The following is a 259,260-nucleotide window of genomic DNA, read 5'->3' as shown; positions in this document are numbered from 1 at the left end:
GCCGGGCGCACCCTCACAGCCAGGAGAATGTGTGCACCAAATAGACAAAGATGGCTGGTTTTATAGTCTTGGTTTCCCCACCCTGAAATTGCCAGGTAAAGTGAAACTGACTAGCTTCCTCTCCGTAAAGTGAGAGCGATCAGCTCCCCCCTCCCTTCTCCTCCTTCCCCGTTTCTCCATGACTGGTTACTCCGGAGTTACAATCTAACGTGCGTTCATCTAAATGCCCCTTTTGTGATTTGTGAATATGCCAATGCTGTCAGCTCCCTTCTCAGAGACCCTTTACATTCGCCCTTTGTTACTAATGACTTTGCTACTGGTTTGGGAGTCACTATGTCCTTGTTTCCTACATTTGTAGAGTCACCAAACTTCATTGAGCATCTTCTATAAATCAGGCCTTCTGCTATATAATGAACTAAACAGGCTTGATTCTTGCTTTCATGTAGTTTTCAGTCTAGAGAGGGTATCACACATTAAACAAATATTCCTATGAAGTTATAAATGACAGGTTATGTGCTAAGACAGAAGGCGGGTGCTATGGGAAGTGTAAAAGTGTAAACTAGTTTAGATTGAGTTGGAGAGGGTTAGGGAATACTTCTCTGAGAAGTAACATTTAAGCCGAGGCTTCAAAGATGACCAGGAATTCAGCCGGTGAAGAATGAAGGGAGATTTCTGATTCCAGCAAAAACGGTGGTCTGGAAAGTGCTGAAACTTTCCTGCCACAGACCTCTAGAGATGCTGGCTAAAATTTAACCGAAACTTTTTAAATGTGTGGCTGGGCTTGCAAGAAAGAATATGAGATCTCTAGGTGCCAGGAGCGGAGAGGAAGCAGAGCTAGAACAGCAATGCGGGCTAGGGTTTTTATCAGTAACATAAGTTGGATGCCTCTAAGGACCACAATCTTAATGAAAAAGGACTAGTAAACTTTGCCTGTAAGTCCAGGGCAAAGGTAAAGAAAGTCTGTCCTTGCAGAGCCTTGGTTTGGGAAAAATAACTGTCCCTAGGTAAGATATCAAACCCAAGGTTGTGTCTTTTGAGGTTCTGGAGCCCAAATTGATTTTACTTGCTTAGTAAAAACCTAATAAGAAAATTAGTCCCAGGCTGGTGGTGGTTGTGGAGCATCTTGCAAAAGCAAATGCAAAACTGCTCAGGAAGGCCCTGGGTGGTATGACTCAGCTGGTTGGGTGCTGTCCGGCAAACCAAAAGGTTGTGGGTTTGATTTCTGATCAGGGCACATGGCTAGATTGCAGGTTCGGTTCCCCGTCAGGGCGTGTACAAGAAGCAACCGAGAACTCAAGCCAACTTCTGGTCAAAATGGAGGCCTAGACAGACATGCTGGGTCTCCCTCCACAACTAAGAAGGAATACAAATACCTCAAAACTGGAGACAACCAGAAGTTCCAGAAAATCAAGCTACATGGAAGTCCAACAAACAAAGAAGAAATACTCATCCAGACAGGTAGGAGGGGTGGAGCCGGGGCAGTGGCAGTGGCGGCGGCAGCAGCAGGCCGGTGGAAACTGCAGTCACACGTTTTAAAAAGTCAGGAGGGACACCTGGGGAGTGTTCCCAGCTCCTGACCAGACCTTGCACCTCACAGTCCCGGCACCAGGGAAAATCAAGCCTCATTGCTTCTGACTGTTCAAACCAGTGAGGGTTGGGGCAGAGGCAGAAACTGCCAGTCTCTCAGCAGAGTCTGCTTGTTTAAAGGGCCCCCACGGTCCTAGGACATCCGCAGACCCACCGACTCTGGAAATGACGGCCAGGTCAACAGCTAGAGAGGTGCCAGTCCCATAAGGAGGTGGGAGAGGTGCCTGGAAAGGGTGAGTGCTGAGCAAGTGGCATTGTTCCCTCTCAGACTCCCCTCCCCCACATACAGGGCTACAACGTGGTGAAATGGGTCACTCTGTACTGACAAATATCTAAGGCTCCTCCCCTTAAACATAACAGGAGCGACAGCTCTATCGAAGACATAGAGGCAAACAAACACAGGAGCCTGTCAAGATGAGACAGAGGAGTATGGCCCAAAAGAGGGAACAGATCAAGGTTCCAGCGGGAGAACTAAGCAACAAGGAGATAGCATCTTACTGGTGCAATGCATCACTCCCTTCCTCCTAAAACACTTTTGCTTGACTGCCAGGACACCTCTCCTTCATGGTTCTTCTTTTATTGGTCACTCTTTCTCAGTCTCCTTTGCTGGTTCTCTGTTTTCCTAACTTCTAAGTGCTGCAGGAGTCAGGACATGCTACACCAAAATATGGCACCTTGGCACATTGAATATTTTGAACTGAAGCAGGAAGGTCTCTCTGACACTCCCCTCCTTCCTCCCTTACAACAGATCATAAGACCCTCATGTGAGAGGTACTTTCCCTATACCCAAAGGATATCTCAGAAGACAAAAAGATACTCACAAGAAACTGAACCAACCGGCTTTGCTGAGTTTCCCCAGGTTACTAAACTCACCTCATACTCCTTAACCGTATTCCTCCACGACTGTCCACTCTTCATCAACCTAGCAAAAAAACACTCAGATCTAACTATTTCTTCATTTCCTTTTGAAGGTTTCTGTCATGTAAAACTTCCATTAAGTAAATTTGAGTTATTCCTGTTGATCTGTCTTTGTCTGTTTAACTTTTAGACACAGCCAGGAAGAAGGTCAAGGAAAATTTTTCTTCCATTATAGTTGGAACACCCCATGCTGTGGGCTCAGACCTCTTGTCTACCCATATCATTCCCTAGGAGAGCTAGCCCCATCTCAATTTTAAATACCATCTTTGAGTTTATGACTCACAGATTTATAGATATATCTAGCCCCTGAACCTAAGATTCATATGTTTACCTGCATCTCCTCTTTGGATGCTTAACAGGTATCCTAAGCTCAACACATCCAAAAACATATCCTTCATTTGCCCTCATCTTAAACCTGTTTTTCCTACGGTCTTAATCATCTCAGGAATACTAACTCCATTCCAGTTGTTTAGACAAAAACATTAAGAGTCACTTTTAACTCTATGTTGTTGGCTTTACCTAAAAAACAAAACAAACCCAAAATCCTCACTACTTTTGATGTTACCACCCTGACCCAAGTCACCGTCACCTGTCCTCAACAGCCTCTTAATTAGTCTCCTTGCACTTTCAGTCTAGTCTGAAGGCGGCAACCGGAGCGATGCTTCTAAAATATACGTGAAATCATGTTACTCCTTTACACAAAACCCTCCAGTGGTTCCCCATCCAACTCCGAAGTTCTTCTCATGACCTAAAAGACTTGACATGATCTGCGTGTTCCCACCCCTGATGCCTCTCTGCCCTCATCACCTCTACTCTACCCTCCTGTACTGCATTCCATCTCCAACGACCTCTGCCCATTCCTGAACACTCAAGGACTATTGCTGCCATGCAGCCTTTGAACTAGCACTTCCCTCTGCTGGGCAATTCCTCCTCCAGATACACACACAGTTCACATTCTTGTGTCTTTTATGTGTCTGATCATTTGCCACCTTATCAGAGATGCTTTCCTTTACCATCCCATATAATCACCCCTCCCACTCTCCATTCCCTTATTTATTGTCTTTTTTCTCCTACTATGTCCAAAAGAGCAGGAACTTTGCCTGTTTTGTTCACTTATGTACTCCCAGCTCCTTGAACAGCACTCGAGTACATAGTAGAGACTCAATCAATGTTGTTAAATGAATAAATAAAAAATATTAAAGCATACAAAGAAATCATTCTTTATAAAGAAGAATGAGCCCTGGCCAGGTAGCTCAGTTGGTTAGAGCATCGCCCCAACGCACCAAGATTGCAGGTTCCATTCTTGGTCAGGGTACATAGAAGAATCAACCAATGAATGCATAAGTAAGTGGAACAACAAATTGATGTGTTTCTCTCTCCACCTCCCCCTGCTCTAAAATCAATAAGTAAATTTCAAAATTAAAAAAAATAAAATTACTGTTACTTAAAAAAATTAAAATAAAGAAGAATGAGCAGGCATACAAACAGGAGAATTAGAACCCCAAGAGTTTCAGAAAACAAAATAAAAACCTGACAGACTCTTGATTAGTATGCTTAAATTGGTCAAAGAGATAAAAGTTGATATAGACCAGCTTATAGTTATAAGCATGAACACTACAGCCATGTAGCTTGATTTGGAAGTCTAGCAGACAGCTAATCTTTTGAAAAAGAGCTTTTGGAACGCTACCAGGCTCTCTTAGAGCTTGATGCTGACCATGGGACACTAAGTGGCCATGTCTGAGTTGTCTGTCATGAGTGTTACTACTGCACAAAATTATATATTTGGGCACATGCAGCAGCATTCCAACATTAAGAGGAAGTGTTATGTACAAGATCAGACTGAACAGGTCCTGAATCCACAAATACGTTCATGAGCAAATGGCACAGTTTCCACAGCACCTATTCCTGGCATCCAGCTGCCTTTCCTCAACTCACACTTATGGTGAGTTACCTGCAACTAGCTGACTGAGGAAGAAAAAGTGAAGGCCTCATTTAAAGATGGTTCTGCCCAATATACTGGCACCAGCTGAAAGGAAGTGGATGGCTGAAACATCATAACTCCAATCAGGACTGTCCCGGAAGGAAAATATTCCCACTGGGCTCCCGGTTGTCCACTTAGCATGGAAATAGAGATAGACACAAGAATGGATTTTTATCCTGATTCATGGACAGCGGCTAACAGGTTGGTCAAATGCTCAAGGATTTAGAAACAGATAGCATTAGTAACCAAAAGATATATGAAGAAAAGGTAGATGGATATACCTTTCGGAATGGGCACAAGGTATGAGGTTTTAAGAGTGTTGTGTGAATGCTTCATAAAGGATCTAGCTGCTGAAGAGACTCTCAGAAATTAAGTGGACAAGATGACTTGTTCTGTGGATGTTGGCTGGCCTTTTTCCCTAGTCACCAAGAAGCTTGCCACATACTCCATCACCCAGAAGCAGCTTGCCTGATAAAATGGTGGAATAACCAACTGACTATTCGATTATGGCCCCATTTGACAGATGATACCCTGAGAGATTGGGGTGCTATCCAAATGGATGTGGTATATACTTTTAATCACCATCATAATATAATGCTATTTTTTCCATAGATAGAACACTCAGTTCTAGAAAAAAAAAGTGGTAGTCCCTCCTTTCATGTTTACTGTTTTTTTAACTATTATTTTTCTAATAACCTATTAACAGAATTTTTGCTTTCAGTCCCTGCAGAGGTCTTAACTCCCAAGACAGGAATGCTTGCACCAGGGAAACATTGCATAATTCCATTAAAATTACATTGTGACAGACCTAAAAGAAGAGTTAACATCACCCATTTTGGGGAGAGCATGAAGGTGTCTTTGTATGCAAAGTTGCAAATTGTAAGGCAGACTTATAAACTTGTTTAGAACTTTAAATATAAGAAGAGCAGTGTGTGTGGATGCCAAGTAGCCAAAATGGTGGACTGTGCTGGTTATCTGCCTGTTGTCTCTCAGCTCAACACCCCCCATGATCTACTCTACTTGCTACGGATGGAATCGGAATTCTGCAAATGATATTTCATAGGCTTCCTTCCTTCCAGCTGGCTTCCTGTTAGATTCTATCAATAGAAGGAATTGATAGGAGATCAGAAAAAGGAAAAGAAATTTCCTGCTTTGGGCAGTGGAAATACAGCAATTACTGGCTGTTGGTGTAGTGGCACCAGGTCTGAGGCTGTTCTGGACTGCAGTAGGCTTTCCATTCTTTGGACTTCCCATCTCTTGATACAAGTGGCACTTCCTTGGCAGATCCAGAACTGACTGTAGCAGCAGTTCCAACTGCACAGCAGCTGGGACAGACTTGTGGATTCCAGCTCACAGGCAAAGAAGCTTCTGATCTATTAGAATATTTCTTCTAACTCCCCTGGCCCCTCTTTCCCCTTTTGCTGTTCCAGTCCTTTTTAGACATTTGGAACCAATTTTATATATTAATTTCTCTCTCTTCAAAAAACCCAGAGTGGTTTCTGTTTTCCTGAATAGACTGTGACTGATACCATTTCTACCACCAAAAAGAAAGAAATTAGCTGTCTAAGAAAAGGATCTATCATCCTGAGACTTGACCTCCTGGATAAATGACATATTATTTCATCTCAGCATCTCTCTTACCTTTTACTTCTTGCAAACAACCTTAGTCAATTAGAAACTACATTTATTTTGCTGCTGTTATTGTTGGTGTTTTGTTTTTGTCATTAACTTTTTAAGCAGTCACCGAAGCAGAGTAGATAATATAAAGAATGCTCAAGCACTAACTACCCATCTTGAACATTCACCAATTTTGCCATTTTTGTGTCTTCAATCTGCCTCCATGTTTCTTTCCCCCCAGGATACTTAAAAATAAAATCACAGGCATCAAGTCATTTTACCCATAATATTTCCGGTATACTTTCTACATGAGCCTCCTTCCATTTCTGCTGTTATAGCTGGACCTCCATTGTCTTTCGCCTGCACAGCATCCCTTTCTCTTCCTCAGGACAGGATTCCTCTTTTTCTTTTGTGAACTACCTTGCACACTTTGATATTCATCCTTTGGCTTCCTCAAGCCCGTGGGCACAAGACCCCGACTGGTCAGTCTGAGTCTTTCATTGGGGTACATGATGGAATCTAAGAATGACGGTCTCACTACATGAGAGAATGGGCCTTAAGGATCTTAAAAGACTAGAACTACAAAAAGTTATCTTTAACAAGTGAGAAAGCCCATGTAAGAATAATGCTAACAGAAAAAAAAAGCCAGACAAAACTGTTTTAGAGAAAGTCCTAATGAGATTATTTTAATTCCCAGATCTAGCTGTGCCTACAGCCAGTGCTCTTTCTGGATTTTTAGTTATATGAACCAATAAACTTCCTTTTCGGCGTAAATTTAAGTAACCAAGAATCACTGATTCCTAATATGTGACATTTTCCAAGGCTGCAACTATGGCCCATTCAAGAATACTCTATTTAGCTGGGAGAATACATTTTTATAAATAGGAATACTAATGGGATCAATGCAATTAATGTCATCATATCATTAAAACAGTTATTAATGTTGCTACATTGCATGTTTTTTTTTCCTTCTTCATATCTGAAGTTTTGGCATGCCTCCAGACAAAGTTCCTTTCAACTTTGTTCATTCAGATACTTGTGAGTCATTTCTTCTCAGGCTACAATAACTCTTAAGATACTTTTCATTATGTTGGAAATCTGCCACCAATCTCTAACAGCTGATAAGTTATTTGAAGCTGTATACTGGCTCAAGTCACTGTAAAATATCTATTTTAACAACCAAAATAATATTTATGTTTAGTACTCATATAGTAACTTTAACCTTAACCCTTTGAGTGCCAACGTCGCTGTGAGTGATGCTAACAAATTTTCCCAAAAGTGCCAGCATCTTTCCCAGAGACTCTTTTTTCGATGGCTATAAATGTAAATAACAATGGAATAATTTGTATTTTATGTTTTGTTCTCTTTTTTTGTACCTCAGGTTATATGTTAATATAACTTTTTCTCATGTTGATCCAAATTTTGAATTTTTACACTTGTTCAAATACTGACATTAATTCTGTTATAATTTTTTACTTACATTTTAAACGGTCCTTTTAATTTCATTTATCTTTGCAAAAATCATTGAAACTCTATGCAGTGTGCATGATAAGGAAGCTTTTGCTAATGGACATTTTCATTGCTTCACAGTATAGCGTTACATTTTGTTTTAAACTGTTTTTCACTGTTGATATCTATTGCTATATGTCTCTAGTGTGAATGCCGTTTGTGTTCATTTTTTTGTATGTTATGAAGTTTTCTTTTTTTTTCCAAAAATTTATGCAATATTTGACATACTTCTTGCTTGTTATTCATGTTGCTATGTGTTTTTTCAAATTATTATCATAGGTTTTATATTATGCCATATCGTTGTTGGCAGCCGTCCGTCTCGAGAGACGATGGTGTAGCTTCTTAAGAGTCCATCTGCACCGCCGAGAATGGCTGTGCAGTCCGACTCGGGAGTGACACGGTATCTGTCTCCTCCCGTGCGATGACGCTGAAGCTACAGAGCCTGGGCAGGGTAATATGGAGGGTCTGCTGTTGCCCATGCAGCAGACCCCCCCTCTCTTCGCAGCTGAAGGATCCAAGGGAAAGACGGAGTCGATACAGCTTGGGTTCAGGTGCGCCGCAGGAGTTGCCGGTGTTGACCACAACATCAAACCGCCTTAGGGACTCCGGCTCCGGATTTTCTGTCGGGGTTTACTCCCTTAGCCTTTCCCCTGAAGAGGTATGCCGCAAGGCAGCGGAGGTTTTTTGGAGTCAGAGTTTTCCTTCTCTGATGTACCCTGACTGGAAGATCAAACCAGCGACACTTAGCTCGCAGGCCGACGCTCAATCCACTGAGCTAAACCAGCCAGGGCTTATGCCATATATTATACTTCAAAAGCCATATAGAAGGGAAGAATGTATTTTTTCTAAAATAATTGTTATAATAAAGTAATTTTAATGCAATAAATTTTTTGCTAAATTGCATCAAAGAACATTGCTTACAAAAGAAGAATGTATTTACTATATGTCGTGAAATTTTCAGCATATTATTATGAATAATAATGTTTTTTATAGACATTTTTCATAAACTCTGCATTTTTCAGCAAAATAGCCTGGCATTTCTCACACGAATTTTAGCAATTACGCATGGCACTCAAAGGGTTAACACTTATACACCTGTGATAAGGAGTTATGTCTGTAATGAAATTTCTTCCATATTTAATGTAATCCAGGTTCTAGCTAATACTGGGCTTCAAAATCCCAAATGTCCTAGAAATTAATGTATAAAAAAGTATGTATCACTTAGCTAGAGATTTGAGTTTTTCACATTCTCATTATGTGCCCAAAGATCCAGATTTTGCTGCATACTTATATGAACCATGTCCCTGAGTACAGACCAACTAGGGATACTATGTTAACAGAGACAGAATATACTCAAGGTTATGTCATACAACACACCTGCCAAAACAAGACTCCTGGGAATACTGCTGGAGAAGTATCAAATCAATACCCAATCCCTTACTATAATATCCTGTTAGTTAAAACCTAATAATTCCTTATTTGAAATATAGTAGTGGGTCATGACATTACAATATTTTGTTATTATAAATAATGCTACAATGAGTACCTTTGCACATAAATCCTTGAGCACTTGTAAAATACAGTAGTCCCTCTCTATATCATGGTTCACTTATCGCGGCCTCACTGTACCGCATGATTTTAAAAAATATTATATTTAATTATTTATCGCGGATTTTTCACTATATCGCGGGATTTTGTGGTACTGTATGCGTATGTTGTTAAAGTTACATAGGTTTAAGAGTGTAGAATATGTTTAAGAACATAAGTAGTGTTTATAAAAGTGTGGAAAAGGTTAATAAGGGAGTGGGAAAGGTTCATAAGTGTGTCGGGAGGGTTTATAAAGCCTTTAAATACATATAAATACTAAAATAAATGTAACGTTCCTACTTCACGGATTTTCACCTATCATGGGGGAGGGATCTAGAACCTAATACCCGCGATAAGAGGGAATACTGTGATCTGATTCCTAGAAATACAATTGCTAAGTAGGTACGGGAAGATTACCTTCCCAAAACATTACATCAATTTATATCTTTACCAACACCATATGTTAGTGCCCCTTTCCTCTAACACTTCCATTAACTCTTGATTTTATCTCATTAAAATGCTTTCCCATCTACTGTTAGAGAAAACTACCAGGAAAATATCAATACTATTATTTAACATTGCCCTGCAAGTACTAGACAATGAATTAGGCAAAATAATTAAATATGAAGTATGAATGTTGGAAACAATGAAACAATTATTGTTATTGCAGATGATATTATATATCATTAAAATGCAAAAGTAAACTTAGAAAACTATTAAAGTAAAATTATTAGGCTTTTTTCATGTTGGAGTAACTGGAACTAGACTTAGACTTCTGCCATAAACAATTAGAAAAATGGACACAATACTTGAAAAAGTTGTTTTCAGACCATGAAATAGGATAATTGGGACTATGATCTCTTAGAGAAGGGAATAAAATGAGCTAAGACTATTATCACTTTGGTTTTCTGAATTTAGGGAGGGGAAATCAAACTTGCTTGAGCAGATAGAGTGGGTACTCAGGAAGGCTGATGTACCTGGAAGTTGTGGGGCAAAGTACCAGAGGAGGCAACTACTCAGCCAAGAAAATATCAATAACTCTTCATAGGAGTACTCCAAAGTCTGTGCTGAACATTAATGTGTTCATGTGTAGGGTGAAATTTCAAGAGAGTGGGCAAAGAACTACTGGGGAACCATGAGCAGAAAAATTTCCACAGCTCACAAGAGGTTGGAAGACACTTAAGTACAGACCAGGCAGAGTAAAGAATCTTTGCTGAATACTCAGGGCTTTCTGTAGACACCCCAGGAGAGCAGCACCTTAGTAATTGGGCTAATCTAACTCAACAGTAAAGATCACTCTAGAACTGCCTCAACACTCAAAAACAAGTCTCAAAATCATCAGACTGGTCCACTATCAAATTAATTAACATGTAAACCAAAATACAAAAGTCTTCAAAAAAAAAAAAAACAACAAAATTCAGACATTGAAAAACATATACTTACAATGCTCATCATTTAAGAAAAAATTACTAGACATGTGAAAAAGTAAAAAAAAAAAAATCACCCTAAATCAGAAGTAAAATCAGTCAATAGAAACAGACTCAAAATGAAAGAGATGCTGGACTTAGCAAATAAGTATGTAAAAACAGTTATTATACATATACTCAAAGATTTTAAAGAAAAACATGAACATATTGAGAAATAGAAGATATAAAAATAAATAAAATTTCTAGAAACAAAAAATACAATATCTGAAATATAAAATTTTTAGATGAATTTAATAGCTGAAGATATAGCAAAATGAACAGAGCTTTAGTGACATGTGGAGCAATATCAAATGGCCTATTGTGTTTATAATTGAAATTCCAGAAAAGAGGGCAGAAAAAATATTTGGAGAGGTGAAACACAAATATACTGTTTTTATGACTACTTAACTCTACCACTGTAGCACAAAATATGCCATAAATAATATGTAAATGAACTGCAGGGGTTGTGTTCCAATAAAAGTTTATTTACAAAAGCAGGTAATGATCCAGATTTGGCCTGAAAGCTGTAGTTTGCCAACACCTGATATATATGAAGTGGTATAATATATGATGAATAATAAATGAAATATATATTGTGATAAGGGAATTGCATATTGTAAAGCCCCCTAGAGCAACCACTAAATATAAAACAAAGAGATTAAACTAATAAGCCAATAGTGGAAATAAAATAGAATACTAAAAATTACTCAATCTTCTTTTATTGAGAACAGAATAAGGAAAAGTCAGGAAGTAAGAAGGAATAAAGACAAATGGCGTAAATAGAAAATAAATAGCAAGAGGGTACACTTAAATCCAAATTTATTTATTTATTTATTTTTAATCTTCACCCCAGGATATGTTTATTAATTTTTGAGACAGAGGAAGGGAGAGAGGAAGAAACATCGAGGTGAGAGACAAACATTGATCAGTTGCCTCCCATATACACCTAGAACCTGCAACCTAGATATGTGCCCTGACCAGGAATCAAAACCACAACCTTTTGGTGCACGGACGATGCTACAACCATCAGGGGTTAAATCCAAATATATTGATCATTTTATTAAATGCAAAAAGTCTGAACTCCATTTAAAATGATTATCAGACTAGATTTAAAAAAAAGACTCAAATATATGCTGTCTGCAAGAAATGCACTTTAAATATAAAGATACAAAAATGTTAAAAGTAAATAGATGTTCAAAAGGATAGCATTAAGCCCTGGCCAGGTGGCTCAGTTGATTCAATCCCGAGTTAGGGTACATGCCTAGGTTGCAAGTTTGATCCCTGGTCGGGGTATGTATGGGAATCAGCTGATCAATGTTTCTCACATCGATGTCTCTCTCTCTCAAATCAATAAATATATCCTTGGGTGAAGATTTAAAATATTTTTTATCTTTAAAGTTATTTTTTTATTTTTAGAGAGAGGGGAAGGGAGGGAGAGACGGAGAGAAACATCAGTGTGAGAGAGAAACATCGATCAGTTGTCTTTCACATGTGCCCTAACCAGGAACCAGGCCCACAACCCAGGTATGTGCCCTGACCAGGAAACGAATCAGTGGCCGTTCACTTTGTGGGACGATGCCCAACCCACTGAGCCACACTGGTCAGGGCAAGAGACACAGTGATTTTTAAAACCTAGGTGTTTGGTAGTATCCCTAACAGAAATTAGAAAGTCAGGAGAAAAAACTGGTTTAGAGGCAATGACCTTGTTTCTTAAGTACACTGTGTTTGAGGAGAGTGGGAAATCAGGTCAAGTTGGCCAGAGGGCCCCTGAGAATGCTGATCTGAAGTTCAGAGGGGAATTCGGACTTGAAGATAGAGATGTGGGAGATATCTGTGAATAGAGATGAAGGGGCACAGAGGAAACGGGCTGTGGTGAGAACCTGGAGGATTGCCCATGACTGTGGAGCAGGATGGGGAAGAGAAGCCAGTGTTAGTGACAGCATTACAGGGAGGATCGGGAACCCAAGGGAGAGGGGTTTCAAGAAGCAGTGAAGGGGTTGATAAAGTGAGAAATGAAAGGGCCATAGGCAGTAATAGTAGCAATATGCATTGTCTCCTTTAATCCCCACACAAGAAAACCTATCAGGTGGGTAGTATTATTATCCCCATTTTACAGTAAAGGGTATTAACCCAGACAATGACTCCCAAACTGCAGCCTGTAACTACTGAGCTATACTCCTTCACCACTGAGGGCTGCGAGGTGGGTGGGAATCGAGTACTGGAAAATCAGAGTGCTGATAGTTGTTCTCCCACTGCATTAGCTATATGTCCACGGACAAGTAACTTTACCCTCTAGGCTTATTTCCTTCTCTGCAAATTGAAGGAACTGATCTAGATAATCTCCAGCCCTATGTAATATGAGTCTTTGATTAAGGTGAAGAGAAGACACAACAGAGGCAATGAATTAAAATTTTAGCAATAAGCAAACAGGGAGACCTGGCCAAGAAGCTGCAAGTGTTGAATGTTTTATACACTAAATTTTCAAGCAATAAATCCATTCTCTGATACACAAAATCTACAACTGCAAAGTTATAATTTTTATCTATATATTTAACTTAGGTATAATATCAAGAATTAAAATTTGTCATACCTGGAAATCTAAAATGCTGCTCTTGAAACCCTGCTAAGTCAATTGAAAAAAGTAAAAAGAGGGAAGATTCCAAGTCAAACACTGTCTCTGTCTGAAGGATTGCCCTGCAGAGAGAAAATATTATTTATAATGTATTTTTGTAATGAGACATAAACATCTGCTAAGGTTCATAATATTTATTTAAATAAATTATATGGGAGTATCTATCAAATATCATTTTTCAGCATGTAAAAATAGTAATCTGGCACAGATTATTAGTAAGTGGAGATTTATTTATTTATTACCTGAACCTTAATATATAAATCTCTAAGAAGAGATTTCAAATATTAAGCTACATTACAGCAAATTGAAAGCAAATTGTACTTTTTAACTTTGACAATAAAATAAACTTTTTAACTCTATGGTTAAGAGAGAAGTGAGGGGGAAAATCCCACTACTAATGTTCAGAAAGTCCCATTGCAGTCATCCAGATCTTTTACAATTCTTACCTGATTTGTCAGATTGTATCAGAGTATATCACAATTTGTAAAAGCAGCTGTAACAACTCTTGCTACAAAAAAGTTCCAGTGTCACCCCAGTTGGTGTGGCTCAGTGGGCTGAGCACCAGTCTGCAAACCGAAAAGTCGCAGGTTTAATTCCCAGTCTGGAGGTTGCAGATCAGGTCCCCACGTGGGGGCATGCTAGAGGCAACCAAGTGATGTTTTTCTCCCTCCCTTCCTTTCTCTCTAAAAATAAATAAATACGGTTAGGGGTGTGCCAGAGGCAACCAATCAATGTATCTCTTGCACACTAATGTTTCTCTCTCCCTTTCTTCCCCTCTCTCTAAAAGTAAATAAATAAAATCTAAAAAGTATATGTTTATACAAAAATGTGTCACTTTCTATTATATTCCAAACCATTTTATTTTATAAGTATATTTTATTATGTTGTTACAGTTGTCCCAATTTCTTTTCACTTTGCTCCCCTCTTTCCAGTAACCCCCTTCCCTCCAGCAGTCCCGCCCCCTTTAGTTCATGGGTCGTGCATGCAAGTTCTTTGGCTTCACCCTTTCCGATATTATTCTTAACTTCCCTCTGTCTATTTTCTACTAACCAATTATGCTTCTTAGTCCCTACATCATTTCCCAATTTCTCCCCCTTCCCCCTACCAGTTGATAACCCTCTAAATGATCCCCATACCTATTATTCTTTTTGTGTCTGATTGTTTGCTTAGTTTGTTTTTGTTTTTATTTTTTAGATTTAGTTGTTGATAGTTGTTGTCATTTTACTGTTTATAGTTTTGCTCTTCTTTTTCTTAAATAAGTCCCTTTAACATTTCATATAACAATGACTTGGTGATGACAAATTCCTTTAGCTTTACCTTGTCTGGGAAGCACTTTATCTGCCCTTCCATTCTAAATGATAGCTTTGCTGCATACAGTAGTCTTGGTTGTAGGTCCTTGCTTTTCATTACATTGAATACTTCTTGCCAGTCCCTTCTTGCCTGCAAAGTTTCTTTCAAGAAATCAGCTGGTAGTCTTACAGGCACACTTTTGTAGCTAACACTCTTCTTTTCTTTTGCTGCTTTTAAGATTCTCTCTTTATCTGAACCTTTGGCATTTTAATGATGAGTGTCTTGGTTTGGTCTTCTTTGGATCTAGCTTATTTGGGACTCTCTGTGCTTCCTGGACTTGTATGTCTATTTCCTTCACCAAATTTGGGAAATTTTCCTTCATTATTTTTTCACATAAGCTTTCAATTTCTTGCTCTTCCTCTTCTCCTTCTGGCACCCCTAGATGCTGGCATGTTTAAAGTTGTCCCAGAGGTTCCTAGGCCTCTCCTCATTTTTTTCAAATCTTGTTTCCTCATTCTGTACTGGTTAACTGTTTATTTTTCCTTATGTTCCAAACCATTGATTTGAACCCTGGTGTCCTTCCTTTCACCATTAGTTTTGTGTGGATATTCCTTCGTTTCACTTAGCATAGCCTTCACTTCTTCCCTTATGCATTTGCCATAATTAAGCATATCTGACAAGTCTGTGAGCATGTTTATCACCGGTGTTTTGAATTCTGCATCTATTAGGTTGGCTATCTCCTTGTTGCTTGGTTCTCCCACTGGAACCTTGATTTGTTCTCTCTTTTGGGCCATACTTCTCTGTCTCCTCATCTTCTCAGGCTCCTGTGTTTGACTGCCTCTGTGTCTTAGGTAGACCTGTCACACCTGTTACATTGTAAGGGGTGGAGCCTTAGGTATTCGTCAATACGGGAGACCCATTTCACCACGTTGTGCAACCTGTTTCACCACACTGTGGCGCTGTGTGTGGGGGAGGGGTCTGAGAGGGTACAATGCCACTTGCTCAGCACTCACCCCTTTTCCAGTCACTTCTCCCATTTTCCATATGGGACTGGTGCCTCTCTAGCTGTTACCCTGGCCATTGTTCCCAGAGTGGGTGGCTCTGCAGACATTCTAAGACTGTGGAGGCCCTTTAAACAAGGAGACTACTGAGAGACTGGCAGTTTCTTCCTCTGCCCCAACCCCCACCGGTCTGTACAATCAGAAGCAATGAGGCTTTATTTTCTCTAATGCTGGGACTATGAGTTATGTGGTCTGGTCTGGTGCTGGGAGTGCTCCCCAGGTGTTCCCTACTTTTTAAAATGTGTGATAGCGCTTTCTTCCAGCCTGCTGCTGCCACCACCACAGCTGCCACCACACTGCTTCCTTCTACCCCTACTCTGCCCCTCTTTCCTGTCTATGTCAGTATTCTTTAAATCTTTGTTTGTTGGCCTTCCATGCAGCTTGCTTTTCTAGAACTTCTGGTTGTCTCTAGTTTTGAGGTAGCTGTATTCCTTCTTGGTTGTGGAGGGAGACGAAGCATGTCTGTCTACGCCTCCATCTTGGCCGGAAGTCCCCCAAAACATTTTAATTAGCACCTTCAACAACAACAAAATCTGTTCCACTAGTTTCTTCATTGACCATGAATCTTGTTAATGCAGAGAGTGGTAAGGCTTTTCATCCATTGGCAGTGTAAAAATTAAGCTAAGAATTCACACCAAAATAATTTTGACTAAATCAATGGAATCATTTTTAAAGTAATGTGTATTTTTTCCTGATTATAAAAGTATTACATACTTCTAGAAAGTTTATAAAATACAAACAAGTATAAAGAAGAAAACATATGCATTAAATACCCACTCATGAAGAGGTCTGAATTCTGGCAACTTATATCATTCAAAACACTGCTGACCGACCTAGAGGTTTACAAAAACAAATTTTGATACATCAAACTAAAAAGTTTTTGCACAAAGGACACCATCAACAAAGGGAAAAGGCGACCCACTGAATGGCAGAACATACTGGCCAATGATATATCTGATAAGCAGTTAATGTCCAGAATATATAAAGAACATATGAAACTCAACACCAGAAAAAACAAGCAATCCAATTAAAAATGGGCAAAGGACTTGCATAGACACTTCTCCAAGGAGGACATACACATGGTCAATAGACATATGAAAAGATGCTCAATGTCACTAATCATTAGAGAAAAGCAAATTAAAACCACAGTGAGATATCACCTCACACCTGTCAGAATGGCTATCATCAGTAAATCAACAAACAAGCACTGGCAAGGATGTGGAGAAAGGGGAACCCCTTTGCACTGTTGGTGGGAATGCAGATTGGTGCATCCACTGTGGAAAGCAGTATGGAGTTACCTCAAAAGATTAAAAATGCAACTGCCTTATGACCCAGTGATTTCACTCTAGGGATATATCTGAATAAACCTGAAACACTAATTTGAAAGAATAGATGCACACCTATATTCACTGCAGCATTATTTACAATAGCCAAGGTTTGGAAGCAGCCCAAGTGCCCATCAGTAGATGAGTGGATAAAAAAGCTGTGGTACATTTACACAGTGGGATCCTATGAGGCCGTAAAAAAAGGAAATCCTTACCTTTTGCAACAGCACAGATGGACCTGGAGAGTATTATGCTAAGTGAAATAAGCCAGTCAGAGAAAGAAAAGTACCATGTAATATCACTTATATGTGGAATCTAATGAACAAAATAAACAAGGAAAATAGAAACAGACTCATGCATACAGAGAACAGACTGAGCTGTCAGAGGTGGGGTGGGGTGGGGGCTGAGTAAAAAAGGTGAGGAGATTAAGCAAAGAGAAAAAAACTCATAGACCCAGACAACAGTATGGTGATTACCAGAAGGAAAGGTGGGGGGGGGAGGCAGAAGAGGGTAAAGGAGGATAAATGGTGATGGAAGGAGACTTGACTTAGGGTGGTGAACACACAATACAATATACAGATGATGTAGTATAGAAGTGTACACCTGAAACCTATATAATTTTATTAATCAATGTTGCCCCAATAAGATTACAATAAAAAAAATTTTTTTTTAAATCTGAGCACCAACCAGTAGAGAAAATAGCCAAGATGATCCGAGTAGTCCATAAAATGTAGTGTGATTACTTCTTATGACTGGCAAAGGCTATTTTTTTTTTAAGTCCCTCAGTCTCTATAGTTGGGGAGAACGGGAGAAACCAAAAGAAATCTAAATAAGGGGATAAGAGCAAGCTGAGAGCAAAGGTGATAGAGGTAGGAAGCAGCAAACCTCTGATAGTGGGATACCAAGACTTTTTTAAAAAGTGTCACATCTAAAGTACAGTAAAGAACCCTGGCCAGTGTGGCTCAGTTGGTTGGAGCGTCATCTGTAACCAAAAGGTTGTGGGTTTGATCCCCCCACCCCGCCCCGGCCCAGGCATGTATGAGAGGCAACCAGTCAATGCTGCTCTCTCACACTGATGTTTCTCTCTCTCCCTCTAAAAAGCAATGAAAAAATATCCTTGGGTGAGGATAAAAACAAAAATTACAGTAAAGAATAAAATCAGCTATGAAAAAGATTTTAAGAAGCACCTGTCATTGGCCCTGACTAGGTAGCTCAGTTGGTTAGTGTCGTCCCCATACACCAGGACTGCAGATTTGATCTCTGGTCAGGGCATATACAAAAATCAACCAATGAGTGCATAAATAAGTGGAACAACAAATCAATGTTTCTTTCTGTCTCTCCTTCTTTTCCTAAAATCAATAAATAATTAAAAAAAAAACACTCGTTAAAACACTGGTATCAAATTGAGGGATGAACTAGGATTTTGTAGTTGGGGGAACAAACTTAGTAATTTTTGAAAACAACTCCTTGCTACACCAAAAACTCATCTGTCTCCCAGCCCCAGTGAATTAGGAGGGCAGTCAGCGAAGGGAATTTACTCTTGATAGCTTTAGCTTCACTATTTCAACAATGCTAGTTAAGAGCACACTAACTAGTACTGTCCAGTGTACTGGGCCTTTACAGTGACAAGCAAAAGTTAATTCCATGGCTTTTTAAGAGAACTGATTTCTGAACCTAGTCTGTGCCCTAAACAGTTTTTACACTAATGAAATGTCATTTTTAAGGGACAATCACCAAGTTCTACCCTAGCAGATATTAGTTAAAGAGTAGATTTGTGTGCTAAGCATTCTTTCTAACTTCCAAACTGGAAAATTAAAGGCACATTTCACAGACTCCTTTACAGTTAGTTTCCCCACGTGCAATGGGGTCCAGCTCTCAGAGGCTGCGCGGTGAGATCTGGAAGGCAAAACGAGGCGGGCACTGTCTTTCAGCTGTTCTGGCTGTGAATGCTGCAAGCACATTTGTGGAAACATCAGGTTTCTCTGCAGTGGCACGCCAGTGTCCTGGAGCGTCATGGCTGTCAAGAGACAAGTCTGGTGGAGACAGCCTTCACTACTTGGTGGATGTTGAGGGAGAGTTTCGGGATAGCAATTTCTTGAACTGCAGCGAGTAATGCCATCTGGAACTCAGCAGCACCAGTCGTCCCGCCCCCTGAGGGCATGTTTGGCGGTCTGGTTCTGGGAATGATTTCTGAAGGCCCAGCTTGGAGCCCCCTCCTTCCAGTCCTTCCAGTGATTTTGTAAGTACTCAATTCCCTTTAGTAAACAAATTAAAACACTAGAATTAAACCACTAAGAGTGGTTTCTCTTTTCTGAAACTGGGCCGAGATGACATATTAGTACACCATTCGCCTCAACATTTAAGCAGGATGAGTAGTCTCTGTGAGCAACGGTACTGGGCAGCGTGCTGGGGAACAGGCTCTGGAATCAGACTGCCTAGGGGGGAATTCTGGCTCTGCCACACACTAACTGGACAACATGGGATGTTAACCTTCCTGCACCTCAGTTTCTTCATCTGTAAGCCGGGAATAGTATTAATACCTACACCTAGAATTATGGGATAGAGTAAATGAGAAGCTAATCTAAGTAAAGTGCTTACCACAGTATCTGCCTTACAACAAGCCCTCAATAGATATTAGTTATTATTATAGTACTAATAAGCTTTATTATTATTAATTATGCAGATGACTTTAAAATATTGCTCTAATGAAGTAGAAGATGTAAACATTATAAAATTTTATTACCACACACTTTTCTTGTGGCCTACAGCATGCTAACTTGTACAAAAGCAGACACAGGAAGAAACTGACTGCTTCTATCATTATTTGCAGACCCAGAGAAAGTGATCATTTCAAAACTACAGTGCCCTTGACGGTATCAAAGTTCAACGCCAAGTAGTTATTGTGGACCTCACCCTAAGGAAGAGTTATTCTTTAGAAACTATTTTTGCCATTTTCCCGTTTCAAATGGTACCTCATTAATCATGCTCTATGAACCAAGGTGTGTGTTATTCAGATTTTTTTCAGCTTCATTGAGATATAACTGTATCATGGTGATTTGATATACAGTATAAATACGTTGTGAAAGGATTCTTCCCACTAGTTAATTTATGTTCATCACCTCACATCTTTTTGTGTGTGTGTGAGAACATTTAAGTTCTACTCTCTTAGCAAATGTCTATTACACAATAGTTTACCAACTAGTCACCATGTTATACAGATCTTCAAACCTTATTCATCTTGTAGCTGAGTCTGTTTGCACCCTTTTATCAACCTCCCTATTTCCCTCACCCACCCCAGCCCCTGGCAACCACTCTTCTACTTTCAGTTTCTGAGTTTGATTTTTAGATTCTACTTACAAGTGATAAATAACATGCAGTACTTGTCTTTCTCTGACTGATTTATTTCATTTAGCACAATGCCCTTAAGGTTCATCCATGTTGTCTCATATGACAGGACTTCTTTCGTTTTTTAATGTTAAGATTTTATTTATTTTAGAGAGAAGGGAAGGAAGGGAGGGAGAGAAACATCGAGGTATGAGATACATCGATCAGCTGCCTCTTGCACATCTGCAACCGAGTACCTGGACCACGAACCAAGTATGTGCCCTGACCGGGAACTGAATCGGCGACCTTTGGGTTTGCAGGCTGGCACTCAATCCACTGAGCCATACCAGCCAAGGCAGAACTTTCTTTCTTATAGCTGATTATTATTTGTATGCATGTATGTATGTATCTTGCATTACAGATCACATCTTCTTTACCCATTCATCCATTAAGTTTGTTTTATTATTCATATTTTTAGAATGTAAGTGCAGAGATTTCATGAGAATGGATTTGTATTCTATAAGGTTTGCAACCTGAAGGTTTAAAATTTTAGTGTTTAGGTTTAGAATACTGCTCTAATGCATATATTAAGATCTTAGATAAAATTATGGCCTGGTTTAGTGTCTTCTGATGAAGAAAAATATATTGCAGATTTTGGAATAAAGCTTCCTCCAAATATTCTGAAATTGTAAGAACCTAATGTTGCACCTTATCCATAGGTGCGAGATGAGATGAGGAAACTGAAGCTGATACAAAGGTGTCTGTTAAACCCTCAATGTTTCAGATGCTGCTGAGAACCAAAGACTCTGAACAGTGGAGACTCTTTTAGAATTTTCAAAGCTTTGTTCCTTGGGGAGATATTTTTATTTTTACTTTATCTGCTGATTTTAGATAGTGAGAGAAAGGGGACAGTGGGGGGGGGGGGTGGCAAGGGAGATGTTGTTCCACTTATTTATGCATTCACGCCATGACTGACATCAGGACCAGATGCAATGACTAATGACCCCCTACCCTAGCACCTAGCACCCACCAATCAGTGGAAACCACAACCCTGAGAGGACACACTTGGAAAGCTGATGAATATTCCAGGAAGATTCCATTGAGATCATCCCATAGGATATTTCCCTCTCCCTCTTCTCCATCCTCTCCCTCTCTCTCTCTACACTTTCCTGAGCCCATTTCTTCTAGAGCTCACTTCTACCTCTGTGACTTTCTAAATAAACTTTTGCTTGTATTTGAGTCTTTCCTCTGAATTCTTTCTTAGACAGAAATCAAGTGCTGGTAACATTCTGGTGCCGTTTCGCTGCCAACATCGGGAGCATAAGGAAGATTATATGATGGTGGGAGAAAGCAAGGCAGGGATGGGATTACAGGATAGTTAAAACTATTTGTTCTTTTCAGGGTGGTCACTGTTAGAAGGAGGGGTCTGAAAAAAAGGCATTTCAAGGAGGCATAACCTAGATGCACAAAAACAATGGGCAAGGCTTTTTTTTTTTTTTAAAGATAAGATTTACTAAAGAAGTTACACACCTGGGGCATGACTACCTGTCATAACCTGTCCATTTAGGAATTTACAATCAGATAACCCTGTGAGGTTACTTTCCAGGAAACCCTTTTCATCGACAATTTGAATGTTTACTGGGCACTGTGCTAAACACTTTTATATTCATTACCTGCTGCTGTGATCCACATTGTATAGATTTTTTTTTTTAATGAGCCCCAGAGAAATTACAGGAAAATGTCCAATACTACACACGGAGCAAGTGAACAGAGATTGGAATTCAGGCCGACTAACCTCAAACTGACAATCTTAAGTCTTGCATTCTTCTAACCACGGTGTATGCAAAATACCTAGCTCAATGCATGGCATGCAGCTAAGGCTCAATAAAAAGTAGATATTGCAGTTTTGATGATCCAATTTACACACCCAGATGGAAAACGGAGACAGCACAAAGGAAGAGAAATGGTGGGAGAGGCAGAGCCGGGGAGACCAATTTAAAGGCTTAATGTATCGGTCAAAGCAAGAAGTAGGGAGGAAATGAGCTAAGGCTGTGGAGACAAAGTAGCAAAACAGGAAGTTTTCCAAGAAAATAGTTATTGTCCTATAAATTGGGGTCAGTTATAACTTGATAATATTTACATCTAAGGGCATTAACACAATTTGCATTCATAATAGTACTCTTAAGTCATCAAAAACGGTTTATTTTCAAAATGTGACTAAATTATGGAAATCAGTAACATGTTTTAAATTTCCTTACTTCAGTAGATTGACAATAAAAGTTGAAACAGCAAGTTATACTAATTCATCCAAAATTCAATGGGAAACATTTTAAATATCTATGAGAGTTAAATATAGTCCTAATATTAAAGAATTCAAGATTCCCACTAAGTTCAAAGATCTTTAAAAAGATGGATCGAGCCCTGGCTGCTGTGGCTCAACAGACTGAGCATCGGCCTGCGAACCAAGTGTCGCTGGTTCAATTCCCAGTCAGGACACACAACTAGGTTGCACGTCAGGTCCCCAGTTGGGGGCATGTGAGAGGCAACCACACAGTGATGTTTCTCTACCTTTCTTTCTCCTTTCCCCTCTCTCTAAAAATAAATAAACAAACAAATAATTTTTTTTTTAAAAGATGGATTGAAAAGAAAATTGCATATTTCGGGAACCATTAAGTTCAAAGGTCTTTGGAATATAAGGGAAATATATGTATTTCTATGAATAAACGGGAGATTTAGGTAATGAGTGTAACTTGAATTAAGGTTGTGGGCTAGAAGACTCTCTCTTTTAAGATATATAATCATTAACCTAGAATTTAGTATGCGCCATCAGTCACCAAAACAAATTTCATTAGCCTCCTTAGCAAAAATCCCCAGGTCATAAGCAAGTTCAGCTAACTGACATATTAATTATATTCTTTGGTGGATAAACATCTTTTAACTCTGTAAAGATTTAGAAGTGTAAAAACGTTCAAGAGAATCAAAACCATAGTTGGGAAAGTCTCATTGAGAAAATGGCACTTAACAGAAGTTCAAAAGCAGTGAGTCATGTAGGTATCTGGGGGAAAAGTGTTTCACGCAGATGGAACAGCACCTACAGAGGCACAGAGGTGGACAAGGCAAGGATGGCTGGGAAGATCCATGAGAAATGCAGTCAGAAAAAGGAATGCCAGCCCTGACGGGTGTAGCTCTGTGGACTGGGCGCAGTTGTTCTGCAAACCATAAGGTCCCTGTTCCACTGCCGATGAGGGCACATGCCTGGGTTTTGGGCCAGGTTCCCGATGGATGTTTCTTTCCCTCTCTTCCTCCCTCCCTTCCCCTCTCTAAAAACAAATAAAATATTTTTTAAAAAGAAAGGAAAAGGGCAGATTGTATGGCAGGTAGGTTATCATGAGACCAGTTACTGGAAGGTCCTGTAGACAATGTGGGGGGCTTTGACTTTTAATCTGAGTGACGTGAGGAGCCGCTAACCAATTTTCAGCAAAAAATATAGTGACAAAAACTTCCCTCAAGGGGAATCAAATAAACTTACATCAAACCTTTTATTATACACATATAAGTGTGTCACTGAAAGGTTAACCCTATTAGAGAAAAATTTTATCTAGAAAATAAATTTAAATTATATAAAATGAATTTAGTGTTACCTTATCTTATAGTTTTTTTTTCCTGGGCCCAAATCATTATTAACAGAAGGACTGATGACTTCAAGTTCAGGAGACAAGATCTGACAAGGTGCCCACTTTCCCTGGCACCTGAAATTTACATGACCTAGGAGCCCAGGGGCTCATGATGCCCCCTACTGACATAGCCTAACCCATATGTGCCCATTTGGCCAAGGGTGACAGGTTAGCGTCTCACTTCCCATTTACCCCTTGTGAGGCCAGGTAAGTTCCCAGGAATAAAGATATTCTAGATCCTTGGTTATCAGCAAAGGGCTCTTGTTCCTAGGATCCCACAAACCCACCCAATAATTGAGGCTTGGAGAAGATTAGACTGGAGAGAAAATCTGGCACTTGATTCTTCCGCTGAGGATTTAGAACTTTTTTTCTGATAAGGATCAGTTAAAGTTTTAGACCTGGAGAGCGATGTGACTGGTTCACTTTCTGGAAGTTTCCGGAGATGACTTTAGGAGGAAATGGAGAGCAAGAACAAGAAGCAAGGGCACTGGGAAGCTGCCATCGTTCACCCCCTGGCTTAGAGGTGAATCTCCGCGTTTAACTCATGTCTTCATTGAAAAGTGGAATAACCATCGGCCTGACTCTATGGTCATTTTATGTGAAAGTGAAATGATTCAGTAAGCCAAAGTGTTACAGAGCGAAAGGGCTTTCCTTCACCTGGCGCCTTGGTGTAAAACCCAGCCAGTGTTGAGGAAAACAGGTCTTTCTTTACAACATTCCAACCTGGGGAGGACAGTGAGCATTTTAGCTCAGAGCCCTGTTCTCCCATGGGACCCAGCACTTTCCTTGTTCTGCAAAAGGCTGGAAGCCAAAAACATGCCCAGAAGTTCTCCACCCCGTATCTGTCAGCCCTCTCCTTCAGGATCTGCGGTATGATGTCATCAGCCTCCATTTAACAGCCCGGAAAAACATGTACCATGTTACACTGGATCATGCATGGTTCTCTCTGCCCTTTCAAAGCCGCATGGATCTCTTCTATCTCCTTGCAAACCGAGTGGTTCCCTCTACTCTGCCTGTAAACCGTGTGGCGCGCACCCTCTCTCTCCCTCTTCTACCTCCCCCAACATGGCTGCTGCCTTATTTTTAAATCCCTGACCTCGGCCTGCGACGCACTGGGCGTGACAGGCCGTGGTAATCGGTTCTGACCATTCACAGAACTTTGCGCAGGCCCTGTATGCTCTTTCCTCACCATTCCAAGGTCAAGCCCCCCATCCCCTTGGGGCCTTGGAAAATTTAAAGCAATTTGCATAACTAAGACACTACCTACCAGCCACATATATGCAAAGGTGTCTTGAAAGCTTCCCCCTTCCTCCATGCCCGCAACTACAGGCTCTGAGGATTTGGGGGTGGACCCCACTCTGTAACAAAAGCACTGAATTTACAAAATAAAGTTCAGCAAATATAAATGTTAATTAAGAACAGAAGTAACAATCTACCGCTTCCAAACACAACTTGACATATAACACTGAGACTATTACAATGCTACATGTCAAGTATTACCTCGTTTTTTAAAACTCCACTTTTTGAAAAATGTGGAGTCCGGCTAATGACACAATCAACGATATACAGTATAAGCGCATTTTAAGCGGAAGTAGCTAAACCACTCACTTATATCAGTAGAAGATGCACATGTGTAGTTCCGTCATAAAATAATAATCATAGCTCAGTATTTGTTAGGTGCCTTTCGTTCTAAGCCTGGATCTGTCACATGATATAAAAGCCAAAGGATAGAAGGTCCACGGAAAAACTGGGGTTACCGCTCGTCATGACACCTTCCCCGCGGAGGCACGTGCCCGGGGCCGCGGGGAAGATGCCCAGGCCCCAGCAGCCCCTGTTGCCGGGCCCTCTGTCACTCGCCCAGCAACCCAAGCACAGCCAGCGGCCGACCCCCGGGAGTCCACGGCGCCCGACGGCTCCAGACACGCCCGGCACCGTCCTGGCGCCGCCTTTCTGCCGCCACCAGGAGGCTCCGCGCGCCTTCCCGCCTTTCCCCGCGCCTCCGGCTCTGGGCCGGAGACTAGGCGGGCACGGCGCTCCCCGGGGGCGATGAGGCGGGCGCAGGCAGCGACGGCGAGACCATTGTCCCGCAACCGCTCCCGGGTGCGCAGGAAGGGCTGGCCGGGCGGGGCAGCGCGGTCAAGCGGACGCGGGGTCCGGAAACCGGTGCGCCTAGGTGCCGCCCGCTTCTTCCCGCGGGCCACCGCCCCAGGGCCGCTTCCTCCGCAGCCGGCTGCCCACGCCTTCTTTGTAACCGTCTCCAGCCCCGTGGAGCCAGCGCGCCACTGCCGCTGAGCCCCGGGCTGCAAATGGCGCCCACTCGCCTCTGCGCCTGCCGCTGCTCGCCCAGCCGGGGACGTGTGGGGTAACGCGCCCCGGGCCGCATCCCGCTGCCACCGCTGCCCGGGCGGTCAGAGCCCGCGGCACGGCCGCCTGCGCCTCCGCCCTTAGCGAGGCTCGCGAACCGGTACCGCCGCCCCGACGCCTCACCCGCCCTCCGCCCGCGCCGCCCGCAGCCTCTTACCGCGGGCCACGGCGCACCAGCAGGTCGCGCGCGCAGGATATGGGGAGATTCTTGGTCATCCGCAGGGGATATACCCCTTTTCCAAGCCGGTCCTTTGCGCCCTAAAACAAGTAGCCCCAACGTGAAAGAAACAAAAGGTATTTGCTGACGTGGGCGTTGGACAGAAACGCCCGAGGGCTGAGGACACAATTAAAGGGGCAACGCACAGATTTCAGGCACCAACCAGCAGCTTCGCCCACTCCCCCTGCCCTTACTTACACCCCACTGCACCCTCCAGAGGCACTGGGGTGCCCAGATTCCCTAGCAGTGGGCTACGGAATCATTTTTTAGTCAGGAGCTGAAATTTAAAATTGTACTTTACGTTGGGAAAGGCGCCTCCGGAGGGCAGAAGGGCTGGATTTCTAGGATCTGGGGAATTTGGTTTAGGAAAGAGGGAGGGACTTAGGCGTGTCCACAATTACTGTATAAGTACATGTGACAGTATTGTACTTAAGTTTAGCAACGTCAAATGTGAGAGATTTCCACAGAATTTTCCCCTTTTTTGAAGCACTTATTTTTGTCGGGGAAAACCTTTTCTAAATCTCTACAGGTCACAAGCTTTTAATACAAAGAGGAAAACCCAGAGAGACTGAGATAAGAGAAGATAATTCTTGGTTAAGTTCCAAGAAAATATAAAACTAGTAAAAATAATAGATTTAGTGTTTTCAAATACAAAAATTTATTGTACATTAAGCCTTTCTTCTGACATATGTATGTCCCTAATATTTAGAATACAAACAGGTTATATATTTGCTAAAATCTTAAATCACTGAATTTTCACCGTTACTACAGAAACAATTCTACAAATTAGTTTTCTAGTTCCTTATGCTGGGGGCCAGGTACAGCGATGTAGTAAAAGTGAAAAAAATACTACTTCAAAATTTTGTTTTTCTACTTATAGATTCATGTCATGTGGCATATATAGTTCTATTGGGCAAAGTTTATTCCATTAGTTTCATTAAAATTAGTTATGTATTTTGAGGATCATACTGCTCTATGTGAAGGATACAAAATATTCACAACTATCTCTTAATGTGACTTCTGTATTACTCTAGGGGTGTTTTGCTATGTAGTCACATTTCCTCACATTCAGAAAGGTAAATGGAAAAAAGAAAGAAAAAGCAAAAATGAAACAAAAAAAGAAAACCAGGAAGTTAAAAGGCACTATGTTTGAAAATCACTAGGTATCAGGGGTGTTGGCTGTCCTAAGGTACTCTGCTAGCATCCCCATTGAGAATTCTCATGGAAAGACCTGTGCATTGTTATAGAAAAAGATTTTATTTTAGCCCTTGTTAATTAAAACATGCAAAAAGGTTCTATGAACTTGTTCCTCAGGATGTTACAGAAACAGGGGAGTCCAAAAATCCCCAGTTTGCAGCTGGGGGATGGGGAGAAGGAAGCAGCGTTCAGAATGCCTCCACATGCCTGAGGCTGGTGGCTGGTGTCTTTCATTATGCAAAATTGCTTGGATGCTTCCAAGGCCTCAGGTGGATGGGAGGAGTCTTGAACCAGGGGACGGTATGGAAAGCACACAGAGCCTACGTGGGGTTCTGTGAATGGTCAGAACTGTTGGCAACGCCCACTGCGTCAGAGGACGCAGTCAGGGATATATAGGCAGCTGCGAACACTTTAGGGGAGGCGCGCTCTGGGGCTATCTCCCTCGCTGTCGGGTGTTCGCAGGGGTGCTCTGGCGAAGGAGAGGAGGTCCACGTGGTTTACAGAAAGAAGACAGTTTGCAAGGAGGCTGAGAATCCCGGCGGTTTTGTATTGAGAGCTGAAGGGCACCACAGCACAGAAAGGATCTCCCCAATCAGATTGAATGATTGGCAGCCGCTGGTAAAGCTGAACTGTGTTTTGGAAGTAGGGAAATGGTGTTTCTGACCTTCCTAAAACTGGCTAGGTTTGGTAGGGGGGAGGCAAGGATATGTGTACCTGTTAAATAATAAACAATTTTCTTTTCACTCAACTGATGTATTAAGAGTTGTAATTCTGGCAGCGGGCAATCAGACCCCTAACTAAAGAGCCTGTGGGTTTGTTTTCAATTGGAGCAGCCCAGGGGTTCTGTAACAAGGAGAGCACAGTAGATCAGTGATAAAGTCTTTGTTGAAAGGAGGAAGTAATAGAAGTTTTTTTCCTCACCTTCCCTGTCCTAGTTTCTGAAACTCATTTACATATTTGGAGAATTTCTTACATTATGATTAATTATTAGGAGGTAAAATCTGCATTCTACAAAGAACCTGGAAACACCAGTAACTTACTTTCCCAGAATCTCTTGCAGTTAGGACCTGGTCAAGGTGTACATTTGATGACCAGATGGATGCACCCACCAGGAACTTTGAAGAGGGAGCTATGGCACCAAGAAGCAGGAACCTCAAAGGATCTTTTCTGGCAGTGGTGACAGCTGCAGCAAGATAATATCTCCAAGTGCCATAGTGGCAGTGCTGCTGCTAGTGACAGCATTCACTGTACAGTGCTAGTGCCATCAATTGTGCCAGCTGCCATGTCTCTGTTGAGAGCAGTATTGGTATCTTCACCAGGCCAGTTCTGTGGTACAACTTGGTTGTTGTTTCTGCCTGGTTAGCATAGGTTCTCACCCCTGTGCTCTGCTCTTCCTGTGATTCTGTGAACTTTTAATACATTCATTTCTGCTTAAATTAGCCAAAGCCAGTCTCTGTTCACCTAAGAATACTGAATGGTATAAAATGTTAAGAAGGGATTTGAACTTGTGGCCTGGAGCTTAATAGATAAAATTGTTTGAGATAAAATGTTGTCATCAATGTTGTATAGGTGGACTTCCAGCCAAGATGGAGACATAGGTAGACATGTTTTGTCTCCTTCAACAACCACGAGATTACATCTACCTCAAAACTAAAAACAACCAGAACTACCAGAAAATTGAACTGCATGGAAATCCAACAAACAAAGATATAAAGAAGTAATACCCAGACAGGTAGGAGGGGTGAAGCTGGGGTGGAAAGGACCTGGTATGGTGGCTGTGGCAGCAGCAAGGCAGTGGCTGTGGCCAGCTTCAGGAAACAGCAGTCACACATTAGAAAAGTCAGGAGGGACACGTGGGGAGCAATCCCAATCTCAGACCAGATGGTGCAGCTCACAGCTTCAGCACTGGGGAAAATAAAGCCACATTGCTTCTGACTGTGAAAACCAGTGGGGGTTGGGGCAGAAGAAGAAACTGCTGATCTCTCAGCAAAGCTCACTGGTTTAGAGGGCCCCCACAGTCATAGAACATCTGCAAACCCATCCACTCTGGGAACCACAACCAGGGCAACAGCTAGAGGGGTGCCAGTCCCATATGGGAAATGGGTGAAGTTGCCTGGAAATGGAGCGAGTACTGAGCAAGTGGCATTGTTCCCTCTCTATCCCCTCCCCCACATACAGCACCACAACATGGTGAAACAGTTCTCCCACACTGATGAATGCCAAAGGCTCCACCCCTTACAACATAACAGGCGCAACAGCTCTAACTAAGACACAGGCAAACACACGAGCCTGTGAAGTTGACGAGACAGAGAACTATAGCCCAAAAAAGGGAGCAGATCAAAGGTCCAGTGAGAACTAAACAATGAGGAGATAGCCAACCTAACAGATGCAGAGTTCAAAACACTGGTGATAATCATGCTCACAGACTTGACAGACATGCTTGAGTACTGCAAACACATAAGAGAATAAGTGAAGGCTATGCTAAATTAAATGAAGGAAAATCCACACAAAACCAATGGTGAAAGGAAGGAAGCAGGGGTTCACATAAACGATTTGGAACATAAGGAAGAAATAAATAGCCACCCAATGAAGAAACAAGGATTGAAAAAACCAAGGAGAGGCTTAAGAACATCTGGGACAACTTTAAATATACCAACATCCGAATCATAGGGGTGCCAGAAGTAGAAGAGGAAGAGCAAGAAATTGAAAGTTTATGTGAAAAAGTAATGAAGAAAAATTTCCCAAATTTGGTGAAGGAACTAGACATTTAAGTCCAGGAAGCACAGAGTCCCAAACAAGCTAGACTCAAAGAGGACCACACCAAGGCACATCATCACTGAAATGCAAAAGGTTATAGATAAAGAGAGAATCTTAAAAACAGCAAGAGAAAAGAAGACTTACCTACAAAGGGGTGTCTATAAGACTATCAGCTGATTTCTCAAAAGAAACTTTGCAGGCAAGAAGGGACTGGCAAGAAGTATTCAAAGTGATGAAAAGCAAGGACCTACAACCAAGATTACTGTATCCAGCAAAGCTATCATTTAGAATGGAAGGGGAGATAAAGTGCCTCCCAGACAAGGTAAAGCTAAAAGACTTCATCATCACCAAGCCATTATTACATGAAATGTTAAAGGGATCTATTTAAGAAAAAGAAGATCAAAACTATGAACATTAAAATGATAACAAACTCACAACTATCAACAACTGAATCTAAAAAACAAAAATAAACTAAGCAAACAACCAGACAGGAACAGAACCATAGGTATGGGGAACATTTGGAGGGTTATTAGCTGGGAGGGAGAATTGGGAGAAATGGGGAAATGGTGCAGGGATTAAAAAGCATAATTGGTAGGTACAAAATAAACAGGGGGAAATTAAGAATATTATAGAAAAGGGTAAAGCCAAAGAACTTATATGCATGACCCATGGACGTGAACTAAGGGAGCTGGGATGGCTTGAGTGGGTACTAGGAGGAGGAGGGCAAAGAGGAATAATTGGGACAACTGTAATACCGTAATTAAAATATACTTTTAAAATGTCATATAGATGGAAATGGATAGAATATAAAGTGAGTAGAAGACTTAGAACTAACTCGAGCAACTTCATCAGACTAGGAAGAGGAATGTGAAATTGGAAATAAGACTGAGAAGTAACTAGAGACAAAGGAAGAGATCTGGGATAATGTGGTGTTATAGAAACTAGAAGAGAGTATTCAAGATGGAAGAATTAGTGACTTGGAGATCATTAACTTCACAGACTACTACTATATAGCTTGAGAGAAGGGAGCAAATTTCAGATTTGAGGAATAAGTTGGGGATGAAGAAAGAGAGATGATGAGAATAGACAACTCTTTTTTTTTTAGAGGTTTGTTTCTAAAGGAGATGTTTAAGTTACTTATTGCTATGTGACAAACCAACCCAATCTTAGTGGCATAAAACAAGAACTATTTTATTATGCTCATGGATTCCAAGGGTCAAGGATTTGACAAATCACAGCAGGGATGACCTCTCTGTTTCACAATGTCTGGAATCTCAGCTGAGGAGTCTCAAATGGCTGGCAGGTAATTCAAACTGCTATGAATTGGAACCATCTGAAGGCTTCTTCACTCACAGATCTGGCATCAAGGATAGCGTCACTTGAAAAAATGGGCTTAGCGCCCTGGCCAGGTAGCTCAGTTGGTTGGAGCATTGGCTCCATACACCAGCATTGCATGTTCCATCCTTGGTCTGAGCACATATAGGCGGCAACAAGACTATGTTTCTCTCTCTCTCTCTCTCTCTCTCTCTCTCTCTCTCTCTCATCGATAAACTTAAAAGAATGGATTTGAAAAATGTGCTCAGCTGTGACTGTCACCTGGAATGCCCAGACATGGTCTCTCCATGTGGCTTGGGCTTCTTTTCTGAGAGGGGGTGTCCCCTAGAGGGGTATTTCAAGAGAACTGGGAAGGAGCTGCATGATCTTTTATACCCATCTACAGTGGTTGCATTGCCTCTACTTGCCAAATTCCATTGTATAATTACAAGCCTACTGAGATTCAAGCAGAAGGGCACATAGCTGCTATCTGTTAATGAAAAGGATGTCAGAGAATTTTGGGTTATGTTTAAAAACTACTACAGGCAAAGAGGGTATTAGCTGGAAAGGGACATGGATAAAAGACTTAAAAATGTTGAAATGCTGAGGGAAAGCATAAAGAATAAAGATGAGAAGGAGATATCGAATATGCAGGAGGAATAATTAATAGTGGCTGACTTTTTTTTAATCCTTACCCGAGGATGTTTTTATTGATTTTAGAGAAAGAGGAAGGGAAAGTGAGAGGGGGAGAGAGAAACATCAATTGATTTCCTTCCATATGCACCCTGATTAGGGATCGAACTCACAGCCTAGGTATGTACCTTGATCAGGAATTGAACCTGCAAACTTTTGGTGTATGGGACAATGCTTCAACCAACTGAGTCACCTGGCCAGGACAACAGTGGCTAAATTTCTATAAATTCAGTGAGGAGATAAAAATCTCAAATAGAACAGCCCCTGGATAGGAAAAGTGATAACTTCATTGTCCCCATTGAAACTGGAGGGCAAAGAGAAGCCCATGGATAGTTGTGGGGGTTTTTAATGCCTACATACTCTTTCACCTTGCTCCCTTCAAGAAGTAGATCCTAATGAGTGTGAGTTGGACTTAGCATGATTTGCTTTTAAGGAATAGAATAAAGCAGAAACGAATAGCGTGATTTCAGAGTCTTTGTGATAAAAGGTAAAGCAGCTTCCTGCTTGTTCTTTCTGTCTTGGATCAGTTGTTCTGTGAGATACTCTGTGGAAATGAACTTAGGCTTTCTGCCAACAGCTATAGGAGTGAGCCACCTTGGAAAGTATATTCCAGCCCCAGACAAGCCTTCAGCTGACTGCAGCCCAGCTAACAGCTTATCTGAAACCTCATGAGAAACCCCAACCCAAAACCAACCAGCTAAGATGGTCCCAAATTCCTGACCCTCAGAAATCTTGTGAAGTAATGAACTTTTTGTTGTTGTTGTTGTTTGTTTGTTTTAAGCCATTATGTTGTGAGTGTATTTTTTTATGCAGAAATAGATAACATACACATTGTGGTCCCTGAAAGTGCTACCGTAACAAAAGCCTAAACATGTGATTTTGGAACTGGGCAGTGGGCAGAAGCTGGAAGGACTTTGAAGAGAGCATTAGTGAAAGCTTGAGCCTTTCAAAAAATGAGTCCTGATAGCCTTTCAGGAAGCTTCAAATGAGGGCTTAAAGAAGAATCATTAAAATCTTACTGGACACTGGAGGAAAGGGGGTCCTTGCTATACAGTGGCAGAAATTTAGTAACACTATTGCCTGCAGTAAGGTGAAAAGTAGAAAATGTACCTGATGAATGGGGTGACCTAGCTAAGGAAATTTCCAAGCAGAGTGTGAAAGGGGCAAACTGGTCTCCTTGCTACCTGTAGTAAAATATGAAAGGAGAAAGATAAGCTAAGGAAAGGACTGTTAAACAGAAGGAAGCCAGAACTTGCTGGTTTTGAAAATATATAGACAGGTAGCTCAGTTGGTTAGAGTATTGTCTCCATACACCAATGTTTCAGGTTGATCCCTGGTCAGGGCACATACAAGGAGCAACCAATGGATGCATGAATGAGTGAAAGAATAAATCAGTGTTTCTCTCTCTCTCTCTTTTTTTCCTCAAATCAATAAATAAAAAAATTTAAAAAGCCTTAGACAGGTTGCTCAATTAGTTGGAGCATCGTCACATGCACCAAAAGGTTGTGGGTTCAATTCCTGGTCAGGGCACATACCTAGGTTGCATGTTCAATTCCCAATCAAGGCACATACAGGAGGCAGTCAATGGATATTTCTCTCTCACATCGATGTTTCTCTTTGTCTCCCCCTCTTCCTCTCTCTCTCTAAAATCAATCAATAAATTTTTTTAAAGAAATAAAGTATATGCAATTAGCCTTATAGCCTCATCTTATTGCTCCTCTCCACTTTTGAAAGCAAAATTACGAATATTAGAAGTGCCAAGTCTGGGGCTCCTGAAGCTTGAGACAGCTGACTTCTGTGTACAGTATTCCCTCACTTATCGCTGGTATTACATTCTAGACCCCCCTGCGATAGGTGAAAATCCACGAAGTAGGAACCTTACATTTATTTTAGTATTTATATATATTTTAAGGCTTTATAAACCCTTCCCACACGCTTATAAACCATTCCCAGTCCCTTATTAACTTCTCCCACTCCCTTATTAACCTTTTCCACTTTTATAAACACTACTTACATTCTTAAACATATTCTACACTCTTAAACCTACGTAACTTTAACAACATACGTATACAGTACCTCAAAATCCCGCGATATAGTGAAAAATCCGCGATAATTAAATACAATATTTGTTTAAATCCCGCGATACAGTGAGGCCGTGATAAGTGAACCACGATATAGAGAGGGACTGCTGTACATTGTTGGATGTCCCAGGACTGAGCAGATTGGTAGATGAGGCTGCTCACCCATAGACATGGCCCCCCAAATAGCTACTGTGGGAGAATTGGTTCTTTAGAGTGGTGCAGGCAGGGGTTTCCAAGGGAGGAGCCTATTGGGGAGTTTCCATCAAGGGACAAGGTTGCTGGAGTTGCACTCACCTTACAATATTAGGGGGAAAGAGAGAGGGTGTCTTATCTCTGTGATGACTCTCTCAGTGATCTCCACTGATCTCTCGGTGATCTCCATGCTGGCTGAGGCTGAGGAGGCACAAGAACTCGCTACAAGGCCTGCCCTATGCTGACTTCCACCGTGATATCTTAAAGGAAAACAGGAAGGGACGACCTCAGATACTGTGCAGGAAAAGTTGGCTTCTCCACAGCACTGATCTTTGGGATTTCACAAACTATTAATGTGCCTGTGATTTGTCTGTCATTTCCACCGGACCATAAGGTAGTTGGGGGAAGGGCTGTATCTCATTCACCCAGGTATCCTCAGCACCTGAAGATCTTCAGTGAGGATGAGAGAAAAAAAACAATGTTGAGGACACTCTGTGCGAAACACAAGGTGTGGTTCCTGCCGTCATGGAGCAGGGATTTGGGCAGAGGAAGTCCACTGAAATTGGGTCTTAAAAAAATTTTCACCGGGGTGGAGAAGTATATATAGATGTGTGGAGTGAGGAAGAGATAAGAAAAAGAGCAGAAGAAAATGCAAGCAAATACAACATGAAAGGGAATGGCATTTCTAGGGAGTATTCCAGAAGTTGCAAGTAAGAGGGTGCGGTCATCTTTGAAGGTGATGCCAGCTTGGATGCATTTGTAGGACTATGACTCCCTTGAGTTAATATTTTTATAACTTTCATTATGATTCTTCTAAGATTTTTATGTGATAATTTTAAGTAGTGTATTTCTACATAGTGGAAATATTATATTTGTTTGATTATAGCTACTCGAGGCTGGAAACACTTACCTCTACCCTTTTCCAGATCATGATCTAGACCTGCACTGTCGAACATGGTAGTCTCTAGACACATGTGGCTATTGAACACTTGCAATGTGGCTTGGCTAAATTAAGATATGGGTAAGATACATCCTAATTATTGAGACTTAGTACCAAGAAAAGAATGAAAAGTATCTTCTTAAGTAATTTCTAATATTGATTACATGTTGAAATTATAATAGTTTAAATTTTCTGAGTTAAAATATAGTATAAAATAATATTAATTTTAATATTGTTATTTAATCTTTTTTCCTTTTAAATGTGTCCAGTAGAAATTTTTAATTTTTTAAGTTAACATACAGTAAAATTCACTCTTTTTAATGTACAGTTCTATGAGTTTTGTACAGAGTTATGTAACTAGAACCACAACTGAGCTACAGAACAGTTGTCTTACTCCCAAAAAACCTTCTTTATGTAGAACCTTAGTAGTATAAATCTTGAGGACTAACAAGGACTCCTGGTGGCTAACTGGGCTCAAATAAAAATAAAATAAAATAAAATAAAAGTCAGAGTTTAGCAGCCATTTCTGCACAAGGACCTCTCACCCAAATTTTGGCCACTAGAAAACTCAGAACTATAGTTAATATTCATATATACTAACTATTTTTAGCTTTAATTATTCCTCTGCATTTTATTGTTTATACTTATTTTATAGTGTTGTATCTTAAAGCCCTTTATTGATGTGCTATAGTTTCAGTTACTATTGTTGTATAAAAACTGAGTGATATAATATGACTGGGAGAAGGGGTGGGGTGTGGGGGGGTAGCAACTGGGAAAAATGGGACAACTGTCATTGAAAAACAATAAAAAAAACTTAGCGGTATAAAACAACAATCATTTTATAATGCTTATGATTGATTTTTTAAATCCTCACCTGAGGATAGTTTATTGATTTTTAGAGAAGAAGGGAGAGAGAGAGAGAGAAACATCAATCGGTTGCCTCCCATACATGTCCCAACTGGGGTTTGAACCCACAACCTAGGTATGTTCCCCAAATAGGAATTGAACCTGCAACCTTTTGGTGTACAGATGATGCGTCAACCAACTCAACCACTTGGCCAGGGCTTAGGACATTCTATCTAGGAGCTAGAATGGCTGGGGCTGCAGGACTCACTCTAAGGTGGCTTTTTTGATCACATGGCTGAGCCTAGGCTGGAAAGGCTGAGGGATGGGCTCAGCTGGAATGGTCGTGCAGAGTATAATTATATAGATAGATAGATAGATTTTAGAGAAGAGGGGAGAGAGGGAAAAAATGTGGGTTTTTGTTGTTCCACTTATTTATGCATTATTATTTTATGTGTCCTGAACAGGGATCTGACCCACAATCTTAGTGCATCTGGACGATGCTCTAACCAAGCGAAGGACAGGGCCAGGGCCAGAGCACCTACATGTGGCTCCTCCCATGTGGCTTGGCTCTTCACCACAAGGTGGCTGGGTTCTCTGGGGGAGCAAACCAGAGAAAGTGTCCCCTCACCCCCCCCCCCCAAAAGCCAGCATTTCAAGAGCTAGTTGGAAAGTGCATGGCCTTCCCTAGCCTCAGAAATCATACATCACTTCCACAGTACTCTACAGGGCATAACACAAGCCCACTCAGATTCAGGGGGAGACTAAAGACACTCACCTCTCAACAGAAGAATTATTAAAATAATTTTCTGCCACTTTCAAAAACTACAGACATAGATAATAAAAATAATAAATTCATGACTGTTCTTTGGCCAAAGAGATCTAAATAAAAGGTGTCTCAGCACTTATTCCTCCGTAGTCCACAGGGCTGGGGTTGGGGAAGGGACAAAGGTAAGAGCTGGTGCGTAGAGGTCTTTGTGCTACAATATTTCAGGGGTTGACAAACTTTTTCTGTAAAGGGCCAAATAGTATTTATGCTTTATGGGCAATAATTTATTTTACAACTATTCGACACTGCTGTTAGCAAAAAGCTGCCATGGATAATATATAAATAAATATGCTTGACTGTGTTCAAATGAAACTTAATTTATGAACACGTAAATTTGAAGTTCATATAATTTTCACATGTCACCAAATATTATTCCTCTTTTGATTTTGTTTAACCATTTAGAATTTAAAACCCAGCTTTAATTCATGGACAAAAACTAGTTCTGGGAGATGTTTTGCCTGTGGGCTGTAATTTGCCTACCCCTGCAAGAGTGAGTGAGAAAACGGTGTACAGAATTGTATTTACAGCATCATTTTTTGTAACTCAAAAAAGGAGATCTACACATAAAGAAAAGGCTAGAAGTAAATCGATAAAATGTAGTGGTATTGTTATGCTGAGATGATGGTCAAGTTAGTCCCTTTACTTTTTGATAGTTTCCAATGTTATTGATGGCAATATTTTACTTTAATGAGGGAAATAAAATTTTTTGAAAGAATAAATGTGTTAGTGTTCACCTTAACAGCACATATACCAAAAATCATGATGAGGGAGGAAATTATAATGACTCCTGTGGTATTGGATTAGACCTGGAGTTATTTCTAGATGTGGATCTAGATATAAATCTGTCACTCTATATATCTAGCTATCTCTCCATGGGAACTGTACACTGAGAGGGCATGAAAGCAGAACACTTCAAAAGCAATGAGCACATCTAGCATCTGGATTTTGGTTTCTAAATAACTGCTCTCCACTAAAAAGAACCAAGCTCCTTGGAGAATTATCTAATTCCAGGCTGACACAGGGATCAAGTACAAGTTGAGCCTGGAACATCTTGTGCAAGAAAGGAAGCAAGTGTGCAAGTGACAATAGGGACATATCAAATAGACATAAAAACTGACTTGAATGTGCTTCCACTGGCTAAATCGGGACAATTTGATCATTAAAATAAATAATAGCAACATATTATATAGCCCAATGAATAAAACAGATAACCATGAGTCCATATGATATAAAAATAAATGAATAAAATTGTAAAAGGTTTGATGAGAAATAGGTGATTTATATAGTTGTTTTTATTTTTTTCCTGAAGAAAAAAACAACTTTATTAGTTTGCTCTGGTTGCCTTAACAATGCATTACAGACTGAGTGGCTGAAACAACAGACATTTATTTTTATCACAGTTTTGGAGGCTGGAAGTCTAAGATCAAGGTGTTGGCAGAACTAATCTCTTCTAAGGCCTCTCTCCTTGGGTTGTAAAGCTGGAGGGACTATGCATCTTGTTTGAAGCTCAGAGTTAAGATTAATCAGGTAAACAAACCAAAAATCTATATAGTTTTAAAGTACCTCCATATATATAATACTTTATAATTACAAAAGGAAAAGGTGTAACTTTAGTGGAGAAGAGTGGCAGACAGCGCCTTAATCAGAGGTCAGGGTGAGTACCACGAACAGTGAGACAAGCTGACCAGCTGAAATTGTGTGCCGCTTGATAAGAGACATGGAGAAGAACGCGGCATCACTTCTGTAACAGTCCTGCCTGAAATGCATAATCTGAAACTCGTCAAGATTAGAAACACAAAACCAAGTAGAGGAAGAGTCTACAAATTAGCTGGCCCGGCCCTAGTTCGCCCCAATGTGCGGACCGCCAGTCACTCGTCGCGCAGTCCGATCCAGGCCGGACGCCGACCCTCCGGGACCATCGGCGGCGCTCGAAGGCTCCAGACACACCCGGCACAGTCTCCGAGTTCCCTTTCCACCGCTGCCAGAGGCTCCGCGTGTCTTCCCGCTTTTTGTGTGGAGCCGCCAGGCAGGGAGGCGAGGCGGGCGCAGGCTGACTGTGCGGCCATTGTCCCGCAGACCCTCCCGGGCAGGCAGCGTAGGATAAGCTGGCCGGGTGGGGCGGGGCCTTGCTTCCAGCCTCCAACGCCGCCTTTGAGATCGTCTCCAGCCCGTTGGAGCTGGGGCGTAGCGGTCTCTGCGCCCGGAGTTGGTAATGGCGCCCGCTCGCTGCGCCTCCCGCTGCCGGTCCGGCCGGGGACGTGCGGGGCACCGCGCCTCGGGCCGCATCCCGCCGCTGCCTGTGCCTTCGCTCCCCAGTCCGCTACACAGGGCACGGCAATTCCAGAAACAATATTGACTGAAAATGCATTTTGTCATTTTTAAAACACTGTGTTAAATATATATATAACAAAATGTACCCTTTTAAAGAACAATTCGGTGGCATTAAATACTTTCACGGTGTTATGCAGCCATCACCAGTATCTTGTTCTGGAACTTCTCCATCACCTGCAAGGGAAACCTGCACCCACCAGCAGCAGTCAGTCAGTCATTCCCTCCACAGTCAGTCATTCCCTCCAGCCAGCCCAGCTCCTGACAAATGCCACTCTGTTGTCTGTTCTCAGGTTCTATCTTGGATATTTTATATAAATGGGATTATACAATATGACGTCCTCTGTGACTAGCTTCTCTCACCTAGCACAATGTTCTCAAGATACATTGATAGCATGTATCAGAACTTCATTCATTTTAATGAATGAATAATACCCCACTGTCGGCATATACGTACCACATTTTGTTTATCCATTCGTCAATTGATGAACATTTGGGTGTTTCCACCTTTTGACTATTGTGAATAATGCCGCTCTGAATGTTTGAACTTGCATACAAGTTTTTGTTTGAACATCCGTTTTCATATTTAGTTCTTTTGGGTATATAAGTAAATTAGACTTTTGCTCCCCTACTAATGGAAAACCCTACAACCACATGCAGCCCCCCCCCCCTTCACTGATTCTGGGAATACCTGAAAGTGTATCGTGCATTCTCTCAACAGAAAAATTTCCTGCTTTAATTTTCTTGATATGAGACATGTAAGTCAATATTCCTGCCCTCTTCAGGGCTCCTTCTCAGGGGATCTGTTCCCTTTACCACCACCCAGCCCCAGTGGCCAAATGACATACCTCCAACCCCTACCACCCAGAGCCCTTGCTGCCTGACCTAAGGTGTGCCATGTGACTCAGGAGAACCCGGTTTTTGCTTGGTGAAACTAAGATGTTTTCCTTGAAAGTTTTTAACCAAAGGACAGGGCAGTAATCATGTCAGAGCTGTGGCAGCCATTTACAACTGATGAATGGGCAGAAGCAAGCCAGTCTTCTGAGAGTGGGAGGAGAACTTCACACAGGCAGAGAGAAACAGACGAGGAGCATGGACAAAAACTGTGAGAGACTGGGTGAAGTCTCAGTTCTTACTTTCTAATTTCCTCCTCTAGGATGCTCGTAAAATCACTCATTTTAATCTTGAAACAAATCTTTTTTTCAAAATGTTCTCAGCCCTGGCTAAATAGCTTAGTTGGTTAGAGTGTCATCCAGATACACCAAGGTTGTGGGTTCTATCCCTGGTCCTCACTGAGTTCCTTGAGCATCCTTATAACCAGTGTTTTGAACTCTGTATCTGGTAGATTGCTTACCTCCATTTCATTTAGCTCTTTTTCTGTTTTGATCTGTTCTTTGATTGGGGCCATGTTTCTTTGTCTCCTTGTTTTGGTAGCCTCCCTGTGTTTGTTTCTGTAAATTAGGTAGAGCTGCTTTGACTCCGTATCTTGGTAGTGTATCCTAATGTAGTAGGTGTCCTGTTCTTCCACTGATTCAATATCCACTTTTTTTTGCAGCCAGAAGTTGTGTGAAGTTACCTTCCTAGCACTGGAACCCTGTGTGGGTTAAATAAAATCTTTTTAAAATAGGGGGATTCTGATGCAGATTGAATTTGAGAGCAATTTTTCTAAAATTCTATTTATTGATTTTTAGAGAAAGAGATGGGAAGGGAAGAGAGAGACAGAAACATTGATTTGCTGTTCCACTTACATATTTATGTGTTCATTGGTTTCTTGTATGTGCCCTGATCAAGACAGGTCTTAGCTGCTGAATTCATGAGTGCCTGGGAAAGCTGAAATCCTAGCTGTCTCCAGGGCTCACTATTAGAGGCCATCCAGGTGGATTTAACCTCTCTTGCGATTGCCTGTGAGCCACAGCTGTGCTAGAAATACCCTGAGGATGAGCAGAGTTGAAGTGCAGGGCAACCAGTGCTCCTGCCATCCCACTGTTCTTCATGCTTCTGACAGATATTCAAAGGGCTGATGCCCATTGAGCTCCCAGCATCTCACCAAGATTTCGGACCATCGTCCTTTAATTTCTGCCTGTAGCTCTCACAGTGAAGGCTCAAACACACTTCTTTGAAGCTGAGCTATGACCGTCTTTCCTCTTGGTCAGACACATCCAGCTTCTTCCTCCTAAAAATTTGGTACACATCAGCTTTGCCCTTCCACTGACACTCATACATACTAGACATGTTTAAATCCTAGTGATGCTCACTAGAATGGTGCAACCTACCCCACCTTCATTGTCCCTATATAGGGAATAATGTATCTCTTGTTCCCACCAACATTCTAGATCACTGGCGGGAAAACTCTGTAAATCCCCAGACAGTCACTATTTGGGACTATGCAGGTGAAACATGTCTTGTCACAACAATACAGTTTTGCCATTGTAATGCAAAAACTGGCATAAATAATATGGAAAGGAATGGGTGTGCCTGTGTTTCCAATAAAAGTTTACTTGAAAAATACAGGCAGCAAGCAGGATTTGGCCTGACCTGTTTCACTTAGTCCTTTTTTCTCTCTTACTAAATCAAGTTAATGAGAATTCAAACAGATGGAAAGTGTATTTAGTGTTTAGTGTTAGAAGTTCTATATTGTTATAGGGAATCTTTTTACAATCTATAGGCTATAAATGCTTTTCTCAAGAGCTAGAAGTGAGCACAGCCAATCTTAAATAACCCCTCAACATTTTTTCTAAATGTAAAATTATATCAATACATTGCTAAAACTAAACCAACTTCCTGTCTTCAAAAGGTATTTGAAACTATTGTTTAAGCAGAAAAAATGTTTGAAACAAAAATATGCACATCTTAAAGATTTATATTAAAAATGGAATACCAAGACAACAGAAATGAGAAGTCAGATCTGAGTATATAGATTATATCCACTAATTTATTACTTTATTATTTTATTTTTAGTTCTTTATATGTAAAAAGTAAAAAAACAAAACAATACAACCTGGACAACACTGAACTATATAAACAGACTTGGTACATAGTCACTTTAACATAAAGCCTGACTCAGTTCTAAAAAGCAGAGTTTCCCAGGCCTTAAAAAAGGTATCAGTTGCTGTTGTTTACATGGTCAGGATCACTTCCAACTTTATTTTCTCCTTTTTTTTTTTTTTTTTTTTAGCAGTTTTGAAAAGTGCCTTTGTAAGAGGAACTAATCCACCTGGAAACTTGGCAGTCAAAGATAGTCAGTTACTATTTTTCTTCTAAGAGTTATGGGAAAGTTTGTAACTACAGAACTCAAAAGTTTAGAATGGTTATGTCTTTACTGATTTTTGTGTTGTCTGACACTAGTTTTTGCTTATACTGCATCCCATGAATGATTACCCATTCATCAAGCAGTGTTTTTAGATTCTTTTGCAGAATCTAAAAACATTCCGGCTTGGGATACTCTGCCCAGAAAACATGTCATATAAGGAAGGAAGTAATTGGTCCTAACACCATTGGTCAGAAAGATGGAAAAAGTCTTTTGATGGAAGCTCCTTTTGTTTGGAGCTCTCTTTAATACCTTGCTTCCCCCCCCCCCCTTAACTAATATCTTATTTGTAAAATTCCTCATTAGAAATTCATGTAAAACAACTGCACTGAGAAAACAGTTAACTAAATTTAAATTAGGGAGGACTATTAACTCATTCACGTGAGGGAATCAAACCTTAATTTGTTTCATTCATTCTAAAGAAACTGTTTTAACCAGTTTGACCTTAGCCATTCTAAAATTTGTAGTTATCTAATTTAGGTCAGTTTAAAAATTCTGGAAGTCACAGAAAATAGCTAAAATTACATTTGTTTCTCATGACAAAATAAACAATAAAGGAACAAAAGACATTTTTTCTTGGCTGAGGCTGTTCCTATTCTAAATTTGTCACTAGGGTGTCTCAATCTGACTTATATAAGCCAAAACAAAAATTTACTTTGATACTATTTCCTATCTACCCCACAAGGTTAATTTAACCAAATTAAAAATGATTTGCTTTAATTTTAATCAAAAACTTGATCAATATTTCATTAATAATCAGAAACTCTGCTTCTAGGTATTTTTAGATCATAAAGTAGCTAATCTGTTTTACTAATGACTTATATATTATTGGAGGCCTTTATATAAAATTACTTTTTGCAGTACACTTATTAAAATTTACTGAGTCAAGAAATACCTAAAATGTATTTTTACTCAATACTATAACATTTTATGGGTTGCTATCTTAAATATATGTGGGGTTTTTGTTGTTGTTTCAAATAGGATTGTCCTTGTTAACTTCCCTGAATCAGGACCAATTTATATTTCAAAACTCAGTTAGGCTGGCAAAAGTAATTTCAAGATAATGTTGTATATTTTTTAATTTTTAAAGTTTTTACAAACAAAGTGGATATATTAAAATCAAATACATAAGCCCTGGCTCGCGTGGCTCAGTGGACTGAGTGCCAGCCTGTGAACCAAAAGGTTGCCGGTTCAATGGCCAGTCAGGGCACATGCCTGGGTCGCAGGTTCAGTCCTGGCAGGCCGGCCAGCCAGTCAATGTTTTTCACATCAATGAGGCTCTCAAACTGGGCTAAGTGCTCTACCCAAGCACTCCTAGAGCACCCCGTCACACCCCAAACTGTGTTCCATAATTGCTAGTCTTCCTGATTACACACTGCAAGTTCCTTGGGGGCAGAGATCTCGCTTATTCATTGTCGTCCTCCTAGTGCCTGACACATAATAAGGACTACATAAATAATTGTTGGATAACTGTTGAATAAATAACCCACTATCCTCACTTATTGATCTGCCAGGGAGCAAGAGAAGCAGGCAAGAGTAGTATAGTATGTTATACTATACCTGCCAACTAGACGTAGCACCAAAGGATACTTGATATTTTGACAGGACCATTTGGACTATTTATCCAACTCTTATATTATCTCAGCAAAATTTGCAAACAGTGTATTAATTACAAGCAGCTAAGCACAGAGAATGAACACTCTTCAAGAGAGGAAAAGTTAGTTGGTGTTGGCTATATTTTAACAGGAAATTCTCCTGGCTATATTTTAGAGAAACTAGGTGGAGTATCTATTGTGCAACTGCTTAGCATACTGTTTGGTAAAGGATTAACAGAATATTTTCCCCTTCAGTGTGAGAACTTCACCTCTGGTTAACTCTCTATCTCTGTTCCCCTGACAACCTACTAAAGAGTAGTATGTCAACTATGTTGCAAGGCAACGTTACATATGGTAGAAATGACCCCCTAATTGGTAAATTGCATCCAGACTAGGAGAGCTATAAATATCTAATAAGAAGCCACAGCTCTGGGCTTCCCTAAGTACAGTGTCTCTTGGAACAGACATGTCTCTTGTGGGTACCCTAGAAGCTATGTCTATGGAGTTGTTATAAAAGATATTTGTTCTCATGGGATAACAGCCTTTTAAGCCAGGATAGCTTCCATACTTTCCAAATACGGGTCATCTCCTTGTCCAAAACTCAAATGATAGATATAAAAATTGCTCCTGAAAACCACAGTTGTCAATGAAGACTTGGCAGTGGTAAAATTATCTACCTGGAGGGTCAGAACAGATGCTAAATGTCCTCCTTAAATTAGGAAGGTTCTATATCATCTGATTACGATGGTGTGAGTTAGCATCACCTTTTAAAACTAGGACATGTTAGAAACCAACCAAACTATTCCTGCCAAACAAAAAAACCTTTTATTTATCTCTACAGAAGCATTATTAAAAAAAAAAAAGAATTCAAATTTTCAGCACTATAATGACAGGTTGAAGGAACATAGTAATAAGGGATGTTGTGGAAATATTGAATAAAAATCAATGAAAGCATTGCCCATCAAAAGAAACGGAATAACGTGCCCCCTTTTCGGGGTTAGAAGATAGTGTCATCATGTGAAAACACAGGCAAGCTATAAAAGACCACCAACAACAGGAAGTACAGTGGGAATGCTCAAAACACAGAATAATAAAAATTTCTCACCCACCCAACCCTTTGTCCTCCCTACACCATTACACTACACCTTACAAGGAACATATAATAAAAACCTCGAAGTCCAAAAGAAACAGCCTGAATTCAGCTGACCAAAGGCCACTCCAGTTTTCCCCACTGCCCTTAGAATCAGTATGTAGCCCTACCTGTTGCCTTTCTATGGGGTTTGTCGCAGCATCAATTGACAACAACAATAACAACAACAAAAAAACCACAATATTCTGAACCACCAGACTACTCAATTCAACAATATTCTGCAGACCACTAGGTCAATTATTTTCTTGAGGAATATTCAAAGTCTAGTGGCCACCAAAATATTTACACCAGAATGGCATCTTTCTGCCAAATGACCATAAGTCACAATGCTCTATGTCATTTCTTAATTTATTACAATTACAGGCCTTATTTACATTCTTCCCCAGCCCATGCTAAGAAAGCCTGTCGCCTTCCCCCAAGCAAAACAACTTCCCAAGGACGCCATTTTTAATTACATTATAAGTAAGAATTCTGTTCCCATTCATGCAATATATCTAATATAAGAAAAGTATCCTTTTGTGAACTTGGACAGAATGTGCAAGAAAGATGCCAGAATATAACCTAAATCACCAATGGTCTGTCTTGGACCCATCTGTGAATTTACTTATTATAAAAATATCACCAATTCCACAAATTAAACCTCAGACACTGTGCAGATTACAAATACTGACCACCAAATATGAGCATAAATTTAAAACAGGACTGTTTATGATCTGATAGTCCAGACAAAGATCTCCTTTAAAAATGATAGAATTTAGCGATCCAGTTATAACAAATACCAACACAAACTCTAAACAGCTAACCAGGGATGCAACAACCTGAAACATGATAGAAAAAAGAGAATAACTTAAATATTAAGGTTCATGTTCCATTTCCTTGCCAATGACTCTCCTACTTTAAAATTTAATAAAATGACCAAAGCCTAGAGTGGTTCTAGGGGTATGAATCAGAGTCAGAATTTCCAAATTTCCTCGTCACAAACCTAATCAGATTTTGGGCAAGTTGTGAATAATTTGGCCTCCACTCCTCATTTTACTAACCCATTATTTTCCAAAACTTGTGGGAGCATAAGGGTGTATTAAATACTTAGAAGGTAAAAGATAGCCTAAAATATAACACAAAATTAAGTTCACTCACTCAAAGTCATTTTTTTTTAATCCTACTTTTTAGTAGAGTTTCTAAACCTTGAACTCTTAACGTTTTGGACTAGACAATTCTTTGTTGTAGCAGGACATCCTATGAATTGTAGGATGTTCAGCAGCATCCTTTCTCCAACCCACCAGATGCCAGCAGCTGTACTAATTAAGAACATCTCTAGACATTGCCAAATCTTCCCTGGGGGGGCAAAGTCATCCTCAGTTAAGAATCACTGTCTTACAATGATATCTCTAATGTAAAATTTTTTACTTTGCACCCAGTGATATGAATAGGTCATGAGGTCACTGAAGAGGCTCCTTGCTCTACCAGAGAAAGTAGGCAGAGAAGTTAAAATGTGAGGTAGAAAAGTCATAAAAACATCAAAAATACTTCAAACAGAAAGAGCAAAAACATCAAACATAACTCCTTACAAAGTATAGCTTCCACACGTCCATTTAGGTTTGCCTTTTGCCAAGACCCCTCTTTTAAAATAGCCAGCCCTGACCGGTGTGGTTCAGTTGGTTGGGCAACGTCCCACAAAGCGAAAGTTCCCCGGTTTGATTGCCCGTCAGGGCACATGCCTGGGTTGCCCTTACGAGAAGCAACTGACTGATGCCGTTTCTCACATCGATGTTTCTCTCTTTCTCCCTCCCTTTCCGTCTCTCTAAAAGTAAATAAATAAAATTGTTTTAAAAAATACAGTTGTTTAAATAAACAACAACTAAAATATTCACTTCAGATTAAGAAAAGTGCTTCTGGTCCTCAATAAGTTTCACTTTGTAATTCTTCATCTAGAACAATAATTTTCAGACTATCTGTGGTAAAAGACCAGTTTTTAAATTTCCAATCTGCTGCAGACCAACACGTGGTCCCAAACAACTCATAGACCAGCACCTGTGGGTGGGCCACAGTTTGAGTAGCACGAGCTAGAGTTTAACTTCTGACTATACTTTAAGTACTCTTTGAACTCTTCAATAACTTACATTTACAAGGCAATTTATGATGTTTTAATGATCATTTTTGTTCAAGAGGCAGAAAGGAAAGTGATTTTACCACCTCTTGAAATATAACTATACAAAATTAAAGGAAGAAAAGGGGATTTTTTATTCAAAGTTGAAAGGGAACTGTGTTTTGTTTGCATATTTGTTTCATTAGGGATTTCTTTTAAAATCCATTTTGGATACCTTAACATAAGACAAAATTATGAAAGTGCCTTAAATATTTTCAATCCCTAATATTTCCTGCTCTTTAGCCCTTCAAAGAAATGCAGCCTTTTGTTAGGATAATTGTGAGTGAAAAGCAGACTGATTTTAAAAACTTGTTCTTCTACTAAACTTCCCTTTCCTTCCAGAGGGTCTTTTAAAAGGTAAGCAATGTAGAAGTATAACTTGTTTATATAGGCTTATACTTAACCTCCAATTAAAGTTCTATTCATAAACTAAGTAAAAGAATGTCAGTGGCAGCTATGTTTCCAGATTACACAGCAGCGACCTTTGGAAATGGCTTGAAAAAGCAAGAGAAAATTTTTATTTTTGCCCAAATGACTTGTTTTATGATCATAAAGCAGGTTTGTGGTGCATATAGAATCGTCAAACACCAAACTAAGCAGGAAAACCATCCAGACCCGGGCTCCCACAGTCCATTACCAGAACTAACTTAAAATTTAATTCAATGGGGCAAGTCAAAGTGCCATGAGGAGGCTTATAGCTCATTTCCATGCCTGTCTGCATGTAAATACCCCCAGCTTTTAAAATTACAGTCTTAGATTTAGACAGAACCTTTTACAATCATGTATAAGGCAGCCCTGCCTGCCTTATGTCAATAAAGCTTTCTCTTAAATACTTCAGAAAATTAGAATATGGAACTCATTAGGTGAAGTTAGGTAGAGGTAAGATGGATCTCAAAACTTAATATATTCTTGCCCAGCTTTCCAGAGAAAAGAGGATGATGACAAAGGAATGCAGAAGATTGAGACAATATAAAAACAAGCATGGACATTTTCTTCTCCTTCTCCTAACCAGAGTCTGGATGCACAATCAGAAAAATGGGGAGACTGAGGGCCAGCTCTGATTCACTCAGAATTAAGGACAGTAAAGCCATCAGCAAACCAAGGGCACCGTACTAAAAAGTCATTAGTCCTTTGAGTCACAAAATCCAACCTCTTCTATGTAGTCTAACAAAAATGCGAATATATTGACAGTGAAAAAAATGTTCCTCACAGAGTTCCACAAAATTGGACAAACGGTGGTTTTCATCCACAGAATGAGCAATAACAAATTCTAAAACCTCTTCCCCACCAATTTACTGCTACATGAGTATCTCTTGATCTGTTCGGTTGGGCCGAATTAGTGGTCTGTCCTCAGAATCATCTCCAGCAGGGTCGTTTTCCTCACCAGACTCCACATAGATTGGCCAGTCATTGTCTGTGTCACTCTTTTCTTGGCTTTCAGATGAAGCCTCCACCAGGCTGAGGTTGATGGGCATCAAATCGTCCTCATCATCATGTGTGTCTGTAACGCAGGTGCAGCTGTCACACAGCCCAAAGCGCCTCAGCCCCTGTGACAGGTGACTTGTGAAGGTTCTTCGGCAGCCCTTGCAGATGATTGGACGGTTGGATCTGTGGACCTAAAATTACAAGTAGACACAGTAAATGTCACAGAAATACCCATGAGATGTGGCCCCCGGTTGACCCTCTAGCCTCATTTCTCACCAGTCTTCCCCTTATTCCATCTTTCGCAGCCTTAGTCTCACCACGGCCCTTTCCACCTCGGGGCCAGTGGACATCCCTGGGAAGTGCCCTCCTCCCCATTGCCAACCTCTCCCCCTTATTAATGCCTTTCAAGAAAGCCTTCTCTGCTGCTCCAGGTCAGGTTAGGTCCCCAGCTATATAGTCTTGCTTATACTTCTTCCTTGATTGTACAGCAGTCCCCCATTATCTGCAGGGAATATGTTCCAAGACTCTCCATGGACTCCTGAAACCACAGATAGTACTGAACCATATATACAACGTCCATCCAGAAAAAGTCTAACCACTCTTAATATAATGAGAATGGTTTAAGTGACATTGATGTAACCTGACAGCCAAGGAGAGTGGGCTGGAATGTACATGTGTAAACAATGAAGACTTCACTGTACTAGTCAGTGGGGGTGGTAGACACAGTTCCGTGAACATGTGTACTGTGTGGCTGTCGCATTCAAAATGACTGAGCGAGGGAAATTTTGGTCAAGATGGCAGCACAGGCAGACATAACTCACCTCTTCACACAACCACATCAAAATTACAACTACAATAGAGAACAATCATCACTCAAAACTGTAAGAAATCAAGTTGAATGGAAGTCTGACAACTACGGAATTAAAGAAACCACATCCATACAGATGCAGAATGGGCTGGTCCCTCACCCACATGTGGTGAGTAAAAATTCAGGAGGGATATCTCAAGAGTGAGGAGTCCCAGCCCCACATCAGGTCCCCCAGCCCAGGGTTCCAATACCAGGAGGGTAAGTCCCCACAACTTCTGGCTGCAAAGAAGAAGTGGAGATTGAGTCAGTGGAAGAAATTGCTGGAGTCCCAAGCAATTAATCTTAAAGAACCCATACATGGACTCATCTACTCAGACTCCCTCCCTCTACGCTCCAGCACCAGGGTAGCAGCTTGAAAGGCATCAGCAGTATACAGAAAGAAACTGAAGTGTCTGGCATCATGGTGAGCAGAAGCTATTGTCTCTTTTTTAAACCCTACCCACACAGAGCCATCAAGCTGGTGCCACATCTGAAACTCCATCAACCTGGCTAACACTGTTTGACCTGCCTTGAAGATCCCCAGAGACTCCAGCCCACCCAAGTTACCTGCCCACCAAAGCTGCTTTTCCATATGAATGACTGGTCTTGGCCCATGCTTCACAACTTCCTAAATTCTATCAAACAAGCAATAGCCAGCCCCAGCAAGCTCCAGGCCTGGCACTAGCAACAGCCAGCTTACATTCACAGCTTGGCTTCGCCTGGGAATCTTCAAGCCCAGCACAAGTAGCAGCCATCTCAGATTGCTTTATAGTTCAAGCAGGGTGGCCCTGGGCAAAACATAGGTGGGGGCTGAACTTGGCCTGCACCACCTGGGAACCCCAGTGTCAGTGCATCTAGTGGATAGCAACAGACCACATTGGAGCACCACGACCCTGCCCCCGCACAGCTGATCCTCCACAGAGGGCAGAGGTTGGTGGTAAGTGGTCACAGCCAATCCCTGCAGCTGACTGGACTGGCTAAATCCCTCCCATTGATCTGCCAACAGCAACCAAGACTCAACTACAAGAGGAGGGTGTACTCAGTCCACACGAAGGGCACACCTTTAGTATCCACCTTCAGAGATAGGAGAGGCTGTGCCACTGCACCCTACAGGACACCTACTACATTAGAACACACTTCCAAGACACGGAGTCAAAGCAGCTCTACCTAATATACAGAAACACAGGGAGGCTGCCAAAACAAGGAGACAAAGAAACATGGCCCAAATGAAAGAACAGATCAAAACAGAAAAAGAGCTAAATGAAATGGAGGTAAGCAATCTATCAGATGCACAGTTCAAAACACTGGTTATAAGGATGCTCAAGGAACTTAGTGAGGACCTCAGCAGCATAAAAAAGATCCAGTCAGAAACAAAGGATACACTAACTGAAATGAACAATCTACAGGGAAACAACAGTAGAGGGACGAAGCTGAGATTCAAATCGATATGGAACATAAGAAAGCAAAAAACAACCAATCAGACAAGAAGAAGAAAAAATAATACAAAAATATGAGGGTAGTATAAGCAGCGTCTGGGACAATTTCAAGAAGTACAACATTCGTATAACAGGGATGCCAGAAGGAGAAGAGAAAGAGCAAAAAATTGGAAACCTATTTGAAAAAATAATGAAAGAAAACTTCCCTAATTTGGTGAAGAAAATAGACATGCAAGTTTAGGAAGCACAGAGAGTCCCAAACAAAATGAATGCAAAGAGGCCCACACCAAGAATCATCATAATTAAAATGCCAAGGGTTAAAGATAAAGAGAGTATCTTAAAAGCAGCAAGAGAGAAGTTAGTTACCTATAGGGGAGTTCCCATCAGACTTCCAGCTGATTTCTCGAAAGAAACTTTGCAGGCAAGAAAGGATTGGCAAAAAATATTCAAAGTCATGAAAAGCAAGGACCTACAGCCAAGATTGCTCTACCCAGCAAAGATATCATTTAGAATGGAATGGCAGATAAACAGCTTTCCAGACAAGAAAAAACTAAAGGAGCTCATCATCACCAAACCATTATTATATGTAATGTTAAAGGGACTTATTTAAGAAAAAGAAGATCAAATTATGAACACTAAAATGACAACAAATTCACAACTATCAATAAGTGAATCTAAAAAGCAAACTAAGCAAACAAAATTAGTGATGAATCTGCATCATATTTTGCATCAAGCTTGAACATTCCTCCGCGGAAATTACTCAATGATTCAGAAGGCCGCAACTACAGGCAACTGGTGATTGGCCGCTTCATCACAACAATGCATCCACTCATGTCTCATGTAGAGTTTTTTGGTGAAACATCAAACCACCCAGGTGACTCAGCCCCTCTACAGCCCAGATTTGGCACTCTGTGAGTTCTGGCTTTTCCCAAAACTAAAATCACCTTTGAAAGTGAAGAGATTTCAGACTGTTGCAATTCAGGAAAATACAGTGGGGCAGCTGATGGTTATTGGAAGAACTGTGTGAGTCCTAAGCTGCCTACTTTGACAGGGATTGAGGTGTTATTGTCCCATGTACAATGTTTCTTGTATCTTATATCTTCTTCAATAAATGTCTCTATTTTTCATATTATATAGCTGGATACCTTCTGGACTCATATACTATGTTTTATCCTATACATTCATACCTTTTCACTTAAAAGAAGCAATTTATGGCATACTCAAATTGCTAGTATCACTCCTCTTGTGTTCTAGGCCATTATTAAGTAAAATAAGGCTTGCATGAACACAAACACTGCGATACCACAACAGTCAGCCTGATAACCAGGGAGGCTACTAAGTGATTTTTTTAAAGTATATTTTATTGATTATGTTGTTACAGTGGTTCCAATTTTTTCCCCTTTGCTGCCCTCTGCCCAATACCCCACTTCCCTCCAGCAATCCCGCCCCCCTTAGTTCATGTCCATGGGTCATGCATATAAGTTCTTTGGCTTCACCCTTTCCTATATTATTCTTAACTTCCCCCTGTCTATTTTGTATCAACCGATTATGCTTTTTAATCCCTGCACCATTTCCCCACTTCTCCCCCTCCCCCCTCCCAGCTGATAACCCTCCAAATGATCCCCATACCTATGATTCTGTTCCTATTCTGGTTTGCTTAGCTGGGTTTTGTTTTTATTTTGTAGATTCAGTTGTTGATAGTTGAGTTTGTTGTCATTTTTAGTGTTCATAGTTTTCTTCTTTTTCTTAAGTAAGTCACTTTGATATTTCATATAATAATGGCTTGGTGATGATGAACTCCTTTAGTGTCACCTTATGTGGAAAGCACTTCAACTGCCCTTCCATTCCAGATGATATCGTTGCTGGATAGAGTAATCTTGGTTGTAGGTTGCTTTTCATCACATTGAATACTGCTTTCCAGTCCCTTCCTGCCTGCAAAGTGTCTTCTGAGAAATCAGCTGATTGTCCTATAGGCACCTCCCTGTAGGCATATCTCTGCCTCTCTCTTGCTGCCCCCAGAACTCTGTCTTTATCTCACACCTTTGGCATCTCAATCATGATGCATCCCAGTGTGGTCCCCTCTGGGTCTAGCTCGTCCAGGAACCTCCAAGCTTCCAAGACCTGTATGTCCATCTCCTTTGCAAAATTTGGGAAGTTTTCCTCATTTTTTTCAATTCTTGCTTCCTCATTCTGCACTGGTTGACTGTTTTCTTCTTCCTTATGTTCCAAATCATTGATTTTAACCCTGGTTTCCTTCTCTTGTTTGCTGGACTTCCATGTAGTTTGATTTTCTGGAACTTCTGGTTGTTTCTAGTTTTGAGATAGTTGTATTCCTTCTTAGTTGTGGAGGGAGATGCAGCATGCCTGTCTACGTCTCCATCTTGGCCAGAAGTCCGGCTACTAAGTGATTAATGGTCGGGAAGCACATACTGCAGTGGAGACACCACCAGAGAGATGCTTCGCATCCTGGGTTGGATGGAGCAGGATGTGTGAGATTTCATCACACTACACAGAAGAGCACACAACTTAAAACTTATGAATTGTTTATTTATGGAACTTTCCATTTAATATTTTGGACCTCAGTTGACTATAGGAAACTGAAACTGTAGAAAGTTAAATTGTGGGTAAAGGTAGACTACAGTATTTCTAACAAATTGTTGGTAAAATTCACAAAAATGTAAGCTCCAAGAGGGCAGGGGCTGTCCTCATTCATGTCCTCTGTCACACTAGTTACTATATCCCTAGTGCCAGGCATATAAAGGGCACTCAGTGAACTGATTAGGATTTTAGGCATGGCTTCTTACGTACCTTGGATTATTGAGTTATTAGGGCAGCAGATTTGCTAGACAGTGTATTCTCCAGCATGCCAGGAGATGCTTCACCCTTGACTTTTTTGATTTCCTACCCCACACAGTCCCAGGGGATCCCCCCTGTATATGGAACTATTTTTCAAACATGCGCTCTCTTCAGAAATTCCAGCCAATAGGGGCTCTGAAAACCAGGCAGAGCCTCTCTTTTTAGAGAGCTCTGAATGCAGGATACATATGAGTGACAGACCCAGAGAAAGGCTGATGCAGAAGAAGGGCCAACAACATGATACCCAAGGTGCTGGAGCTGCCATTACATTCTAACCAATGCCCCTGTGGTTTCTTGGGCTTCCTATACTAAACCCCCAACACTTGAGCCAAGCTGAGTGTGTATCTTATGACCCTTCAGCTTGACAGGGCTTATATAATATGGAAGAGAGGGATTATGGAGTCCAACTAATAAAACATCTTAGAGGCATCCACGGACCTACTGCTGCCAAGAGAGACTGTAGATATAAATTGGAAAAAAAAAAAAAAAAAAGACAAGCAAAAATCTAAGCCCTTGGGAGGAAGCCATTCTCAGACAAGTGTGCTGGGACCAACCAGCACTGACAACAGAGGCAGTAACCTTGTATCTATCTTAAATCTGGATTCTTTCCATTCATACCATAAAATGTATCCTTTTAAAGTGTACAATTCAAAAAAAATAAAAATAAAGTGTACAATTCAGTGGTTTTTAGTATATTCACAAGGTTGTGCAACCATCACCACTGTCTAACTCCACAATATTTTCATTGCTTCATAAAAAACTCTGTGCCCGTTAAAAGATATCCCTCTCCCACTCCCACGTTCTCCAGACCCTGGTAACTTATTCTCTATCTCCATGGGTCTGCCCATTTTGTACATTTCACATAAATGGAATCATACAATATGTGGTCCTTTGTGACTGGCTTTTTTCACTTAGCATGTTTTCAAGGTTCTTTGTAATATGTATCAGAAGTTCATTCCATTTCATGGCTGAATTACATTCATTGTACAGATGCACCTTTTGTTTGTTCATTCATCAGTTGATGGATATTTGGGTTGTTTCCACTTGTTTACTATTATGAATAATGTTACTATGAATATTAGTGTGCAAGTTTTTGTGTGAATGTTATGCTTTCAGTTCTCTTGGTTATAGACCTAGAAGTAGAATTGTTTAGTCCTATAGTAACTTTATGCTTAACTTTTTGAGAAACCACCAAACTATTTTTCATAGTAGCTGCACCAATTTACATTCCCACCAGTAACGTATAAGAGCTCCAGTTTCTCCACGTCCTTGCCAACACTTTGCTATTATCTATTTTTTGATGATAGTCATGCTTGTGGGTGTGAAGTGGTATCTCATTGTGACTTTGATTTGCACTTTATTAATGACTAATGATGTTGAGCATCTTTTCATATGCTTATTGGCCATTTGTATATCTTCTTTGGGGAAATGTCTATTCAAATCCATTGCCTAATTAAGTTATTTTTCTTTTTATTGTTGACTAGTAACAGTTCTTCATATATTCTGGATACTAGACCCTTATCAGATGAACGATTCACAGATATTTTCTCCCACTCTCTAGGTTGTTTTTTCACATTCTTGATAGCATCCTTTGAAGTCCAAATCATTTTTAGGTTGAATTTTCCAAAGACAAATTTCGTTGCTCAAAGATGATCTTAAATGCAATGTCTTTCTAAATTGTCTGAGTGCTTTTTAGCTGCTAGGAATCATCCACTTACATGGGAGACAGAATCCTAGGGGACAGCCAGTGGGAGCGGAGGTTCCCTTGGCATGGGGTCCTCTCAGCTGCCACAGAGAGCATTATAAATGGCAATACATGTATAACTTGGAGATACTGTGGGTTCAGTTCCAGAACATGGCAATAAAGTGAATGGCATAATACAGTGAGTCCAACAAATTTTCTGGTTTCCCAATGCATATAAAAATTATGTTTAGCTTCTGGCCAAGATGGAGGCATAGGTAGACATGCTGCATCTCCCTCCACCACTAAGAAGGAATACAACTACTTCAAATTAAAACAAAACAAAACACCAAACAACCAGAACTACAAAAAAATTGAACTGCATGGAACTCCAACAAAGATATAAAGAAGTAATACTCATCCAGACAGGTAGAAGGGGCAGAGAGGACATGGTGTTGCAGCGGTGGCATTGGCAAGGCAGTGGCTGTAGCTGGCTAGCAGAAACCACAGTCACACATTATAAAAGTAGGGAGAGAGACCTGGGGGGAGATCCCAGCCCCAGACCAGATGGTGCAGCTCACAGCTCCAGCGCCAGGGAAAATAAAGCCACATTGCTTCTGACTGTGAAAACCAGTGGGGGTTGGGATGGAGGAAGAAACTGCCAGTCTCTCAGAAGAGTCCAATTGTTTAGAGGCCCACCCCCAGCCCAACAATGTCTGTAGACCCACCCACTCTGGGAACCACAACTAGGGCAACAGTTAGAAAGGCGCTAGTCCCGTATGGGAAGTGGGAGAAGTGCCTGAAAAAGGGATAAGTGCTGAGCAAGTAGCATTGTTCCCTCTATGAACCCTTCTCACATACAGCACCGCAATGTGGTGAAATGGGTTGCCCCACATTGACAAATACCTAAGGCTCCGTGCCTTACAACATAACAGCTCTATTGAAGACACAGAGGAAAACACAGGAGCCTATCAAGTTGAGACAGAGATGTATGGCCCAAAAGAGGGAGCAGATCAAAGATCCAGTAGGAGAACTGAGTGATGAGGAGATAGACAGCGTAACAGATGCAGAGTTCAAAACACTGGTGATAACGATGCTCACAGACTTGACAGATATGCTTAAATATGGAAAATGCATAAGGGAAGAAATGAAGGCTATGCCAAATGAAATAAAGGAAAATCCACGTGAAACCAATGGTGACGGGAAGGAAGCTGGGGTTCAAATCAATGATTTGGAACATAAGGAAGAAATAAACAGTCATCAGTACTGAATGAAGAAAAAAGAATTGGAAAAAAATGAAGAGAGGCTTAGGAACCTCTAGGACAACTTTAAATGTGCCAACATCTGAATCATAGGGGTGCCAGAAGGAGAAGAGGAAGAGCAAGAAATTGAAAACCTATGTGAAAAAATAATGAAGGAAAATTTCCCAAATTTGGTGAAGGAAATAGACATACAAGTCCAGGAAGCGCAGAGGGTCCCAAAGAAGCTAGACACAAAGCAGACCACACCAGGACACATCATAATTAAAATTCCAAAGGTGAAAGATAAAGAGAGAATCTTAACACATTGTGTATGGGTGGCGAGAATTCTCGGCATTTCTAAAAGGCATTTAAATTCACCGGTATGCAACATGTTAAAAGCAGCAAGAGAAAAGCAGAGAGTTACCTACAAAGGGGTGCCTATAAGACTATCAGCTGATTTCTCAAAAGACACTTTGCAGGCAAGAAGGGACTGGCAAGAGTATGGGGAATGAGTCAGCACTGGGACCCGTTCAGCTGCTCCCTTAGTTCTCCCCTCAAAGCCACCGCCCCAAATTCTCTCCAAACGTCTCTAGTGCTCTCTGCCCTCCTTCTGCTTGAGCCCAGGATGTGTTCACAACAAAAAATGCAAATGGCTCACAGTCTGAAATATCTGTGAAAGCAACAACTGAACTGCACTTTGCTCTGAAGAACTATAAACTTGTCAATGAAACAACTACATCACCTACCAGAAAATCCAATGAAGAATGCTATGAAAAAAAAAAAAAATCAAAAATCAACCCAGAGTCCAAATGAGCCTGCATTGTGGACCATGTTAGCTAAGTTTTAAATGAAACAAAGGGGGAGGAAGAAGCAAAAGATCAATTATTTCAACCAATTTCAAGTAAGAACAAAATACTTCAATTAAATGAATACACAAATACTTGAAAGAAAAAAAAAAGAAGGGACTGGCAAGAAGTATTCAAAGTGATGAAAAGCAAAGACCTACAACCAAGATTACTCTATCCAGCAAAGCTATCATTTAGAATGGAAGAGCAGATAAAGTTCTTCCCAGACAAAGTAAAGCTAAAGGAGTTCATCATCACAAAGCCCTTATTATATGAAATGTTAAAGGGACTTATTTATAAAAAAAGATCAAAACTATGAACATTAAAATGACATTAAAATTTCTCACAATTATCAACAACTGCATCTAAAAACAAAAAACAAAAACAAACTAAGCAAACAACCAGAATAGGAACAGAATCATAGGTATGGGGATCATTTGGAGGGTTATCAGCTGGGAGGGGGGAGGGGGAGAAATGGGGAAATGGTGCAGGGATTAAGAAACATAATTCATAGGTACGAAATAGACAGGGGGAAGTTAAGAATAATATAGGAAAGGATGAAGCCAAAGAACTTATATGCATGATGCATGGACATGAACTAAGGGCGGTGGGATTGCTGGAGGGAAGCGGGGTACTGGGCAGAGGGGAGCAAAGGGAAAAGAAATTGGGGCAGATGTAACAGCATAATCAATAAAATATAGTTTAAAAAATTATGTTTACACGATACTGTAGTCTATTAAGAGAGCAATAGCACTATGTCTAGAATATGTACAAACTAATTTAAAATACTCTATTGCTTAAAAATGCTAACCACCCTGGCTGGTGTGGCTTAGTGTACTGAGCGTCAGTGGGCAATTCAAAAGGTCACCAGTTCAATTCCCATCCAGAGCACATGCCTGGGTTGCGGGCCAGGTCCCCAGTTGGGGGAGTGTGGGAGGCAAACGATGTTTCTCTCACACATTGATCTTTCTCTCCCTCTCTTTCTCCTTCCCTTCCCTTCTCTCTAAAAATAAATAAATAAATTCTTTTAAAAAATGCTAACCATCATCTGATCGCAGATCACCGTGACCAATATAATAATAATAAAAAAGTTTGAATAATTGTGAGAATTACCAAAATATAACAAAGTAAACAAATGCTGTTGGAAAATGGCACCTGTAGACTTACTGGATGCAGGGTTGCTATACACCTTCAATTTGTAAAAAACACAATATCTGCAAAGAGCAATAAAGCAAAGTGTAATAAAATGAGGTGTGCCTACATACCTCTGCCCCTGACACCCACCCAGGATGCTGGGGTTGGGTGGGAAACTGAAAATACAGCTGACCTTCAGCATCACACTGGTGAAAAGACTCAAAATCACCTGTTGAACAAGCGCCAGTGTTCTTTGCCTATGACAATCATACCTGACCAAGAATCTAAACTATCTTGAGTCTTCTTAAGAAAAGTAGTCTGTTACCATAAAAATTTTAACTTTCACCCTGGCTGGTGTGGCTCAGTGGATTGAGCACCATCCTGCAAACCAAAGGGTCGCCAGTTCAATTCCCAGTCAGGACACATGCCTGGGTTGTGGTCCAGGTCCCCAGTTGGGAGCATATGAGAGGTAACCACACATTTGATGTTTCTCTCCTTCTTTCCAAAAAATAAAATCTTTTTTTAAAAAGTTTTAACTTTCCCTAAGTGCCACCAAAACAGCTTCAATTTAGTAATTGAAACATGTTTAAAATTCTCTGAAAATACCCCAGTGGACAAAGATGTGAAAGACCCTTCTAACCCTTACATGAGACCAATAATTTTCAAACTTTTTTATCTCACAGTACACAAAATAATTGCTAAAATTCTGTGGCACACCAAAAAATATATTTTGCCTATCTGATAAAAAATAGGTATAATTTTTGTTTTTATTGATTGATTTTAGAGACGGAGAGGAAGGGAGAGAGAGGGAGAGACAGAAACTTCTATTTGTTTTTTCACTTATGCTTTCATTCGCTGATTCTTGTATGTATCCCTACCGGGGATGAAACCTGCAACCTTGGCACATCAGGACAATGCTCTAACCAAATGAGCTACCTGGCCAAGGTGATGTTTTGTGATTCATTCACACTGGATGACTATTGTTGTGTTGGCTATTGTCATTTTTTAATTTGACAATCTGAGGGAAGAGAGGTTGGTGCCTCTGACTAAATAGTCAGGTATTTCATGTTCTATAATTTTTGTGGTGCACTGGTTAAAAATCGCTGCATTAGACAAATGTCAAAAGCCACCCCACACTCACACCACAAGAGAATTGCCAGCTCACTTACGCTCAGGGCATGGCTCCGCAGGTGCTCCTGTCGAGTGAACCTCTTGCCACAGGTCTCACAGGGGTAGGGCCGCTCACCGGTGTGCGAGCGGATATGCCGCTTAAGGATGCCCTTCTGTTTGGCAGTGTAAGGGCAGAAAGGACACTTGTGTAGCTTGATGGGGACCACCAGCACATCACCTGGGAAACCAAATGGATTGCTTTAGCTATACAGTAAGCAGCAACAGCACTGCCTCTGATGGATGGTATTTGGGGCTGGGGAATTCCACCAGCCCAGATTGAGATGACGGATCAGACCTCTGGACTGGGAATCCTGCTTTGACAGTAGCTCCTCAGAATGGCTTCCCAGCATGTATAGGAGAGGTTTGCTATGATGCAAACCTCAACGGTTTGAAATCATATTAACTCTTCATATCTGAAATTACCAAATATCCAGGAATTCACTTAAATCTTTTTCCAACTCTTTTTTGTTGTTTGTTTACCTTGCTCATACAACTATTAAGGTGACACGTATAGAAACCGTTTCTTTCAAGTTTAATGAGTTACCCTTATTGCAGTATTCAGAGATTTATTCCCTCTCTCCATGCCCTTCAGGATGAGATAGAAAAGTCTGGAGCTTAGGGAATGAAGGGGAGAACACAGTTTTGAGAGACCTCTGCAGATTGGAGCAGTTGCTCTACCTGAGCTCTGCCTCTCTCTTGAGCACTCTACTGCCCTTAACCCACAGCCCTTGTACCCTGCGTTGGGTGTGGGTAGGGTCTCTCTTGTGCCTCACTGTCATCTCCAGTCCACTGTTCCTCCTGCCGTCCTCAAACACCAGTATGAAGCTCATACTGTCAGATGATACCACTGCTACCTCTCATTATTACAGTCATCCAGTTGCCCCTCGGTCACCTCCTCATTCCTTGGAGATTTGATCACATTGTCTTCAAACAAAACTCTTGGCATAATTCATGGGAACACCAAAAATAACCCTTCCATCACCCTGGTCTCTCTGTTTCTTGACTTCTTTTCCTCCAAAGACCTTGTTCTCTTCCACCCTATTTCAGCTACCCAATCCTAGACCAAGAGCTCTCAACTCTGCTTATGTATTAGAATAGCCTGGGAAACTTAAAAAGAAATACTGATGTCCAATCCCCATCCCAAGGATCATATCTTAAAAGCACCCTTTCCATTCTAACGTACAGTCACGGATAAGAGTCATGACCCCGTTCCTAGATATTGCCATTAAACTATATTCGCTCCATAACCTACACTTCAAATACCCCATTTCCCAGTCACTGTCTCTTATCTTTTCAACTCACCTCATGGGGGTCCTTTATCTGCAGGAACCTCCAAGCCACGAACTCCACTGCCATTTTACTGCCCTTCACCTCCTTTAGTCCTCACTCCTCTCTTTCCCCAGTTTAGTGCCTATAAAATCCATCAGTGAACTCACTCCTTCACATACACCCTCAATTGCCTTGGTGATCTCTCTCCCTCTACCTGTCTTCACTTGGTTAAACCTAGACTCTGGTTAAATAACTGCCTATTTCATATCTGAAATAAGGCAAATTAATATCACTGAAGAAAAATACACAACTGTGTTCTGGGCTCACTTTAAATCCATCTATCACCATCTAACCACTAATATCAAAAGAGCTCTTGGTTCTGCCCAGGCAACCTAAAAATGTCCCTGGTTCACTTACTCGCCCACTCTTCTCAATGACTATTTTACACTCTCCCTCTGCTCAAATCTGCAGTGCTTCCTACTGCCACCTCACTTTCAGCTTCTGTCCTTGCTTCTTGTTTAACTGAAAAGGAGGAACACGCAGAAAAGAACCTCTACAGGTTCCTAGCCACCCACCAACCTCCCATATGAACACATATGATCTGCTTTCACTCCTGTTACTATGAATGACTTGTCCTTCCTCCCTCCAAAGCCAGACCATCCCCTCCACTACTACACAGTATCCCACCTCGCCTTGCTCTATTAATTGTCCCTCCCTCTTCCATCATCAATTATCCTCCTCTCTCCTGCTACCACATTGAGTCCAGGAGAACATCTCTCACCTGGGTAACTGCAGTAACTTCCTCCAAAGTGATCCTCCTGCTTCCACCCTTACTCCCCTAGAGTCTATGCTCCCCTGGATTCTATAGGTAGAGAGCAAGGGAGGAAGCAAGAGGAGCACTTACGCGGTTACTGCACAGAGTACCCAAAGGGATCATTTTACTGTACATCGTTTCAAATCACTCCCAGCGGAGACCCTCTAGTGGCTTCCTTTCTCAGAGTAATATCCTAAGGCCTTTTCAAGGCTTTCAAGACCCTACCTGGCCTATCCTCACCTAAACTCCCTGACCTCATCCCCCAAAACTTTCTGACTTGATTACTTTACTACAGCCACACCAAGCGCCACCTCCACTTCGTCAGCATCAAACTCCACCTTGGACTCTATCTGTTTGGGCTGAACAGAGAGGTCACTATCAGCTGAGCCACTGCCCTGGCTGTATTTCACCACCAGTTCCAGGGGGTGGTTCACTAACCAAAAACAATCCTATACCTGGGCCTGTGTGCCTTGCTCTTCCCTCTGCCTCAAATGTTCTCCCTGACATCTGGACACTTAGCTCTTTGACTGCTTTAGCGTTCCTGCTAAAAACCAACTTGTTAGAAAGGGCTCCCTTGTGAACACTAAATAAAATAGTGTCCCCTTCACTTTCTATCAACCTTTCCTCTGCTTTAGTTCTTCTTCATATTCTATATTTACTTATGTGTTTATTTTCTGTCTCCCTACACTAGAATGTCAGCTTCATGAGATCAAGGACTGTCTTTTGCTCTGTGATAAACAATGCTTGGCATGTAGTAAGTGCTCAATAAATATCTGTTGAGTGAATGAACAAACAAACAGAAATGATAAGATGTTGAAGAAGCAAGTGAATGATGGAATGCTGGACATTAAATCACCCATGATGAGACTGAAAAGGAATGAGCAGAGGTAACAGCAATGGGGTGGTCATGGTGTTAGAAGCCAGGGTTAGAAAGACTTTCAAGGAGAGAAAGGTCAGAGTCCACTACTGAGAGGTCAAGAGAACACCTGAAAATCACTCTTAATGATACTGCTGAGCTCATGACAGAGGTTTCAGTGGTGTGCAGGGGTCAGAAGCCAAACTGCAGTGGGCTGAGGAAACAGTGGGAAGTAAAACAGTGGAGGCAGCAAATGTAAATGAACTTCCCAGGAAGTGATAGAAGGTGCTAAAGCTGGGGTTGGGAGGTTGGGGGAGGAGAGATTATGGTAGGACCTTGTGCTTTAACAGTGTCTGTGAACGCTGGGATGATCGACGTGGATACAGAACTACTGCAACAGCCTCCTCACCATCTCCCTGCCCCGGTCTCCCAGCTGCACACCATCTTGTGCTGAAGCAAAATTAAGCTCCCTGAAGCACAGATCCAGCCCACTCCCAAGCTCAGGAACTACCCCAAATCTTCCAGGCCTACAGATAAAAATTTCATCTCTTAGCATTCAAAATTTTTCATAATCTGACTCTAGTCAATTTTTTCCTGTCTCTTCTTCTTACCCTCAGATATCACACATTCATATAGCCTCCCTGACAACCCAGTAGGAAGCCAGTTCTGCTTTTGGACAACTGTGAGACTCACACCTCCATCTGTCTTCCAGCTATAGGACTGTTCAGCCATGTGATACCAATTACGTACATGCCTTTTCTTCGAGGGCTGGATCCATGTCTGACTTATCTTTGTAGCTTCACTAAGACGGTACTCAAATATTTGACCAAATAAATAAATGACCAAACAAGTCAGTCCTATTCTGTGCCTTAGCGCTTGGAATAAATTTAGCCTAGAGCTGTGTGAATGGAATCAAAACCTGACAGACACCAGGCACGGCCAGGGGCCAGGTGGCTGCCTTGCCACAATGCCCTGACTTTACAAACTGATAGCAAGACTTAAATGAAGATAGCATACAGCTGAATTACTTCTTGATACTTGTGCTTTCAGGAAGGTTGTGTTGAAAGATAAAATAATTGCACTGAAATGCTCTATCCAACTGTGCTCCTTCAGTCTGTTTAATAAGTAAAGTGAAGCCATCCCAGGTTTCCAGTTTTAGCTGTGCCACTTACCAGCCCTGCCTTCTTAGGAAATTCACTAAACCCTTTTGAGTCTTGGTTTCTCTACACTTCCTCTGCCAAACTGATGGGCGTGATGAATGTGAAAGAGCGATCACAGTCTGTGAACAGCTATTATATACACAGAAACGAGATTTCAACCAGTTCCCATAGTGTGTTCACTGAAAACAGCCGCTACCTTCTAAATGTTCGTTAAGACAGTGTCTCTGAGGGCCAGAAACAGCATTTTCAAGTCTTTCAAGTCTAATTTTAAGCAGAAAGACACAGTTCTGCTTCAAAAAAATGAAATTAAAAAGCCATTTAGTAGTAAATAAAAGCAGCTGATCTCCATTATTTAAAATACTCATTGTACCATATTGAAGGGTGTATAAGAATTTGATTCATTAATTTCTTTTGGCTTTAGGTTCTGGAAGCTAAAGGGTACTTTCATCAGGAAGGTGACAGCCAAGTCTATTTCTATCTCCCACAAGACATTTTACAACACAATTAGCTCACTGTTAAGAAGCATTGACTCATCTTTCAGAACTGTTCAGGGACACAACCAAGTTCTCTTAAAACAAACAAACAAAAAGCTACCAAAGGATATAAGAAATTTACTCACATGAAGCCAAATGTGAACTCTAATATTCTCAAACAGATCACACCATCGACCATGACATGTTAACGAATGTCTTTGTGTGAGGCACCATGGTTGACACAAAGAAGAATAAATTTCCTACCTGTCTAGAACATATTATCATATCTGAGAAAAAATTACAAAAACCTTCTTATTTGGTCCTCAACCCTGTGAAAAAGGAAAGACAAGGATGATTATCTTCTGAACAAAACAAGTTGAGAGAGATTTAATGATTTAACCAAAGTCCCACGGCTGGTTAGTAGAAGACAGTAGGTACTGCCTTCAACATGCTTACACTCTAGTTATAGAGTTAAACTACTCACATACACGAAGAGACAATGCTCCACTCAATTAATACCTTTTGGTTGTAATGGTGGTGGCAATAGTGTAGGGATAGTGGTGGTGATGGTAATGGTGAAGGTAGTGGCAGTGACGGTGATGATGGTGAGAGACCATAAGGCCTAGATGCAGGTTTTAACTGACCAGCAGAGATGATGAATGCTAATGGAGCTCACCTGTGTCCTCTCCATACCAGTCAGCCTGAACATCCATCATGGAACTCATGGCTCCTCCTACACCATCTGGTCTTCCTTCCAAACTCCGAGAAAAGTGATGATCCACATCATCTTTGCTCTGGACTGTACTGTTGCGCAGCAGGGCCTCCAAGAATTGCTTCACATGGTAGTTACTGTAAGCCAAGTCCACGGCCTGGCCACTGGGCAAACCCTCCGCCACGTGGGCCAGGCTCAGCGGGGCAGCATACTGCTGTAGCTGCTCACCAACCTCCACCTCCACTTCATCAGCATCAAACTCCACCTTGGGCTCTATCTGTTTGGGCAGAGTAGAGAGGTCACTGTCAGCTGAGCCACTGCCCTGGCTGTCTTTCACCACCAGCTCCAGGGGGTGGCAGCCTCTGCAGTCCCCACAAGGGGACTCTCTTGGGCAGTTCACATGCTCTTCTTCCTCAGCCGGAGAGGAGACCACACTCTTCGTATCACAGGAGGTCCCCTCCTTGCTGGAACTGGGGCTTCCACTGTCAACCTGATGAACTGCTGCCGCCGCCGCCACCGCCACCGCTGCAGCCACAGCAGCCTCCTTCTCCATCTTTCGGCAGATATCCAGGGACGACCTAATGTATGTCTTGCAGAAGTTCACCACATCATTCATCTGCAGGTAGCTGGCGGCTGACATAACTTCAATCACGTTCTCCCCACACAAATCCAACTTCCCAGAATAGAGGAAATCTAAGATGGTGGAAAAGGCATCGGAGGTGACAATGTCCAAGGAGGCGGTGCTGTGCCGCCCGCTGTCCTGGATATAGTGAATGAGCAGGGCTCGGAAGTAGCCGCTGTTGGCAAACAAAATGTTCCTGTGGGCCTTGAAGATCCGCCCTTCCACAATGATGCTACAGTCACAGAAAAAGTCCCTCTTTCGCTGTTCATTCAACTCTCCCAAGAGCTTGGCATAATAGGATTGCACCTCCATTTCTCCACCAGCTGCTGCTGCTCTGGAGTAGCCTGTATCTCTGCCAAGATTTTTAAAAGTTAATTCACAAATCCCAACCTTACGAATAAGATGTCTATTTTTAATTTTTTAATTTATTTAGTTTTTTAAGATTTTATTTCTTTTTCAGAGAGAAGGGAACAGAGGGGGCACATGGGGGAGAGAAACATCGATAGCTTGCCTCTCACTCACCCCTAACTGGGGACCTGGCATACAACCCAGGCAGTACCCAAGCTCTACCATCTGACCATGGTGATTGGCTCCGACATGGCCACATAACTTGGTCAGAGCCAATGAAAAGCAATCAAATGTTTACTGGGAGTTCCAAAAAAGTGCCCTCCTGCTCTGCAGGCAGGTAAGGTATGAGGGATGCTGCTGCCACCACCAGGAGAGCAAGGCTAACAAAGATGACAGCCCAGCTCAGGCAGAAGCAACAGATGGACCCAGGGACACCATCTAAGCCCCAACTTCTGCTGTGTCAGAAGCTAATTAAGTTCCTTTTCCCTTTTTGCTTAGCTGGTCTGAGTTGTTTACTTTCTTCCTTTCTTTAAGATTTATTTTATTCTCACTTGAGCGTGGGAGAGAGAGAGAGAGAGACATCAATGTGAAACATTCATCAGTTGCATCCTGCAACTGGGCATGTGCCCTGACTGGGAATCGAACCAGCAACCTTTTGATTATGGACCTGATGCTCCAACCAACTGAGCCAGTCCAGCCAGGGTTGAGTTGGGTTTTCTGTATCTTGCAGGTGAGAGACTCCTAACTGATTGACTCTACTACCCTTGGTTTACTCCTCTGTATTTCTATGTCCTGGCCCTTGTCTCTCTGTGGACTATAAGCCCTTTGAAGGTAGGATCCCTGTCTGATTTCATTTGATGTCCCCCACAGCACCAGGCACAGTGCTTTGGACAAGGTAGGTTTGCTAAATACAGTAAAATACTCTTCTCAACTGCTAAGTAGAACAGGTATAAATCAAATTCAAAATCCTTCTGCTAAAACCCCATCTGTGTATTTGTTTTTGCTGATATATGCATGATTTTTTTCTGGAAGATTATATAAGCAGGGGTTACCTTCTTTTGCAAGCTCTTTGCTCCATCTTTCCCATCACACAAACCAGGGCCATCCAACAATACCCCTGTTACTTACTGACCCACTGAGCTCAGAGAAGTGTCTACAGCCAAGTACACCATCTCCCTTTTCTGAAATCACAAAAAGCTTAGTTTGAGCTGCCAACCATAGCTAATATCTCTTTAGCACTCCTCCTTTCTACAAATGGAGTATAATTCCTTACCAAACTGGAAATCAGGCACTCTCTTCCACCACCCCCTAAAAGGGTCCTTCCACAAAAACCTGATTAAAGAGCAGTATATACCTGCTTTATACATATGCATAACAAGTAATGTATTAAGTTTGGAAACTACAGAACCAATTAGGCAGAGAATCGGAGAGGAGCCTCTATAAGCAAGTAAATTGACAAACTTAAAAGTGAGAACTGACAGCTAAGAAAGGGTAAAACTGGTCTAAAAAAACTAGACCCAGGAATTTTTTCAAAATATCAGCCTGAGGCCATTTAGCTAAGAGTATTAAGGGCTCCTACATACTCCAAATAGCCTAAGGACATCACTAAATTATAGCTCAGGGCTATTATAGATGGGCATAAGTCATCAAGAAGACTTATATTTTTACATTATTTTAAACTCAAGGAAGTTATGTCATAATTTTGGAAATTTTCATCTAAAATAGTTAAAATTAACATTTGGTTCAGAAAGGAGGAGAACTGTCAGATATCTGGAAAATTCCACTATTCCCAAATAAATTACTCCTGAAAGTTTTCACAGGACTAAGGTTTTGTTTCATTGCCATTCTTACCTCTTTCAGCTGCTCCAGCTAAGCCTTCTCAGCAGTTCCTGCTACTGCCCTTGACAATCAAATGGTAAGAGAAAAACAGGATACAGGAAAATGCTACATGTAAATACCACATTGTATTCTTCCTCAGAACTCAGAGAAAACCTATCAGACTGGTAGAATCATATTTTTAAATGTGATGATAGCCACAATGGATGGGAATGTAACTTTGGACATCATTTTAGAGGGGAATGTGGCAATATGTATCCCAGCTTAAAATATACACATCTTTTGCCCCAGAAATTTCATTGCTAAAAGTTTACCCTTTTGGATATATTCTCAAAAATATATCAAATTACTTTAATTCAGAGATGTCAGAGATTGCACCAGCTGTTTGTTTGTTTGTTTGTTTTTGTACTAAAGTAAAAATAAAACCAGTCGAATGTCCACAAACAGCAAAGAAGTTAAATCAATAAAGTGCAATCACACAGTGAAATACCAGGCAAACATGTTTTTAATGAGCTAGAGTTGACTGTGTTTATATGAAAAAGGCCACTAAGATATAGTAAAAGAGAAAAAGGCATGATGCAAAACAAAATATACAGCATGATCCTATCTGTGTATATGTTCTTGCTGGTATATGCATAAATTTCTTTCTGGAAGGTTATACAAGCAGATACCCTTGAAGAGAGAGGACTCTGGGCAAGAAATGTGTGGTGGGATTTCTTCCCTTTTCCTTTGCAACCTCTGTACTGTTAGTATGTTCCACTATGTACCTGTATTGCTTTTATTTTTCTTTTCTAACAAAGAAAACAAAGGAGGAGGGGCAAAGGGGTAAGTAGTTGAGAAACCAGAGAGATAAATACCTAAGTAGGCACAATACTTCTGAATTTGTAGAATGGTCTTATCTACAGGGCCTCCTCCCAGGGCACTTCCATTTTTTTCACTGGAAGATGCTCCTTTTCAACAGTAGCACCCAAAATCCATTTCCTTTGGCTTTCTCTCTGCAAATATTCTAAACTCTATTGGCTCATGTAAATATCTCCTGACTTTGCAAAAGTCTATCCCCATTCTTCAAACCTTTCATTAATTCTACATTTGGCATATAATGTGAAAATATTTATTCCTATTAACTTACTTGCCTTTGGTGCTCTGCATCCCTGGGACAGATTATGAGAACCACTATTTCTTCCAGAAAAGCTCTTAGGGCATACTGCTCTCAGAAGTACATTTATCCACACTCTGGCAAACTTCCCACAGTTCCAATTCAACAATTACTAGGTACAAAAATGCCTGACACAAGGAAGATGGCAGGAATACAAAAATGAACCTAGTACTCTATAGTGCCTGTTCTCCAGGAGAGGGCAGCTGTCAACACTACCACCTGCAATAAACTCCCACATTCCCATGAGGGACTCCTACCCAGTCAGATCACAAGACTGGCTTCAGGAACCAAAAGCAGCCTTAAGTTCCAACCACTGACTCTGACAAGACTCCTCCAGGTTCACTGACCTGAGAATAATGAAAACCTGCTCATCAATTGTTAGCATTCACTGAGAACTACTTCTCATGAAGCACTGTACGAAGTACTTTACAAACGTTAATTAACTTTAACCTCACAAGAACCCGGTGCAGTAGATACAATCATTACATCCTCTTTCTCACAGGAGAAAATCGCAGTTCAGATGTACAGATAACACGCCCAAAGCTAGGATTGCAACCGAGGTCGGTTTGATTCCAGAGTTATGCCAGCCTGACTTAATCACTATGCCAGCCTGACTCCCCAAACCCTCCAGGACACAATTAGAGAAGTTGGGAAGTCACTCCTTTTCCCAACACATGGAGTAGAGGGGAAGGACACAGAAGTTTCCATTTCCACAGAAAGAAATTAACGGTGAATTACACCTTTGGTTTACCTTCTAAACTCTTCACAAGACAAGGGGGTCCTCCCCGGTCCGGACCCAGACGACCGGGGCTGGTTACTGGACTCTGTCTTTGGCCCCCGAGGGTAGGGAAACGAGGCCTTGCCCCTCCCGTGGCCTCTGCGGACAAAGTGACCATCGCTACGGCGGGCACTGCCTCGCGCCCCCGCACCTTCTGGAGCCCACACCCCAACCACCCGGGTGGACCACGCGGGGGGACAGCCCAATGCAAGGGAAGTGGGGACATCTGCCTTCACGGCGCCCCTCTCCTCGCTTAAGGGAAGATTTGGGAACGGTCATTCGCTGAAGGGATCCCGGGAGTCGCCAAGGCCGGGCGGTTGGAAGGAGGCCGACCGAGATGGGGCTTCCCTGCCCTCTGTCCCCTGGCCAGGGCCGACCTTCGGAGCGCCCTGGATCCTGCCCAAGTCAATGAAAGCGGCAGCGTGAACCTGCTCCTCGGCTCTCACCTTCCAACGGGGTCCCAGCAGCGCTGCCACCAAGCTACGGGCACCGACACGCCCCCCTTTCATTCACCTGTCGCCCGCTCCGTTGAGAGGCGGGGCTGCCGACCAATCATGGGTGCGCCTGGGCTCAGGAAGGCGGGCCTTCGACCATCAGATTAGTCAATGGCGCCGGCGCCCCCTTCAGAGGATGCGCTCTGAAGGCTCCAGTGCTCGCAGGGTGATGGGAGTTGTGGTCTCAGCGTTTGTTTTTCGGTGAAAGATATAGTGGACAAAACTACAAGTACCAAGATGCCAAATGAGGCAAAATAGCGCTTGCCAAAGGCTAGAGCTTCCTTAGGTCTTCTGAGTCCCACTGGAGGGACCTGCGAAGTATTGATCTCTTTGTCCGGAGAGCTAAAATCGCGTCATGCATATTAATACAACCGGGAGAATAAGAGCTATAACTCATCCGTGCGCTCTCCGCAAAAAATCTGGAAATGTGTGAAATGCTTGAATCTACTCAACAGGTTTTTCTTAATTGTATATTTTCCCATTACCACTTAGTCCCCTTATACCCTCCCTCCCCAACCTCCCCACAATCACTGCACTATTGTCCATGTCCATGAGTCCCTTTTACTCAACAGGTTTTGATTTAATGCTAGCTACCTTTTGTTTATCTCCCTTGAAAGGCTTTCGGGTTCATATATACGAGTGGAACACTTAAATAGCGGTACAAGTTGCTAAGTAATACTACAGGCAAGATCTGGGATGGCTGTGAACAAGATAAACCAGGTTACTGCTCTCAGGGAACTTAGTTTTAACGGGGGGGGGGGGTTGTTATTAGTCTGTTAGGGCTGCTGTAATAAAGTATCGCACAGTAACTTAAACAATAGAAATTTGTTGTCTTACAATTCTGGAAGCTAGAAATCCAAAATCAAGGTGTTGGTAGTGTTGGTTCCTTCTGGGGGCTATGAAGGAAGGATCTGTTCCAGTCCTCTCTCCTTGGCTTGTAGGTGGCCATCTCCATGTCCACAAGGCATTTTCCCTGTATATTTCTATGTTCGTATTTTCCTTTTTTTTTTTTTTTAATACAAGGACATAAGTCATATTTGGTTAGGGGTTCACTCTACTCCAGTACAAAAGTCAATTAATTACAGGCAGAACTGTAAGCAGTATATCTCATTGTCTGCTTTGCCTAAAAGGAGAGATGGCCTGAGGGCAAGATCTATACCAGTTCACAGGCAGCTCAGAGCTAAAGATTAGAAGTTTACAACAGAGAGGTTTGGGAAAATGGATTCCCTAGAATAGTCCCAGATCATGAGATATCAGGTTTGCCATATGAATGCTCACCATGGGCTCCCACATGTTCAATGGGTTAATGGACAAAGGATGATGATAACAGGAGTAAAGAACAAGGACACCCCCTCACCAAAGCCAAGCTGGCAACCACCATGACTGACACCCAGTTTTCCCACAGCACCAACCAGCCCTGAACCCTTCAACTGGTATTATACCTTGGGGTACCAGCCAACTCTGGGGGCAAATTGATCACATAGGACCATGACCGCTGGGATGCAGGCAGGAATTTGTTTCACTAGAAGGGGCACTTACTCTGGATTTGAATTTGCCTCACATGCCTCAGCCAGACACAATATTGTTTCTGATCATGGAAGTCATGTCACAATAAAGAAGTGAAACACTGAGCTGACACCCACAGGAGTCACTCATCTTACCATGTGCTTCATTAGCCAGCCTTCTAGAAAGGTGGAAAGGCCAACTGAAGGTCTAGACAAGGTACCCTCCGTTAAACACTTTGTGAGATAAAAAGCCATCTACAGGATGCAGTAATGCACTGAGCCTGTGTGCCGTTTCTCCTTTCCAGAAACTACATGGTTCAAGAACCCAGGGGCTACATGTAGGAGAGTGGCTCCTCTCACAGTAAAACCTTTTGGCTCACTCAAAAATTATTTGTTTCTTAGCCTCATGACTGTAAGGAGGGGAGGAATGCTAAAAGCTTTTAGTGTCCAAAGGAGGAATGCCTCCACCAAGTGCCACAATTTTCCCACTAAACTGGAAGTTGAAACTGTCACTCAGCCATTTTGAATACTTCATGACTCTAAACAGAGAGCAAAAAAGAAATCGAGGTATTTAAGGAGTTTAAAGTTCTGGCTATCAAGGGAAAATAAGTTGTTATCATACCATAGGGGCAGGGAGGCTTAGTGATAGACTCAACCGTATCCCTAAGGATCCTGTTCCTACTACAGATCCTGTGAGCAAAGTTACTTGAAGACCACTGCAATTCTATAGGAGAGAACTTCACAGGGCACAGATCTCTCAGGAATAAAGGGTTGAGTCTCTTCCGTGGGCCAAGAACTCAACCATCTGTTGCTGACAGATGGCAGAAGGCAGAAGGAGCCTGAGATAGTGAAGAAGAAAAGCCATAAGTACAATATCAGCCTTAGAATGGGTTACGGAGGTGAAGACGATAGTCTGTATTTGAACTTCCTTCCTCAAATACATATTTCAAATACTTTTTCTTCTCTTTCTTCTCCCTTTCCCCTACTATTGTCTCTAGGTGATTGTCTAGAGTGATTAACTTCACTATTTAGCTATAAATTGCAGATTTTTGAGAAGGGATTGCAAAAAAGCTAGAAGAAGAACATCAGGACCTTGAGGTAACTTCCTAGGGAATTAAGGTTTTTTTAAAAATTGTTGTTCAGTTATAGGAGTGATTCCTGCTTTCTGCTAAGTGGGAAGAAAGTCTAAGTTTGGGACACAGGGTACATGTGTTTGACAGCAAGTGGGATACATAGGACAGTTAATTTTGGGGCCGTGAACATTGTAAGGAAGGAAAAAGTTTCCAGCTATTGAGCCTATCACATAAATTGACAACAGGCAGATTAACAGGAAAAAAGGTTTACGAATTTATTCATTTTTAGTATTATGTGCATGGGGAAATCAGAGGGGGGAAAGTAGTGGGGGTTGAAAGTATATATACCATCTTAATAAGGGAAGGGGTGGGGAGAGGTAGGCCACTTAGGGAAGAGGGAAAATGGGTTTTAGGGTCCTTAGGAGAATAGATGGGAGATGTGATAGTTTGCATCAAAGTTTGTCTGGTTATGTGTCTATTCTTCTCTCCTGTGATGAGTCAATCTTCTCTAGTTGATGAATTCCAAGGGAGGGGATTTTTGACTATTGAGTTCCTCTCCCTGAACTTGCTGTTTTTCAAGTGACTTCAACTCAAAATTATCAATATACCAAAATGGCATATTTGGGGTTGGCATTTATTGAACTCCTAAAGCATTCAACCCCAGTCTCCCTTTTGGGAAAAACCTTCCCGTTGTCACAGTAAGAAAGAAATGCCAGTTATCATCTCTCACTGCTGTGTCCTTCTGCAGAAGCAGAGAGGGCTAGGTCTTTCCTCTCAGCTACAGCCAAGAAGCACAGTTATGATGCATGAGTCCCAAGAACAATGCTGGAGGCATTGGGAAGACTGTTATTTATTATTGTTGTTGTTATCATCATCATCATTAAGCCATGCGGAGAAAGAAGCACTGAAAGGTAACGTGGCTTGCTTCCCTGAACCAGTCCACAGCGCCACCTTCTGGAAGCCTTTGGTGACAGCTACCTTGCCAGAGCGAAAGTCATCAGCTCTTCCTGGGGAAACATCCTTCGCTCTTTGGACCACAATAATCCACCTGCTCAGTGGTTCTAAGAGTTACATGAGACAACAGTGGCCAGCACACAAAGGATGCCCCCCTATCTGTAAATTATAAAAGAATACATATGGGAAGCTGGAAGGAATAGGACTTTACTCAAGATCATACAGCATAGCACATTAGTAAAATCAGGACCAGGGGAGTCCTGGTAAAAGTTCAACAACTGTGTTGGGGGATGGGGGCATGATGTGTACTGTTTGTAGATTTTGATGATGTAAGCACTCTCAACTTCATTGATTTTGAACTATTAATGTGACATCACTGTATTCAGAGTTGGGAAGAGATGTACAGTAAGAGGCACAGCCTAGTATTTCCACCATACAGATACAATAAATTTGTCACTTCAAAAGCACAGATAGTGAAATGTATAAAAATAATTACATAGTGTAAGTTTGGGATATTTAGTACCTTTATATTTATTTAATTGTAAGTTTATATCATTTTTATTTTTTAGTTAGATTTTATTTATTTATTTTCAGAGAGAGGGAAAGAAAGAGCAAAAGAGAGAGAGAGAAACATCAATCAGTTTCTTTGGGGACCAGGCCCACAACCCAAGCATGTGCCCTGACTGGAAATTGAACTGCCATCCTTTTGGTTTCCAATCGGGGCGTTTTATATCATTAAAAAAAATAATAATAATGGCTGTGCTAAACAGCCATCTTATAAAGTTCTTGAAATTTTAATAGTAACTCTGGAAGGTTGAATTAGAACCTTTCTGCCGGCTTTTAGGCATGCCCTATGCTGCCTCTACCAGCAGCTTAGGCATTTTCATTTTGCAATGGGTTCCACAAATTATGTAGCAGTCCAGTTGCCAAGTCTATGCTGGAATCTCCACAGCAGAAATAGGGCAGTTTGGGGGAATATCACCTTCCAGAATCACCCCTGCCTAGCCGCCTTCCACTGAGGAAGCCCAGCCTCTACAGAGGAGTCTGAAAGCCCAGGAGGGCCACTCCTGTAAGCCCTGCCTGGAGACTGGGAGCCAGCGTCACTTGGGTGTGTCCACAGCACCACCTGGTGGCAACAGGGTGTCAAAGCTTCCTGGAAGTCTAAGGCAGGAGGATCCTGGGACAGAAATCGTTGGCCAAGAGGCGTCCAGCACTATAGGAGGGAGGCTGTGGGTCAAAGGAGGGTCTGAGGGTCATGGATGGAGTGAATCTATACATTCATACTTCGCCTAAGAGCTATTGGTAGAAGGGATCTTAGATGTCCTGAGGACAGAGAAGTAAAAAGCAGTTCCAGAGAGAAAAAGTGACCAATGCCTACAGGCCAGGATGAAAATCTACCTCTGCTGACACCCATTCAAGTCTTCTTTCAACATACCGTTTAATTCAAAATATGCTTATTGCGGGAGGGGGTATAAGGGAGATAAATGGTAATAAAAAGTGCAATAAAAAATAAATTTAAAAAGATGCTTATTAATGCTCTGTCAGTGCCTAGCAATGTGTTAGGCTCTAGTTCTAAGGACAGGGATAAGGGGCTAAGACAATTATAATTACCTCATCGAGGACTTTGCCATATAATGTGTTGGGTGTTTTACTTATTTTACTTAATCCTCATAACAACCATGAGTCCTATTCCCATTTTAATGATGAAGACGCTAAAGCCAGGCGAAGTTAACTTGCCTAAGGTCACATAGCTGGGAAGTGGGTGAGATGGGATTTGAATCCAGATCTGCTTGATGTCAGTGAAGAGATCCAAGGGTCAAGGTGTGGGTAAGACGAAAGAGATCCAAGCAGAGGGTCTCAATCCACACACACTGGGGACCTCATAGGCAAGCACTGTGCTAGGCCTAGAGATGGGAGAATGCATAAGGTGAATATATCAAAGGGTAGGATACAGTCCTCGCCTGTCTACAGCTTATTGTCTGGGTGTGGAGGCAAGACATGAGGCTGGATGAAGTTAAGACATATAAGATGTGCAGAAACTTTATTTTATTAGAGAGCACTGGGTTCAAATCAGAGTTCTGTCATTTCCCAACTGTGTGACCTTGGGGAAGTAACTCCATTTCTCTGAATCTCAGCGTCTTCAACTATAAAATGGAGATTAAAAATTGCTCCTACCTCATAGGCTATTGGGAAGATCACACAGGTACATCGTGTAAAATGCTCACCTGTTTAATAAGTAACCCCATTACAACTATTAACAGTAGTACATGATCACTTGGTCACATCACCTTCACAGCACAAGTCATTTCTTTATTCAGAAAATCTTTATTGACTCTCTGTCCATGAATCAGGTTTTAATTTTTAGCCCTGCACCAAAGTTGCATCCAAGGAATCTAGATGTTAGTGACCTTTACAGCTTCTCCTCCATCTTCTTTTTTCATTTTAGCCACTCCAGCTTGCTCCAAATTAGTCCTTGTTTTGTCCTTACTCTCCTTACATTTATTGTTTTATTTGCTCAATAAATATTATCTATTTTGTTCCCAGTACTGTTCTAGGTGCTAAGGGTAGACAGATGAACAAGAAAACAAAAACTCATGATTTTATGGACATCACATTTCTAGTCAGAGGGAGGCAGCCAACTTTTGTAAAAAATGTATGGCATTTCAGATAATAGGTGATATGGAGAAAAAATAAGCAGGGGAGAGGAATGGGAATGCTGGGGCTTCGAGTTTTTATTTTATTTTTTGAGAGAGAAACAACGATTTACTGTTCTACTTATTTATGCATTCATTGGTTGATTCTTGTATGTGCCAGTCCTGACCTGGGATCAAACCCACACCCTTGACATATCAGGAGGACGCTCTAACCAACTGACCTACCCGCCAGAGCCAAGATACAGTTTTAAATAATGTGGTCAGGGTGGGTACCATATTTTAGAGAAAATGTGAAGGAGTCAAAGGTCTGAAACACACAGATATCTGGGGGAACAGCATTGTTAAGCAGAGGGAACAGCAAGGCCCCTGCTTGCCAAATATGTGGTCCCCTCCCCATTCTCTCTCACCTTCAACCACCCCTCCTCCAGGCTATCTTTGCATTTGTCCTAACTACATCCAGCTCGATTTATTGAGTTGGGCCATCAAGAGTTGAGGTACATGATTGTGTGTCTCCTGGTATCTTGAGAACCCCTCCAGAAGCTGCATTTAAGTAACCTGAATTTTTCTCCACAAAACTCCAAACCCTGGCCCAGAGCTCCTTGGTCTGCGCTTGTAGAATTAGCCGGGAAGAGACCCCAAGCAGCTGCTACGTGGCTGGTTTCATAAAGTGGGGAGGTCCTAGCCCTGCACTCTGGGATCCATACGGTCGAGCTCCGGCCCGGCTCCCTCCAGCCGGAATCCCTCTCTTCCTCCCCTCTACTCCCAGTTTTCCACCCTCCACCCAAAGACCCGACAAAGACCCATAGCGGCCATCGTAGGGGATGTTGGCTGATATCCATAAAGATTCGAGGTTGGTGGGAGCGGAGCTAACGCTTGGGGTGGGCCTTAAGGCAAAACTGAGGATTGGACCAGGCATTCAGGGGCGGAGTTTAAGGGCGAAACAGAGAGTGGACCGAGCTCAATGAGGCGGAGCCTCACCATAAAGCGGGGCGGAGATTGGGCGAGGACGTTGTCCGCGCGAGGATTGGACCGAGTGCTCTAGGGCGGTGCTTGAGGGGGCGGTGCCGTGTCGGAAGTCAAAGGTCAGTAAATAGTGGTGATGTCATGCAGGCAAGATGGCGGAGGGGTGAGTCCGTCATCCAACCCTCGGGCGTTGGGGCCTGAATTTTCCCAGGGGTGGGGTGCTGGGCCAGGGTCCCCATGGGGAACAGGCGGCGGTGGACAGAGCTGAAAAGGTGGGGCGGAGTCCCAGTGTGAGAGAGGTGAGGAAGCGGTCTGCGAAACCTCAGTCCTCGGGGCCACTTCTGAGGAGGAAACAGACCAGATCATTACGTGGGCAAGAGTCGCACTGCAGGGCTGTCAGATTTGTCTGTCTTCCACAGGGAGGACGTGGGATGGTGGCGGAGCTGGCTGCAGCAGAGCTACCAGGCAGTCAAGGAAAAGGTAAGCCAGACAGACGCCGCCTCATTGCAACTTGGTCGGAGCGTCCCCGCCCGACCTGTGTGGGTGCTGGGCCTCAGGGATGAGAACGACTCTGTCCTTACTTTTAGCCCCTTTTGATTTACGGAAGGACAGACCCCGACTCAGACCAGTGTGACACTAGCCACAGTGAAATAAAGATTGTTTGACTTTCGTAGGGATCCATAGGAATGAGCAATTTATTCCAGCTCGGGAAATCCACAGCTTCATAGAAGAGAGAACATTTGATGTAGGCCTTGAAAATAAAGAATTCTAGCAGCAGAAACGTACTCCTATAGTCATTTACAGATTAGCATTTCGCACTCTGACAGGTTCTGAGGATGCCGATGTTGGCTAAACAGATGCAATCCTGGGCCTCAGAGCCCACAGTCTAGTGCGGAGACATCAGTCCCTGTGGGATTGAGTGAGACTTGGCTCTGCCAGTGAACAGTGCCATTGTGTTTAATTCTGTGCTTGTCTGTCAAAACCTACCTAAATGAATTCTGGAAAGAACTAATTACTATTTACCTTAAGCAATTGGGACGGGTGCTGCCTCGGGGCAGACGTCAGGAGGTTTCTGGCCGCAGTTAAATCAGTCGTCTATCTGGGAGCATTTTTGTTCTCCCTGGCTTGTGTCCTCCTCTCAGTTCCAGTCCGGCAGATCTGAGAATGCCCTGAGCTGTTTCCCTTGAGCTGTTTGTTTTGGTGAGGAGGGAGAAAGAGAATTTCACACTGAGGTTTAATAGAGACGTCTGAATAGCTTGTTTTCTGTTGCTCCATCTACTGAGACTCTGGCATTCATTTAGCAAATGTGTTTGAAGGCCTGTGTGTTTCCCTCAAGGTGTGTCCACCATAACTCATGAAAAATAGGTAATTAGCCTTCCATCTTTGTTTTTGGAGAACTCTTTTGAAAGCAAAGATTGTGTGGGGGTGAGTGTTGTTTCTGCCTTTAACAATTTCCCATTCACAAAGAAAAAAATTAATTTTCCTCTCTTAGCTACTTACTCTTTTTTTTAGGTTTATTTTATTGTATTTTACTTTTTTTATTTTAAAATAGATTTTATTGATTATGGTATTACAGTTGTCCCAGTTTTTCCCCCTTTGCCTCCCTCTTAGCTGCTTACCCTGACAGAAACCTAGGCAAGTTATTTAATCTCTCTAGGCCTCTGTTCTTCATCTGTAAAATGGGAATACTAATACATACTTGACAGGCTTTGTGTGAGGATTAAATGATAATATATGTAAAGCGCTAAGAATAACACCTGACACACAGTAAGTACAATATAACAAGTGTGGGCTATTTTATTAAGTGCTGAGAGTGTTGGGAAAACTTCTTAAATACCACCAGTTTATTTTTCCTTCCATTTTTTCTTGGTCTTTCAGTGCTTTCCTGGCCTTGCTTCCTTGCTTCCTATTCTGGTTCCGTTTGGACTTCTCAATTTCCAGCACCTTCAATTTTCTTGTACCCTATAGTATACATTGCCTCAAGAACTACAGCTCTGAGATGGTGCTATAACCTACCTTCTTCTGCTCTTCTTCCTATATGTGTGTATGTGAGTGCATGCGAGAGAGAGATAGACAGACAGAGAGAGGGAGAGAGCGCTTGCCCACAGACACTGATAGAGAAAGGCACATTGCTCTTTGGCCCTACCACAGATTCCCTAACCCCATCTGGGCCTGAGCACCCCCATAAGCATTTTCAGTCTTTCTCTCCTCCCCTTGCCTTCAGAAACTTTCCCCAAACCTAACTCTTCTCTTAAGTCCCCTGTTCAACCACTTCCTCTTTTATTTTAAGAAGACAACATTAGCTCCTACTTTTTTTTAAAATTTGAGGTCAATAGCATGATCTCTCTCTTAACTCCCTCCCCACCCCTGAGGCCACCATATATAAACTTATCTATATACGAACTCAGCTTTCCCTACCATTTGCCAAATCCAGGGGGTGGTTTTCAGCCCTTATCTTCCTGCACCTTTCCGCTACATTTGACACTAGTGAGCACTCCCTCGTTCTTGAAACTCTACTCCCTTGGCTTTTGTGACACGATTCTCAGTTCTCCACATACCTCCCCAGGTTTTCCTTTCCTGACTGTTTTCAGGAGTTTCTCTCCCTCTGCCCGCCTCTTAAAGGTGTGGTGTTGGAGGGGCCTTGTCCTCAGCCCACTGCTCTGTTTATAAACTTCTCTGGGTGACCTCCGTTTTCTTGTTAGGGTGACTCAGTCCTTTTCTCTGAGCTTGTGTTTGAGAAGAGCTCCTTCTGGACAACTATTCCACATAGCCCACAGTCACTACTGAGTCTACGTGACCAGAGTCATTGTCATCTTCTCTAAACCTGCTCCCCCTCAGTTGGCAGCACTGCACCTACTGTAGTCATCTAGTTTAGCAGCCAGTGGCTCTTCCTTGATTCTGTCTTGTCCTCAGTCAGTACATCGATTTAATGACCAGATCCATCTCTTTTGCCTGATATTTCTTGAACCAGTCCCATCCTCTTCATCCTTATCAGCATTGTCCATATTCATATTCTTCTATTTTCTTTCCTGGACTATTGCAACAGCCTCCTGACTGGTCTTCTTCCCTCTTCTAATCTTGTCGCCCTTGGACCATATCAGTCCCCATAATGACCTCTTAAAAATGCAAGTCTCATCATGTTCCCCTCTTTCAGCCCTAGCTGATGTGGCTCCCCATCACCCACAGGGCTGACCAGAAGCTCTCCAGCTTTATCCCTTACGGCTTCTGCTTTACCTTTTGTATTCATTAAGACTAAAATGCATGTAGGCCTCAGTAAACCTCATGCCCCACCACACCCAGCCTCCTTAGCTGACTCCTGCTCATTCTTTAGGGCACAGCCCAAGTCTTTCCAAGCTCCCCATAACACACTGGTCACTGGTCTTTCCTTGCTTGTCAGCACTGTTATATGAGCATTTTCCCCAATAGACTGTGACGTTCTTGAGGGCAAGCACCATGTTTATTCATATTTGTCTCCTCTGAACTCATAGTCTAGTGAGGGAGACAGCCATTCATCAAATAATTGTGCAGATGGTTATGTAATTAAAATTGCCTTGTTACAGGTAAATTTAACAAGCAAGCCTTTTTTGAGTATCTACTTCATGCCTGACTCTTGTCAGACACTGGGGAAGCATCAGTGAATAAAAAACATGGGCTCTGTGTTCATGGAATGCACAGCTTATACAGGAGGATAGACAGTGAATGGGTAATCATAAGTGTAAGGTAGGAGAAATGTTAAGACAATGTGCAGGTCTGTTAGACCGTGAAGCAGGGGAGCCAACCTAGCAGAGGTGACATCAGGGAAACTTCTCCAAGGAAGTGACATTTAAGTGTAGATCTGGAGGAGGAACAGGAGTTGGCCAGGTGAGAGGACTCACTCATTGTGTTTGTTCTCTGCTTTCCTTTGAAGAGTTAGAATTATGCGTCAAGGAGAGGAGTAATATGTTCAGAATTCCTAAGGTAGGGAAGATGGTAGAGCATTTGAGAAACTCGATGAAGGCCAGGTGGAGCTCAGTGAGGGGCACTGCAGTAGGGGATAAAAGTCTGCCAGAGGCAAGATTGTATGGGCCTTGCCAAGTGAGTGTTAAGATTTATACTTGCTCATAGGATACTGTGTAACCATCAAAGAATATACATGGTCTGATCTGACTTACAAAGCTCCCACTGGTGTCAGGAAGAGAATTTTAATAGAAGCATCTGATGCAACCTAGAAGTCCAGGTTGACCTGGACTAAGGTGGTGGCAGTGTGGATGGAGAGAGAATTAATAAATGACCCATCTATCCCAATTAAGGAGCCCTGAGTCTGAAATGGAAGCATTAATGCCCACCCCCAGAGAAGCCTGTAGCTGACAGATGAGACGTCCCACTCAGGGACTTCCAGTGCTGATGAAAACTAAGCAGACCCTTCCACAAAGAAAGCACCACCACAATACTCAAAAACATGCTAAAAAATTGCAGGTGGCTATCCTCATGTAAAATAAGAGGGCTTACAGATGAGTACAGAGGTAGTCCAGGAAGGCATCCTTGAGTGGGTGAAGGTGAAGCAAGACAAGGCAACACTTAGACAAGAGCAGAGATCCTGCTGTCTCAAGCTGGTTCTGAATGCAGGGTAAGAAGCAGATTGGTCTAGCAGAAGCAAGTATCAGTTCTGCCAAAGGAGCTCTATGAATGAATGGGGCAAAAAGAAAGTCTCAAAGAGAATCCAGTCAAGTAGTTAACACCCCCTTTGCTGAATGTAAAAATCAGCACACCTTTTTACTTTATTAAATTGTCAATAATTGATCATGAAAGCTTTCTAAACTATTGTTGTTATTATTGCAACATGTTTATTAAACCTTTCAAGTAATTTCACATACTGTCTCAAATCAACTAAATTTCCTTGTAACAAAAAAAGGAAAAATAAAAACACTTGTCTTTGATAAAAAAAAAAATCACAGACCTTTTCTTCATGTTATTTGAAACAAATGTCATGTCTTAAATCATATCAAAGCAATGCAGCAAAATCTGTTCTCAGACTATATGTCCCCTTCCCCAGTCTGCTCTTGAGAACCACTGATCTAGTCCCCCTCCATTTTATAGGAGACAACCAAGGACTAGATGAAAGTTACTCCTGGCTGTGTAGCTTGTAAGTGTCTGGGCTGATACTCAGTTCCTCTTCTCAGAGCAGCAATAAGTTCTTTGCTCTCTGTTGTCAGATACCAGGTCACGGAATTGGGACAAGTGAGCATTGTTTCTGAGCCCAGGCCTCCCGTGTATCTTGAGTTTTCCATGTGTCTGTTTGGTGTGAAGAAGCACAGGGAACAGGAACAAAGGATGGTCGAGACAGCTGTCTCTGTCATCCTTCTCTGTATTCCCATAGTCCTCCGAAGCCTTGGAGTTCATGAAGCGGGACCTGACGGAGTTCACCCAGGTGGTGCAGCATGACACAGCCTGCACCATTGCAGCCACGGCCAGCGTGGTCAAGGAGAAGTTGGCTGTGAGTACAACCTATATCCTTCAAGTGACTGTCCCTCATGGCCTGACCTGTTCTGGGACTACAGTCGGGGGGAGGGGGGGCCCCAGCTTTTCTCCAATTTTTTTTATGTGATTGTTTTGTTTTTCCCCATAGACTCATTTTGAAAGAATTGTGTCTGTCAGGCAAACAACCTGCACACACACACACACGCGCGCGCACGCACATATTAAGTAATAATAAGCTTTCTCATTTCTCTTTGTCTTAGCCAATGTTTTCCTATTATCAAAGGAAACTATTTCATTATAGACAATTTAGAAAATACAGACAAGTGAGAGAGAAAAGAGAGAGAGAGGTCTAGCGACACCCATGATTCCATCTCCCAGAGATAACTACTATTACTATGTGGGGAGCATATCCCTTATTTACATTTGCTTTTTCACAATTGGAATACCGTGTTTTGTAACCTACTTTTTGACTCAGTCATTGCCGACCTCGTTCTGCAGCATCAGAGATGACATAGTATTTTATTATGTGGATTTAACTAGTTCCTAGTTTCCTATTTCATTTTTTTCCCAGTATTAAAAACAGAGCTACAGGGAACATTCTGATTGTTAAGTCTTTGCCCTTAACATTTTCTTCATAATAAAATAGTTGGAAGTGATCATAGGGTGAGTACAGTTTTAGGCCTTTTACTATCTATTGTAAAACTGTCCTCCAACTTATATTCTTATTGGACCTGTTTTTATTACTCAGAGTTGTGCAGTGGAATCCTCTTGTGAGAAAGGAGTTTGATTCTGAAGTCAGTGTGAAAATGAAAATTGTGTATAGTCAGGTCTCAAGTTTATGATGACATACAGTATGCTGGTTTTATATTACAGTTTTTCCTTTACTGTTGGGACAGATTGCAGTTTCTTTATTTGATCGCCAGCTGAATCAGTTGCCTTGTGACTAGAGGCCATGTTATGAAAAACATGTTTTGGCGTTTTTTTAGCCAGGCTTGTTTTGTTGAATGTTGTAAAGTACTGGCTGCCTGCTAACCACAGCTACTGATGAGCATGAATGACAAGCAGTAGTCCTGCTGAACAGCGATAAGTCCAGCCAGTAGCAGAAATGGCACTTGTTTCTTTCATTTGCTTATTCCTTTTTTTCATTCAACACATATGATTGTGTACCTTTGCTAACATGTGCCAGGCACTGTGATATGTTCTAGTTTTGAAATGCCTGGGCAGCCTAATTAGGAATAAATATTGTAGTTTTCTGTGAGGTCTTTAGAGCCATACCCTGTCTCAGCATCTTATCCCTGGTTGCTTGAGGGCCTTCTGACCAGTGTGGCCCAAGCTTGATGTCCCGCTTGCCTGTTCTGTGAGGTCTATACATAGGACCTCAGCTGGTCCCAGGTTCTCCTCTAGGCAAGACTTACCTGTTCTGATCCTGCCCATGTTTCCTCAGCCTTCATATAAAATATCCTACTTTCTGAGCAATTATGATAACAAAATTGTGATATTTCAGTATTGCTTTTTCTTAAATGTTTGCTATGTGCCAGGCATTGTACATGCCTATCTCTTTGAATCTTCACGGTAGCCCTCTGAAGGAAGTATATTTATCTATATATTATAGATAAGGAACTAGAGACTCAAGGAGGGTTTAGGTCTCATAATCAACAAGCAGTAGAACTGGGATTCAAATTCAAGTTTGACTCCACAGCTAGTACCTTTCTCATTCTACCCATAGGTCTTCTTCCCTACTGAGTGTCTGTAGCATGGCTTCTCACCTGTCTATTTTTGTTCAATCTGGCTGGCCTTGAATTTTGATGAAACAGCCAGTCAAGAAACTCTGCTCTGACCTACAGAAGCCTACTGTAGCCCTATTCTGCACCCCAATCTGGGGGATGGAAACCCTAGCTGCCTCTCTCTCCTTCTCCAGCCCCAGAGATGGGGTGAGAGGTCATGAGCACTTCCCTGGACCCCACATACACAGTATACTTTTTTCCCTAATACTTCACCCCTCCATACTCCATACCCCAGATTGTAGCTTGCTCCTGGGCCACTTGCTTCCTCTGCTGGCTTCTCTTTACAGACTGAAGGCTCCTCAGGGGCAACGGAGAAAATGAAGAAGGGTTTGTCTGACTTCCTAGGAGTGATCTCCGACACCTTTGCTCCCTCACCAGACAAAACCATCGACTGTGATGTCATCACCCTGATGGGCACACCCTCTGGCACAACTGAGCCCTATGATGGCACCAAGGTATTGAAGTGGCCTCCCCTGCAGTTGCCTAACAGCACTGGGCTCTAGCTTCCTACATGTGGTCACAAAAGCAATATATGTTCGGGCTAAAAAATAAATATATGTATATAACTAAGTTGGAGAATACCAATTAGCCAGAAGATAATTATTTCTAAACCATAAGCCCATCACTCAAAAAAAAAAAAAAAAAAAAACCGATTTTTGTCAGTGGATAGCCTTTCATTTCTTTTTGTTTACAAACATGGGTAAAGATAGTTTGGGTTTTTTTCTTTTTAACATAAAAGGCACTTTATATGTGCCATTTTATAACCTGCTTTTAAAAAATTTACAATAAATTTAGCACCTTTCTTAATCACCATCATTTTAAATGGCTTTAAACTTGCAAGTTAATATAGCATATTTTATTTAATCATTTCCCTAATGTTGCACATTTGGATTCCTTTCAGCTTTCAACCATGACAAGGAATGCTGTAGGGAGCATCTTAACAGGCATGATCTTCTCCACCTTCGGGTTATTTAAAACTAATTTCCATCCCTGACTGGTGTGGCTCAGTGGGTTGAGCATTATCCCACAAACCAAAAGGTCGCTGGTTCAATTCCAGGTCAGGGCACATGCCTGAGTTGCAGGCCAGGTCCTTGACTGGGGGCGTGCAGGAGGCAACTGATCAATGTTTTTCTCCCTCTCTTTCTCCCTTCTTTTTCCTCCCTCTAAAGATAAATAAGTAAATCTTTAAAAAAAATAAGAAAAAGAAGAAGACTAATTTCCAATAAGAATACATGTATGGTGGGGAGCGGAGGAAAGGGGGGAGAATGTCTATATTTCTACTGCATTTTATTTTCTGATCATTCTTGGATTTCATGGAATGTTCTCTCCTAAATTCAGTGTGGTGTCAAAACAATTTGGCCTCCTTCATAGCATTTTACCACATTGAATTTCCATTCCAAAGGTACTGATTTTTCAAGCGTATTTTTAGCACTAGAACTGGCACCGCCACTTAGTGAACATTTAAGTGGAATTGTGAAAATTTTTAAATTACAGGATTTTAAATTAAAACAGTGAATCACCAAAACCACTTGCTGAAGTTCTGATGCAGCCAGCCAGCCCGTGCTTCACATGATATTGAGGAAGGAAGGTGGGGCTTTCTGTTTACCAGCTAAAGTTTGCCACGTCTGTGGCAGTTTCATTTGGCACATGGCTGTCAAATTAAGATTCTTTTTAAAATTCTTTTTTGATTGATTGAGAGAGAGAGACATCAATTTGTTGTCCCACTTATTTATACATTCACTGGTTGATTCCTACATGTGCCCTGACTGGGGATGGAACCCACAACCTGGCGTATCAGGATGACAACCAACTGAGCAACCCGGCCAGGGATAAGAAATTCTTGATGAATGGTTTTAATTTTGGGAAGTTACATTATTTCAAAACTTGCCCATACTTTTTGACTTTATTAATGTTTTTACATTAGCATTTTTCACATTTCACATAATTTAATTTTATACATATACTTTTGAAGCCTATTTACACTGTATTTTCTTAGTTCTCAGGAGTGGATTACTGGGTGAAAGATCACTTTTCTCGGAGCCCCAGTTTTGGACTCCTGGCCTGCACTCCACTCCCTAGCCACACAGTATTAATCAGCAAGTGCCCTGTGGATATGATAGCCAACAGGGGAGAAGCTGGGCTGTGGTTGATTGAGTACTATGGCGGGGGGAGGTGGGGGTGCTTTCTTTTCCCAGCATCCCAGAATTTATATTCCTTTTTTCTTTTCTCCTTCCTTCCTTCCTTCCTTCCTTCCTTCCTTTTCTGCTTCAGTCAATGAAAGGGAAACTTTATTGAGGCCTCAGGACCATGGGGTTCAGGCAGAATGCTGTCCTGTGGGCCCAAGGAAGTGGTGGAGGAGGGGCCTTATTTAACCTTCTTGGGGCGCATGTTTGTTGGTGTGGCCACGCTCCTTGCAGCAATTGACAGAGTGGGGATGCATGTGAGCGTAACACTCGCAGCAGATCAGCTTGTTGTAGTTGTACTTCTGGGTAAGCTGATGAAAGGATGACTCGATGATATCACCCCACAGATGAAGCACCAAGTACAGGGTGGGCTCTATCTGAATATTGTAGTCTGAGAGAGTGTTGCCATCTTCCAGCTGTCTGCCTGCAAAAATCAGACACTGTTGGTCAGGTGGGATGCCCTCCTTGTCTTGGATTTTAGCTTTAACATTCTCAGTCATGTCACTGAGTTCAACCTTGAGGGTGATGGTCCAGCCAGTCGGGGTCTTCACAGAGATCCCCATCTCTGCATCTGCTGGGGAAGCTGCTCTGCTGCCTCCTTGAAGAGTCTTCTCTGTTTCTTACAGGCTCGTCTCTATAGCCTGCAGTCAGACCCGGCAACCTACTGCAATGAACCAGATGGTGAGAGGGTAGCGGTGAAGGGGTGGGCTTGCAGGGCAAGGAGACCAAGGGCATCCGGGCTGTACTCCCTCTTTGTCTCTGGTAGCAGTGGCCTGGCACCTACTGTGCCTCTACACCAGAGTGGGGCTAGTGTGTACCTTAGCTCTGGTGAGGTGGGTGAATCACCTCTTTTCCTCCCTAAGCCCAGGCTGTCTTCGTCCCTGTCTGCAGAGGCTTTGATCCTCTCCCTCATCCTCAGCTCAGGCTCCCTCCCAGCCCTGCTGCCCGCCCTGCCTGTTTGCTAAACCCGTGAGGCACAGCAAGCCCCAGGCTGGGAACTGGAGGTCAGAAATGAGTCAAACCTACAACCTGGTCCGGACCTCCAGGAACTTGCCCTTAGAAGAAGGAAACAGGAACCAGTGAATAAAGCAAAGACAGTAGCTTTGGAGTGACTGCTTCTGTAGAACCAGTGGGGGCAGTGGGAAGCCAGAGGGATGGCACCCAGCCTGGTAACCTATGATGTGACACTTGAATTGAGGTTTTAAGGGTTAATTAGCAGTAAACTTATTTTACCTTTAGAAGTGGGGGATGGGTGTTCAAGCTTAACAGCAGGACATGTGAAGGTCCAGAAAGAACAGGGAGTACCTAGGCCCGTGGTTCTCAACCTTCCTAATGCCGTGACCCTTTAATACAGTTCCTCAGGTTGTGGTGACCCCCAACCATAGAATTATTTTCGTTGCTACTTCATAACTGTAATTTTGCTACTGTTATGAATCGTAATGTAAATATCTGATATGCAGGATGTATTTTCATTGTTCAAATTGAACATAATTAAAGCATAGTGATTAATTACAAAAACAATGTGTAATTATATATGTGTTTTCCGATGGTCTTAGACGATTCCTGTGAAAGGGTTGTTCGACCCCCAAAGGGGTTGCGACCCACAGGTTGAGAACCGCTGACCTAGGCATTTGGGAAGGCTGGATGAAAGGCTGCATGTGAGGGAATGGAAGCAGTGATAGCTGTGGTGGGAGCCAGACTGGACTGCTTTGGGTGTCAGACTAAGCAGTTTGAATTTTGTCCTAAAATCCTCGGGGTAGTGCTTCTTAACGTCCACAAAATTTTATATGCAAAATGGGAATTCTTTGACCCTTTGAAGCCCATCTTTGGACCCTAGCTTTAAAAGCCTTTCTATAGAGAACTATGAAAGGATTTTGAGGCCTGAGGTGATCAGATTTTACATTTTATAAAAGAGCGCTGGGCAGTGTTGTGAAGGATAAAATAGAGGCAGAGACAGAAGATGGGAAGACCAGTTAGGAGGCTTGGTAGCAGCCCTCACATCAGAGGTAGGGCCAGAAGCTAGGTGGTGGCAGAGGAGTGAAGAGGAGAGTGTGCATATGAGAGACACTGAGGAAGTGGAATCCAGAGTGACCGGATAGGGAGGCATCTAGGAGGGTCCCTAGTTTTCCAGTGGATCACTGGGTGGCTTATGTTGGGCAGGAAAGAAAATAACTTGGGTTTTCAGCACCTGTGCAAGTAGGCATGTCCAGGGTACACTGGGACCCCTGGAGCTGGAGGGCTTCAAGAGGAAAGCAGTGGCTCCTAGGGTCAGTCAGAAACTGTGGATTGGTCTTGTGAGGGAGGACAGAGAAGTTTCCACTGGGTGTGGCAACATGGGTGACCAGAGAACAGCTGTTTCAGAGAGGAGATTCATTGGGCATGGCAGAGAATGGAGTCTGCAGCCCCTCCTGGAGATCACTTCGGTGTTGCACCCTGATATCAGTTAGGTCCACCCACTCCTTCACTCTGCCTTCCCCCCCACCTTGAGCCAAATGGCTTTGAAAAAGACCTTAAGCTTTCCTTGTTGTCCATGTCTGATTTAGGTGTCTTTTTTGTGGGCCCAGTGTTCTTTCCCCAGACTTAGGGAACTGACCGTCAGTGTCTGTCCCTCTACAGGGCCCCCGGAATTGTTTGACGACTGGCTTTCCCAGTTCTGCTTGGAGGAGAAGAAGGGGGAGATCTCAGAGCTCCTTGTAGGCAGCCCCTCCATCCGGGCCCTCTACACCAAGATGGTGAGGGCCCAGCTGGCAGGACCTTGGCCAGCTCCCTGCTTGAGGTGTTGGGAAGTGGGAGGGACATGTCCAGAGTCATTTCAAGAGTATCTGGCGTAGAGAGCAGTGGGTGACCCTGTAGAGCCAAATCAGCCAAGAATCTCTTGGGGGATACTGATTTGCCAGGTTTCTGGCCATCATGGTGAGAAATGGAGGAGCTGGCAAAACCTAATGGAATTTCTTTTCTCCCTCCTGGGCCAAGCTAGGCCAGGAGGGTAGCACCAGTGGGGGGTGGGGTAGAAGTGCTCTGATTAATCACTGCTCAGTCTCTTACTGTGTCTAAAATCCAGAGTGGCTAGGAACTGGCTGATAAGGCTAGGGATGCTTACCCCACACAGCCACTTCAAAAGTCTCATCTCTGCTGTCCTCTCCTTCCAGGTGCCAGCAGCTGTTTCCCATTCAGAATTCTGGCATCGCTATTTCTATAAAGTTCATCAACTAGAGCAGGTATGCTGGCCTAGCCTGGGAAGGTACTCCACTCAGCCATGGGGGATGTGGGCTGGATTTTGTTGAGGGAAGAAGGGGACACACAGTGCCAAGAGTTCTGGGGTTAGAACCAGGGTGTGAGAAGAGGATGCCCTGACTGCTCCTGACCATCTGCTCCCTCCTCCCCTCATTCAGGAGCAGGCCCGGAGGGATGCCCTGAAGCAGCGGGCAGAACAAAGCATCACTGAGGAGCCTGGATGGGAGGAGGAGGAAGGTAAGAAGTATTGAGAGGTGATGGGCAGGTAACAGGTCCTGTCTGGGCCGTCCTCTTTGTAGCCTGGAGAGACTTGGCACCCTAGGGAAGAGTGAGGAATGAGTACAGTGTGTGTGCATGCTGAGGATAGGCTGAGCTGACAAGGAGGTGTTTCCCAAGACTGGTAAAATCCCAGGTTTAGGTACAGAAAGCACATGTGTCAGTTGCACATTCTTCTGCTAGCCGTGGACCAGCTACTTCAAAGTCACCTGGGATGCTTATTGACATTCCAGAGAGCAACAGAGGGAAAATTGGGACAACTGTAATAAAACAACAATTTTTAAAAAAGAAGAAGAAAGCCCTGGCTGGTGTGGCTCAGTGGATTGGGCGCAGGCCTATGAACTAAAAGGTCGCTGGTTCGATTCCTGGCCAGGGTACGTGGCTGGGTTGCAGGCCAGGTTGTGCGAAAGGCAACCAATTTCTCTTGCACACTGATGTTTCTCTTCCTCTCTTTCTCCCTCCCTTCCCCTCACTCTAAAAGTGAAAAATAAATAAATCTTTGCTGAGCATCCTCTATAGCAGCTCAGCTTAGGACAGTGTGTTGGAGCCACCTGCATGATTTTATATTAAGATGTTTATTAAGTGCTTATAACCTGTTGTAAGAGCTTTATATGTATGGTCATTACCACAAGTTCATTATTCCCCTTTTACAAATAAGGCAGATACATTAAAGAAAAGCTAAGTGCCTTGCCCAAGATCATATACCTAGGATGTAGCAGAGCCTGACCTGAACTCAAAACTGACTAACAAAGAAAAGATAGGCCTGACTGGTGTGGCTCAGTTGGTTGGGCACCATCCTGCAACCCAAAAGGTCGCCAGTTTGATTCCCAGTCAAGGTACATGCCTGGGTTGTGGGCCAGGTCCCTAGTTCTCAATCTATATTTCTCTCCCTTCCTTCCCCTCTCTATGAAAATAAATAGATAAAATCTTTTTTTTTTTTAAGAAGAAAAATAAAACTTACTGACGAGTCTTGGCTTTTTGATCTATAATACCACCTTGGGCTGTGTTTCTGAAAGCCGAGTGCCCACCAGATATGTGCTAGGCCTCAAAAATAGGAGACATTTGGACAGGGAGTATCTGCAGAAGAACCTGATGGAGAATGGTGAGGTAACTGGCACCCTATGTCTTTCCTTTTTTAAAATTTATTGATTTCAGAGAGAGAGGAAGGGAGAGAGAAACATGAATTTGTTGTTCCACTTATGCATTCATTGGTTGATTCTTGTATGTGCCCTGACTGGAGAGCAAACCTGCAACCTTGGTGTATCAGGACACCGCACTAACCACCTGAGCTACCCAGCCAGGGCCAAGTCTTCAACAAAGGAAACTTTGGAGGGAACCTGAGGCCTGTCTTCAGAGAACTCCAAGCCTGTCTTGTGCTGATGGGGCACATTGCCTGCTTTCCCTGCTTTTCTCTTGACAGAAGAGCTTGTTGGCATTTCACCCACATCTCCAAAAGAGGCAGCAGCTCCTGTGGCCAAAACTTCCACATTCCTTGAAGGAGGACCTGGCCCTCAGAGCTCCTGTGAAGAGAATCTGGTGATCCCAGTAGAGCCTCCAACAGAAGTGACCCCGTCAGAGAGCAGCGAGAGTGTCTCCCTTATGACACAGATTGCCAAACCTGCCGCCACACCTGAGCCACCAGTGCTGCCCAAGGACCTGTCCCAAAAGCTTCTAGAGGCATCTTTGGAGGAACAGAGTCTGGCTGTGGATGTGGGCGAGACTGGACCCCCGCCCCCAGCTCAGCTCAAGCCCCACAGCCCTGCTGGCCACCCCAGTGGTGCAGAGCCCAGGCCTCCAGCCAGAGTAGAGACTCTCAGGGAGGAGGTGCTCACAGACTTACGGGTGTTTGAGCTGAATTCAGACAGTGGGAAATCTACACCCTCCAACAATGGAAAGAAAGGTAAGTCAAGGCCAAAGCCCAGGGAGTGTGTGGGGCAGAGGAGGTGAGAGTTGACACCTTACAAGGCAGGCTTGTCTCCTTGTCCCTTGTGAGGATTCTAGGAAGACATGTCCTTCATTCGTGATACTGATGATGAACTATGACAACGTCTATATATTATTCATTGCTGTATTCCATCAATTCTATGATGCACAGATTCTCAGAACTAAGGATTCATCTTACAATGTTGGGGTCTTAGAGTCAACAAAATAAGGTTTAGGTCAGATCCTGTGCTAAGTTTGTTACATAGCCTTTAATTTCTCACATCTTACAACCCATTGAGGTCAGTATTACTGTCTTCATTTCATAAATGAAGAAAGTGAGGCTCAGAAATGATAAGTAACTTGCCCAAATTCACATGACCAGAAGTGCCAAGTCTGGATTCAGATCCAGGTCTGTCTGGGTTGAAGCCCATGCCCTTAACTATAATACCACATTATACTGATTTCTATCCTTTTCAACAGTTTAACCTTATCCTGGGGTCAGTATTTCTGTGACACTGATTGATGTCAAGGATCTTCTTTCCTGGGTAACCTTAGGAAAGTCATTTAGCTTCCCTAAGCCTTCATTACTATTTTTTAAAGATTTTATTTACTCATTTCTAGACAGAGGGGAAGGGAGAAAGAAAGAGAGAGAGAAAAACATTGCTGGATTGTCTCTTGCATGCCCCTAACCGGGGACCTGGCCTGTGACCCAGGCATGTGCCCTGGCTAGGAATAGAACTGGCAACCTTTTGGTTTGCAGGCCAGTACTCAACCCACTGAGCCACACCAGCCAGGGCTACTGTTATGAAATATATAAACAAAACTTACATATACAGTTTAAAGAAGAATAAAGTTAATACTCATGAACTTGCTTTGAGCCAGCTTAAGTAATAGAGCTTTAGTTTCTTATCTGTGTAATGGAATTTTAGTCTGGAAACTCTTTGACTTTATGTCAGGGGGGAACCTCTCTGATTCCTTGAATAGCTCTATTGTTGATTTTTTTGTCACATCCAAAATACCTCTCTAGAGATAGCTGATTATTAGCAAGACCTTCCCCCAACTCCTCACACACACATGCATCCTGTCTTTGCCAACACTCGGTACCAGTTAGCCATAACACTTGCCCAGCTGGTGAGTGCTGACCTGCTGGCCCTGTGAGAGACACTGTTTTGCTGTAGTGGGTAGGAAACGGGCCCCACCACACCCTACCCTTCTCCCTGATGGAAACAACAGGGTTTCTAGTTTCCAACACAGTGCTTTCCTACTGACTCTGGTTCAGTGAGGTCATCCATTGAGCTTCTCCTACCTGTTCTTTATGAGACACTGAGGAGGGAGGGGCAAAAGCTGCAGTCTTTATGATGAAGCATGAGGCAGTATGGGACAGACCTGGTACTGGAGAAGATCAAAGAAAGGAGGAGCCTCTGGGCGTCAGCGAGTAGTTCACTGAGGAGACAGGCAATGTATAGGAGAGTTAGAGAGTTTGGGAAGTAGTCCAGGCTGAGTGGACCCACAGAGTCCATATAGCGGAGGGCATGGGGCACATTGCAGGGGTGGTGACCAAAGCCCACCTTTCTGTATTGTCTCCTAGGAGAGGGAGGAACAAGAAGGGTGGATGGATTAGCTCAGAAATAGAGCTTAAGAACTTACGCTGAATTTAGAAGGTTGAACTTATCATGCTGCTTATATTATATGACCAGCCTGTACTAAGAGCCCTATATGTTGAGGCTCTGGGTTCCAATTCCAACTTTGCCTATAAGCCATGTGACTTCAGAAAACTTACTGATCTCTAAGCCTCTGTTTACTCCTCTATAAACTGGGGAGTTATTCCATGACAGGTCCTCAGTCAGGGAAGAAATTTGAGTAGAGCCCTGCTTTGGAGAAATGATGATAATAAGAGATACTCTTCTCTGAGCACTTTCTATATAGCTTTGTGCTAAGTACTTGATATGCATAATCATTCAATTTTCACAAAAGCCCTGTGCAGTTTTCCCCATTTTTTACTGGTAGGAAACAGTAAAGCCTTTAGAAAGGTATGAAATAGTCCTTTAGGAGAGTGGATGAGTAGGTAGGTGATGGGCCCAACAGGTAATGTGAGGTTGCTGGTGGGTGGTACTAAGGGCCTGTTTGAGGTAGTGGTCATGCATTTTGAGACACCAGTCAGCACTATTGCACTTTGTCCAGCCACATTCAATTGCTCAGGTGCAGGCACAGAGCAGGTGGGGAGTTGGACTTAACCAGGGTTCAAATTTAGCCAGGTGAAATAAGTGGAGGAAGAGAGTCCAAATATGTACAAGAAATGATCAGAATGATGGCTTATGGAACCTGAGCTGGGTAAGATGGGGAATAACAGTGAAATCATTAGAGGGTTAAAGAATTATGGATTCCATTTGGAATTGCAATAGAGAGCATGATCAGAAAAAATGAGTGGTGGATGGAAGAGACTAGACAAAATGAGGTTATGGGGAAGATGCAGTGAAAGCTCTTAACTGCTCTGTTCTGTCTCTGATGCACTTGGGGATTCACGAAAGGAGGAGCTGGGGATTTGATGCAGAAGACCTAGCACAAGTAGTTGTAGTCAGTGCAGGGAACCCAGACTCTTTACTAGGGTAGGACAATGGGAACAGAGTAAAGGAAGTAAATCTTAAAAGGAAGAATGGAGACTTAGAGACAGAGTGACTCCTTTCCCTCTTATGGTCACTTCCTAAGGTGACATGAGGGAGGCTTGGTTTCTGGATGCAGCAGAGTCTCTTGGGTTCTAGCCACAGGGTCTCCCAGGTCCCAGGGCAATCCCCATCATTGCAGAGCTGCTTCCCACCTGAGGTTAGTAATCAAAAAAGAGAAAAACTCCATCCCGAAGTCTAAAACTGTTGCTGCATAGATGAGTTTTCTGCCACGTGCACTGTATAATGGAGATCTTTTTTTTTTTTTTTTTAAGATTTTATTTATTTACTTTTAGAGAGAGGGGAAGTGAGGAAGAGAAACATCAATGTGGGAAAGATACATCAATTGGTTGCCTCTCACACTCCCCCAACCGGGACCCGGCCCACAACCCAGGCATGCATCCTAACTGGGAATCAAACTGGCAACCTTTCAGTCACAGGCCGGCACTCCATCCACTGAGCCGCACCAGGCAGAGCTGTATATGGAGATCATAGTACTCCTTCGTGTGTGATAGGGCAGGATGGTGGGACGAGATAGATGGCAGAGCCCAGGTTCACATCTCTGCCATTTGAAGCCTCCCTTTCCTCATCTGTACATCAGAACTGTAAATACTCACCCTGGATGGTGGATGTGAAGTGCTGTAAAAAGTTTAGCTGATATTCTGTTTTCTATCCCTGGAAGAGTCTGCCCTAGCATTGAAGCCTGAAGAAGAGAATTTCAAATCCTTAGAGGGGTAACCTGAAGTTAGGGAAAGCTGTCATGGTCACAGCCATGCCTCTGAAGTGACGAATCCGTCAGGGGTCTTCTACCCCACAGGAAGCCTGCACTGTCACATAGCCAAGTGTGTTGCCACAAGAGTGTCCTGAAAGCACAGGGAGCCTTAGATGTGGGATCAGAAGAACTGGGACTTGGTTGCAGATCTGCCCCTGACGAGCTGTGAAACCATGTGCAACATCACTTTACTTTGAGGCCTTTAGGGACTCTCATTTGTTAAATATCCAGTATGTATATATGTTACAGGCACTTTACATTGATACCTCTAATATTAACTCTGTTATGTATCAAACTGCAGGCTCTGGTCTACACAGAATCACCCAGGTACGTGCCGAATTCTGGGCTAGCACCTAGATCTGCTGAGTCTGAATGAGAGGAGGGCTGGAGAAGCAGGAATCTGCATTCTGATAAGCTCCCTCAGTGGTTCTTTGCAAAGACAGTTGTTTTATTCCTACTTTATAAACAAACTGAAGCTCTGAATAACTTGCCCAAAACTGCAACAATAGATAAAAATAGTAGAGATTCTTCCCTGACTGGTTGGCTCAGTTGGTTGGGCGTTGTCCTGCAAAGCAAATGGTCGCTGGTAAAGTTCCCTGTCAGGGCACATGCCTGGGTTGTGGGTTCAGTCCCCAGTTGGGGCGCATACGAGAGGCAACAGAGCGATGTTTCTCACATTGATGTTTCTCTCCCTCACTTTCTCCCTCCCTCCCTTACCCTCTCTCTAAAAATAAATAAAATCTTTAAAAAAAAGGGTAGAGATTCCACCTGGTCTGCTTGTTTGCTTGTTTCCAGAGACCATGCTCTTATAGTGAGCTAGGTGGCGGGGAAGAGGGAACAGTGTGAGACCCCTTATAAGGAATATGGGTGGGGGGCTTAAGGGAGTCTCAGAGCCTAGGCACCTGGTGAGGAGCAAGCTACACAGGAAGTAAGGAGATATTCATGGGTCATGCTATTGGAGGAATTGAGCTCACACTTTTTAAGGTGCTTTAAAAAAAAGATTACAAAGTAATGTATGTTCCTTTTAGGGAAAAAAAGAAAAATTACCCACGACTTCATCACGTAGAGATAACTACTGTTAGTATTTCTGTGGGTTTGTTGTTTACCTTTTCTGTATGCATGCTGCAACTGTGAGCATATTTCTGAAATGGAATCTTATTGCATACACTTTTTTATAGGGACCATTTTGTAGTATTATTCTTAATAATAACTTTCAGCGTACATTTTTAAAATATTGCCTATAAGGAGTCATAACCAACTATGAATTTTTAGAGTGGTAGTTATCAAAATTCAGCAGCCATCAGAATCACCTAGAACAGAAATAGGTAAACTTTTTCTGTATTGGGCCAGATCATAAATATTTTAGACTCTTGAGGGCATACAGTCTTTGTCCCAGCAACTCAGCTGTGCTATTCTGGCCTCAAAGCAGCCATAGGCAGTGTGTACACAAATGACCATAGCTGTGTACCAAATTTTTATTTCCAAAAATAGGTGATAGGATGGATTTGGTCTTTGGACCATAGTTTGCCAACCTCCTGGTTTAAAGACAGGGTCCATGAATATCTATTGATTAAAGCTATGTGTTCGCGTCACTTGAAATATATAAGAAAACAAAACAAAGATCCTGCCTGCCCTTGGGGAGCTCTCATTCTACCTCCTGTATTATTAGACAATAAACATATTAAATCTGATGATATATGCTAGAAAGTGATAGAGCAATAGAAAGAAGAAGAAAAGGAAAAAAAAAAGGACAACCAGAACAGAGTATAGGGAACAGGTTTCAATTTAAAAGGATGGTTAGGGTAGACCATACTTTGATGGTGAGATTTGAGCAAAGGTATGAAGGAAGTGAGGGAGTTGCCTGTGGACCTCTGAGTTCCAGGTATAAGGGAACGCCCCATGCAAAGACCCTAAGGGGGGAATATGCCTGGTATGTTTCCAGAGTAGCAAGACCAGTATAGGTAGAATGAAGTCAGTGAAGAGGAAGAGGTTCATTGTGTGTTTCTTCTGGAAGATTTTTGTGACTCCCAGGGAACATCTGGACCAAAGTGCTTTCCTACTACTCATGAACTTGCTTTACCTCACTTAATAGTATAGTTTAATACTATTAAATGTATACAAATGTTCTGCAACCTAAACTTTAAAAGCCACATAATGTTCCATCACGTCACTACATTACTTATTTATGTTTGTGATTCCCTTATCAGTGGGCTTTCAGGTGGTTTTTTAAGTTTCCATCACTATAGCAGCACTACAGTGAACACTCTTTTGGTTAAATTTTTGACTGAATCTAAGATTATGCCTTAGATTCCTTAAAGTGGGAAGTGAGCTAGAGTGAAAGCAGAAGGCAAAGACCTTTGGTGTGTATTTTTCAAGTCCTTTAAAGAGTGCCATCACCCTCAGCTACCACCTCTTCACATACCCCTTCCTGACTCTGACACTGGATTATGTTCCAGGCTCAAGCACAGACATCAGTGAAGACTGGGAGAAGGACTTTGACTTGGACATGACTGAAGAAGAAGTGCAGATGGCACTTTCCAAAGTGGATGCCTCGGGTGAGGTGAGTGGGCCTGGTTGGCCACAGGGAAACAAGCCCAGCAATCCCAGGATCTGAGGCCTCTCCCCACCAAGCCCAACTGTCCCCTCAAGGTGGATCCCTGTGGCAGACTGCAGGAAAGAGCTGGGACCTCCCACTCGGGCCCTGAACAGTTGTCATCGTCAGGCCCTGCTTCCCCTCAGATCCAGGACAGATGAATGGGAGAGTTCCTGACATTAGCTCTGTGTCAAAACCACCAAGGAACTATTAAAAAATACAGATGCCAAACCCTGCTCACACCTTCTGACTCATGGTCCCCTGGTGTGGCACCTGAGCAGATTTCTCGCTTTGCAGACAAAAGACAGTATGGTCTAGGGCTAGTCACTTAAGCTGAGGCTCTCATTTTTTATCTAAAACATGGACTTGATGATCATAAGCTTATAAGCTGTGATAGACAATGAATGTAGTCATGTTAGGCATAGTACCTGGGACATAGGAGCAATAGTAGATGTTACCGAAACCACCATGAGACCTAGTGCAGGTACAAGCTCAGAGGCCTGTTTCTCATTCTTCGCTACCTGTCAAAATCGTGAATGGGTCATTTTAAATGAGCCGGGAGAAAAGCTCTCATAGCTAATAAGTGACAGGACTGAGGCTTAAGCCCAGACATATGATTCAAGTCACTGTTATTTCCATTGTCACACAAGAACCACATGATTCCTTCCATCATGTAGCTTGGTGAACCTGCTAAAGAGGTGAACAGATTAGAGGCACAGGAAGGACCTCGTTTTTCATACTGGGAAACTGAAGCCTGAGAGGAGCTAGTGACATGTGCAAGAGCATTTTGGACCTGTGATCTCACTATACCCAAGGCAGAAAAGGCCCAGGCTGTCCTGTCATGCTGTGGGGGCTTCATGGCTTTTGTGTCTTTGCAGCCCTCTTTTAAAATCTGACATATAGTATCCCTGCGCAAAGTCATTCTGTAACCTGTCATAGTAGGGATCAGCTGACAGCAGGCCAAGAGAAAGTCGCCTGGGAAGACTTCAGCTGGGGACTAGGGTGCTGGAGCCCCTAGTGAAGACCCTGTGGGCACCTCTAGTTCAGGGCCACACTTGCTTCTAATTATAATGCCACTCTCAAATTCTCTGCCTCTCTGAGCCATCTTCTTAATCTGCTCAGCTGGAGACACGTTTTCCTTAAGGAATTGACTGACTTGATTCCTGTGGGCAGGGCATCCCCCTTGTAGAGTCTAGTGTTGGTTGGTGGAAGCATTTCCTTTGGGTTTGAAATGATCAGAGCAGCAGATCCACCCCTTAGGCAGAGGATAACTCTGCTCCCCAGACACATCCTTAAGATTAGTGGTTCACTCTCATGGACACTATAGCCCAGGGGAGTGGGGGAGGGCTATCTGGAAATGGAGGCATCAAGGGGAGTTTGAATCTGGGCTTGACTGAGAGGAGTAAATTTGATTTTTGTACTCTCCATTATCCCCTCCCGTTTACAGCTGGAAGATGTAGAGTGGGAGGACTGGGAATGAGGGGAGCTAGGGCAAGCAGCTCCCCTCTGCAGCACCTCCCATTTCCCTCGATCGTCTCAGCCCAGCCCTGGAAGACACTGACCAAGAATGTCCCCCAAATGGCCTCTGTCAACTAGAGCTCTAGGCACAGATTCTGGGTTGCTCCTTGCTGGCTCTGTGGGTCTCTCTGGTCACAGCTGGGAAGGAGCTTACAAAATCCAAACCAAGAACTCTGACTTGTGCCAACCACAGGATGACCTTAGGGGAGGAAACCTACCCCCTCACCGGAAGAGCCTACATTTCTCTGCTGAATACTCACTGTTCTTGGGGACTCTTGCTGGGAAGTCCCAAGGAATAGCTCTATCCCTTCTGCCTGTGTGGACAGGAGCTAAACCACCAGTCTCTTGGAAGAAGCCAAGTCAACACTGTCTACCCATAAGCAGGCGAGGAAGGCCATGCCACCTGCCTTTGGCTAGACAGGCATGGCAAACACATTTTGTTCCTATTCCAATACATAAGAGACATTTGACTCTGGGAAATTAGCCTCTCTTGGGAATCTCTCATTCCCAGGCATTTTCCATTCCTGGAAAGATTCCCTGTGGTTCAGAATCTGGAGACCAAACCCTGATTTTCCCACCTTTTTGCATCCAGTCCAGGCTGGTATGTCCCCAACACCTTTCCCAGGGCTTGTTCGTCAGATGCACCCAAGTCCTTAGCCCAGCTGTGCCACCTGCAAGACTCTGCTCTTGCTTTTCTTCCCCTCCCCAAGAAGGGAGGGGCCACTTCAGGCCCTTCTGTGCATTGCCTGGCAGGGTACCTTGTCCAGCCAACTACCCACCTCGATTCACCTGGATCTTAGGATACAAGCCAGCTCCAAGTGGTACAGAGCAGCAATCAAAGCTGAGTACTTACATCCCTGGTAAGCCCAATTTCTCTGCCTCAACCCTTCTGCTTCTTGAAGGGATATGCTAGGGGTGAATTCTTGAGACTTTTATCAGGCTTCTGAAAAAGCTCTTCTTCCTGAAGGCAGACCCAGTCTTTATGACTCTTATCCTCCACTTTGGTAAAGCTACACCTCTCTTGGGGGAATGAGGGGCTGCAGGAATCCCTGGAGACCCTGGTGCTTCACGATGCTGCTCTGGTGATTCTTGTACATAGTCTGGTGTGTTCACCAATGATTTAATGGGATCCAGGCAGGGATACCAAGAGAGTGGTGGTCACTTCCACTTCGAACCTTCAGTGAGGGGGTGGGATGGAGAGTATGCTGAATCTTTTGATGGGATGGGGGTTTTCTCTTTGTAATTTCTTTAGTTTAATTGATCTTTTGGTTTTTGTGCAATATTATATATTTTAAATTATAATGCATCTCCCCAGAGTATTTTGTAGCCAGGAAAAGAAAAAAGGAAAAAAAAAAAAAAAAAAAGATTCTAACAGCTGTTAGTTTTGTAATTAAAAAGAAAGAAAAAAGAGCTGTCCTGAACGTTTTCCAGACTTGCCGTTAACAGCATTAAAGAGATTCAACAGAAGCTGGAAGGTATCTGCGGGTCTGTTCTTGTCTCCTTTGGCAGCTGCCCTGGAATCAGGGCAGGACACACACAATATGCAATGGCTTTCTGCTTGGAGCTGTGGGGTGGGTTGATGGGGGCGGGAGAGATGGGAGGTAGCCTGGGTCCTGAGGAAGTCCCTTGTCCTCATCTCAGACTCATCTTGACCTTCGGGATGAGGAAGGGACACGGCCCCCAAAAGACTTCTTACCAAGACGAGGAGTCAAGAGGCCAATTCTGCATTCTCAGTACTTCTGCCTTTATTTGGAAAGAAAGTTGGAACAGTGGCGCCAATTGCTCTTGGTCATTGGTCTCTCCTCACCCTGTATGTGTATGATTCTGGGATCTAATTTAATTAACTTTAAATACCCATATGAAAATCACTTGTCAGCCATAATAAAAGGGAAGTGTGAATGAGGCCCTCTGGTTCCATGAAGATCTTTAAAGGGAAAGAGAAGTAAGGCTGGAGAAGGCATAAGTAAGTTTTAGGATAAGTAAACTTAAAGTGTAAAATATATCACCATTTTAGAAGCAGGTTTTGGATTTGCTTTCTCCCCCTGCTTTATTGGGGAGGACTTGCCATTGCTTTTATGAAGTACTCGCTAGCCATGGATGCCAACTAATTTCTTCGATTGAAGGCCGGAGGATCATGTCTGGTTCCAGGAGCTGCTTGAGCAAGTCCTGGCATTCAGCCGAGATGCCCAGATGAGTGGGGAAGGACACCCCTTTCTGCTGCTGCCACAGCATCTTGGGAATGTCTGTGTCGTCAAAAGGCAGGCTGGCACAGAGCATGACGTAGAGGACGACACCCATGCTCCAGACATCACCCTTCTTGCTGTCATGAGGAATACCCTGTAGCACCTCGGGGGCGGCATAGGCTGTGCTGCCGCAGAAGGTCTGGCTCAGCTCCTGGCGTGACTTGGGCAACACCTTGGCAAAGCCAAAGTCGGTCAACTTCAGGTTGAAGCCCTGCAACAAGGCGTTCTCACACTTGAGATCCCGGTGGGCCACACCACAGCCATGGCAGTAGCGGATGGCCTCAACCATCTGATGGAAGAGGGCCTTCGCCTGGCTCTCGGGCAGCGGCCCTCCATTCAGCACACAATCAAAAACATCCCCTCCCTCAGCCAACTCCATCACCAGGTAGATTTTACCATCAGCAGACTCTAGCATCTCATACACTTGGATGATGTTCTTGTGGTCCAGGGTACGGACAATCTGGAGCTCCCGAGGTAGAAATCTCTGGATAAATTCTGAGGAAATAGGAAAAAGAGATAGGGTATCACGTCCTGAAGGGTGTAACTCCTCCCTCCTGGCTCCTGCGTTCCAACATCTGCCTGCCACCCCACTGTGTCTGGCTGGGTCTGGTGCCTTCTAATCACAATGTCAAATTTCTTTTAATAGTCTTAAATGTCTAGGTGCTTGGACAGAGCAAAGAATATTCACCTTATTTTTGTAGTTAATATTTTATACAAAGGTACCACTCCCTGCCAACCTCAGGGACTGTTGTGAGCGGCCTGTGAGACCATAGGTATCCAAGTGCTTGGGGGACTGTTAGAGCCATTGAATCTGTTATAAGGCCTGATTTGCCTACAGTGTGGTAACCAGCACCTCTCACCTCTGCCTCCTGACCAACAGTTCCTCCTACAAGCCCAGTGTTTATCCCGTCTACCTGCCTCTACACCAGCTTCTGCTTTCTGGGAGCCCTGGTCATGGCCTTTCTGCTGATCTCTGTTCCCCTGCTGGGCTTGGGTTCTGCCACTGAGGATCCTTCGCCCCCTGCCATTTTAATCTTGGATTTTGGAGGGTCTGATGTTCCTGGACTCCCAGCATCGCTGTTCCCTAATGACCTTCTCCAGAGGCACCATCTCTCCTTTTCCTTGGTTTCAGACTAAAGGGGAGGAGGAAGCCCCACCCACCTCAGCCAGCCTTCCCTTCCTCCAAAGGGGCCCCCGCTCACCTTCTGGCCCTCCCATCTTGTCTATAATTTTAATAGCCACCTTTTTTTGGTGTTTTTTGGAAAATGCTTCTTTGACTTTTGAGTAGGTCCCTTCCCCAATGGTCTTGCCCAGCTGGTACCCATTGGAGAGAAGAAAGTCCTCCATGCTGTGTAGCGCCTCCTTCCTATCACCCTCAGCTCATGCTGCCTCTGTGAGGCAGCTCTACTCCACCATCGCCCTCGGCCGGGTCCTATTTCCCCCAAGGTCTTCACCCACAGCAGCTCCCAGCGCTAGAACATGCTCCGTCTGGACACAGCAGCCGCAGATGGTGTGGAGGGAGAGGGCCAGACATTTTAAAACTCCAGTCCAATTGTGATGTAGATATTGTGACCCTTGGCCAAAATGGGTAGTGCCTTTACCTGCCCTCAGCAGCACCACCACCAAACCCAGCGCCCCTGGTTAAGTCATCGCCATGCTCCCACCCCCGAGCCAAGCAGTGAGTCGCAGCCCAGACTGGTGTGGAGGGGTGCCAGTGCTTCCTAAGACGCCAGGCTCCTTTTTGTGGACGCCTCTTCGCAGCTGGTTGCTGTCGCCCGCTGCGCCCCCATTGGGCTGCTGGAGGTCTGCGCCATCCAGCCTCCAGGCGTCATGGCGGGGGCCCTGCGGCTTCCTGCTCACGGCCGCACTAGGTGTGCGGGAGGGTTCCCTGGAGCAAGAAGCGGGTTCTGTGAGGTCAGCACGCCGAGGCCTGAGTCACAATGCAGCCCTGCCCCTCGACGCATGGGCCCACACGCGCCGCAGACATCTGCCCGACTGTGCCTGGACCGGAGCGTCCTCCCGCGGCCAGGGCTCAGGCAGCTGCTTCCAGCCTGGGACGGGCCTCGGCCTCCAGCAGGTGAGCAAAGGCCTTGGGGGCGGGGGCCGGGTGGGGGCGCCCGTTGGTCCGGAAGCGGTCTGACCGCCCCGCCCCTCCCCATGCAGAGTGACCCGGGGCCTGGACATGAGTGCCCAGGATCCCCATCAGGGTCGGAGATTCCCCATAGAAGCCGGAGACTCCCCTGGCCTTGCCGCCGCCCCCGAGTCCCAGGACAGCCCAGAGCCGGTAGCTACGGAGCACAACCCGGTCAGGTGAGCCCGCGGCCCCTCCTGCGCTCCTGGGTTGTCCCAGTCCCACTTTTCGTCCCCAGACCCACTCACCCCCACCCCAGGTAAGTGCCCCAACATTCGCGCCCCAACCTGAGACCCCAAGTGCGCTCCACAGATAAGATCCCAACAGCGCCCCCTGTCGCACTCCTTTCCCTAGGCCGCTTCGACGCTGCCCTGGCTGCCACTGCCTGACGCTGCTGCACGTGCCCATCGACGTCTACCTGGCTATGAGCGGGAGCCCCCGGGCCCGCGCCACCTGAGTGTGCCTGAGCACGTCGCGCGCGCCGAGCACGAGACAATGATGCACATTTTAAAATAAAAGAATGATGCACCTTTTAATAAAGCACAGCATAAACTGTTCTTTCCACTCCGGGCTGGCCGTGTATGTCTGTCCCGTCGAATCAGGCAGTTGACTGCTCAGCGCTATCCCATAGTGCCTTCCCTATGGCTGCCTCCTCCCTTGGATCCTCCTAACCGCAAGGACTCGCCTTTCCCGTTCCATTTTCTTCTGGCCGGGGGCCCACCTCTCTCTCCCCCACTTCTTGGCTAGCCATGACCCCTTTTCCAGCACCCTTTCCTCTCAGGCTCTTTCCCCTCATCCTTCTCTCTCCCCCATCTCTCTCCATAGCCTCCAGAGAAGATCACATTATTGTTCTGAACTCTGGGGGCCTAGAGAAGGTCAGGATTGGAGAAGATCAGCAGACAACTTAGAATAGAGAATGACCACCCACAACAGGCCCATTTAATTCTCCCAAGATGGAATTAGGTTTTGCTACCGCTGTTTTGTGACCCTGGGCACCTCTGATTTTGTTGGAAGAGTTTAGAGTTACCTGTCCATCTTGACCTTGGTTTCTCCTAGAAGTGGTGGAACCAGAAAAAGATTGGGGAAGAAATTGTTTCAAAAACTTTGATTTCTAATTCCTAGTTTACAGGTAGGAGAACTGAGCCTTGAGTGCCTTGCCTGGGGTCCCCCAACTGATAGGTGATGCTAGTACACTCCTGTGTCCTCAGACTTAAAAGCCATTCATAAGAGGGGCCCATGACATGAAGTTGCCTGAAAGTGTATTTTTAGCTGAGCAAGTATTTTCCACTTTCCAATTTTGCTTTCATGAACCTGTACTATTTTAATATTGGGAAAAAATATATGTAATCCAAAGATCAGGTTCATTCTCCTGTCTCCTGAGATCTAAGTACAATTGATTCAATTTCCCTTACCTAATTCACATAGGGTAGAAAGCCAAACTGTCCCTAGAGCACTTCAGAATCCCATGGTCACCTGAAAGGGGACTTCTTGACTTCCACACAAAATGCTCTCCCAGGCAGTGCCAAATGTAGACTTACTGAAGAAGAGGATGTTCACCAAAAGGTCTACTTCAAAGTGAGGGCTTCAGATGATCATTCACCCGCTGGTCCTTTAAAATATCCTGGCTCTTGATAGCCCCTCCACGTCTATCTTTTTCCCTTCACCAGAATAATGCCTGGCTTTAGGGCCTAGTGCTGGCTTCTCTCTCCTCCTTCACTCCCCTTCTCTACAGTTACTGCTTGGAGAACCCCTCAGTTCTTCTAATAAGTGAAATAACCCAGCTGTTTCCATCACCACCAAACTAAATGTAGGCCTACTCAGCCTAACAACCAACCCATACTGCTGTTCTGCAGAAAAAGGACCTCATTCCCTGTAAATACTATTCCCCCTCCCTAGGAGGCTGTTGTCATCTTAGAAAAAATTACCAGCGTCTGCATTGATATGGTCTTGCCATTGACAGCAACTGAAGTTAGCTTAAGCAAAAAAGGAATTGATTGTTTCAAGTGGCTGGGAAGGATATAACCTAGTGATTAAAGAAAGAACTAAAGGAACCAGACATCTATCAGGATGGAACCAAGGTTTCAGCCCCATCAGGACTGCCCCATTGTTCCTCTCTCATCCCTGATTATCTCCTGGGCAGGCAACATGGTTGCAAACGGCTAAGAAATCCCAAGAAGGGAGAGGTATTTTCTGTATACTTACCAGTGGAAGGGCAGCAATTGGCCCTTCTTAAATCACATGTACACTCCTTGGGCCAATTGTCAAGGAGATGGGAGACGATAATTGACCAGGCTGGGCCATAAGTAAGCTTCCCTTGAGGTGTAAGCACAGCATCAACAGAAAATAATAGGTAAATATGAAGAAAAAAACAATCCCGGAGCAGAGGCAGTTTATGCAAAGATTGGAAGACTGAGTATGCCTGTGAGAAAAAGAAGCCTGAAAAGAAGGGGTAAAGAGTGGACAGTGTGAGCAGGTATCAGGCCTCTGTGTTCTAGTTCGGGCTTTGCCCCTGGCACAGACAATATAAGTCCATCAGGCCTGTGGAGGACACTGGGGATTCAGTGGTGAAGTTGACCCTCACAGAATTCACATGGCTTAGCAATGATTTGCTGGGAGGCCTCACTCAGGCAAGTCCCTTCCCTCAGGGCCTTTCCTCACTGGTTGAAAAAATTAAAAAAGGATTGTGGGGGGACCAGCTGATCTCTCTAGACCTTGCCAGCCCCAAAATGCTGACTCATTCCCATTCTTCCTTTCTCTCACCTCTCTTACTTCATCCCATCTCAACCCTCCTTTCCTTTAAAAAGATTTATTGCCTCCTCCCATGTGTTTGGATAGTGAGGGATGCAAAGATTCCAGGCACTCCAGACACATACCTTGGGTATGACCCTGGGTCTAGTTAGGTCTAGAATGTCCATAAGTAAGGAAAAAGCAGATGGAAGGAACACTGTGGGCAAAGGCTGGAGGCAGGAAAGTGGAGGGCCAGTTAAGAAATTCAGTTCAATCAACTTTCACCAGTACCTACCTGGGCAACACCAGATACTGAGAGCCTAGGCCTGAATCTAATCCCACACCGTTGCAGAGCTCAGAATTCAGGGGAGGCAGGGATGCATTCACAGAAGAGAAGCTGGATTGAGGCACTGAGTTTGAATTTTGTTCTGTAGGTGACAGGGAGCATGAATGGCTCCAATCTAGATTGCTTCCCTCTCCTATTTCTCATTTCCTTTTCCATTCTGTTCTCTGTTGCTTTTTTTTTTTTTTTCTTTCCCACTGGAGAAGTCACTGGCCTAAATTCGAGTCCTGGATTCTAGTCCCGATTGCCATGTACAAGCTGTGCAACTTTGGGCTAGCTACTTAGTCTTTCTGAGTCTCCATTTCCAAATCTGTGAAATGACATTAATGACACCTGGTGGAAGGTTTCAGTAAAGTCGTGTGAGTACAGCACCAGGAAGGACAAGAAAGACTGCTGCTGCTGCTGCTCCTCATTTGGCTTCAAGGGGCAGCAGAGAGCTGGCCAGCCTGTCTCCAGAGGCTGGGTGACGCCCAATCTGAGAGGGGATTGGGGAATCCCTCTTGCCTCACTCTGCCAACTCCCCAGCAGGTCTGCTCAGGAACCTGGGAACTTGGTAGGGGGAATTTCCAGGGGAATCCCCAAGTGGTAAATACAGAGTTGCCTCCCTCACCCAAGAGAGTAAAGCTGTCCCCAGACCCCAAATAGGAATCCCAGATCCCAGCCTTATTGTCTGGACCTGAGGAATGGGCAGGGGCCTAGGGAAAAGGGGATGCTTGAATCACTGCATTCCCTGACTTCTCTCTTAGACACTTTATTAGCCAGTCCCCCTCCCTAAAGAGCCCCCTTTTAGAAGAGGGGGTGGAGTACAGATGGACCCCCAGGTTACTATGGAGACAGCAGGAAAAGGGTTGCTGTATCACCATGACAACAACTGACGTCAGCACTACTCTTTCCCATCACTTCATATAAGAGGGGGCAGCAACTCCAGTCACAAGCAAGTTCCCCACAAAGCCTGCTTCCCTTACTGAGCCCATCAACCAGGGGTCAACAGGCTTAATATAGTTCAGGAGTTAAAAACACAGACTCTAATGTCAGACAAACCTTGATTCCAATCCTGCTCCTGCCTTGTTTTAACAGTATGAATTTGAGAAAGTTCCTTAACTCCTGTAAGTCTTCCTCAGTACAATGTGGGTACATAAGCTGCCGACCTCCAGGGTTAGGGCGATGATTCTGATCTCAGGGGATCAGGTAGGCAGTGGGCATCAGGCCAACCTGTGGGAAGTGCACACTGACGTTAGGAACCTGTCAGGAAATGGTGGTCTTCAGATATAGACTCACATCCCCTAGATGGCTCCCAAGATTTCTAAGATCTGGGCCCCAGAGATTGAGCATCTCAGAATTTGTGAGTCTTAGGGTGGAGCCAGAGACAATGGAATCTCCAGATTCTGAGGAAACCCCTGATGTCATTTTCCCTGAAACCCCATCACATCCAGACTCTTCCTTTTATACTCCCCTCTGCCTCATCCTGGGTCTTCTTACCTTGGGCTTCCACCTGCTCCTCTAGGAAAAAGGATGAATGAGGGGCCCTGAGAAAACATCAGGAAACCCAACACCCGGTAGATCGGTGAGTTGGAGACCACAGGAATATGGGTGGCCCAGCTCCCACGGCCTCTCTCCACCCAATCTTGAAGTAAGAGTACCAGAATCATTTTCATTCCCCTTCTCTTTCCCAACCCCACTGTCCAGATGACCACAGTCCATTCTACTCCAATTCCACCTCCAACTCCCCATTGCTGCTCATCTGGATTATTCTAGCAGCCTCCTAACAAGTTTCCCTGATTCCTTCCTTGCTTGATTCTCCCAGTCCAGACTGGTTTTATAAAGACCACAAACCCAGCCACGTCATCCTCCCATTTAAATCCCATCAATGGACCTGGCCAGTGTCATTTAGTGGATTGAGCGCCAGCCTTCAAACCAAACAGTGACAGATTGGTTCCTGGTTAGGGCACGTGCCTGGGTTGCAGGGCTGTCCCCAGAGGCAGCCAATCAATATTTGTCTCCCTCTCTCCCCTCCCTTCCCCTCTCTCTAAATATAAATAATTAAATCTTTAAAAAATAAATAAATCTCATCAATGGCTTGTTTACATCGCTGCCTAGCCACACTGGACACTCCTCAGCTCTTCACAAAACATTGTTCCCATGTTTAAGCACACTGGTCCTTCTGCCTTGAATAATAGCCTCCTTCCCAATCCCACTGACCCTTCAGAGCTTCACTAATTGTCACTTCTCAAAGAAGGCTACTGTGACCACTTGTTTTTGCCCTCCCATAGCACCTATCTGTCCCACTGTGTACTTACCTACATTACTTGATACCTGTTGAATGACTGTCTACGCCATTACGATATGGATTCATTGAGGATGGGGAGGACTGTGTCATATTCATCCTGACATCCCCGGACCAAAAATGGGAGGGCTCAGGAGTCTGTAGAATATCTGCAGATTAGACTAGTTAATGAACGACTGCTAGGTCCACAGAGGAGAGGCCACGGTGCTGTGAGGAGACAGAAATCAGAGTCAGTTTGGGGTTTCAGAATTGCTTCCCCAAGAAACTGACACTGAAACTGACATGAGAAGCAGCTATGCAGGCAAAGACCTTGAGGTGGAAAATGTCCCAGTGCGGGAACATTTTTGCTGAAGACACTGTGCTGAGGGACATAACCATGTTTTGGAAAGACAACCCTGGTTGCTCTGCGGGAAGAGACTACCTAAGGGATGGAACATGCAGCAGGGAGACAGTTAAGGAGGCTGCTGCAGCCTCCCAGGTGGGTGAAAGGCGATGGGGACTCCGACCAGGTGTTAGCAGTGGACATGGAGAAAAGCAATGGGATTTCGATACAGCCCAGAGAGGACAGGATTTTGTAGCTGCTTGAATATAAAAAGGGGGAGAAAGGGAAGAGTCTGGAACTAAGTCCAGATTTCCAGTTCAGGCAACTGAGAAAATGGCCAAGCTGGGGAACCTGAAAGGAAGGGCAGGTGTAGGGCATGAGTCCTGTGAGTGGGACATCCAGGGGGAGGGGCCAAGAGACAGGTGCAGAGCATGGAAGAGCGGTCAGGGCTGAATGAAAGAAGTGAGTTTCCGACACAGGTGGACACCAAAGGCATGGGAACTGATGTGATTCTCTTGGGACACACTGCAGCGGGCCCAGGAACACCCACATTTAGGCAGTGAGCAGAGGATGAGAAATTTGCCATGTGGCAGCAATCAGTAAGATAGCGAGAAAATCAAGAGTGCGTAATGTCTAAAAAAATAAGGACACAAAAGTACTTCAAACAGGAGGGAGTATTTGATTGTGCCCAAGTCACCACTGCTTAGGGTTCAAGTCAGATAAAGCTTTGAGAGCATCACTTGGATTTAGCAACAAGGAGTGGAGACCTTGATGAGCTGTTCCTGTGGAATGGTGGGGGAGGAAGCCCTGCTGCAGGGGCTAAGGGAGGAGGTAGAAACAGCGTGTGTACACAACTCTTTCAAGAATGTTCTCTGTGAAGGGGAGCTGAGAAGGACACGGGTTGAAGGAAGGCTTTCTTCTTTTTCAAAGATAGGAAAAACTAGAGCCTGTTTGTTTGCTGCTGGGAAGGCTATCAGGGAGGGAAAGATTGGAGACAGGGAAAAGGGGAAGGAATAAGAGGAGGTAGATTCCCCAAGAAGGGAAAAGAGGAGATTAAATCCCCAAATATGGCTGCACATTTGGTGGGGGCAAGTCAGGACCTGTACTGGATGAACTCTGGGGGCTCAGAACAGCTGCCCACTCTCCCCAGCAGCCAGTATGAGTCACTGGGGCGGGGGAATAGACCAAACTGGCAATGTGGGAAAGGGAGCTGGGCCAGCATGTTCCTCAAGATCCCAAGGGGTCGAGGAGCAGGGCCCAGCCCAGGATCCAAGCCCTGAACCCTTAACCCATGCTCTGGGCAGGATAGGGGTGTGAAAAAGTTGTCTCACCCTTTGAAGGGCAGGCAGAGTAGTAGGAATCCTGAGCTTTACTTTTGGCTTTTCTCTGCCCACCCCACCCCTTGAACCTGTTTCCCTTTCTGAAAAGATCAAGGACTTTTTTTGGAGGGGTGGAGAGGTTGGTGTCAGGGACCATTTTTAGATTCTTTCCAGAAATATACTTGTGTTTGGAACTTTGCAGACAGTTTAGGGGGTCCTGGAGATCCCAGAAATTAATTCCTGGCCTTCAGATAAGAATTCCTGTCCTGACTGATGTGGCTCTGTTGGTTGGACATCAGCCCACAAAGTAAAATGTTGCCATTTCAATTCCCAGTCAGAGCACATGCCTGGGTTGTGTTTTCAGTCCTGTTGGGACGCTTGTGCACGGAGAGGCAACCAATCACTATATCTCTTTCACATTGATGTTTCTCGCCCTCTCCTCCTCCCTCCCTTTCCTTCTCTCTAAAAATGAATAATAAAAATCCCTGAACTAGGAGCGGACTGAGCAGCTTTCTGCCGCTGTCATTTAAGAGTGCCCTGAAGCAAGGAAAAAAAGGGCCCTGGGGACAGGGAGACTTTTGAGGTGTGGGTTCTACCTGAGCACATGGTCAGGGCGTGTGACTGGAGGTTGGAGGCCCCTGGGTGGAATAGGGGTTTCTTCAATGGCAGCTGACCTTCTTGCTCTCAGCCCCCTCTTGCTGCCTCTGCCTCTCCTTGCCCGCCTGTCCTTGTCCTTCTGTCCCAAATCCTGGGGGGGAGTGTCTCAGGGGATCATTAAGATCTGGTGACCTGCTCCCTCCCACTAAAGTGGCTAGTGAAGTCAGACAACGGACTGGGCCCAGCAGGTGCTGCCCCCACCCGATTTTACCGGCTGAGGCTTCTGGCTAAAAACAGCCAGGCTCTGGGGGACTATAGGCTTTCAGGCCTCCCCCTCCACGCCTGGGCAGGTATTAAAAGAGGCCGAAGGCGGGCCAGGCAGCCTGGACACCATGCTATTCACTGAGACTGCCCACTTCGTGGTGAATTTTCTTCTGTCCTGGTGAGGGGGTTTGGGGCAGGGCGCCAGCAGTATCAAGGGCCCTGGTCTGGCAGGTGGGGGAGGAGGCGCCCAGGTCCTTAGGCAGACCCGGATGGGAGCCAAATCCCCTCCCAGTCCCTTCAAATCGACCAGAAGCGACCGCAGCCCTCGTCTCGCCGCAACTGATAGGAGGCGGCCCCTCCTCCCCGCTCGTAGTACCCTCTTGGGGTGACTGCCGCCCCATCTCCCGGCAGGCGGCCCCGGACCACGCCCTCGCACCGCTTGGACCAGGAGTTGTGTTTCTGGGACTGTCGGCGCCCGGCCTTGCCGGCGCCCCCAGCCCGCCGCAGCCTGGGCGCCTGCTGGCTGAGTCCGCAGCGCCACTGCCCGCCGGGCGCCACCTGGCGCTGGCCTGCGCACAACCTGCTGCTGCTGCTGCTGCTGCTGCTGCCGGGGACCGCCGGCCTGGCCGACGTGCCTTCCGCGCGCCGGCCTAGCTGCTACGGCGCGCGTCCGCGCCTCACGTGAGCGCGGGAAGAGGGGTGGGAGAGACCCAGAGCGAGAGTGACAGGGGCGGGGAAGTGGTGTGCTCTGAAAAAGGGGCGGGACCTACAGAGTACGGCGCCGTTTGTCGGTGAGAAGGGGCGTATCCCAAGAGCCGAGGGTCAGTCAGGGATTGGATAAATTGAGCTAGACGGTGCTTGGGAGCGGGTAGAGGGGGGCGGAACTTGGGAGGGCAACGCCGGAGGCGACCTGAGCGGGGCGGGGCTAGGTGAAGTGGTCGTAAATCCGGAGAGAGTAGCGGAGCCTTTTTCCCATCTTGTCTGACAGATTTTCCCTCCCTCCAGGTGGAAGCATCGGTGACAGAATATTAACTACCAATTTCTGGGCAAGAGAAAGAGACATTTAGTTCTTCTGCGCCCGTGAGAACGGTGAGGGGCGGGGCCAGGAGAGAGCACGACCACAGAGGGGCGGGCTTAAAGGCGGGGCCTCGGGGGAGGGTTGGGGGAGGGCAAGGCCTGAGCCCCAGGTCCGTGCACTTCAGTGTCAGGCAAGACCCGGAAGGCTTCAGGACCTGGCGGGGTGAGCCGAAGTGGGAGGGGCCCCACGGGCTAGGCTGGGATCTCTGCGGGGATATTTATCCCTGCCCTTCTCGGACCACCACATACATTTTTAAAAGACTGGCAGATTTAACGATATTAACATCTCGGCTCATCAGAACACACCTAAAAAAAGTAAAATAAGAGTTCCAAACAGGGCTCCTCAAATAATGCCAACTTTGTGTCCTGAACGGGGAGTGCGGGGACCAGGATAGGTCTTGACTTTGGGCACCAAGTCAGCTCCAGGGCAGGAGTCACTCCATCTCCCAGCCTGGTGACCAAGCTGAATAGCCTAAGGGAAGGCAGGAAGGCTCAGGGTCATCCTGACAGGCGCTGTCCTGGTGATCATCCTGTGTGTCTGAATAGCCTTATAATTCTTGTGCACCTCTGAATGTCCGCATCCACCTTTCAGCATGGCTCTGTTTCTGGGTGTCTGTCTATCTCCGGTCTCTGTGTCCACTTATTTATTCAACAAATATTTATCAAGGACACATATCAGTGGTTTGTGCCAGGTTTATACACAGAGTCACTGGGTTCACATTAGAGAAACAAGCAGTTGAAGCCCCTACCCTCATGGAGCTTACATTCTGGTTAGAGAGACAGACAATAAAGAGAGGTCAGAGATAAAGTGTTCTGTGTTTGAGGACAAGATGGGCTAGGTGCTACTTTATACGTGGAGAGCAGGGACTTGGTCTTGTTCACAGACCTAGAAGAGCACCTAACTCATAATTGGGACTCTGTAAGTGTTGAATGAATGCATTTGTTGGTCAGGAGGTCCTGCCTGAAGAGGCTAACTCTCATATAAGGCCTGAAGGATGAGGAGGGGTCACTCATTCCAGACCCTGGAAAGAGTGTTCTGGACAGAAAAAACAGCCTATGTCTAGTGAGTGGCCTCTTGCCTCTGGCTGGCTGTCCTCAAGTGTCCTTATTGTTATCTTTGTTCCTCTGTCCATTGTGTGTGTGTGTGTGTGTGTGTGTGTGTGTGTGTGTGTGTGTGTGTGTGTGTGTCAGAGAGAGAGAGAGAGAGAGAGAGAGAGAGAGAGAGAGAGAGAAAGATCTTGGGAGCCTTAGGGCAGGCTCCAGAGTCTCTGGAAGTGAGGCCACTGCACAACTGATTCACCCCCACTAGTCCATTCTAGCCTGGTCATTTCCCTCAAAGCAACCCCTCTCCCCAGCAGCCTCAATCCCAAGACCTCTGACTTCTTTCCAGAGTAGTATCCTGCAGCCCAGAAGGAAGTCCTTTGTCCTGTCTAACCACAATCCCTGCTGGTCAGCCCTTTCCTCTCATTCTGCCTTGTGGACAGAGGGGAGGAGATGGGCTGGCCTTGTGGCATCAAGAACTGCCTGGACTGAGAGCCAGTCCAGTAAAGATCTCACAGAGTGGGGGTGATTAACCCCCTCCAGCCCCAGGGAGGTGAAGAATGGCAGAGATAATCATTCACCTTAGAACCCTCTGCCATATTCATGATCTCATTTAACCTTTCAACGCCCCATCTTACATATGGAAAATTAGGCAAACCCGGAGAGGAAAACATGACAGAACTGGGACCGGAACCCAGGGCTCTTGATAAAGTAGTAATAGTCATAGCAAATAATATGTATTGCAGATCTGACTCTCTGCCATGTACCATGCTTAAACTTTGCATGCAATTATCTTTTTTAAGCCTCATCATAACACTGTGAGGTGGGTACCATCATTATTCCCATTATCCTCAGATGAGGAGACTGAGGCTCAGAGCCATTAAACGAATTGCCCCAAAGCACCAGCTAGTTCATGGCACAGCAGCATGCGAGGCCAGGCAGTCTGGCATGCTCCGCTACACCCCCTGTAGCCTGGGATCCCAGAGGAGAGTCACAGTTGTCTGTTTTCCAGAGGTCTGGGGAGACAGACTTCAGGTTCACTGCATGATGGTCCTGGGGCTGACTTGTACCAAGCCAGGATGAGCAGAAGGATGGTCTGGGAGCACTGCATAATCCCATGTCCCTTCTCTGAGGGTGAAGATTACCTGACTCTGCCTTGTCTCCTGGGCTCTCCATGTTTCTGCCCTTCACTCCCAGAATAAAGCTGCTTTCACCTCTCTCTGGCTCTCTTAGTTCTCCCTATTCCCACAAACTGAGTTAGACTGAACCAAAAGGTAGGGGAGCATCTGCTACCACCCCTGATCCTCCCATTGCACACATTCCAACCCACAATCCCCCAAGTAGGCTAGACCAGATGATCCAGAACTGGCTCCTGCTCTCTAGACTCTCACAGTGCCATAGAAAGAGAAAGGAAGAGATATACTCCAGCCCAGTAAAATGCCACAGGGTGGTGAAACTGGTTTCTATGAGGCACAGTGGGACCAAAAAGCCTTTAGGAGGGGTCCCTGGAGTTGAATCTTGATGGATGAACAGGAAACAGGAAGCCATACACGGGGCACAGCGTGCAGGTAGCACTGGCAGCATGGAGAAAGGTTTGGCGATCTGCAGGCTGAAATGGTCATTCCACTGATGGAACGTTGGCACTGCCAGCCAGTGGACTCCACCTACAATCAGGCTAGCTGGGCTTGGAGCTTCAAAGACTCTGAAGGCCAAACTAGGGAGTTTGACATTCTTCAGGAGGAAGTAGGGAGCTATGGACAGGTTTAAAGCAGGGGAGAGACATGGTCTCATCGTGGTATCTCCAGGCCTCAAGCCCTTCTCGGGTCTCGGATCCATCTGGTGAGCAGTGAGTGGCCTCCAGCACCTGTCCCTGTGCTTCTCCCTTACACACTCTCCCATGTCCTACTCAGGACTGAGACCAGGATTGGGTCCTGCTTAAGTTTCCCTACAAAGGGCAGAGGGTGCTGATGGCTAAGGAAGGAGTCTCTGGACTGCTACCTGGACTCATCCACTTGGTGGTCAACAGCAGCCCCCCCTTTCTTACCCCATAAGGGCCACTTATGACCCATTCCCTGCCCTTTGTGAGGTCTCCACGTACAGGTGACTTCAGGGCAGCCCGACACCCAGTGGATCCCTGGAGCTGTTTCCCTTCCTCCTCTAACCCCCTCTCCCTCCACAAGGAACCTAGTTCCCCCCACCCCAATCATCTCTGGTGCTCTGTCCTCTCTGAATGTCTCTGGACTTGATCTTCTCCTCCTCTGCCCTCAGGCATCACTTAATTCAGGCCACTGTTGCCTTGCCTGGACCAGTCTGACTGAGTGTTCCCTGGTTTTCTTGCTTCCAACCTTGTCCCCTCTAATCTGTGTCCACTTGGGCCTGTTTTTCTGTCTTATAAGTCCCTGAGGGACACCTGGTGTGATCTCCAAGGGCAGCTAGAGTTCTGGAGGGATCTGGGATAGAGATATTAATTTCAGAGTTGTAACCATATAGATTATCTCAGATACACACAGAGTAGGTTGGGCATGGGGGTTGGGGAGAAAGAGAGGGAGAGATCTTTTTCTCTCTTTCAAACAGATTTTTCTCCAGACCTGTTGGGGTCCCCCTGGGAAAGTATCAAGACTTGGAACCCTGCGAAGGCCAGGCAAAGGAAACAAAGCCTGTAAGACCTGACTGGAAAACCAGGAAAGCTGGATGCATGCGTGCCTCGATGCTATAGCAGTGGGCCCCAGTGAGAATCAGGCCATGAGGAGATGCTTTATGTCCTTTGAAGCTTGCTCTTTTCTTTTACCTCGCTTGATCCTTTTATTGTACCAGAAGCAGAGGTTTTAAGTTTAACTCAAAATGAACTCACCATCCCTGTTTTATGGCCATCTAAAGTCTTTGTGTCCAACACACCGTGACCTGAGGGAGATCCCAACCTCCCTTCAATTGTTATCCCTGAACAACATCTGTTTTCTGTATCAGCACTGTTTAACATTGATTGATGAGCCTTACATGAATGTTACACGCCCTTAAGCTTACTTCACTCAATAGAAGACCTTGGAAGAAGGCAATCGAGGCATTTGTCCCTCAGACATTTGCCAGCCTTCTCTCCGCTAGCACAGGCTGCCTGGGAAGTCTTTGTTTCATCTGCGACACCAGGGGATCTCTGCGGGTCAGGGGGCCCCAACACAGACCCAAAGACATCATTTGATCCTACTGACTTTATGTGATCCTAATGCCATTCCAAAGATACCTCAACCCAATCTGTCCAAAACTGATCTCTCCTTTTCTACGTGTACCCCGCTGCTTCTCCTTTAGGCTTCCTGTGGGCAGCTCAGCACCACCTTCTACCCATTGGTCCAAGCAGGCCCTTGCGCACCATCCTCAGTCCTTTTTCTTCCTCACGCCCAATATCCTTAGTCCTTCCCTACGTCCTGTCACTTCTGCCCCCTGAACACCTCCCATACGTCTCTCCTTCTACCTTCCTCCACCCTTCAGCGGCATTTGACATGGAGGATCACTCATTCCTTCTGGAAACCATTTCTTCCCTCAGTTTTCAGGGCACCCCTGTTCCTGATCTCCCCTTTTCTTACTGTCCATCAAGCTAAATCACCCTGCTGGCTCCCTTTCCAGGGGCTGTCTTTGTAAATCACTCCTCTCTAGTGGATCCCATCTAGTCCTGTGGCTTCAAATTTGGGACACACCAAACTCCTCTGAAGTCCAGACTTATTGATCCAGTAACTGCCAGCTTCATGTCTTCACTGGGACTCCAATAGGCATCTCTGACTTTAAGTCTGAGGCTGCAGTCATAATCCCCAGCACTGAGTAGATACAATGTGAGAAGCACTGAGTGGGAACCCTAAGCCCAGAGGTACGGAGTATGTGGTAGGGAGAGCTATTCCTTCCTCCTCGGGAATCTAGATAGTCCTCAGGAGTGGTTTGATCTGGGTTTTCACAGTAAGGTAGAAATTCAGCAAGTAGAGAAGTGGAGAGAGGTGTTTTCTAGGTGGGGGGACAGCATGTTCAAAGGCCCTGAGGTGGGAGAAACTCAGAACTTGGAAGAACTAAAAAATCCAGTAAATTTGAAGTTCAGTGGACTGAGGAGAAAAGAAGAAAAATGCATCCAGGGGCTCAGTCTCTCATAGGCATAACCTGGAGTATGGGGGAAGGCCACCAGGATGTCAGATGGGAGGGAAGGAGAATTTGTGGAGGGACTGGGAGGGGAGAGATAGATGAAGTGTGTGTTAGAGGGGGGCTCCAGAGTATCTTTCTCGAAAAAGTCACTAAAAGGAGGTCCCAGGAAGGAGGTCCAGGGGGACACTTCTAGTGTATAAGACAAGAGAAAGAGAATCCTCAGGGTTCTGAAGAGAGAGAGATTCATTTACCATTTAAGGAATTGATTGAGCTAAATAAATTTCCCTCTAAACAGCTCAGCAGCTGGTCAGCCCGGATCAGCCCGGTCAGTCCCTCTAGGGGGGGTCCTAGACTCCCACCTAGGGAGGGAAGGGAAGTGAATGAGCATCCTGTTGAGTGCTAACTTTGTGTCAGGCCTTTGCCCAGCCTGTCATGTAGTTGAGTCTAGGAACATTGTTGAATGTCCTGGCCGCTCTGCACCTCAGGTGCTTGGTTTTAGGGCTTTGCTGGCTGGCACTAGCTCATTCATCTCACGATAACCCTAAGAAGTGGGTAGTCTTATCATTCCCATTTTACAGATTAGAATACTGAGGCTTATAAAGGGCCTAAAGCCACACAGCTAGGACATGGTGGAGACAGTTCTTCACACTACAATTGCCTCAACACAATACCTCACTGAACCCTTGCCACACCTCAAGTGGTACCCAGTGTCCTTATTTTACAGAGTGGGTATGGTGACGTCAGTGAAGGGAAGGAACTTGTAGGGGTCACAAAGCTGTAAGGTAACAGTACTTTGGGTCCAGATCATTTGGTGGAAGAGGCTGAATGGGAGAGGTGATGAGCAGTGTGGAGAGGAAGGGGTAGGGCTGGGGACTAGACTAGGAGAGAATTTCAATTTCCCTTTTAAAAGGGACTTCCCTAAGTGGGGATTTTGGCTGGAAAGTTGTAAGCAATCCACATTCCACCTCTTCCCCAAAGACAGCAGGATCTGAAAAGAAACTGAAAGTTGGGAAGAGGGGAGGGAAGGTGGAAGGGAGATGTTCAGGGCAGCCCAGAAAAACTAGATTGAATTTCTGATGATGTGATCAAGCCTGGGGGAGACGGGTAGGCTAGCTCGCATTCCACACCTCTTGGCTATTGGTGAAACTGAGCCACAGAAACAGTTCTATTGGATAGTGTCTGGGCCCTGTCCAGTTCATGCAGCCAGCCTCCACCACACATAAGCATGCAAGCACGCACACACTCACGCGCAGAGACCAGGGGAAGAGAGAGGGGAAAGGAGAAATAAAAGGTCTTGGCAGCCCAAAATTCTGAAAGAAAACTTTCAGAATCCCTGTCCCTGTAATTTGGTGACTGGTTGGATGGTGGGTCCCAAAGAAAGGCCTCTGAAGTGCCTCGGTATCCAGATCCCTGGGTCCTGCTGACTACAGGGTCAGAACCCAGCATCTCCAGGGTGCTGGGGCCTCAGCGCTGTGACTGCCCTGCCTCTCCCTACCGACATCCCTAACTGCTCCTTCCAAACCCAAAGCATCAGAACCCTTTGTGGATGCCTCCAACTGCACCTAGCACTGCCATGCTTCTGAAAACCACTTTCTGCTAGTCCTGACCGCCTCCTCTGCTGCTCTCATAAACTCTCAGCCTCTGGGTTTCAGTTTCCTCCTCTGTAAATGGGAACAGGGATGGTACACATCTCACCAGTTGGAGGTAATGTATGGTAAGCAACATGTAATCAGATGCTAGCAGCTATGATTATTATTACTGTTGGTCATTCCTGCCTTGTTCAAAATCTCCCCAATCACCCCGGGTCTCCATGATTCTGTATTGGGGGATTTTCCTCCCCTTCTTTGCTGGCTCCCTCCCAGGCTCCTTCCTGGGGTTCTCCCTTGCTACCTGCCCTCCAGTGCCAGTACTTCCCATTGCCCTGGTACTTCCTAGGTGACCTCATATATGGTGAGGCTCTAGTTACGAGCAGTGACCAGAGGCCCAAATTTCATGGGGTCAGTTCTGACCTAAAAGCTTCTGTGTGTTGTCCCTGTATGGTCACCAGCCAGGTTGGGCCCTGGCCTTTGTGACCCCATGTCTACGTGCTGAAGCGTATAAACTTCAGGCTGCCTCGTTGGTCATCCCCCTAAAATGTTCCCTGGGCCCCTCAAACTCAACAAGTCTCGATTCAGCAACTCCCTCCCAATTTTTTTTCCTCTGATGCCCTCTCTCAGTCAAGGGGCTCACTTTGCCAACTGTCACCCCAAGCAGACACATGGGCAACAACTCCATCCCCACCTTCTACCCACCCAACCCCTGTACCCAGTCAGTCACTGAATCCTGGGGAGCCTGCCTCCTGCACCTCACTCCGTACTGGGCCTCTCCCTCTGTCCCCACGCTTACACACACCATTTGCTGTTCCCTCTTTGTCCTACTCTAAGTTCTTCCTCCATCGCCTGGCCCACCCACATGCCCCCCTCTTCATGCGGCCCACAGAGCCCTCAGCTGATCCTGGTCTGGTCTTTCTTCTCCCCTTGAGGCACTGCCGGTCTCTTCCGTCAGTGGGAAACCCCTCAGAGCAGGGTCTTGTGTGACTCACAGCTGACGCTCTGCCTTGTGAGAGCTGGAGGAACTCCAGTCCGGTCTTTGTAGTTTGACTCACAGAGCCCAACCTCTCACTGTACAGATGAGCCAACCGAGGCCCAAGAGGAGAGGGGACAGGCTCACAGTCACAGAGCAGGAGAATGCAGCAGACCTGGGTTAGAATTAAGGTCTCTGGGTCCAGTTAATGCTCCTGGAAGGAGACGGGGACCCTGGGGCTGGGAACAGGGCTGTACAAGTCACCATTCCTGAGACCTCCGTTAGGACCTAGCTATTTGCTGATGTCTCTTTCCCATCTCCAGGCCCTTCCTGATGCTACGAAGGCCCATCCTTCATCTCTAACTAGATAGTGCCCACCCATACTTCACCTGGCATCCGATCTGACCCCCACCACAGAGCCCCCCTCAGATATCCAAAAATGCCCCAACCTCCTTTATGGGGCAATGTTTTCTTCTGCCCTCCTCCACCCTGTGTCCCTCTGAGGTCCCAGGTTTCCTGCCAAGGAAGTTCATTCCTTTCTGTCCATGGGAAGTAAGAGCATCTCAGACCAGAGCCAGGGTCTGAGCCTTACTGGAGAGCTGGGAACAAATGCAGGTACATGAAAACATGGGGTTTCTTGTCCTGCAGCTTCCCTTCCCCCTGTTCACCCCACGGTCACCCTGTCCTTCCCATTTCTCCTTTTCCTGCCACTCTTCCTGGTCAAAGCTCACAGCTCAGAGGTTCTGACCACCACTGAGGCACACACAGCCACGCACAGGGACACACAAAATGCTCACTCCTTTGTGCACACACTCATAGACATTCTTTCACACAGCTACACACACTCATAGTTATACAACCAAAGTCAGACAATAGTCACCAACACACAATCTCAAGGACAGACCAAGCACACACCCAGAAAGTCTCAGAGCCACCAAGAGTAGTCAGTCTCTCTCTCTCTCACCCTAAATACGCACAGTCAAACAAAGATGCAGACTCACACAACCACAACTCTACACACCTGGTCACACACACATGCAGAGTCACAGAGTCTCACACACAGACAGATACAGAGCAATACACAGTCACACACAGAGAAAAACAGACATACACAGAGACGCAGAACAATGGACACATTGTCTGGGCTGGCAGCAGCTGGGGAGGAAGGAGCAGCAGTGTGGACAGAGGAGGCAGTGGGGGCTGCTGTACCCCACCCCCTTCAACCCTGCAGCATCCTCTAAACCTCTTCCCTCTTTCAGAAGCCAGATTCTGTTGGACCTGGATTTCCTGAGGGATTGGGCTCCCAGGCACCCCCCAACCTCCAGCAATGTCTGGTGGGGCATGCAGGGGTTCCCCAGTGGACCAGGCTCCTTCTGAGGCTGTGGGGACCCCGGGTCTTTTATCCCCGATGCTCCTCCCTACTTCTGGGATTATCCAAGTAATTTGCCTCTCATCTTCGAAGGGCAGTGCCTGGAAATCAGGAGCCTTGGGATCGGCTTGTAACCTTTGACCCAAACCCCTCCAGGACTCATACACCCTCCTTCTAAGCCATACCAACTGGGGGCGGGCAGTGCCTGGCAGCATTGTGGGTTCCCTATTGTGTCCAAGACAGAGATGCAGGTCTCAACATCTATCTCTTAGTGGCAGTGGGTGAGGAAGTCACTGTTGTATTATTGAGCTGCCATGAGGCAGGCTGCCCCTCCCTGTCCCAAAAGCTAGCTCTTCTTGCCTCCCACTCTGACCACGCAGTCCTAGTTCTCAACAGAGAATTCTTCCATGGGTTTCCTTAGAGACCCCAGCCCATTTCAGCAGGTCCCTTGGCTCTTTCTCACCCTCAGCTACTGGTATCTGCTGTATACCCTGGGACATGTCACTTTCCTTTTTTGAACCTCAGCATCCCAGTCTGTAAAATGGGAGGGTGCTATTGAGGCTGAGAGTATTCTGTAGTCTCGGAGTGGGGATGGGATGGAGGATACAGGAGTGAGGGCTGAATGTAGAAGCCACCTCATCCTGCCCTTCCCACACACCTCCTTCCGTCAGTTCTGGGGGGAGTTCCTGATTTCTCAGGCCCAGGGTCGGGGGAGGGGGCGGTATTTCCACAACTGACATCCTCAGTCCTCCCAGGAGGCCCCACCCATTGTAGGTTGAAGGGAAGATGGACACCATTGCTAAGCAAGCTGTCCAGGACACAGCCTTGCTTTTGCAACACTTGGCTTCCTCCAGTCCCCGTCCCCTTCCTCCCAGACAGCAGGACAAGCACAACCCCTTCCCCCCAGGCAGCTGGACACACACACATCTGGGACCAGCCAGTACTCTGCGGTTCCCGTGGCCTGTCCAGGTGTGGAGGGAGGCTTGGTGATGTCCTACCCCTCCTCTTCAGGAACTGGAGTGTTTTAAGGTTTGTTGATCCGCTCTGGGGGTTCTCTGCCTGCTTGGTGGGGAGTTCTAAGGTAGGGAAGCAGATGTGGGGGGGAAAGCAACAGACAAGTCAGGCATATGTCAACCTCTCTGAGTCCCAGGCTCCTCAGCTTTCAAATTAAGATGAAGATCCCCTTCAAGATTACAGGACCACCTTAGGTGGGATCCAGGCTGAGGGCATGAGGAACCAAGGGTGAACTTGTCTATGGGGGCTCAGTATAACTGGACAGCAGGGACTGAGCAGATGGATGAGGAACGGACCTCGCCAGTCTGACCAGAGTGATCCCGCAGTGGGTCAGACCCTCCAGGATGGCGGGGATAGGTAAGCAGGGAAGTGAGTGGGACCTCTGTCCAGTCTTGGCCCGAGGGAGTGCAGATCCTAGCCAGGGGCGCTGCATTTTTCATGGTCTCTGGAGCATAACTCGGGACTAGCCGTCGGATGAGTCTAGGCATGTGAACCCTCCGAAGAGTTCTAGGGGGAGACTGTCGGGACTGCCAGAGCAGGACCAAGATAATGGGGGCCACTCCAGGTGCTAGGGCATCTCGCTGAGAGGTGAGAATGATTGCTTTCTCCCCTTTCCTCTAGGAGCGCTCCTCTGCCCAGCTCGCCGAAGAACCCGCCTCTCTCCTTCCCACACAAGACCCCACCTGCAGGGTGGGCTGGTGGGGACCAGACCGCCAGCGTCGCCCACTGCACAAGTGGGGCGCGCGACCTGAGCCCGCCTCCGCCCCTCGATTGGGCGCTCATTTAAATGCCCGGCCCCGCCCCAAGCTCGGGGCGCATATATATATGCGGCTCGGCGGGCGGCGGGCGGCATTCTGGCGCGGAGCAGAGCAGCGGCTGGTGCAGTTGTGGGGTCGGGCGCGGAGTGGGGGTGCAGCTGGGTTTCCCCCCGATACCCCTCCCTCTCAGGCGCGAGCCCCACCCCTTCGGTGGCCAGGCCGACCCCGCCGAACTAACCCCTGCGGCGCGAGCCCGGGGCGGCTCCGGGCGCCCCCCAGCAGACCCCCCCCCATCATGGGTAGCCAGAGCTCCAAGGCTCCCCGGGGCGACGTGACCGCCGAGGAGGCAGCAGGCGCTTCCCCCGCTAAGGCCAACGGACAGGTGGGTGCGTTGGGCACGGCCCGCCCTGGACCCCTCCTCTCGCACCTCGCCCCCTCTAGGGCCCTGGGCCGGGGCCGCGCGCTTTGTCCGGCCCGGGACACGCGGCAACCCCCTCCCCCGCCCGGTCCCTTTGTTCTCGGCGCCGCAGCCCCCGCAGGCAAAGCGAGGGGAGGGGCGGGGAGGGGGCGCCGGCCGGGCCCCGCCGCCTTCTTTGTTTGCCGCCCCGATCCCCGGCGCTGCCCCCCAGCCGCCCCGAGTGCCGCGCGGGGAACAAAGGGCCGCGCCAAGGGGGCGCCCAGGGGCCGCGGGGCGGCTGCCCTCCCCTCCGAGCACTGCACCCGCATCCCCCATTTCGGTGGCCCACGGCCTTTTTATAGGGGGTAGCCGACGTGTGGGGAGAGGCTGCGGTGGGTGGGGGGCCGTTTACACAAAGCAGGAAGCCGGGAAAATAGGCCGTCTAGGTGCGGAGAACAGCGCCCCGGGGCGGCTTCCCGCCCAATCTCGGCTGGCAGGGCTTGCCCGCCCGACCGGGCTCCGAGGCTGCCTGTGGGTCTGCTCGGAATGGAGAGCGCGCCCCGGGGGAGGTGGGTGGGGGGTCGTGGGACCCCAGCGCCTCCTGCCGGCCGCGGCCTCCGTTCTCATCCCCAACGCGCCTGGTAGTGCAGGAGGGAGATGTTTGACGGGATCCCGGGTGTGGGGAGAGGCTCTAATCGGCTGCAGTAGAGTCGGGTTCTGTTGTGTGGAAGGGATCAGAGGGAGCCTGGGGAGTGGGGGTAGAGTCCTGACCCTTACTGCTGTCTCCTCTGCCCCGCAGGAGAATGGCCACGTGAAAAGCAATGGAGACTTATCCCCCAAGGGTGAAGGGGAGTCGCCCCCTGTGAACGGAACAGAGGAGGCAGCCGGGGCCACTGGTGATGCCATCGAGCCAGCACCCCCAAGCCAGGGAGCTGAAGCCAAGGGGGATGTACCCCCCAAGGAGACCCCCAAGAAGAAGAAGAAATTCTCTTTCAAGAAGCCTTTCAAATTGAGTGGCCTGTCCTTCAAGAGAAATCGGAAGGAGGGTGGGGGTGAATCATCTGCTTCCTCACCCACAGAGGAAGAGCAGGAGCAGGGGGAGATTGGTGCCTGCAGCGAGGAAGGCACTGCTCAGGAAGGGAAGGCAGTTGCCATCCCTGAGAGCCAGGAACCCCAGGCCAAGGGGGCAGAGGCTAGCACTGCCTCCAAGGGAGGAGACACGGAAGAAGAGGCAGGGCCCCAGGCTGCAGAGCTGTCTACTCCCTCTGGGCCAGAGAGTGGCCCAACACCTGCCAGCGAGCAGAAGGAGTAGCTGGGTGGGGGCAGGTGGGTGATCTCTAAGCTGCAAAAACTGTGCTGTCCTTGAGGTCACTGCCTGGACCTGGTGCCCTGGCTGCCTTCCTGTGCCCAGAAAGGAAGGGGCTGTTGCCCCCTCCCAGCCACGATCCACCCCTTTCCTCCTTTCCTTCCCTCTTGTGGATTCTCCCATCATCCACCTGGTCTTCCTCTCAAGGCCAGTTGAAGATGGTCCCTTGCTGTTTCCCAAGTTAGGTTAGTGATGTGAAATGCTCCTGCCCCTGGCCCTACCTCTTTCCCTGTCCCCACCCCTACAGAGGGCAATTGCTGGTTTTCTCCCCCAGTTCTTTTCCAAGTAGGTTTTGTTTACTCCCCAAATCCCTGAGCCAGATGTGGGGTGCCTACACTCCCAAACCCTGAGTGTCCAGCCTTCCCCCCCCGTTGAGTTTTTGGTCTCTTGTGCTGTGCCTACGTGGCGCCTGGGCTAGGGGAGGACACTGCCCCTGTCTAGGTTTTTATAAATGTCTTACTCAAGTTCAAACCTCCAGCTTGTGAATCAACCGTCTTTTTTTGACTTGGTAAGCGAGTATTAGGCTTTGGGGTGGGGGAAGGTCTGTAATGTGAAACAACTTCTTGTTGTCTTTCCCCCCCTCCCATTGTTGTAAATAACTTTTAATGGCCAAACCCCAGATTTGTACTTTTTTTTTTTTTTTTCTAACTTCTAAAACCATTTTCTTTCACCTGGTTTTACTGTAACATTTGGAAAAGGAATAAATGTCGTCCCTTTAGTGTTGCTTTTTAATGAGTGGTCTCTTCTGGGGGAAGGGTGAGATTAGTTAACCTCAAACCTTGAGGGGAGGGATGAAAAAGGTGAGTTTGTGGAGTTCTTGTTGGGGGTTGCCCATATTCTCATGGACCACAGAAGGGCAGTGAAGTAGAGTCAAAATCAACCCAGGGATAATGCTAGATGAACTCAGGAGGGTATAGAAATGTACCATTTTATTACAAAGACTCACAAAAAAAAAGAAAATATCTCAAAAATGAAACTACCAATCTCCACCTGCAAATGGGGGAGAGAAGGGGGACAGAGGTCAGGCAGTGTGTTTCTTGGCTCACTTGGGGCAAGTGGGGAAGATAGAACAGAACCAATCCAATGATGGCTGATGTTAACCTTAAGGAGCCTGTAAGGAACAGGGGTCCCTGAAGACCCAGCCACACCTTCTAGAATGCTCAATAAAGGGCACCTTTCCAAAGCTACTAAACAGGAATTTGGCATTTCAGGATTTTATCCTATGGATGTTTGAGAGAACAGAATCCCTTCCATCCAGAACCAGCACCCTTTATGGTTCAAAATTAAGAATTGGGGAGAGATGGCAAGGCATCTATTAGAAGAGCTCACCCAGCACATATGTCCTGGGCTTGGGGCCCTGGTTCCTGTCAGGTCCCTGGGGATATTTATATTTAATATATTTTTATATAAATACACAGAAATAGAAAATATAAAATCTGAGGGGTAGCAGGAGAAAGGCGGGGGACTTTGCAAGAAGCCAAAACTGGAGAGATCTGCTCAGGCCACCTTGACCTCCTCTTTGACCCTGTGGAAAAAGCACAGACTGGTATGAGATAACCCACTCCAGACACCTTGAAGCAAAAGTGGGTACAATGACTTTCACAGGACCCCAGCTGCTCAGGTGACTGCTGGGGGCTGGGGCTTCCTAGCTCTGCCTAGAACTGCAGAGACCGACTGACTGGTCCCTGAAAGAGGCCTTTGTAAGCTAAACCAGCTGTCCCTGTGCCTTCCCTCTCAGTGTAGTGGGACAAAGGGGCTGGTGCACCAATGCCAGGGAGATGGCCGACAGCTCCTTCCTCACCCTTTGGCTTCTTGCTTGTCCTCCTTGGTTTTCTCTTCTTCTGTGACTTCTGGAACATAAAAGTATAGGGATGGCGAAGGACAGCCCCTCTGGAAAGACCCATGGGATCATCACTTACCCAGAAAACCCTTCCCCACACTACAGCTCGCTGGACATTAAAAAAAAGAGAGAGAGAAAAGCCCATCCCAGGTCCACCCAGTGAGCCCAGTGAGAACAAACAGGTCTGACCGGTTTCCCAACCTGCTAGAGTCTGAACCTGGTGGGAGGAGGCAGCCCCCTGGGAAACTGGGGTGAAGTGCCAGGAAAAGGGCTTGGGTGGTATGTGAGAGCCACGCTCCTGACCACAGGGAGCCCAGGCATGTCCCTGGCTCTGGAGCCTGGCAGGGCTCAATAAGCCAGTGGAGATGACGAATCGGATTTCATTCTTTTGTAAGCCTTGCCACTTCTGGGAGCCACTGAAAGGCCCAAGGAGCTGAGGAAGAGCCCCATAGGAGCTGGCACGGCCCAGCTCCCTCCTCCCGGTGCCCTACATAGATTCATCATCCTCCAGGGCCTGGGGCTCAAGACCCATGTCCTAGCCCAACCCAAACCTACCTTTCTTCTCTTCTGGGTCTTTTTCTTTTTCATCCTCTGTTTTGACTCTCTTGGCTTTTTTGAAGTTGGAAGAGTTCTTCCGACCACCTTCCCCCTCCTCATCGGAGTCAGAGAACTCTTCCTCACAGGCGATTCGTTTGTCAGAGGAACAGACTGGGAAGTAATGGGAAATATTAAAAGAGCGGGAGATTCTTGATCTCTGGGTCTGTGCCCAGTGCTTCCCTGTTAAGTGTCTTCCAAGAGACACCAAGGGAAGGGGACAAAGAGAAGGGGGTAGGGAACTCAGGCTCCCTAACTGTTCCTACAGGCACCGGAACTTGGGTTTCCCAACAGATTGGTAGCTTGGGAAGAAATGTGGAACCAGGAACAGTGGAGGGAAGTCAGAGCTGCCTACTTAGTGGGAGATACAGGACCCTGGGTCTGGGTCTTACTCGAGATGCGCTTGTCAGGGTCTTCTTCGTCCTCATCACCACTCTCCTCTGGAATGGCATCCTCAGGGATCGCCTGCATTTGGACCCCAGGTGCATGGGGCAGCATTCTCAGGTTCTCAAACAGTCGCTGTCTATGGCCAATGGTAGAGAGGGTGGCTGGGCTCTAGTCAGGGACAAACCACAGCCTGGAATATTCAATCAAGGGATGCCTGGGGATATACTCACTTGATTTTCTCCAGGTACTCATTCGTGTTCTGGTTAGTCATATTGGAAGGACTGATGTGAAGTTTGAAATCTGGTCCAAAGTATTCAAAGTAGTCATTGTATGGAAGCTCTAATTGGGATAGTGGATAAAGGGTTATGAAACCTGGCCAAACCATGGGACCCTGAGAAAAGCATTTGTAGGTTTATCTGGACCTGACAGCCCAACTATCAGAGAACAGTGCCTCCCAGACAGGGTGTGAAGGGTGTCTATAGTACTTCAATCCCTTTTAACACCATTCTACAATGTCCACACCAGAGAGAGAGAGAGAGAGAGAGAGAGAGAGAGAGAGAGAGAGAGAGAGAGAGAGAGAGAGAGAGATAAAGTGTGTGTGTGTCTATTTCACTATGAGAAGGCCCAAGACACTGGTTTAGAAAAATTTAGGCAATGCTCACTGGCAGCACTTCCTTACTACCCCAGTTATCCTACAGAATAGAAATTCCAAAGCTATACATAACCACTGATACTTCTGTTCACATCAAAAGAGGGAGAAGGGACAGGGTCAAAAAGTACTCAGGAAGAAATGATGGCTACGGTTTATCACAAGAGAATAGGCAGGAGAATCAATGACTAGTACTGGAAGAGAAGCCATATGCCCAATGCGAAAGGAGTTGTGAACTTGAGGACATATGAGCTCCAGCTCCACCCTGCCCAACCTGGCCCTGGAGCTATTACCATTAGGAATCTCTGTGTCCAGGGCCACGGCTGTTTCGTATGTCCAGCACCGGGCAACATTACGAATGGTGTAGCCACCTCCTCCCAGCATCAGCATAGGCAGGTTAAAGCTCTTCACAAATTCCACACACTTGGCGTGCCCTTTGGTGGGAGAAGATGGTACTAGGTTACAGCAGCCCCAAGCAGCACCCTGCCCACCCAGCCCCATGCTACTGTAGGGTCTCACCTTTGATGGTCAGATTGAAGCAACCTAACCGATCCCCAGACAGGGAGTCAGAGCCACACTGTAAGACGACCGCGCTGGGCTGGAACATCTCCATTACTTTGGATATGACCTAAAAGGACAAATCCTGGTCACCACCAGCCTCAAGAAAAGCTATGTAATGTTAGGGGCTTAAAAGAATGGGTTCAGCACTTTCTTCTGTGCTTCATGACCCACTCCGACCACCCCATTCTCTCATGTGCTAGGTGGTAGATAAAAGTAAGTGTCCGCTTGGGGTCCTGGTTTCCCCCTTTGGCTTTCAGTTTACCAATCTGAAAGGATCTCCAAGAGTTTCCCAGCTTTACTGACATTAAACCTAGAATGGCCTTCGTATCAACTCCTTGAGTCCCTTCTTTCACTGCCCGGGCTCCAGTGTCACTTCCTCCAGTAAGTCTTTCTGACCCTTAGCTGCATCTGTTCTACTCATCTGGTCCTACAGACGCCTGATGTGAGGAACCACTTCACTTCAGTAAAGCTCATTCTCACAACTAGAATCTAACATTACTAAGGACAGAGACCATAGCCCAGGCTTCTGTCGTCCTTACTACAAGGCACCCAATAGGCATTTGGTGTTTGCTGGCTTTATTAGGTTACTCTGTTAATGGTTCCCTGCTGCTTACAGGTGAGGATTTAACTCCTCAGCATGACATTCAAGGCTCCCTTTGAAAAACCGACCCCAACCTACATTTCTCACATCCTTCGGCACTCCTCCCGCACGTCACACTGGCCTACATACAGCTACATACTGGCACCAACGTTCCTTCTCCTGAATAACACCCCTCCCCCCTCCAGCCCCCACCTCCTTCTTCACATGGGTAATTCCTCATTTTTCAAAATCTAGCTCAAATGTCACCACCTCTGTGAAATCATCTGACTACCCCCTCCCCAGCCCAGGCAGCAGTCTGACTCCCACTATTCTGTTCATCCCTCAAAAACAGTACTGACTACACACTGCCAGGAGTGTGCCTGTCTTCCACATCCTAGATGGTGAGGCCTAGGCAATAGATCATGTCTTAAATATTCTCATGTACAGCAGAGGGCCTGACTCGCAGAGGGCATCAACAAATATTTGGATGAATTCTGTTTTCAGCACTGAGCACACAGCATGTAATCCAGGGTTTAAACACACCTCCCAACCAGCCCCTCAGTGGGGAGAGATTGCTGAAATAAGTGAGGGTGCTCTGCTACCCCTCCCTCAGACCAGCCCCATTTTAGCCCAGATGGTGGATAAACCACTTACCGGCTTGAAAATGGCCTCATAGGACTCGTCATCAATCCCATCTCGAAGCGGATAGTTAACAGCATAATACTTGCCTTTGCCAGCCCCAATATCCTAGTCAAGGGGGACATTGAAGAAGGAGTAAGTGGTTCTAAGAGAGACAAGCTGGGCCCAGAAGGTAAGCCAGGGACAGAGCAGGGTCACCTTGGTCAGTACCATTCCCCTCAGTGGCAAGTCAAGCTCACATCTCCTGACAAACCATTGAGTCTTGTACCCAACTGAGAATTGTTTATGGGGCCAGAGATTAAATACCCTACTCCACAGAACAAAGACCTCCCTCTCCCTTTGAACTGGGTTAGAGCTCACTGGTGACTGGGTCACGGAATACCTACCTGCAACAATCCTTTCCTCTCCAGAGGGCTTTAATGCCCACCCACCCTCTCCACTCTAGGCACGTATGGAGGGGAAGCAAAGAGGGAAAAAGAGTTCTTCAAAATAGTACATGTTCAGTTTCTCTACTGCACGCCATACCAAACAAATGATTTAGTGCCACTTTTTCACCCAAGGGCTACTGACATAACAAAGCGGCTGGTTTCACTGTATTTATGCTAACAACAGAACTGCTCGATGCATTTGCTTCTAAGGATTCTTACAGGTCCATGGATAGATTTCACTAAGGGGAGGTGTCTATTAACTACTCAATATCAGATGGAAAATTTCATGTACTTTTCTGGAGAGAGTGTCCATAGGGTTCAGTCAAATGATCAAAGGGGAAGTAACCTAAAAATGTTAAGAAACCCTGAGATGGTTCTTAAGGGTTCCAATTCCTAGCCCATGGGAGAGAACCTGATGTTTCTAGCCTAAAATTCAAGCCATATGGGACATCTGAATAGCGTAATGTAATTCGGCTGTGGCCAGGAGGGAAGTGTGTGAGTCAGGTGACCCATATCTCTCCTAACCCTTACGGCCTGTCATTCCCTTCCTCCAGAATAAGGAAGGAAAGGAGACTATGGGCAGGTGTCCAGGCTGGACTACAGTGTTCTGAATGGCGGAAGAGGCAGGAAGTAGTTTTTGGTGACAAGACGAGAGAGTTAAGAGCTGGCAGCTGACGGTGAGCTGGCTGACCCGAGGGAGTTCTCACCCGTAGGTCGCCAGTTCCTGGGAAGTACTCTCCATATTTATGAAAGGACACAGTCATGACCCGGTCTGTGGTATAGAAGGCCTCTTCTACGCCATCACCGTGGTGAATATCAATGTCAATATACAGCACTCTCTGGTGATACCTAGGATCAAAAGGGGATCAGGGGTCTGGGGACTCTTTCAGAGTGGGACGCGCCAAGGGCGCCAGGTCCCAGCTTACCGAGCTGGCTGCCTCCCTCAGGTATCTCTAAGCACCAGAGGCGTGGAAACTGGCTGAAGTAAGGTGGAAGAGTAGCAGGGTGTCTCCACAGGCCTGACCAAGCCGACCAAGTCCGATCTTCCTACTCTATAGCCAGGGTCAACTCCGGCCACACAGGGACACTCTGGAGGCAGGATCTGAGCAGCACCTGCCCCTGATCTTGCCGTGGGCTCAGATCAAATCAAGACCCCGTCAAGGAAAGAATGGCCAGAGACACTCACCGAACATATCCTAGCCAGCACACTGCTAGGAAAAGCAAACTAGGGAGGCAAGCCCAGGGGAAAGTAAGTGGGAACCTGGCCTAAGGTGCTCCTCCAAAAGACAAGGCCAGGCAGGCATACTTTAGCAGTTCCAGGATGGCCAAGACGATATCATTGACGTAACAGAAGCCAGATGCCTCGGACTTCTTCGCATGGTGCAGGCCCCCAGCCCAGTTCACAGCGATGTCCGTTTGCTGCTTATTAAGTTTCACAGCACTTGCTGGGCATGGGGAGAGAGAACATAAGCCTATTACCAAGCCACTCTTGCTCTCCCCCTCCCCCAAAGAAACCCAGAGAATCCAGTGAGAGGCAGGACCTGCCTATTCAACAACTGTATTGTACACTCCACAAGCCAGTCTTCTCCTTCCCACCCATTCCAACAGGGAGTAAACATGGTATTAGTACTTAAAAAAAAACTATTTACTAAACTGAAGGTGGTAACCCCTTAGTATATCTCAAAACTGGTTTAGTGGGTCATGACCAGAATATATATTTTTAAATGAAACAGAATAGCATAAAAATATGAGAATAACAGTAAAGGTAACTGCTCTTCTATAAAACTGACTTCAGAGTGAGAAAGAATTTTTGAGAGAGTGTGTGTGTGTGTGTGTGTACACAACCTGGATTGCAAGTATAAATGTATTCTTACCATGGTTCACAGTAAAAAAAATTTTGAAGATACCAAAGGTGGTAGAGGCTCAAAGTACAAACAGATCCAAGAAGAGAGAGAGAGAAATACACACTCAAGTGTTCAAGTGCATTTGCGGCATTTGTTAAAGTGTAATTTTAACAACAATAAAAATATGAAACATCCAAATGACCCAACAAGAGGGGACCAATTATATCACCTGAAGTAGGTCCATAACATGGAATAATCATGTAGCCACTAAAATTCATGCTGTATCTATTACAGACAGGGAAACTTTAAAGATTTACTAAGTAAAAAATGCGGCCACAAAATTATATATATAAAATGCAACACATTTTTATGAAATACAGATGTATGTATGTTTGTCAAGATATATACACACAGAAAACCAAATGGCTATACAAACGCCAAAATGGTAACAAAGGTTGTTATCCACGGACAGTGTGATTGTGGACTTTGTTTTTCATGCACTTCTTTGTTTTCTGAGATTACATTGGGTGGTGGCAGGAAGCAGGGAGGAGAGAAAACAATGATCATAAGAAAATAAGTATTTATTAAGCCCTGGGTGGGTAGCTGAGTTGGTTAGAGCATCGTCCCAATACACCCAAGTTATGGGTTCTATCCCCAGTCAGGGCACATACAAGAATCAATGAATGAATGCATAAATAAACTGAACAACAAATTGATGCTTCTCTCTATCTCTCCCATTCCTCTCTGTCTAAAATCAATAAATAAAATAAAATTTAAGAAGAAAATAAATATTAAGAAAAAGTGTTTAGAGTAATCCTAGAGGTAATCTAGAAGTTACTAATGGAAGTGGGCAATATATAGGGCATATTTCTGACCTCAAAGATAATTACCATGCTCTTTTGTAAGACACAAATGACACCTGCCATTTTTATAGCACTATGCAATTCACGAATTGCTTTTACGTATAGCATCTCAACAACTTCGTAAGATGGGCGGGGAATTCCTGTATATTAGATGGTGTGGCAGGAGAGGAGAGTCAAGGACACCTGTAGGTACCACGTCAGAGGCTGAACCTGGGCTGGGACTGAACCAGAAGTACATTTGAAAGACCTAAGGAAAGAACCCACAAGACCATTTCATATGGTCACAGATCAGACCTCCTGGGATAGTGATCTAAAAGACAGACCTCACTATTATAACCCAGCACAGCCCTCAGGAGGAAGGTATGTTCCTTACCCACAGAGCCACCAGTAGATAACTGACAGAACTCAAACAGGCCATCAAATACCGGACAGTCCTCACCAACGTTGACTTGAAAGACATAAGCAAAAAGTTATTTTCCACAATTTCCTTTAGTTTTTGTTTATATATTTATGAACTGATGGAAAAAGACAGAACTTGGATTCACAAGGCTTGGGTTCTAGTCCAGGCTCTACTACTTACTGGCTGTATAATTGGGTCATGTCATTTAACTTCTTTCAACTTTGGCTCATTATCTATAACAAGTGATCATGATATCAACCTCACCCCACTGTTGAGAAGATTAATAGAAATCTTATATGGAGAAGCATTTGGCAAATACATTATTTAGAAAATGTTGATTCATTCCTTGAGAGAGAGAACTTTAGCCTGTTCTTCCAGCCTGGGTTTGTTCCTGGACCTCACTCTAGCTGACCAACAAGGAAGTGAAGGACAGAGACCTATATAATGATCATTCTCTGAATGTTTAACAACGTGCCGGACAATGCTAAATGCTTTCATTACCTGATATGATCTATCCTCACACAACCTTATGAGGTAAAATTTGGTTCTCTTTTATAAATGGGGAAACAGGCTCAGAGAGGTGAACTGCTAGTGAATGGCAGAGGCAGTATTGATGTACTGGTCTCTGTCCCAAAAGCCTATGAAAATGTACTCTGGCTTTTCCCCAGTAATTTCTCATCTGATTCTCTCAACAACCCCATGAGCTGGATGAGACAGGTAACAGCCCCACTGCAGATGAACAAACAGATACAGAGAAGTTAATTGACTTGCCCAAGGTTATACAACCAGGCAATGGTAGAACCAGAATCAAGAGTCCAGGTGTCTTGACTCTCATGGTCCAGTGCTCTTTCTACACCACCCACAAGTGACAACTGGAGTAAAGTTATTTCAGGCCTAAAGGGTAAAAGTAAAAACTAAAACACAATGATGAAACACATGCAAACCAGAATGCAAATGAAATGAAAAAGCACAGGAAGGGAAGCACACCTGAAGGCTGCAGACAGAGCTAGAGGACCCTTACGGCTCCAAGGCCCCTCTCACAAAAAAGGAAACTGCTGAGACATCAATGATATGCAGGAGGCAGGGGGAGGGCTAGAGCCTTATTCTCTTGTCCCAGCCTTCTCACTGCATCCACTGTTATCAATAGCGGTTTCCAAATTAGAGCAAGGAGGAGGCCCCCTGGGATAAGGAGGCGAGGAGAGCCCCGCTTGGACTGTGGTAGCCTCCTGAGGCACAGCTGAAGCCCAAGGTTCGCGATAACCATAAGAGTTACCAACTCCAGCATTGTCCTAAACTTGGAGGGCGCCCTGATCTCATGCCCAGGCAACACCAGTGCTCCGAGGCAGTGTGGTTTGCAGAGAGGGGAGTGCGGTGAGTGGGTGGCTCTCTCCCTAGCTTCCTGGGTAAATACTGGGAGACTGTGTCAATAAGAACTTTGGTCCCTGGGGCCAGATTATTTATCCATAGGCAACCAATCCCCCCCCTGCCGCACACACACACACACACAAACACTCCCCACTGCTTCCTCCTGCAGTGGGTTTGGCCTGCCTGGGTTTCCAACTTTTTGCTTGCATTCCCATTTGGAATGTGGACCCTCCATGGGAGGAAATGGGTGTTATAGACACAAGGGGAAAAAATTTCCTTCAGGCCCCAAAGCAACATGTGGCTCAAATGGCCAGCCCATTGTTCCCAGTTCAACAAGCTGTGTGATTACAGATGGAAAGGGGGGAAATGGGAGAGCAGACCCTCACTTGAACCAATCTGTAAGGCTAGGAAGGACTTTTCCATGGGTTTCCCTCTCCCTACTATAAATACTTCTCTCATTCTTAAGCTGGTTTTAGACTGAAGGTGAGCACTACTGGCTGAGAGATGGGGGAGTGGGGATGGGTAGAAAGGCAGTAAAAAGTATACCGCATAAGAGATGCATGGAGTTTACACACTGACTTCAGAACAATGCTTAAACCTTGGCAGCGGTGGTAATGGGGGGAAGAGGGGAGCAAGAAAGAAAGAATATATGATCAACAAGAGGTGCCCAGGGGGGCTCCAACTGTACTGGTAGTATTTTCTTTCTTAGATGGGTAGTGGGTACATAAATGTTCATTATATTATTTTTTGTACTTCTTTTGTGTGTCTGAAATATTTTATATGCAACATATTTAAAAACATTCCAGAATCAGGAGACTAGAATCCCATTCTCCATTCTACCACGGGACAATTCCATTTTCCATTCTTGCTGTGTGACTCTTGCAAAGGCATTTTACCTCCCTGGGACTCAGTCTGTACATCTATAAAACGGACAAGAATGGCTCCAAATTATATCACCATAAATCCCTTCTGTCATGTTCCCACCATGAGCCTCATGTTCTGATAAGACTATCTGCCAAAAAAATTCCATTTATTCATGTTCCCATTTAACTTCTGATCAAGGTTCTCCAAGACTCAAAGTGACCACAAAGCATATCATTCTAGTCAAGAGCAAGGTAACCTGACTTAGTTGGTCTTATTACAGGTACAATTTCCTAGGTTAGATGTTGGTAAATATTTAAAAAGACCTCAGTTCTTCCATTCTTGGTACCTCTGTAGACACCTTTGGTTATAAAACACTTTATTAAGTGACATCTCTCTATATCCTATAAATCAAGGCAATAAGGTACCTTGTAGTCCTTAAAGAGCCTCATTCTTCCTACTCCACATCTTCAATGAGATAAAATCCCAGACCTAGCTTGTGAATGCACAAGTTTAGAGTGCTGGTTTCAGGAAAATTAGTGCAATCTGGGAACCAGAGCCAAACCTGTGCACTCCCGAGGTCCTAATATTTTTTCTGCCTTTGAAAATAAAAAAGTCGTTAAGTCATACTAGCAAAAGCGACTTACTCAGTGATAGATAGTGCTTTGAATACATTTTCTCACTCATCCCCCGCCCCCAACCTCCACTATGAGATAAGCATTACTGTCTCCTTTTAGAGAAGGGAAAAGAAGCTCAGAGAGGCTAGGAGACTTATCCAAGAACACTTTCTATGTGGCAGAGCTAAGGGATTCAAACCAAGACATCAAATTCATTTTCTTGCCTCACACCAAGCTGTTCCTCTAATAAGAGACCTCTCTGCCGACAGTGGAGCCTGATTGCTAGCCTAAATAGGTAATGAAAATCCCTAAAGCCATCTAGAGCAAAGGGATGAATTTGTCTCACCTTGAAAGGAAATAAGACCCTGCTAATTCAGAGAGCAAATACTTCACTCAGAGGGGCGAGCAGCTCCTGCAGTTGTGAAACTTAATGTTTCAAAGAAGGTCTCTGTGGTTCTGTAATCATTACCTGAACAATTATTGCAATGAATAAATAATTTTCTGTTTTGAGTCTCAGGCTACCTTGTGGCCAGCAGCAACAAACAAATGCCACAGATTTGCTGGTATTTCAAAATAAGCTGTCATAAGCTATCAAAACATCTTTGAACAATGCTATTACAATACATTGCTTTATTGAGATAGTAGATGCTAAGTGAGAATTTCTAAAATAACACGAGAAAAGTAATGTATGATCATTCTTCCCAATTTTGAACATACCCCCCCACAGCTAAAGTAATCCCCATAATTCCTACAAACTGAGTGTTGCTTCTGAGATGGGACTTATTCTGTCTCAAGTCCCAGGGGGCAGGGGTAGAATCACCTCAACTCAAAGATTACATCATCTAGAGCTTGTCCTAACTGACTGCTAAGTTCTCTTTTTTAAATTATATTTTATTAATTATGCTATTATGATTACCCCAATTTCCCCCCTTTGCCCCCCGCCACCCAGCACCACCCACTCCCTCAGACAATTCCCACACCTTTGTTTATGTCCATTAAAATCTCAATTAATACTAACAGGGTGAGAGTAGGTCAGCTGTACAGGATGACATACAGTCTATTCTACAAAAGAGAAAATCTGAGGGAAAGTGACTTGCCCAGTTAGTTAAGAGTCAGAGCTAGGATCTGTACTTTCCTGTTTCTGACTCCCAGGTCCGTGCTTTTAACATTACAACAACTACAGTTCTTTTGGGAAAATGTTGTGAACCTAACTGGACAAGGTTCAATCTCTATTCCTCACAATCAGAAACAAGGAAAAAGAAGTACTTTGGCACCTTTGGAAGGCAAGGGTATCAGGTGTCACTGAATGAGAGGTACAAAGGAAAGCAGGGTGGGCGCCTCCAATTGAACGGGAGAGCTAAATGGGGGCTTGAAAGGAGGGAGAGAACACCATGGACTTACATCTCTGCATCTGCTTGCTATACTCAGACATGTTATCTGGGCGGATGGAGCGCAAGAATTTGATGTAGTCATCACTGTGATACTTGGTCATCTCTTCAGCATTGGCTTTGTGAGGGCGCTAGAGGGCAGAGAGGAGAAAGGGTATGTTATTCTTGACTACACATCAGCCTTCACGCAGTCTAGCTTGAACACTTGTATCTGCCCAGCACTGAGCTAGGTGCTGTAAAGGATAAAAAGAAATTACTGATTAGATTCTGGCCTCAAGAAACTTACAGCCTAATTAGGCAAATAAAATTATCAAAGGAGAGTCAGTATCAGAAGACCCAGACTGTAACTCAAGCTCTGCTGCTTAGGCAAGTCCACCTCTTGAGTCTCAATTTCCTCATTTACTATATACGGATAACATCTACATTACAGGAAAGTGGTGAGAATTGAATGAGATTGTTAAATCTTAGGCCACACTGGCCAGGACCAAATTATTACTTCTTTTTAATATTAAATATAACAATATATAATTATGGGCCAAATGGCTCCAAAAGTTCAAAAAGAAGGTGTGACTAATGATTAAAATATGAGGTCTGTCCAGAAGGTACCCAGCCATGAAATAGGAAAAACAGACATTTATTGAAGAAGATAAAAGATATAGGAAACATCGTACATAGGACAATGACGCCTCAGTCCCCTTCAAAGTAGGCAGGCACCCTGGAACCTCACACACTTCTCCCAATTGCCATCAGCTGCCCAGTAGTATTTTCCTGAATCTCATTGATGGTCTGAAACCTATTCCCTTTCAAAGGTGATTTTAGTTTTGGGAAAACCCAAAGTCGCAGGGCGCCACATCTGGGCTGTCGGGAGCTGAGTCACCTGGGTGATTTTATGTTTCTTAAAAAAACTCTGCACGAGACCTGGTGTGTGAGTGGGCACATTGTTGCGATGAAGCTGCCAATCACTAGTTACCCATAGCTGCGGCCTTCTGAATCATCACAATAGTTTCCGTGGAGGAATGTTCAAGCTTAACACAAAATTTTATGCAGATTTGCTGCTCTAATAGCTCAATCATTTTGAATGCGACAGCCACACAGTACACATGCTCACTCAACTGCATCTACCACCCCTACTGACTAGTACAGTGAAGTCATCCTTGTTCACATATGTGCATTCCAGTCCACTCTCCTTGGCTGCCAGGTTACATGGATGTCAAGCAAACCATTATCATCATATTAACAACAGCTAAACTTTTCCCGGACAGACCTCATAAACAGGAAATTTATAAATCACCATCACACCAACAATTCTGATGACATCCTTCACATTAAAACTTGATATTGACTTCCTGGTTAGCCCAACATTCTGATTTCTCCTTCCCACTTTTAAATTTATCTATCTATCTGTTTATTTTTAGAGAGAGGGAAAGGGAGGAAGAAAGAGAGAGAGAAAACATTGATGTGTGAGAGACACATCAATCGGCTGCCTCTTAAGCGCCCCCAACTGTGGACATGGCCCAAAACCCAGGCTTGTGCCCTGACTGGGAATCAACTGACGATCCTTTAGTATGCAGGATGGCACTCAGTCCACTGAGCCACACCAGCCAGGCCTCTCCTTACTTCTTTTAAAAAATTATCTTCTTATGCCCTGGCTGATGTAGCTCAGTGGATTGAGCGCCAGCCTGCGAACCAAAAAGAACCAAAAAGTCAGGGCACATGCCTGGGTTGTGGGCTGGGACCCCAGTTGGGGGTGTTGAGAGGCAACTGATCAATGTTTCTCTCCCTCTCTTTCTCCCTCCCTTCCCCTCTCTAAAAATAAATAAATAAATAAAATATTTTTAAAAATAAATAAAAGTAAAATAAATAAAATCTGAAAAAATATTAATGCTGAACCTTTAAAAAAAATTCTCTTCCCCCCATCCCATCAAGGTAGGTCTTCTTCAAAGATGGCACTCTTCTGGTTACCAATACTTTTATAGTTTATAAAGCATTCTCAACACACAGCTAACATTGAGTGTTTCCTCTGTGCCAGTCTCTATTTCAGACATTTTATGTGCTATCTCATATGATCCTTACAACAACCTTTTAAACTTCGTACTATTTTCACCTTTGCAGTAAGGAAACTACAGCAGAGAGGTTCAGTAATTTACCCAAGGTTACAAACTAGTAAACTGGATTAGGAAACCCAGAGGTCTGGCTCCAGGCACAATTTGATTCTCATTTAATTCTCACTAAAATATAATGAGAAATATAAGACTGAAAGATGGATATTGTTGTATTTAAAAAAAAAAACAAAAAAACACCCTATATAGTGAAAGGAGCAAGGCTTGGCTCCAAATATGAAGGTGTTTTATTGTTTTAAGCCCTTTCCTCCCTTGGCAGTGTCCTCAGAGCTCCACTTCGACGATCTCTTCTAGACAGATGACTGTCCAAACTCTTCTTAACCTCTGTTCTGAACTCCACATTGACAATGTCAACACCTTCCCAGCCAGTTCCACACATGAATCCTGGAGGAACCTCGAATTTTTCTTAAATACTTTATGTCCTGGCTGGTGTGTCTCAGTGTATTGAGCACCAACCAGCCTGCGAACCGAAGGGTTGCAGGTCAGGTCCCTGGCTGGGGGCGCACGAGAGGAAACTAACTGCACATCGATGGGATGTTCTCTCCCTCTCTTTCTCCCTCCCTTGCCCTCTCTCTAAAAATAATTAAAATCTTTGTTAAAAAAGGAGGTACTTGAAAGGAATCTAAGAAAAGATGTACATGACCTTTATTAAGAGAACATAAAACTTCACATTTGATGGCCAAAATCTCAACTGTCCATTAACAGTGGTATGGATAAATTGTAGTATCTTCTACAATGAAACACTACACAGTAGTTAATATGAACAAGCTATAGCTACACACACAAAAATGCATATTGTGTAATTCCATTTATATCAATTTGGCAAAATCAAACTATATTATTTAGGGATGCATATTTAGGTAAATTTTAATAAGAGCAAGGAAGCAATTAACAGAAAAGTGAGGACTCTGGCTACATCTTGGGGGAAGAGAAGCAGCTGTGGTCAGGAAGGGACACATACAGGTTTCTAAGGTACTGGCAATTTTCTGTGTCTTGAACTGGTTGGTGTTTTTTGATTGTTTATTAAATTTTATTTGATGGGGGAGGGGCTTCCACCTGCTCTAACCCCAACCAGCAGCCCAGATCACATGAGTCCCTGCAGCACCTGCTATGGCACCTATGATGGCAAAGTACCAATTGGTGTTTAATGTATATTTACTTTATATCAATTTGTTAAACTGCACATATGTTTTAGGCACTTTTCTATACATGTGTTACATTTCACAATCTAAAGGAAGCCTTTATATGAAACCTTTACAAAGATCTACATAAGTAAATATATACAATGTTCATGAATTCAAAGACTTAATATTATCAAAATACCAATTCTCCACTAAGATAACATATAGATTCAATGAAATTTCAACCAAAATCCTAGATTTATGTATTCATTCGCTGCTTCTTGTATGTGCTCTGACTGGGGATTGAACCCATAACCTTGTCATATCAGTACGATGCTCTAATCAACTGCGCTACCCGGCCAGGGCTTGAATTTCTTTAAAAAGGTATCATGCTATGTGTAGTTTTCTGGGACTTGCTTTTATCACACAATGTTATATTAGTAAAATCCATCCATACTGTTGCATATAGCTTACAGTCTTTCATTCCTCTTTGCTGAATATTTTTATCATGTATTTATCCACTCTCTCATGTTCTTGATTTGTACTAGTTCTTTTATTTTAAGGATTTTATTTATTTATTTTTAGAGTGAGGGGAAGGGACAGAGAAAGAGAGGGAGAGAGACATAGATGTGTGAGATAAACACTGATCAGTTACTGACTGGCCATAACCCAGGCATGTGCCCTGACTGGGAACTGAATCAGCAGCCTTTAGCTTTTCAGGACAGTGTTCAACCAACTGAGCCACACAGGCCAGGGCTGTATCTAGTTGTTTGTTCGTTTGTTTTTAATCTAGTTTTTTAATGTTAGAAACAGTGCTACTGGGATATTTTTGGGGGGGTAAGATTTTATTTAGTTTTAAAGAAAGGAGAAAGGAGGGAGAAAGAGAGGGAAAGAAACATCCATGTGAGAGAGAAACATGGATCAGTTGCCCCTTGCATGCTCCCCAACTGGGGCCTTCACCCACAACCCAAGCATGTGCCCTGACTGGAAATCCAATTGCTGACCTTCCACTTTACAGAATGATGCCCAAATAACTGAGCCACACTGGTGAGGGCCTGGGAATATCCTTGTACATGTCTCTTACTACATATATGCAAAAAGTTCTTTTGGCTATTTCTCTAGGAGTGGCATTGCTGGACTGTGGATATTAAATACCAAGTTGCTTTTTATTGTGGTTGAATTTATACTTCCATTGGCAGTGTATAAGAGATACCTTAATGCCCTGGCTGGTGTGGCTCAGTGGACTGGGCGCCAGTCTGCGAATCAAAAGGTTGCTGGTTCTATTCCCAGTCTGGAAGCATGCCTGTTTGTGGGCCAGGCCTCCAATTTGGGGGTGTGTGAGAGGCAACCTATCGATGTGTCTCTTGCGTGTTTCTCTCCCTCTCTTTCTCCTTGCCTTCCCCTCTCTCTAAAAATAAATAAAATGTTTTTTTAAAAAGAGAGATATCTTGATTCACATCCTGTCTTATACTTAGCATTAGACTTTAAATGTTGCCTATCAAATGAGTATAAAACATTATGTAATGGTCTTGATTTGCATTTTGCTAATGATCAGTGAAACTGAGCATCTCTTCACATGATATTTGTATGTCCTCTACTGTGAAATGTTTTTTAAAATTCTTTAAATCTATGTATTTCTAGAGAGAAGGGAAGGGATGGAGAAATAGGGAGAGAAACATGAATGTGTGAGAGAAAAATCCATCAATTGCCTCATCCATGCTCCCAGCCAAGGACCTGGCCCACAACCCAGGCATGTGCCCTGACCGGGAACTGAACTGGTAACCTTTCAGTTCACAGGCCGGCATGCAATCCACTGAGCCACACCAGCCAGGTCTGTGCATGCATGCATGTGTGTGTCTTTTAATTTCTTTTGCCCATTTTCCTCTTGGGTTGTTTGGCTTCTTTCCTTTTCTCTCTCTCTCTCTTTTTTAACCAATTTATAGTAGTTCTTTGTATATATTCTGGTACAATTGTTCCTCCTTATCTGTGGGGTATACCATAGCTAGAATTGAGTCTTTAATGTGGTTTGAAATAAGACTCCACTGAACTTTTTCCCCATATTGTTCAAGCTGATTTATTGAGAAGTCTGTTGTTTCCTCACTGACCTAAGTGTCACCAATTTTATATACTTACTTACTCATTTTACAAATACTTATTAAGGACCTACTTTGTTCCAGACACTATGTATGGGTCTGTTTCTGGGCTCTGTGTTCTGTTAACTTGGTCTGTTTATTGATCCAATGCCAGTACCAGTCTTTTTAGTTAAGTCTTGATATCTAGTAGTACAATTCCTCCCACTTAGTTGTTTTTTTATAAAAAACAACATGCTATTTGCCCTTTGTACTTCTCTATAAATTTTAGTATTAATTTATCAAGTGTTACAAACAAATAAGTGGAACAACAAATTGATATTTCTCTCTCTTTCCCTCTCTCTCTCAAATCAATAAAGAAAAATAAAGAAAATTCAGAAATAAGTAAATTAATACTAGATATTGTTTAGGCACATACACATATGATAACTTTTTTTTTAAGAGCAAGAGAATAAATAAATTTTTGAAGAGTGATTGGGTTGCAGGTATCTGGATGTTTCTTGTATTATTAAAATATTAAGTAAATAAGTTAATAAACAGACAAAAAAATCAATTTTTAAAAAAGAAGGCCATGCATGGATCTTCTTTTGATACTTATGAGACAAGGATAATGATTAACCCTATTCTGTGTATCTGAGGTCGAATTAAAACAAAAACAAAACCCAGACAACCAAATGGAAAAATGGGCAAAAAACTTGAATAGAAACGTCAATAGGGAAACATGAATGATCAAGGAACATATGAAAAGATCCTCAAGCTCACTAGTAACCAAGGAAATACAAATTAAAACAATAGTACGATACCATTTCACACCTACTAAAATTGAAAAAAAAGATTAAATGACAAAATCAAGTCAAGAAATTAAAGCAATGCAACTGCTACATTGCTGGCAACTGAAAATCATACTGACATTATCTAATAAGTGTGACTATGTGCACACATCCTGACCAGCAATTCTACTCCTAGTAAATCCCCTAGTGAAGCTCCAGAATATGTGCACATATTTAAGAATGTTCAGCCCTGGCTGGTGTGACTCAGTGGATTGAGCACCAGCCTGCGAACCAAAGGGTCGCTGGTTCAATTCCCAGTCAGGGCATATGTCTGGGTTGCAGGCCAGGTCCCCACTTGGGGGCACACGAGAGGCAACCACACATTTATGTTTTTCTCCCTTCCACTCTCTCTAAAAGTAAATAAATAAATAAGTACGTAAAATATTAAGAAAAACAAAAGTGAAAACATTAAAAAATAGTAAGACTGTTCACAGCAGCAGTGTTAATAATAGCACAAACCTAGAAATGAACCAAATGCACACCAATAATAAAAGACAAGCCCCCTGGCTGGTTTGGCTCAGTGGATTGAGCGTCGGCCTGCGAGCTAAGTGTCACTGGTTCGATCTTCCAGTCAGGGCACATCAGAGAAGGAAAACTCTGACTCCAAAAAACCTCCGCTGCCTTGCGGCATACCTCTTCAGGGGAAAGGCTAAGGGAGTAAACCCCGACAGAAAATCCGGAGCCGGAGTCCCTAAGGCGGTTTGACGTTGTAGTCAACACCGGCAACTCCTGCGGCGCACCTGAACCCAAGCTGTATTGACTCCGTCTTTCCCTTGGACCCTTCAGCTGCGAAGAGAGGGGGGGTCTGCTGCATGGGCAACAGCAGACCCTCCATATCACCCTGCCCAGGCTCTGTAGCTTCAGCTTCACTGGAGAGGACACTCCAGCGCCATCGCAAGATGTCGATTCAACACGGGAGGAGACAGATACCGTGTCACTCCCGAGTCGGACTGCACAGCCATTCTCGGCGGTGCAGATAGACTCTTAAGAAGCTACACCATCGTCTCTCGAGACGGACGGCTGCCGCCGCCGCCGCCGATGAATAAAAGACAAATAACAGTATATTCTTTCAATGAAATACGATGAAAATAAATATAGCTACATGCATCAAGATGTATGACTCTCAGGAACATAGTGAGCAAGAAAAGCAACTCACATAATAACTCACATAATAAATACTGTATGGCTCCATTTATGTAACATTCAAACATGTAACACTAAAACATGTACTATTTACAAACACACAGTGGTAAAACTATACAGAAAATCAAGAAGTAATAATCACCTTCAAATTCAGGGCAGAGGTTAACTCCGGGAAGAAAACAGGGTCAGGGAAGGGCATACAGGGACAGTCATAGAAATGTTTCTTTTCTTAAACTAGGTGGTATTAATTGCAATGTGATTCATTCTATCCTACATATATTTTTTCTTTTTTTAATACACCTTGTATATATTTTATGAAAACTCTTTCATATCTATAGTATTTTATAAAAACATTAAAAAAAAAAAAAAGGAACAGCCCTGGCTGGTGTGGCTCAGTGGATTGAGTGCTGGCCTACAAACCCAAGAGTTGCTGGTCCAATTTCTAGTCAGGGCACAGGCCTGGGTTGCGGGCCAGGTCCCTGGTTGGAGGTGTGTGAAAGGCAACCAACAGATGCATCTCTCAACATCAATGTTCCTCTCTCTCTCTTTCTCCCTTCCTTCCCTTCTCTCTTAAAATAAATAAATAAAATCTTTAGAAAAAAAAAAAGAACAAAAAAACAGAAGGCGATGAATAAGAAGCCTGGGAATATACAAAATTAGCATGCAAGGCAAGAAAGAGAGCAAGATTCTTGATGATGTAAATAGAAAGGTGCTCAGATGAAAAGTGGGGATGTAGATTCTAGGAGAGACTAACTGTATGAATGAAGACAGAATTGGGGAAGGGACCAAAAAGGGTGACATTGTGTGACAAAGACCTCAACATGTCTCCTTCAGGTATAGAGACAGAAGTAATACAGGAACTTCCATGATAAGTCTAAGGTGCACCTTTTGGACTGACTCTCAAAAGCCATCAATTTCAAGACATTTACTAAAATAGCTACCTGCACTTTGGAAAAGGAATGCTAGGAATGCCCAGAGACAGCAGCAGATAGAGATGCACGCAGACAATGTTAGGGGAACAGGACCAAAGATCCACACTCAATGGAAAGGTAAGGCCAGAGAAAGAAAAAGGTCCTATTAAAGAGAACAAGGTCTAGAGATTTCGGAAGGACAATTTTGAGGTTTTGCTTTAGAAGTTTACAGTAAGAATATCACACATATGACACTTTCAAGAAATTATTAATTTCTATGACAGCCACTGTTGATCAGTTCCCAAAGAGCCATTTTCTCCCTCCTTTCTTGGTAACATATCTCAATTTGCTTAGGTGTTTATGTACCCAAACCCAAATGTGATTAGTCTAAACCAATTGCTGGTGAATGGGCTAAGGATGGCAAATGACCAATTGAGGTTTAAGGAGAAATCTGCTGGGAAATTTCTGGAGTTTTCCTCTTTAATCAAAGGGGGAGTATAAGGTGGAGACAGTGGACAGTGATCCATTTACTCTTGTCCCCTTCCTCTTTGGGTTCTGTTATATGAAGACAAGATACCTGGAGACAGTCATCATGTGACTTCAAGGCAAGAAACATGAGGATTAAACCACATAAGCTAAGGATGACTGAGCAGAAGGACAGAATAAGCCTGGGTCCCTGATGACATAGACAAAAAAAAAAAAAATCCTGAGACCATCTACCTCTAGACTTCTTGTTAGAAGATTGTTTAGAAAAGAAAAAAGGACAGACAGATACAGACACTGGAATCAGAGAGAGAGGGGTTGGAGTCTTAGCTCATCTATTAAAAGCTATATGACTCTGGGCACGTTAATTATCCTCTCTGAGCTTGTTTTCTGATCTATAAGTTAGGGCTGTTATAAGAATTACATAAAACAAATAGGTAGCCTTGGCCAGGCACCTAGCAATCATCAATAAATATTAGCTTATTTTTCCTCTCACTTGCAAATAGAATCCATTTTTAAATTTCTCAGTATCTCTCATTGAGGTTAATATAGTCCCCAGGGTACGACAGTACTCAACAAAAATATGCTGAATGAAAGAAAGAGGGCTTGAGGTGACTCTTGAAGATGACAAAGATATTACGGGGCACAGTGAATAATCCCCCCAGTCAGGACAGAGTAGAAAGAGGCAGAATCTGATCTGACTGAATTGTAGGGAGAGGCAAGAAAGGAGGAAAGGAGGAAAGGAGGAGAGGCAGGAAAGGAGGCAAGTTGGAGCCAGATTAGCAAGGCGTAGATGTGCAATATGCAGCTCCAGAGGTCTTGGTGCTTACTATTCCACATTCAGGTATTCTCTTTATCTAAATTCTAGTCTGCTCTCTAGAGTCCCTGAAAACCTTGCTACCTTTTATGTTTTTCATTCCCAGATGCTTTCATACATGAAGAACCTTTGGTCCCAAGGAATGTTTGTTCCTGTCTAACTTCTCTCGGGTTTCCTCAGCTGCCTCTATGGTCTCTGAGACATGACACGGCCATCTGGGAAGGAAGACTCATCCCCTTTCATTCTCTGGAATGGTGAGGAAAGATACGGCTGTTGCTAGGTTACTTAAGCTGCTGGCACACTTTAACAACAGACTCTTATGCTCCTACCATAAGGCAACATGGGCCCCCCGATCCTCTTTATTTTCTCATTTGGACCTTTGCAACAGCCTCCTAACTGGTCTCCATGCTTCTAAAATGCATGCCTGTTCCTATCTCTCTTTCATGTAAAATCCTTCACTTATTATTCACTGCCTCCGGAAGAGGGCCAAACTGGGTACCTTTGGACCAAATTTGGTCCACAGATGTACTGATGTGTTTTCATTTGTACGGGTTCTTAAAAAAAAACAACTTGCGCCAACAAGTTTTTACTGGAGCTTTTTGTTGGGAGATTTTATGTAATAATCTGGATTTCTAGCTTCTCTTTAAAAACTGGAAGATGGACCAAAGATCACCAAAAGCTGAGTAAAGAGATTAGTCAGTCTATGCTTTCTAGTAACTAGAGACTTGGTACTAGTTCAATAATCCCAATCACACTTTTTTTTTTGCCAGACTTCTTCTTTTAATAAAGTGATTTTTTGTTTAAGATTGTATTTATTTATTTTCAGAGAGAGGGGAAGGAAGGGAGAAACATCAATGTATGCCTCTTGCATACCCTCAACTGGGAACCTGGCCCGCAACCCAGGCATGTACCCTGACTGGGAATCGAACTGGTGACCTTTTGGTTCACAGGCTGGCGCTCAAATCACTTAGCCACACCAGCCAGGGTCCCAATCACACATTTTTTAGGCATTGGATTTTTCAGCCCATCAGAGCTGCTTAGTTCAGTATATCCCATCTTTGCTGACCTCTCCAGCTCTAGTTGCCTTCACTCACTCCTATGAACTTTACACTCTATCTGTATACCGAATTACTTATATTTTCCCCAAACACACCATATTGTTCTTATCTCTCTGCCTTTTTGTATGTTCTTCTCTTGGAATGCCAGTCCCCTCCTGAACTCCAGGCTAAATTCCATTCAGTCTTTAAAACTCCGCTCAAATATCACCTCTAGGAAACATTCCAAGGCTCCCTTCCTCCTTCATTCCTCCTTACCTCTGCAACTTATACATTTTTTAATTGTTGCACTTACACACGAATTTATCTGTGTACATGTCAGTCTCTAGCCCTAGAGTGAATGCCTTAAAAACAGAATTTCTATCATTTACAGTGCTGTCTGCCACATAACAGTCACTCAACACGTTTGATGAATGAGTATTTAAGAAAAAAAGATAATAAGTAACCAAAGGGACCCCAGAGTTGATGAGATAAGGGAGGGGTGGAGCTCCCAGTAACTCACATAGATTTCCATTTTTCGGTAGAGACCATAGTTAAGTAGCAAATTGTGAGTCATGCGGATTCGGTGAGGCTTCATTGGGTGGCCTTGTCCATAATAGTAATTTCCAACGTCCCCTGAAGAAGAAAGAGTGACAGTTTCAGTGGCACAATTAGACCCACACTCCCAGGAGAACCCAGGAATTTTTCCAATAAACTTCTAGGCAAACTCTCGTTCTGGCCCCAGCCAGTGTGGCCCAGTTGGTTGGGCACTGTCCTGTGTGAACCAAAAGGTCACATGTTCAATTCTGGTTGGGGCACATGCCTGGGTTGCAGGTTCTGTTCCCTGGGGTGTGTACAAAAGACAACCAATTGATGTTTCTCTCTCACTTTGATGTTTCTCGCCATCTTTTTCTCCCTTTCTTCCCCTCTCTCTGGAACAATAGAAACACAAAAAAGCCCACTTCTCTTTCTGGTTCATTCTAGTCTCTAAGATTCTTACCCACCTCAAGGAAAGATAAATCTAAAAGAAAAAAAAAAAAAGCAAGGAATCCTGGATAAATGCCAGTCTAGCCCAGTTTCTTCCTTCCCCTGGGACCCACAGGCACTACTAGAGTGTATGAGGGGTTCATTCCAAAGCTACTTGGAAACAATAGCCAGTGAAGTGACACTGTATCTCTAAGAAATCCACTCCCACAACAGAAAAATAACCATGAATACTAAGAATTATTAAAAGCCACAGTTCCCTTCTTGTACATTGTGACATTTTATGGTATCAAAAGCACATTCACGTTCATTTTCTTACTGGATCCTCACAATAACCCTGTAAAATAGTTAAGACAGGGAGTTTTATTCCATTTTGTACAAAACTAACCTCTTATCATCTCTTGCTTCACCTACAACAATGGCCTTCTAATTGGTCATTCTGCCTTCAATTCAAACTATCTGCCTTACTGTCACCAGTTATTCCCCTCATAAACAGCTCTGATAACATCACCCCCCTGCTCAAAAGTCCTTAATGGCTCCCCATCCCCTACAGGATGAAGAGTAAAGGACAACTTGAGTAACCTGGCATTCAAGAACTTTCTTAATCTACCATTCCAGCTTCATTTCCTGCTATCTATCACCACCACCCTCCCTCACAACTCTCTAGCTGGGAGTAGGCAAACTACTACAGTCTTTGGGCCAAATACAATTGGATGCCTTTTTTTAAAAAAATAATTTATTTGTTTGTTTATTTATTTTACTTTTAGAGAGAGGGGAAAGGAGAGAGAGGGAGAAAAACATCACTATGTGGTTGCCTCTCACTTGCACCCCCCAACTGGGGACCTGACGTGCAACCTAGTAATATGCCCTGACTGGGCATCGAACCAACGACACTTGGCTAGCAGGTCGACACTCAATCCACTGAGCCAAGATGCCTGTTTTTTTGTAAATAAAATTTTAGCCCTGGCTGGTGTGGCTCAGTGGATTGAGCCCTGGGCTGCCAACCGAAAGCTCACTGGTTCAATTCCCAGTCAGGGCACATGCCTGAGTTGTAGACCAGATCCCCAGTTGGGGGCATGTGAGAGGCAACCACATTGATGTCTCTCTCTTTCTCCCTCTCTTCCCCGCTCTCTGAAAATAAATAAAATCTTCAAACAAAAATTTTTTATTGGCACACAGCCATGCCCATGAGTTTATATACTATCTATGGCTCACTTCACATTATAATAGCGCAGCTGAGTAGTTAAATACTTGCCATAGTCCCACCCATATGGCATGCAAAGCCTAAAATATTTACTATCTGACCCTTTACAGAAAGTTTACCGGTATCTGTTCTAAACATACTAGATTATTATCAGCAACCTGAACATGGCAATCACATTCATCAAATACCCTTAGCTCAGACTGTTCCTTTGACCTGGAATGTCCTTCTGTCTCTGATGATCCTCACACTACAAAGCCCAGCTCAAGCTCCAAACATATTCCTGATCAGAATAAATTGTCTTTCCCTCTCTGTGTAATCTGTATATAGCACTTAACTCATTTTGTTTTGTGTCTGAATTACTGACATATCTACTTATATCAACAAGACTGGGTACTCCTTTAAGGCAAGGACAAATATGCCCTGTACATCACAGAGGCTCAATAAATATTGAGTTGAACTGAGACTCAGAGAAGTTAAGTGCCTGCTCAAGATGGCACAGGCTATGAGTGATCTGGGGGTCAACTCTTCTGACTTCGAATCCAGTGTGCTAAAAGCTACGCTGGGTTTCCTAAGTACCTCCTTCAGTTTGCACTTAATCTAGAGGGCTCTGTGAGTCTACTTGGTAGAAAGTTTCTGTAATAATATTCCAAAACCTCATGAACTGCACACCCAAAGATCTCTCCTTTGGCGTGCAACAGGATGAGGCAGATTTTTCAGCACCAGTGAAAAAGGTCCCAACCTCTTATCCACTGGTTTGGTGTTGCCAGAAACAGGTTTCATTCCAGGGACCAATGAACTATGGGGAATGCCACCAACAGCATCCAAGCCACATTCCAATTCTCTTTGTCATAGACATGGCCTGGGATAATGAGAAACTTCTAAACAGCTGTATGTTTAGGATCTCATCCTCGTCTCTATTTCTCTTTAAATAGACTTTATTTTTTAGACCAACTGCAGATTTACAGAAAATTGCAAAGATAGTAGAGTTTTCAGATACCCACAACCAGTTTCCCCTATTAACATTTTACACTAATAAAATAAGTATTTGTTATGACTAATGAACCAATATTGATACATTAACTAAAAGTCCATACTTAATTCAGATGTCCTCTTCTCCTAATCTCTTAGGCCTCTGAGAGCAGGGGCTATGCTCTCAGCCACAACCACAAGCCAGAGTACAGCCTGTAAGTGGCATTCAATAGGGATCCTTGTCCCACACAGACAGACCTTGAGATGCAGTAGCAAGAAAGGCAGGCAGAAAAGTTGTTCCTAGGGCCCCTCAGACAACCTTATCAGCCATGGCAACAGGTAAAATAGGTTCTCAAGGAACTGGCTGAGACATCCAGATCCAGATCCAGTTTGTGAGCAGTCAGCAGTCACATGGCTAATATTGTGATATATAATTGAATTCCTGCTTACCCCTGTCTCTGTTATAGGCCTTAATCCCTAGCAACTCCCTTGCCTATCAAACCTGGATCCAGTCAAGGCTTAGAATTGAGGAACTAAGATACCTTATTTATTTTTTTCACATTTCTTATTTTTTTATTTCAACATTTAAAATATTCATAGATGGAGTATTATATTCACTGATATCTCCAAGGAAGATGTACCAAACACAGCATATAGATGTTCTACAATTATAAGATACCTTATCTAGAAGGCTAAGGGAGCACCATCCTCTTAATAATTTTTAATTAGGTTGCTGAGAGATTTTAAATGAAGTAATTCTTTTTATTTAGATACTACTTTTAAACTTTAAAAGTGCTCTCCCCACTGTTCTCAGTTTAATTTCATAAGAGTGACCTGAGGCTAGAAAGATAAGTGACTTGCCCAATACTGCAAAGCCTCTGAGAAACAGATCCAAATCTGAGTCCCAAGCTAGTGACCTCACTGCAAAACTATTTCCTTTATTTTCACTGTTTAAAATATTATTTATGCTATTACAGTTGTCTCAATTTTTCCCCTTTTGTCCCCCTCAACCCAGTCCCCCTACATACTCCCTTAGGCAATCCCCACACCATTGTCCATGTCCATGGGTCAGGCATATATGGCATATATGTTCTTTGGCTAATCCCTTCACCTTCTTTCAACCAGTCCTCGCCTCCTCCCTCCCCTCAGTTTCTTAAAAAGTAAAGTCTTGCCCTGGCCAGGTAGCTCAGCTGATTGTCCCAATGTGCCAAGGTTGTGGGTTCAATCTCTGGTCAGAGCACACACAAGAAGCAATCAATGGCTGTATAAAAAAGTGGGACAACAAATCAACGTTTCTCTCTCTTTCTCTCAAATTCAATAAATAAAAAAATTAAAACTTAAAAATTAAGAAAAAGCCCTGGTTAGTGTGGCTCAGTGGATTGAGTGCTGGCCTGCGAACCGAAAGGTCACTGGTTTGATTCTTAGTCAGGGCACAGGCTTGAGTTGGAGGTGTGCAAGAGGCATCAATGTTTCTCTCCCTCTCTTTCTCCCTCCCTTCCCCTACTGCTAAAAAAAAAATAAGTAAATAAGTAAATATTTTTTTAAAAAAGTCAGTCTCTTTTCTCTAAAGACTGGGTCTTTTCCCTTTTTCTCTCTTTTAAAAAATTATTTATTTATTTATTTTGAGAGAGAGAGAAAGAGGAGAAGGGGAGAAAGAAGGGGAAGAGTCTAGTCAAGAAACGAGTATACATGACCCAATACAACAGGGTGGGGATTGACTGTGAGGGAGGGCAGTGGAGAGCAATGGGTGAAAAATTGGGACAACTGTAATAGAACAACAATAAAAAAAGAAATTAAAAAGGGGGGGGGAGGAAGGGAGAGAGAAGGAGAGAAACAGCAACTTGCTGTTCCACCCAGTTCCAAAACCACAGGCTGATTTCTGTATGTGCCCTGAGTAGGCACTGAATCCGCAACCTTAGTGCACTGGGACGGCACTCCAACCAGCTGAGCTCCCTGGCCAGAGCTTCATTTTTCTCTTCTTAAACCAGGAGTGTGGAGATCACAAAACTGTGCAAACTTGATACGACCACGAAGTTATAAGATTCAGCCTCAAACGTGCCCTCACCACCGCCCAGCAATCCTTCTAGATTTATTTTCCTAGCTCCCATTTTCACAGCAGCTATCTAACAGCTATCTGTCTTCAAGATTCCTACTGTAGACCTGGCTGGTGTGGCTCAGTGGGTTGAGTGCTGGCCCCTGAACAGAAAGGTCACTGGTTCAATTCCTAGTCAGGGCACATGCCTGGGTTGGGAGCCAGGTCCCCAGTGGGAGAGGCAACCGATGGATATTTCTCTCCATCTCTTTCTCCCTCCCTTCTCCTCTTTCTAAAAAAAATAAAATATTTAAAAGAAAAAAATTGGGGGGAGAGGGGTAAGGGAGGAAAGAAGGGGAAGGGTCTAGTCAAGGAATATGTATAAATGACCCATGGACATGGAAAACAGGGTGGGGATTGATGTGGGAGGGTGGGATGGGTGCTGCAGGGGAGAGCAACAGGGGAAAAATTGGGGCACTGTAAAAGAATAACGATTTAAAAAGGCACAAATAAATAATAATAATAATAATAATAATAATAATAATAATAATAAAGACTCCTACTGTACCAGCTGCCCTCCCACATTCTCAGGAAAAGGAATATTCTCCTACTTCACCTTGAAAACTCCATCAACTTTCCCCATCAAACTTACCTACATTTGAACTCCTCCTTGCCACTTACCCTCTCATCAAGGAACTTCCTCTTGAAGGCTAGTGTCCCTACTTGTGCTCTGGTGTGCATTTCACTTGCTCTCTTCATGAATCTCCATCATTACTAGTTCCTCTACCCTATATCTTCAACCTCTCCTTCTCTCTGGTTATTTTCCATAAGAATTTGAATACACTCGGCTCTTAACCACTATATCTTCCCTTTATCAACAACCCTCTCTCTCTGCCCTGGACAAGCTTCATTAAAAAGGGTTCAACCTGATGACTTCCCTTCACCCACTTCTTTAGTTCCAAAACCTGCACAGGAAACAGTTCTTGCCAGCACTTGGCCATCCCTTCCCTCTTTTGGTTACTGGAACCCAACCCTTTCTGGTTCACTTACATCTCTGGCCATTCCATCTGTATCTTTATTCATGTAGTCAACAAGTATTTAGAGAGCCTACTAGGAGCTAGCTCTGTTTCCAAGGTTGAGCATGGAGAGGCAGATAATACCTGGTCCCTTTCCCTTAGGCATTTACTATCTGTAGCAAGTATGAACAAGTAAATGGGCAAATCCAACACACAGTAACAGTCCTAAGACGGGGGAGTACAGAGCATGAAGAACACTAGAATTTTCCTCGGTCTACTTCCTTAGAATTCCACTCTGGATCCTCCTCTCTTTCCACCCTATATAACTTCTTGGGTGACTGATTGCAACCCCTTCTATAATAAAGTGTCTATCTATATGCTGACAACCACCAAAAATCTCTACCTTTTCATTTCTGTCTTCTAAACTGCAGACCAGAATGTCCAACTGCCTACTGGACACCTCTACTTGGATAATACCCCCCAGACATCTCAACAAGTATGCAGGTATTTCTTAAAAACAAAAACAAATAAACAAAAGACCCAAAGTTATCAATGATATGATCTCCTCCAAATACTCAGCATCAAACTGCCCAAATCAGAAACTTGGGTTCCTTGCCTTCTTCTTTACCCCAACATTCCTGAACTGAATTTCTGTCCCTGGGTGATAATTCTAAGGTATAAATCTGATGATGTCACTAACCTGCATATAAAACTTCAATGATTCACAAGTGCTCTCAGAATAAAGTACAACTTCCTTAGGATAGTATACCCAGCCCTTCATGATCAGGTCCCCATTAACCTCTCCAGCCTCATTACTTGCAACCTTTCTCTTACCCCTGTTCCCTACCTTCTACTCTGTCCTCAATTCGATGCCTCAGACATACTATATACAAACATACCTTCTGTTTTCCAAAGGTACTGTCCTCTCTCTCATCTCTGAACTTGCTGTTATCTTTGCCTTCCCTGTGCCAGGCTAATAACTCCTGCTCTTCGAATCCTAACTGAGGCTGGGCTGGGTGCCTCTTCTCATTGCCTCTGTAACACTCTATAGAGAGTTCCTTTATCCCAGCAAGGCACCGGGGAGCAATTTTCTGCCACTGTCTATCGAAGCCTCCAAACTGAGCTGAAGATGAGAAGTGACTTGATCAATAGCCCTAGCCCCAGCACCTAAATGCTACCTAGTTCAGAGTAAGCTGCTCGATAATTTTTGTTACATGAAAAAGTTGCATCCTTTTCCTTCCAACCCCAGTAGCCCCATTTCCCAGTAGCAACTGCAGGCCCCACTCAGAGACTGGGGGAGGGACAGTGGTGACCACTAGTTGGTGATTCCTGAAGGACTCTCCCAAAGAGGATGAGGAAGGAAAGGGGCAGTGAAAGACCTTGGTATTCTCAGCAGGAAAATATACCCTTGAAACGTTCTCCACCATATTCTGCCTCCTCCCTCAGAACCAGCCTCCCCCCAGGGAATCCCATCCACTCAAACTCTCCCCATCACACTTCAGAATTCCGGGCCAAGATTACTTCAGGCTTCTCCAAGTGATACCTCTCGACCTCCTTTCCATTCCTCTGAGCCTCCTACCTCAGGCCCGATCTCCTTTTCTCAGGTTGCTCCCTCAGCCTCGGTCTCTTCTCCTCTTGAGCCTCTTCCCTCAGTCTCAACCTCCTTCCTCTGCCTGACCTCATTCCGCTCAGCCTCCTCCCTCAGCTCCGATTTCCAACCTGAGCCTCTTCCCTCGGTCTCGATCTTCTTCCTCTTCAGCCTCCTCCCTCAGCCCCAACCTCCGTTCCCCTCCAGCCTTCTTTCTCAGCCTTTCCCCTACGCCTCAGCCTCTCCCAGCCTCTCCTCTCAGGTCTCCTCAGCCTCCCGCTCCCGGATCCGGCCCGGCCAGGTCCCGCCCCTGCTGCAACGACGGTGCTCACCATCATAATAGTAACAGACTTTCCTCCGGGTGCCCTGAGTCTGCGCCATCTTGCTCGCCTCCCGTCCCTCCTGTCTGTCTGTCCGTCGTCCGTCGTCCGTCGGTAGGTCGGTCAGGCCTCCCGCCCGCTGCTCCGCTCAGCGTCCGACCCAGGGGGGAGGGGGCGGATCTCCAGCCTGCTCCGCCCGCCCCTCCCGGGCTCACCTATAGCCGCGCAGCCCGGGCACTGCTCCAGCCAATCAGCTTGCGCAGGCACGGCCCGGAACTTGGCAGGGGGCAAGGGCAGCCCGGAGAGGCAACCCAGGGCCCCCTGGGCCTGTACCAAGGTCCGCAACAGGGGGGTGGGGGAGCTGTTCAGGGACCGTACCATTAGTCTCGGGGGAAGAAAGCCGGTCCGGAAACTTCACAGTCCCGTTTGGGTGGTAGAAGCGTGCTTGGAGATCAGAAGCCAACTTTGTAATTTTACAGAGAATCCACCGAGGTCTACGGGGGAGGAAAAGTGACTTGCACAAGGTCACTCAGCCAGCGAAAGGGTTGAATGTGGATTAGAACTCAGGTTTGGAGGATGGAGAAATTACCTGACAAAGGATAGGAAAATTCAGCCGGGCAAGTACTTTACCAAGGTTATCTCGGTTATTCCAATAATTCCTCACAACAGATTTAGAGGAGGGCTCTTTATATTAAACTCATTTTACAGATAAACATAATGAAGTTGAGACCTTTGTGACTTAAATTCAGTTTTCAATTGTACACATTTTGAATGCCTACTATGCACCAAAGACACTATAACAAAGTGGCAGAACCCAGTCTTTCTTACTCCAAAGGCTACCTCCCTGATGCAGTCACCCAAGAGGACTAAGGAGTGTCTTTAGACAGAAGGAAACTGATTGTCCCCTTATATTGGTGCAGGATTTCTCACGCTATTGAAGGTACGTATTGACATTTTGGACTGGGTAATTCTTTATTGTAGGGGGCTGTCCTATGCATTGATTGGATATTTAACAGCATTCTTGGCCCCCTCAGTTGTGACAACCAAAATTGTCTCCAGACATTGCATATCTCAGGGCAAGGGGTGGAAGGGATTGGAGGGAGTGAAATTGCCCCCCATCCTACCCTTGAGAACCACTGCACTAAATCAGTCAATCAACTGGTTATAAGCTGAAAGGCTGAAAAACACTGAGATGGGTTATTAAAATTAACAATATTCATAGTTAGTGGGTGCTTATTATGTGCCAAGTAAGTTACTCACTCATGGTCCTATAGTGAATAAGATACATTTTTATGCCTCTTTACTGTTTAAAGGGTGCTCAGGCACTTGCATTCCTCACTTGGGAACTGCATTTGGGCTATTAATTATAAATAAAGGTAACAGATCCATTATAGAAACAGCAAAGGACCAGGGAATAAACCATATTACCAGTTCTGTGCTGTTCCCTACCTAGGAATCTTTCTTGGCCTCCATTTCCCTTTCTATAAAACAGAGAGAATACAAAGTTCACAGACTATAGCTGCACACAGTATCCAAACAAGGCCATGGGTATGGCAGCATTTTTTAAATGCACACCAGAAATCACAAACTCAAATGCCAACAGAGGTCAGGCAAGTGATCTAAATGAGTGGATTTATATTATATATATATTAATTTGACTTAAGCACTTTGTTTGCATATTTTAAAAATTGAATTCCTTTTCACATCCTTAAAGTAATACCTTTCTCCCATCTTACTTCAAACACGCTGCCATCTTAAGGTACCATTAATAGAAATGTGAGTGCCAAAAAAATCTCGTTTTTCTCTTTATTGTAAGCAGTGCGAATATGATGACAGATAGCTACTAACAGTTTCGTTGTCTGGGAGCAACAGGGAGTGGAAGGGACTCTGGCAAAGGGAGAACTCATGCCCCACCTGAAGGGGCTGGCCACTACTCAGCTCCATGAGGACAGGCCCAAGGGAACCAAATCTTCCATTCCTTTTTTTTTTTTTTTTTTTTTTTTAAAGAAAGGCAGCCTATTATCTAGAGAGAAATAAAAGCCATTCTTTTAAACTGTAAGTCAGATCATGTCATGGCTCTGCATAAATCCCTGTAAAGGTTCCTCAAAATGGCTCCTGTAAAGGCCACATGGCCCCAGAGGACCTATCCCCTCCCTAAAGCAGTCAGTGTGTCTCCAAGCTGTCCAGGCAAGCTTCTGCCTCAGGCTTTTCCCTCTGCCCAGTCAGCCCCTCCCCCCAACAAGTGACTCATTCACTCACTCACCTCCTGCGATCTTTTTTCAGTGACCTTCTCAGAGGCCTTCCCAGACCACTCTCTTTAAAAATACCAAACTCACCTTGGCTGGTGTGGCTCAGTAAATTGAGTGCAGGCCTGTTAACCAAGAGGTTGCAGGTATGACTCCCAGACAGGGCACATACATGGTTCGTGGGCGAGATCCCCAGTTGGGGACATGTGAGAGGCAACCAACTGCTGTTTCTCTCCCCCTCTTTCTTCCTCCCTTCCCCCCTCTCTAAAAATAAATTTTAAAAATATTTTTAAAATAATAAACAAACAAATAAATAAATAAACCAAACTCCCAAAACATGACCTTTCTACATTCCCTTATCCTGCTCCTTTTTCTCCTTAGTACTCATCACCTTGTAGCACATCATATCATTTACTTCTTTGTAAAGTTTATTTTCTGTCTTCCCTTAATAGAATGTAAGCTCCACAAGGGCAGACTTTGTTTTATCTGTTGTATATCCTATGAGCTCAGAACTGTGCCCGGCACAGTAGATGGTCAGTAAGTATTTGTTAAATGAGTGGATTAGCTCAATATAAAAACATCTTAAAGGTGAATCAAAACATATGAGGCCAAATATAGCCATTCAATCAATAGCTGTAAAGATTTCCGGCCAAGATGGAGGCGTAGATAGACACACTTCACCACCCTCTACAAAAATAAGAAGAAATAGAACTACATCAAAACTAAAAGCAACCAGAACTACCAGAAAATTGAACTGCATGGAAATCCAACAGACAAAGATGTAAAGAAGCAATACTCATCTGGACAGGTAGGAGGGGTGGAGACAGGACAAAGAGGATTCGGTGTGGTGGTGGCAGCGATGGCAGCAGCAGCAAGGCAGTGGCTGTAACCAGCCAACGGAACGAGCGGTCACACATTATAAAAGTCAGGAGAGACACCTGGGGAGCGCTTCCAGCAACAGATGAGACCACACACCTCATAGTTCCAGCACCAGGGAAAATCAAGCCTCATTGCTTCTGACTATGCAAAGCAGTGGGGGTTGGGGCAGAGGAAGAAACTGCTGGTCTCTCAGAAGAGTCCGCTTGTTTAAAGGGCCCTCATGGTCCTAGAATGTCCGCAGACCCACCCACTCCGGGAACCACGGCCAGGGCAACAGCTATAGAGGCACCATCCCATATGGGAAGTGGGAGAAATGCCTGGAAAGGGGGCGAGTGCTGAGCAAGTGGCATTGTTCCCTCTCAGACCCCTCCCTCACATACAGCACCACAATGTGGTGAAACGGGTTACCTGCACTGATGGATACCTAAGGCGCTGCCCCTTACAACATACCGGGTGCGACAGCTCTACCTAAGACAAAGAGACAAACAAACATAGGAGTCTGTCAAGATGAGGAGACAGAGAAGTATGGCCCAAAAGAGGGAACAGATCAAGGTTCCAGTGGGAGAACTAAGTGATGAGGAGATAGCCAACCTAACAGATGCAGAATTCAAAACACTGGTGATAAAGATGCTCACAGACTTGACAGATATGCTTAAATATGGCAAACACATAAGGGAAGAAGTGAATGCTATGCGAAATGAAACAAAGGAAAATCCACATAAAACCAATGGTGAAGAGGAGGAAACTGAGATTCAAGTCAATGATTTGGAACATAAGGAAGAAAAAAACAATCAACCAGTACAGAATGAGGAAACAAGAATTGAAAAAAGATGAGAAGGCTTAGGAACCCTTGGGACGACTTTAAACGTGACAACATCCAAGTCATAAGGGTGCCTGAAGGAGAAGAGGAAGAGCAAGAAATTGAAAGCTTATGTGAAAAAACAATGAAAACTTCCCAAATTTGGCGAAGGAAATTGACATCCAAGTCCAGGTAGCAGAGAGTCCCAAACAAGCTAGACCCAAAGAGGACCACACCAGGACACATCATAATTAAAATTCCAAAGGTTCAAGATAAAGAGAGAATCTTAAAAGCAGCAAAAGAAAAGAAGTGAGTTACCTACAAAGGGGTGCCTATAAGACTATCAGCTGATTTTTCAAAAGAAACTTTTCAGGCAAGAAGGGACTGACAAGAAGTATTCAAAGTGAAGAAAAGCAAGGACCTGCAACCAAGATTACTCTATCCAGCAAAGCTATCATTTAGAATGGAAGCGTAGATAAAGTGCTTCCTAGACAAGGTAAAGCTAAAGGAGTTCATCATCACCAAGTCATTATCATATGAAATGTTAAAGGGACTTATTTAAGAAAAAGACCAAATTATGAACATTAAAATGACAACAAACTCACAACTATCAATAACTGAATCTAAAAAATAAAAACAAAATCCAGCTAAGCAAACCAGAATAGGAACAAAATCATAGGTATGGATATCATTTGGAGGGTTATCAGCTGGGAGGGGGAAAGGGGAGAAATGGGGAAATGGTGCAGGGATTAAGAAGCATAATTGGTTCATACAAAATAGACAGGGGGAAATTAAGAATAATTTGGAAAGGGTGAAGCCAAAGAACTTATATGCACGACCATGGACATGAACTAAAGGGGGTGGGACTGCTAGAGGGAAGGTGGGTACTGGGCGGAGGGGAACAAAGGGTAAAAAAATTGGGACTACTGTAACATAATCAATAAAATATACTTAAAAAAAAAAAAAGAATGATATAGGAAAGGGAGAAGCCAAAGAACTTACATGCATACCCCATGGACATGAACTAAGGGGTGTGGAACTGCTGGAAGGAAGGGGGATACTGGGCGGAGGAGGGCAAAAGGAAAAACATTGGGAAAACTGTAACAGCATAATCAATAAAATGTACTTTAAAAAATTGCTATTGCCGCTATATAATGGGACATGGAGGGTCCTGGGACATGCCCACTCTTTAGGAGGTTCTGGGCAAGGGTTGCCCTGAATCCTTTGAGGCTGGCATTTGAAGAGCCCGAACAGGGAAGCATAGGGACCTCTTCTTAGTCCCCAGCATCAGCAGGGCTGAAATAAAGTTCAGACATCCCCTCATCCCATCTCTCATCCCGATTCATGGTTATCATCTTCTCCCACTCTCCCCTCTCAAGGAAGAAGAGAAAGGATTGGGGAGCAAGGAGATGCACAACCTTCATCAACAAAGAAACATTTATTGAGCTCCTGATATATGCCAGGCACCAAAGAGGAGCATAAAGAGGTATTAGATAAGGTTGCCCCCTCAAGGGACTTCTTGATGACCAGGGGGAAGGAAAAGTGGGTGGGCAGAGCTGGTGTCAATCACAGACCTCTCTCCTTTTGCAGGTGGTCTCTGGAAGTAGGAGGGCCCAGAAAGGGATAACTTGGACAGGTGTCCAAGACATATATGCACAGGCTACACATGTACAAGACACATGTGCAGAGCCCACACAACTAAAGAACCCGTGTATAGACCTGAGAAGTGTATGTGTCACATGTGGGCACGATTCACATACAGTCTCCCTATGTGCGTAGGCCAAATGGGTATGGCACAAGAACTGCTTCTCCCCAGCCAGGTTGGCTAGATGAGGGCAGGGCTCCAGGCCCCAGCTAGGACTCTCAGGGCTGGGGCTGGTACTGGCCCTCTGTGGCCGTGAAGAAGTCCTCCAGCACACTGCGCAGGTAGTCAAAGGTAGGCCGGTCCTCTGGGCGCTCCTTCCAGCACAGCATCATGAGGTCGTACAACTCCTCTGGACAGTTATCAGGTCGTACCATGCGGTAGCCTCGCTCCAGGTTCTGAATCACCTCAGGATTGGTCATCCCTGGAGGGTGATGGGAGAAAGGACATCAAGGCTCCAGGCTTTTGAACTCCACAGATAGGGGCAACGTAGAGGATATTTAACTGTTATGGTGTGAGCACCAATCCAAAAACATCTCTGTCTCCATCAACGGTAAGGCCTTACTGTAAGTACCTGCTAAATGTCAGTTGTGCCACTTGGAGTGTCTGCTATGGCTTAGACACTCAATAACACACACCTGGTGGCTGCAAGATATTGGGTAAGTCACCCCACCTCTCTGAGTCTCAGTTTTCTCATTTGGAAAAGAGAACAAATAGTAGCTCCTAACTCACAGAGTTGTTATGAGGATTGAATGAGATAGTGCCTGTAGAGCACCTAGTGCCTGAAGAGGAGAAACTGCATAGAGGAGAAACTGCATCAATAACACTTGCGATTATTATTATTATGTGGGGAAAGACATGGCAGTCAGGGCCCAGGGCAGGATGGGAGCCCACAGCCAAGACAGTAGTGAGGCTTCTCTAGCTTTGGGATCGGGCACATGAGATGCTGCCTTAGGAAGCCAGATAAGACTCTGGACCCCAGCAAAGTAGACCCTGTATGGGGCAGAGACCTACCAGGTCCCTCCATGACCCAGATAAAATAATTCTGGGATCAGTTTCCTCCCTTTGTGCCAATCCTGGCCCACCTGGCAGACCCCTAGCATGTGGACCCTGAGAGGACCTGATTTGGAGAACCATATGATCATGGCAGAAACAATCCATGTATCTTTGCCTTGCACATCATGTTCCTCTCCCTCTCTTCCTCTCATCCTTCCCTTCTCTCTGAAAAAATATAAATAAATAAAAATCATTTTTTTTAAAGATTTTATTTATTTATTTTTAGAGAGAGGAGAGGGGAGAGAGAAAGAGGGAGAGACACATCAATGTGTAGTTGCCTCTCACACAACCCCCAACGGAGACCTGACCCACAGCCCAAGCATGTGCCCTGACTGGGAATTGAACCAGCGGCTCTTTGACTCGCAGGCCGGCACTCAATTCACTGAGCCACACCAGCCAGGGCTATTAAATAAAAACCTTAAAAACAACAACAACAACAACAACAACAAACCCTGTAAGGGTCTAGGCAAAATAGAAAGTTTTGCTCCTGCAAAGTTTAGGACCCAATAGACACTTTCTTCCCCAGGCCTTGTCCCTCCCTGGGAGACCTCCAGCTATGGGTCCCTCACATTTCAAAATCAGCAAATTGGAGGATATAGGTCATGGAAGTAAACACGAAGGCTAGAGCCAAGGCTGCAAACCAATAGGCTAAATCTGCCTAAATAGAGCCTACAGACCTACTTCGGTTTGGCCTCTAAAGTGTTTTTAAACTATTTGAATCAATTACCAATGTTTGGAAATGGGCAAATTTTTCTAAAGCTTCAAGTTTTGGCTTCTCTTAAAAAAACAAAATCTAGTTTTGGGGCCCCCAGTGTCTTAACAGCAGCCATTTGCTGGAGCAGATGTAAGTTCACCCAGGCCCCCAGTACTCCTCATTGTTTCCCTGACCCTGAAGCCACATGTTAGTTGCCATTTATCATCATGCTTTCAATACCTTTTTTCTTCTAACAGACATTCTCTATGGATTTGCCTCGATGGGCACAGTGGAGGAGCAGTGAGGGCCCTTGGCAGGATGACCAGAGTGGGCTTCTAGCCTCAGCACTGTCTCTGGACTCTGTGGTGGGGCAAGTCCAGGACAGGGAAGTCCTTCAGGTTCTCACCTGATTCTAGCATGCCTTTACTTTCCTAGGAGCCAAGTTCTGTGCACACTGCTCTTGGGATGTGGTAAGCTTCTACCAATCCGGCCACTGTGCTCCATGACCTCCATGCCCTGTCTTTGTGTTCCATTTCCTTTCCCCAGTTTCCTAGCAAGTTCCTTTTTAAAAAATTCCATCCCCTTCTTGGCTAAATGCAAGGTTAAAGGACTTTGTTCAGGAGATAAAAGGAGGGGTGGGAGAGGGTGGGAATTAGTTGCTTACACCTCTCTCCTAGTCAGAAAGCTTCAGAGGGAAGGGAAGTGATTAGTGAACACCTATTATGAGTCAAGTTCTTTCACAAATAGTTTCATTTTTCATATCAAGAAACAGGCTCAGTCCTAGTTGGTGTGGCTCAGTAGATTGAGCACCGGCCTGTGAACCAAAGGGCCGCCAGTTTGATTCCCAGTCAGGGCACATGCCCGTGTTGCAGACCAGGTCCCCAGTTGGGGGCATGTGAGAGGCAAGCACACATTGATGTTTCTCTCCCTCTCTTTCTCTCTCCCTTCCCCTCTCTCTAAAAATAAATAAATAAAATCTTTTAAAAAATAAACAGATTCATAGAGGTGAAGTCACCTGCCCGAAGTCACTTGCCCTAAGTGATGATTAATAACAAAACCTAACACTCTTGAGTGCTTAATACAGGCCAGGTAATGTTCTAACCTTACATTTTCCAGATGGGAAAAGAAGGAATGATCTGATCAAACAAAGTTTGTATCATCACAAATCTGATAATAGAAGGCAGGCCTCTTGTCTCTCAGGCCTGATTCTCTTCTACCACACTAGGCTGCTAGGGTCAGAACTAAAGAGAAGAGCTGGCATTACTCAAGGGAGAGACAGAGATGGAAGCCAGCTGTGGTTGATGCAGTACCTCACTGGGGATATTGGAGTCACTTCTCTGAGAAGATGGAGGAGAAACAGCTAGAAAGTTTTCACATTCTGAGCCTGAGAAAAAGTGAGTGGAAAGATGTGGGTTTTGCTGCCCTTCCCCATCATCCTATTTAGTGCCTGCCTTTGGCCCTGACCTGGGTAAGGGATGCGGCCATGGGTGACAATCTCCGTCAGCAGGATCCCGAAAGACCACACATCTGACTTGATGGTGAAGGTCCCATAGTTAATGGCTTCTGGTGCTGTCCACTTAATGGGAAACTTGGCTCCTGGGGAGAAACAGAGTGAGGTTACCTGGGTCTGCTTGGCCAGACCCTGTAGGCCCCAGACTGTCCCTATATCCCACACCTACCCTCCCTGGCTGTGTATTCGTTGTCCTCAATGAGGCGTGCTAGGCCAAAATCTGCAATCTTGCAGCTCAGGGTGTCAGACACCAGGATGTTGGCGGCCCTCAGGTCACGGTGGATATAATTGCGCTCTTCAATGAATGCCATGCCCTCTGCAATCTGCAGGCCAGGTATAGGTCAGCAGTTGTGGGCCAGTCCTTACCCCACTGGCCTGTGCCCGTGCTCAGCCCTACCAAGTCTCCTTACTTGGGCTGCCATATCCAAGAGTTTGTTGATGGTTAGCTTGATTCCCGCAGGGGTCTTGAGAAAATCCACCAGGCTCCCTGTGGGCAGAAGCAAAAGTTGCTGACCCAAGTTGCCCCAGCGGGGAGCCCCCAGACTCCACTCCCCTCGTGGTGAGGGGAGGGGGTTTGAAGAAGCAGTGTCTGACATGTGGAAAGGAGGTTTATCTGTTCAGAGTGAGGATGCCTGGGATATATGCCTGGGAAGGTTTTTTTCCCAGGAACTAGGATGGGGCATGCTTGAAGAGATCTGTAAGCTTTTTGTCACTAATAGGGTAGAGCTCAAACTCCTCAACCAGGCATCCAAAACCCTGTATGGTCCACTTTGTAGTTTCTTCTCCTTTCAACCCCCCCCCACCCCCTGCACACTTCTGTTACTCTCACCCCACCCACCCTAGACAATTTTGACATTTTTCACATAGACCATTGGGCTCTCTCCCCAAAGTCTCTTTCTCCCATCTGTACCTGATAAAAATTCTACTTTTCTTTTCATGGCCCAGCTAGACTTATTCCTCTAGGAAGCCTTTCTAGATTTTTCCAGACAGAATAAATTACATCATCATCTGCTTTCCCTGTGGCATGCTGGAACTTTCCTATGGCACAAACTCTGGTTTTCCTAGTGCACATAAGTACAATGAGATTTCTCTGATAGGAGGCAACTTGTTTTGTCCATCTGTGTTCCCAGTGCTCATCCCAAAATAAGCAGCAATAAATGCATGCTGAATGCATTAAAAAGGGTATGGAAAGAGATGCCGGGGGGCCTGAGAGGCTGAGAGTTGCTAGATTGGAGCTAGTGACTGCTGTTCCTTCTCATGAGTTTAAAACTTTGTGTGAAGATGACAACAACCTAAGTGTCCCCACCATGAGTGCTGAATTAGTCACCAAAGATATAGGCCTCACCCAAACACAGCAAATATGTGACATATACTGCCATTCCTCCCTTGTGTCCATGGCAGACGTTACTAATCAATCCTAGCACTCACTTCCAATGAGCCTCAGAATCCTTCTCAACACAGAACTCCAAGCAACTACCAATTAAAGTTGGCTCATATGATAAAACCTATTTGCCATTTCCAAAATCCATTCACCAATGAACAGCTTTTTTTTTCCTTCTCGAAAGAGGGAGAAATCTTGTACTCCCAAAGAATCGGAGCCAAATAACAAACTTACTGACAGTTAATATGTGGCAGGTACTGTTCTAACTTCTCTATATGCATTAACTCTTTTATCTCCATAAAGACCTATGAGAAAGTTACTACTGTGTTATAATCACCATTTTACAGATGAGGAAACCATGACAAAGATAAGTGAAATCATTAGCTCAAGGCCACAGAATTGTGAAGCCAGAATTCTAACCCAAGCAGTCAGACTCTAAAAACCTTAATAACGTCTCTATATTATTTGTGGGTGAACTGTTTAGATTTCTGCTGTTATACTTAGGGAAACTGAGCACCAGATGGGACTTGACCTGCGTCATACAGCAAAGCAGTGGCAAAACTTGCCTGAAAAATTCCTGTTTACCTTCCTGGGGCTCTTACTCTGTCCAATAGCAGACCAAGGGAGGGGGAAGGGCTCACCCAGAAGTGAAAAAGAGGGCTTTGGGACAGATCTGGCCTCCCAAGGTTCAGGGGCAGAAGGGAAATAAATGGGATTAGAGAACCACTCATTTCCTGAGAACAAGCATCCTTAGATCAATGTGGGGCTTTGAAGAAGGCAAAGGGATCACAGGTCATTGGAAGATCGGGGCCGAATGCTCTTTCAGAGCCCACCACCTTAGGCTGAGTTCCCACAGGAGCTCAGAAGACATGCTCTCTTCTCGCCTCTTGAGGCAAGTCTTTAGGGGCTCAGGAAAACTCTAGCAACTTTAATAGCTGAGCCAGAAAAAGCAGATAGATCTCCTCCACCCTCTGGAAGAAGCAGGGGGGCGGCAGCGCCCCCCAGTGGCCGAGCACGGCGGTGGCGCTCACCATTCTCCATGTATTCCGTGATGATGTAGATGGGCTCCTGGGTGACCACCGCGTAGAGCCGGACCAGCCGCTGGTGTTGCAACTGCTTCATAAGGTTGGCCTCGGCCAGGAAGGCGTCGGGGGACATGCTTCCCTGCTTCAGACTCTTCACTGCCACCTTTGTGTGCCCATTGTAGTACCCTGGGGTCGGGAGGGGTTGGGGGAAGTCACTAGGAGCCCGGCACCCAGACTGTCGCGGGGCTCTAACCACCTCAGCGGACCGCCTCTCCTCCTTTCCCGCAGCCCTGGAGAGCCTCACTCACCCATCCACACCTCCCCGAACTGGCCAGCCCCCAGCAGCTCCACCAGCTTCAGCGTCTCCCTGGGAACCTCCCACTCGTCTTCCCACCATGGCTTCTGGGGCTTCTGGGTCTGGCAGGGGCGGTTCAACCGCGTGCATAGCCCGTCCGGATTATCTGCAAGGACAAGGGAGGGAGCAGGGCGGTGAACATGGCGAGAATCGATTACCCCCACCCAGTCCCCACTTCACCAAACCCCGTCTAGGGGAAATAGACTGGCGGGGCTGTCACCCGGCACCTGTGCGGCTATAGGGTACCGCACCTCACCCGCTGCCCAGAATGAAGGAGAGGGCATCCCCGAGAGGGACTTGGGGGAGGCAGGCTGACAGGGCACAGGTGAAGGAGCCTCTGGCCCAGGTCTGAGGGGGTATTGCTGCGCTCACTGGTGTAATGGTGGACCAATTTGTGCAGGTCGGAAAAAGTGATGCGGGGGGAGATGTAGAAGCCTCCTTTGTCCAGGTTACGGATCTTGTAATGTTTCACCACCTCCCCCTGGTTCTGGTCGAAGTCTCGGACGGACAGGGAAAACGATCCTGAATAAAAGAATGGATAAACGAAAGCAAAAGAGGGGCAGGGGGTGTCCTCCTGCGAGTGGCGCCTCGGCCACCGCGCCCCTCCCCACGGGCTCTCCTGGTCCGCACCTGGGCTCCCAGGCGCTAGCCCGCGGTGCCATCCACCGCGGTCCCTCCTACCACTCACCCGCGGTGCTCTCGCTCTCCCGGATCAAGAAGGAACCGTGCGTGTTCCCGGGGGCCAGGAGCTGCCGTTCCGCGTCCTTGCGGCTCAGGTTTTTGAAGAACCAGCTGCGCAAGGCAGAAGAGAAAGCCGTGGTCTGCTGGAGGGTTCTTCTTCCAGCAGCCTTAAGCATTCACCATCACCCCTAGCGCCTCTCCTCTGCTGCAGGGTCCCTGGGTCTGCTTGCTCCTACCCATCCCCACGACGAGTCCCCACTCACGGTTCGGGCTCCAGGCTGTTCGCTTTGGCCACGAAGTTGAAGGGGACGAAACCTTCCTGGCCGGTGGTCAGGGACTGCGCCTTCCACCACTCACCATTCCTGAGCAACAGCAGGTGGTCAGCGTGGCCCGCTCAGCCTTGGGCTTGGCTGAAACCCTCCCTCAGAACCCCAGTTATCACATGCCACCCCACCCTCCAGCACAGCACTCTCGAGCCTCCCATTTTGTGCCAAGGGCGCAAACCAGTCAGGACCTGCGCGAGGGCTGCGGTGCTGAAGATCTCCCCTCCCTCATTGCTACAAGGCAAGGATGGGTGGCAGAGAGGGAACACTCACTGCTCCAGGATACGGAGCTGTTCACCCTTCTCGAAGCCCAGGTCTCCGTCGTGAGAGGGCTCATAGCTGTGCAGAGCGATAACCAGGTTATCTGTAAAGACAAGAAGACGTCAGGGAGAACTAGCCTGAAATAGGAAGGGAGTTGAGGAGTTAAAGGGCAGAGCACAACACTGGGGGCAAGACAGGCAGGACAGAGCAGAGGTTGGCGGGAAGGAGATGGAGGCACACAGCCAAGGATCCTTATCTTCTGCGCCCTGCTGGCTGAGGTCACCTTGCAGTGGGGAAGCTGGGGGCTTGGAGTCTCCTCCGTAGTAGTCGGCCAGTGGATCCCGCACCTCAGAGCCATTCCGAAAGGGCTGCTGTGGGGGTGAGGGGTGAGAATGAAATCAGGAGCCTTGGTCAGACCCTGGCTCCCCTCCCCACCTCCCTGCTCTCCTTCGCTTCTACAGCCTAGCTAGGTCTTATCCCTGAATTTGCCAACTGCCTGCTGTGTAATCTTAGGAGAGCCCCACCACCACCCCCGCTCTGGGGCTCTTTTCATTTCTGTATTCCAGGGGAAAGGGCCACTCTGTTATTTCAGTGACCTACAGTGGGTCTACTTTGTTCTTCTGAGTTGTGTGTTCCACCCAGCTCCCTCTCCAAGCCACCCACCCCACGCCCCCGCCGCGCCCCACCCCGCCCCGCCCCCGTCGTCCTTCTTACTATGGCCTTGCCATCCAGTGGGACTATGGGGTAATGGCAGTTCTCACATACATCGATGTTTTCCATCCAGTCATCTTCAGGGTTTGAGCTGCAGCTACAGCCCATGGTCCCTAGGGGAATGGAGAGGGGACTTAAGGGGCTCCCCCAAGATCTACTTGCCCAACATCAGAAATGGGAAGTTCTAGCCCTGGGAACTTCCAGAAGTATCTGAAATTGCCAACTCTCCTCCCCAGGCCCCCATTCACCAGCCATAGAAAAGTTGAAATGGGGCCCTAGATACTCAAGTCACACTAGGCCCCGCCCTCCCACCTGGGATGGGCAAACCGCCACAGGCACCTTTGTGAGTCTAGCTGCCCGCTTCCTGCTTCTCCCCAACTCTCTCTCTCTGCCCATCCCCCATGTTGGGGGACTACCTACTAGAGATCACACACTTCCCCCGAGCCCTGAGGGGAGACCTAAGTTTTGATCCGCCCCTACCTGAGAAGTGCGTGCGCCCCACCTCCTAATACAATTCCCTTCTCCAACCCAGGAAGCTGAATAAAAATGATTCATGCTCCTAAAAGTCAGCCATCAGCCTCTGCCCCATTACCCCTCCCATACACAAAGTCTCCTTCAGAGGGTTCCTTCTGCTTCTCCCCAGCAGAAAATCCTTCAGCGGCCCTATTGGTCGTACCTTTTTTTATTTGTTTGCTTGCTTTAGCAGTGGAAACTTTTTGTCAGATGAAATCAAGCAGAACCCCATAGATACAGCAGGCAAAAATGGAGCTGTTCTGCCTGAAGTAAAGTGGGCCTCTCTCTGAAGTCCCTAGGAGTCCCTGAGACACCTCCATCCCTGGGCTGATCCGCAGAACTGCTTGGAAAGCACTAGTCCTCAAATAAAGTTTATTTTACCATGCATTCAAGGCCCTTTAATATCAAGATCAACTCCACCTCCTCGGTCTATTGTGTTACAAATACACAAATAAGCACCCCCACCCACACACTCACACAGCCAGTGTTATGAGCTACTCTGGTCTCTCCCAAACACCCCACACTATTTTCATACTTCATGCCTTTGCATATGTGATTCCTCTGCCTTGGAATGCTCTTTTTGTCCATTCATTGAACTCAACCTTCAAGGCTCAGCTCAAATGTCACCTATTCTGTGAAGCCTTCCCAGTGCTCTTTGCTCCTACAGTTCTGCTCAGACCACAATCATCAACTTAGGCACTGAGTGCCATAACTAGACTGATTTATCTGTCAGCCCCACTACCTCTTCCATCCCCTTCATGAGATGAGGGAATTTCTCAAGTACAGAACATGTGCTTTATTTGCCTAAATGCCCCAGCACCCTGAAGTAGTTGTCATTAACAAATGTTGACTGGTATGTGGAGGGTTAATGCACAGATTCTCTCCCAGAGGAGAAAAAGCGAAAAAGTTCATCACCACCAAACCAGTAACACAAGAAATGTTAAAGGGACTTGTTTAAGAAGAAAAAAGAAAAAAATATGAATAATAAAATGGCAATAACTACATACCTATCAATAATATTTTAAATGTAAATAAGTTAAATGCTCTAATAAAAAGACATAGGGTGGCTGAATGGATAAGAAAACAAGACCCATAGTATGCTGCCAACAAGAGACCCACTGCAGATGGAAAGACACACACAGATTGAAAGTAAAGGGATGGAAAAAGATATTTCATGCAAATGGAAATGAAAAAAAAAAAAGCTGAGGTAGCAATACTTAAACAAAATAGACTTTAAAACAAAATCTATAACAAGAGAACAAGAAGGACATTTCATATATAATAGCCACAATTTGAAAGCAACCTAAGCATCCATTAATGAACGATTGGATAAAGAAGAAGTGGAACATGAGTATATACAACAAAATATTACTCCGCCAAAAACAAGAATGAAATCTTACCATTAGTACCAACATGGATGGACCTAGAGGGTATTATAAGTGAAATAAGTCAGACAGAGAAAGACAAATACTATATGATTTTCACTCATGTGGAACCTAAAGAACAGAATAAACAAAACAGAAGCAAACTCATAGATACAGGGATCTGGTGGTTGCCAGATGGAAGCGGGGTTCGAGGGCTGGGTAAAAAAAGGTGAAGGGATTAAGAAGTTCAGGTTCACAGTTATAAAATAGTTACTGAGTTGTAAAGTACAGCATCAGGAATATAGTCAATAATATTGTAACAACTATGTTTGATGCTAGATGGGCACTAGACTTATTAGGGGGATTACTTTGTAAATTATATAAATGTCTAGCCACTATTGTACACTGGAAACTAATATAATATTGAATGTCAACTGTGATTAAAGAATTTTTTTAAAAATTTAACTCCATACAGACCTTTATTTTTTTTAAGGTTTCTTTTAAATTTTTACCAGTACCATTTATCCCTCTTATAATCCCCCCTCCAGCAATCACCACATTGTTGCCCATGTCCATGAGTCCTTTTTCCTTTTTGAAAAAATTTTGAAATGCACAGAAATGCACAGATTCTCCCATATGCAAAGGTCTTAGCAAGCACAAGTCTAATCTCTGGTTTTAGGTGAACAAACCAAGGCCCAGAGAGGCCTGCTTAAATTCACACAACTTATTTGGGGTAGACCAAAGCTAGAGTTTCTAATCCATCCTGGGCCCAAGTGGAAGTGGAGGCAGTGGAGGTTTGAGTTAGCAAAACGTAAGCACACATGTCAATTATAGCTCAATTTAAAAAATAAATAAATAAAAAGACCCAAGTGCAGGCCATAGTCAGAGACACCTGAGTTCAAATCCTGGTTCTGACACTTACTGTCTGACTTTGCTGAAATCATTCTTCCTGAGCTTCCCTTCACCTTTTCTGTTAAATAAGGATCATCATCCCTTTCTCATAAACTTACATAAATGTTAACTTAGTTTAGAGCTTAGAAAGACTTCCACCAGTGCCCATTCTGCCCTACCAACCTCTGCTTTGGAGAGTGGGGGAACAGTACTGGGAAATAATCCTCTTTGCTTTAAGCTCCTCTTTCTTTCTTTCTTTCTCTTTCTTCCTTTCTTTCTTTCTTTCTTTCTTTCTTTCTTTCTTTCTTTCTTTCTTTCTTTCTTTCTTTCTTTCTTTCTTCCTTCCTTCCTTCCTTCCTTTTCTTTTCTTTTTAAATTTACTGATTTTACAGAGAGAGAGAGGGAGGGAAAGAGAGAGAAACTTTGATTTGTTGTTCCCCTTATTTATGCATTCATTGCTTGATTCTTGTGTGTATCCTGACTGGAGATTGAATCGGCAGCTTTGGTGTATGGGAACAACACTCTAACCAACTGAGCTACCTGGCCAGGACCAAGCTCCCATTTCTTGCACTGAGATACAGTATTCCCTCCTTATCGTGGGTATTACTTCTAGACCCCCCCGCCATAGGTGAAAATCCTCGAAGCAGGAACCTTACATTTATTTTAGTATTTATATATTTTTAAGGCTTTATAAACCCTTCCCACACACTTATAAACTGTTCCCAGACCTTTATTAACCTTTCCCACTCCCTTATTAATCTTTTCCACACTTTTATAAACACTACTTATGTTCTTAAACATATTCTACACTCTTAAACCTATGTAACTTTAACAACATACATATACAGTATCGCAAAATCCCGCGATATAGCAAAAAATATGTGATAAATAATTAAATATAATATTTTTTTAAATCCCGCGATACAGTGAGGCCGCGATAAGTGAACTGCGATATAGAGGGACCACTGTACTGTACACATAACCTCCCATGGGTACTGGAGTCACCCATGTGCATCTTCCCAGAGCATCTTCCTTGACTTTCTTCATAGAGTTAAACTTAGATTTATAAGAGGAAAATGCAAAGTATACATGGAATTTTAAGCCAAATCAACAAAAAGGGTACACATAAACTCCTACCCCTACCGTTAGGCATCCTGGAGGGCGGTGGGATAGACATTTGAGAAATCCTGTTCAGCCACAGTTCACCCATCTGTGACTACAAATAGCTTTTTTTAAAGTGTATTTTATTGATTATATTGTTACAATAGTTCCAATTTTCTCCCCTTTGCTCCCCTCTGCCCCCCTTCCCCAGCAATCCCACCCACCCCCTACAAAAGGCTTTTTGACTGCTATTTTTATTATGGCCAGGAACTGGTTAGTAACAAAGCCTCCAGCAAAGGACTGATGTTAACCTGGAGCCAACCTAAGAAGAGCTGAGCTATCTAGTAAGGTCATGAGCATCCTGTTGTTCATGATATTCGAACAGGCCTTGAAAAACCACAGGTTGGTTATAGTGTAGTGAGAATGCCAATACTAGATGGAGTGTGGATTGAAATCAGTAAGGTCCCTTTCAAGCCTGACATTCTTAGAGGCTTCCAAAAAAGGTAAAAAAAAAGCCCTGGCTGGTGTGGCTCAGTTGATTGGGCATTGTCTAGTGGAGCAAGGGGTCTTGGGTCAATTCCCAGTCAGACACATGCCTGGGTTGATTTGGCCCCCATTCTGGACGCCTGCGAGAGGCACCATGTGAGAGGCAGTTGATTGGTGCTTCTCTCCCTCTCTTTCTCCCTTCCTTCCCTTCTCTCTAAAAATAAATAAATAAAATATATTTTTTTAAAAAAGCAGTGAAGAGAGGTCAGTAGAAGAGCAGAAAAAATTCAGGCTGGAGATTATAGAGCTAGGAGTTGGTACCTGGTCCAAGCTGGGGGTCACCTGGGGAGGGAAAAGAAGCCACAAAGCCTTAGGCTCAGGATCCAAGAAGTCATACAGGCAGGACCTGATCCCGGACTGAATCTGGGTCTACCAGAGAGAACCTGACATCCCTAAAGACAGACCATGAGTGAGAAAAAGTCAAGCTGTGTTAAATTAAGGCGAAAGGAACGCTAACTCTGCCAGTATCTGACTCCTAGTGTTTCCTCTGTGGCTTGTTTTATGTTCCTGAAGACCTCCAGCTGTAGGTAGCAGACCCTGCTCTCTAACAAAGTTGGGCTGTAGAGTGTAAGGCCTGGCAGCAATCAGAAGACTCTAGGATCTGTCAATGTCAGAGATTATTTTGGTGAGGGGCTCCCAGCCTAGAGCCACTATGAGGAAGGTCCCTGGATAATGTTGTAGGCCTCCAGGTTATTTCAATATTTTAAAAATCTGAAGGGAAATTGCATTCTTATTTATTTCTTACTTTGCTAAATTGGATTATTGTGTCTTTAGTGCCAACTTAGTTAAGTCTCTGATTAAAATTTGAACTAGAAAACAAGAAAATTAGTACCTAAATGAGGTAGTTTAATAGCAAAAACTTCAAAATCATGAGCTCCATGGAGAGGGGCGTAAGTACAACAAGGAAAGGGCAAAGGAGTCCTTAGGAGGGAAGAGTTTTAGATGGAAAACCTAGAGGATCAGAGAAGTTAAGTAATTTTCCAAATAGCACATGAGGCGAAACTCAAATCAGGCTCCTACCTCCTTTATCAAGGTACTCTCCACTACCCTTTATTCCCTGGGAAGTCTAAAGAGGGTGGGGGATCCTGAGGGGTCACGGAAAAAATGGGCAGGGAGGCAGGTCTGACAGGGTGGGATCCACTCTCCATCAAAAATGTAATCATTGTGCTATTAACAAAGTCCTTTCTCTTCAAGATTCTCCCTCTACCTGGAATGTATGTTTCTTTTTAAAAAAATATTTTTATTTACTTACTCTTCTTTTTAGAGAGAGGGAAAGGGAGGGAGAAAGATAGGGAGAGAAACAACAATGTGCAAGAGATACTTCCGTTGTCTCTCGCATGCCCCCAACTGGGGACTTGGCCTGCAACCCCAGGCATGTAATCTGACTGGGAATCAAACTGGGGACCTTTTGGTTTGCAGGCTGAGCCACACCAGCCAGGGCTATGATGCATGTTTCTGAGTGTACATTTACCTGATTGGTGAATGCAAGTGCATACATATGGAGGTCTATGATTCAGTGAGCATCATGCTAATGTATGCATAGCCATTAGTTTGTATGAATCTGTGTGTGCAGATGGATATATACAAAATGGGGATATACATAGTTTGTACCTGTCCCTCTGTAATTGTGAGATCGTATATGTATACATCTTTTCAAATAAAATGTGGGTCCCATTCTTCTGGTCATTGTTTGACAAATATTGCCGAATAGCCAAAATGGCATAACCAGATTAATAAATTAGGTCAGCAAAAAGAAAGTCAAAATTAAAGCTTAATATAAACTTCTCATTGTCTGGAAAAAAAAAGAGAGAGAGAAAATCCAAGGAATCCCCAGGACTCTCAGAATCATCGATAAGGGCAGATTCTGGGGTGAATAAATCAGGACATTCTCTTCTCCCAACTCAGGAATTCAAGGTCATTAGCAGGAATTTGTAGATTGTGGATCTCCTCTGAATAGGGTCTGGAATGTTTCTGGTCAAACTCAAGGCTGCCAATGGTCCACAGAGCACTTAGTGCCAATTGGATGGGCTACCCCTCCCTGGGGTTAAAAAATTTGGAGAGTGGCCCTGGCTGGTGTGGTTCAGTGGATTGAGCACCAACCTGTGAACCAAAGGGTCACCGGATCGATTCCCAGTCAGGGCACATGCCAGGATTGCGAGCCAGGTCCCCAGTTGGGGGCAGACAAAAGGCAACCCTGTATCTCTCACACATTGATGTCTCTCTCTCTCTTTCTCCCTCCTTTCCCCTCTCTCTAAAAAAATAAATGAATAAAATCTAAAAAAAAAAAAAATTAAGAGAGCAGAGTGAGGGTTACATTTCAGTCCCCAGCCCTTCTTGCCCCTCAGTGAAACACCCAACATACACAGTGGCCCAGCTTACATTAAGTAGAATTGATCAAAAATTTGAGGCTGTGGGATGTCCTGGACTAGATTTTCTGACCCCAGCCTTCTTTAGGAATCATATCTGGATGAGTTCTGCTGATTCTTGCTAACTCATTTACTTTTATCAACTCCATAGACATTATTTGGCCTGGCTGGCCCTAGAATGTGCTTTACCCCCTTAAAAACAAATGAACACAAAAAAAAGGCAACACTTTTCCTCCCCTTAACTGTAAACCTATTCATTTATTGAACATTCTGTCCAAAATACGTGCCAGCTTCTTGCCTGGGTTTCTCAGAATAATCCTTTAGGTCACGAGCAGGCAGGCTATTCCACTTCAGACCACTGTGGTATTCTGGGCCACCTTATAGCAAAATCAGTCAGGAATAATTTAAAACATTTTCCTAACCTTTTTCTTCGGGCAAGATTTGGTTATTGGCCAAGTTGCAAATGTTCAATGAAGAGTTTTAGCTAAGGATGCCCATACAGAACCTTCATCACAATACTCAGGAATCAGGATTGGCAGGCATGGGAAATAATTTCTTCTGGGTAAAACAGGGATGTGTCCTGAGTTGCCTTCTTTTTCAAGTGTTCCTTCTTAATATAATACCACTTTTGAATTAACTCTGTGAGGTCAGAGTTCCCAAAAATAGGGAACAAAAAGATAAGTCTCCTCTTACGTGCAAACAAGTTGTATTTATTCTCACAAACGAGTTTATTGTTGCTGTAAACTGGTATTTTTGGTAGAGGCCTTCCAACTAGTAACTTACATGTACCTAGTAATCCCTTGTAGTGAGTCCCCTCTTTCATGTACCTCTGTGTGCATTTTGCCTTATGAGGATTTTATCAGGACAAAGCCTTATGTACAGCTTGACAATCCATGCTGTTTTGTTAAACTTTCTGAGAGTCTGTAAGTCATGGAGGCTCAGCTCACCATATCCATGGCATAGTGACCCAAGTTCAATCCCAAGACCTCCTAGTCACTCACTGGCAGAGGGCCTTTGGGCAGTTTACTAAATCTTCCCCAGCTTCCCTCGGCGACTTCTACAAAATGAGAATAAAAATAGAACCTGCATCTAGGGCTACTGTGAGCATTACATATGATATATAGATGATCCCATATAATAAAATGCTTAACATGGTGCTTGGCGTATAGTAAGGACTAAATTAATGTGAATATAGTTATTTGAAGCTAGCATGAACATTTCATTACACCAGCGTTAAACATTTTCCAGACTAAAATGATGAATCATTTTCTTTTCTTTTTTTACGTTTTGGTATTTTCATGAACCACCTTTTCACCTTTAATGTATTTATCTAAAATTAAACTTTACTACAATAAATAGAAAACCAGTAACACCAGCCGTAAATAGAAATCACTATATATTAAAATAAACACATAATATGACATAAATTTGCATTTGTACATGTCCATTCATTAACCCCCAAAATCATTCACCCACATCAATGGTGCACAGGCCATATTTTTGGAAATGCTGCACCATGAGACAACTTTGAGCTTAGGCCTGTGTCAGTGAGTTAGAGGAGGCACAATTCTCTTAATTGGCTAGCCTACTGACAAAATTTAATGGCCGTTCCTTATGTGCCAAGCTCTGATCTAGCACTGGGGACACAGAAGGAGCAAATAGACAGGTTCCCATTCACCTGGCCCTGTCCTCTGTGACTGAGGTGGGTGCCTGTCTGGCAGGTCACTTCATTTTCACAGGAAGCAAAAAGACCTCTCTCTTTTCAGCTCACTAATCGGTAATGTCTGCGATTCCCAACAACACTGACAATACAAAGCAGCAACACTTGCCAGGAAATAGCATCTCAAAGTCACCACAATTACTCACTTACCAAGTTAATGATGGTTAGCTAAAACTTAAAAAGGTGGGGTAGGTTTCCATGTATTAACATGGAAAGATGTCCTAGATATAACATGGTAAAAAGTTACAGAACAGAACATAGAGTATAAGCCTATTTGCCTTTAACTATGTATATATAGGAGATTCTTTTAAGCTGGGTTTCATGCTAAGCCTTTATTTGCATAATTTCATGTAATTCTCATAATAATCCTATGAAGTAAGTGCTATTATTATCCCCATTTTACAAATGCAAAAACTGAGGCCCAAATAGGGTAAAGCGATTTGTCTGAGGCTTTGTAACAAACAAATGAGTGGTGGAGTGGCCATCTGAACCTGGGTCTACCTGTCTCAAGAGACTAGGCTGTTAACCGCGAGGCTTTTCAGCAGCCAAACATAGGAAATTCTGGAAGGACGCACACCCAGTTGTCCACAGGGAGCATCTCCCAAGAGTGAGATTGGAGGGAGCTGCATTTCTTGTATTTCTTTATATACCTCTATACTGTTTGAATTTTAAAAATTCAAATCCTGTGCTAATGTTGTACTTGAAAAACAAAAAAAAAACAACAAGACCACCAACAATTGCACTCTGCTAAGAGACACATCCTTTGAGGAGGATCAAGGAAGTTTGGGAAACACTGGGTTAGACACTGGCTCCTTTTCTGGAGGGATATTCAGAGCTTTAACAAGCTCAAGGTCACCGTGAAGCTAATAGAGGACAGTTTGTAGCTGACCCCAGAACTTTTTCCTTTCCGGGCGCCCCAAGGAACTAGTGTTCTTTAGAATAAGCACTAGAAATGCAACTCCAGATACTTTAAAACCGACATTGAAGTTTGTTGTTAGCGGAGGCCACATCCCTGGATGGTATCTTGGTCCCGCCTGTCCCCATGCCGCCCACACACCAGCTTCTCTCAGCATTGCTTTCACCGAAATAAGCTTGGCCTTGAAGCCATCAGCTTGTGGGTGTGCGTACGGACTTGTAGGGTCCAATGTGTGTCGTATGTGTAGTCCCTGCCTCTGCCTCTGAACATGCATGCATACATGTATTTTCCAATGATTATATGTATGGTGTTTGGGAGGGTGTGTATGAGTGTGTGTAGCTATGTAGGGGACCTGTAGCCTCGTCTACAATTCTCACACCCACTATACACAGGAAACAAGTTCATTTGCAAAGCCACACGACAAGTGTGAGGGAATGGGTGGTTCACTGGTCTGCCAAGTGCTGAGCAGGAGTAATTCTGGGTGTGGACCGTCCTCCCTTGCGGGAAGAGACAGTACCAAACCTCTGTTAAGCACCTACTATGTATCAGGTATTACCCACAGCATAGTATAGTCAGTATTTTCTCTTCAATTAGCTACAGGCACCCTGTAAGGGAGAGATTCATTATTGCTTCTTTACAGATAAGTAAACTGGAGTTCGGAGAGGTGAAACTACTTGTTCAAAAAAATGGCAGAACCGGAATTGTACCTGAGACTGCCTGCCTCTGAAACGCCTGTTTCTTGCACTGGCTCTCTTGCATTTTGCTTTGATCTGAGATCTCTGCCCTCAAGGTACCCAAGGAACTGAACCCAGGGACAATGACCTTGGCTTCATGTTTTAGGTACTCTGCAAAATAGGCCTTCGTCCTTCTCAGAACTGCCTTGGTTCCTCCAAGAAGCCTTCCAAATCGCCTAAGTCTTCTCCCATCCTCTGAACCCTCAGCTAGTCCTTTTGCCCTGTCATTTGGCCTTTTTCCCTTCGAGAAGAACATGTGACCCTTGGCCCTGAGTCACCTATCAGCACAGGCTGGACTGGCAGGGGAGTTGGGGGACTGCTTGTGCCTGTCCAGGGTGTGGATAAGCCTCCCCAAAGTGCAGGAAGAGCCAGCGTGTTCCCCAGCCCCCACAAAGGTCTACAGGTCTTGGAGCTAGGGACAGAAGGAAGGTTGGATATGCTGACTAGATGGAAATTTTGTGTCAAGAAAAATTCCAATGGCGGGGGAAACCTGGAGAGTCTGGGGCAGTGGGGACTCCCCACATTATCTGAAGGCTGAGAGAGACTGAGGGGGTGGGCTGGTAGCTGACTATGCCTTTCTGGGTTTGAAGCAGGAATCCACAGGACTAATTGGCCCTACACATGCCACGGCTGTGTGCGTGGGGCTGCGGAAACGGGCAAGCGAGGGGAGAGGGGAGGACATCTGTGACACTTGGCAGGGGCAGGAATGGCAACTTCCCAGATCGAAGTTCAGATGTTCCTCATCCAGGGCCAACCACAACCCTGTCTGGGATAAAAATAGCCCTTCCTCTCGCCCTCTCCTCTCTTTCTTTCCACTCCAATTTCCCTGTTTCCGGTTAGATATTTCTGCCCTGGAGGCACCACCTCAGATGATAAATATGTCCTCACATATCCATTCACTCCCAACGGGCAATGCTGATCACTCAGGCTAAAATTACTTCACTCGTGTCCATCCGATGCTCTGGGTGACTCCGATCTCTCTTATGAGATTCTTGTCAGTGGGGTCTGCCCCAGCAACCAGAAGGATTCCTGGGTCCCTTGACTCAAGCCTGTCCATTATCCTGTTCCATGGGAGGGGTCCCAGCCTAGATTATCACTTTTTCCCAAGACCCGGCTCTGCCACTGCGCTGCTGAGGGACACCCCCTCTGGACGTCAAGTGGCTCATCCATCATGGGATGAAGGACTGGTCTTGTGGATTGTATGTGTGCTGCCAAAGTGAGCACTGGACTTGGGGATTTTGGAAGGCCTTTTTAATACCTGACAGTCCATGTGCTAGATTTCCCAGTGAGGTAGAGGCCCATAGTGGGCAGTGTTGCAGAACCAAGAGCCAACAACTACGCAGGACAGAGCATCTGGCTGCATTGCATTCCTCCTACCTGACCTCCAGCAATGTTCTTCTGTCCCCTAGCCTAAAGGGCTGCTGCATACCCAGGTAGACTGGCCCCATGCCGAACAGAAGCCCCCTGCTATCAGGCCCCACCACAGCCCCTGCACCCCTGTTCCCAATACTCCTTACCTTCCCAGCCCAGGAGCCCCCTGGCCCCATTCACATGGTCCTCCTGGCCTAGCCTGGCTGCCCAGACAGCTTCAGCTCCCCTCGCCGTCGTAGCCACCACCTGACTCCTCGCGCCCACGTCCCACCCTGACTTCCTGCCTCCTCCTGAGGGCTCTGCAGCCAACCGGGCCCCAGCAGCCCAACCACAAGCCTCCAGCACCCCAAGCTTCCTGCCAGTAAAGCCCCCCATCCCTCAGTCCCTGAGGGTCCTGCACATCTCCAGGCCTAGCCCTACCACGCTGAGGGTAGTACTTGGAGGAGGAGGGAGGAAGGCTATTTGATGGAATCTCTCTCTTGCCCTCCAGGGTGCACCTGGACAAGAGATTCAAGGGCAGCCTTTAAACCCCAGTGAGCAGGGGCAAGCAGACACACCCCCTCTTGTCAGAGAAAGGCGAGAGAAGCACTGTCGTCACAGTCTGAGAGCTGAAGGACCCTTTCTTTACAGTCTGAGGCAAAGGAAACATCACTTCAGAGTCAGAGGCGAGTCCAATATTCCTGCTAAGTAGTTGGCGATAGTCAGATGTCAGGCTAACATGACTGCTGCAGTCAGAATAACAGCTGTATCATTTCAGGGCAGAAGACAATAGCTTTATTATAGTTAGAGGGTAGGGTAACACTCCTGATAGAATGCTCGACAACAAGCTGTTTTAGGAAGCAGCGCGACAACACTCAGTAATTATGGTTGGAGAGCAGGGGATTATTTCTAATTCAGGTAGAGGCAAGGCCATAGACCCTGTTAAAGGTGTGGGGCCTGGCACCATGTCCTGCAACCGGTGGAAGACAGAACAAACACCCCTTCCCCAGGCACCCAGGTGCAAGCAGCAGACTGGCAGAACTTTCTGGTACAGGCAGGAGACAGGAATCTTGTCTTGAGCAGCAAGCGGGCCAAGAATCTCCCTTTAACCTGGGGCCACACTGAGGGTGGAACCCATCATAGGCTGAGGGCCAGGTCATCAGTGTTATGAGAAACTGCTGGCGGCCTTTATCAGGCCCAAGAGCTGTAACCTCTCCCAGAGGAAAGTATAAATGCGTCACCAGCCCCTGAGCTACACTGAGTGAGCAGGTTGGGGGAAGGGAACCCACAGAGCATTGTTGGGGTTTGTGAGGTGGAAGCTGATGCTGTGTGCACCTCAGCTGCAGAGGGAAGGGGGAGACAGGAAATGGGTGGGGGGAAGAGGAAGCCTGAGTTGGAAAGTCAGACAAAGAGGGTAACACAGAAACAAAAGCTAAGAGATACTAAGTTAAAAAAAAAAAAAAAAAAGAACTACAGTGACACAGAGCCCAGAGTCTGGGCTGTAGGCCTCAGCTCCCCTTGTTTTGAACCTAAACACTTCACAGGCCATTTCTGGGCCTCAGCATAATAGTAATAACACTGGTGATAGTAATGATAAGCAGTTGATAGTTCACATTTATTGAGTGCTTACAGTGCATTATTGCACATAAGACATGTTCACTTACTTGTGAAGTGAGGGTTAGCACTTGTATTTTAGATGTAAAGAAACAGACTCAGAAGTTAAGGGACCTCCTCAAGGTCTGATAGAAATAAACAGCTCTGAATCTGGATCTTTCAGATCCTGCATTCTTCAGCTGCCCGTTTACCCAAGTCACCTTCCCTGGGGATCATTTAGGATTTTAAGTTCTTTCCCAGTTCTGATCTTGATGAGAGAGATAGCTAGAGCTAGAGCTGTGGGGGAGATGGGGATCCATTAGTTCATGTCCACCCCCAACCCAGGCCCTTTCTCCTGCAATGGAAACCCTGGTCCCAGCAACAGAAGACACTCAGAGACCTTGGCCTGAATAAATGACAAGACGCCTTGATGGGAAGCAGAGAGGGCATTTATTGAGAAGCCTGGGGGCCTGTAAGCGCCTACCGCCCCCTCCAAATACATACAGCTGGGACATCAGCAGGAAGAGGATGCTTGGGCTTTGTGCTCCCAGAGCTGATGTACCCACTAACCCCCACCCTTGCCAGGTACTGGAGCCTCTGGGGCACCCCTCACTTCTCCCTGTCCAGGTGGGCTGGGGAAAGGGTAGCCAGTGGCTCAGTAGGCATGCAAGTCCCCCTTAGCAGAGGGTGAAGCGCCGAGTGCTGATGTTCATGCGTGTGAGGCCGAGGTGCCGCAGCGGCGGGGCCAGGGCCAGGCCGGCCCCCGGCTCTAGTTCCAGCTCCAGCTCGGCCTCGTCCAGCAGCTCTCGGTGCAGATGGCAGGCTTGGTCCACCTTCAGCCGGTGGAGCTGGGCCCGCAGGCAAAGCAGCTGCCTCGCCAGCTGCCGGTCCTGAGCCTGCATCTCCCTCTGCGGCCGAAAGGGGGCATCAGCGGACTGCACCGGCCCTCAGCCGCTCCCGCTCCATTCTTCCCTTCCCGTCAACACCCGGGGTGCCTGCACTGGCTGTGTCCTCCACACCACTTCTCATCCCAGCTGGATCCCTCCCCATCTCTCTGCTCTGGCTCCACACTGGTGGTTCTAAAACCAAGCTAAGAAGCCATTATTAAACACATACAGGTGCCTGGGGCACCATTCCAGATAACGAAGTAGGATCTCCAATGGGAGCCTGGGCCTCTTGATATTTATACATGTTGAATTAAGAGCCACCTATTCAGCATTCGCCTCTCCAGTGTGGTCAGTATCTTTGGGTATAGCAATTCCCACAGTAGGGGAGCCCATGCCCTCCCCATCTATAACTGGTGACCTGAAGGGCAGGCTCTGTCCTTTCAGCCACAGAAGCACAAGGTCAGTAGATTGAATGGAACCCTTCAGCAAGTGGACCTGAATAAAATATTGAACAAATGCATTCCTGGCACCTCAGCCCCTGAACACAGCTACAAGAATGGGCAATTGCTGGAGATGGGGTCCATTCTCATCCTTGCCCCACACCTGTGGTCTTGGAGGATAGTCCCTAAGACCCCCTGCAAGGCTTCCCACCCCACCAGACTCACCAGCTCCCGTCGGAGCCACTCAAGGGCAGAATTCATTGAGTCGAAGCCGCAGATGGCCCCAGGTTCCCCCGGCCCGGGTCCAGCTCGGGCCCTGCGCCAGACCTGGCTCTGGACCTGGGCTGTCCACTCCAGATATGAGGGCCGTCGTGTTTGCAGCTGCAGCTTGGCCGTCAGTGCCTTCACAGAGTCCAGGCTCTCTTCTTCCTCATGTTCCTCATCTTCTTCACCCACTGTCTGGAATTTCAGTAGCCCCAGGGCCATGGTAGGTTTGGGGTGAGTGACAGAAAAAGGCTGCAGCTCTGGGAGGACGGAAAGGCTGGCAGTATTGCCCAGGGAGAGGCGGCAGAAACTGAGCGTGAAAGAAGTGTGCCAGTGAATATGCGATGGTGAGTGTTCAGGGTGGGTTGGGGAGGCTGAGTATGTCAGGGTGAGTTCGTAGATGTGTGTGGGAGACAGAGTGTGCAAAGGCTGGGATTTTCCTGGACTGCTAACCCTGGAGCCACGTGATGCCTATCCGTTTGGGACAGGAGAAGCCCTGCTCCTTTGGCCCCTTGGATTAATTTTATTGTCTTTGCTCCGAAGGAGACACCCAGTTTCCCAGAAAGGAAGTTGCTCCAGGATGAGGAAAGCATCACCAACACCAGCTTCTTGGCCCTCTTCCCAACACCCAAGTAAGGGAGTCGGGAGGGGTGGGAGGCTGACAAGCTGCCCATGTCCTCACTCCAGGCACTGGCCCTTCAGCAAAGGAAGTGTCCAGATCCCTGGCCCAGGAATCAGGAGACTTGGGTTCTGGTGCTGGTTGTATGGGGCCTTAGACAAGTCCCTGACTCTGTTGGGACAGGTCTTTGATTTCAGGTTATACTCTAAGGAACTTCAGTTTCCCTTGGAAATTTTGCGGGGACTGTGTGCAGGATAAGGGCACAGCTGTGGATGGGCTGCCTCTCCCAGCCCCTCCCAGGGCTTCAACTAGAGTAGTTCTCTTTTGCAAACTGTATTGGAATATAACATACAAACAGAAAAATACACATATCATAAATTCATGGCTTGATGAATTTTCCCAAACTAAACATGCTTATAACCAGCACCCAGATCAAGCAATAGTGTACTGTATTACCACCATTCGGGCTGGTATATCCTTTGTGCTCCTGGCCTGATACTAGTCTCTAAAGGGTAATACTACCCTAATTTCTCACAGCGCAGATTAGTTTAGCCCTTTTTAAAAATACTTTCTAGCCCTGGCTGGTGTGGCTCAGTGGATTGAGTGCTGGCCTGCAAACCAAAGGGTCACCAGTTCAATTCCCAGTCAGGGCACATGCCTGGGTTGCAGGCCAGGTCCCCAGTTGGGGACGCAAGAGAGGTAACCACACATTAATGTTTCTCCCTCCCTTCCCCTTGCTCTATAAATAAATAAATAAAACAAATTCAAAAACAAAAACAAAACTTTCTAGTGGTTCTCAAACTTCAGCATGCATCACCTGGAAAACTTGTTTAAAAAAATTGCTGGATCCTGACCTGAGTGGCTCAGTTGGGTTATCCGGCAAAGAGAAAGGTCTCCAGTTTGATTCATGGTCAGGGCACATGCTTGGGTTTCTGGTCTATTCCTCCCCTGCCCACCCCTTGGGGTGTGTGAGAGAGATGCAATCTATTGATGTTTCTCTCACACATTGAAGCTCCTCTCCCTCTCCTCCCTCTCTTCCCCTCTCTAAAAATAAATAAATAAAATATTTTTAAAAATAAATCATAAAAATATTTCTTTGTAAAAAAAATTGCTGGACCTCATGTATGGGGGGTGGTGGAATAATTTGTGTTTCTAACAAATTACCATCCCAGTAGTTGCTGCTGGTCTGGAAGTTTACAATTTGTACTTTTATGTCTGTTTTCTTTCATAGAGCATTTCCAATTTTATGTTTATATTATGGGGGTCCACCTATGATTTATTTTTAAAATTGAAAGAAGAGTTTTGCGTACACATACACAGAAGCTTGGAACTTAGTGCACCAGAAGGCTCTTTGAAGGACTTCTGTCCATTTTATTTTTCTTAGTAATCAGCACTTAACACAGTGTAGGCAGCAGTGTTTAAGAAATAAAAGAATAATTGGATGGATGAATTGATGAGTCCTCCAGTAAACGGTTTTATCTCAAGTAAATTAGGTTTAAATGTGACTCTTGCCAGGCTGAAAACCCTATGAACAGAACTCAGTCATTCTTTGGTTCCAACACTAAATATAGCGCCCAGCTCAGTGTATGTGCAATTCATATTTGGTCAAAGGATGGAGTGACAGGGGATTGGGCTCCAGAGGACAGGATTAAACCATAAGTGGCCATAGAGGGCGCCCTTAGACAGGGACTTCCAGCTGTGGTGGGGGAGGAGTGCCAGCTACACAGCTGCTTGTGTTTAATATGGACCAAAGGACTTCCCCCACCCAGCCTCAAATGTAAGGGAGGAAGTAGGCAGTTCCCAATTTTTAACACCCACACTTTCCACCCCTTAAACCAGGGTCCAGGAGAAGAGTGGTATTTTTCTTCCTTTTTTGAGTCAACAGAAATACCAGCACTCCAGTCTAAAAAACCAAAAATATTGAGTGCCTCCTGTGAATCAGGCGCAAGATTAAGGGCTTAAGCAAGATTATTCTCCCCATTTCACAAATGGCAAAATTAAGGTTTCCATAACAAGTTCTGTATGAGGTTCTCGCTGAGAGGTACTGGAAATAAGAGGGGGAAATTCCTTTTGAACTGTGATCCGTTCCTTTAAGGGGCCTCCTTAACAGCTGTCCTGCCCCCGTTGCCAGCTGCCCAGCCAGTTCCTGTCCCTTTCTGAGCACACACTCAACCTTGCCTGACGCTCCTGGAGTCTGTCCTTTTGCTGGGCCCTGGGCCCACCACAGGCGGAATGGAGTTCTGGGAGCAGATCTGTACCAGCCGGGCTCAAACTGAGCTCTTGCGGAGGCCCGGAGGTGCCCCCACTGAGTGACACCCCTTGTGTTACCGGCCACCACCTGCTGCTGTCTCCAGGACCCCAGGCAAGTCCACACCAGTGGCTGCTGCTGTTGATTAGTGTCGACTCCATTGAGAAAAGGTGAACTTGGCAGGGGCGACCCCAGAGTTGGGGACTTTGTGCCTCTGCGGAGAGAGGGGGAGGGGTAAGGACAGTTGGAGCTGGTGCATTAGGTCCAATTTTATAAAACTGGTTTCTTCTTCCCTGATGAGTGGTGGGGGATACTAAGCCTAAACCCGTCCATCCCCGGGGTCGAGGGTGACTCTGGCACCATCGCTCTGCGCTGTAAGGACCTGCGCGTGCTACACCTGGACATAGAGGGCGTGGAAGCAATGCTGGACATAGCCTGCTCCATGGAGGTGCGCCACGTGTGCACCCGAGGTCCTTAAGCTACCCCTATGCTGTAACAAAGGGAGTAAACAGGGGCTACTTAGCAAGTGTATTCGGCAACAGGTGTTATCCCCCTGCACAGCTAATGATGGCCATGAGATGCAGGGTGGTCTGCAGTATTTGGAGAGGCGGGAGCTGCAGAACCAAGAGATTGAAAGGCTCACTTAGTCCTGTCTGCATCGCTGCCTCCTGAGACTCAAGGGTTTGGCTGAACTAAGTGGCTGCGTTGGTGAAGAATGGGGTGGTCTATGGGCTTCACTTTAAAACTGGTTTCTCTTTTCTATCCTAATGGCTTGGAGAGAAATGGCCCAGAGATCTGAGAGGGGGGAAACCTAAAATATTTCCCTCGGCCCAAACTAAGTATAATGGGCAAAAGGGTTTTGGACAGGTGAGATGTGCCTGGTACACCTTCCTCCAAAGAAGTCCTTTTTTCCCTAATGTGGGACATTGAAAAATTAATACCTGCCCTTTGTCATATAGTGGTTATGGATTGAATGATGTCTTTTAACCCTGTTGCCAAATCTGTTGCCCCAGAATACAACAAGGATGCCAGCCTGTTAAACCAAGTATGCCGTGGTCCAGGGACAGCCAACTGACCTGGAGTCTGCAAGATCCTTCACCATGTGGGAAGGCCACCCTCCACTCCACACACCCACTCTTATTAGGGATTTCAGGACCCAAGGCTAGGTAGGACAACGACCATGTCCAGCTTGAAGCAACTAGAGGAGCATGAGACCTTCGCCCATTGTCCTTTATAAGATTATAAAGGGTCTTAAGTCTGAGAGGGGGGGATTGTTATTTTTTATTGTTAAAATAATTAATTATTTAAAAAAAAGAATAATATAGGAAAGGGTGAAGCCAGAGAACTTGTATGTACGACCCATGGGCATGGAATGGAGGGGGATTTCTGGAGGAGGAATGGAGCTGGGCAGAGGGGAGCAAAGGGGAAAAAATTGGAACTATTATAACAATATAATCAATAAAATATACTTAAAAAAATAAATGAGGACAAATTCACATCTATCAACTACTGAATCTAAAAAATAAAAACAAAATATAATTAAGCAAAAAAAGAAAAAAAGAGGATGAAAGGGCGTGGGTGAGATGATTCCACCTTTCCCAGATCCCCTGACTTCCTTCCCCAGGCGCTGTCCTCTCTGGAATCGGTCATCACCTCCTCCTATCCATTCTTCTATCGTTCTAAGGGCTTGAGATCGGGCGACGCCTGGCACTTCCACCCTCCCAAGGTGGGTGCAATCGTGGGGGCTTGGGAGGATCACGGGGACGTGGCACTCACTGGGTACTCTAGACCTCTACATCTGTCTGGTCTTTCCCCCTCTCTTGGCCGCAAACCAACGCGTGGTGGCTGAGCGAGGTGAAGAAGGACTTCAGCTTGTGCACCAGTAACCCCCCCGCGGTGATCGTGCCTCGCGCTGTGGACAGCGATGCCATGGCACGCAGCGCCCGCTTCCGCCAGGTAGGCCGCTTCTCTGTGCTCAGCTCCCACCAGGCTCCCCCGTGGAACCGTGAGCCCCGCCTCTCTCCAGACTCGCTGCTACGACCAACCGCGTCCCTACTGGGCCCTTTTCTGCATTGGCTGGGCCAGTTCGCCGGGCGGCTGCTACCCCCGGCAGCAGCCATTTCTGGCCCGGCCAGGTGGTACCTCAACAGCCACCGCCTCTCTCCCGCGTTTCGGAGTGTAAACTCCCTGGCCCCGCCTCCTGGCCGTTTCTGGCCGCTGAAGTCTAGTCCCTTCACTGTTAATCCAGTCCCCGCTCTACTCTTCGGGTTCCTCCCTGTCCCACCACAAGCAGCCCAGACCCGGGTCCGAGGCTTGCGAGTTCCGTTCGTAAGCTCCGGTGCCCCCAGCCCGCTCCTGCCAGCTCTGACTCGCTCCAGTGTGTAGACCCGGCCCAGGGGTTCTCTGAGCGAAGTCCCTGAACCAGGGCTGGTGGGTATGGCTTCCGGAGCTGAGTCCCTGTCTGCAGGTACTGCTACGTTCCAGCCAGCCCCTGATCCCTGATCTGGCCCTAGAAGCGGCGCTGCGCTGAGGATGAGGAGCTGCTGCGATCTGTGCTAGCAGGGACCTGCCCTGGGGCCCGGGGCTTCCTCGTGGATACATGCCCGGCCCAGAAACTCCGAAGAAGGCCTGCATGTCCGGTGGCAGCACGGAATCCTGCAAAAAGGCTGGAAATGGCTGCACCTGCCCCTGGTGAGGTAAGGGGGCTTCCCATCCTCTCCCAGGCTCTCCTGCAGGACTCTTCATGGATGGGGGAGGGTAACAGAGGGGGAAGGGTGTTTTACAGGAACCTTGAGAACTGTTTAGGCCTTTCCTGGTAGCCGTCCCGCCAAGTGGGCATCCCCACCTGCACCACCCCACTCCAACTCTGGTGGAAAGAGAAAGCACCTCTTTACATTAAACTGAAAATTGTCTTCGAGGAACAACCTCACCACACACACACACACACACACCCCCTCAGCGTTGGCCCCCCCCCCCCCACCCTTTGCGTTGGTCCCAGCACACACACACACACACACACACACACACACACACCCTCTGCGTTGGTCCCAGCACACACACACACACACACACACACACACACACACACCCACACACCCTCTGCGTTGGTCCCAGCACACACACACACACACACACACACACACACACACACACACACACACACACACACACACACACACACACACACACACACACACACACACACACACACACACACACTCTGCATTGGTCCCAGCCCCCTGCCCCGAGGAATATACCTGCCCAGCTGTATCTATTCCCAGTCTCCAGATGATGGTAGAACCAAGCGGAGGGCCTGAGAGAATTCTTGTGCTTTGAGGAGGGTGCACTGGTGCACTGCTCCCCTAGCCTGCTGGATAATCATAAGCAAACTTGAGTCTCAATTTGCTCATTAGCAGCAAAGAGAGGATAATAATCACAGCCATAATCTATTGGGGGTGGGGGTGGTGTGAGGGTTGGTGGAGGTAAAGCGAGGAAAGTGCTTAGCACAGTGCCTGGCATGTAGTGGGCATACGAGTGGGTTATTTTTATTATTTGGTTGGCTTGTTGCATACACTCCCAATAAGCCCTAAAAAAGTCATTTCTCTCCTAAGACTGAAATGTGGGGAGGGTTCACACTTCTCTCAGAAGGTGAAGATGATAGTTGTCCTTTGTTGCCTAGCTCCCCACCCCGTTTGTTTTTACTAACTCCATTCATGGGTCATCCAGGTTAGAAACCACTGTCGTTTACCTCCCTCCCCACATCCTTCATATTTAGCCTTTCTCCTAAAAGTTTCTTACCTTAGTCCTCTCTTGTCAAAGCCTCCTTCTACCAACCCCAATCCAAGTTCACATTCCTTTCCATGTGGACCATTGGAACAGTCTGCACCCTGCTCTCATTATCTCCACTTTCATCATTTATCAGTTAAAAAAAACCAAAACAACTCACCAGTCCTGACCTATTAACAGTCACATTGAACCCTTTTCCACTTTCTCCATTTTGCCCCTGCAGTTCCCCCTCCTAAGTGAACACCCGGTAAACTTCTGCTGATAGAACCAGCTCTGGTGGCACATTCCTAATTACCCTTCCCTGACACTTTCAGGCAAAGCTAAGCAGAACTCCTTAGGATCAAGGACTCGGTCATTATTACTTTTTAAAAATATTTATTTATTTATTTTCTAGAGAAGAGAGAGGGGAAGGAGGAGGAAGAGAGGGAGAGAAACATCAATGTGTGAAACATTGCACATCCCTCTCTGGGGACCTGCTGGCCTGCAACCCAGGCCTGTGCCCTGACTGGGAACTGAACCGGCGACCTTTTTTTGGCTTGCAGGCCAGCACTCAATCCACTGAGCCGCACCAGCCATGGCTTGGTCTTGTTTTGCTTTATTCTAGTACCCGGTACAGGATGTGACTGGCAATAACATTTGCAGGGAAAAGGAGAGGCTATCACTGGCCCAAAGTGGCTGCCCCCTACTAAGAATTCCAGAGCACACAGCTAAGTCTGGAAACTCACTCCCTACAGATGCCTTTGTGAAATAAGAACTTGAATGCACTCCTTGTGATCTGGGCTCAGCCCGTCAAAAGAGCAACAGTCCTGCTCTACATCCTCAATCCTTTGGCTATCTGGTCCTCTGTGGAGCCCAAGAGCCTATAACTGTGGCAAGGTACCCCTCCCTACCCTTCACCCCCGGGGAGTTATTCTCTTTGCACAACTTTCTCACCAGTCCTCCTCCTCTTCCTCAGGCCTTTTTCTGCGCTGAACTTGCCCACCTGAGCATTCAGGGGTAGTATGTGAAAAACAGTGACAGATAAGAAGACAGAAGACTCTCAGCCAATGGTTTCAGCCTGAGCCCCAGCCCTAAGTGCTGGCATCTCAGAGTGGCGGAGATGTTCCTGAGACTTCTCCAGGCCCCTCAGCACCTCTGGACCTTGGATGAGGGTGCCTGCAACCAGCCTAGAACATAATACTGAAGTTCCAGGTTTGAAGTGTCCCAAGTGTAGGGAGGTATTGGCTCACTGGGGTGTCACACTGAGGAAGGAAAATGATTAAACAGACCCCACAAAATATCTGTCTAGAAACCATTTATTTCCAAATTAAATTATTAATTCTCAGAGTCCAAAAGTTTCTGTCAGCTCTGGCCTGGGAACTTTTCCCTGGCAGGATGGAGATCCAGCTTCTTAAGCCTCAAACTCGAATTCAAAGTACTGTGGGTCAAAGTAGTGGATGCGGACATAACCATCTTCGCCACCACTGCTGTAGCTGGAAAGAGATAGCCAGGGACCAGTCAGATGCCTGTTCTCTGGGAGGCAGGCCTGGGAGGCAGGGTCTGGGAAAGGGGAAGGGGGCGGGCCTCTGGGGCGGGGACCAGACCCGGGCTGAGCTCAGCTCCCTTCGCCCGGCCCTACCTCTTGCCATCAGGATGGAAGGCAACACTGTTGATAGGTCCGAAGTGACCCTTGATTCTTCCAAACTCTTCCTCAAAGGCCAAATGGAAGAACCTGGAGCAAAAAGGGTGGTGAGAGGGGGCAGTTAATTCACTCTCCATCTCCTTCCAAAATACTTTGGAGCTACCACTCTCCAAAACAAACTATAAAGTGGGGAAACCGGGATAAGGGGAAATGAATGTGAACATTAAGGTAGAGGAAGATTAGGGCCAAATGCCCGCCTGCTTACATAGCTAACATTTCCTTACTATATGCTGGGCAGTGCTCTAAGAGCTTAATTTAATAAATATTAACTCAGTTATTTAATCTGTACAATTTTATGAGATAAGTATATTATCACTGTCCCCATTACATAGCCAAGGATATCTAGGCACAGAGAAATATAATGATGTGTCTAGAGTGCCAGAGTGAGCCCAAGAGTTCATGCTCTTAACTGTTTGCTATATTACACACTTGTCACAGGAGGGCCACAAATCTGGCTCTTTAGTTACATGGTTTGTGTCCATTATGAAAGATCCTCCATGAGGTTTAAGTGTGGAAGAGCTCCTCCCCCTTTACCTGGCCTCGAACTTGCCAATCCTCGTGGAGGTGGTGGTTACATCCATGGCTTCCTGCCCACCGCCCAGCACCACCTGAAGGGAAGAAGAAACCCTAGACAGGCCCAAAGGACAGGCAAGCCCATTTTCTGTTTTTCCCTTACCCCATAAACTTTTAATATCGCCCACACCAGACTGGGAGGATACTAGGGGCAGGGGACAAAGATATTTTAGTCAACCCCTACCCTATCCCCTGGGGCTTCTCAGTTGTTCAGCCTTGTTGATCTCTGGGAATCTCTGCCAGACACAACTTCTCCCCAGATTTCTATCTTAACTGCTAGACAGACATCCAGATCCTGGAAACACTGTGATGCTTTAGCAGGCAGCCTAGGTGGGATTCACTTACATGGTCATAGTTAGGAGAGAGGGCAGCTGAGTTGACAGGACGTTCTGTCCGGAAAGTCTTCTGATGTTCAAGGGTTGTGGAGTCAAAGAGCTGCAGAGAGAAGGCGGGGGGAGATCTGTAAAAGGAACCTTCTTGGGGGATGTCAGACAAATTGAGAGTTGCGCCCGAGTGTGGAAGCAGCCCTGCCAGACCCCTTGCCCAAGCTTACCTTGGCTGTGTTGTCCTTGGATGCAGTAACAAACATGGTCATGTCCCTGGATAACTGGATGTCATTGATCTGCCGGGAATGCTCCTTAACATTCACCAACACTTCTCCAGACTTGGGAAGGAAGAAGAGTGAAACTCTTAACTAGCCCCAATTTCGCTATTCCCATTCCTCAGCAAGGATTCTATACTGCTTCTGGTCCCATCAAGGGGTCAGGGTACTTGGGTTGGGACGGCTTAAGTATCTCTTGAATCAACATTTACTCCCTCTCCCAAGCCCAAGCCTACATCCTAACCTGGCCCACGTGTACAAGTTTCATAAACACTGCTAGTCCACCTAGGAAAACACATGGACCTATTAATCAATCATCACATAACAATGGTAGAGCCGTTTCCATTTATTCCTTTTTTTCAACAGATATTTACTGTACAGCTACTTATTGCCAACCATTGTGCTAAGCACTTGACAACACCTTCATTTAATCCTCCCAACAATCCTGTGAAGTGGGTACTTTAACAGAAGTTTTACAAGGAAGATACTAAGGTTCAGAGAGGTGGTGTGACTTGGAGATCACACAGATAGTAAGAGGCAGAGAGCCTGAGCTTATCTTTCTTCCTTGCAGATCTGAAGCACAGTCCACAAGGACTGCTGCACGTCTGCCTTTTCTTCGGTCTTCTCAAAGGGCATTCCATCTGTTTTCCCTTCCCATAACCTGCTAGACTGTGTAGTACAAAGAGCAGAGATGAGTCTGTCCCTAAAAGTACTTCTCTGTGCCTCAATTTACCCAGGAAACAAGACTGGTAAAAGCCCACTGCCCAGATGCACTGTAAAGATACTGGGACTATAGTTTTATTTGACTTTGTTGTGACAGGCACCTGGTCACTATCAGTCTGTTCCTTGTTTCCATGCGTCTGGTTCTATTTTACTTGTCAAACACCTCATTATTATTAGATCCTTGTAACATTTTACAGATAAACAGGCTCAGGGAAGTTATGTAATTTGCCCAAGATCACATAGCTCAAACATGGTAAAATCTGTATTTAAATCCAGCCTGCACTCTTAACCACTGTGCAATCCTGCCTCTTGTAGGGAATCATTCCACTGAGCTTAGGCCTACACAGCCCCTTACCTTGGCGCTATACTGGTTGAGCTCTCCACTCTCATGGCCTGCAATGATGCACTCCCCTAGGGGTCCCCAAACAGCACTGGTGATCTTGGAGTCACTGCAAGGGATCTTCATGTACGGCTCGTTGCTGTCTGTGTGGGGCAGCCAGTGTCAGGCCTAGGGCTTTGGGGATGCACCCTTCGCCTCAACCCCAGCCCTATGCCTCACCCTACGCCTAGCCCTTACCGATCTGGCTTGGATCCCGCAGGTCAAAGAAGCTCACAAAGCACTGGTAGCCCATCTGCTTGTCCGTGGAGAACATGATGATATTGCCCCCAAAGTCAAAGCCACAGGTCCGGACAGCTGAATTGGTCTTGAGTAGAGCCAGCTGCTTCCCTGGGGACAGACAGAGCTTGGACTATTCCGTGCCCACTGCCATAACAGGGAGGAGACCACACCTGCCTATCTTCAGGTCTCATTGTTTCTCCTGCTCTAGTGACTTCAACCCACCACCCTCCTCTTCCTTATTGCTGTGCTTTGGCTCAAGTCTCTGAACTACTTCCCCATAGTCTCTCCTCAGACATCCTACTAACGTGGCACTGCTCAGGGTGAAATGAAAGACAACTGTCTCCTCTGAATGCGCTCCTCTACAGCAAAGACCTGTTTTAATTTCTCTGCATGTGCCCAGTGCCCAGCGTAGACCTGGAACAGAATTGGGTGTCCTGTAAATATTTACTAAACTGAGCAGCTGAATAGGATCCCACCTTTTGCCTCAGTTCTTCCAATGCTCCCAATACTACCTGATCTTGCGAAAACTTAACACAGACCACCACTCTTCCCTGCTCAGGGGCCTCAAAAGCATGCAAAGTATTACAGAACAAAGCCGAGTTCCTGAATTGGCATTCAAGGCCTGTTCTGGTCCTAGCCTGCCTCATCTACTCCACTATCTCTTTCATTCCCCAGGAAGCAGGAGTTCCCGCCAGATCAGATGACTTGGACATGACACTTGCCGTGCATTCATTCCTGCATGTGCCAAAGTGATGACCTCTTTCCCATCCTTTAGGCCTCTGCTCATGTGACATTTACCTTGGGAAATCTTCCTGGGCTGCTCCCATCCCACTCCAGGCAGTTGGTTTACGTGGAGGTCTCTGGCCTTCCACAGTGCTCTATGCTTTCTCTGACATGGCTTGCCTCCTTTCTAATCTGTGTTCCTTATTTTCTCATCTGTGTCTTGTTCTCTAGACTAGGAACCATCTCTGGGTTTATCTCTATTTCCTCAGAACCTACTTCCTTTTACAGTACACGATAGGTCCTCACTGTTTGCTTAAAAAGCATGAGCCAGGCTTACCTGTTTCACAGTCCCAGAGACGACAGCTGTTGTCAGCTGAGCCGGTGAGGACATGTTTGGTGTCCCCTGCACAGGGTGTTAAGAAACATGACCAAGTTCACCTGAGCCCAACTGAATCACCTGCCTCTTCAGCCCCAGAGAGCCCTTCTTTCTCTCTTACTTCAGAGCGCGCTAACCTCATCAACCAAAAACGAACTTGTCCTAAATGTTCTCCCAACCAGTGAACAGATCAGGGAACAGGAGCAGCTATCTAGACCCACAAGAGCACCCCAAATTCCAAGCTCCAAGTCAATAGGCTCTCCATTGCCGGCAGACCCTGGGAACATACACTCGAGCAAAGACAAGGATACAGTCAGCGTCTACACACCACACAGCTCCAGTATGTCCCATGTAGGTTCCCAGCCTCTCACCATTCACCGAGTACCAAACATTGACAATCTGGAGGAATCAAAGACAATGTGACGGGATGGAACACAGTCAGGCCAAACAATGGCTTCATATTTTGCCTCAGGAACCCCTCAGCAGCCTCTAGCCAGGTCTGATTCTGCCCTCACCTGCTCATCTCTTGGGAAACAGCAGATTGCTGGCAAAAAAGATTTAAGTCCTGAATTCTCCCCCTTCCTGCCTGTACGTGCAGGGGAGTCAGAAGGTCTACAAAAATGTTTTTGTTTGTCTCTGTCCCAGACCTCCCCCAAGACTCCTAAACCCTCAAAAGAAGAAAAGGTCAAGTTGAGTACAAGTCCACAAAAACAGGAGCTTTGGTATTCTGTCCAAGTGGGACCTGTTGGTAGTAGGGACGCCTGGTTTCAGCCACTGCTCTGCCACTATCTCACTGTGTTATCTCAAATACAGTGCTTCTCCCCTCTACACTTTAGTTTTACCATCTATAAAATGGCCCCAACAATAATGCCTTCTTCAAAGGATAGTTGTGAGGCTATTGTAATAAAATGATGTCTAAGAAATTTAAAATACAAGTGACTAACATTAATTACGCACTCAAAGGCACCAGGTTCTGTGCTACATTCTTTACTTGAATGATCTCATTTAATCCTAAAGACAACCCCATGAGGGAGGTACAATTAGTACCTATATTTTATTTTTATTTTTTAATAATTTATTTACTTATTTGTTTATTTATTTGTAGAGGGAAAGGGGAAAGGAGAAAGACAGGTAGAGAAACGTCACTGTGTGGTTCCTCTCACTCACACCCCCAATTGGGGACCTGACATGCAACCTAGTCATGTGCCCTGACTGGGAATCGAACCAGCGACACTTGGCTCGCAGGCCGATGCTCATTCCACTGAGTCACAGCAGCCAAGCCCAGTACCTATATTTTATAAAATGGGAAACCTGAAGCTTAGAAAGGTTAAATGACATGCTCAAAGTCACACTGCTGGTGGATGCAGGAGTCAGGATTCAAATAAGGTCTTTTTGGCTTCAGAGCCCCCACTGCAAACCCCTAGAGTTCACTTCCTCACTGTGGAGGTACTTCAAAAGGCAGTAGTGTGAGGGACTGTTTGCATTCAGTGAGTGGCAGGCTGGAGCCCAGGACTGACTGAAATAAGACCAGAGGGGCACCTTCAATAAGTCCTCTGTGTCCCTCGCTGCCCAAAGATCAGCTTTCCCCTCCAGCAATGGTCTGCTTTCCTATGTTAGTAGAATAGTTCTGTTCTTCCCCAGAATAGTCTCCTTCTGCGCCCCTGAACGAACTGACCATCGTTCCGCCCCAATTCCACAATGGTCTCTTGCTTTTCACCTTCCCAGTTACTCCTTCTTTCTACTAACAATTGAGTTCTCTGCCACCTATCCCGGTAGAATTCTCTCGCCCACCTACCCTCGGAATGGACATTCCCTACTTCTTAGAATGGGGCGCTCTTTGGTTCCCCGCTCGCGGCAAAACTGGCTTGTCCACCCATCACCCTGGCAAAACGAACTCGCTCCCTCCCTGGACCCCTCCGAAGGGTTCCGCCTCCGGGCGGCGGGCGGCGACACTCACAGGGTCCTTGGCCACCGTGAAGAGGAGGTCTCCCTCGCGGTTGTATTTAATCTGCGTAATGGACCGCTCATGGCCTTGAAGCAGGATCGGCTTCTGTGGGGACAAGACGGGAGTGTCAGCGCCCAAAATCGGCCCATGCCCCAGCCCCGTACCCCCACGGCAACACCTTCAACCCAGTAAAACTCACCATCCCTGCGGGTACTCCAGGAAAGAAGCAACGTGAGTAGGACCGGAAGGGACTTTAACGCCACTTCCGGGTCGTGCGTCTCCGCCCTTTCGCTCCCGGAAGTGGAAGGGAGCGGCGTTGCCATGGCGGCGTCTCTTGGTGTGTAGGCGACCCAGACCCTCCATGGGCTTCTCACATCCCCCGATCCCCTTACCCCAGCGTTCATTTCCTACTCCGTGCCCATCACCTAACTCAGATCCCTGTTACAGCCCCAAACCCCGGGCTTCTGGATCCGTCTCCCTGTCCTTCCAGGGGCTGTCCAACCCGCCTGTTTCATCAAGAGCAAAGGAGGCCTGTGGGGGCGGCTAGCTGGGGATGGGAGGCCGGAGGCTGGCGTGGTCCGGCGAAGTGCCGTTCGGTGGCGGGGAGAGGGTCACTCGCATCTTCATCCAGGGCAGGTGCTGGCTCTGGTGCTCGTGGCCGCTCTATGGGGCGGCACACAGCCGCTGCTCAAGCGGGCCTCCTCCCGCCTGCAGCCGGTTCACGAGCGGACCTGGGTGCGGCAGTTGCTGCAGGAGATGAAGACCCTCTTCCTGAATATTGAGGTGCGTCTGTGAATGACCTCTCGGGGGTAGCCGCTAAGAATTTGGTCTCCGGAGTCAAAACAGGTCTGGGTCAGAATCTGCGCCCCACCACTGACTCACTGGAAGCTCTTGGAGCTTGTCTTCCTTGAGCCTCAGTTTCATAATTTGTAAGATGGGAATAATAATGGTGGACATCTTAAAGGGCATTTGTGAAGATTGAGGTGAAGCCCATAGATAACTCAGCATTGGGCCTAGTACATAATTAGTACTCACTCTAGGGCTGCTATTTAATATTTTATTATGGTAGTTCAACAGACCTTTCCGGAGGGAGGCTTGGGGCTCAAATTTCCCTGGGCAGGGACCATAAGGAAAGATATGGGGAATTACCTCTGACCCCAAGGCTGCCAGCCTGGGTTTGGGGGACAGACAAGACAGACAGCCACCTCTCAGGGCTAAGAGCTATGAGAGGTACAGATTACGTGCTGCATGATGAGGTCAGAGGAGGAAGGCTGGAGCGAGGGGGCTCGGAAAGGCTTCGTGGAGGGAGTGACGCTGGCATTCAGGCACTTGCAGGACTCGAGGATGGGAACTAGCAGGGTTGAGGGGGAGGGCATTCAGGGCAAAGACGGTGTTCAGCCAGTAACTTTCCCTCTTCCCTGGAAGGGTCCTTTTCAGAGGACTTAGTGTCCGCTGGGCCCTTATAACTATTCCTCCCTCCATAGAAAGGCATTTCTAGAAGCTCCGAGACTACAGTGTTGCTCAATGAAGCAATCTCCCTGACTTAGATTTCTTCTGTTTCCAGTACCTGATGCCCTTTTTCCTCAACCAGTGTGGCTCCCTTCTCTACTACCTCACCTTGGCATCAACAGGTGGGTTTCTGGCTTAGAACTGCTGTGCCTAGTGGTGGAGGCCACTCATGAGTCGCTTTGGGGAGGGCGCCTGTAGCACCTTGTTTCCATGAGTGAAGGAGACCCCACTGTCTCTGGTTCATTCTCTGTACTCTCTTCTCTGAGCTGGAGAGGCCCAGTAGGCTGGGTCTGAGTACACAGCCAGGCACTAGAGTTGCTTTGAAGTCTGGCAGTTTTGTGCAGCAGCAGAGGAAAAAGGAAGGTTCATTTTGCAACTTCTTTTGTCTGTCATAAGTCCTACATAGCACGTCAGTGTAGAAGTTTTGAAGTCATGTATTGCCTGAAGTTTATGCTTTTGAACTTTGCTGTGAGGAGTAACCCCTGCTGTGGTTTCACCTCCTTTGGAGTCTCACCCAGGCCCCCCAGGGACTTGAAGGAAGTTTGGGCCCCAAATAGCTTTGGGGAACCCCTCAGAAACCATGGGAAGAAGGATGAGGGCACAGGCTAACCTCCAGACCTGCCACCTCCACTTCAGCTAGAGTCACTCTACTTTCATCTGTTTTACATTGTGGGCTTCTCATAATGCTTCATTTAAAAGAAAGTTTGAAAGCCTCTGGTACTCCCCGCTGCCCAGCAATACCGAACCCTCTGGCCAGCTGACTGCACTTAGCCGGCTATTTACCAGGTTTTGAGCAAACCGCAGCTTTAGGATCTGGTTCTCATCACCTACGCTGTCTCTATCCTTTAACACCCACCCATTCAAATAATTAGAACAGTGTCACTATTAAGCGTTTACTTTGGCTTCAGCCAGGTTCTGTATATGCATTATCGTGTTTCATCTTACAACAACTCTATTGTAAGGAGGTGTTATCTTGCTCTCACTGTTTTGCACGTGGGGAACAGGCTCAGAGTGTCTGAGTGACTTAACCAAGATTACACAGGGAAATCAATGTCTGCCTCACTCTACTGCCCTTGCTCTTCCATTGACTGTATTGCTTCCCTCCCCCATCTGCTGCTGCAGACCAGTGTTTTGCAGCCATGGCATTTCCGTGGAAGGTGTGTGTAAGCCTAAGAAAGCACCTCTGAGGAGGTAGGGGTTGTGTCACTTCCTTGGATGGGTAATGCCAGCTAAGGTGGAGCCTTGGAGGGGCTGAGGAGCAGGGCAGTTCTTTCCTCCTCTCCCTGAGGCAGCCGAGGCCTGGGAGTGCTGGCAAAGAATGTGCTGAGGAGCCCACATGAGCGTCCCAGTCTCGCTGGCAGTTGTGACTCTTGTTGTAAATAAGTAACTCAGCTTCTGATTTATCCGTTAGTGTATTGTTTGTTTTGCTTTGGTATGCGTATAGTAAGAACACTTAACATGAAATCTGCCCTCTCAGCAAATTTTAAGTGTACCAAATATAAGTGGAATACATTTTAAGTTAACAGTATTGTTAACTCCATTAATCTTTTTCAAGTTTGTTTATTGGGAGTCAGTCAGTTCCTTGGAGCTTCAAAACTAAGGAACAGATCCTGGGCTTTGGTGACCTCTCCCTAAGATCCAGCCCTATGAGGCCTGTTTTGAACAGATATCTGGCCCCCTACTTCTGATATTTCTTTTCTCTTCTTTAACTCCGTAAGGCCCGAGCCTGAGCTGAAACAGAAACAAAATGTGCTTCACCTGATGTTTTGGGTTGTTCATATCCATTATTTCAGTAAGGGCACAGCTTTGGAGTCAGGCAGACCTTGGTTTAAATCTTCAATTTGCCTCAATTTATGTCACTTCTTTGAGCCTTTGTTTATCTGTGCAAAACAATGGTAATGCTTTTCTTGCAGTGTTGTTGTGAAGATTAAATGTGATATGTACACAAAGCACCTAGCATAATAAACTGGTGGCTAATAAACTGGTGGCTGTATTATTGCAGTCATTCTGCTGCATCCTTTGGGCTTTGGGTGCTGTCTGTCCAGGTGTCCTTGTGATCTCAGGAGCTCTCTTTGAGTGCAAAGATCTGGTCCTTATCTGCAAACCAGGGTGGTCCCAAACCTTGTAGTTCTAATTTCATGCTGGAATCCTGAGGGAGCACTGAATTTGGAGTCGGGAGACCTGACTTCACCTGGGAAATGAGGTCATTAGATACCTTTTTAAAAAAGGCCTTCTTGATGATGAAATGAAAGTGTTGTGCTTAGAAAGGCATTTTTTTGCATCTCAGTAATTCTTTTCAATCTGGTCACTCAGATCTGACCCTAGCCGTGCCCATCAGTAACTCTCTGTCCATCGTCTTCACACTGATTGTTGGGAAGGTCCTTGGAGAAGATATTGGTGGAAAACGTAAGTCAAGCCACTGTAGGTGTGGGAAGCGGCTACTGGGTTAGTCCTTTCCCAGAGCTATCTCCCATGGGAGGGTGAGGAGAGGACCTTCCCCCAGCCCTGCTCTGGGTCTATTGGCAAGGCTGGGCTCAGAGCCACTCGAATTCTGCCCATTATTTCAGGAACATTCTTAGGCATGGTGCTCACCACGGCTGGAATTACACTCTGCATCACAAGCTCAGTGAACAAGACCCAGGGACAACCGTCTATCCTTTAAGTGGGCCAACACCACCCTCCAGCTCTGCCGTCTCCAAGAAGCCTGTTGGGCCATGAGGTGCAGCCAGTGATCAGATGGACCTAGCACTTCCCCACTGAGCCTCAGCTTCCTCATCTCTTATGGGGATAATAGCTACCTCGTGGATCACAATAAGAGAAGAAGAGTGAAAGGGTTTTGTAACTTTGAGGAGCTGTCCAATGGCTAGGATTTAGCACAAGAGGTTTCACACTTACTCTCAACAGCCTTTCTGCCCCAGCAGCTCTCTTCCTGCTGTCACATCAGGCCCCCAGCCCAGCCACTGTTGCTATGACCTGATCTGGATCATCACAGCCCCAGGGTTGATGGATTGCAGAACCCCAACCTCATGCAGAGGGCAAGCTCCAGTCTTTGAGCCAGAAATGCAAGCAGGAGGCCTCCAGGACATGGTCAGAAAGCATTGGCTGGCTGTCAGGGATAGGGGAGGAAGGTGCATCAGAATGGCAGATGCAGGCAAGATAAGCTGTCTGTTAGCCTTGCAATCCCACCCATGAGGTGGGTGGAAATCCTCGACGGTCCGCCCCTCTCACACCTGTGAGCCCCAGCACTGCTTAACTCCAGCATTTTGTGTAATGCCTGGCAAGTAGTAACCCGTAATAAGTCTGTAGTAAACAGATGGAGGTAAGTACGTACTCCTTTTGTGAAAGAGCTGCTCCCAAATTTGTGGTCTCTTCCCCCAAGCTCAGTGGGCTACTCCTTTCTCTGGACAGGAAACCCCATAAGGAAATGACCTCCAGGGCTAGGGCTTCTCTGCTCAGAGAAGGAAGGAAGACTGGGCTGTGGGTTTAGGAGCAGAAGACAGGGGAGGGGCTGAGGGGGCTGAAGCCTACCCTACAAGCCCAAAGGAGGCACTGGTTCCTTTGTACAGGCTGTTGGGGGCTGAGGATAAAATGTGGCTGCAGAGTGGCGGTCCCCAGTTCCTGGCGTTCAAGATGGCAGAGCAGGTGCTGAGGTTGAGAGAGCTGCCCCAGCCCCAGGCTGGTTTTCCAGGGCCTCTCCCACTCTCTTGTGCTGCCCTCTGGAGGGGTAGGAAGGCCATACAGAGTGCAGCATTAGCATCCCATGTCCAGCCTCCAGCCCTCAGCCAAGTTTCCCAACCTCAGGAAAGGAAGAGACTTTAGAAATTAGGATCTGCCATCCCCACAACAGCAGGGACCATCTTGTGTCCCAGTGAGAAGATGGCTGAGAAGAGCCTGGGTCCCAGGGTCCCCTCACCTGATGGGAATGAGAAAGCGGGGAACATGTTTCTTGGCTGAGTAGCCTGTTGGGGTCTGGCATAGAAGGCAGATGGCTCAATCTGGCTTGGTTCTTTTGGAGATGGCTGGGTTGCCTGTGCCCTTGGCCACGGGCCTGTAGGCAGGATACTGAGCTTGGGCTGTGGGCACTGGCTGTTCTCACCTTCTCTACTCCCAGTCCAGGCTTGAATGCCCCTGGTGCCTGTGGGAGCTTTGAGAGGAGATGCTGTCCATCTTCACAGTCTGCATCCTTCCTCCCTGCTCCTTCTTCCCATCAGACTGCCTTGTCCAGGGACAAAGCAGCTGGTGCCTGGCACTCAAGAAGCCCTACCCCTCATCCGATGCTCACTGGCTCATCTCATGGGAGAGCTCTAGCCTGGGATAAGATGGTGGGGGGCGGGGCAGATAAGCTCTTTGGGACCCTGCTATGCCAGATATGCCACTTGTCTCTCCCAGCCTCGAACCTGGCAAGAAGGCATTAGGTCGAAGAGGTCAGTCCTGAAGATCCTCATAGAGCCTGGATGAGCTGGCTTGCAGACCAGATTCTGGTCTGGCCCCTACCATTCAATAACTGTGTCACCCTGAGTGAATTACTTTACTCCTTTGACCTTCAGTCTCCTCTGGAAAACAGGAAGAATAATATCTCTCTTGGTGCCCTCTCCCTCTCAGGGGCACGCCTATGCCTTTCCCTTCCACCTCTTCCCCCACCAAGGTGCGTTACCTCTACTTTTCTCTCTCCTAAGCTCCAAGGGCCCTTCTGCTACCTTTGGAACTTTCTAAATAAACTTTCTCTTATAATGAAAAACAAAAAAAACCAACCCTTTCACAAGATTATTGAGAGGATGCAGTGAGATAAGGACAGAGCCTGAGCTGGAGGAGGAGTCAGCCAATCACTCTCCTTCCTTTCCCCTACCCTCTTAGGCCTCTCACGTCATCTACTCGCTGCTTCTGCGGCCCAGGCTTTGGGTCTCGGGGATGCCCGCAATGATAAAGAAAAGGCTTGTAGTAGGCAGAGGGGGACATGGAGTCAGGGTGGCTCCCTCTGCTCTAACCAGCTACCCTTCCCGCCTCATACATACCAGCAGCCCCTAGGCAGTGAGGGACTAGGTACCAGCAGCTCCAGATAGGGTAAGGCCTTGAACTCATCTTCCCTAACAGCCACACAGTAGTGGCCACTCACCAGAGCCTCCCTTGCTGACAGTGGGAGCTTCTCCAGGGTGCAGAGTCTGGAGGAGAGGCAAGCAGATAAGGACTGGGGGACAAGATGCTTTTCATATTCTGCAGATTATGAGGGGTGGGTACAGCTATTCCAAGGCACCAGGGCCAGCCACCTAGGCTCTGCCCTGCCTCAAAGAACTGGGCTGGAGGAGCCTCTCCCTGTGGCACAGAAGGAAATCCCATCTGGGGAAATGGGCTTTCTTTTTGCCTTGTCATCCTTAAAGACAGCTGAAACCAGGAAGAAGGCTCTCTTAGGAGACTTTTGGGGTTCCCCAGTCCCCATACTCACTTGCACACAGCCCCACCCTGTAATTTGGCCTTCTCGGTCAGGAGCTTCAACAGAGTTTCCCAGTCCTCATTAACAGCCTGGGACAGCTTCAGGCCAAATGGAGGACTTAATAGGTCCCCATTCCTGAACATACTGGGACAAAGAGCAGCCTGGTAAGGGGACGGGTTCCCAGAACTTCCTACATGTGAAAGGAAGAAGGGTGGCACAGGTGCCAGAAGATGGTTCAAGAAATCAGTGCACTGGCCCATTTGCACCCATCAAGCATGTTGGACTTTTTATATCCAGGGACCAGGGGCTCCTGGAACAAACCCACTCACATTGTCTTGGCCTCACTGGAACAAAAATCTGTGCTCCTGCTCCCAACACCAGCACTTACTGCATATAGCAGGGGGAACCTGCAGGTAGCCTCCATCCAAGGGCCCCACCCCCTGGGTGCTGGCTGAGTCATGGGATGACCCTGAAACCCAAGTCAGGTGAGAGTTGAAACCTTTGGTTAGGGGTGGGTCAGTCCAAGGTGGGAAGGTGAGGGAAAGGAACCAGACTGGGGCAGGAGAGGAGGCGAAGAAGGATAAGCCTAGTCATACCTTCACCAAATGGTGCTTCAAACTCTCTAAGTCACATTCTAACCACCCCCTGCCCCCTGTGTTTTACAGCTTCCTCTTTCTTTGGGGAGCACAGGCTGGAGATAAAGTGAAAGGCTGGGAAAGGAGCAAGGGGTAGTGTCTTGAAATCTTATACCCAGGAAGCACAGCAGCTATTCCAGAGTAGGTGTGGAGACTGCCCCTCATGGAACTGGCAGATTCTGCCCTTTCTAGGGCCCCTGGCTCCCCAGACCAAATTGGGGGCAATCCCAGGAGGGGTGGGAAGACTTACTGGTAGTCTGCTGCTTTTCCCACCTCAATCCTTCCCTCCAGGGGGTAAATAGCTGAAAAGACAGGTATAGGTCACAGGTCATCTTGGGGAGCCTGGTAGCTGCCAGAGTTTGGGGCTGGGGTCCACTCAGCAGCCACCCCTTCCCATGGGAACAGTTTCAGTCCTCTCAGTCTAGAAACAGATGCTGGCACTTGAACCTGCCTTAGTGTCCTGAGTTAGGCTGACACAAACCCTAAGATTAAAGGTCGAGAGAAACTAGTTCATTAAGCATCCCACTGATCTCAGAAATGTTCTCCTTCATGAGGTAGGTGGTTCTATCTCATGTATGAAATTCAAAGTGACTCACTTAAATAAGTGACAAAGCCCAGATTCTAAGTCTGTCATGCACCCAACCCCCTGCTCCTTACATTACAGCAAGTAACCTCAGCTAAGAGGCGAGTAGGACCTGGAAGCCAGATCTGAGTTGGTAGCTCAGATATCCATCTTCTCCCATATTGGAAAGCACAGCTCCATCCTGCAAATGGGAATGACCCCAGCCTAATGCACAGCATGGATGCCTAGACAAGGCAGAGCGGAGTGAATTTAGTGTTTGGTGGTGGTAGAGGATCTAGTTAGGAAGAGCCTTTGGTAAAAGGGGCTCAGCCTGCAGGATGTTTTCCTTCCCACAGGTTGGTCCTGGCTATGATGAGCATAAACGTCAGGTCAGACTTCAACCTGATCTCTGGCTGCACCATTTGTTACTTAACTTTATTGGCCTTGACATCTGCTTCTAAAGTATGGGGACAAAACCAGCCCCTTCGTGGGGTTGCTGCCTTCTGAGATAACATGTAAAGCGCCTGCACAAAGTACTGAACATATGCTATTGCTATTACCTCCCTTCCTAGGCTCTTTGACCAACCCAGGCCCACTCACTGGAGCTTGCAGAATCGTTCAAAGCCAGCAGCCACATACTGCCTTCCATTCTGTAGGTCTGCCAGGTCGGTGACAGAGTAGCCATGACATGGTGTGTAGAGGGCACGCACAGCTGGTGAGGCCTGCACAGCTGATGTTACCTCACTGAGGAAGGTCTCCATGGTGGGGAAGCAGCACTGACTGACCACCAGCTGGTGGCCTGTGCAGAAAGGGTCCCCATTCCGGTATACCACTACCTTCTTGGCTGACATAGTGTGTTCTCAGCTAGAACGCAGAGCTATTGCCAGGCAACTAAGGCAGGCCTGGAAGCAGTGCCAATCAAAGGTGGAGGCCTTCCCTCTCAGTTATGCAGGGAGAGCCTCAGTAGGAAAACTATCTACATTCAGGGTCTCATTCAATCTGCCCTTGGTGGGGCCTCACCAGAGTAGAGAGGGTGTGATCACTATGTATGAAAAAAAAATGCTGGGGCTCAGTGAGAGAGGCACTGTCAGAGATCACACTGAAATACAGATGGTCCAATACTGGGCAGAAGGAGGGCTTCTCAGAACCTCCCTGCCACTATACAGCGCAAGGGCTGACCTCGAAGGAGGATCAGCTTTGCAGGCTGTTCCCTAAGGATGGTTAGTCTGTTCCCAGCCAGGTCTGGGGCAGATACCCCAGGCCAGTAAGAAGTGACAGGAAGGCCCAGTCTGTTCTGACCACAGGCACAAGATGAATGCAACTAGGTTCTGAATCCAAGAAAAACTTTTATTCTCCATCAGGTCTCCCATTTAAATGGGTAACTCCCCAGTCCTGAAATCTGGATTGAGCCACAGGCAGATGAAAGCGTCCTTCTCTCTCCTTCTGGTGCCAGCTTTTTGCTCCAGCTTCTCTTGGCTCCTCTGGCCACCAAGTGAGGGGCAGGAGGCAGAGCTGGTACCAGGGATCTAGGATGAGGACCTGTCTGTCTCCATGCCCTTTCATATCATCTCCCTTTGGAACCTGAGCCTCCCCAGGGACTAGCCTCGTGGTCCTGTTTTCCACAGCCTGCCCCTCCAATGGTTCTCTCCTAGGCTGTCTGACCCTGTGGAAGACAGTTTTTCAGGTGGCCTTGATCTCCATGATCCAGTCCTCTGGCTTTTCCCTCCTTCAGAGCTAGGCTCACTGGAAGCTCTGTCTCTGCAGCTTTTGTTACTGGGGGTCTGGCCCTTGGGTGGTTTAGTCTTCCAGAGATCCAGGCTACCATGTTCTGTAGAAGTTCTGTTCTGGATGACACGGTCTCCAGAGGAGTCCAACTCCCGTGGCCTAGCTCTTTGGCACTCAGGCTTTTTGTGGTCTGGCCCCCTGGGAGACTTGTCTTCAATATTTGGGTCTACCCGGAATGTGGGCAGCTGTGTTCTGGCCTTTCCATAACAGTGGTCCTTGGGTTTGAGTCCTTTAGTGGTCTGCTCCTCCACTTTTGTCAGCTGCAGGCCAGTCCCTCCAAAGGTCTGGTCCTCATGGTATGGCTCTTTGGTGAGCCTGTTCTCTATGGCCTGGTTATCTGATGGTATGGGCAGCTGTGGTTCAGCCCTCCTGTGGCATGGGTCCCTGTACTTGTTCCCAACAATGGTTTCATCTGTAGTGGCCAGTCTTTCTGGGTATTTATGGGGTTGTGATTTCAGCCTCCAGCAAGAGTCATCTACATGGCCTGGCTCTCCAGTGGTCCTGTCTCTGTAGCACTGGTCTCCCCGTGGTGGGCCTGCTTGTGATCCATCTTGCTCATAAGCTTGTCCCCTATGGTCTGGGCTCGCCTCTGGGGATTGCAGTGTTTGTCTAAGAATCAGGTACTGTTGGGGAAAAGCACAGACATTATACCAGGCAGCCCTGTGTGGGTATGGCAGGACGCGTTTCTCTAACTGCCACCCTTGGCCCTAAATGTGCATAAAGGGCTCCAAGTTAGTGCTTACCTCTTTACGGCTATTGATGGCCTGCTGTAGCCAGAGCAGTTCCATGGCCAAGTGGCTGCGGCGGCACTGGAGCTCCTGGAGCTCAGTTTGGCTGTGGGGCAGTCCTGGACCTGCTTCTGTGGAGGAGGGAGGAAAGAAGGAGAGCCTTGAGGGGTAGACACTGGGTACTGGCCTAGCATTAGACCCTGTGACCCTTCCCCTGCCCACCCATGAGTTACCCTCAACCAGGCAGAAGGAAGAAGAAAAAGGGATGTGGATGTTTAGAAAAAGCCTTTTTACTTTTCAGGTGAGAAAGCTGAGGCCCAGAAAGGGTCAGGGGCTTGCCCTGATCTAGCAGAGAGGAACCTGTGTTCTCCATCCTTGACATATCTCTGATCTCCTCTTGGCTGGGTTTCCTGGTTCTCCTGCTCTGCTCATCCTGAAGCCAGGGGCTGTCATCTCTGCATGGAAGACTCTCTGAGTTTGCTGAGCTCTCTCCTGACTTCTTCAGCATCACCTCCTCCTGGATGACCTCTCTCTCAGGCTCCTTATGTGAGAAGCAGCTCCATAGTTCCTGTTCTGGCTTTGGTACCGTCTCTTTGGCTTTCTGGGTCCGATGGGATTTTTCCTTCTGAGAAATAAGAGAGAGGTATGACAGCCCCGGGGCTAAACCCTTGAAGTATCTTGAGTGCCATGATTTAGCTTACAAGTTGGTGGGGATTCAGGATTGGGGTGTGAGGAGGTAAGTGTGCTGCCTCTTCCATTGAGAAAAGCTCGTCAGCAGGAAGTGTGAATTCTACCATTCCCTTGAATCCCCTATCAAGGTCCCTTCTGCCCCTGCGACGTGTACTACCTGTGGGAGAAACTGAGGTCTGGGGATCCAGCCCTCAGTCCACTGTAGTGTGCCTAGATCATCCTCAAGCTCCCGTACAACAGCGTCATACTCGGCTCGTAGCCTCTGGAACTGGCGTCGGACCAGGAAACCCCGGACGCAGGCCTGGTGTGGAAAAGGAGGGGGAAAGAAAACCCTTATCACTGCAAAGCTGGAGGCATCTTTAGGGATTCTCCTGGGGAGGTCATTCCTGTGGCTGCAAGAGGGCACCCAGCCACGGTAAAAGGGTCCAAGTGCTGGGGCTCCAGGGCTTCAAGGGAGCTGTTGGACTGGATCCCTCTCTTCGACGTAAGGCCCTTCCTACCGTTTCCAGGCTGCCGAATGAGCGTGTGGTGGGAGCGGTGGGTGGGGGGTGCTGCCGGGGTGGGGGCAGGGTCCGTAAGTCCCAGCGCTATTCAGCGCGGTGGGGTGGGTCGGTATCTCCAGGGGTGGGCATGCGGACAAGTAACTAAACGTGACAGCCTCATCTCGTTCGAGGGTCTCAGTCCGCGATCCCATGGAGTAATCCTGTGAACCCTCCGCCCGCCCCGCACCTGCAGCACCGCAACCTTTCGAACCAACTGCTCCGGCTCCATCCGGCGCCAACTGCCGGCGCCTACATAGTGCGTCATTAGTCCGCACCACGCACTGGCGAGCGCAGGCCCCGCCCCGCCGCCTCCATGGCAACCGACACTGGTCGCCTAGGCTGAAGGCGTCTCAGCGCCGGCCCCCACTGCGGGAGCTGTCGGGGACTTCCGACTTCCCGAGCCGGACCTCCAAACCAAAAGTGTGTGGCTCAGGGGTGCATTCGCCGGGGCCAGGGCGCCTCAGCCAAGCAAAGACGCAATGAGGAGAGGGAGGACACAGAGCCGCTTTCTTTCTTCCTGGTTTAATTTCATCTAATGCCCCCCTCCCCATAGCACCTGGGGTGGGGGGAGGGAGCGAAATATAAAATCGAGTTCGTTAAAAGTCACAGTTTGAAGGGAATGGGAAGGGGCAGCCTGGGCCTGGGTCTGACACCTATACAGCTGCCTGCTCCTCGGGCTCCGCGTTCTCAGCCAGGTGCAGCTTCTGTCTGTGTCAGTCAAGGATTGGATGCTTTGGACTTCTTTCCAGCCCTATGTTCCCACCCCGCACAGGCTGTTTCCCCAACCACGGAAAGGGGCTGCGCAAGGGACCCTGGGATGGTCCGTGGTCTGAGTTTGCAGTCCTCCCCTGCCCTTCTTGCTAGGTGGCTTACCCCACTCTTTTGGTCTAAATCATATAGGTCTGTGCACCCGCACTATTTCTGATTGGGACTAGTAATCTAAATCACTGAAAATAGTTGTTGAGTGCCAAAAGAGTAGGAAGACATCAGACAAGCTTTGCCATGGATTAGTGTCAGCTAAAGTACTTGCCAAGATTTTGATAAGTAGGTAAAACATATTTCCTGCAACCACCTTTCTCCTAATATTTGGAAGATTCTTCCTGCGCTCCTTTTCTTGGGTGGGGGCAGTCTGTGGCTAATTCCGACTCAGTAGGACAGAAAGGTGTGGAGATGTTGGTTATGTGTCAATACTCCTGGATGCTGGTGGGGAAGAGGAAACTGATATCTCTGGGAGGCACATACACACTGTCAGGTCTCCTGGAAAGGATACATAGAATTACTAAGATCTTCCAGCTGTGGAGAGAGAGAAAGAGAATTTCCTATCAGGAGAGGCACCAGGCCAAACCCCAGATGTTCTGGGTGCCATTTCTAGTGGGGGTTGAGGAGCCCAGAGGTCTTAACTTCATGCACCCCCAACTTTTCACCCAGGGGCCAGCAATGGCCTTAGCATGTACTTCCCCCACCCCTTCATGCCCCCAGGAATTGAAGCATCCAGCCTTGACCCACATTGCTAAGTAGCTGGTCCAGGTTTCGGTCAGCCATGGTCTTCTTCTGCTCCTCAGGCAGCCCCTCAGTGACCCCATCCTCTTCCTCCTCCTCTTCCTCCTCCTCTCCACACACGTCCAGGCTGAAGTGCAACCGGGCCAGCTTCTCCTGCATCTCCCGCACGTGCTCCAACTGCTCGAAGGAGCATTCCTTCCCTGGACAGCACCTGACTGAGCCCTGGGAGCGACTTTGGGACCTTGGTCCCAGCCATGCACCAGAGACCAGGTTTTCCAGCCCTACCCATCTACCCTCAAAGCCCAGCTCCCAGGACTCACCGAAGGCCTGCAGCCGGCCTGAGTGAAAATCATTGAGCAGGTTCAAGAGTCCCCCCTCCATCTCATAAACATCAGTCACCTCAGTCAGGAACGAGTGCTGCAGCGGGGTGCATGCAGAGCCACCCCCACTTCCAGCCAGCACTGGGCGGCATTTCTCCTTGCCTACCCTGGGGGCGGGGGTGGACATGACCAAGGTCACAAGATGGAGGTACACAGCTACCCCCAGGTCTTTTGTGCCATCCACGTACTAATTCATCTTCCTGTCCTCTCACCAACATAAACTAATGTTTGTTCTTGTGGCCCTGCCCTGGGCACCAGGACTAGTAAAGGGAAGGGAGTGGGTGAAGAGGGGGTAAGGGTAAGAAGTCAAAATGTCTTTTTCTGCCCGTGATACAACCAGAGCTGTGCCTGGAAGGGGACTCCTGGGTTCCTGTCTGAGCCCCTGCTCATTCCTCCTATGACAATCACTTGTTTTCACTGATCCTCAGGGAATTTGGGGACAGTTAATCCCTTATTGCTGTGAGAGCCTTCTTACTTCTTCCCAAAATATCTTTCTGCCCCTCTTCTATTTAAAAACTGTTTTGAATTTTCCATTGCCCCCACTGTCCACCCCATTCTCCTGTTGCATTTCTTCTTATACCTACCCAGCCCTAAGCTTCAGCTATACCCACAGTGGCTGTTCCCAAACATGCCCCTGAGGTGTCAGAGCCATAGGGGAACAGAGCAATTGAAGAAAGAACACACAGGGACACGGACACATTATAGGATAGGTTCCAAATTCCCAATCATTAAAAAAATTAAGCCACGGGTAGATGTTGAGAATATCATGCTAAGTGAAATAAGTCAGTCAAAAAAAGCTGAGAACCATATGATTTCACTCATACGTGGGATATAAAACAAACTCATAGACACAGACAACAGCATGGTGGTTACCTGAAGGGGGGGTGGTAAAGAGTAAAGGGGGACAAATACATGGTGACGGAAGATGATTTGACTTTGGGTGGTGGGCCCACAATGCAATATACAGATCATGTATCGTAGAAATGTACACTTGAAACCTATATGATCTTATTAACCAATGTCACCCCAATAAATTAATTTAAAAAATTAAGCAAAGAATTTGAGTTGTGCACCTGAGTATCCCCTCACCACTTCCTTCCCCACTGACACTCCAGGGCCACCACCTGTGGTTCCCCGAAGTTTCCAGGCAGTATTTTTCTTCCATACTTTGGCGAGGCAAGCCCCTTAGAACATCCTCCCTGTCCAGTGTGCTGACTACCCTTCTCTGACTCCGACTTGCAGGCAGGCTGTGCTGCTCAAGTCCTGCTGTGAGGTGTGTTATCACACTGGCCTTTTCCCCACACACCAGAGGGTAGGGACTGGGTCTGAGCCTTTGGGTTCTCAGGGGCAACCTCCAGGAAAGCATCAAGTATTGCTTAGTACCTAAAGGCTACAGCCCCCTTTTATTTTCCTGCCCATAGGGCTCAGCCCAGAGCTAGGGTCCCTCCCTCCCTGCCCTGCTTTCCTTCTGTACCCACCTCTTGAATTTGGCCCTCTGTTTGGGGGATGGCAGATGAGGGAGGCCCAAGGCCAAGGAGCCACTGTGGCTGGTGGGCACAGGGACCCTGCGAAGTGTTCCTGGGGCTGCAGCCGGCTGGGTCAGGCAGGGCTTGGGACTCCTTTTCTTCTTCTTGTCCTCCATTGGTGCTGGCTGCACTCAGGCCCTGGGTGGGAGGCAGCCCCATTGAGATGTGAGGGGCAAAGTCATCCCTTCACCCGCCAACCGCTGAGAGCTGCAAAGGAAGGGCCCTAGGGCTGTCCAACTATCCCTTAATATCTGTCAGGATCTCCGTCCCCTCATCTGTCCAGTATGGGCAGGGCCCAACGCCAGTGCCTACTGCTGGGGTCATGGATCTGTATTTGAAGGACCTTCCAAGGCCCATTCTGGTTCCTCCACAGTCCTCCAGCGCTGCCTGAAAGGGCTGCACCCCATGAGATTCTCCCGAGGCTGCTGGGGTTTCCTGCCCCTGCAGCTGAGGGGGCGGAGCTGGCTGAGGAAATGTGGAGGGAGGGAGAGACGGTGGATGTGAGCTGCCAGGAGCTCAAAAGGATTAGGGGTGTCTCAGCCAGGCCCTGTTCTATTTATCAGCTGCCCAGGCAGATGCTGACAAACCTGGGAGTATCTACACGGGAGGTGAATAAAGTGCGGGTGCGCCAAGCACCAACCACCAGAGGATGGGTGACAGCGGAGAAGCCACAGCATGCAGGGCAGGGCTCAGAGAGGGTTTTCCCCTGGACGTCGGCACCCCTCCTCCTCCATCCATCCCCAAGCGCAGACACCAGGCAACTCCCAGAAGTTCCCTGGGCCATGCTTCCAGCTGCTTCACCCTCCCCACTCAGAAAGTCCCTGCTTGGCTTCAGCTGCGGCGGGTGGTGGGCAGCAGCTGGCTGCCTTGGCCCGGACAGTGGCTGGCCTGTGACTGACACTGCCTGGCCTCCAGTTCAACCCTGCCTGCAAGCCCGGGTCTACGGAGGGCCTCCCCAGGGAGGTCTGGGGGCTCTTTCTGGGGGTCTTCCGGAGCTGCTCCTTCCCAGCTGCCGCCACCAAACCTGATCCTGCACTCTGGGATGTGGTGGTGCTGGGGGCATAAGCATTTAATTTAGCACAAGGCTGGCTGGCACTGAGACCTGCAGTACTTTGGCCCAGTTAGGGACTTCATAGAAGAATTGGAGCGGGAGCCTTTGCTCCCCAGGAACCACTGGGGGGGACCTGGGATCTATTTCCCATGCTCAACCCTCAAAGCCGTGTGCCGAACGGACCGCTCAGCTCAGGAGCCAAGATCCTAAATGGAGTGTAAGACCCAAGTCGTTCCGCTCCGCTCCTCCCGCCCCACCCTCCCCACCCTGAGGCAACTGACCTGGAGGTTTGGAGTCTGGACTGAGGCTTTGGTGCGAGTTCCTCAGCCCTCAGCACTCTCCTCCGGGGGAACCGAAGGGGTGGAAGCCTAGCTGGCGGGAGGTAATTTGCATTTAAAGAGAAAGTGACCTTTAGCGCTGGGGACGGAGTGAGATGGGAGAGCATCCCCACTTTTATTAAGCTGTGCCTTTCATGACTTTACCTCCCCACTTGAACAAGGTGACTGCAATGGTTGTGTGATAGCAATCTAAAAACCCTTTCACTTTTCCCATCAGTTTCGGAGAAAAACAACAGTCTCACAAAATGGTGATGGCTTTGTCAGAAAAAGAATGGAGAGAGGAAGAAGAGAGAGAAAAAAACCACGGATATATATAAACACATATAAGCAGCACAGAAGCAGCAGCAGGAAGAAACTGCAAGACAACCATCTATCAAGTTAGTCCAGGTCTCCTGTTAGCACTTTATGGTCATTTAATCCTCGTAACAACCTTGACAGAAGATACTGTCAGACAGTCAACAATAGTCTTTTAGGGCAATACCACTCCTCCCACCACACCCAGACATGTCCTCGCTGCTAAGTGTTGGGGGCTGAACTGCATCACTCATGAAGTGATGGGGAACAAGCCCACCGCCCCCCACCCCCAGGCCTAGAAGACCCGTATGGGGAGAATCAGGTGAGCAAAACCCACCCCCTCATTACCTGGTGCTTGACGGCAGCGCCTCCACCCCACCCCCACCCCCGAGGGAAACCTAAGCCGGTGATAGAGGCTGACCCAGTGCTGCTGGTGCTGCCCCAGGTGGGAGGAGTAGGGGGCAGATCAATGCAGGCAGCTATTTAAAGACCTGGCCTAGGCTTCCAGCTCAGGTCCTTAGAGAAGCATCTGATGCAACAGGAGACAGGATTTTCTTGACCCAGCTGCCCCACAGTCTCAGATAACTGCCTCAGGGCAATGCGCACAGCTGCCCCATCCACCGTCCTCTCCTTCTGGCAGGGGCACTTCCCTGGCCCTGGGCCTCAGGCTGAGTTAGGGAGGGATAGGCACTGTTTCCAAAGGCTCCCTGGGAGCAGCACTCTTTCCCAGGTGCTTTCACTGCCCAAACTGTTCCAGAAGAGGGGATGGTACTGAGGACTTTTTCAATAAGCAGGGATCTCAGGGAGGGGTCTGCATAGGCAGAGAGAACAACTGGAAGACCCTCTCCTCCCCTGCCAGAACTGCTAGAAAGTGGCCCCAGGGCACCTCTAGGAAAGTGGCAGAGGGTCCAGGAGCACCTCTAAGGAAAAGATACGCTCAGAGCTGCTTTGCTCAGAGTTCCAAGCCTGTGGAGGCCTCCTCCAAAGGATCTTTGGGACCAATGGGGCCAAAACAGAAAAATGTCAATCCATTAGGACCCTGACTAGGAGGGGCAGAGGCTCTATGGGGACTGTCACTGTCAGTGTAGACACATTTGCCTATGGAGGCCTGGAGGGAAGGACTTTTGTCTGTCATTTGTTGGCTATTCACATCTAGTCCTTTGCGGCCCAGGCCTCAGAGAGAACAGGGAGAGAAACATTGATTTGTTGTTCCACTTATTTATGCATTCATTGGTTACTTCTTGTATGTGCTCTGACCTGGGATCCAGACAACTGAGCTACCCAGCCAGGGCAAGAAACCAGTTCGTTCTTAAGAACTGCATGCAGAATGTGGTCTTGTCAACGAATGCACTGTCAAAGGAAAGGAACCTGGAGGTCCTGGTGGGCCAAGACCAAAAGATGCTGCTATACAGACAGCCCCAGATAGTAGTGATGTCCACTCATCTTAATTTGGACTTCAGTTGATGTATGTCTGCTGTCCTTACTTTTTGCCTTCCTCGTGGACCCTACCTGTCCCCTACCTAAACACCTTCAGTGGGTCCCCCTGCCCTCTGGATCTAGCCCAAATTTCTTCATCTGGCACATAGGCTCTTAGTGATGTATTTGGCCCCTGCCTCATCTCCTCCACCACCCTCCAGAGCACCTGCACTACTAAGTAGACCATTCACTAAATAAGTTGTTGAACTACCTGGCCTTTGGGCCATAGGCCCTTGTAGGTATCCACCTTGCTCCCACAGCACCACCGTCCTTTCTACATCTAAAAGTTCCCTTTCCCCTCACCAGCCTGTGAGTCCTCAGAGGGCAGTGACAATTTTTGACTAAGTGAAAATCATCCCTGGTGCTCCTATATACATGAGTATCACGCCAACTTTGCTAAGGGCTCCACTCAGGCTGGAGGGAAGGGCACTTTGGAAGGTGCAGGTAGTATGGCACAGCCAGACTCTTGGCAGCAGGTCCAGACAAATCAAGTGATGACTAGATGGATCCAGAAGCACCAAATAACCACAAGTCAGGAGAGAAACAATAAGGCAACAGACTTTTTATTTAATGTGGTTTAAAATACATCAAAATCAAATCCCTGGCTGTTGTGAATACCAAAATGAGACAAAAAAAAAAAGAGCTGTCAGCACAGCTTCTAACAAATCTGGGCGGCCAAGTTGGGACATAAGGGAAGCAGTTATAGGGACAGATGGCAGCACCCCTCCCCCAGGCAGGTGCCTGGCTGTCCCTGGGGTGACCCTCTGTACTGTGCATGGTGGGAGGGCTGGAGCAGCAGCTGGACAATCAGCTCAGCAGGCCTTGGCTCTCCCCCACAGACACCAGGGCAGCTCCACTGGACTCTTGGTCAGCCCTCAGCAGGGCCACCAAGATGGGGTGAAGGAGAGAAAATAACCATCTTTATGGACATAACATTCTCTTACAGAAAAGTGCCTGAGCTCAGCCCATGGTCCAAAAACCTCATGGAAAACAGATTAAAAAAAAAAAAAAAAAAAGTGCTGCTGACACCTCTCAGAATCTGGTGTATGTGAAACTCTCAGCTGGACATGGTGCTGAACAAATTCTCAGCAGCGCCAAGGGCTCCAGGCTGTGAGCCTCGCCTGCTGTGGTCCCCTGGAGGAAAAGCTAGCAATCTAAGAAACAACGTAGCTCTTGGTCCTAGAACTGAGGTCACGTGCATGGGACCTGCCCCAGCGAGGAAGGCACTGGCCTTCAGGCTACCTCCCCTGCATCTGGCCCAGGCTCCTGGCTGGTGTGGGTAGCACCCAGGTACCTGGGCTGACTTTGGAAAGCAGAGCAAGCAGAGAAGCTGTAGTGATTCAGGTTTGGTCAATGGCGTTACAGGAATGGGATTTCCCATGTACAGCCTGGCCAGGATGCCCAGAGCTGAAAGCAGAGGTTCTATGCCCCACTCACCCAGGGCCTATTATTCCTGACCTGGGATGTCCAGCTGTGGCCACCTTGCTCACTGTAGCTCCAAGAGCTAGACTTGGTTTCAGAGGGCTGCTGTGCCGAGTTCCGACCCCACCACACTGGGCTCCAACAGCCCTCGCCCCACTAACTCCATGGACTTTAAGAGGTAGCTTAAATAGGCCGACCTGATCTTTAAAGGGGCAGGCAAAATCTCCTGCCTCTTCCCTGTGCTTCCACAGCCCAGTAAACCTTGTATGCGGCTGCAGTCCTGGACCTCAGCCTGGCACAGGGGCTGGGGGAGAGCCTTACTGGAACAGGCAGAGGCACGTTCAGGGACCATTCTAGACACATATTTCAGAGGGGAAGACCTTGGGAAACACTTCTCTCTCCACAGGAGAGCAGTATCTTAGCCAGGGATGGTAAACAGGTCTCAGCACTTATACTGGCTGCTGAGGGAACCTTGAGAAATGAGGAAATACAGGAACGAGCAGGAAATACTCCAAAGCAGATCAGTGGAATCTAGTATGGAGGCAGAGGAGAAACGGTGTACCTTTCATTTGCCATCTCTGGTCTACATCAGAACATGGTTTAGGAGTACTTAACACTCTTCATGAACCTATTTTATGAGAAGGATTTAAGGGCTTAAAGAGTGGGCTAGTTGTGGAAGATGGAAGGATCTGTATGAAAATGGAGGTGTGGTGTGATACTCCAAGCCCAGCAGAGCCCTGCTTCCTGATCCAAAACTATGCTGTTTTAGGAAACTGTTCTATCCAAAGACCGGCTAATATCCTAGGCAAGTTTACAACCAGCAGAACTTTCAGAGTATAGAGTAACATGTAAGGGATGGGAGATATGGGGTAGAGACTGACGCAAATTATCTGCAGCCATCTGGTGGGTTTCTGGGGTTCAGTCAATTGTTGAGTCTCATTCATATCCATCAGTTGTCAGAGCTGGGGCTCCCAAACAGAAAGAAGTGGGGCCAAGGACATACCTCAGCTCTCATTTCTTGGACGATGGAACCAGAGCAAATCTCAAGGTCTGCACACTGGGGATGGGGGCAAGAAGCAGAATCAGACTCATAAAGCCACCGGGGCAGTTGATCCCATGGGGCTCAGCAAGTGCTGCATGGAGACAGTGGTGATGGGAACTGGCGGTGGCCTTCCAGGACTGAAACCCATAGATAAGCTTGTGGTAAGTCCATCAAAAGCGCTTTCCTTTCTACAAACTGATTTCATCAAACAGGAAACCTAAGCACCAACGTGACAAAGGTGCCAGGTGGGGTGGGTGGTGGGGCACCAGAGGCCAGGAACCCAGGCACCAGTGAGAGAGCACTCCCCCTCAGAATATCCTCAACACAAACATTGTCACGTGCAATGAAAACCAAAAAACCTTCAGAGAATCCTTTGGGTGATCTCTTGTCCATCATTGTGCAGGCTAGAGAGGCACCTGTGAATGATAAGGCTACTGAGAAGCATCATTGGCCTGGTCCTGACACTACCAGAGGGCAGGAGCAGCAGTGCCCAGGGGGCTCCCTACCAGTGCATCATCCCACAGAAACGTCCTCTAGGTCCCTGTCCTAGGCAGGAAAGTGGTTTGATCACCGGCTCTGAGTGCCCTGCCAAGGCTCTGCCTGGTGACCCCTTCCTAGGTTAAGAACAGCAAAGGAGCTTCCAGGGGAACTAGGAAAGCTGCAGCTGCCCAAGCCCTACTAACAAGAGAAACACAGTCAAGGCCTGGGTGTGTCACTTGTTATGATCCCTGAAGGGCAGGGAGGGAGGGGTCTGAGCCTCAAATCAGGCAGGGAGATGTTCAAGTCACTTAACCTGCCAGGTCACTGGCAACTACAGACGACAGCTCCTTTTTAAGACTCTTCAGCTCACAGAAGAGCCACTGAGTTCATCTGTATACACCCCAACCTCCAATGCAAGCCTATTTTATACTTACAGATATAAATGTATGAGGCCCTGCACATGTCCTATGTACGTAAAACTGACCCATAAAATCCAAAACTGCAAAGTGTCAGATGCCAGCAAGGTCAGAGCACCCTGGGCCTCAGCACTGAACTGCTTAGCAGTGGGAGCCTTGCATGGGCCAGGCCTGGCTGGGTTGCTTGCTCCCTTCCCAGCATGCCCCAGGACCAGGCTCCCTAGGTGGCGGTGGAGGTGACCTCCTGGGGCCCTATTTGGCCTGATGCTTCTGTGCTTGGTGCTCCAGGGCAGCAAGGAGCTCCCGTGGCTCCTGGGGAGCTAGGTGCTTGGGCCCCAGAACCCTCGCCACCCTGCTCCTTGGAGGCAGTGGCAGCCTCTGGCCTTTGCTCAGGGCCACTGTCAGTGAGGGGGCCCTGGCCACCAGAACTCAGGTCCTGTACCCTCTTGTTCAGGTCATTGCGCTCTGTCTGCAGTGCCCGGCACAGCTTTTCCAGCCGCTGGATTTTCACCTGCAGGCCCTCCAGTTCCTTGTCCCGGAGTGTTTTCTAGGGAGAGAAAGGGGGCGTTTCAGTGTCCTGCCATCAACCCTCCACCCGACACTGCCACTTGGCAGAAAACACTCCCACTTTAACACAGGGAGCAGAATGTAGAGTCCAAAGCTGGCTCCTTTCAGGTAAATAGCCCTGGTTTAAGCCAAGACCTGGATGTCAGTGGACAATGTGGTGTAGGGGAGGGGCGTGGCTTAGGCAATATAGTCCTCCATTTATCCACCAGATGACCTTGGCAAAGTACTTGGCTTTTGGGCCTATCTCCTTATCTGTTAGACTTGTCTACTAACATCAACCTCATGGATTGCAAGGGAAGCTTCAATGAAAGGGCATATGGAAGACATTCGGCAGGTCTGGCAGCAGTGGCTGCTCTAGCACTGAGTTACCTTCCTACATCTCACACCACAAAACCAAATGATCAGGGCCACTGCATAAGAACTCCAGGCATCGTTGGTGCCCCTTGTTTTCCCTGCCCCTTTATTCCTTTCTTCTGTTTATTTTTTGCTTCCACTGCAGGCCTATGACTCGACTCACCACCTCCCCTGGGGAGAGCTAGCCCTGCCTTGGACTTGGACAAATGTGCCCAGCTCTGCCTCACGCTAGCTGCACCACTCACTGCTAGAGCTACAGCAAACAGCCCAGTGCTCAGTAACCGTAACCCCCGGCTGCCAAGTGCACTCAGCCCACCTCTTCAGCCATCTCCAGCAGGGCCTTGTTGCTGCTCTCCCACCGGGATCGGTACATGGTGGTTTCTTTCTCCAGCTTCTTGATCTTCTTAGTCATCTGGTTATGTGACAGGCAGAGGAAATGGTCAGGGCAGAAGGCTATCTGATCTGTGTCCCCAAGGTGGGGAATGGTCCCATGGGGGCAGGCAAGGCATCACAGGACACGGTCAGTTCTTTCTGTGCCATCTTAGGATGTCTTAAGTTAAATGCCCATTGCCAATAACAGGAAATGACAAGACAGCTCCTTCTCCAGGAAAACCTGGAAGGTGCACATACCACTGACACTTCCGTGACAGGAGCAAAGGCTGCAATCCCACCTTACAGCCCCACCCTTGGTCTCAATCACACTATTACTGTGAACAGCTCCCGGTGAGGGACCCCATTCTGAATGAAGCTGCTTGTGCCCCTGCAGCCACACCCAGCCTGGGCCAGTGTCACCTTTTCCATCTCCTGTTTGAATGTCGTGAACACCTCGCTGCTTTTGGAAAGAGTGTTCTGGAACTCCTCAAACTTCTCCGTGTATAGGGCAAGCTGGGTAAGAAAGAAGCCCACAGGTAAGACTAAACTTCCCTTGTGGGCACTTGGCCCTCTGACCCAACAATTCTAGGGAGACACCATTTTTCTTTACATCAGCCTAGAAGGAAGATTTGGGGGGACATATTTTGCCTTTCTGTTTGTTTTCATTGTTTCTTCTGGAATTAAGTATAATTTATAGAATTAAAAACCACCGTCTGTCTCCACCTCCTCAAAAGCAGCACAGTACTTTCGCCTAGAAATGAAGTCCTTTGAGCTCACCTAGCCACCTGGTCACCACCACACAGGTGCTGGGCGGGTCCAGAGGGAACAAAGACTCAGCAAGGTCACACAGCAGTCAAAGTAGTCCTAGAATGAGGGTCCCATTTTGCTCCCCCCAGGATAGGGCCCAGTGAGGGAACCTTGGAGGCACAGGGTCAGGATACACACTGTCTCACCTGCTGCTTCAGGTGGGTCTCCTGCTGCTTCATCAGCTCACACATCCTCTGGGACTCCACTGCCTCTTTGAGGAGCTATTTCCAAGACAGGACCCAGACCCTGTCAGAAACCCCAGGGGGTGGTGGTGTGGGGTGTGGGGTGTGTGTGTGTGTGTGTGTGTGTGTCCCCAATACACACCAGAACCCTGTGAGGCTTCCTGCTCTCTGACTGGTGTCTGAGGAAGCAGTGCCCTGGTCTTTCCCATACAAACTGTACTATGAGCTAAGCCAGAACCCAACCCGTCTCTTCCAAGACCCCACCCCCAGGGCCTGAGCCTCACAAAATCCTTCTCCCGCTGGTGCCTCTCCTCTGCCTCCTTCAGCATCTCCTGGGCCTGCTGGAGCTTGGCATCCACCAGCTGCTGCTGCAGATCCTTATGTTTGAAGACTTTGTCAATATGCTGCAGGAAAGCATGGAGGGAGGGTCCACCTGTCAGGGGCTACCTTTCTCAGGGAGGCCCAGTGGTTACAGACACCCTCCCCAGCCTTCCATCTCAATCTGATGTGCTAGACTCCCATGTGTACCACAGGATGTGGGCCCCAAGTCGCTGGAAAGTCTACGTCCCAACCTCACCTTATTTCTCTTCCACTGAGTCAATCCTGGGTAAACACAGGGGTTTATGGATGAAATCAGCTCCCAGGAAGCAAAGTAAAAAATATTTAAATCTCCAGCCCCAAGAGAGATCAATCCATTGGGCTGACAACCCTCACTTTTGTAGCCCGACTCCCTTGAAAGTGGGGAAAAAGAGCAAAACTGACACCTCTGCTAACACAACAGCTTAGCTCTACTGGCAGAGTTCTGTTCTATCTATAGGCAAAGAATCGCTATCACCAGAATGGCTGCCCTAGCTGCGGGAGGAGACCTGGGAACTAGGTCAGGGTGACAGAACAGAGATAGGCAAAGGCAATGGACTCAAGGGCTACTTCAAAGGTAAAAGCAACTGAAAAACAGGGTGTGGGGAATTTGACGTGTATTTTGAATCAGAAAGGGAAGGTGGCTTAGGGATGTGTCCAGTTTGGGACATGATGAATTTCAGTTGCCTAGAGGCTCAGAGGGCTAGCATGGCAGTGCCCGACTCTCACTAGGGGTGGCGTGTAAAAAGGAGCACAGGGCCTTGGGCCCCATACCTCTATGCCCATAGGCAAGTACCAAGTCTTATTTTTTGCCTTGGGGTGAAGGGGTCAGAGGAAGCGAGTCCTCAGGTTCTTGAAGTAGGTGCCCCACTCTGTGGTGGCTCAGGGAGCCTCTATGTCTCTCAGTGCTAAGGGGCAAGAACCAAATCGACTCCTTTCAAACTAAATGCATCACAAGCAGCCTTGTTCCCAGAGGACAAAGTACAGGAAAAGACGAGGTGGGTGGGGGAGGTCCCTCTAGGCCCTGCGCACAGTGACTGCCACACTGGACTGTGAGCCCAAGAGGGCAGGATCTCGCCTATCCCACCCATCACCCATCACCACATCCCCGGGGCCTAGGAAGGGGCCTGGTCCAGAGCTGTAAGGCAGCTGCCAGTCTGTTTTCATGACAAGGAAAGAGATCCAGTAGAGCCGTGTGAGTGGCATATGGAGACCCCAAGACAGGAATTCAAGTGCCCTGGGAAGTAGCCAACACCAGCCAAGGTAGTGACATCCTGCCCTTTCTGGGGGCAGGGGTAGCAGAGCAGCCAGGAATCAGAGGTTGTAGTGTTTAGTTGATCACTGACCACAGGTCTAGCTCCTCCCCTCAAATTCTAAAAAATTCTGAAAACTGAAATTGTCAGAAGTTGGCAGACGAACCTGACCTGTACCTCTGTACGGCTAATTATGATCTAGGTGCGTATACTCAGAAATTGCATAAATATTACCGTGTATGATTTGGGGGTGCTGCCACAAGCAAGGCCCAGCGGGGGTTGTGCTATGTAATACACGGTACACGAACATACCTCTACTCTAACACTTGAACAGTTCTCATTCTACAAGACACCTGGCTCTAGCACTTAGGACAGACACCACATGGCCTGTGGTCATGTGGCTGTAGGCCATTCTCCTTTCCTTACCTTAACTTCCTGTCTATGTGAGGATGCACGACACTGCTCCCCTCCCAAGGGGAGAGGAGGAAGAACGGGAGAGTGGAAGGAAGCCTGAAAAGTGCTGTCCCGGTTGCCTGCCACACACCCAGACCTCCATTTCCCTGGCTATGATGGCCGCCTGCAACCCTCACCTCCTCTCGCAGCTCATACTGCTCAATCAGCTTCTTGAGCCTCTCAGCCAACTCCATGTTCTCCTGGCGCAGCTTGGAATTGCGTTCATTGTGCTGCTCCATCTGCAGCTGAATGTCATTCAGTGTCACCTGGAAGTGCGAGGTCACCTCCTTGCGTTTCTCCTCCTCTTCCCGGGCCCGCTGCACGCCTTCTTCCTGGACAGAGAAGTCAGCCCTTGCTCCATCATCTACTGTTCCCCAGCCAGCCTTATAAGGCACCCCCACCTAGCCCAGGATGATCTCTATCAATGGGCCCTCCGTGCTCGCAAAGTGAGGAGTAGTCGGGCTCTAAGATGTCATGCAGTGGGGTTCCTAATGGACCATTCTGAATCTCAGGTGACACCAAGTGAGTGAGTCACTCTAAAAAAACACAGGCATACATGTAAGTGATATTCTAAAGAACTTCGGATCTCCTGAAGCCTATTCTTACGGACCTATTAAGTAGTCTCTTTTTAATGTGCTTTCATCTTTGACCCCTGCCACCCCCAACCAAGCAGTCAAGATTCAGTGACACCCAGGGTTGGCGAAGTTGTTAAGAATTAGGCACTCAGACACTGTTAGTGAAACGGCAATCTGGCAAAATCTATTAAAGTTTAAAATTTGCACACTCTCTGACCCAGACATTTCAACTGCTAAGATTTATCCTATAGATAAATTCTATATAATTAGGCAGGCATATATGTAGTAAGACTTATTTTCACTGTAGCTCTCTATATGTAATAGTGGAAAATTGAAAACAGCCCCAAAATACCTAAATGAGAACACTCATAAAATACAACATATCCACAACAATGTTGTTGAAAAGAATGAGAGCCCTATATATACCGACAGGGAAAGATAAGACATGGTGTCAAGCGAGTATAATAAATATGGCACAGATATGAAATAATACGTGTACAGTAGTCCCTCTCTATATCGCGGCCTCACTATATTGCGAGATTTTTAAAAATATTATATTTAATAATTTATCACAGATTTTTCGCTATATCGTGGGATTTTGCGGTACTGTATACGTATATTGTTAAAGTTACGTAGGTTTAAGAGTGTAGAATATGTTTAAGGACATAAGTAGTGTTTATAAAAGTGTGGAAAAGGTTAATAAGGAAGTGGGAAAGATTAATAAGGAACTGGGAATGGTTTATAAGTGTGTGGGAAGGGTTTATAAAGCTTTAAAATATATATAAATACTAAAATAAATGTAAGGTTCCTACTTCACGGATTTTCACCTATCGCGGGGGAGTCTAGAATGTAATACCCGCGATAAGTGAGGGAATACTGTGTAATACTTTCATTTTAAAAACTGTATGTAAGATTTTTATTTGTAGACAGGAAAGTTGAAAGGTTGTACTTAAACTTATATATTATTAGGTATACTTCCAAGTGGCTTCTGCTGGGCACTGGGACTCAGGACAGTGGGTGACTATTATCTTTGATTTTGTTATACTTTTGCCACCTTTGAATCCCTTACATCAAATTTATATTAAACTTGTAATGTTTTAAAAGACAAACTAAAAACAAGCAAAGCAAGTTGCAAAATACCACATATCTACTGATCTAAATTGTATGAGAAATATATAAAGGATAGATATATGTACAAAAATGACCTGGAGGTCATAGCAGTGACCAGGCTTTAAGCAGAGTGACCCCACCCTAGGAGAGGCAGAACAGGAGAAAGGAGCCACATTCCTGACTGACCAGCTTTGGGAGAAGAGCAGCAGGTCAGCGCTGGACCCCGGCTTACCTGGGGACTCGGATGCAATTGAGAACGGAAGGCCTGTACTCTGGGTTCTCTTTGCTCCTTAGCCTCTACCTTACCTAATGCAGGTACACATCGAATGGTTACAAGTAGTTCTTGCTAAGACAGGGCATTCCTGGGGAAATCTATGTCTATACCGAAAGCCTATGCTAGTTTGTAAGGGGAAACCCACCAGAAATAGTGGAAGTCACAGTAACAGCCGTCCCTCTCAGGGGGCCCAGCCAGCCTACCTTGAGGGAACGGTTGTGGCGCTGCAACTCACGGCACAGGCTTTCCAGCTTGCTGCGGGCCAGGATGGCCTTGCTATGCTCACCGCGCAGGTGGTCCTTCTCCTGCACCAGCTGGCTCTGCTTCTTTTGCAGAAGCTTCATCTGCTTCTGGGAGTTCCGGTGCTCCTCCAGCTGGGGACAGGGGGGCAGGTAAGTGCCCTGTGAGGCTCTCCCCATGGGGATCCAGGGTCTTCTGAGCTGACCTGACCCTCTCCCCTGACTCCAGGCCCGACACTGTGCAGGTGCCTCCCAATAACCCAACGTATCCTTACCTCAAGGATACAGAAATGGACAATCGGACAAGACAAGCAGAGGTATGTAGCTGGCAGGTCCCAGGTTCTCTCCCAGCTCTCGCTCCAGAGACAGAGTTCTCAAGACTCTCAGACAAGTACATTCCCCTAACTCTGGGGACACTCATGCCCTCAGATGAGACCACCTGCTACCCCTCTTTGTACTCATCAACAGACCCCATCACTCCCTCCTCCAAGACTTTCAGCACTGTACACCATTTCTTTCTTCAACATGACTCCTATTATCATCTTGGCCTTTCCATTCATTATGGAGAGACAATCATGACTCCCTGGCCTCCTAGCCCTTAACCTCCCCTCGGATCCCGTCCTCTCCTAGCTTAGCTCCAACTCTCATGAGCCTATTCATGCTGTACAACAATAGACAAAACACAACTCGAGTGTGTAATTACATGAAATTAACTTTAATATCTGAATATTATAATTTCAACCTGGAATCAATGTAAAAAAATTTGAGATATTTTACAGTCTTCCTTTTTCTTAGGCCTGTTAAACCCAATGTGTATCTTATACTTACAGCACACCCAGATCCAGACTAGCCACATTTCAGCCGGCCACTCTGTCATCACCCAGAAGTGCACTCACCTCCAGGATCTCTCCCCAAGCCAGCACCACCACCTATCTGCCTAGCTCATCCCCTCTAATCGACATCTGTGGTCCCAGAACATCTACTGCCCTATTGGACCTTTAATCCGCTGACTTAACCATCCTTTTACTTTCCTTTATTTTTATTTATTTTTTGAAGATTTTACTTATTTATTTTTCAGAGAGAGGGGAAGGGAGGGAGAAAGAGGGAGAGAAACATTGATGAGTTGCTTCTTGAAAGCCCCCAACTGGGGACCTGGCCCAGAACCCAGGCATGTGCCCTGACTGGGAATCAAACTGGTGACCTTTCGCTCTGCGGAATGATATCCAACCCACTGAGCCATGCTGGTCAAGGCCTTTCACTTTCCTTTAAATAATCACTTACCTTCTTACCCAGCTTAGTTCCTTAAGCCTTCAACTTCTGTTCCCCTTTTCCAGAAAAATCCCAATCCCAGTATATCAACTTCTTGCTTACCCTGCACTGGCAGTGACATGGCCCTTGATTAAAGAATCTCACTGTAAAATTCACGACCACCACTGCTCCCTGGTTTGCCTAGCAGCTCTACTACATTTCTCGTATTATTCACATTCTTATAGACAGCTATTTCATCCTTCTCTTCAAATCTCCCACCCCAGCTAGAAGGACCATTTCCATTTCCTTGGGGACACAGAAGCAACCAGAGGAGCAGGGGCACAAGTTCCATACCTGCCAGTCCTCCTGCAGCTGTCCTCTCGTCACGAGGACCCAGGCCCGCTTTTCACCACAGTGAACCACCCTCCTGGCACCACGGACCTCATCTCTCACCTACCCGAGAACATCCTTCTAGCAACTCACTTCCTCCTCTCCTGCCACATCAATCTTTCCATGATGAGATTATATCTTTTTCATATCCTTTGCTTTATTTAATCATTATAATAACCCCATTAGGCAGGTATGATTTTCCCCATTTAATAGATGAGAAAAGTTCCTTACTACTACCACTAGAATGTGAAATTTCTCCTCTGACTATCAGCCCGGGAGAGGCTGGCTGGGATTTGACCCCCAAGTTAGATGAGGAAAAGGCTCAGAGAGGTAGAACAGGAATTCAGCCACCCATGTGTCCTTGTACCCTCAACCCCATGGTGGGTGGCGTGCTGACTTCCCAAGGCAGAGATGCTGCAAGAAGGGGGAGAACTGACCAGTTCAGCATACTTCTTGCACAGAGCTGCCAGCTTCTCCTCTGGGGTACTCAGCGTGTTCAATGTCTGCATCAGTAATGTAATCTCCTTTCCTGCAAAGTACAGGGAGCAAAGGCATGTACCCCCTTCTCTGGGAGTCCCTTCCAGGCTTGGGCCCATACTCTTCTGCCTTGAGACAGCCCTCCCCTATCATACTTTATATTTCTGTTTGTTGAATTGGCTGCCTCCCCTGCTAGTCTGTGTGATCCGTAAGGGCTGGGATCAACTCAATTCTGCTTATCACTGTAGCCCAGTGCTGCCCCTAGTGCCCACCACAGAGGACATGCTCAACAAATACTAAGTGAATGACTGAATCTCTGTGGAATCTCCTTGATGAGCACCAGAAATGGGAGGGGAAAACAAAACAAAACCTGCCTGCTCTACCAATAGGTTTAAGAAAGATGCCCCACCTGTGAATTCACTACTACTGTTCAATGCAAGGAAGGCCCTTCTGAAAAAAGGAGGATGCAAAAAAGAATAGGTCTCCTTTAGAAAGAGAGGTAGCCAAATATAGAACTTTACAATACCACCTGACTTTTCTTTAAGACACATTAAGCCCCTACCTCCACCCTCGCCCAAATGACTTTCCTCTACTGCCTGTGCCTGAGTCAGATTCTTCCCTCTGTCTCCTGGGAGGACCATGATACATAGCACAGCACCAGGCTTCTGAAGTGGCAACCCTGGGAAGCTCCAAGAGATCAGTGTGGGGACTGCAAATAACTGGCTCATAGGCCAAATCCAATCCACAGATGGATTTTTTTTTGGCTCCTAGCATATCAGTTGCCAACTGTTAAAAATCTAGAAATTGTACATAACTTTGCTTTTCTAAAAAAAAAAAGGGAAGGCTATCTAGACTAAACCTGTAGTTTTGCATGCTATCAACCTGCTGGGACCAAGTGGCGGTCAACCCTTTGGATGGCTGTCTTGGCTAGCTTGGCTTATCTGCGTTTTCAACACTGGTCTAGTCCAATTCTCTTACTGTAGAGAAGTGACAACTAAGGACCAGAGAGAAGAAAGGTCTCGACCAAGGTTGCACAGGTTAGTAATGGTGCTAGCAGGTACAGGAGTCCACCAGGACTCCTGCTTTCTGTTTTCTCAGACAGCGGGTTGGATTTAGGTTCCGACTTGCTCCCAAGGCCAGCAGCCCTCGTGCAGTGAACAATATGGTCATCTCTGTGCTACGGCCCCACAGCCCTGGCTATGATTAAACTAGTGGGGATACACTGCTCTGGGAAGTAGGGTTTCCTCTGAATCCTAGCAGAGCAGGCTAGCCCAAGGAGTGTCAGGTCCAAACTCTCTCCCCTCACCAGCCACATAAGTAGCAGCCCTCTGCTCACCCAGACCCTTGGCTTTCTTCTTCTCCTGTGGCCTTCGGTGGTCTCGGTCTCCCATCTCATCACTTGCCCGGATCTCGTTTGTGCCTGGCTCCCCCTTGGAGGTCTCCTTCTCACCATTGACTACTGGAGTCTCTGGCTCAGGCTCCCCGTTCCTGGTGGCATAGGCCCGGGACTTCTCTGCATCTTCGAGATCAGCAGGCTCACCTTGTGCACCATCCTCACCTGGGCCCCCCTGATTGTTGTCCACACAGTATGTACTCAGGATATCTTCCAGCTGGCGGCTCAGCTCCTCAGAGACATCACGGAGGGCCCCAGACTGAGCGGTTTTGGCTTGTGCTCCTACAGCAGGAGAGGATGAGGGGCAGAGTGAGAAATAAGATGGTTATACCGCTGGTAGGGATTATTCAGGCCCAAACTTACTGGTTTCAGTTAAGTATTGCGTAACTTTTTAAAGCCTCTGTTTATTTACCTATAAAATGACAGGACTATTTCTCACTACCACCCTACCATGTTTGTTGTGAGTATAAAAGAAACCAAGTAAAGCATCCAGCACATAGGGATGGCATGTAGCAGGACCTCGATGTCTAGTCAATCCCCTTCTCCTCCGTGCAAAAAATCATTTCTTGATATTAAAAAAGCTCCAGAAATACCTCAAGTATAAAGAGCAGTTACCCACTGTTGGATGAGGTGTTTTTAACTTGGACTTGCAGGTTGGGTGTCTCACTTGACTGCCACCCAACTTAATCCTGTCATCCCTAGGACGTGGTGGGGATCTCACACTCAGCAATGTCCTCCCCTTACTCTACATCTTCTTTTTTCTGGGTAAACAGGCCCCTCTAACTCCAGAAGCTAGACTGGCGCACCACAAACTCCTCCCCTTGCCCGCTGGAAAAGCAGAGCTGGCACACACCCTCGGTATTCCCGGGAGCCTGGCTGGTAGAACCTTCAGCTTCTGTCGCAGAGGCTGACTGGCTGGGCTGCCCCTGGGCTCCCTCTGGTCCTGCTTCCGCTTGCCCCGGGCTTCTTTTTGGGTTGGAAGTGGTGCCTGATTGTTTGGCAGCCCCATTCTTTTTGTCTTGGTTCTTCATTGTGGTTTGCAATGCCAGGTGAGGAGCAGATCCTGCAGATACAAGCACTCTTACTATATTCCAGATTTCGAAATTCTTCTCAGCCCTGGATAAGAAATCTCGATACCGGACGCACAAAGCTTCTTAAAAACAAATTGGCTGGCCTTTCCCGGAAGGAATCAACGGTTCTCCTAGCCCCTGGCAGGTCAGGGAAGCCTGGTGTGCCCTGGCAGGTCTTCGGGACTAGGCTCCAGGAGCGGGGGAGGGAGGGCCTCCTTTTTCCTGAAGCCTCTTCCCGGCACAATGCGGCCCTCTTAGAATCCGCTGAGCGTGGGATTGGCTCTCAGCCGTTGACTGACGTGGCGGAACGCTAGATTCTCGGTCCCTCCCCCGCCTCCCGGGTTCCACGTGGGGCCTCCCCTCCGCGCGCGCCGCCCGCCCTCCGGCCGTCCGCACATGCGCACAAATCTCAGCCTCCCCTCCCCCCACCCCCGGCCGGAGCCCTCGCGCGGAATCCGCATGATTCTCCCTACTGGTCGAAACCGCTCAAGTCTACAGACCCTCTGATCGTCACGTCCCTCTAGTCGCCGGGGTACGGGCCCCACCGCGGACGTCCTGACGGCTTCGCCCGCTCTCGTCTCCCACCGGAAACCCTGGGTAACCGCTGCCGGCAAAGCCGCCTGCTCCCCGCAGCCAACCAATAGGCGGCTCTCGCGCGGGGCTTGCTGGGAAAGATGAAGCGAAGCGGCCTCTGAGGCGGGCGAGTTGGACAGGAGGGGGAGGGAAAGGACTACAGGTCCCGCCATGCACCAAGGGTGAGCTCCAATTCCCAAAATGCAATAGAAAGGGCTTCAGTTCCAGGAGCCAGATATTCTGCACAAGAGTCCACGTCAACCTCGTTTCTATGCTCGGGAACTATGATTTAGCTCCGAAAGCCTTACGCTTGGCTGTTCTTTCGTGCACGCCTCCATTAACCCTTTCCTTCTGCTGTGAACATGTATGTCTGTTCTGGGAACGGAGGACGAGGGACAGAATACTGGGCTGGGAAATATGAGACCTATATTTCAGTTCTAACTTTATCACTGATTTGCTCTGTGACGGGGCATTCTTTTCTCTCCCGGGGCCTCAATTTCCGTATTCAAATAGAAGCTTTCGATGACAATCAATAGCAGTTCTCTGAGCGCTGTGTGCTTTCCCATTATCTATTGGCTTAATTCTCATAACTATTCATCAACATAAGTACCATTTGTTATTACCATTTTACAGCTAGGACGGTAAAGCAAAAGTTAGATCTAAGTTTTCCAAGGTCACATTGCTATTGAGTGGTTAGTGCAGGAAATCCGGAACTCCTGGACTACCCTGCCTCCCACCCAGAAGAAATAACCATCATGGCCCGCTTTCCCTGTGGAGTCTAAGTAAAAACTTGTGCAAATAGGTTACCCCCACCCCACCCCCCTCTCTATTATCAGCACGAGTCTCTCTCAGGAAGAGGCTGAGAGGACCCTGCAAGAAGTTTAGCCTCGGCAAATTCCTGAGCTTTTTCTCTGACTGGCCCACCCTCCACAAAGAAAGTCTGTTTCACTGGGGGTAAAGGTGAGAAAAGTCCAACTTTTTTCCAAATGTGAGATAATTCTTTATCCAGTTGCCTATAGATAATGGAATAAAACATCTGGAATTTAATGCCTACATGGTTGGCTTGGATTTCCAGCCAATCCTGCCCACCCACCCCCCCTTTTCCCCCCAACTATATTATTATTTCCAGGTTTTTGCAGTTGCTGTTCAGCTTCCAAAATACTCCTCTGGCAAAAACAAAATCTTTTGAGGACCAGCTCAAGTTATTTAAGCGCCTTCCAGTGCTCTGCAGGCAGTCCTAGCTCCCAACGTCTGGAAAGAGTTCTATTACAGCATTAGGTGTTTAAATTATTTGCCTACAAATCAATGAACACTACAGGAATTGTTGGCTAAATCCTCTAGTCCTAAAGCCTAGGGTTTCTGGGGACAATGTTTTAATTGTTGTGCAAATCAGTATCGCTTTAGGGCTCTTAAGATGTGAAGTATTACTCCTGGATGAAGGTGTGTTTGCAGAATTGGTGGTGGGTGGGTGTGTGGAGGTGGAAGGAGCTATAGGGGAAATAAATAGTAATGGGGAAAAAAATGAAAAATGTTTTTAATTAAAAAATGTTAAGTGCTGGCTGGTGTGTCTAAGTGGACTGAGTGTCGGCCTGTGAACCAAAGGGTCACTGGTTTGATTTCCAGTCAGAACACATGCCTGGGTTGTGGGCCAGGTCCCCAGTTGGGGAGAGACGATGGTGTAGCTTTTTAGGAGTCTATCTGCACCGCCGAGAATGGCTGTGCAGTCCGACTGGGGAGTGACACGGTATCTGTCTCCTCCCGTGTTGAATCGACATCTTGCGATGACGCTGGAGTGTCCTCTCCAGTGAAGCTGAAGCTACAGAGCCTGGGCAGGGTGATATGGAGGGTCTGCTGTTGCCCATGCAGCAGACCCCCCCTCTCTTCGCAGCTGAAGGGTCCAAGGGAAAGACGGAGTCAATACAGCTTGGTTTCAGGTGCGCCGCAGGAGTTGCCGGTGTTGACTACAACGTCAAACCGCCTTAGGGACTCCGGCTCCGGATTTTCTGTCGGGGTTTACTCCCTTAGCCTTTCCCCTGAAGAGGTATGCCGCAAGGCAGAGGAGGTTTTTTGGAGTCAGAGTTTTCCTTCTCTGATGTGCCCTGACTGGAAGATCGAACCAGCGACACTTAGCTCGCAGGCTGCCGCTCAATCCACTGAGCCAAACCAGCCAAGGGCCAACAAGGCAACAACACACATTTGATGTTTCTTCTCTCCCTCTCTCCTTCACCGCCTCACCCCAGTTCTTTCCCTCTCTCTAAAAATAAATAAAATCTTTTAAAAAAGACAAATAAAAATAAAATTTTAAAGTAAATAAAACAATGCTTAGAAATATGCTAAAATGCAACAACAAATCTTTCAATAAAAAAATAATTAAAAAAATAAAAAACGATGTTAAGTGTTTTTTTCCCAGCTAGGGACTCCCAGGCAGTGGTCTTTCCTTTCCTTTAGGCAGCACAAGTTCACATTTACCAGCTAACAAGAGAGGTAATATGGTGAAACTCAAGCCCAGAAGTTTTGGAATCCAGGTCTTGGGAAACCACAGCCTGATTATTTCCAGAAAAGCACACTGGAAATCTGTTGAGGAAGTAATATAAAAATCAGGTCTTGATGGATTTCCATACGAAGAAGGTGTTCTAGGCAGATAAAGAACAGAATAAGCAAGAACAAAGTGAGGGGTGGAGTAGTGCAACAAGGCAGATCAACAGTGGCCTACCCAACTGGGTAATGAGTGGAGTAAGCAGGCAAAGAATAACAAAATTTGATATAAACAGGAGTTAAAAGTTACTTTCTCCTTTACTATCAAGGAAAACAGCATTAAAATCTGCCATGAGCCTTGGCTGGAGCCCTGGTTGGTGTGGCTCAGTGGATTGAGCACCGGCCTGCGAGCTGAAGGGTCGCTGGTTCGATTCCCGGTCAGGGCACATGCCTGTTGCGGGGCCAGGTCCCCGGTTGGGGGCGCGTGAGAAGGAACTGCACATTGATGTTTCTCTCCCTCTCTTTCTCCTTTCCCTTCTAAAAACAGATAAAATAAAAAATAAAAAGTAACCTTGTTAAAAATAAATTTAAAAAATATTCTTAAAAAAAAAAATTTTGATGTAAACTGAGGCAAGTACAGTTGAACCTCCGTTCTTGAACATCTTGGTTCTTGAACAAGTTGTTCACAGAAAAAAATGATTAGGTTGTCTAAAAAAAATTTGGGTGTTACTTCTCTACCTGGCCACCCTTTCATGCTTGATATATATGATCAATTACAATGGAAGAGATTCAGTTTTTGAACAAATGGCTTCTTGAACAGTTTTCTGTAACAATTTAAGTACTTAGTCTGTGAACTGTATGACCTTAATGGGTTCACTAAATTATAGTGACAATGCATATCAGTGGTTGCAGGCAGTTGAGTGAGGATTCCTAAGAGGCACGCAGAAACTTCCAGAAGTGATGGATATGGTTCACTATCTTGATTTAGGTGATAGTTTCATGAATACATATGTCAAAACCTATCAAACTGTACATTTTAAGTATGTACCATTTACTGTATGTCAATAACATTTCAATAAAGCTGATTTTTAGAAACATCTTTACAGCAGGAATAGGCTGTTGCAGTTCTTAATTCCATTGTTAGGCCACAGTTTAAACACCCTCTCTTCATTCACTTCAAAAGAATCCAGTGTAGGATCATCCCAAAGAAGACAATTTAGAACTTTGCAACAGGTTTTTATTTTTGCTTTATATCTATTACAGTGTTTGAAACCTAAAGAAATACATTTTCTCTTCAAATTTGGATGTGTATATAAATATCATTTGTCTGGACTCAGCACACTAAATGCCATGGTTTCTTGGCCTCTGTCTGCTCTGAAATCAAGCTTTGTCTGTCTACCCAGGGGTCCTGAGAATATAGAAAACAGCCAGTTTATAGTTCTTGGAAAACTAAAAGCAAATGAATCCAGAAAGAAAAACCAGTGAGAAAGAGGGTTTGACTAACCTTCTTAGGGTCTGTAGCTGGAAACCCAAGCTGCTTTTGAGGGACATCTGGTTCGTCTTGGGTGACTGGGACCTCATAACCTCTTTGCTTCTTTAGTGGTTCAAAGGCAGTTCCCACAAAAGCTGTCTGAAAGAGCCAACACCCAACTACTGGGCCTGAGGGTTCTCCTAGAGGTGGACTCTTTAAGGTCATCCTCTGAGTCAGAGGTTCCCAGCCTGTCTCAGGATCTGAGCTTTGATTTCCTTCAGGGCACGGCAAGATTTTCTGTCCTTAAACCCAGGGGCTGAAAATATTGACTTACAGAGGGGAGCAGGGCTAGCATTTAGCAGAGGGGTTCATTTATGTTCTAACGTGGCCATCAGCAGTCAGGCTGGCCCAGAAATAGCGAGGTAGGCCCAAACTACACACTACACACACCTTTCTCCCGCAGTATTCTGGGCTCAAAATTTAATGCTGCCTCTTCTCTCATACCCAGTTTTGCTTCTGCAACCAGCCCACTCCTGGGGCAAAATGCCCTCAGAAGAAAAGTAACAGCTTTAATTCAGACTTGGTACTAACCTCAAATTTTTCCCTTGCCATGCTCTTAATCTGGGGTGGGGCTGGGGGATAGACAACAAGATGACTAAATCATTTATAAAGGCCTTGGCCAAAGAACAGCTAGTACCTACAACATGATCCCCACGGGGCCAGCTTGCTGGTTTAACAGAAGAATCCAAGAGTTAAGACAGAAAAAACACGGGAAAAGATTGGTCTAGAATCATAAAACGGCTATGGAAAAAACCTACTCTGAGCAATTTTGCAGTCTCACACTCACTCACTTCTAGGATAGTCCTATCTGGAAGTTGTTGCTACTGGTTATGAGCATTTCCCTGTGGTTCAGTGCAGTCTTCCCCAGCCTGCCAGGGAGGCAGACAGTCATACACATACCTGAGGCCTGGTTTGCCTATAAGTCCCTATAGTGCCTGTAGGGACCTGGAGAATCTGGCTCCCTGCTTTCAACTGAGAATCCAGAATCTAAGTTCACGAGACGAATCCACAGAAGAGTACCCAAGATGATGGACACCAAGCCGAATGAGTGAGGAAGATGTGGCCTGAATGAATGAGCTGAGGCATTCAAAGAGGGATGCATAGAATGAAGAGGGAAGTACTGCCCAGCATTCATCTTCCCTTCTAGTTTGAGGAGTAATGGTAGGATGTCAGGAAAAGACAGGCAGACACGAGAAAATAAAAATCTATTTCACTCTGTAGACCATTTTCCCTTTAAGCTGGTTTGGCTTGAGAGAAATAGAAAGTCTGTGCCTGAGAGCCTTCTATTGCTCTTTCTTGACTAAGTACAGTAGCAGCTATAATCTGTGCAGTTCAGCTCCAAAAAAAAAAAAAAAGAAAAAAAGAAAAAAAAGGGCTCCTGGAAAGTAGCTTCCAGGGCAAACAGACCTACGGGTCCTAGGTAAGGGGGAAAAACAAAGGTCCCTGAAAGCTGAAGTCATCAACACCTGTTCCTTGGGTCATTTGTACCAATGACCCAAATAACCAGGCTGGCCAGCTGAGGGTGGAACCCGTGTGGTTCTATCAGAAGATGCAGCCAATACCAAGGCCAGGTAATCACTGGGGATCACTCAGAACTGAAGGCAAGCTTCTAAGACCAGAGACCGTGTTAGTTCTAGAAGATGAATTGGAGATGGGAAGCCTAGAGGAGCTGGCAAAAAAAGAATAGCTAGCACTATTCAAAATAGTGTTTGAACACTTTAGCTAAGAAAAAGCCTCCTATCCCCTTATCCACACCTAGATACCTCTACCTCCAGCAGAGATCTTAAAATGGACATATCAGGCTTGTGCCAATGTATGAAGATTCCAAAAACATGTCTTACCAGGCTGTTCCCTCTAGCAGGCTGGCAGCCCTCCACCCTTGCCACAGCCATTCAGAAATCTACCAGAAAGCCTCTGACCTCACCTAGGCCAGGGTCTGGAGTCTGACGGGAGCAGCCCATGAAGAGTGACTGTCAAGCCGGGGTTAAAGACTCCTTTGCTTCCCAAGATGGCCAAAGGAGGAGATTCAAAAGATGATGTCACTGCCTCTTTGGGCAGCAAGAACTTCACCTGTTGACTGAAAGGAGATTCAAGAAAGATTATGGGAAAACATAGTCTGAGGAAGACACTAACAGAGTAAAGGTCCTAGAGGCCACTTTTATCTGATGAGAAACCTGTCCTCATGTGCCCTGGGAGACTTCAGCCTTTGAAGTCCTTACAGAAAACTGACTTGAAGCAGCAGCTTGAGGATCAAAAGTCTTCCATCTGGTACAAGGCCCAGATCTGAAGGAAAAACAGGTTTTGGAGGCATAGTTGGGAAAAGCAGGATATGTATGTCTCATCACATTAAGAATTTTGCCCCAATGTCAGGGACTTAACTATTGCTTGAGATGTAGAGTAGATCCTACTAAAGCTCTTTTCCCTTTGGACAAGGATGCCGGTGGGGGGGTGAAGGTGGAGTTTTCTTTGAGCTGTAGAATAGTTTTGTAATGGAGCCAGCAGACCAAGTGAAAATCCTGCCTCCTGCCTACCTGGGAGACAAGGGGATGACAGTTATCATTCCCAAGCTGAAAAGTAGCATCTGACTCACTAAGATGGCACAGCATTGGTGTGACTTTTCAGTGATAAGCTTTAGCCCTAAACCACCTTTCTCAGAAAATGGCTTTGGAGTTGGATCTCACACTAGAAGGCAGGCAAATTCAAGACCAATGGCTGCCAGTGAGCACCTGAACTTTAGATCTGTAAGCAGAGGGATTTCACCTGAGTGAGAGGAGATGTGCAGGAATGGGAGCAAGAATGGCACTGTTTCTGGGGAAGGGAAAAAACAGCTCGGAGCAGGGCACCTCTGACTGACCACAGCTGGAAAGCAGGGGCAGGGCAGACTGCCCTCTTGGTTGGTCTATACTTAGCTGACAACTTTCTCTACGCCCAATCCCAACAACTGGGCTTTACTCTCATATGTAATCCACCAAAGCACAGGCAAGCCACTGGGGCACTGCGTTAGCTTTACTCAAAGAGGAAAAAAAAAAGGCATTAGGATTATAATTGAAGATACCAATAACTCTTACAGAAGTCTTGAGGCTGCTATGTTCTGTAATAATAGCAGAGGGAGCCATGGATATTAACTTATGTGAACAAGGGCCTTTGAGACCAAATCTGAAAAGGCAGACTGCTTTCTGGGTTTCCCGATGCAAGCAGACGCTCAGCAGTAAGAATTAGGGTGGTAGACTTCATCACACCCTGGAGTCGTCCTTGCTTCCTTCAGGTGCTGGGGAAATCAGATCAGGCTGACCTGCTACGTCAAGGTTCCAGAGCTGAAGCCTGGTCGCAGGTGGGGGCCCAGAACCCAAGCAGAGAAGAAAAGTATCAAGCTTGGGCCTCCTGAGTGAGGGAGCTTCCACATTTCTTTTTGGTCTTCCTCACAGTATCCTACTTATAGAAATTACAACAGTTCTTCCTCTTGAGACCAATTAAGATGGACCTACTTAATATATAGAATATAAAAAAATACAGAACTTTTTGACATTCTCTCCTTTGGAAGTAAAATATACATGATCCAACTATGGAAGAGGAAGAAGAGGAGGAAGGGCCAAAGGCAGGGATCCCTGGGTATCCCAATACATGACACTCTGACTCCAACCTCCTCTGCGACTTATGGGTCACCAGAGCAAGGACTTTCTCCTCAGGAGAAAGGAAGGACGACAGCCCCCTGTCTCATGCTTAGGAGAAAACACAGCTACCTCAGAGGTTCATTCAACTCTGAGGGGAATTTTCAAGTAAACAAATGAAGTTGGGTCGCACCATTGGAAGGTGGGTAGGAAACATGGGATCAGTAGCGACACATGGGAAGCCCCGTCTAAAAGGCCTGTGCTCTTCCCCTCCATTCCCACTGGTGTACTTGCCCCAGGAGATGGAGGGGGATCTCCCAAACTAAAGAGGTCTGGGAAAGGGTTAGAGGGAAGGAAGAGAAGGGCCTTTGTTTCATGATGACCTCCCTCTCAGCCTCTAGTCCCAGACAATGCTGGCAGCTGGGATTCCTAAAACGAGGAACTCATGGTTCTTGGAAAGAGCAATCTTAATACAAGAAAAATGTGCAAAAGAAAAAAAAAATTAAATAACTCAATCCAAGCATATATAAGATTAATATTCTGTCAGAGCAAGAACACTTTGTTTTGGATTTCTCCCCTCCCCTCCCACCCCCACTTCTGGAATATTCCATCTGCTCAAGTACCCAAGATAAGAGTTACACAGATCAGGGCAGAGAACTGGGAAGGATGAAGGAAGATAAAAGGGATCAAAGTCACCACTAAAGAAAAAAATAAAAATAAAAAAGGTGCAAAATTGATTACCTCAGTCCTCCTTTGTCTACCCCTGGGCTCCTGGGTTAGACATATGTGCAGTCAAAATATAGTGTAAGGAAGAAAAACCCAACACGTCCCCTTCTTGTCACAAAACCCAAATGTGAGCCTCAGATGGTTCTGTCTGTCCAGAGGGTGCTCCCTCCAGGGAAGGGGGTGGAGCAGGTCAAGAGCACAGTTTCCAGGGCAGCAGAGGTGTGTGGTGGCTGATGGCGGGGGGCCGGTTTCCCCCGCTCCAGAGGGCTGCTCTTCCGCTGGTTGGTGGTGCTTCCCATCCCATCCCCTCCCCGGAGGCAGACATTATAGCTGGAAGCCCTCCATGGGGGCCTCAGGCTGCTGGAAGATGAACTGTTGTTGCGTTTCATCCACTTGGGGAGCCAGGCTGCTATCATCATCTTCTACACCAAAGTAGTGCTCAATGAGGTCGAAGGCCTTCTGGTAGATCTCTTGGTTCTCATGGCTCTGGAGAAACTCAATTTTATCCAAGCCTATGGTGGTAAGAAGGAAGGAGGCAGAGTAAACTTTCACAAGTGCTTTTCTATGGCTCTGTGAAACATTTATCTACTTTCCCTTCCCTGAGGTATGTTGCTGTTTATAAACACAAATATGATTAGGTCTCTTTTTGCTCTGAAAGAGGAAAGCCAACATTTCCCCTCCAAATTACATAACTCCAAAGGAAAAACACCAACATGTCACTTATAAATTAGAGGTTCTAGTCCTGATTCTGTGTTCAACTGCCTGTGTGACCTGGGCAAATCATTAGCCTCTCAGAGATGAGTAATGAGTCCATTCTGCACTCTAACTGGAACTTGCTAGAAACTCACTTAAAAACACACCTCCAGTGCCGGACTTTATTATCAGTTCTAGAGCTTTCTTTTTGCATCTGTATCATACCTACTTACTGGGTAGAGGCCATTAAAAGGAGAACAGCTCTACTGCCCCTCAGAGGGAAAAGGAACTGGTGGGATAGAACCTCGCATTCAGGCCCCGGCCAGGTAGCTCAGCTGGTTAGAGCGGTGTCCTGATATGCCAAGGTTGTGGGTTTGATCTCTGGTCATGGCACACACAAGAAGCAACCAATGAATGCATAAATAAATGAAACAAAAAATCTCTCTCTCTCTCTCTCAAATAAATTAAAAAGAGAAAAAAAAGAACCTTGCATTCAATGGTGAGTCTAAAAAACATACATCCTCACAGTTATATGTACACAACTTTGGAGACCTGTAGTCCCAAGCCTCTGACCTAGAACCTCTCTACTGAAGGCAGAGATGACGATGGGGAGAGGGCACATACCGTAGGCTTCTTCGATGAGGCCACAGTAGGGATTAACCCCTGAGCCACTGCGCTTGCCCTCTTGCTCTCCGAGCCGAAGGATGTTCTCTAGTCCATTGAGGGCCACTTGCACAATCTTTGAATCCATCACAGTCAGCAAGTCACACAGGGGTTTGATGCAGCCCAGTGAGACCAGGTACCTGGGGAGCACAGACCAGGCAAGTTCGTATTAATGCAGGGCAAGGGAGGTGCTTTGATGCCTGTGGGTCTTCCTCATACATGTCAACATGCTGAGCAACGAAATCTTACTGAGCCTTCCTAACCACCCATCCTGCACCTCAGTCTCTCCACCTTCCCAGTGCTAATTTTCAACCTTTTCCCTCTCATGGCACATATAAATTAATTACTAAAATTCTGTGGCACATCAAAAAATATATTTTTGCCGATCTGACCAAAAAAAAAAAAAAAAGGTGTAATTTTGATTCATGCATACCTGATGGCTATTGTTGTGTTGGTTGTTGTCATTTTTTAAATTCGACAATCTAAGGGAAAAGAGGTCAGTGACCCTGACTAAATAATCAGGTATTGCATGTTTTAAAAATTCTTGCAGCACACTGGTTGAAAAATCACTGGTTCATTTCCATGTAAAAGTCTGCCACAGATTTCTCCTCCTCATCTCTAATGTCTCCTTGCTGCAGTAATATCATTTCCCTGCTTAAAAGTTTTCACAGTCCAAGCTCTGCAGGCATGACAATACACACCCTGTACAATCTGGATCCTACCCTCCTCTTCTAGCTTTGCTTCTCATCATTCCCTTCTAAGGACACTACATTCCAGTCCAACTTGTAAAGGTCTCCTGGTGTCTGGTTCTTGTACCTTTACTTATGCCTTTTCCAATCTTAACGGCTGCCCCGACTGGTGTGGCTTAGTGGCTGAAGGCCTTTTACAACCACGTATTTACCCTTCAAAGATTAACTTAATGGTTATCCCTTTTCTCCTGAAGCTTTATACAGACAGTCATATGTCACATAACAAAATTTTAGTCAACAACGGACTTCACATATGACAATGGTCCCATAAAATTATAATGGAGCTGAACAATTCCTATTATCTAGTGACATCATAACCATCATAACATCACAGTGCAGCACATTACTCACTTCTTTGTGGTGATGCTGGTGTAAACAAACCTGCACTGTCAGTTGTATAAGAGTAAAGCATACACAATTATGTACAGTACGTAATAACTGATAATAAACAACTATGCTGCTGCTTTATGTATTTATTATACTGTACTTTCTATAGTTATTTTGTTTTAAAGATTTTATTTATTTATTTTTAGAAAGAGGGGAAGGGAGGGACAAAGAGAGGGAGAGAAACATAATGTGCAAGAGAAACATTAATTGGTTGTCTCTTGCACACCCCCACATGGGGACCTGGCCCACAACCGAGGCATGTGCCCTGACTGGGAATTGAACTGGTGACCTTTTGGTTCACAGACTAGTGTTCAATCCACTCAGCCACACCAGCCAGGGCTTTTATCATTATTTTAAAGTGTACTCTTTCTACTTATAAAAAAAAAAAAGTTTGCTGTCAAACTGTGCTGTGTTACGTTGGCAGCAGCCTCATACATCTCAAGCTTACTGCACCTCTTGATTGCACCATTTTCTCTTCTGCTTGATTTTTGTCTCATGTTGTATAGGCTTGTAGCCTAGGAGCAGTAAGCTATACCATACAGCCTAAGTGTGTCATAGGTTAGACCATCTTGGTTTACGTAAGTGCACTCTGTGATGTTCACACAATGACAAAATCGCCTAATCTCAGAATGTATTTCTGTCATTAAGTGGTGTATGACTATACTGAACATACTTCCCTTCCCACCACTCCTACAAAACACATACATACAAATGGCTTTCTATTTGCTTCTCCCTCTCAAGTATCACCCCCCAAAATTATTTCTCTTAGAAGCTGCTTTGAGTGAACCACAGCATGGTCCTCCTTCATTTGTATGGATAATTGACAATTACATACATTCTCTCGCAGGCAGGAAGAGGTATAGGGGAGAGAGAGAGAGATGTACGTGTCATAGGTTTCTATTCTCCAGAGGGAAAAGAGGTATATGGTCTATAGGTATCTATTCCAGACTCCAGTGCCACTCTAGCAGTTTATCAGTTAAAACCTACTGCTGCTGGACAGGACAGATTATCCCAGAAAAAGCAGTCTGGAGGTCACATGTACCCACGAGATAAGAGGGAGAGTACACATATCACTCAGGACAATGGGTAAAAAATGTGAGATACCTGATCTGCTCAGGAGTTCCTCCAGATGTGGCATTGGTGATGGCCCAGGCTGCCTCTTTCCTTGTACGGAACTCTGCTTTCTGAAGAATTTCAATCAAAACGGGGAAGATGTTTGTATCTATGACAGCCTGAGAGGATTGGGGTGGGGTGAAAAGGAAAAAGTAAGGAGAGAAATCAAAACCAGCCCACAAATCAGCTAAGATTTAGACATCTTCCTTTCCTGGAAGTCTTCCTTTGTTTTTGTTAAATTGCTGAGAGGCTACAGGGGAACCTCGCTTCCGCTACACAGAACCTTTGACTAATAGCACAGACTCCAATTTCTACAGGGAAACAAATTCTTTTAGAAAGAAATCTTCTGCAACCTCTGGTGTCCCCATGCCTTCTCACCTGACATCTCTGCTCCCTGCTCCCTGTTCCCTGATGTCCCCCCTGTTTTTTCTACCTGTATTTGAGCCCTATTGCCAGCAGTAATATTGGAAATGGTCCAGCAAGCTTCTTTCCGGATTGATTCCTTGGGGCTGCTCAGCAAGTGGAGGAGGCAAGGGAGTGCTGAACAGTTGAGAATGACCTAGAACACCAAAAGCACAGGTAACAAAACAAAAATTAGATAAATGGATTTAATCCAAATTGAAAACTTTTGTGCATCAGAAGATACCATCAACAGAGTGAACAGGCAAACCACAGAATGAGATAAAATATATGCAAATCATATACCTGATAAGAATTACTGTCTAGAATATATAAAGAATTTCTACAAGTGAACAGTAAAAAACCAAGCAACCCAATTTAAAAAATGGGCAAAGATTTTAAAAAATAAATAAATAAAATCTTAAAAAAAAAAAGGGCAAAGCCCTGCCTGGTATGGTTCCGTGGATTGAGTGCCAGCCTGTGAACCGAAAGGTCATTGGTTCGATTCCCGGTCAGGGCACATGCCTGGGTTACGGGTCAGGTCCCCAGTTGGGGGCATGCAAGAGACAACCAATTGTTTCTCTTGCACACTGATGTTTCTCTCCCTCTCTTTCTCCCTCCATTCCCCTCTTTCTAAAAATAAATAAAAGTCATTTAAAAAATGGTCAAAAGATTTAAATAGACATTTCTCCAAAGAAGATATACAGACGGCCAAAAAGTAAATGAAAAGATGCCAAACATAAGTAAGCATTAGGGAACTGCAAATCAAAACCACAATGAGATACCACTTTACACTTATCAGGATAACTACTATCAAAAACCCCAGAAAATACAAGTGTTGATAAGAATATGGAAAAAACTAGAACCTGGTACTTTGAGGGTGGGAATATAAACTGCTATAGCCACCATGCAAAACCTCCAGTGGTTCCTTAAAATATTAAACATAAAATGATCATATTATCCAGTAATTCTACTTCTGGGTACATATCCAAAAGAACTGAGAGCAGACATTCAAACAAATAACTCAAGACAAATGTTCAATGCAGCATTATTCACAATAGCCAAAGGTGAAAATCACCTAAGTGTCTATCAACAGATGAATGGATAAACAAAATGTGGTGTATGCACACAATGGAATATTAATTTGACATAAAAATGAATGAAGGTCTGACACACATGTTACAATATGAATGAACCTCAAAGACAGGCTAAGTGAAATAAAGTAACACAAAGGGACAAATATATGTTTCCACTTATATGAGGTGCCTAGGGTAGTCAAACTCATAAAGTAGTATCATGGTTACCAGGGGCTAAGGGGGAGGAGGGGGAAATAGGGAATTATTTTTTAATGGGTACAGAGTTTCAGTTTGAAGTGATGACAAAACTGTGGAAATGGATGGTGGTGATGGTTATATAACAATGTGAATGTGCTTAATGCCACTGAAATGCACATTTGAAAATGGTTAAAAAAGTAAATTTTATGTTATGAATATTTGCTCATGCATGCACACATAAGAATGGCCTAGAAAATGAGAGTATGGGTTTCAGTGAGATTTCTCACCTGTAAGAAAATGTCAAGAATGCCACAAAATTATTCCAAATACTCAAGACCCAAAGAATATCCAGATCTCCAGCCTTTGACCAGAAAAGAGCCCTGTTTACTGTGCCCTCCCTGGAGGTGTTATTAACACAAGAGTAACATGAGGCAGTGTCCTTGGGATCCTAAAGGTCTAGGAAGTAGGAGTAAGGTTCCCTAGCTTTTAGTATCTTGAAAGGACCATGACTCAAAAACCGTTAACAATTACCTTACAGTGTCCTAGGTACTAAGTCAGGTTAATTTAGTGTTCGTTCAATAGCATAGGATGGATGATGATTTGCTTCCAATTTATAGAAAAAATGAAGGCAACCAAGCTGCTCATGATTATATGGTAAGTGGCAGAGTTGGAATTTTCCACTCAAGCCCATGTTTTCTTTCCTAGACCAGACTGCCTCTCATCAGGACCAAAGTCCTTGGTAGGGAAGAGTTTTGTCCACAGGCAGCTCTTCCTTCCTTACCTGGGTTTGGATGTCATCCCCAGTAACGATATTACCCACAGCTCTCAGGGCAGGAGAAGCCACTTTGTAATCATTATGCCTGCAGAGGAGAGAGAGCTGGTGAGTCAAGGGTCAGCACACAGTACTCAGCCCTTCTGACCACCACAGCCGACAGCCCTCTCATGGCTCCAGATCTCTGGACAGGGCAGCAGTTCTTTAGTCTGAGCTTGGAGAAGATTAGGGAATTTGTACCCTTTCTGAGACCACTCACATTAGAAGCTCTACCAATCTCCTGCAGACTCCAGAGTCTATGACTGCCTGGATCTTCTCATTGGGGCCATCAGACAAATAAGAAAGGGCCCAGCAAGCATCTGCCAGCAAGTCTGAGTCGCTGCTGAAGAGAAGGCGAGACAGCACAGGCAAACAAGGGGACACCTGTTGGAAGCAGAGTGAGAGGGACTCGTAAGGGGACGGCTACATCAGCTCTATTACTACTAACAATGCTGTCCCCTCCTTTACAAGTCATTCTAAGCCCTGGAGAGCCCTACTACAGTAAACCATCAGACCTAACTTTTCACGTTATCATCCACGCACATGAGATCACTACTTCACTGACAACTGCCTCTTTCGGTTTCCTGTAGATTGAGCGACTCTTAAGCATTCCCCAAAGACTTGAAAACCCCTATATAAAAATTTGTTCATACGAAGCAGCTCTCTCACCTTTGCAAACTCCGGAGGTGGGTTCTTCCCTCGGCAGAGGTTTGACAGGGCCCAGACTGCATTCCGTGTCATTGTCAGTCGTGTGGACTTCGTAAGGAGTCTGAAAGAAAAAGCAAAATCAGGTCCTGAGCAATGATGTCCTTGACATAGAGTTGTTGCCAATGAATCCCAGGAGCAAATCCAATCAGACGCTGGCAGCCTCAGTTTCTTCCTACCCATTGAACTAAGTTAAGTAAGACTGTTTGGGACACAGGATTAGGAGCAGCTATGTCTAGTTAAGACCACAGCTAATAAGGCAAACAGAAGGCTGGATCTTAAGGAAGTCTGCAAAGTTTTGAAGAGAGGACATATTGTGCCCTTAACTGTGGCCACAAGTTCTAAACAGGAAGTACTGTTCTCTTTGAAAATAAAAGCTGAAGGTATACTTTCTGTGAAGGGCCCAAGAAAGAGTTATAGTGGTAGCCTATGAGATTGTGCTCTCTGAGGAACAGTTCATCCATCTGTTTTGGTTTAGATGTAATGTAGCTCTACTTTAAGGCTATGGGAGGAAGGGATGGGAGAAGAATCCAGATAACTTTTCATGGGGTCTTTGACCTGAGGTTTAAAACAAAGCTCTCCAATGTACCTACGCATAAACCCATAAGCACATCAACAAGATGGGCTAATCCTGTCTCCCCTTGGCTCAAAAACAAGGTGGGTATGACCAACATGAAATTCCACAGTGCCATGAAGCGAGGAAGCACAAGGTCTGCCTTGGCACAGGCCAATGGCACAATCTTCTTGCTCTTAAAAGATATCTTTTACTTGGGCAATCAAAATGTGCTTTCAGCATTTCTGTATTTATTTATCATCTTAAGGTAACTGCCCCCCAAAGACCTGCCACATGCTGCCCTATAGATGCCCCAGGTACAGATGATCATTAATTACTCACGTTAACAAAGGATTAAGGATGGAACAGTTCAAGACGTAATCCCGGCAAACGGAGCTGTCTCCAGCTATGTTTCCCAGTGCCCAGACTGCCTGCAAAGGGGATGGTGAAACCGTCACCCACAGAGCCTATGGCTTCCCTGAGTACTTTACACTTACAACTACAGAGTGAAGACCCACCAATAATCAGGATGAAAACCATAACAAGGTCTGAGACACACTAAATTAGCTCAGGTACTATCTCTGCTGATGTCTTTTTTGGGCACTTCTCTATGAGGGCCTTTCTTCTGAGAGTTCCTGGTTCAGTGGAAAAGACAGGCTGACCTTTGTACTGCAGCCAGAGAATCCAAACCAAAACCCCTCTATCCCCGCTCCCCAGAAAAGGAGGAAGTGATTAAAAAGTTGCATTCTTGTAGCCTCATAGGACTGACCTTACTGTAACGGAGAAAAAAAATCCCAGCACCACTCTCCATTTCTATTCAAACAGCAAAAATCCAGTGGAAGAAATGGAAGTTGTATCTTTATTTCTATGATCTCTAGGTACTGAGAAATGGGTACTGTGGTTCTTTTTCCACTACCAGCTCTGATGCCAAATATGTGGAGTTTTTTCTACACCAACAACCAATTATCTGATACCAACTGCATGATAATTCAATTAAATTCTAACTCTTGCAGTTAGCACAGACCCCACAGGTTAAAGCTCAGTTCCACAAGACTGCCCCCACTTCAGACACTAGCTACAATTCCCAGCTGCCTCTGTACTTCTGACCCACTAGCTATAAATTCAGGTTCAGCAATTCACTAAAGGTTCACAGAAAAACAACATGTACCAATTTATTATAATGGCTACAACTCAGGAGGAGCTAAATGAAAGTGGGAGGTTGGGGTGGAGCAGTAGGGAACGGTTGAAGCCAAGAGTGCCCACCACCTAATCCTATGTTTGGACTTTCTGATGACCAGCCACCCCACCTCCAATTCTGAGATTATTTGGGAACCCCACCCTGAGTCATCAAATTAACATGGACTCAGGTGTGTTCCAAAGGAGCTTGTTACAAATAACAAAAAGTACTATCAGAAAATTCTAAGGTTTTTAGGAGGTCTTTGCCAGAACTGGAGACGAAGACCAAATATATTTTTTATTATAGCACAGGTGCCGTCAAGAATTAAGCCAAATTTGAGCATTACCTGTTCCTGTACGTCCTCAAAGTCCGAGTTAAGCAGCTCTATAAAAATGGGGACAGCCCCTGCTTCAATGACGATTTTGGTCTGCTGAGAGGTTCCAGAGGCAATGTTGGTCAGAGCCCAGGCAGCTTCAAACTGAAAGCGAGATTAAACCACGATGGAGAGGTCACTCCACTCAGGGCAGCCATGCCTACCAGCTGGCTCAGAGCAGTAAGCTTCTTGCTCCCGACTAAACAAACTAAAACGCAAGCCTTTTCCTCTCCCCTTTTAAATGGTGGGAAGAGGTATCCACAGTGACAAAACAGAACGGGAAGCCATAACTGGGCTTCAACGGCCCGGGACTGCTGCTGCACTGCTACAGCACCTCCGAGTCCTTTAACAAATTACTTCTTTATTTCCCAAGCTTCACCTTTCATTTCTGAAACCAGGAGTAGAGTGAGATGAGCTCTTAAAGTCCCTTTCAGCTGAGTTTCTAGTAAGTTTTAAAAGATTGACTCACCAACCATTTCTGAGAAGAGAAATCCAGAGAGGCTAAGTGACTTGCCTCAGGTCACACAGGTCGTGTGGAAGTGGACTAGAACCTCTGATTTATAACTGAACAATCAATCTGTAATATTATGGTATCTTTCCTTTGAGATTGTTTTAGGGAAGAGATCTGGTCTCTCTTGTTTGAAGCTAAGACTTCTGCAGCAACAAACTGATAGCGATAGCTTCTCTTAAATGTTTCCTCATATTGCTTGTCTATTTCCTGAGAGATGTGTCTACAGAAGCAGCCCGCCGCAACCACTTGGAAGGAGGGCTTTCATCTGGTACCCCTCCACCCCAGGTCTCACTTGTAATGTACAATTCTCGTTCCTCTTCAGAAACTCCACAAACCGATCCACCACTCCTGGAGTGTTGATAACTTCATCTATCGGAGGGCTAGGCTCTGGAAGAGAGAGAAAGGAAGGAGAGGAACAGTTAGGATAGACTTTGGCTGATGCATTCACTGGAGTCCACCCACCATCCTTCCTAGACACCCATGACACCCTTATGAACATTCCCAAACTCCCTTTGGGTGAGGTGGTTTTAACAACATTGGTCATTGAACAGAATCACACAGCTGATATGCTAAAGGAGAAAGCCCACACTAATTTAAGTATGCTCACCTCTGGCTTACTGAGCTTAAGCAAGGAAGAAAGTAAGGGAGAAAAGAAAGCCTAAGGTATAAGTGACCCTAGTCTAAACGTTCTCCTTCTAAGACCAGCATTCTTTTTCTTGGGAGGACTGCTTAATATACTGAGGCAAGAAGTATTTTTACTATCACATTTTTACTGAGCATGAACAATGTGCCTGGCACAGTTCCAGGTACTGAGGATACAGTAGTGAACAAAACCAAGTCTCTGCTCTCAAAGAGCTTACATCCTTGTGAGGACAGAATTCTATTCTGATAAAAGGTAACACATACAACGAGAAAAAGAACAGGTAAGCAGGGTAAGAAGATTAAAAATGCCAAGGGTTGGGGGATGGCCTGATTTTAAATAGGGTATCAGGATAGGCTTCATTGAGATGGTAGGATCTGATCATAGAAGTGAAAGAACTGTCACATAGATATGTCAAGTGAAGGATATTGGGCAGAAGGAATAGCCAGTACAAAGGTAAAAATGTGCCTGGCTTATCTAAAGATCACAGCCAGTAGGACTAGAGCAGAAAGAGTTAATGAGAGCAGCTTGATAAGGTTAGTGAGAAGAAACAAGACACTAAATCATGCAGGGAGTCTCTTTGGGGAGGACCAGGCTTTGTACCTTTGGAGAGCAGTTTCCGGAATTTCTGTGTGGTTGCTAACTGCAGGTCAGAGTCATCAGAAAAGAGCATCTCTACCATCTCTCTTGTGATCACACTCTCCTAGAACATAAAAGAGGTTCAAGGCTTTGCAAACCAACACTAGAGTCAGATATGAGCACATAATCCTGTGTGGCATCCTGCTTTGTGGAGAGCTGAGGGTCAGAGAGCATAACAGGCTCAGGAGAAGGTGTTTGTTTAGTCTATGGCTACTTCAAGTTGGGACATTTGAAAATGATTCCTAACTTGTGAGGCAACCGACAGCTTTCCTTAAGTGTTCCCTCAGGTGTCCCAATAAGAGATGAATCTTTGTTGACCTGTAAAGCTGACCAGCTACAAAAGGGCCCATGGAAGAAAGAGCTTAACATGGTTGTCAGCAAAACTACTAGATGATGTGAACTGCCCAATTTCTGTTCTGCAGGAGCAGGTACTTCCCAGGCCTGCCTGAAACAAGGGCCTTACCCCAGTGGTAGAGCTCACATAGGAGTCCATGAGGAGACTATCAAACATGGCAGCTTCTTCATTAATCATCTCCACATTTCTCCGTTTAAAAAGCTGCAAGTAAAGAGAAGAGATGGTGGTAAGACCAAAAACAAAAACAAAGAATAACCCAATGTTAAATTATGGCATAACTGTCAAAGAAATGCTAGCATAGTTGAGAATATGCCAAGTTTAATACACTGACATGGAAAGATATTCAAGGGCTTTACTTTCTAAATTTTTATTTTATCTGTTGATTTTACAGAGAGAGAGAGAGAGAGAGGAAAGGAGAGAGAGAAAAACATCCATTTGTTGTTCCACTTATTTATGCATTCACTGATTGATTCTTGTGTGTGCCCTGACCACGGACTGAACCTCCAACCCTGGTGTATCAGGATGATGCTCTAATCAACTGAGCAGCCCTGCGAGGGCTAAGGGATCTTTTTAAAAATTTGAAACTTCAAAAAAAATTTTTTATTTGTTGGTTTTAGAGAGGGTAAGAGAGGGAGGGAGAGAAAGAGAGAGAGAGAGACATCAATTTGTTGTTCCACTTATTTATGCATTTACTGGTTGATTCTTTATGTGCCCTGGCTAGGGATTGAATCTGCAGCCTTGGTATATCAGGACAACGTTCTAACCAACTCAGTTACCTGGCCAGGGTTAAGGGAACATTTTTATAAGCACAAAAATCTTTAAAGATTCTAATGCACTTTGTGTAAAGGGTGAAGAGTATTTAAAAAAAAGGCTTAGAAGGAAAGGAATAATGGTAAAGAAGGAGGGTAGGCAAAAGCAGGTTAGGAGACTGCATGTAGGTCGGGGCAAGGCACCAATTTAGTGGGTGTGTGGCAGAGCATAAATGATGAGGCATTAATATATTCTCAGTCCTAGGGTGACTTACAAAGAATGGACCCAAGAAACAAGCAAGACAGTCCAGAATAGCTGGTGAACCTCTTAAAAGGCCTGGCTTGGAGCTGGGACTCGAAGGCTAGGCTTACACTGACTACAGGGTAAGGAAGAGAGAGGCAACAGGGGCTAGAATATCGAAGACACAAATGACATCTAAATTGTTCTAGGTTATGGAAAAAGAATAAGGGATTGATTTTCTCTTTCTCAAAGCTTCCAACATTTCTTTACAACAAAGGAAATTATCAAACCTGGCAGCTTAGCTATTTTCCTAAAGGGAGGGTGAGAGTTCAAGGTGGAGGCCAATTATGGCAGCTGGATCCTTTTCCTAAAAACTAGTGCATTTAAGAATATTCCAGTTAACCCACTTGCTGCTCCCGCTTCTGCTTCCGAAGCTGAATGCCTTCTTCCTCTCTTCTTCGCCTCATTTCCTCAGGGTTTAGGGCATTGTTCTTATAGCTCTTCATTCGATAATTGTCTTTCCCTGGGCTTGCCATAGTTTCTAGAAGAAGAGAAGATACAAACACATTGGCAAAAGTTCTTAAGATAGCATTTCTTTTTCACTGGGCTTCTGTCCCTACCCACCCTCCCTTACTCAGGGAGACCACAGATTCTCAAGGAGGCCTAATAATCCCAATAATAGCACCTGAATCTCTAACACTACCAACCCAAACAGTTACCTTTAATCCTAGTAAGCTGGTTAAATAAGTGTAATTACAGTAACTGATATTAAGTGCAGTAGTTAAAGGTGTAGACGCTGGAGCCAGATTGTGTGGGTTCAAATTCTGGCTCTTCTACTTCTTAACTGTGTAAACCTTCAATAAATTGCTTTAATCTCTATGCCTCAGTATCTCCTCTTTAAAACAGGGACATAATAGTTCCTACTTCACAGAGTTGTTAGAAAAATTAAATAGGTTAATACATGTGAAGTACTTCTTAGAACAATGCTTGGCATGTGGTAAATGCTCACATGCTATGATCACTTCCAGGACAAGAGAGAAAACAATGACATGACTTTCCCAATAAACTCAAATATATTTAACCTAGTCAGCTGAAATAATTATAGTATATCCATTCAGTGAAATATCATGTATCTTTTTTAGATGACCCCATGGCCACCATCCATTTTTTAAATAAAAAATTTAATCTGTAATATTTGATATATACAAAAGAAACAATTTTGTTACCAAGCCAAATAATACAATGAGAACCTGTAAACCCACCATCAAATCTAAGAATATTATCAATATGCCTGAATTTAGTTGTGGGCTCTTCTCCTATCCCTTCATCTCCACTCCAACTCCAGTCAAAAGAAAACCGCTATCCTGAATTGTCATCTTTGTATTTGTTTTTAATCACATAAGTATATCCCTAAATATTTTATCATACTGTATTTAGTCTTTGGAGAATTGTCCCAACTCCACTGGGTTTCTATGATTTACCCATGTTTTTCATGGAGTTGCATTTCATTCATTTTTCCTGTTATATTATTTCACTGTCAGAGAAGGAAAACTCTGACTCCAAAAAACCTCCGCTGCCTTGCGGCATACCTCTTCAGGGGAAAGGCTAAGGGAGTAAACCCCGACAGAAAATCCGGAGCCGGAGTCCCTAAGGCGGTTTGACGTTGTAGTCAACACCGGCAACTCCTGCGGCGCACCTGAAGCCAAGCTGTATTGACTCCGTCTTTCCCTTGGACCCTTCAGCTGCGAAGAGAGGGGGGGTCTGCTGCATGGGCAACAGCAGACCCTCCATATTACCCTGCCCAGGCTCTGTAGCTTCAGCGTCATCGCACTTGATTCAACACGGGAGGAGACAGATACCATGTCACTCCCGAGTCGGACTGCACAACCATTTTCGGCGGTGCAGATAGACTCTTAAGAAGCTACACCATTGTCTCTCGAGACGGACGGCTGCCGACGATTTCACTGTATAAATATATCATAATTTAACCATTTTATGCTGGTCTTCCACTCCCCTCTCCCCCCCCATTTTATTCTATTACAAACTTATTGGAAAGTTGTTGAGCATTAAATGGTATATTCAAGTTCTCTGAAATTCTATTTTCACTTGAAAGCTAACATGTTATCACTGGCAACAAATACTGACTGACTTCATGCATTTTGAGAAAATGTCTAGCCAATACCTAAGTCTGAATAATGAGTTTTTCTGAGTTATTCTTTCAAGTAAAAACGTGTCTAGTTTAGCTAGTTATTTAAGCCCACAATGTGATTTTCCTCCAGACACATTTTCAAGGGTTAAATTTATATTATTTCATCAAGAACATTCCCAAGTGAAACGAGTATTTTTTTTCAACAGTGAGTGAGTGGTGGTGAAGAATACATGGACCACTAGTACATATTGTCTTGATTTGTGCTAAGGTACCAACAGTTTTATCCACCATTGCTTTCAAAACATCAGTACAAATGTCAATGCAGTGAAAATGACAAGTAACATCTTAAACTTTTTCCTGGCTTTACTGAGATATAATTGACATATAACATTGTGCAACTTTAAAGTGTACAAAGTAATGATTGGATATACTTCTATATTGCAAGCTGATTACCACAATGAGGTTAGCTAACATATCCATCACCTCACATGGTTACCTTTTTGTTTTTTGTGGTAAAATGTTTAAGATCTACTCTCTTAGCAACATTAAAGTATATAATACAGTATTAACCGTAGTCACTATGCCATATATCAGGTCCCCAGAACTTACTCACCTTACAACGGAAGTTTGTACCCTTTGACCACCCTCATCCATTTCTCCTACCCTGCCCCTAGCAACCACCAACCTACTCCTCTGTTTCTATGAGTTCTGTTTTTTAGATTCCACATAAAATGTGTAGCTGACTCTTGAACAACATGGGTTTAAACTGTGTGGGACCACTAATACAGATTTAAAAAAAAAAGAATCCTATTAGTGGATCTGAGCAGTTCAAACCCATGTTGTTCAAGAGTCAACTATATTTGTATTGTATTTCACTGTCTGACTTATTTCACTTAGCATAATGACCTCAAGATTCATCCATGTTGTGATTTTATTTTATTTCAGTGACTTCATTTCAGAGAAGTGGGACTGCTGGATCATATAGTTTATTTTTATTTATTTATTTTAATCCTCATCTGAGAATATGTTTTTATTGATTTGAGAGAGAGTGATCAATTTCTTGTTCCACCTATTTATGCATTTATTGGTTGATTCTTATATGTGCTCTGACAGGGGACAGAACCCAAAACCTTAAGAGTATTGGGATGATGCTCTAACTAACTGAGCTACAGGGCCTAAACAACAGACACTTTTTTTTTAAGATTCTATTTATTTATTTTTAGAGAGAGGGGAAGGGAGGGAGAAAGAGAAGGAGAGAAACATTGATGTGTGAGACACATTGATCAGTTGTCTCTTGCACGCCCCCGGCGCGGGACCTGGCCTGCAGCCAAGGCATGTGCTCCCTACCAGGAATTGAACCAGCAAACCCTTGGTCTTCAGGATGACGCCCAATCTACTAAGCCACACCAGTCAGGGCAACAACAGATTCTTCTTAAGTTTTTAAAAAATGTGTATTTTTTATCCTTACTCAATGACATTTTTTTCATTGCTTTTTAGAGAGAGGAAAGCAGAGAGGAAGGGAGAGAGGAAAACATCAATATGAGAAAGAAACATTAATTGGATGCCTCTCATACATGCTGGGATCGAACCCGCAAACTTTCGGCTACGGGATGACGATCCAACCAACTGAACCATGCTGACCAGGGCTAAACAACAGATTCTTATATAATAAAGTTAGAGAACTCACACTTTCTGATTTCCTAACTTCATTAAAAAGCTACAGCAATCAAAACAGTGTGGTACTGTATAAGGATAAGCATATAGATCAATAGAATAGAATCAAGAAACCAAAAATAAATTCACATATCTACTGCCAGCCAACTGATTTTTGACAAGGGTCTCAAGTCCATTCAACAGGGTAAGAATAGTCTCTTCAACAAATAGTGCTGGGCCAACTAGGTTTTCCAGATCTAAAAGAATAAAGTTGGATCCTGTAATATAAAAAAATTAACTCAAGAATCAACAACCTAAATATACAAGCTAAGACCATAAAAAACTCTGAAAATAATACATAGAAGTAAATTTTTACGATCTTGGATTTGGTGATGGATTCTTAGCTATGACATCAAAGGCACAAGCAACAAAAGACATTAACAAGTGAAAAGACAACTTATAGAATGGGAGAAATTATTTCCAAATCATCTATCAGGTAAGAGTTTAATATCCAGAATATATACACAATTTCTACAACTCAACAACAAAAAGACAAACAACCGAGAACCCACTTTTAAAATGTACAATGGATATGAACAGACAATTGGCCAATGTGCACATAAAAAGATGCTAAACATAATTAGTCTTAGGGAAATGCAAATCAAATCCACAATGAGATAACACTTCATACCTACTAGAATGGCTATAACAAAAATAAAGTAACAATATGACAAAGATGTGGAGAAATTGGAACCTGGTGCACTGCCATGGGAATGTAATAGTGTATCCTCTGGAGAAAACAGTATGGCACTGCCTCAAATAAATAAATAAACTCAATTACCATGTGACCTAGCAATTCTACTCTTTGGTATATCAAAAAGAATTGGAAACAGGGACTCAGTCAGACACTATATGCCAATGTTCCATGCAGTGTTATTCATTAATAGCCAAAAAATAAGAATCCTTGACAAACATTTTACAATAAGAACAAAAAAACAGGTGTCATCAACAGATGAATGGATAAACAAAATGTGGCATACCTCTACAATGGACAATTATTCAGCCATAAAAAGCAATGAAGGTCTGACCATGCTACAACATGAATGACCCCTGAAGACAATGAAATAAGTTAGATACAAAAAGACAAATATATTATTTCCACTTACAGAAGGTACCTAGAGTAGTCAAAGTCATAAAGACAGAAAGTAGATT

The 259,260-nt window shown here is 45.6% G+C and overlaps 15 protein-coding genes, 1 long non-coding RNA gene and 2 pseudogenes across 26 annotated transcripts; 6 read left to right on the top strand and 12 right to left on the bottom strand.

The window, feature by feature from the left end:
• Positions 1 to 48,801: 48,801 nt before the first annotated feature.
• Positions 48,802 to 71,092, bottom strand: ZBTB8B (zinc finger and BTB domain containing 8B). Its single transcript, XM_090271532.1, has 4 exons — positions 71,040 to 71,092; positions 65,808 to 66,826; positions 60,559 to 60,737; positions 48,802 to 49,540 (listed from the first exon to the last, which is right to left on the bottom strand). The coding sequence occupies exons 1-4, from the start codon at positions 71,090 to 71,092 to the stop codon at positions 49,223 to 49,225; spliced, it is 1,569 nt and encodes a 522-aa protein (XP_090127658.1). The 3' UTR covers positions 48,802 to 49,222.
• Positions 71,093 to 78,349: 7,257 nt separating this feature from the next.
• On the top strand, positions 78,350 to 101,193 carry BSDC1 (BSD domain containing 1). Of its 5 annotated transcripts, none has more exons than XM_090269025.1 (11): positions 78,350 to 78,389; positions 78,646 to 78,706; positions 83,583 to 83,699; positions 85,755 to 85,922; positions 88,277 to 88,331; positions 90,267 to 90,382; positions 90,800 to 90,868; positions 91,043 to 91,121; positions 92,581 to 93,060; positions 98,972 to 99,075; positions 100,556 to 101,193. In XM_090269025.1, the coding sequence occupies exons 1-11, from the start codon at positions 78,379 to 78,381 to the stop codon at positions 100,586 to 100,588; spliced, it is 1,293 nt and encodes a 430-aa protein (XP_090125151.1). In that variant the 5' UTR covers positions 78,350 to 78,378; the 3' UTR covers positions 100,589 to 101,193. The 5 variants fall into 5 exon arrangements, with proteins under 5 accessions (XP_090125151.1, XP_090125150.1, XP_090125149.1 ...); XM_090269024.1 differs by lacking the exon at positions 100,556 to 101,193 and adding an exon at positions 99,165 to 100,539 and having other exon boundaries at positions 92,584 to 93,060; XM_090269023.1 differs by lacking the exon at positions 100,556 to 101,193 and adding an exon at positions 99,165 to 100,539.
• Positions 87,832 to 88,213, bottom strand: LOC150014542 (ubiquitin-ribosomal protein eL40 fusion protein pseudogene; annotated as a pseudogene).
• An 11-nt stretch (positions 101,194 to 101,204) lies between the features above and the next one.
• FAM229A (family with sequence similarity 229 member A) lies at positions 101,205 to 105,564 on the top strand. The gene is made up of 3 exons (XM_090269028.1): positions 101,205 to 104,946; positions 105,033 to 105,179; positions 105,355 to 105,564. Exons 1-3 carry the CDS (start codon positions 104,810 to 104,812, stop codon positions 105,455 to 105,457), a joined length of 387 nt encoding a protein of 128 aa, XP_090125154.1. The 5' UTR covers positions 101,205 to 104,809; the 3' UTR covers positions 105,458 to 105,564.
• TSSK3 (testis specific serine kinase 3) lies at positions 102,362 to 104,374 on the bottom strand. Its single transcript, XM_090269029.1, has 2 exons — positions 104,072 to 104,374; positions 102,362 to 103,364 (listed from the first exon to the last, which is right to left on the bottom strand). The coding sequence occupies exons 1-2, from the start codon at positions 104,214 to 104,216 to the stop codon at positions 102,700 to 102,702; spliced, it is 810 nt and encodes a 269-aa protein (XP_090125155.1). The 5' UTR covers positions 104,217 to 104,374; the 3' UTR covers positions 102,362 to 102,699.
• A 19,310-nt stretch (positions 105,565 to 124,874) lies between the features above and the next one.
• On the top strand, positions 124,875 to 127,274 carry MARCKSL1 (MARCKS like 1). Its single transcript, XM_090269022.1, has 2 exons — positions 124,875 to 125,175; positions 125,990 to 127,274. Exons 1-2 carry the CDS (start codon positions 125,089 to 125,091, stop codon positions 126,500 to 126,502), a joined length of 600 nt encoding a protein of 199 aa, XP_090125148.1. The 5' UTR covers positions 124,875 to 125,088; the 3' UTR covers positions 126,503 to 127,274.
• A 194-nt stretch (positions 127,275 to 127,468) lies between these two features.
• Positions 127,469 to 158,335, bottom strand: HDAC1 (histone deacetylase 1). Its single transcript, XM_090269021.1, has 14 exons — positions 158,247 to 158,335; positions 150,645 to 150,757; positions 139,586 to 139,703; positions 135,315 to 135,389; positions 133,541 to 133,679; positions 132,942 to 133,083; positions 131,822 to 131,914; positions 130,546 to 130,654; positions 130,320 to 130,460; positions 129,608 to 129,716; positions 129,383 to 129,513; positions 128,952 to 129,104; positions 128,358 to 128,406; positions 127,469 to 128,081 (listed from the first exon to the last, which is right to left on the bottom strand). The coding sequence occupies exons 1-14, from the start codon at positions 158,293 to 158,295 to the stop codon at positions 128,054 to 128,056; spliced, it is 1,449 nt and encodes a 482-aa protein (XP_090125147.1). The 5' UTR covers positions 158,296 to 158,335; the 3' UTR covers positions 127,469 to 128,053.
• Positions 158,336 to 163,577: 5,242 nt separating this feature from the next.
• Positions 163,578 to 183,586, bottom strand: LCK (LCK proto-oncogene, Src family tyrosine kinase). The gene is made up of 13 exons (XM_090269020.1): positions 183,466 to 183,586; positions 171,801 to 171,910; positions 171,370 to 171,457; positions 171,099 to 171,189; positions 170,766 to 170,864; positions 170,510 to 170,613; positions 170,194 to 170,343; positions 169,775 to 169,927; positions 169,473 to 169,652; positions 167,471 to 167,547; positions 167,230 to 167,383; positions 167,015 to 167,146; positions 163,578 to 164,224 (listed from the first exon to the last, which is right to left on the bottom strand). Exons 2-13 carry the CDS (start codon positions 171,903 to 171,905, stop codon positions 164,022 to 164,024), a joined length of 1,536 nt encoding a protein of 511 aa, XP_090125146.1. The 5' UTR covers positions 171,906 to 171,910; positions 183,466 to 183,586; the 3' UTR covers positions 163,578 to 164,021.
• A 1,744-nt stretch (positions 183,587 to 185,330) lies between these two features.
• On the bottom strand, positions 185,331 to 186,957 carry FAM167B (family with sequence similarity 167 member B). The gene is made up of 2 exons (XM_090271531.1): positions 186,444 to 186,957; positions 185,331 to 185,799 (listed from the first exon to the last, which is right to left on the bottom strand). The coding sequence occupies exons 1-2, from the start codon at positions 186,702 to 186,704 to the stop codon at positions 185,569 to 185,571; spliced, it is 492 nt and encodes a 163-aa protein (XP_090127657.1). The 5' UTR covers positions 186,705 to 186,957; the 3' UTR covers positions 185,331 to 185,568.
• Positions 186,958 to 189,270: 2,313 nt separating this feature from the next.
• LOC150014534 (myotubularin-related protein 9-like) lies at positions 189,271 to 192,044 on the top strand (annotated as a pseudogene).
• A 1,495-nt stretch (positions 192,045 to 193,539) lies between these two features.
• On the top strand, positions 193,540 to 194,429 carry LOC150014533 (uncharacterized). Its single transcript, XR_016509656.1, has 2 exons — positions 193,540 to 194,011; positions 194,091 to 194,429. It is a non-coding gene; the product is annotated as an uncharacterized LOC150014533 (long non-coding RNA).
• EIF3I (eukaryotic translation initiation factor 3 subunit I) lies at positions 194,413 to 200,658 on the bottom strand. The gene is made up of 11 exons (XM_090269010.1): positions 200,576 to 200,658; positions 200,389 to 200,481; positions 198,743 to 198,830; positions 198,393 to 198,458; positions 197,291 to 197,440; positions 197,069 to 197,196; positions 195,943 to 196,053; positions 195,735 to 195,824; positions 195,351 to 195,424; positions 194,754 to 194,846; positions 194,413 to 194,607 (listed from the first exon to the last, which is right to left on the bottom strand). Exons 1-11 carry the CDS (start codon positions 200,576 to 200,578, stop codon positions 194,526 to 194,528), a joined length of 978 nt encoding a protein of 325 aa, XP_090125136.1. The 5' UTR covers positions 200,579 to 200,658; the 3' UTR covers positions 194,413 to 194,525.
• Positions 200,659 to 200,676: 18 nt separating this feature from the next.
• On the top strand, positions 200,677 to 212,268 carry TMEM234 (transmembrane protein 234). 2 transcript variants are annotated; one of them, XM_090269017.1, is made up of 5 exons: positions 200,677 to 200,713; positions 201,008 to 201,159; positions 201,941 to 202,007; positions 204,199 to 204,291; positions 211,325 to 212,268. In XM_090269017.1, the coding sequence occupies exons 1-5, from the start codon at positions 200,698 to 200,700 to the stop codon at positions 211,411 to 211,413; spliced, it is 417 nt and encodes a 138-aa protein (XP_090125143.1). In that variant the 5' UTR covers positions 200,677 to 200,697; the 3' UTR covers positions 211,414 to 212,268. The 2 variants fall into 2 exon arrangements, with proteins under 2 accessions (XP_090125143.1, XP_090125144.1); XM_090269018.1 differs by lacking the exon at positions 211,325 to 212,268 and adding an exon at positions 204,453 to 204,960 and having other exon boundaries at positions 200,683 to 200,713.
• Positions 205,876 to 209,422, bottom strand: DCDC2B (doublecortin domain containing 2B). The gene is given in 7 exon segments (XM_090271408.1): positions 205,876 to 205,933; positions 206,898 to 207,044; positions 207,326 to 207,457; positions 207,702 to 207,766; positions 207,768 to 207,782; positions 208,199 to 208,250; positions 209,111 to 209,422. Coding segments are annotated over 7 exon segments (720 nt in total). The 5' UTR covers positions 209,362 to 209,422.
• Positions 209,837 to 212,535, bottom strand: IQCC (IQ motif containing C). Of its 2 annotated transcripts, none has more exons than XM_090269008.1 (5): positions 212,443 to 212,535; positions 211,871 to 212,014; positions 211,384 to 211,648; positions 211,039 to 211,154; positions 209,837 to 210,918 (listed from the first exon to the last, which is right to left on the bottom strand). In XM_090269008.1, exons 1-5 carry the CDS (start codon positions 212,518 to 212,520, stop codon positions 210,109 to 210,111), a joined length of 1,413 nt encoding a protein of 470 aa, XP_090125134.1. In that variant the 5' UTR covers positions 212,521 to 212,535; the 3' UTR covers positions 209,837 to 210,108. The 2 variants fall into 2 exon arrangements, with proteins under 2 accessions (XP_090125134.1, XP_090125135.1); XM_090269009.1 differs by having other exon boundaries at positions 212,458 to 212,535.
• Positions 212,536 to 212,761: 226 nt separating this feature from the next.
• Positions 212,762 to 217,097, bottom strand: CCDC28B (coiled-coil domain containing 28B). 5 transcript variants are annotated; one of them, XM_090269013.1, is made up of 6 exons: positions 216,994 to 217,096; positions 215,614 to 215,868; positions 214,076 to 214,242; positions 213,762 to 213,996; positions 213,526 to 213,548; positions 212,762 to 212,963 (listed from the first exon to the last, which is right to left on the bottom strand). In XM_090269013.1, the coding sequence occupies exons 2-6, from the start codon at positions 215,775 to 215,777 to the stop codon at positions 212,788 to 212,790; spliced, it is 765 nt and encodes a 254-aa protein (XP_090125139.1). In that variant the 5' UTR covers positions 215,778 to 215,868; positions 216,994 to 217,096; the 3' UTR covers positions 212,762 to 212,787. The 5 variants fall into 5 exon arrangements, with proteins under 5 accessions (XP_090125139.1, XP_090125138.1, XP_090125142.1 ...); XM_090269012.1 differs by having other exon boundaries at positions 215,614 to 215,799; XM_090269016.1 differs by having other exon boundaries at positions 213,762 to 213,955; positions 215,614 to 215,799; positions 216,994 to 217,094.
• Positions 217,098 to 221,636: 4,539 nt separating this feature from the next.
• TXLNA (taxilin alpha) lies at positions 221,637 to 233,938 on the bottom strand. Its single transcript, XM_090269007.1, has 11 exons — positions 233,802 to 233,938; positions 233,085 to 233,294; positions 232,175 to 232,513; positions 230,799 to 230,890; positions 228,688 to 228,858; positions 226,663 to 226,857; positions 224,747 to 224,866; positions 224,427 to 224,501; positions 223,894 to 223,986; positions 223,418 to 223,513; positions 221,637 to 222,727 (listed from the first exon to the last, which is right to left on the bottom strand). Exons 2-11 carry the CDS (start codon positions 233,260 to 233,262, stop codon positions 222,401 to 222,403), a joined length of 1,686 nt encoding a protein of 561 aa, XP_090125133.1. The 5' UTR covers positions 233,263 to 233,294; positions 233,802 to 233,938; the 3' UTR covers positions 221,637 to 222,400.
• Positions 233,939 to 242,082: 8,144 nt separating this feature from the next.
• Positions 242,083 to 258,030, bottom strand: KPNA6 (karyopherin subunit alpha 6). The gene is made up of 14 exons (XM_090268257.1): positions 257,985 to 258,030; positions 254,654 to 254,787; positions 253,365 to 253,457; positions 252,866 to 252,965; positions 251,915 to 252,009; positions 251,085 to 251,216; positions 249,904 to 249,992; positions 248,973 to 249,072; positions 248,524 to 248,687; positions 248,274 to 248,352; positions 246,253 to 246,378; positions 245,811 to 245,938; positions 243,532 to 243,710; positions 242,083 to 242,726 (listed from the first exon to the last, which is right to left on the bottom strand). The coding sequence occupies exons 1-14, from the start codon at positions 258,028 to 258,030 to the stop codon at positions 242,539 to 242,541; spliced, it is 1,653 nt and encodes a 550-aa protein (XP_090124383.1). The 3' UTR covers positions 242,083 to 242,538.
• Between the last annotated feature and the right edge of the window lie 1,230 nt (positions 258,031 to 259,260).

The sequence above is a fragment of the Furipterus horrens genome, unplaced genomic scaffold, assembly GCF_987537825.1.
Source record: "Furipterus horrens unplaced genomic scaffold, mFurHor1.1.pri manual_scaffold_3, whole genome shotgun sequence".
Lineage (NCBI taxonomy): Eukaryota > Metazoa > Chordata > Mammalia > Chiroptera > Furipteridae > Furipterus > Furipterus horrens.
This window is presented reverse-complemented; position numbering and strand designations above follow the sequence as displayed.

What these genes read in the sequence shown, in the direction of transcription:
- ZBTB8B (XM_090271532.1), bottom strand. Translation starts at nt 71,092, where the DNA reads ATGAAAGGGGGGCGTGTCGGTGCCCGTAGCTTGGTGGCAGCGCTGCTG. An exon ending in GTGGCAGCGCTGCTGGGACC is followed by an intron (nt 66,827 to 71,039) that starts CCGTTGGAAGGT and finishes AACTTTTAAAAA; the next exon opens with TCTTGGCAGAGATACAGGCT. An exon ending in CTGGTATGGAGAGGACACAG is followed by an intron (nt 60,738 to 65,807) that starts GTGAGCTCCATT and finishes TTGGTTTCCCAG; the next exon opens with GTGATGTGCTGGTGGTCCCC.
- BSDC1 (XM_090269023.1), top strand. An exon ending in CTACTGCAATGAACCAGATG is followed by an intron (nt 88,332 to 90,266) that starts GTGAGAGGGTAG and finishes GTCCCTCTACAG; the next exon opens with GGCCCCCGGAATTGTTTGAC. An exon ending in CTCCAACAATGGAAAGAAAG is followed by an intron (nt 93,061 to 98,971) that starts GTAAGTCAAGGC and finishes ATTATGTTCCAG; the next exon opens with GCTCAAGCACAGACATCAGT.
- TSSK3 (XM_090269029.1), bottom strand. Translation starts at nt 104,216, where the DNA reads ATGGAGGACTTTCTTCTCTCCAATGGGTACCAGCTGGGCAAGACCATT. An exon ending in CAAGATGGGAGGGCCAGAAG is followed by an intron (nt 103,365 to 104,071) that starts GTGAGCGGGGGC and finishes CTATTTCCTCAG; the next exon opens with AATTTATCCAGAGATTTCTA.
- FAM229A (XM_090269028.1), top strand. Translation starts at nt 104,810, where the DNA reads ATGCAGCCCTGCCCCTCGACGCATGGGCCCACACGCGCCGCAGACATC. An exon ending in CGGGCCTCGGCCTCCAGCAG is followed by an intron (nt 104,947 to 105,032) that starts GTGAGCAAAGGC and finishes CTCCCCATGCAG; the next exon opens with AGTGACCCGGGGCCTGGACA. An exon ending in ACGGAGCACAACCCGGTCAG is followed by an intron (nt 105,180 to 105,354) that starts GTGAGCCCGCGG and finishes TCCTTTCCCTAG; the next exon opens with GCCGCTTCGACGCTGCCCTG.
- MARCKSL1 (XM_090269022.1), top strand. Translation starts at nt 125,089, where the DNA reads ATGGGTAGCCAGAGCTCCAAGGCTCCCCGGGGCGACGTGACCGCCGAG. An exon ending in CCGCTAAGGCCAACGGACAG is followed by an intron (nt 125,176 to 125,989) that starts GTGGGTGCGTTG and finishes TCTGCCCCGCAG; the next exon opens with GAGAATGGCCACGTGAAAAG.
- HDAC1 (XM_090269021.1), bottom strand. Translation starts at nt 158,295, where the DNA reads ATGGCGCAGACTCAGGGCACCCGGAGGAAAGTCTGTTACTATTATGAT. An exon ending in ATCTACTGGTGGCTCTGTGG is followed by an intron (nt 133,680 to 135,314) that starts GTAAGGAACATA and finishes CCCCATGCCCAG; the next exon opens with CAAGTGCTGTGAAACTTAAT. An exon ending in CCCTGACAAGCGCATCTCGA is followed by an intron (nt 129,105 to 129,382) that starts GTAAGACCCAGA and finishes ATTACTTCCCAG; the next exon opens with TCTGTTCCTCTGACAAACGA.
- LCK (XM_090269020.1), bottom strand. Translation starts at nt 171,905, where the DNA reads ATGGGCTGTAGCTGCAGCTCAAACCCTGAAGATGACTGGATGGAAAAC. An exon ending in GGAGAGCGAGAGCACCGCGG is followed by an intron (nt 170,344 to 170,509) that starts GTGAGTGGTAGG and finishes TCTTTTATTCAG; the next exon opens with GATCGTTTTCCCTGTCCGTC. An exon ending in CGAATACACAGCCAGGGAGG is followed by an intron (nt 167,147 to 167,229) that starts GTAGGTGTGGGA and finishes GTTTCTCCCCAG; the next exon opens with GAGCCAAGTTTCCCATTAAG.
- FAM167B (XM_090271531.1), bottom strand. Translation starts at nt 186,704, where the DNA reads ATGGCCCTGGGGCTACTGAAATTCCAGACAGTGGGTGAAGAAGATGAG. An exon ending in AGTGGCTCCGACGGGAGCTG is followed by an intron (nt 185,800 to 186,443) that starts GTGAGTCTGGTG and finishes TTTCGGCCGCAG; the next exon opens with AGGGAGATGCAGGCTCAGGA.
- EIF3I (XM_090269010.1), bottom strand. An exon ending in GTGGTGTGTAGACGCTGACT is followed by an intron (nt 198,459 to 198,742) that starts GTATCCTTGTCT and finishes CACCCTGTGCAG; the next exon opens with GGGACACCAAACATGTCCTC. An exon ending in ATTGGCAAGTTCGAGGCCAG is followed by an intron (nt 194,847 to 195,350) that starts GTAAAGGGGGAG and finishes TTTTTGCTCCAG; the next exon opens with GTTCTTCCATTTGGCCTTTG.
- TMEM234 (XM_090269018.1), top strand. An exon ending in CCCTCTTCCTGAATATTGAG is followed by an intron (nt 201,160 to 201,940) that starts GTGCGTCTGTGA and finishes TTCTGTTTCCAG; the next exon opens with TACCTGATGCCCTTTTTCCT. An exon ending in CCTCACCTTGGCATCAACAG is followed by an intron (nt 202,008 to 204,198) that starts GTGGGTTTCTGG and finishes CTGGTCACTCAG; the next exon opens with ATCTGACCCTAGCCGTGCCC.
- IQCC (XM_090269008.1), bottom strand. Translation starts at nt 212,520, where the DNA reads ATGACGCACTATGTAGGCGCCGGCAGTTGGCGCCGGATGGAGCCGGAG. An exon ending in GTCAAGGATGGAGAACACAG is followed by an intron (nt 211,155 to 211,383) that starts GTTCCTCTCTGC and finishes CCTCCTCCACAG; the next exon opens with AAGCAGGTCCAGGACTGCCC. An exon ending in CCATCAATAGCCGTAAAGAG is followed by an intron (nt 210,919 to 211,038) that starts GTAAGCACTAAC and finishes TTTCCCCAACAG; the next exon opens with TACCTGATTCTTAGACAAAC.
- CCDC28B (XM_090269013.1), bottom strand. Translation starts at nt 215,777, where the DNA reads ATGGAGGACAAGAAGAAGAAAAGGAGTCCCAAGCCCTGCCTGACCCAG. An exon ending in CAGAGGGCCAAATTCAAGAG is followed by an intron (nt 214,243 to 215,613) that starts GTGGGTACAGAA and finishes CCCCGCCCCCAG; the next exon opens with GGTAGGCAAGGAGAAATGCC. An exon ending in TGGACCAGCTACTTAGCAAT is followed by an intron (nt 213,549 to 213,761) that starts GTGGGTCAAGGC and finishes CTCTCTCCACAG; the next exon opens with CTGGAAGATCTTAGTAATTC.
- TXLNA (XM_090269007.1), bottom strand. Translation starts at nt 233,262, where the DNA reads ATGAAGAACCAAGACAAAAAGAATGGGGCTGCCAAACAATCAGGCACC. An exon ending in GGCTCCCGGGAATACCGAGG is followed by an intron (nt 232,514 to 233,084) that starts GTGTGTGCCAGC and finishes CTCCTGCTGTAG; the next exon opens with GAGCACAAGCCAAAACCGCT. An exon ending in TGCTGGAGATGGCTGAAGAG is followed by an intron (nt 222,728 to 223,417) that starts GTGGGCTGAGTG and finishes TTCTCTCCCTAG; the next exon opens with AAAACACTCCGGGACAAGGA.
- KPNA6 (XM_090268257.1), bottom strand. Translation starts at nt 258,030, where the DNA reads ATGGTTCAGTTGGTTGGATCGTCATCCCGTAGCCGAAAGTTTGCGG. An exon ending in ACGAGAATTGTACATTACAA is followed by an intron (nt 251,217 to 251,914) that starts GTGAGACCTGGG and finishes TCTCGCTTTCAG; the next exon opens with TTTGAAGCTGCCTGGGCTCT. An exon ending in CACCTCCGGAGTTTGCAAAG is followed by an intron (nt 248,688 to 248,972) that starts GTGAGAGAGCTG and finishes TGCTTCCAACAG; the next exon opens with GTGTCCCCTTGTTTGCCTGT.